Source organism: Phyllostomus hastatus, unplaced genomic scaffold (assembly GCF_019186645.2).
Source record: "Phyllostomus hastatus isolate PE091 unplaced genomic scaffold, TTU_PhHast_1.1 phas_scaffold_78, whole genome shotgun sequence".
NCBI lineage: Eukaryota > Metazoa > Chordata > Mammalia > Chiroptera > Phyllostomidae > Phyllostomus > Phyllostomus hastatus.
The window spans coordinates 114,813,477-115,057,269 of record NW_025334041.1 but is presented as its reverse complement, the minus strand read 5'-3'; the positions used below and the strand labels follow the sequence as shown (position 1 = coordinate 115,057,269).

Below are 243,793 nucleotides of genomic sequence, written 5' to 3'. Positions count from 1 at the left end.
ACCTTTCCCCTTGCCATGTGCACTCTGGTCACCAGTCACCCTGTCACCACGCACTTCTTTTAATTCCACCATCGTAGCCCACTCTTTCTTCCTCTGGGACTCCCCACAATGTCTTTTGGCCTGGAATACGCCCCCTGTTCTTCCCAACAACACTCCTGGGTCAAAGTGCTCCTTCAGATGTCAACTGTCACTTTTCCACGGAGACCTCGCTTGACCCAGTTAACTGGGTGGACCCTCTTTGTACGTATTCTTTAAAAAAATTTTTTTCACATTTTTAAATTGTTGTTCAAGTACAGTTGTCTCCACTTCCCTCCCACTACTCACCCCCACCCCAGGCACCCCCACTTCCCACCCTTGATCCCACCCTCCTTTGGCTTTGTCCACGTGTCCCTTATGAACATATACATATAAAGGACACGTGCATGTTTTCCCTTAGTACCCTGCACCTGCTCTCTCGTAACACTCAGCACACTGTATTGAAGTTACTTGTTAATATTGACCTCTCCCGTGATACGCATGGTTGTCAACCCCAGAAAGTTAAAAAGGGAAATACTGCTCCTGTTACCCTAACCACTGAATCAGAGTCACTGAAAATGGGTTGGGGTCTGACCGTTTTATTTTAGTAATTTTTACTGTGATATGAACTCAAACTTCAGAAAAGTTTGAAGAAAAATACGAATAATTTCCCTATACCGTTTACCTAGATTTACCTAGATTTACTGTTTACTTTTTGCACCATTTTCTTGTGTCTTTCTCGCTCTGATCCTCCACCTGTCCATGTACGTTTTTTTTTTTTCTGTATCCTATCGGATTAAGTATGGCTGTACCCCTATTTACTTCCGTGTGTGTTTCCTAAAAACAAGGACATTCTCCTGCACAAATACAACACGTGGCCAAAAATGAGGAAATGTAACACTGATATAATCCTAGTATCTAATCAAGGGTTCATATTCTAATTTAATCGGGTGTCCCTGTAACGTTCATATTCAAGTGTGGGTTTCCCAGGAAGCAGACTCTGGGATGGAGGGTAGGGATTTTTACAGGGAGCTGTCACAGGATCAGCATTGTGGGAGGGGAGATAAGGAAGGAGCCAGTAGGGGAGGCAGGGAGGAATGGGGCTGTGATTTAGTCTCAACAGAGACTGGGCCAGCCCTTTGGGGACCTTGAAGCTGTGATGGCCTTTTAGTGTTGTCTTGAGATAAAATGAGGAGTCTGGGACCTCATACTCCACAGTGAACAATCACTGGATCTGGGCCACCCTGGGCTCTGTGCAAGGCAGAGGGTCGCAGCCCCGGGTCATTTCTGAGGACTTCTCTCCAAGAGCGTGCTCAGTAACTGGAGGAGTAAGTCCCTCAGTCTCAGAGGGGTCAGAGAGGCAAATCACAGCTTCCACTCGGGTCCACATTTGTGCTATTCAGATCCACTGCTCCAGGTAAATTCTAGGAAGAATTCCTCTACAATCCTGTGGTACCTCTTTTCCCGAGGGAAAGGGATAAGAGAGTTGGCAGGATGAATTACAACCCCAGCTGTAAGCAATTAGGGCTACAGCTGATATTCATGATCTACTGCTGATACACTACTCAGCCACCATCTTTGCTGCGCAGATGGCTTACCTGTGGGCATGATCCTCATTCCCGAGTGTTCTGAGCTCCCGATCTCCATGCCCTTCTTAAGCATGACTGCTGCGTTTGTCCTTGTATCATTACGATGGGGAAGGGAATGCCAAGTGTTACCCCAGGGGATTGCCAGGAGGCAGGCCACCTCACTCTGAGGCCAGCGTCCTCACCGCAACCTGATGGGTGAGTGGCAGCTGCAGAACCCCCTATGAGCACTTGTTTTCTTGGACCACTCCTGCCGTTGTTACAGGTTGGGTGTCCCGGGAAGCTTACTCTGAAGTGGAGATCAGCACACAGGGATTGCATTAGAGAGGATTCTTTGGGAAAAAATGCCTGTAGAAGGGGAAGGGAGGAAGTAATATTTGGATAGAAGAAAATGGGTTATGATGCAATCTCGACAGACCCTCCATCTTATTACGGTCTCGGAAGGTTCTGCTGCTTAAAGGTTTGTGTTAAAACGAACCAGATCAGGGACACGGCGGTACAGTGCGCAAATCCAGCATCGGCATCTTCTCTGCTCCATGAGACCCTGGGTCAGCACCCCAGAGTGAACATCCCGGCAAGGTTGCCTGAAATCCTTCCTTTCATTTCTCTGCAGGAATACATTTTATGCTTTCGAGTTCAGGGGTTACACGTCAACAGTTTTCCCATTAAATATTTTTTTTTGTTTATGAAAGCATTTATCATTGGGATGTTCTTTAGTAAGATTTTTCTTTAAAATGCCTTGCAAATGAAAGCAGGAATGTTAACTATTAAGATCAGATCTAACAAATATTGCAAGCTGAGACTTATTACAAAATTTGTACAAATGAGTGGCCAATACTTAGTAATCTTTTCTAATATTTGTTTCTTTGTATCTTCAGCAATGTTTTCTATGTGACTTCCCCAAAAATTTGCTGATGAAGGAACACCTCTTAGTTTGTTAGTCTCTTGTTTTATAATTATTTCAACCATTTTTTTTACTATTACAGGAAGAACAGAGATTTGTGACTTTTGTCCTTAATTGTAAAGTGAAAAACTTCAAAAGGAGGTTCTCAGTAATTAGCAGTAAGTTTGGTGAGATTTGTTAAGAACTGGGTTTATTCCAGATAACTTTATCTCTGAAAAGCTGCTGGAATTTGTCTTCCTGTTCTGGATGCTTAGCTTTTACATGCCTTGCTAATCACCGGACTTTATTTATTACTACTTGATAGCTCAAGACATAATATGCTAGCCAAATAGCGTGAATTTTATTACTAATGGCAGCGGATGTAAATGCATGTTTCAAATGACTTTCTTGGTAATTTTAGATCTGGAGGGACTATTTCTTGCTGGTCTAATTATGTCATCACCTCATAATGTGGCTGATGGAGAGTTTACACTCAGAGCAGAAAACTTGACTCTGCCATTTCCTTCAGGTTAATTTGGCTGTCTTTCTTTCACTTGTTACTTTTGGGCAGAAATCTTCTAGCACCATTGTTCAGCATGAGTGCTTAGTCACGGTGAGCTATCATCTAAGACTCTTACTGGGCTCTCGTTACCAGAAATGCCCGAGGACTTGCTAGGAGCAACCAATCGGCTGAGGCAGGCCTCACTGTCATCATTGTCTCTGCACTTTTCTCTCCTTGGCCTACGGTAAACACCCCGAGGCTTGGGAATTGTAACTATAACCATTAGCAAGCTCCAGGTGATGTAAAATGAATAACAAGGTTAAAAAGTACAGACTCCTTGCTTCAGCTGCTGTGGTTCAGTGGACTGAGTGCCGGCAAGTGAAGCAGGTTCGGTTCCCAGTCAGGGCACATGGCTGGGTTTTGGCTGGCTCTCCAGTCAGGGGCATGTGAGAGGCAACTGGTTGATGTCTGTCTCCCTCTCTTTCTTTCTCCCTCCCTTCTCTCTAAAAGTAAAATAGCAAAATACTTTTTTAAAAGATTTTATTGGGACTTCCGGCAAGATGGAGGAATAGGTGGACGCACCCGTACCTCCTCGCACAACCAAGATTAGAAAAACAATAAAATACAGTCAGCATAACACCCAGAACCGACGGGATTCATTTGAATGGAAGTCGGACAGCCAAGAAGTTGAAGTAGACCCGTACATCCAGACTGGTAGGAGACAACCAGCCGAGCGGGCGCGGGGCTGGCGCAGGTCGGCGGCGCGCCGAGGTCGGGGAAAATTTGGCACGAAATCGGCACGACAGCCATCTGGGGCGCAAGAACGCAGCAGTGGACCCTGAGTACGCAAGCTGCGGCTGCCGGACCCAGTGGGGCAGCGATTGTGGACCAGGGCAGAGCTTGCAGCCCAGGAGCCCGGGGAAGGGTCTGGGCCCAGGAGAACGGATCTGCCGCCATTGATTCCCTTCCGTCCCCCGCTCCCGCCCCCTCTCCCGCCCCCACATATAACGTCACAATCTAGCGACTGGGGCGCCCAGCCCCGGTGAACACCTAAGGCTCCGCCCCCCACCGTAACAAGAGCGACCAGACCGGAAAGGGGAGAGACAGGGAAAGACGTAAGACATGTGTGCAACAGAGCAGATCAGTCCCCCAGGACTCATCCTTTTGAGCGACCAAGAAATAGCCAATCTGTCAGATGCACAGTTCAAAACGCTGATGATTAGAAAGCTCACGGAATTGGTTGATTTTGGGCGCAATTTAGATGAAAGGATGCAGGTTACCATAAAAGAGATGCAGGAAGATACGTGGAGGAGAGCCAATAGAGAAAGGAAGGAATCTGAGTCTCAAAACAATACAGTGGACCAGAAGGCAGATAGAATCAACCAAGCAGGAAAGCATGATGAAATAAGAATTCAAAAAATTGAGGAGACCCTTGGGAGCATCCAGGACACCTTTAAACGTTCCAACATTCGAATTATAGGGGTACCAGAAGGGGAGGAGCAACAAGTGGAAAAGTTATTTGAACAAATAATAAAGGAGAACTTCCCCAATCTGGCAAAGGAAACAGTCTTCCAAGAAATCCAAGAAGCTCAGAGAGCCCCAAAGAAGTTGGACCCAAGAAGAAACACATCAAGGCACATCATAATTACATTAGCCAAGGTAAAAACCAAGGAGAGAATCCTAGAAGCAGCAAAAGATAAAGGGACAGTAACCTACAAAGGAGTTCCCATCAGACTGTCAGCTGATTTCTCCAAAGAGACCTTACAGGCAAGAAGGGGCTGGAAAGAAATATTCCAAGTCATGAAAGACAAGGACCTACATCCCAGATTGCTCCATCCAGCAAAGCTCTCATTTAGAATGGAAGGGAAGATAAAGTGCTTTTCAGATAAGGTCAAGTTAAAGGAGTTCATCATCACCAAGCCCTTATTTTATGAAATGCTAAAGGGACTTATCTAAGAAAAGAAGATAAAGAAAAAGACATGTATAGTAAAAGGACAGCAAACTCACAATTATTAACAACCACACCTAAAGCAAAACCAAAAGAAACTAAGTAAACAACTAGAACAGGAACAGAACCACAGAAATGGAGGGCACATGGAGGGCTAGCAACAGGGGGGGGGGTGGGAGGAGGGGAAGGGGGGGGGGAAAAGGTATAGAGAATAAGTAGCATAGAATGTAGGTTGAAAATAGATAGGGGGAGGGCAAGAATAGTACGGGAAAGGTAGAAGCTAAAGAACTCATAAGAATGGCACATGGACATGAACTAAAGGGGAGGAACGTGGGTGGGAGAGGGGGTACAGGGTGGAGGGGAGGGAAGGGGAAATGGGACAAATGTAATAGCATAATCAATAAATTTAAAAAAAAATAAACATAAAAAAAGATTTTATTTATTTATTTTTAGAGAGAGAAGGGAGGGAGAAAGAGAGAGAGAGAGAAACATGAATGTGCAGTTGCTGGGGGCCATGGCCTGCAACCTAGGCATGTGCCCTGACTGGGAATTGAACCTGGGATGCTTTGGTTCGCAGCCCGTGCTCAATCCACTAAGCTACACCAGCCAGAGCTACAAAATAATTTTTTTTAAAGTATGGGCTTCTGCCAAGCTGTGTTTCCCCAATCTGAATTTTTGCAAGTGGCGATTCTGGACCTCCCTGCAGAATGTTGCCTTTGCTCCAGCTCATTCTACCCTCTTCTGCTGTGTGTCCCTCGACTTTAGCCTATCAAGAGCTTTGGAGCATCTGATTCTATCCAGTTTGCATCCCTTTGCATCTTTATCCAAGATGTTAGTATAAATATGAAGAAGGATTTCTCTTTAAGACAAAAACAAAACAATACAATAAAACTACTTCCTTTCACTCACATCTTTGCTCAGCCCCTTGTGGGACTGACAAGGCAGGAAGGTGTAGCCCGTAGTCTCCACAGGGTTTCCTGTCAGGGGCCTTTTGTGTTTCAGAATCAGGCAACAGGAGTGTAGGGCTCTTGGGGTCTTTGTTCTCAATCTCCTCCCTCTGATCAGGGCTGGTGCTCACAGTTCCCTCCCCATGTTCCTAGTCACCAGCACCGGGATTTCTCACTCTCTCTTGGTGCCCTGCTAAGGGAGACATTTGAAATTTTTTTAAAAGTCTTTCCCAGATTTATGGTACCTTTTACTGATTTTCTTTTTTCTTTTCTTTCCCCCATCGACACAAGACTTCATCTTATCCACTGAGATGCCACACAGATTACTCCAGCAGTTTGAAGCCAGAAAGAGAGAAGGGGAGATTCTAGGATGATGACACCGGGTTTCTAGTTTGGGTGGCTGCACTGAAGGAAACTAGTGCTTCACACCTACTTTCCGTGGGGAAACACGATGTCCAGCGTGGAAAAGACAGCGTGACCCTGAGGCTTTTTCAGCCCATGGGGAAGCTGCGGGAAATGGGGGGATGGATTTCCCAATGTCCACCATTGTGTGCTGCGGTGAGGGGCGGGGTGCCGCCCGGCAGTGGCAAGGACCACCTCGGAGCAGGTCTGCTGAGGTGGGGGTGTGCATGCGTGTGAGCATGCGCACGTGTGTGTGCATGCTTGTGCATGAGTATTTTACACACACACGCCACCAGGAAGGTGGCTGAGGACCAGGTCCAGCGCTGGTCCTTTGGCCGGGAAGGCGGTGCCTGGAGAAGCCTGCCCAGGTCCCAGGCTATCACAGTTCAGGGAGCCTGGGGCAGCCACAGGGCCCAAACCAGACAGGCAGGTGCCCCTTCCACCAGGAAGGGACCTCCACATGTCTGGGGGTCCCCCAGGCATGGAGGGGCAGAGGTCCTGAGCAGAGTAGCTTCTGGATCTGGATATGGAAAAGGCCCTTCCCCAGACACATACTCAGGTATGTCCAGTTTCTCAGCCTCAGGAGGTCGCCGGGGACAGTCATCCTTTCTCCCCAGAAGCGGAGGGGCACCTGTGGTGCAGCATCGTGTCAGCATGGAGCTGACACAGGGGCTTTTCCTCCTGAAATGAAATGCAGCGTGAGGAGCCCAGGGGCTGACTCCGTGACCGTCCTCAGCTGCAGCTGACACACAGGCGTGCGCCTGTGGCGGCCAGGCTCTGGGTCCCAGACGCAGCTGGTGGAAGCCCAGACGGGAGTGAGCCATTCCCGGCGCTTAGCCACCCCCAGAAAGGACAAACGGTCTGACACGGCATGTCCAGTGTGGGCTGCTCCCCTTGGAGCGCTGCCTCAGCCAGTCCGGGAGTGGGGGGGTTACCTCTAACATTACCACTGCTGACACTTCAGTGTGTTTCCTTACAAACTTTTTGCTATGCATTGGCATCGTAAATACAACAAATAAATACTGAGTTAAAAATCAAGTAGGCTTTCCCATTTTAGACCATATTGTAGTTTTCTTCCTTATTGTGATCACCTACACAAATATGGTCAGTCATGATATTGGCTGGCCCCAGCTGCCTGTGACATTGCCCAGCCTGTCACAATATTGGCCACCCCCCATCCACCTGTCGCAATATTTCTGGGCCTGTCGTGATATTGGCTGGTCGCAAGCTGCCTTTTTGTTGTAACATTACCTGCTCTGTTGCTGCCTGTTGTGATACTGTCCAGCCCTGTACCTGCTTGTTGAGATATCTCTACGTTTTACTTCTTGATTCATGAATATACAGGATCATGTGAAAATATATTATGTTATGGACAGGTTACATGAAGAGGGACTCTCAAAATTGAATTTCACGTGTGTCTTGTCAGATATCTGACTGCTTTACATTTTGGCCTTTGCACACAAATACATGCACACGCGCTCACCTTTCACCAATATGAGACCACACTGCTCGACCACTTTCAACTGAGCATGACCTCTGAGTTGTTTTCCCAATAGTGGTTTAAGGTTTACACTTGCAGCCCCTCTCACGTGACTGCCTTGTAGCCCACTGCATGTGCTTCCAAAATTTCTGGCTGAAGTTACATTTTCAACTAAGGAGCTGGTTTTTGTTTTGTTTTGTTTTGTTGTTTTTCCCATGAAAAGCTAAGTGGTTTGGTAATAATAATTATAAGATTGATTGAATACTCACCATGCTAAGCATTGTCCTCATGCTTTATTTCAATGAACTCATTTAATCTTGATAACTCTGTCATGTAGATTCTATTACTAATATCATAGTTATTCCCTTTAACATAGCAAAACCAAGACACAGAGGGGTTGACTAACTCACCCAAGAGCACACAGAGTGTAAAGAGAGCCAGGATATGAACTCAGGAAGTCTGCTTCTAAGGCCCGTGTTCTTCATCACTAAACCACTATTGCTATTGTGTTGTTTTCTACATTTTCTGTAACAACTGGTATTTTAAAACAGTGAAAAAAAAGGTAGTTGGTTAGACAAAAAGACTAGCTAGACCCTAAAGAAATTAGTCTAATGGACAGAATACCTTCTACAATCAGAAAGATCTAGGATTGTGTCTGCAATGTTAACATTTGCTGCTCACTGGATATCTGAGTGCTTTTTTATTTTCTAAGCTCATGGTAACAGCTAAAGCCATGTAACTTGCTCTGACCATTGGCTGTGAGTGGAAGTGCTTCGGGGAACTTCCCAACAGAAAAAAATCAATTCTTCAGTTTAGCGTGTGACTGTCCAGATCTCCATTCATCTGCCATGGTGATGGAGAAAGCCACCTGGTCCAGCTGCTGTAGCTATGTGATAGTACAGCCTCAGTCGGCCCAGGTCCATGAGTAATTGTATAAAACAGAGACTGTAGGAGACTGTTCTGCATGGTGCGGGCCCAGCTCCCACTTGCAGATGCACAGGACCCACGCCCAGGGATAGGTTCTGCTGTGGGGAATCAGGCCTGCAATGTACCTAGGACGCTATGAGTCTTGCTTTTTGCTAAAACTCCCTCACCCTGAATTGAGGACATTTACTGCAAAGCAACTTCCTAAAAACCATGCTAAACCTTCCAAGGATGAGTGTAACAGGTTCAACTACTTTTGCCTTTTCATTTGCAAATATCCCTCTGCTGTGATGTGATTAGCTGCATTGGCTCCTTTGTTTTCTGTAAAAGGTAACCACCTAAAGCGAGCCTGTGCATAGTAAATGAGGACCTTCTTGTAATGTGCCCAGCAAGACAATAAAAGCTCATTGGAGCAAGGGTTGAGACTTTTGCTCCCCTTGAGAGAAAAGCTGTGCTGTCCCTTTTCCTCCACCGGACTCTGTAGTCCATGCGAATGTCTCATTTCATCCATAATGACGTGGACACTGCGGGCCGGTGTCTGCATCAGAGATCCTTGTAAGTCCACTTGGATGTGAACCATGAGTAAGAAATAACTGTGGATGTCTTAAGCCACTGAGAGTTAAAGACTACTTTGTTTCTGACATTCTCTGGCTAATATTGTCTACAGGTTTTACCAGGTTTTCTTTGCATTTATGGAAAAGGTGTTTGACCTCTCCAAGCCTCATTTTCTTATTTTTAAAATACAAGCACTAACGCTTTCTTGGCAGAGTTGACAAGAGAAGTAAATGAGAGCTCTTGGTGTGCTTGGCTAGTGGGAGATGCTCAGTAAATGGTGACTGTTGTAATTACTCAGTATTATAATACATACGGTAACAAAAGCTCGAGTGACATCGTATATAAAGAACATGAAGGACTGTTTTAGTGGAGCTTATTATTGTATTCTTAAGCATGGCTCATAACTATAAAATAGCTAAAGAATATTTCCAATACGATGCAAAAACAGGGTTATAATTTGTACCCATTTTATAAATCTCCCTTTTTTTGAAATCTAGGATCCACACTCCTGCCTTTTGTTAATGGTAACCCAATATCCCATGGGAATCCTTCTCTTCCTTCATTCTCAACCAACATGCCTCGGGTGGGGATTCAGAATCAAATGCCAGGGTGGAACATGTGACTTAAGGCTAAATCAATGGCCATAGTTCCCTGGCTCCAGTGACTGGTTCTCACAGCCATTGAGATGCAGTGAGAATGCTGGGAATCCTGAAAAATTCTGTCATTCTTTTCTCATTTGAATCTGAGATACTGAAATATTTGGAGGTAAAAATATGGTAGCTATCTCGTGTGACAGGGAAAAGCCCGTGTGAGAACAGAACCGACATGGACGTGAAAGGTTCACGTGGAGGGATGGCTGTGACGGAGCTATTAGGGTCTCCTGACATTGTTCGAGCCCCAATCATGCTGCCCCTGAAACAGATGGGAGCATTAGTAGGATAAATTACAGCCCCAGTTGTAAGCAGTTAGGGCCACAACTGCTATTTATGAAAAAGAGATCAAATCCAGTCTTGAATATGGTGAGGCTGAGATTCCGGGGGCATCTACATGGAAGTGTTGAGAGTACCTGAGTGGACCAGGCTGCAGCTGAGCAGGCCACTGGGCTTAGTGCTCTGCATGTTCAGATAGCATATCCGAGGGCTCCTTGAGTAAGTGCTCCCAAACTTCGGTTTCAAGGCAACCCTGGTCTTTGGAGCAGACGTGGTGGGCCAGAAAGAGCAATGAGGCAAAAAAAAAAAAAAGGCATCTTTTCATGTCTATTGACTCTATGACCATAGATAACCGCTTCTCTTGGAACTCACCAACCCCAAATATAGACAACTTGTGTCCACTTTGCCCAGGATTCTTAATCCAGCACTACCCACTCTACTGAATTCTGTCTGCACCATAGCAGCAGACCACTCCCTATGGTAATCATCATACTGTTGTCTGTGTCCATGAGCTTTTCTTTTTCTTTGCTTAATTCCTTCACTCTTCTTACCCAGCCCCCAAACCCCTCCCCTCTGACAGCTGTCAGTCTGTTCTCTGTATCCATGAGCCCGTCTCCACTTCGTTAGTTTGTTCATTAGATTCCACATGTAAGTGAAATCATATGGTACTTGTCTTTCTCTGACTGGCTTATCTCATTTAGCATAATGCACTCCAGGTCCATCCATGCTGTCAGAAAAAGAAATATTTCCTTCTTTTTTATGGCTCAGCAGTCTTCCATTGCATAAAAGTACCACAACTTTTTTATCCACTCATCTACCGAGGGGCACTTGGGCTGCTTCCAAATCTCGGCTACTGTAAATAGCACTGCAATGAACATAGGGGTGCATATATTCTTTTGAATTGTTGTTTTGGGTTTTATTTGGATATATTCCCAGAAGTGGAATTGCTGGGTCATAATGCATTTCCATTTTTATTTTTTTGAGGTACTCCCATATTGCTTTCCACAGTGGTTGCACCAGTCTTCATTCCCGCCAATTGTGCATGAGAGTTTCCTTTTGTCTACCTTCTAGCCAGCATTTGTTGCTTGTTGATTTATTGATGACAGCCATTCTGACAGGTGTGAGGTGCTAGCTCATTGTGGTTTTAATTTGCATCTCTCTGATGATTAGTGATGATGAGCCATCCAGCTTGCACATTTCAGCATGGTGAGGATAGACTAGCAGCCTTCAAGCACAGATGAAACCAGCTTCAATTGCTGCAGAATCTCACCCATCTCCTTTCTTCAGAGAAATTTGGAGGTAATTACAAGAATCTCGTGGGCTTTTTTAAGCAGTTTCAATTATTCTCAGGCTCCGGGCTGCTTACTGGGTGTTGCATAACGAATCACCCTCAAATTTATCAGCTTGAAATAACAACAGGAATTTGTTGTTTCTCATGGTTTCAGTGGGTCAGAAAACAGGAAGCCACTTGGCAGAGCATTTGGGATTGAGATCTCTCACAGACTGTTGTCTGGTGTGGGGCGAGGCTGGGATCATCTTGAAAGCTTCTAGCATCTGGGCTGGGAAGATTCAAGTAGCTGGAGCAAGAACACCTGGGCTCCTGAGGCATCTCAGCCTCTTTCCTCTCCCTCCTCCTTCCCCTCCCCCTCCTCCTTCTCCTCCCCTTCCTCTTCCATGTATTTTTTCTACATGGTAGTCTCAGAGTATCTAGATTTGTTACATGGTAGGTAGCCAATGGTTCACAGAGCAATTGTCCCCCCAAAAGCCAGCAGACACTGTGTTTTTCTAATTTCACCCCGGATGTCAGACATCACCATGTCTGCCACATTCTGTTTCATCAAGGCAGTCAAAAAACCCACCCAGGTTCAAGGGGAGAAACCACAAACTCCACCCTTTGATGGGACCAGTGTCAAACAACTGGCAAACATTTTTAAAACCCACACCTAAGGGGCTGGAGAAACTTTGAACAATTGTTTTTCTCATATTCAGAATTACATTTCTTTAAGTGGCTGCCTATCAAGAATTCCACTGCAGACCCATATCCATTTTCTAATCACAGACTCCCAGCCCTCTACTTTGGCACCTGAATCTCCATAAAATTGTACCTCGAGTAGGTGGAGAACATTGCCTGCGTCTCGGAGGGCAATGACCGAAAAGCCACATCTCGAATGTGTCTCTGCGCCTGGTATCACTTGTGGCCCCTGCATTTCCCCAGCCGTTCTCTAAATGCCAATAAGTGGGATACAGGAAAAACTATGTGCCTACATGACACCATGCTTCCAGACAAATATCTCATGGAGCTTCCAAAATCTTTTCACATGCTCGCATAGGGATAAAAACAAAACACACGCGTGGCCTACTGGGGCGAATAGAAGGTTCTGCTCTGCTAGGAGACAGCTGACCTCAAACCCCACCCACCCTGCTGTCCAGAAGGCCGAGGGTGTCTCTCTTTTGGTAACCTGTGAGCCACCCTTGGTGCACTTGGCAGGAACTGGCAAATGACCACAGAGTGGGTATCTTCAAACAACAGAATGTATTCGCTCACGGAGTGGGAGGATAGAAATCTGAGACCACGGGGCTCACGGGGCCTGCCTCTCCAAAGGCTCCAGGGAGAACACTGCCTTACTTCTTCCTTCCTGCTGGCGGATCCGGGTGTTCCTTGGTATTCCGTGAGCTGCAGCTAGTGCATCACTCCAGTCTCTGCCTTTGTCTTCACAAGGCCTTCATCTTCGTGTGCCCTTCCTTCCTCTTATAAGGACACCAAATACTGGACTTAGGTGCAGCCTTAAATTCAGGATGACATCATCTTGAGATCCCCAACAAATGACATCTGCAAAGATCCTTCTTCCAATTAAGGTCATATTCTGAGGTTCTGGGTGAACATGAATTTGGGGGGTATGCTGGTCAACCTGCTCCCAATGTGGCTTTGCAGTGTTGAACAATTCTGTTTTATTGTTACTTAAGTATTCAAATATAAAACATAAATTCCCCTATGCTTTTCTAATCACATGTAAATTGATCAGTGATGTGACTATATTTAAAAGTAAGAGCATTAATTTAATATGACAGGTAATGTTTTCTAAGAGTAAACTCCTTCACTCCTGTGAGTTGTTCCATCTGCTCTTTGAAGTCTGGTCACAGTTACCATTTATTTCTTCAATCACCTCTCTCTCTTCTCACTATTAGGAATTTGGGCACATACAGCTCTCCACTGGTGTATCCACGGTGCACACTTGTGTTCTTTACTTCCTTATATGCCCTAGACTTCCTGAGTTAGAAATCCTCTGAGGCCAAGGCCAAAAATCTGCATGTGCAATGAACTGGGTGTCACTGTGACACCGGCTGCCACTGGACCACGATTTGAGAGATTGTGCCCTAGAATGTGCGGTGCTTTTAGAGCAAGGACCAAATGTTTAATTTTATTTTTTCTCCAATGGCTCAAGTTTAGAGTTTTATACTTAGTAGGGACTAACATGTGGTTAAAAAATACAGTAAAAAAGCATTTTGCCAGACTCTTCCAAATAAAATATAAGCTGTTCCATTAATTGTGCGATAGTATTTGGTATTTGAGCAAGCCATATACATAATAAGGAGCTATAATGTGATACTTGTTCCAAATACGTGGCATTAGTGTTTAGTGGTTTGAAATCCAGACTCTCAGGTGCTCTGATCTCAAAAAGCTCTGAAAAGTCATTTTCATCTTGAACTTTTTATCCCTCTTCACCCTCTCAATGAAAACGAAGCATTCCTCATTTCAACCTGACTTAAAACTTTTAATCTGGGTTCTTAATGAAGTATTACAGAACATTTATAATGGGTTCCATTGTAGAGCCTGTCCACACAAGAATAACTGTGAATGCTTGTTTAAACCTCTATTTACTTTAGAATTAAATTTTTTTTGCCCGAAGAAAGAGAAACGTTCATTTATCTAATGAGGAAAGCAATCCGTGGTTGCCTCATGTAGATTGAATTTATAATTACATTTTTAACAGTCACATTGATGGGTCACAAGGATGTGCACTGGCAGTGTTTTTACCGAGGCATTTGTCAGTTAACTTGTTTTTTATTTCTGGAGAAATTTGCACATCAGATGGTAGTTAGAGAGATGTCTGTGAAGGGTCTCTCTAACCCTGAGAATCTATGAATTTACACTGCCAGAGTAATTTCTGGATGCGCTGAATATTTTTTGGATATAATGTAATTTGTTCCCCAGAGAGAACAATGTTCAGCCCCAAATTTGCCTATACAAAGCAAATTTCATACCGGCTTGTCTCCATGTATTTTTAGAATGCCATCATTCTTAAGAAATATAAACATTCAAATGAAAAATCAAAAATTATAACACCCCAAAAGGTTTAGCTTCTCACTTTTGTAAGTGACTAATCTGTTTTACATATTTTTTTCCTCCTGGATTGTTCTATTAAGATGCCAGCAGTGACACCGAGGTCACCAAATACCCAGCGGGGCTAGAACCAGGGTCTGTGGCATTCCAAACATCCGGAGAGGCTTGGAAGGGCAGGTCTGACGGCAGAGGCGCTTGGAGCTGGAGGGGTCTCAGAGGCGGAGCAGGAGAGCGCTTTGGAGGACGTTTTGGTTACAGATTGCTCGAGCGCGTAATGGTAGAGAGCGGACTTGCCTCTCTCTCAAGGCGGTACACTTCCCGCTGCTTTGAAGGGGGGAAATGAAGAAGTTGTTTTGTCTGTTCTGCTTTTGGATAACACTGTCCCAACCGTCCTCTGGTAATCCACCGGGTTTTACATGTACGTGTTTCTTCTTTCTAGGTTGGTTACCCAGAGGATGCTCCTCCCACCCTTGATCCCCTGCCTCTTGGTATTCGTGCTCTTTGACCTCTCCCCCTAAGGACAGGCAGAAACTGTGACTCGCTTCTAACCAATAGAAAGTCGCAAAGGTGACTGGATACACATGGTTATGTGAATATAATTACCTTACATTCAACTGCAAACCATTTTGATAGGAGACTCTCCGACAGCCCACCTGGGCAGATGTGGCTTAGCTGGGTCCACTGCTTCAGAGTCTCACAGGCTGCAGTCAAGGTCTTGGCTGGGGCTTCTGTTTCACCTGAGGCTTGGCTAGGGAAGGAGCCGCTTCCAAGCTCCTGTGGTTGTCGGCAGCACCCAGTTCCTTGCGCGCTGTGGGACCGAGAGCCTGGTTTCTCACTGGCTGTTGGAAGGAGGCTGCCCTCTGTGCCTTGTCATACAGCACTTTCCAGAGGTAGCTCTTGTTTCTCTGAAGCCAGCAGGGGGAGAAAGAGTCTCTGGCTCATGTCTAATAAGACCAGAAGGCTCAATTGTTTTCACTTGCTGCATCCAACTGAGGTGAATTGCACCCCATTATTTATGTTAGAATTCTAAATCCTGTGATTATGTTCACCTTGACAATGTCGATGTAAACTCAGTTTAAACTTTTTTTCCCTCTTTTCTATGGTTCAGGAAATTATGTGAATTCAAACTAATCTATTGTTTTTTAAGCCAGTAACCTGTATGGACTATTAAATCAGCAACCAACCTACTACTTGGTTTTTCTTGGACCAGAGTATCTGCCGAAGCGGTCAAGTTTACTCTTTGATGGGTAGATCAATTTCACTGCCATGCTCTTACCCCTACTTCCCTCCTTCTGTCTAAACGCTGTGTAAGGATAAGGCGAAGTCGGCACCAGTACTCTCGAAGCCCACCCTCTGCCTTCAGAAGTGGGCCATGCCCTGTCCTTGCAACGACCTGTTCTCTCTCCTTCTGCAGATTTTCCTTCCAGTGATGGATTGGCTTCTTCCTGCCTCCAGCACTAATTAGCATCGCAACCCTCCTTCTGGGGGAGTCTAAAGGCTTTTTCCCAAAACACCGCTGGCAGAAACAGCAAAATGAGGCTTCCATGCTTCTAAATTAATGGACCAAATTTTTACCACAGCACCAAAGAAGATTTCCTTTAGGTATTATGACATCAGATTTGAGTCTCGACATCACTGCAAAGGCTCTAGGATTGATTATTAGAGAGTCTCAAAATCCTCTGTTTTTTCATTGCATGGAAACTAGTGCTGTTTTATTTTAGGTGCATGCAGGGCAAAGCCACGGAGCACCCACAGGGCCTGAGCCAAATCCACTGAGGGCAATGTGGCTTGGAGTCCCCCTAACCTTCCCCAAGGCTGGGCTGCTCCTGGGAGATACTGGGAATTGTTTTATTTGTGCCAGGATGATTATAATTTTGCAAGGTAATTCTAACGATATCGTTTACTAAGAATTGGGCTACATACATATGAACTACCAATGAACACAATTCAATTTTAATGAGGGAAAAGTTTCATTTCTATTTTACTGTCTTCTAGCCCCTTCAAAGATTGCTAACTCTTCTATCTTATTTTTATTACACAGAACTCCTTCCTAACTTTCAACCATCTTTTTAGGCTCCTCCTGAAATTCAGGAACCCATCCTTCACCTGCATCCTCCTGATAAGTCAATCCAGCGGTCTGGTTAATTTTCGTTTCTGTGATGCAATTCACGCCAAAGGGACACGTTTCCCACAATCTGGTGATCACCTTGCCCTTCTGCACTTTGTGAACAAAGATAGGCTATTATTAAAAACATCAAACGAGACATACAGCTTCAGATACATACAGTGCATTTAGCTCATTTGAGCATTATTATTCATTCTTTTTTTTTTTTTTTTTGCATTTTCTTTGAGAACTTTTGCTTGGGTTTCCTCTACATTGTACATGCACATTGAAATTCTCTGTAGATGACTGCAATTTTTAAAAATGTATTTTCCTTCAGTTACAGAACCAAAATAGTTGAAGGAAGTCACACATCACTTTTCCCTTAATGCCTTTGAGAGCATCTGTCATTAATGTTAGACTAAGAATAAAGAGCCTTTCTGTTCCTGGAGGAGTTCTGATGCTTCACTTCTACAAATGGGCTATACAGGGAGCTTGTGAAGTTGTTCTTTTTGAAGAGTAAAGTATTTCCCCACAAAAGAGAGAAGGAATGTCTCTAGAGAACAATGAAAGCCTGGTAAATGTCCTTGGAGTTTCTTAGAAGTGTTCACTCTTCTCACACGAGGGCACGGTTTGCTCCCAGGACACGCCACCCCACTGCTAGCCAACGTCACCTTCAGGACACGGCAGCTGTTAACATCCTCACTGCTGCGGGCTTCCTTCTTTTTTTTCCGCTATGACAAGGAGGTCATTCTCTTCTCTCTCTCTTTAACAAATCTTTTCCTCCCCGTCTGTACCTGGGATACAGATACTGTTGCTTTTCCCTCACCAGCTCCGGCTGAATTCATTGTTCAGCCTATTGTTTCTAATACACAGGCCTCTGCAAGAAGGCTAGATTAGATAAGAAATGGCTGGATCAGAAACCTATAATAATAATCAAATCACTAAGCAAGAAGAGGGAGTGTCTTCACCTAGAGACTTGGTTTAATTTCTTCAATATTTTCTTTGGTTCAGTCTTATTTCAGGCAGCTTGTGAGTTTCACGTATGCACAGGAGGCAGGTCGGCTTTGAAGGTATCTGTTCACATCACTACTGCCCCAGAGTGGGAGTGCCTTTGTCTCGCCTTTAAACCTCCTCAGAGTGCTCTTTCCACTGCTTTCGCCTTGCTTCGGGTTGCTTCTCTGAAGTCACTGGGAAATTAGTGTGTCTTCTTAACCTTATATGTAAGGATCTTTCTAGCCTTCTAAATAGGAGTCACACGCATAAAAAGCATTTAAAACTTTTCCTTTTTACGTTTTAAAAAAGCTTTTCCTTTATTTATTTTTAAAAAATCAGTTGTCTCAAATCCTTTTTAGAAGGTGGAATATAAACAAATAAACAAAACAATTCTACAGACCAGGGCTTCTCATCATGTAGTGAGCATCAGAATCATCTGGAGTTAAAACACAGTTCGCCAAGGCCCTGCCAGAGATTCCGGTGGAAGTGCTACTCACGCTGCTGCTTGGGGAACAGTGCTTAGGGCAGCCCCTCCTTCGAGGGAATCCTCTAGCTATTCCTGTATTGCTTCCCACAACGTTACCCCAGTGCAAAGAGCAGCTCGTTGACAGGCTTTAAGTCTAGGATGACCAGTAGACACATGATAAATAAATATTTAATAATCATATAAAATAACATTTGTAAGAATTCCCTCTTGAAAACTAACGTTTTAAAACACGGTATAAAAGCTAAAAGAGCACAAAGGGTGTGTATCACAAACCAAACTCTGCCCCCTTCACAGAACCAACCGTGTTGAAGGCCCTTGTTAGAGAGAGTATGTGCACTTAATGTTTTGGAAGAAGTGGAGAATTGCCCTCCCAATAGCTTATGTCAGTGTACACTTCCAACTCCTACTCTATGAACCCTTATTTCTCCACATTTCAACGGTATCAGACAATACCCAAAATGGCGGTCTGCCAATCTGCTATGTGAAAAATGACATCTATTTTTACTTTAGTTTGTGTTGTAGTTATGAGAAGTCAAACAACTTTAGCAAGGCTGTGAACAGTCTATTAGTTTGGTGTAGATGAATGACTGGTTTATAAATTCTAGCTCATAATTTCTTTTAAGCAAAATGTCTGCTTTTCTTGTTCACCTGATGAATTCTTCCTTTTATTGAACTTTGCCTCAAACAGTGCTTCACCTCCTTTTGAATGAACAGAAGCAACTACAGCACCGCCCATTGTCTGCCCTCTCCCCAATTTCCCCCAGGAAATTCAATTCATGTGGTGTTCCTTTAGAAAATTGAAGTCTTAGATATAGGTTTGTTTATAGTATTTTACATGGAAAATGATACATCTCCAAACCTAAGTTTTGCTTATGGTAAATGACAATGTATAGAGAAACTAAGACTCTAGGAAATGAAAGAAAATTTTGAGTATCTTGCACATACCAAAGCTAAATTTTCCTTAGCTTGTTTATTGCTATTCACTTGAAAGAAATACACACACACACATACAATTAAGACTGCTTTTTGAAATCAAATGCATTTCCTGCCTTCTTCTTTCCTCAGTACTCTTACGACTAGCCTATTTATAGCCCAGGAAAGGAAAAAGCTCCACTGGAGGCAGGAAAACCAAGTTCAGAAAGAATAGGAGGAAGTGTGCCTGCCATTTAGCCAAACAACCTTTAATTCATTGAGCTCAAAGCTGAGCAGCTTCACTGTTGTTGTCAAGCATAAACAGCTTGCAAATTTGATTTTTTTCCTCTTCCTATTTTTGAACTGGATTTGGGCAATGGAGGTAATGACAGCATTTTAGAAGAGAGAACAGGAATCTCTAGGTGTTTCGACACGTGGAAGAGAAACTTGTCAGGGGTTGGTGAAGTGGGAAGAAAGACGACTGAACAGAGAGATGAAGTTGAAATGATTCCACGCCTGGAAGGTAAGGTAAGTGTCCTCTTTAAGACTGTCCATTGTGTCTACATGCAGATCATGAAGCAGGATCTTAGCTGCAGACAGTGGATATGACTTGAGGACAGACCCTCCTGCCACTTGTCACTGAGCTTTGCTTACACCTCTGAAGCAATGTAGAAATCAGCCTCGGTTATGAAATCTACAGTTTTTAACAATAATGAATATTTTTAAAGGTAGCTGTTTCCTTAAGATAACTTTATCTCTGCTAAGTTTTCCTTTGTTGCATTATTACCAGGGTATTAAATAATATAAGCAATTTCATTGAAGATCATTTTTAAAAATAATTTCGGGGTATTTGCCAGCTTTTCTATCTTTCTTGAAGTGCTGCTTAATAATCCACGTACCATTTCTTTGATCAAGTACTGGCTTAGAACATTTACCGGGCTGTTGAGTGCAAATGAGCAATGTTTGAAAAAATTATTTTAACTAAAATTTTAATTTTGTGTGGAGATGAAATGTTTTTTCTCTTTTTCCTTTTTTTAATACAAAGCTTCTTCTGCACATTCATTTCCAGACAAAGGAGAAGCTTTTAGAAGCATAAAACACAGTATTGAACAGCCACAGAGATAAACTGTTCACAATAACTATTTACATTTAAGTTATTATCGCAAAACATTCACTCAGCATGTGTTTTCTGAGGGCCCTGAAAAGCGTCACTTTTTGGAAGTGAAAGGTCGAAATGGAATGGATGAAATCCAAGAAGAGTTGACAGTTGCCCACAAAGACTTGAAAAGCTCCTCGGGGCATCCCAGATTCCTTTCGCATTCCTTGACATCAAAGGAGTGCGTCCGTCTGTTTAAATGATGCACCAAATTTGCACCCACTGCTGACAGTATCCACATCTGGGTCCTGGAATAGCTTGATGAATGTCACCACAATGTTGAACAAAGGAGTATGGCTCTGGTGGTTTATTGAAAAGGAAGAACAGCAGGAAATACGTTGCTGTTATTTTGGCTTCTCCCGGTCTGAGATTGGTATGTTTAGAATCTGTCATAAGATAGCAAAGCCAGAAGCCAGAGAAGTGGAGCCAGGCAGACGCTAACTGGCCCAGGAGGCCAAGGCTCGGTCTGTCTTAGTGTGGATGTTAGTGGCTGTTTTCTTTTCCTGGGAGAACCTAAAGGTTATTTTTTCTGATTAGTTAATTATCATTTATTCCATGGAAACTGCAGCAAAATATAAATATTCTTGAATAGAAAGAACAATATTTTTTAGCTAAATTCAGGTTGCTAAAAATAGAGGGAAATAAAATTAATCTGGACAAATATGCTGGATCTCAGGAATCAAAGAAAGCAAAGTCTTAGCACCTATTTCCAGGACAGGCAGGCGCTGCCACCTCAGCTCTGCATCTTATTTCCGCGGCGCCCGATCTGAGGTAACCTAATTCACTGCCGCTCCCCATGGGTCCAGTGATAGAGACGCTGCCGGCAGCGAGCTTGTGAACGCTGAGCTCCTTCCCCTTACAGTTTCAAAACAACTTTCTCATTGGACACATTTGTATGTTTCCATTGTGAGAATAAAAATGTTTGAAATACTATTGAAGATGTAAATAACAGATAAAACTGTAAGTTACATATTTTATCCCAGGGATATATTTTTTCACTTTTAGAAATTCTTTCTGTTGTTTATTGGTTTCTAGATACTCACAGATGCTTCTCAGTGTATCCATGCAATGCCAGTTATGTAAAATAGGTTTCTTGGGAATTGCTTCATAGTTTCACAGGTTTCTTGATGAACTGTCAAACTCCTGAGACTATTTCATGTTATTAGAATTTGGTAATTTGTGGAGGGGGAAAGGATATGCCATTTTTTAAAACGTCTCTATCAATTAAATAGAAATTTATGTTTTGGTTTCCAGCATATCTGCTATAATCACTATGTGTATGTAGGTTACACAGCATAGCCACCCCTGGCCCTCACGTTTAAATATAAGTGAAATCACATTACTGAGGCTATGTGTGAGATGGTGAGAAATTTGGATTGTCAGCAAATGAACCCATCATTTGTAGGATGTGATGGAGTGGGGTGTAGGGAGAATCATGCCTAGGTCAGGCAGCCATACCTACCTGGCCTGAGGCTGTGTGGGGAGAGGGAATTGCATATTGATTTTCATGCCTATAACCCCCTAAATCCAGATTATTGGCCTCTGGAGGTTTTTCTCCCATGGTTTCAGCCCCTCACATCCTGTATGACAGGTCAGCAACAGCACCGTACCACCAAATGGTGGCTTATTAAATTCTCCTACTTATAATGCAATTACAGAGGACACAAGACATCCTATATAGGGAACCAAATGAATGAGGTAGAGAGTGAATACCAGATAAGAAAAGCCCGATCCAGGCAGGCTTCCTGGGGGTTGAGCTGGGCCTTGAAGGGCAGAAGGAGGTCTGATGGGAACAGGAGGAGGTAAGAGCATCCAAGACAAGAATGGAGCCGCATGCCTGGGCAGAGACAGGAATGTCCTTGGAGGAAAGGACATTGCCCTTGTGTTGCTGGAGGAAACACAGAATTCCCATTTAGATGTGAATTTCAGATCAACAACATATACTTTTTTTTTTAAGTAAAGGTATGTTCTGCTGCACAGGTGTGTGTGAGGCCCATTGCATAGGACCTACTTACACAAAACATTGTTTGTTCATCTGATTCACATTTCCCTGGGTGTCCTGTTTTTATTTCCTGAATCTGGCAACTATTCCAGGGAATTGTGCGTCAGCCAGGCTTGACAGGAGCAGAGGCGCTGAGCATATGGGGCAAGGGAGAAGCATCTGGAGGAGGCTGGGGCCAGACCGGGATGGGGATGGGACTGCAACGCCAGACTGAGCAGTTTACAATCTAATTTAATGACACTGGGGAGCCACTGAGGGGTCTTGGGAAGGGAAATGACATCAACAAGGTCTGCCCATTTGAGGCAGGACTGGAGGGCAAAGAGAGCTGGTCTCTGAGGCCTGGGCACTGGCTGGTGACAATAGAAAGAAACCAGATGGAAACACATTAGAGAGCAAATCGACTTGTTTTGTAAACTAATTGAATATGGTTATAGAAGGAGGGGAAGTATTGGAGAGGAGGATACGTTTCATGTCCATTCGAAAGAAACAGCCAATCAAAGAGACTGCAGCACATCAGGGAGTTAGTAAGGGAGATGAGGATTTTTGTTTCGGACATGTTAAATTTGAGGCAGGGATGGGATAATTAGGTGTACATGATAAGTAGATAGCTGGAAATGGGAAACAGCTCCGGAGGGAGGCGAGAAGCAGGAATGGCAGCAACGGGCCAACATGCATTGAGCCTTTACTGTATGCCAAGGTTTTTGTATCCACTCCATGACGTACGGCCACCGATGAGCAGTTCCCATTGCTCGCCACAGTTTACCGATGAGGTTAAGCAAATTGTCCATGGTTACCTAACTAGGGAGGGACAGATGGAAAATGGAACCCTGGCGCGTATGGGGCCAAAGCCCTTGTTCCTGCCAGTTCTCAAAGAGATGGTCGAGTACCTACTCTGGATTTGCTTTCTCCATCTGCAGATATCTAAGGGCACCAACTGCTCATGCTATAACCCAATTTTTAACAAGATTACTGGTCTTTAGTTCCCAGTGGTAGCAGTCTTCAGAAATCTGTATCTTTTGGTTAATCTCTCTGATGAAAAAGGAATAGTTTATACACAGAGACTTTTTTTATTTGTGTATTGCTGAGACTGTTTTTCCCTTCAGTGCCTCATTTGTAATTTCTCCTCGCTTATTTGGTGACACAAAGATTATGCCGAAGAGAAAACCAAGAAGGGTGTTAAACTCCTCTCTCTGTCCCTGGCTGCCCTCTAGTGGCAGTACAAGGTGACAATGCTCAGCCCAGGTCAGGGACAGCACAACCTGCCACTAGAAGCTCCTTAGGAAACTGAGAGTTCACAGAATCACTGCAAAATCATCTGTGGGCTCCTAGATGGTTGGAGGCTAACTGTGCTAGGGAATTCTGATAGGGGACTTCGTAGAATTACGTACACCCTTAACAGCTGCTTGACCTGAAATATGTTTTGAATAGACCGATTTTAGATTTATCTCAAACTCTATGGCCATGAACGGTATTTCACTTGCTGAGATCCAAGATGGTGGTGGAGTAGGTGGAAGGAAGGTGCACTCACCTCCTCCCAGGACCAAACTGAAATTACAACTGGAATATGGAGCAATCGACCTGACCAACCAACGGAAGACTAGGATTTACGGAAGAAGCCACACTGAGCAGAAAGGGCTGGCCCTGCTCCCACAGGAAGTGGCTGAGATTCCAGAGGGATATCTCAGCTGCACAGGTGCCCCCTGGGGAGCGTGGGGTCTCAACCGCAAGCCAGCCTCCCCAGCCCAGAGCACCAGAGCCAGGAAGAGGAGCCCACAGTAACATCTGGCTATGAAAATCAGCAGGGATTCTGACCAGCAGGGAAAGATGAGTCTGCTAGAGACTCAGGTGCCCTCTTTAAGGGCCAGCACACAAATTCTCCTTCGTAGCCACTCGCCCTGGGCTCCGGCAGGGGGAGGGCGAAGCGGACTTGGGTTTGCGGCTCTATCGGAGGTCTGCGCAGAACCTGGGACAGACCCCATTGTGTGGCTCTAGGAAGAGTCACACAATGTCCATTTCCCCTCATACTCCTGAATGGTGCAGAGCCCTCCCTTTACACGGCCAATTCATGGTCTGTTTGGGCCTGCTGTACTCTGCTGGCCGCATGACAATAAGTCCCTGACACCCTGCTCCACCACAAAATTTCCTCAGGGACCAGGCGGGGGGGCAGCTAGCCTTGGTGTGCCCTGGGACTTTTGCTGAATGGCCTTAGACCCAGCACTGGCACTGAGTTTGAATCTGTATCAGTCAGATGAATACTACTCTGCCATACCTCATGACTCACTGAGAACCTACCTCACGCAACTCGAGCACAGACAGGCAAATCTTGGGGTGCCTTGGGCCTTTTACTGACCTGCCTTGGGCTCAGTGCTGGTGGAAGCTGGCCTTGGTGTGTAGTTTGGCTCTTCCCACGCACACCCAGGCCCAGCAGAGAGAGCCATACACTGTGGATCGCTTTGTAGCTCCAAACAGGTTGCCCAGAGCCAGTCACAGGCAACATCTGACATTGACCTGAGAGGACCCAGACTAACACACCCAGTGACAGGATTCAGACCACATCAGAGCAGAACCCAATTAGCCACACAAGTGGCGTGTCCAAAGGGAGACTGCCCCTGCCAGGGCAAATTCTGGCAGGGGTCAGCACCTGCACAGCAGCTCATGCACTGTGGTTGGGCCGATCCCCACAGTCAGGCAGCCTAAGAGTTGACCCCACATACAGAAGGGCCAATAGCAATCAAGACTCAACTGTGACAGGAGGGCTCCCATAACCCATACAAAAGGACATTCCACGACGACCTTGCTTGGGTAGAGAGGAAGACTGTGCTCCATGGGACACCTACTGTATAAGACCACCCTACAACCACTGGGATGATGCAGATCCTGGCTGGCAGGATCTGTGTGTTGTGGCTGCAAGAGACGGATTCACACGGACTACAGAAGTCCTGTGGAGAAAAAGGGACGACATGGCTGCTCTCTAAGTGAGAGAGAGGGCCCGGACCCCTGTCTGGACAGGTTTTTATTGCTTTTCTGGCTATATTAGATTGAGGATGGCCCTCATTTACTAGGCACAGGTTCACTGTAGGTGATTACCTTTTACAGATAACAAAGGAAAGAATGTTGCTAATGACTTCAAAGAAAAGGATGTTTCAGATGCAAGGGGGAAGGTAGTTGAACTGGTTACACTCCATACTTGGGAGGTTTAGCACAAAGACTTTAGGGAGTTACTTTAAAGATATGCAGTAAACATTTGCTGCCTCAATTCAGGGTGAGGGAGTTTTAGCAAAAGCAAGCCTCATAGCAGCCCAGGTACAATGCAGGCCTGATTCCCCATGAGAAAACCTCTCTGTGGGTGTGGCTCCCGTGTGCCAACTCACTCCCCACTGGCCTTTCTGAGTGGGGGCTGAGCTACATTCCCACGCCACGCAGAACGGCTCCCTGTACTGGGAGACGTTGCAGATCTACCTAATATGCAGACACAGATAGAGAGGCAGCCACAATGGGGAGACAAAGGAACATGACCCAAATGAAAGAACAGGAGACACCCCCAGAAAAAGAACTAAATAAAATGGAGGAAAGCAATCTACCAGATACAGAGTTCAAATTAATGGTTATAAGAATGCTAAAGAAACTTAGGGGACGAATGGATAAACTCAGTGAGAATTTAAACAAAGATAGTAAGCATAAAAGAGGACATAGAAAGCATAAAGAGTTGGTCAGAAATGAATGCAGTCTCAGAAATGAAGAATACACCAGAGGGACTAAACAGGAGGCTGAATGGAGCAGAGAATCAAATCAGCAATTTGAAAGACAAGGTAGCAGAGAACACCCAATCAAAGCAGCAAAAAGAAAAAAAAGAATTAAAAAAAAAACAAGGATAGTCTGAGTGTAACAACATCCACATCACAGAGGTACTAGAAGGAGAAGAGAGCAAGGGCTTGAGAACCTACTTGAAGAAATAATGACTAAAAACTTCCCTAACCTGGTGAAGAAAAAAGATACACAATTCCAGGAAGTGCAGAGAGCCCCAAGCAAGATGAACCAAAGAGGCCCACACCAAGACACATCGTAATTAAAGTGGCAAAGGTTAAAGACAAAGAAAGAATCTTAAAGGAGAAATACAGTTAGCTACCTACAAGAGAGCTCACATAAGACTGTCAGCTGATTTCTCAAGAGGAATATTTAAGGCCAGAGGGGACTGGCATACAAAGTGATTAAGTTCAATCCCCAGAAGGGATTAAATACAAAGCAATGAAAAACAAGGACCTACAACCAAGACTACTCTACCCAGTAAGGCTGTCATTTAAAATTCAGGGAGAAATAAAGAGCTTCCCAGACAAGAAAGCTAAAGGAGTTTGTTACCACCAAACTAGCATTATGAGAAATAGTCAAGGGTCTACTTTAAGAAAAAGAAAGAAAAAGGAGAGAGAAGAGTAGTTATAAAGGATAAAATGACAATAAATAATACCTATCAATAATCAATTTACATGTAAATGGCTTAAATGCTCCACTCAAAAGACATAGGGTAGCTGAAGGGATAAGAAAACAAAACTCATATATATGCTGTCTGCAAGAGACCCACTTCAGAAAAAAAATACACAGACTGAAAGTAAAGCGATGAAAAAAGATATTTCATGTAAATGGAAATGAAAAAAAAAAGCTGGGGTAGCAATCCTAATATCAGACAAAACAGACTTTAAAACAAAGCCTATGTATAATAAGAGATGAATAAGAACACTATGCAATGATGAAGGGAGCAATCCAACAAGAGGACACAGCCCTTGTAACCATTCACGTACCCAGTGCAGGAGCACCTGTGCATATGTGTGAAGCAAGACTTGATGAATGTAAAAGGAGAGATTCACCACACGTAGTCACTGTAGGGGATTTTAACACCCCACTGACGTCAGTAGGTAGATCATCCAGACCAAAAATCAATAAGAAAACAACAGCCTTGAATGACATACTAGACCAGGTAGCTTTGATTCATATCTTTAGAGCATTTGATCCCAAAGTAGCAGAATTTACATTCTTTTCAAGTGCACATGGGACATTTTCTAAGAAATGTGTTTCACTAGTTTATCTTATTTGGAAGGCACATGTGTGAAGTTTGGTTATTAAACTGTTAATGATAATGGGGGAAAGAAGGGGAAAGGTCATCAAGGAACATGTATAAAGGACCCAAAGGGAGGTGGGATCAAGAGTGGGAGGCTGGGGTGGGTGAGGTGGGGAGAGTGGTGGGAGGGAAATGGAGACGACTGTACTCAAACAACAATTTAAAAATTTTTTTTCTCTTTTAAAAGATTTTATTTATTTATTTTTAGAGAGGGAAGGGAGGGAGAAAGAGAGAGAGAGGGAAACATCAATGTGTGGTTGCTGGGGGTCGTGGCCTGCAACCCAGGCATGTGCCCTGGCTGGGAATCGAACCTGGGACACTTTGGTTCGCAGCCCGCACTCAATCCACTGAGCTACACCAGCCAGGGTGCTTAAAAAATTTTTTAATGCACATGTGTGTCTTTATTGTCAAGAAAATGTCCTAGACCTTTTATTCTAAAGACTTAAAAATATACAGTATATGTTTTAGTAAAAAGTGAATATCATTTACGAATACATCCTAAGGAAATAGTCATAGATCGAGACAAAAATGTATGTAAAAGAATGTCTATTTGTAACAGCCAAATTTTTGACAAATATACAAAATAGGGAAATTGTTAAATAATATTTCATAATATGGAATTGTATATAGCCATTAAATTACATTAAAATAGTTATTGGCATTGGAAACTATTCATTATAAATGTGAAGTGAAAAAGAAAAGGGAAAATTTATATATATGACATGATCTCATTTTCTTAAAAATAATATGTGTACATATCAAAAAAGTTAAGAACTAAAAATGTATATACTGAAATATTAATAATAGGAATCTCTGGCTGGTGGGGCAATGACGATTTTATTTTCTACTTTGTCTCCAGGATAAGCATCTACTACTTTTATCACCAGGAACAAAAACCAGCTTGTTTTTAAAAAGTAGAAAGCAAAGCCCCAGCGCTGTCATTTCTTGCTGTCATGGCTGACAGTCATGTTTGTGCTAATTCAACCCCATTTACAGCCTCTCTGCCCGGTAAAGAGCTGTATCCTGTTTGTGACAGCATAATTCATTGTAATGGAAAAGATTATGATGCACTAGCCTTGTCTATGACTTCACTGCATTCATCAGCGACAGGAAACAAAGACACACACATACTCTTTTTTTTTTCGTAATTGTTTTAGTAATAATGGACAATTGGAGGAAATGAATGGCAGAAAACAATTATGCGTAGACAAGATGGTCAGCAAATCAGACTGGGAAATGCAACGGAGCTGGTTTCGTGCAGCAGTTTCAGAACACTACAAAGATATTATTGTTTTGTCCTCCACGTATTCCTGAAATCACTACTGTTTTCACCAACGGTGACCCAATTTTTTGCTGGCAGCAATGAGCCCCAATATGTTTTTAATTCAGGAATCTGGTAATCCCACATCAGGGGTTTGGTACTGAGTTTTTTAATGCATATTAGTATTCAGGGTTAATGTAAACCCTCTGTGCTCATGTTCAAGAATAATATTCCTATAATAATAACTAGCCACTTGTTGTGCACACATAGAGTCTTAAAAGTTTTATGCTCCATTAAACTTCTAAAAAATAAACTCATGTTTTTCTTTCCTGTGAAATAATTCCTAGTCTTCATTTTGGCAGCAATGGAGGGGGAACAAACAGCGAAAACGCAAAACAAGTGAACTCATGACTCACTCTCCAGTTTCCATGTGGTGAAACGAGCACAATCAATAACGGCCGAGATGAAAATGAGGGTTGTGCTATCCACTAGCAAAGAGCCAAGCAAGGCAGGTGTTCCACAGGCTAAGGTCACATTTCTCTCCTGCTTGTGTCCAAGACACTTCGCCTCTCTGTGGAGTACTATGAACATTCTTTGGATGGGAGAACTGAACATACAGGGGCTGCTTTAACCTTTATTCTAAGTCAGAGTCTCCTCTCATAAGCCTGATCTGGAGTAAAATTCTGTAGCAGCTCTGACTTCCCAGGCTAAGGACCCCTCCCTGGTCCTGCTCTCCACTGCCGAGGCCTCTAGGCCGGCGCCGTCCGAGGGAAGTGTGATGTAAGCCACAGATGTCAGCTGTGCGTGCCATCTTATGTGTTCAGGGGCCAGACTGAAAAATAAAATGAAGAGGTAAAACTAATTTTAAGAACGTAGTTTATTTAACCAATATATAGGAAACATTGTCATTTTGGCATGCAATTGATATGGAAGGTAATTAATGATATATTTTACCTTATTTCTTTTGTACCAAGTCTTTGAAACCCAGTGTGTATTTTATAGTTACTACATACCGCAGTTCAGACAAGGCTCATTTCACGTGCTCAATATGTTCAGAGGCCTAGTGGCTATTTTACTGGACGGTACCAATCTAAACAGAAGAGCTATAGCGCTACCAGTTACAAAGCTAGCATTTGAAGTTTGGACTGTGAGGTTCTGCTACCTGTTCAAGACTCAGAGTCTTCTCCAATAGGATTCTGTCAGCTGGCCACTCTTACATGTATCAACTAAAGCTGAATAACTGCCTGCAAAGAATGGGCAGTTTTTGAGTTCTGGCCTATTCGAACAATCCAACTATTTATTTAGGTTGTGCAACTATGGATTCCTCAGTTGAGAATAAGGGTAATAGAAGTTTAAAAAAAAACACACAAAACTCCTCATTTTGAAATCTGGACTATGTGATTGTAAGAAAACTTGATTTTATCATGATGTATTCAAGTGACTTTAGACATAGAAATTGATTACATTATACAGACTAAAATTAACTTCCAGGAAGCATTGTAGACATTGTGCTCTTACCCATACATACAATTTAGTCCAAAGAAAGAAACCTTTAGCAATTCTCACACACGCACTTCTGACATTGTGACTGCTTGCTGAGGTCTTTTCTGCATTCTGCATTGTTTTATTTGAAGGGTAGGAAGTATGCTTCAGTAATCGTGTGTAACTACCCTGCCCTGGGGATTCTCATGGCAGTCAGCTGGAATGATAAAGATAGCCCTGTGTGCTAAATGTGGAGCTACAAAAATAGAACTGGTGGAAGTGGATACAGCTAGGAGACATTGTAGGTCCTCACGGCCCCGCTGATGGCCGAGACCTGGAACAAGGACCCCTGAAGTGCTGGCAATGAGTCGCAGCCAGCTGGAACGACCGTATTTTGGGCTCATTTCTTATTCCAGCAGGTTTGGTTATAAAGCCAGATTTAAAGCAGTCAGAAAGTTATAAAATCAAAAAAAAAAGTTAAAGACATTTAAAATGTAAATAATGACCACCCATTGCGTGATTTACAAATTGGTAGTGCTCCAAAAACTTGTTTTTAAGAATGTTCTTGGCCCTCTGAATTCACTTTTCATTTGTCCCGTGGAAACGAAGCCATAAATAGTGACTAATATGTGCACCTAAAATAACATACACTTACAGTGAAGTTATTACAATGTATTTACAATGTACTCACAATGCATTCTGTTAAATTTGTATCCCTTATTAAACCATTATAACTTATTATAAACGTGCATTACTAAATTATTAAAATGCATTGACAGTGAAACATTAGTAACACGCTGTTTCTCATTAATATATTATACCACACATTAATACTATGTTACTAATTATGTTACATTAATAATATATTAATAATTAACCCAAACAGAAAAGGACATATTGAATCACCCTGCAACCTCCTTATGTCCAAAGCAACCAGCACTGAGCACTGGTATAGCGTCTGGAAAGTGCCTGGTGCTACACCAGGTGCTGGGAAGAGCATAAAAGCTAAATTGTATTATTTTGTCTGTTAATGTTGGTAGGAAAGCAAGTTTTCTAGAGAAGAATGAGGAAATAGGTTGAATTCTTTTCCAAGGAGACTGCTTTATCTACTTGACCCTTAGGTGGGGAGGAACTTTTCATTTCTCTGTCATTTTACTTCTAAGCTTTGGATCTGCCTTTTCCTTAAGGACGGTGTATCTCCAGTATTGTCTGTAGTGGGTAGCCATGGTTAGGAGTTTTTTTGAGTTTCCAAGTAGGGTAAGATTTCCCTAAGTAGAATTGGGACACTTAGCGAGAAGTAGAAGAAAGGGAAGTGGAGAGAGAGGTTGTAATGCAAGGAACTATGTTGGTACATGAGACAGAAGGTCGTGCACCTTCGCTCAGTTCTCGTGAGGGAAGGAGGAGGGCGGGGCTCTAGGGCACCCAGCTTTGGGTCATTAAACCGGCCCCTCTCCCCAGCCCCCAGCCTGGGAAAAAGGAGGGCAGGGGCTGTGGGTGCCACTAGTCTTTCCGTGTAAAGTGCGCTTTCCAAGCCAGTTTTTTAATAGCTTCACGAGTGCCACTAACTGTTGGATCCTGCATTTGTTTCCACTGCCTTTTCTAATCACTCGGGAATGAGGAGAGGGGGACAGAGTCAGGCATTAACTGGCCCTCAGTCAAGTTCACGAAATCTGGGTCGAGTAGGGCCACTGGTTACATTTACTCATCAGCAAGAGAATTCAGGGGCATACAGGCCGGTCAGGACAGGTATGTAGCCCGAGGCACGAGAGTCTGGCCAAGAGAACAATGCACTCCTGTGACTTACGTCTCCCGTGACTTCTTCTGGCGGGGACCTGGGCTGTCCCTCTGGGTGGCCGTGCCACCTGCTCTCAAAGAGGCACACCGGTGCAGCGCTTTCTGCACCTGAACCCACTGTCTTCCCTCCCAACTGCTTACCCCCTCCCTACTCTGGAGCCTCTCCCAATTTCTCTGGCTTGTAGGGCATTCGCTTTAAAACATCCACGTTTCTTCTTTGCCACGGAAAACTATAACCCCATCCACCTGAGCCTGTTGTCCCCTCTGATATTTTTAATCACATGGTGTTTAGTTTTATTTCTTTCATCTATCCAGCCATTGTTGTCTCTATAGTTAATGTTCCCAGGAGTTTCTTGTCTCATGGACTTAATGATAAATTCCTTGAGCCATGTTTTGTGCTTTTAAAAAAATCCTTCTGGAGCACATCAATGCTCATAGAAGTGTCACGCATGATGGCCAAAGAGTGGAAACAACTGAAATGTCCATCCACAGATGAATGTAAGAAGTGAGCATACTTTACATTCCTTCAATACATTCTGGGCTTCTAGAGTCCTTTTCAGATATATGATTTCATTTGCCATCCAGAAAAATTCACGAGACAGATATTGCTGTTTCCACTTTGTTGACTGTTAGGGGAGGGGGGACTCATAATGGTGATGTGATGCATTCAATATCCCTCAACTAGGTGAGGTCGGAGCTGGCACAAGAAATCCAGTCTTTTGATTCTTAATCAGATTTGATTTCTATTTCAGCATCCCAGGGATCAGGCTAGTATCACAGGTGCCTAGGTAACAGGGCTAGGAGAGGCATTGGAAGATGCTGTTTCCAGGCAAGGACCACATCCAGTCTCCTGGGGTCTAAGCACAGCCCCTTGCACACAGACCTCAGCACGTATAAAACCGGCCGAGGCTGGGAGAGGGCTGCCGCCAGGTGCGCAGCCTGGAGGAGCCACGTGGGCTCCTTTTGGAAAAGGCTGAAGAATTCACTTCTGGGAAGAAGTCTCCATCTGTTTTCCAGACAAGATTGATTAGAACCACCCATCTTGTGTTGCAGATTCTGTGGAAAAATGGGTGAATTGTCCCGTGTGGCCTGGGTAGGTTTCGTGCACATTTCTCGGAGGTTCCAGACCCCACCGTGCAGGGAAGGCCCCTTCACCGTCAGACCCCTTCTAGGGAAGAGGAGCTGGGAGGCCCCTGATGGGAGCCCACCCTGCTCCCCGCCAAGGGCCTCAGCGTTTTCTGCAGGCCAGCTGGGCCTCAGTTAGACAGCCTCGCATGCATCCCATTTACCATTTTGCTGAAGTCACAGCAGGGAAATTTCATTTCTCTTTGCCAGTTCCCTTCCACTTCCCTCCCCTTCTCCCTCCCCACCGCACCAGTCCCCTTTGTTATTTTTGGTAAAGAGGACTTTCCTTCCGTTAATTTCAAGGCTTCAGAAAAGCAGTAAAAAGAGGCAGAGTAGGGGAGAGGTATCTGCTCCTTTTATCTGTGTGCACACACATGTACACGCACATGCACACACACGCACACACACATAGGCACACATACCCCGCACACCAGTGCAGCTGAACTGATTAAAAATAGATCCATGTTCCTGTTTGCTATTTTGTTGACATAAGAAAGGCCCAAACCTGTGCAGAATTTTTATGAGTTTATTTGAGCCACAATGATGACAATTTTCAGGAAGCAAAATCCCAATGGACTGTGAAAACGCTCTGGAGAATGGCTTTCGCAGCTTATTTTATCTCTTAGCATCAAAGAAGGAGCTGTCAGGAGGGCTACATGAACTCCACTGGTGGTAGATTGAGGGGGTGGGAGAGAGCAAAGTGGAGAAATCACTGAGATTGGATGAAAAGCAAAATGGAGAGAAACTGAGTGCTTTTACACAGTTGGGGAGGGCTAGTCAACATCACGGCGCACAGAGAGGGAATGTGCGCAAGACAGCAATGAGGAGCTCCACGGCCTCGTGCTCTGACGCCAGGTGGTTTTACCCGGAGGGAGCTAGGAAACAAGAGGACTCTGACATTTCAAGGTGTGTCATCTTAGATGCAAAAGGACCATAGACGGGCTCACTGAAAGACAGACCTTTGTCAGGGAAGCCACCGGCCCAGGCCATGACTACCTGCCATGACTCCCTTCCAATGAGGAATTTTTATGTTCAGACCATCGTGAGTGGTTACCTTCGCTCTCAGAGTTTGTCCGGCCACCGCGCAGCCCTCCCCTGAGCTCGTCAGGTTTAGTGTATGGCCCTTTTTTTTGGCCACAGCTGAATGATCGTCTCTGCATTTTAATGGTGAGTTCAGACAATCCACATTAGTTGTGGGGATTGAGGTTAATATATCATTTTCATTTTGTATTATTATTCTTTTTCTCCCCTCCCCTGCCTTCTTTTGGATTTTTCAAGTTTTCTTTATTCCAGTTTCTTTCCTCTAGTGTTCTAGAAGGTTTGTAATATATTCTCTTTTAGTGGTTACACTTAAAATAGGAATTTTATTTAACAACATCTAATGTTAATCTCTTCATATTGACATCTTCTGCATAACATAAAGACCTTAGAAACCTTCAGTTCTGATTTTATTCTCCCATCCTTCATGCTATCACTGTTGAAAAACTTAGCTCTACTTTTTAAACACAATGTTGTGGCGGTACAATCGCCGTGTACTAAACGGCACACATTAAAGGTGCACACACATGTGCAGCCATGGAGTCATCGCTGCAGTCATGCTAACCAACAACCACTTTAAAAAAAGCAGATCCAGCTCGCACGGGGACATAACTGGTTGCACATTACCAAGGTCTGCTGGTTCTCTGCAAACTCATTTTACTTAAGAAGTCCTATAGCTTCTGGACAGAAGTAACGGACAATCATTCATCCAAGACCATTGGGCACTGTGCTAAGTGATTTCCATGAGCTATTTCTCGATGGCCCTTAATTTTTAATTATGAAAACAGTACAGTTTTATCATAAAGGAATGTACTCAATGAATAGGTGGAAAAGGAAGGACCTGGGACTCTGGTAACCCTCTTCTTTTCTTCCGGGTGGACGTGTATTTATAGACGGCCCTGAAATACGCGGCAGGTGTTTTCTGGGCATTTGAAAACATACATGATTATAATAAAGGTGGCGCTATAGGCTTAGTGGGGTTTGTTTGTTTGGTTTTTTTTTTTGGCTTAAAACAATACTTCTGCACAACGCTTTTGCAGCTTGCTTTCTTCACTTATGACATCAGCTGTCTTCCCACTTCCTCTTTTTCATGGCTCCATAGCGCTGAATGAAGGCATCCTATTATTTTGATCCATCTCCCCTTATTTTTAGGGTGTTTCCCTTTTCTGTTTTTATTATAAGGGCACACGTTGAATTTGTCTGATATCCTCGTGCACTTACTGAACCTTTTTGTGGGATAACACCCTGGAACGCAGGGCATTATTTCCAACCCACAGAGCCACCTTTGATTTGGGCATTGCCCTTCCCTTTTACAAGTGAGGATTCTGTACCTAAAGGGTTAAGTGAGTGGCTGCTTGGGGAATGCGAATCCTGATTTCCCAGTGTTCCCACATGCCAACAGGCTTACCACTCACCACACTGCCTCTCCTGCTAGTCTGAGAAATGGTTTTTACAAAAAGATTATTAATGTTGGAATTGTCAGGAGGATTGCTGGGGGTTTCCAGTTCATAGCAGTTCTCTGGAATTAGAATGCTGGGGCCATATTTCAGGCAATTTCTATTTTCACCTGGCCCCCCCGCTGAGGACATTAACGGGAAAGTTGAGGGGCTATTTTTAGCAGGTTACTTCTAAGCACCCTGGGAGGCTGCGAAACCGCCTCTCCCTGTCCAGGGGGGGGCTGGGGATTGCTTGCCCACTGCTTTGTTCCGAAGGAAAAGACACAGACCATCTGGGCCAGTAAGTTGGGTCCAACATCGGACTCGTGTTTATTTTATTTAACAAATGTGCGCTTGAATTGCATGAGTTGACTTTGGGTTGGTTGAATGCCACTTTCCATGCACTCAGGGGTGCACACGTTTCTTGCAGCCCTGTGATGAGTGGCTTTCTAAGACAAAGAATGCTTTGATAATGTGAACACATTTCCTTTGTGCTGAAACATAACTTATTTTTTCTTTTCTTAAGGCAGAGAACCCTGTGCTCAGTCATTTGTGTCTTAGAGTATGTTGGCTGGCTTAGCATTATTAGTTAATGGTAATGGGGAGTATATGTTGTTAAATACATAGGCAAATAGAGTCCAGCTTCTCACTCCAGAGTTTCAAACCAAACAGCACGTCCAAACGGGGTAATTTAGGAGAGGTGGTTTTAGGTGAACACCCCCAGCCAGAGGGCTACAGCTGTGGACATGGGGTCCTCCTCATCCCTGTTTGGATTGCGGGGGCCATTCCTGCTTCACTGAGGTGGACTGAGGAAGAGAGGGCTCTTCAGTTCCTAATCTACAGTCCAGGAAACAGATGGACGCAAGGGAGGCTGTGACCGGCCCTTTTTCGCACCAGCACCAGGACAAGCTTAGAGAGTGAGATAAAATACTTTCAGTGCAGTATTACCATTTTGTGCTTTATAACATCGATTCACATGTGCCTATACACTGAAAAATTAATCAGCAAGTGATTCTACAACTGGAAAGGCCTTTAGAGTTCACAGAATTTTGGGTGTGTGCCGATCCTAAGCATTAGCTGGGGGAAATGAGACCCACTTTCCACGTTGACAAGTTTTAATCAGTCTGGCTTCAGATGCTTTGATCTTGGAAAATATTAGTATTCTACATGAAAAGCAAGCAAGATTCAACACAATTAGGTTAATACACCTATTGGGATATTATTCTGAAATGACTTTTTAGCGTGTCTCATTATAACCTTGATCCTCTAAGTTGATGTTTATCAGTCTTGGGACGGCCTTGACCCTTGCATTGCTCTTAGTTTAGTTTTGGGAAAATAACTGAGCACGTGTAGTACCATGAATAACTTTGCACTCCTATTACCACCCCCTGTTCTGGAGTTCTAGTCTGCAGAAATAAAAGCCCTAGAAACTAAAGATATGTGTGCAAAGATGTTTACTGCAACACTCTTATGGGGGCAAACATTGGGAGCGCCTTAAGTCATCACACTGTGGAGGTGCACGCAACTATTAAACCAAATACTTTGCATCTGTATTATGGTCTTGGAGCCCATATATGTGACTGTGATACATTGTTAAAGGGGAAGTATCTAATAATACATTACTTTTTTAAATGGGAAAATAGAACCTCATACATACATGTATATATGAGATACATTTCTCATAGATGTGTGTTATCTCAGCAAGATGGGAATGAGCGGGAAAGAAGGGTTAACATTTCTCCCTGTATGTATATCTCTGTCTTGTTTGACTTGCTATCATGAGCATTATTGCTTTTTAAATGTAAATATCTCATCAAGTAAAACACACACACACACACACACACTCACACACACACGAGTCCTGCTTATTTTGTGACAGGAAATAAGGCTACACTTCAATGTGATAATGTAGTTATTCCGATCAGTAGAACATGTATATTTTAACCTAACTTATAGGTATTTGACTACCTATGAAGCCTCAACATTTAGGATGGTATTTTTCAGCTGTTTTAGCCCACTCTCCCTGTGCTGATTTCTCACTACCTGTGTTTAACTCCAGCAGCCAAGAAGCTTTGTTGAGCTCTGACCTCCTGTGGTTATATTAAAGGAATACAGCACCCACCTCTCGGTTCTGACTCCTCCCTTCCACTGGCCCTGCAGTTTGAGAGTTTTAGCACAGCCTAAATCAATCTACGGCCTTTTGCTAGTAAGAATGGCAATCACAAAGATGAGCTCTGAGAATAAACACTTCTTGTTTAATTAGAACATGAAACAAATTGGAAATTTCCCTACCATTTTTTTAAATGTGCTTCTAAAAATGTTTCTTCGTTTACCTCCTGCTGATCTGCAAATAAGAAAATCCTGTTGTGAGAATGTGAGATACTCCTTCCTCAGCCGGGTTCCCACTCTGCCTGCGGTTGCCTCTGTGTTCCCAGGAAGTCATGAAAAGGAATACCTTATCCAGTGGCCTTCTACACACGGGGGTGTGAGTAATCCCATGGCTGAGGCCACGAGGTTGAGCAAGTACAGTGTGAGTCAGTCATGGCCGTGTTTAATGAAGTATATATAAAGGATATGGAAATGAGATCAGAAGCTCAGGTCTCGCAGAGTTAAAACCTAAAGACAGTCATGTTTGGGTTAGAACTTGAGCAAGCAGTTTGGCTATAAGGATGAGAAAATGGGACTCGTAGTCAGCTTGCTGGGTTTGGATAATATGGTAAAATGAAGGCAGAATGATTAGGGAGAGCATATAGAATTATGCGCAATTTTGAACAGATGGGTTTGGTCTCAAACTAATATGGCTGTTTTCTAATTACAACCATGGTGTAAAAATTCATTCATTCATTCATTCTTTCTGAAAAGTGTATGCTGAGCATCATCTTCCAGCCAAGGCCAGTGGGCTGTGTGTGGACCCAGTGCCGCTGAGCAGACTCAGAAGGCCGGTGCTGAGTGAAGCAGCCGTGGGGGGTGGAGAGGAAGGGGGGGTCCATCATTCACGAACAGAATAAGAGGATTTAGAGTTTCTAAGTCTGCCTTTCCTATGAGTCCTACAAGACCTAGCCGCACCCCACCTCATGCATCCCCACTTTTCAAGGAAAAAAATTTTGAATATTTTCTTTTGCCTCATTTATCTCTGAATCAGCTTTGTATTTTCAGCTTTGATATAGTAATGGTGTCAAAGCTTGAATAGAAGGGAAAACTGCCCTTCTCTTATCTTCTAAACACTAACTAATTCTTAGAAAAATGCACAGAGAGAGCCTTGGGGATTTTTTTTTTCTAAGCAATTTTTTCAAGAACTAAAAGACTTCTGGAAACAGCAGTGGCATTTTAGAAGCTTTAGATTCAGATTATAGATTCAGATTATAGGGATCTCACCCCATTTATAGGGGTGAGATCCTCACAGATTAATAAAAATTGCTGTCAAGTCAAGGTGCTAAAATAAAACTATTAGGGGAGTAAGTTATTATGTAAGTAATTATGCTAAGTAAGGTGCTTCGCTCCATGAAACTAAATGTTCCTTTTCATGTTTTACTGAATGCGACTTCTGCTAGGAATCCTACTTAATCTAAGAAGCTGATTAGGTAGAGGGAAAAATGCTGCCATAAAGGTGAATTGAAATGAACTCGATTAAGTTAATGCCATTATACTAATATGTTTTGTGTTATGTAATGGTTTTTTAAAAAAAGTAAATGAATTTTACAAAGAGGAAGAAAGAAAAGAGAGAAGATAGAAGACAGGAAAAAGGAAATAAAAGCAGAAGTTTATTTTTAATGTGGACAGATCTGTCCAGACATCTGGGAGTCTCTCCAGAGATGCCGAAGCAAGGAGAAGGAGGCACCTTCTGCGGAGGCTGCTCTGGTAGGGGCTGTCTGCCTGGTCCGTTCTTTTTATTTTTATACAGCCTGCCTCCGGTTTACGAATGGCTTGCGTTCCAAAGGCTCCCATGTATAGCCGTTGTTTGGAACTCAGCATGTGTTTGACCCACAGAAGGTGTCATCCCCAGGAACAATGTTGCAAATGCCGCTCAGGTGATACCAGGCTATCACCCTCGGAAGTGTCGCCTGTTTGCCATGGGTAGTAACGGGAAACTGCTGTTGCCGTGCCAATAAGTAAAGCCCAAAGTGCAGTAGCATTGACTTGACCGTGGTGCTTGAGGGTAAGCAGATTCAATTAGAAAAGGATGAGCCAGAGTCTATGACAACATTTGCAGCTACTAAATCATTCTGGGGGTAAATGTGAGGAGTTTGGGGTCAGGCAAGCCAGGGCCCACATCCGTATTTCTCTCTTTCTTTCGAAGCTGCTTACTAGTCGTGGGCAGGCTCGTCCATCGCAGGAAGGTCACCTGGGGGTGACAACAGTGTTTCCTTGGGTCACTGTGAGGAGAACGAAATGAGTATCAGGCACAGGTGTTATTAGGTCATTGTATTTTGTTAATGACATATTAATGTAGTAGAATAGTAATAGGTACAATTATTAATATTCATATCTATCATAACACTGGTTGTCATGATAGATGATAATTATTATTCCTTATACATGGCTTCTGACCTGTTCCACTTTTCTCTCAGAGAGATTATAAACTCGGAGAGCAGAGATATTTGTCACCTACTTTGGTAAATCCCTAAATGCAGTGTACACCAAACCAGACACTATATTTTTTCAGGTATTGACAACGATATGCTTTGTTCAAAGGCTTGAGAAAGGAAAAACTCTTCTCTATTTCAGAACTTCCTTCTGTGTGCTACAGGCATGTGGTGCTTGTGGCAGGGTGCTTGTGGCAGGGTGCTTGTGGCAGGGTGCTTGTGGCAGGGTGCTTGGGCTCATGTGTGGTTCAAGGGGATGGACAGGGGGAGGAGGAGGAGAGAAAATTCTCCCTGATACTTAGATAGATGTTGAAAGAAGAAAGAGGAGAAAAAATTTAAAAAGTGTACGTATCTGAGAAAGAGATGACCAGGCAGAATTTGCTGAACGAGAGAAATAAAAGAGTAATGTTGTGTAAAAAGTCCTCTGAGAGAAAAAGCACTGTGATGTGGAAGTTAGTACCTCATATTGACCAGCAGGTGGCGTGTCACCAACTTGGAGCAGCTTGTTTGGAGTTAGGAACAAGGTGGATGGACAAACCAGTGGTAGGCAGGGGAAGTTCCTGCTATGTGACCACGTGTGCATGAGATGAGTAGATACGATTTGGGAATTTCTACTGAAGGGAATGCCTCAAATAGGCACCAAGGCCCATCAGGACGTCTCTGAGAAATTGAATTCAGAGTACTCAAGAAAGACTATGCTACCCCCGTCTTCCTGCGTCCTTTTAACCTGATATTTCCACCACTTCCAGCGACTTGCAATCACATATTGGGCCCAGGACCAGAACATTGAGACAGTGTGGAGGTAGCGTCTGGCTTTGTTAATGGATGGCCAGGCTTTTCTGCTGGGAGTCCTGTTTTTCTTGATCACATTTCTCCTCGACGTCTTCCCCTTTTTGTGTAGATGGTGAAAGTACTTAAGTGTGATTGTAGGGCTTTTCTTACCTAAAAAAAGATCTCAGTTAAAAATGAACAGCCAATACCCATTTATCAGAGAGACAGTAGAAAAAAGCTGATGAGCACACAAAGGGGAAAACACCAGTATGTGGCCCCAACTCCCAAAGATAACCACTATTAAACATTTTAAACATGAAATGTTTCAGACTTTTACACGTGTTGACAAATTTTCTTAGGAAAACCAGGTCATACTGAATGAACTGTTTTGTAACTTGTGTTTTTCACTTAATCTCTGTTGAGTATTTTTCCATGTTAATATAGTTCAAACATTTTATAATGATGGCGAAGTGCTACTTCTTATAAATATATTATAATCTATCCCATTACTTGTGGCACATAGATTGTGTCTAATTTTTAAACAGTGTGAACAATGCTGTGAGAAATATTCTTATACCTGTGAAAATCCATACTATACTCATGGGGTATATTTCTAGAACAAAAACTTATGAACCAAAAGGTATACATATTTTAAAAAGTTTTTGCTAACATATTACAAAATTTTCCTCCTTACATGTTGCACCAATTTATACTTTGCTAGCAGAGTATAAAGGTGCCATTTTCCAAACCTAGAAACATCAGAAATTATCAATTTTTTATTTTTGTCAGGTTTGGAGGTAATATATGGTATCCTATTGTGTAACATATATTATTTTTAGGATCTAAAGTCTTTTTCGTATGTATACTGGTCCATTATATTTCTTCTAATATCTTTTGCCCAGTTGTTAATTATAAATACTATTGATATGGTAAGACTATTAACCCTTTCCCATATAGGCTTCATTTTTTAATCTTATTTTGTCATTTCCGATTCAATTTCAGTTATGGTAGGGTTATTTTTGATATACTTTTTATATTTTATTTAAATATTAAAAATTCCTTTATGGTTTCTGCTTCAGTGTTCATCATTAAAATAAAATTCATGATAAAAATATTTAATCATGATTAAAATTTGGAAGATTATTTTAAAAATCACAATTGTTTCACGTTTGCATGTGGTTTTATTTTCACATTTAACTCCAGCCCACCAGTTGCTTTGCATACAGTGTGAGGTATAATTGCATCTTTATTTCTCAACCAGTTATTGAATAAGTCATTTTCCCCCACTGGGTTTAAATACTGTATTTAACAAGTAAACATTTTAATATAGTTCCTGTATCTATATTTCGGGGCTTTCTGTGCTGTTCCAACACGCTCTGCCTCTTTTGACATCGGTATCACACTTGCACTTTTTGAAGGTTTCAGCCTATTTCATACCTAGAATCCCCTCCTTGTTGTTTTCTAAAATTTTCTTGGCCATTTTCAGTTTTTTAAAATTCTTTCAAATAAACTTCAGGATTTCTTTTTTGGCCCGTTTAAAAAATCTCTTTGAGATTTCAACCAAAATTTGATTATATTTATAAATTAAATAGGGGAGAACTGATACTTTTACAATGTCGAGTTTCAATCCTGAAAAACTGTGTAACTCTCCATTTATTGAAATGTTTTCTCAGTAGAGTTTTATTCATTTTTTAAATATTTTATTCACTTTTTTGTTATTCCTAGAAATTTTGTTATTGTTGTTGCCATTATGAATGAGATTTTTTTCCATTATGTTTTTAAACAGTCTTTGGCTATTACATGGAGAATTGTATGAATTTTGTGTGTCTATTTTGTAATCTCATCTCACTGACATTTCTAATTATTCTGTATTTAAAGCATTAAAAAAAGTTGATTCTACTGAGTAAATGATTGCAACATGTACAAGCTGGATAATTTTGTCTCCCGCTTTCTCACAATTTTTCTTTAGTTTCTTTTCCTTGTCTGGTTGCAATGGCTCAGATGCCCAGAATGGCTCAGATGCCCAGAATGGTGCCAATAATGGTGGTAGTGACAATAAGCATCCTTTTCTTCCTTCTGATTTTGTGTTCAGTTTGCTATAAATAAATTTAGCATGCTAAGAAAATTCTCCTAACTCCATTTTATTAATTTTTTAAAATTAATACTGAATTCTATCAAAAGACTTTTTAAGAGTACCTATTGTGCTAATTCAAATTTTTTCAGTTGACTTATTTATGTCATTATGCTAATGCCTTCCTTAATATTGAGATGTTTTTACATCTCTAAGGTAAACTGTGTTTATATGTGAGGTTAGTCTGTGGCTTCCTTTATTATGCTGTATCAATTTGTTTTAAATCACAGATATTACATTAGCTTTTTGTTACTTTTGTCCACTTGAATGTTTTATATAGTTTGGAAATTATGTGTGGTGTAAAGATCAGAGAGAACTTGATTGTGCAAGTAATTTGGACTAAAAACATTTCTTGGAAACACTTTCTCAATAATTTTTATATTTTTCCATGATTATTGGCCTGTTGTTTTTCAACTTCTTGGGACCATTTGCCTCTAATTAACTCTTTTGGCTCTGCCCACAATATTTGATATATGATTTTCTCATTATTAAAAAACTTCTAAGCATCCTATAATTGCTTCTTTGATTTCTTCTCCATTCAATGAATTTTTTAAAAGGCGTGTTATGAAAATTTTCCTAGAGCTTGGCTCCTTTTTGACTTATCCTTTTGTAATATTTTATAGTCTTATTACAGTGTGGCCATAGAACGAAGCCATAATTTCTTTTGGGGGGAGGAATTACTTTAGATTTTTGGGCGGCCTAATGTCAAATCAGTTTTTGCAAACTTGTATGTTTTCCTAATGGAATAGGCAGAAGATCTTCCTCTTTAGTCATTCACTTTTTTTATTCAGCATTGGTTCAGCTACGTGTCTCCTCCACATCAGGCATTGTATGAGCCATGGTGAGATATAAAATAAGTAAGTCACAAACGTTCCCTGAGATTGTCAAAACTTAGAAGGAACGTGGACGTACGAAGACCTACTTCTAATACAGAGTAAGAAATGCAACAGCCGTGGAATGTATTCCAGCCCAGTCATAGACTGGGAATACCAAGGTGCCTAGGATACCACTGTGGCCTCCGAGACGCTTTCAGTACAAAAATGTAAAACAACAACAACAACAAACAAACAAGCAAAGATAAATTGAAGGCAGAGACAGGGCTTTTTTTTGGAGGCAAGGCAACCAATTAGGAAACCACTACGTCATTCGGTGATCAGTGAAGGCGTGCGAGAGACATCAGAGACCAGACGGAAGGGAGGGGCTGTGCGTGTTTAAGGGCAGGAAAGAGAAAAGTCCATGTAGGAAGCTGAAAGAGGTAGGAGCAAAAATTTCTTTTAAGATTTGATGTATTTTTAGAGAGAGGGGAAGGGAGAGAGATAGAGAAGGAGAGAAATATCAATGTGTGGTTGCCTCTTGTATATCCACAACAGAGACCTGACCCACAACTCAGGCATGTGCCCTGACTGGGAATTGAACCAGTGACTCTTTGATTTGTAGGCCAGCACCCAATCCACTGAGCCACACCAGCCAGGGCAGGAGTAAAATTTTAAGAAGCCACCAGAGAATATTTAAGGACTGCTTGGTGAGATGGGTCTAATGCAGCCAAGAGGACAAGGGGGAGAAAGGCCACAAAGTGTCCAAAAACCTGGGTCTTTGGAGACTTGGGGTTTTCGTGAAGTGGGAAGAAGAAGCCAGACCATCAGCAGGTTGAGGTTTAACTGGGATGAGAGACAATGGAGACAAAAAGTATTTCTCCAGAAGCTGAGTTATGAAGGGAATGAGTGGGTTTGGGCATTAATTATAGGAGCAAAGGAGCAAAAGTGATTGCTTTTAGGACATAACAATATGAGCGTGATTAGGTATTAAGGAGGGTATGTGGACAGGGAGAGAAGGCATTGTTGGAGGCGGGGTCCTGAGCGGGTGGGGGCACAGGGTGAGACACAAGCCCGGGGCTGAGGGCTACTGGCAGGAGGAGAGCCCCTCTTTCTGAGTCGAAGGAAAGGATTGGTACCTGCAGGCTGTCTGGGCAGAGAGGTGGGGTCGAATATTCTGCAAGGCTGGAAGAGGGTGTCTTTGTCTAGCCTTCTCCAGCGCTCTTGGGCCTGTTGGAAGGGTCCATGGTCTTGGTCAGTGTTGAGAGTTGGCTCCGTCTGTGAGATCAGGATCCATCCCTCCCTCTCAGCCAATAGCGTGAGAGACTCTATGTCCTGAGGCCGTTATTCCTGTGGGTCATCGAAGGATTTCAAGAAGTCTCTCCTTCACCATGTGGTATGAAATGGATTGTGAGCATGATTAACACAGTCAGCGGCAAATAAAATGATGCATGGATGCCATAAGTTCACAGAGTTTCTGTTACTGCAAGTGCAAAGTATATATAAATCAAGATAATATTTCAATTCTTCATAGGCCTCCTTTTCTGTTTCTGAATGATTGGTCACATCAGCACATGAGGAGAAATGTGATGGTAATGTACATTTCAACACATTATATTTTAATATCTGTAGCTTATTTCTGTTACTAACTTTGAACCCTTAAAAAGGGATATACTTTGAAGCTTGCAAAAAAATTTTTCCATTTGCACCATGGGCTCTCATGTGTTGATAACAAATTAGTCCCTTGAAAGAATGGCTTGATGGAGTTTTTAGGGTCTTTTTCTGTAATTTTGGAAAATTTTCTGGTTTGATAAACACTGTAAATAATTATAGGACAAAACCCAGATATGAAAAAATGCTCCCACAGGCTCCTTTGTTGAGTAAGATCTCACTTATTAAAAATCAAGGTTGACAGTTCGACAGGTTCGTCATGGTTCAAAAATCCCCTGGGGCATTTTAACCTTTTAAAACTGTTCAGATGTTCATGTTGCCAAGTGAACTGACTCTCCTATCTGCACGCTACCCTGTGCGGGCACTGATTTGGGAAAGTATCATGTTTACTACACCAAGAAGTCAGATACTGCACCAGGTCAGGTACTATCCAAGGTCAGGGAGTTGAAGGGTTTTCCTTGGAGAGGGGGAAAATCAGCTTGGGTGAGAAGTACGAATTCAACAAAGCACCAAGGGTGGTTCGTCACCTTGTGAGCAGCCGGGGTGGGTCCAACGTCCCAGCACACCACAGGGGGCAGCAGCACACCTGTAACGTGCTTTGTCAGTTCCACTCTCGTGCCTCCGGGGATAATCTCAGCAGCTCTGCTGTACCCCCAAAGGTTGGCACAATCCGACAGCTAATGATGCAGGAGTTTATTTTAAATGACCTGCAATCATTTCTATTAGCTCTTTAGTTAAACTGGCATTAACTTCTCACACATTTGCCCCTCTGCATCACTTGGCACAGCAGCGCTGGCTGTGTTGACATTAAATCTAAGCATTCATTTTTTTTATTGCTGTTCTATTACAGTTGTCCCAATTTTCACCCATTGCTTTCTTCTGCCCCCTACCCTGTTGTTCATGCCCATGGGTCATTTGTTTGTAAACCTGAACATTCTTAAACTGTTAGTTTGCCTTCTTCAGAATAGTCCACTCAGTCTTGTGGCTTGTCCAACATACCAGAGCCTGGGATGCTGAGAAAAAGAAACCTAGATGGAGTCACAGATTGATGTTTCTGAGGGCACCGGGAAGGGAGGCAGCTGCCACCTGCTGTGCCAGGCTGTGGTTCCCTCTGGCTGCTCCAGAGCCCTAGTGAGAACCTGCGTAGGATGAGAGAGCAGAGGGACCGCCGGGCTCCCCACCCCCAACCCCTACCCCGCCCCACACACACATCAGCTTTCCACTTGCCCTCCAGTGTGACTTATCAGCTGTTTGGGGGTGGGAGCTAGAAGAAAACACACTGTGGAATGCACCGCTCTGCATGCTCAATGAGAGGGCTGAGCCAGCTCAGGGGTTATGAGGAGGTTTGTGAATTAGAAGAATAACGATCTTCAGTTTCTGACCTCCTGGCACGGCGGCAGTATTTATCAGGAGACGCATGTGACTGGGTAAGACGCAGAGCCCCAGCTCGAAGGAAACAGCTGCTCGAGGCTCGCTGGCACTTGGCAGCTGGGCAGGCAGGGTGCACCGTGATGACAACACAGTAAGTAACGGGAGAGCTTTGCGTGCGTGTGTGTGTGTTCGCTGCAAACCGCCGACAATCTTTCATTTTGATTTTTGTTTCCCTCTGGCACTAAAGGAGGTATTTTGTTTGCGCCGGTGATTAATAGCCATTTCCATTTTTTTTAAAGGAACCTGTTATTTTCAACGTTGTTTTCTAATTTTAAGGATGAATGGGGCATCTTTCTTGACTCCTATCTAGAAAACAGCAAGTTGATTTCCTGGTGTCCAGGATTTCAATGGTCAGTGGTGTTCAGGTTCAAAGCCGAGATTTCAGGTCATGAATGAGAGAAGCTATCGAAGTGGGTTGAAATTTGATTTTAATCAGTTTTTGCCATTGAAATTTGAAAAAAAATTTTGAGAAATAATTTGTGAGTTTATTATATGGCTGACTTGACCATTCCTAGTCACTTTTGAAGAAGATCTCATTTAACTATGTATAACAAGCTGCAGTACAGAAAACTAATAAGACAATATGTAGATTTAGATTAGAAATCATATTTAGATTTCAGGCATGCTTTCTAGCTCATTGAAAGATACAGTTTATAGCTCTTTTCTTCGACAAGTTGATTCACCTTCCTTACTTTAACGCTAAGATGTTTTATTGCCTCTGGTAGTCCTTATTTTAGATAAGAGAAAGTTGGTGTTTTTGTGATGCTCGGAGTCTCGCTTCCTTGTTTTCACCCTGGATTGTGAAAGTGTTGCCTGAAGCTGATGATCAACTCGGAGGGCCCGGCACCCAGATAACTGAGAGGACCTGTTCTTTCTCCAATTCACTGGGCAATGCTTTTAGCGAGAGCTGCAAAGCAGGCCCCAACCTGGAGCAGAGCTGTTGTTTGGGGACGTCTGTCCTGTCGTGGCCATCACAGAGAGAATGCTTACGAAGAAAGGAAAAGGAAAAGGGTAGAGGGCAGAATCCCGACCCGGTGATATAAACCTCTGGCAGCGACAGGCCTCCGGAATCAGAGTGTTGTGGGGAGATAACCCAACAAGTTCCTTTTTCTGGATTGCCTCGATATTGAGGAGGGGGCCAGAGAGTGGTTGTTTTAAAATGAATTCTTACCACCCTGGCTGGTGTGGCTCCGTGGATTGAGCGCTGGCCTGCAAACCAAAGGGTTGCAGGTTCAATTTCCATCAGGACACATGCCTGGGTAGTGGGCCAGGTCCCCAGTAGGGGGTGTGCCAGAGGCAACCACACATTGATGTTTCTCTCCCTCTCTTTCTCCCTCCCTTTCCCTTTATCTAAAACTAAATAAATAAAATCTGAAAAAAAATTCTCACCATGTAGTCATTTGGCTTGTGACAAGCCCAGGGCACCCTGAAGTGCCTCCCCAGGGGACTGCTGGCCTGTCTGACATGCTCGGGTTGTAGTTTTCTTGCCGTTTCTGCCTCCTGCTGGGAGGAAGGCCTGCTTTCCCTCCACCGCCACCTCCCCTTGCCGTAGGGGAAGAACGGATTGAAAAACACCCAGGGTGTGCTGCTGCTGCCCCAGGTCACCCCAGGGCAGCCAAAGGTCTGGGAAGGCAGTGTTTTCAGATGCCCTGTCTGGAAAAATGGCTGTCTGGCGTTGGGGAGTTCCCTCCCGTTTCTCCCTTAAAATGTAGAAGAATTCACAAAACCAAGCGCATGCAATAAGAAGAAATATTTCCAACTTCTTTGTTCCTCTTCAAGCTGTTTGTGCGAGGTCACTGGGTCAGCCCGCGGCCGTGTGGCCCAGACACCTTCCTGCTTGGCTGCAGGGCATGGGCTGCGCGCTGGGTCCTCCCGTAGGGAGTGTGTTGCTGGTGCCCTTTCACCTTTCTGCGGGCTCACAGTGGAGAACTCTCTGGTGAAGTGGTGTCTCTGCAATAACAGAGCTACCCACAAATAAAATGGGGGTCTAAATGGCAGAATAGCCTTTGGATTATTCAGGTGCTGAATTTTTGAAAGCCTGCAGATTCCTTTGAAAACCCCCATGATCCACTGACTTTCAAAATATTAATAACAGACTAATGAAAATAATTCTTTTACATGGAGATAGTATGTGGACAACAATTTGTGTAGGTCTGGATAGGAATTATAGAATGTGCAATTTAATGCCTTCTTATAAAGATGAGGACATTGCAGCAGATTCATCCGGGCCACAGGGCCAGTCAGTGGCAGAGCCAGAAAAGCGAGCTCAAGGCTCTGGCAATTTTTACCATCATAATATTAACGCTACGAATTTTCACTTACATTCACTGTGCACGGACCATGCCAGATGCCACGCTAACCAAGTGCGCTTATTTTTGTATAAGCCTCCCGTATGCGTGTGCTATGTATTGCTCTTCCCATTTTCTCGTGGGAGAAACCGAAGCTCACCCGGCTATATTTGGCACAGGCATAGGTGGCCCCTCAGTTAGACTCCAAAACCTGTACACATTACAGACTAAAAGTGGAACGATATGCTAATGTCCCATATGTAAATGTAAAAGCTCTTGAAATGCAAATGAGACTATTTTGGCACTGTATAATGAGACACATGACATGCACCAGGGCCCTTTTGAACTCTCCACGGCAGGAAGGGTGAGGTTTCCCCTGGTGACAGTCTAAGCCCAAGCTGTACAGGGTCAGTGACTGGCGCTGTGTTTTGTCTCTAATGGCAGTTCAGTGACAGCCCTCGCATTGGGGACAACACTGACCCGCAGCTTTGTTATTACCCTGGAATGCACTGCTGTCACTGCCCCTTCTGGCCCTTTCCTCGGTGTTTCCTGTCACTCCTTTCCTTCGCAGGACAGCCACTCCACCCGTGCCCCACCCCAAACAGCCTGCTTAGTGATGATAAAGCTGTTATCAGACCTGGTTCTTGTAACTCAACCTGGAGGGTTGGTTGTCCACATGGGTGGTGGTTGTTTATGAACAGAAATCACACAGTCCTTCCCTCCGTTTGCTCCTTTTGTTTGTTCTGAGCTGGCAGGGAGGGTTGCAGCCCAGAGGACTGGCTGTGATGGGGGAGGGAGGAGAGAGGTGCTGGTCTCTGCTGCCTGGATGCGGCCTGCACCTGCCTTTGCCAGTTGCAACCTTCACCCCTCTACCTGCTGCATGCCTGAAGACCGCCCTCTGACTTGTGAACCATGAACCTGAGACTTTTCTGGGTCATCGGCCAGATGCAGAGCCCATAGGGAATCCTACTTAAACCCTTCAAAAAATTTAACTGGGTTCACCACATTGCTCCATATGGTTGGATGTTCAAATTAGGGCTGGTGTTGAGAAAGAGCCGGGAGTAATTAATAAATAACAGAAGGGACCTTTGGTTAATCAGGAGGAAAATTAAGTAAGTAGACCATTTATGGATGTCTTTGAGAAAGTTACCAATGTTTTTGCAAGGCTGTTATGACAAGATGACACATTTTGAAGATGAATCTATTGATAGCAAGAAAAAGGAATTTTTAACCCGCTTCTCACCTGACTGATGTTTCTAAAACTAAGAACTTAAGACTTATCAGTAATGCTGTCTGCTGAACCAAAACCACTGGAATTACCTCTAATTCTTGCTTGGTTGTGCTGATTTCTGTAACAATTGGCATAATCCAATAGGTATCATATGGAGACATATCAGGTGAACTTGAAATCACAGAAGAGTCCAAAGTCATACTTCAGAGCTAGTTCGAATCGAAGTTGTGTTTATTTTCCCGGGACATTTTGGAATAAGGAAACAAATGTCATGATGCGGGGCTCATTTTGTTCCTTTGTTTCGCCAGACTGCGTGTTCCCAAGAACCTGTTCCCAAAGGGTTAGCTCCCTTGGGTCCCTCTTTCCCTTCATATAAATGGCTCATTGACAGTTCTGAGTTGTTGAGCTGTTTGGGCACATTTCCATTGTTCTATGGATTTGAAAGTCTGGTTTTATTTGCTGCTTTAAATCATTGCAGCAGAATCTCTGGCGTCTGTGGTGTGTAGGTTTGCTGTGCTTTGGTCTTCTTTGAGCCCATCTATGGTTTTTCCTACATTTATATGGGAGTTTTGGGATATAAGGCATTTTTTTTGCACATTATTACAATTCTATGAAAGAAAGAGGCCATCACCACTATTGTCTACAGTGAGAAAACTGAGAATGGGAGAAAGGGAGTGAGTTGTCCATGGTCATGGAACCAGTAACCGGCAGAGCTCTGCTCAGTCCCCAGTCTTCTGACTCTGACTGATGGCTATGAACTTGTCCTTCGTGATCACAAGTGCTGTAATTTGTATTCTCTCTGATGGACAAAAGCTAACGGATGACTGTTTTCATGATATGCCATTGCCTGCATGCAGTCATGGTATTTCCAAGCTTATGGACCCTTGGCTTCAGAAACAAGGTTGGCTTAGTTAAAGTCACAATAGTGTTTGTTTAGGGTAATATTTTTAAAGGAACTTAATGGTCATTTTCTTCCCCTGCAGATCCAGTGTGATTAAGTGGGAGTCATACCAGCTATGGCATGATGTAATATTCAGCTTTAGAAAAAAAATCTGTTCACTTTTTAGATACAGAAGTGCTGCCAGATGCCCGGCACTCCTCTTACCCAGCAAAACAAACCAGCAGCATTCTAGGAGGTTCTGCCTGGTTACAGTACCATATGCCCCTGGGAAAGAGTGTACTCCGGCCACTGGGAAAAGTGTCCGCTGCAACTCTTTCCCTCTGTGGAGTCGTCTGGCCACAGCTGAGAGGGGTTTAACGCGCTAGAATAATTGAACGTCTTCAATACTAGTCAGCTTTTTGTTCTGGCAATCTGGGTCATTGTATACAAGCATTATCAGTACGTTGGCAAGGTCATTAAAATGACAGCGTGTGATGCCGATGATTTTACAGTGCAACTGCGCCTTATCCTGGCCAGGGCTCACAAGTGCGGGGATGGGGGAGGGTGGGGCGAAGCAAGGGAACAGCTTTGTGGCAGTAGTGGCTATTACAGGCCTTTCTGAAGTTGTGTTTCTGGAGTATGAATGAGAAAGGTAGCCTTCGTTAAATTTAAAACATCCCAAAAAACATTTAATTGATGAATCAACTCGAAGAACATTTTTCTTTAGCGACTACTGTAATAATCTATACTTTTCAAGAGGACAAAAGGGGAAAGAAATTTTTGAAAAAGGAAAGAAAATGAGATGGTAGGTTAAAGGCTTACATTCCCAGATAACAGTCTATAGAATTTGAAGTCTTATAAGCCATGACACCTCTACTGTAAGTGGAGAATTCAATGAAATATATGAGTGATTTAGGTAGCTGCAGATATCCCAACATCTTTTAAGTTTCTATGTGATCAGGTTTTTTTATTCTGAAGGCTTCTCTATTTCTCAACTGCTGCCTTAACCATATACTTAACTTAGTGTTGGTTTAGGTGGAACTATCTCCACCCCACAGAACATTCCAAGACTCCTGCATGGATCATTACAGTGTGAATTTGCGGTAGGACTATAAGTTACTCAGAGTTTCCTCTTTGAACACGTTCTAGGGACAGTCTTTGACAGAGAGCTGGTCATGGGGGGAAATAACATGAAAAAAAGTTAAGTGCATAGTGAATTCCCTAAGTTCATTTTAGTAACTACTTAGCTGCTGCTTAATTCAAAAGCTGCAGACAAGTCCTTGCATTTGAACATGGGGTTTAATTGTGTCCTTTGTCCCCTCTGAGGCATCTCGGCTGTGGTGGAGACCTCAGCAACCGACGGACTAGCTGAAAGGAAGGCAGTGGGCTGGAGAAGTCAGACACAGAGGCTGTGAGTCTGCCGCGGAATCAGACAGAATATTAGAAAGAAAGAAAGGAAAGAAGGAAGGAGGGAAGGAAGGGAAAAGGAAAGAGAAGAAGCTGTTGAGTCTCTCTATTTTTTTTTGAGAAAGTAATATTTTTCCTTTCACCCAACAATGAATAATGGGCTGAGCTGAGGGGTTGTTTTGGGGGTTTTGGGGGTGGGTTTTTTTTGAGTCTTTTATGGAAATTCACTTTGGGAAAATAGCATTAGGGATTTTGGAAAACTGACTGGGTTTTCCAAGCCTCCTTAGACCTGGAATCAAGGATCTAGAAAGAACAAATGTCCTTTTCCAGCCGCACTGTAACAGCTTGCTCTGGGACTGCCTGCCAAGGATGAATGTTCGCAGATCACAGGTGACTACAGATTTCTGGGGCTTGGAAACTACTTGAGAATTTAAAATGGTTTTAAAATACAAGAACTGAGTATAATTTCCATATTTGGTTCTGAGAAACTCATATCATGGGTTCAATTTGACTGACTTTGGAGTCTGCGCTACTTCAGTTCTGCTTTTTAAAAGTAGAAAGTATTTCATTTATGTATGGAATGCCTGCTCTTCAAAATCACATGAGTTGACAGGGCGTTTTAGAAATCATTATTTTTTTTTATGGCAAGGACAGTGCTCAGTCTACACGGTGACCCTCGAGATCTCTCGTCTCTTTCTCTTCACAGTCACTCTGATTCTATGATGAGTCTGTCTCCGTTTTCCTTCTGTGGTAGGCATTTACACTGAGTCTGCCATGGGGAGAGGAAAGAAACTGATGTTTATCTCCAGGTCTCCCAGAAGTAGTCATTATTGCTGACACTGTTGCAGGGGAGATAAGTAAATTTCTGAGATGCTTGAGCCACGAGCCAAGGAAAAGGGAAGCCAGGGTTCTGGTCCTAGTCTGCCTGGAAACAAAGTACATGTCTTTGCTCTTCCAATCACACTGACTCTCACTGTGTTTATGTAAAAACTGATGCTCACTATGCAAAGGGAAGCCACTGTGTGGAGTCGGCAGTCTGCTGTCCCTGTCAAGAAACTGACGTCACATTGTGCCCAACACATGGCCATTTCCATGAGAAGGACGCTGCAAGACAAAGACACATCCTAGGACTCTATGGAGTTATGACTGCACCTTGCAGTCTCCTTCCAGCCCCTGCCCAGAAAACACTCATCCTGTGCCCCTTGCTGAGGTGTTCTGTCAACTGTGATGCTCTGCACCTTGGGCAGGGTGTTCCTGCAGAGCACGGCCTTTGGCGACACTAAAAACATTCTTCTATTTCACATGATACCATGTTTAAAAAAGATCATGGCTGTAGAACCTGGCTGATTCACTAGCGGTGACAGTTTGCTTTAAGTTATGTTTGGTTTTTATGCGAAGTGACTTAATATTGGCACCAAGTGGGGCAGTCATCCTTACGTCATAAATTGTTTCTTGGCACCATGAGTCCAAATAGATAAAAGGGCCGAGCAGACCTTGAAGCAGGACCAGGGGAACATATCTCATGCTGTTTTAATTCGCTACGTCTTTGAAGAAACACTGCTTTCATCCTCTCTTTGGAAGCTGCGGGAACTTTGCTTGACTTGAGCCAGTGATGGTGGTATTCTTGTGTAAGAATTGAGGCTCCATCTCTTTCAACGATAAGGACGAGTGAGAAATGTATCGTGCACAGAATTCTGCAATCATTTGGAATACTAATATATTTGAGAAACTGTTTTGAGTTTTAATTCTCAGGTTTGGCAATTCTACCACACCAAACGTTGTTAAAACCTCAGTAGTACAATCTAGTTTATAGGTAACAAGGTGAAAGAAAAAGTACACAATATACTTTTATTTGATTCATCTCACAAGCATTTTTAAACGGATGATTTGCAGTGCATATTGCACAAACACGAATAATGGCACAGACTTTACCCTACAGGATATTACCGCTTAGTTATGCAGATCAATATTTTAACAATCATCTACAATATGTACACGTATTTGTTCCATGGGAGAGGTTTGTACAGAGTTCTGTGGAAGTCAATTGGTGAAGATAACTGTGTCAGGGAGAGTCAGGGAAGGCTCTCTAGGCTTGGTGACACTTGGACTGAGTACAAAAGGATTAGCAGTCATTACTCAAGAAACAGAAACTGCCTTTTGAAAGAATCCATTCTAGGAATAACCTGTAGCTTGGTAGATCTGAAGCATAGGGTATATGTTAGAGGAGAAACCAGAGAAAAGTCCCAAAAGACTCAGTGACTCCAGGGTTAAGGATAGCACTTGCCCTTCTGAAGCACGTAGATGTTTTTGAGAACCACTCCAAGTTTAAGAAAACACACCTTTTATTATAGAAAATTTCCAGTGTATACAGAAGTTGATAATATAAGGAAGCCCATGGATTCAATACCCAGCTCGAACAACTTTCAATGGCCAATCTTGTTTCCCTATGTCCCCACCCATGTTCTTTCTTTTCCATGAGAGTTTGGAAGCAAATCCAAGACATTTCATCATTCCATCTGTAGATATTTTATTATGTAGTTTCTAAATGATAGTTCTCTTTTTAAAAATTCTCATGATCACTAATACATTTAAAATAAGTAGCAATGGTCCTTAGCTCTGACGGAAACTTGTCCAGGAAAGGAGTGATATGAATACACTTGAATTCTGGACAGAAAACTCTGGAGACAATGAGGAGGACAGGCGGGAGAGGAAGCTACCGAAGACCAATGGAGGACTCCAGAGATGGAGCCAGAATCCAGTCGGCGGTGGTGGAGAGGGTGGAAGAATGTTCCGAATGTTTAAAAGTAAAGCTAATAGCTTTTCAAATCAATTGGATATGGGCACGAAGGAGAGGGGGGAGTTGAGGAAAATTTGTAGGTTTTATCTTGCACAATCGTCATGTGAATATGCCATTAATTGACATACTGTAGAGATTCCTTGAAAAGCAATTTAGCCTGGTTCTTCATTCACAGAGACTACTGGAAACAAATCCAAACACATTTTTCTCTCAGGATAAAGCACTGTACCCTCAGACAATACTTTGAGACTTGGAATATTTATAAAGTAGTTTTGATCTGTCCACCCAAAGAATATCCTTAACAAAAATTGGAAAACATTGAGAGAATAGCATCTAAAATGCCAAAAGAGACAGAGAAGCCACTTGGACAGACTGATAACTGAGACTTCTTCAGATTACATATAATCGATAGTTATAAAATCATGAAGGCTAATGAATATGATTTGTTCATCAAATCCCCAAGCAATGAAACTTTGAAAGAAGGAAACTTAAACTGACAGAAGAATTTTTTCATGATATATGAATTTTTTCATGATATATGATCAAAACATTGAAAGAATTGTAGAGTAAATGTATAATGAATATCCATATTTAATTTTTACCATTAACAATCGATTCTATTTGCTTTTTCACACATGTATCCATTTATCCATTTCTGTATCCATTGGTTCATCTTTCTTTTCCTTCAAAATAAGTTGCAGTCAATAGTACACTTCATTCCTAAATACTTCATCACATATGATGTCTGTCCAGAAAAAGTCCAGCCATTGCTAATATAATGAGAACAGTTTGCATCACAATGATATAATCTGGCAGCCAAGTAGAGTGGACTGGAATGCGCATGCATGAACAATGACGACTTCACTGGACTAGTCAGTGGGGGCAGTAATGCTGTCAAGTGAGCATGTGTGCTATGTGGTCATTGCATTCAAAATTACCAAGCAAGTAGAGCTATGACTCTGCATCAAATTTTGCATTAAGCTTGAACATTTCTCTGCAGAAATTATTTGGATGATTTAGAAGTCCACAGCTATGGGCAACTGGTGATTGGCACTTCATCACTACAACACACCTGCTCATGCATCATGTCTCATGCAGAAGTTTTTGATGAAACATCAAATCACCCAGGTGACTCAGCCCCTCTATAGCCCAGATTTGGCATCCTGCAACTTCTGGCTTTTCCAAAAACTAAAATCATCTTTGAAAGGGAAAAGATTTCAGACCATTGATGGAATTCAAAAAAATACTGCAGGGTAGGTGATGGCGATTGGGAGAGCTGTGTGAGGTCCCAAGGTGCCTACTTTGAAGGGGACTGAGGCATCATTATCCTGTGTAAAATGTTTCTTGTATCTGGTATCTTCTTCAATAAATGTCTCTACTTTTCATATTACATGGCTGAATACCTTCTGGACAGATGTACATGATTAACTGGAGATCAATGTTTGTGTATGCAGAACTTGTATTTTATGTAAGAGAATTTAAACTTATACATTTATTTTGCTAAAAGGAAAGGCTATGGTTCAAGAAGGAAAACAATTCACATCTGATTCTTACTGGGTTATTTATAATAATGAGAAGCTGTTTGAGACCCTCTTGATCCTCAAAGGTTGTTACCATATGGAGCAGCCAAAAAACAGCCTTTGTCACTGTGTCAAGTATTTCCCTGTCAAAGCCATGTGCCTCTCAGTAAACGGTCATTGGATTTCAAGAAATTGACACGTCAAAGTGTAAGCTCTTTGGTGGCAAGTGATAGAGCTGGTATGGGAATGAATCACTTCTAAGAGTTTTACATTGAGCATCACTCCTTGATGTAACCTCTCGGCAGAGTGAGAATGCACTGTAGTGGGTGGTTTGAAAATGTAAACTGTGATAGAGGCAGTGCAGTCCCTACAGTTTCATCCTGAGAATAAGAGGAGCCAATACTTGGGCAATAGGAAAGGAGGTAAAACGTTTTCACAAAAAAAAAAACTATTTATTCATATGTTGCAGAAAAAAAAAGAAAGGAAGAAAAGGGTCTGCGTTCATTAATATTCATCCTCTCGCTTCCTCCAAAAATTATAGCAGTTTATGATAAACAGCAAAAATAAAATAAAACTGAAGGAGATTGACACAGGAATAAAACAAAGGTCAAAATATGTCAGTTAGTAGAGTGTGGAATAAGTTTAGACTTAGAAAGCTTTGACATGCTTTAAAGGAAGTCATATTGCGCTCCAGTTAACCCTGGCAGTTGGCTCAAGCCTTGAAAATCGAGCTGAGAAGGAACATTTTACACAGGATAAATCATGTCTGGGAAGGAACATTTGTTCAAATGTTTGTTGTGGATGAAGATATCTTGTATTTATTTGAAAAATGGAAAAACTCAGTCAAATCACTAGGCACTCGCCTACACAAAAAGTAGACATTCTGATGCTAAAAAGAAATGGAGTGTCCAGTTCCAGTGGGATGTTAGGGCATTGGCCCATATCAGCAGTTCCCCACTGGAGGCCGTTTCACCCTCCGGAGGACATCTGACAATGTCTGGAGACGCTTTGGGCTGCACCCTCTGGGGGCTGGAGCAGAGTGCTGCTGGCATCTGATGGGGAGAGGCCAAGGATGCTGCTAAACATCCTACAGTGCATAGCATGGATGGACACCCACAACAAATAATTATTTGTCTGAAATATCAATAGTACTGAGGTCAAGAAACCCTGACCCGTATGAATCAATTACAAATCTCACTCTAATATGCTTTCAAAACACTTTAGATGATTTACACATGCCATTTCTTCTTGAAAGCACTGTCGAACAATAAGGAGTGATCATAAATACTGCTGCCTCAGCACCAGGTCAAAAACGAGATGTGAAATGACTGGTCCTTCAGAATGAGGGTCACAAAAAGCCAAGCTGAACACCACCAGTCGACAGCACTCTTTGGCGTCCACGAGCATCAGGTGCTGGCAGGCGGGAACACAGATAGTTAACTAGCAGAAGAGTATTCACAGGGATCGGGGTCACATTGTTTATCTGAGCTGGGAAAGGGATCACTAGGTCCCAAGTCAAGGAATGATTCATCCTGGGATGTCTCTCTCTGGGACTTGGAGAGCTCATTTCTCTTTTCCTTCTTTTTCTCTTCAAGAACTGAAGAAAGAGAACAGAAGGCATTGAAAGCAGGTGGATTAGATAAACTCCTCTGCCGTACTGATGATTGTATGTCTCTGATTCTTGGTATTCTCCTTCATCTTCCCCTTCCTACTGCAGTCACACACGCTCTTTCTTCATGTGCAACCATACTTGCCTTCTTTCTTTATTCTTGTTACACCTGGTCCCCATCCCTTCATTTTCAGTTATCCCCTCCTCCTCCTGAGTCTTTAACTTCTTCCTCTCTAGTAGATCGTCCCCATTAGTGTACAGGCATGCCCCGGCAACTCTCACCTTATAAAAATATCCCTTGGTCCCCACATCCTCCACCAATTTCTCTTTATTGCAATCCAACACAAACTCATTAAACTCGTATTCTACACACTCTCTCTGTTTCTTTACCTCCTATTTACTCTTCAACTTGCACCAGCCTGGCTCCTGCCCACAGCTCTGCTGAAGCTGCTCTTGTCAAGGTTACCTATGACCTCCTTGTAGCAAAAATTTTAAAAGCAGATAGTTTTCCATCCTCCTCTTCCTTGACCTCTTGGTGGCATTCGGCTCACTTGGTGGTGTCATCTCCCATGAGCTCCTTCTTCTCTTGGCCTCAGGGCACAGCATGCTTTAAGTTTTCCTTCTGTGTCTCTGACAACTACTCAAGGTGCTTTGCTGCTTCACAGCCTCTCTCGGATCTCTAGATGTTGGGGTTCCCAAGGCCCCTGCATCCTTTCTCTTTATATTTTCTTCCCAAGTGGCACAAACCATTCCTATGGTTGTTCACATGGAGATAACTCCAAGTTTTAAATTGCACCTCAAATTTTTCCTTGGAGCCCCATATTTGAACAAATCACTGCATCTTGAGACCTGCACACAGGATTTTCACAGGCACCACAAACCTCACGTGTCTTCGGCACAGTCCTAGATTTCTTCCAATATAACCATTCCACCATCCTGCCAGTCTCCTCCAGCTCAGTAAAGGGAATTATGATCTAGCCAGCTTCTCAAGCTTTTCATTCCCTCCCATCTTTCACTAAGTTAATCTCCAAGTTTTAGCTCTTTGGCTTAAATAACACCTCTTCAGAGAGATCTTTCCCATCACTAACCTAAAATAATCCCTCTCGCCATTCTCTGTCCTAGAATCCTGTGTGGGTTTTCATTCATAGGTTGTATAACAATTTGTAATTATGCATTGATTTGTCTATCTACTTACTGGATGTTGATTTTCTTCACTAAGCTGTGTACTCCTTCCCTGGACAGAAACAAAGTCTGTTCCATTCACCACTGGGTATCCAGGACCTGGCACAGTGTTTGGGAGGTAGAGGTGTGTGCTAGGTCAATATTTGTTGAGTCTGTAAGTGACTATTTAGCCTAAAAAGGGCCTACAAAACTGGGCCTAAAAAGGACGCCACCAAGGATACCCCTATCCATGCAAGGATCAGAATTGTGTCCTTTCACTATTAGAATTATAATTTTAAGCCCTGGCTGGCGTAGCTCAGTGGATTGAGTGTGGGCTGTGAACCAAAGTGTTGCAGGTTCGATTCTCAGTCAGGCCACATACCAGGGTTGTAGGCCACAGCCCCTAGCAACTGCACATTGATGTTTCTCTCTCTCTCTCTCTCTTTTTCCCTCCCTTCCCTCTCTAAAAATAAATAAATAAAATCTTTTAAAAAAAGAATTATAATTTTAATTAGTTTAAAAGACAACATTTAAGCATCACCTACAAAAACACCAGGAAAAAAGATACTGTTTAATAAGTGTTTGTTGATTGACTAACCAAGTGAAAGTACACTCCATTTCTTTGTATTTCAATTTGTTTATTGATAACATAGAAGTAATACTATTAATTCTTTTTTATAGAATTATTTTATAGGATGAAGTTAGATTATTTTACTCTAATCTCCTCCAAAGAAAAACATTCAATACCTTAAAAGCCCTATTCAAAATGATGCAGAGATAACACGTACTATCAATTTCCTTAGTCTGAGGAGTACACTGCACTAATGGTTTGTAAGCCAACAAAATGTCATTAGTCTTAATTGTTCCAAGCCCTATTTGAAGAACACCATATGAGTGTTTTTCTGTGAACTGGATACAATTGCCTGTGCAGCCTCAGAACCCCTTCTCTGCCTCCCTGCCCCGTGGGAAGAGCCATGAGAAGCAGAGAACAGGGACCCTGGCTGATGGCGTCTGGCCAAGATACTGATGAAGGGTAACAGAGGCGAAGCAAAAGGCAAAGGAAGCAACTTCAAGGGGAGGAGGAAAGAAAGCGTGGTACCCTTAGATCTTGACAGGTCACAGATGCCTCCAGAGAAGGAAAACCTTATGTTTTTAAATTGAATATTCAGTCTGAGGTTGCTCATGGACTCTTGGGAGGGGGTGAAAATTTTAGTATCTCCAATTTTTGTAACTTGAAAAAGCAGATGGTGGGAAACAGGGACTGATATTTTTCCCCTTTCCTTCTGCATTAGGCAAGCCCCTCTGTTTTGAAGTATGAACAATGGCACTAGGTGGTGGAACCTCTGGAAATACTGATTTCTGTTTGTCTTCACTGGATATCTTCTGGGGCAATCAATCAGTCTTTGTGCATCTGAGAAGCGGTTCACACACCCTTTGAGGCCCTGGACAGGTGATCCATCTGAACCCAGGCAGCCTCTTGAATCTCTCTCAAGCATCTAATAAGAGGCAGGCATCCTCCTGAACACAATAACCCCATTCTGCAGAGAAGTCTCTCCCCAATGTTAAGGTTAGAGCCACCCAAGGCCTAAATAAGCTGCTGGGAATGTGGAAAGTATTCGCTTCTTAAAAATCTACTTACCCTATCCTTATCCCTCTTTAAAAAGCTCTCGCTGTCTGATGTAGGTGGAATTTGAAGACAAAGCAATGGGAGCTATAATATGTAACCTGTTTGCTTCCAAACCTGGGAGACCAGGGCCAGAGTCTCCGGGCCTACTGGTGCTGTGGGCGTGGGTTTAGACTGGGAAATGGGAGTGTGTGCGGATCTTTTCTGGAAGCTTTAAAAATAAAGGACAAAGTGAGCGACCAAAGGTGGCCGACCACATACGTAGGGTTCCCTGTGACAGGAGTAAGTGAACACACAGGGTTTACAACTCAAATGTCAGAGCCAGAGAGTCAGCCGCTTGTGCCCCAGAGCCATTCGAGTTCCAAGGCTATGCCTGCGAGAGCTCACCTTCACCAACACATCTGTGCCCATCTCAAAGGTACCCAGGCTCTTCTGATGTCCAGCACCCCCCAACCAGGAATTTTAGCTTCTTACTGAAACCTCCACTATCATTTTAGGCCTCGGAATACAAAAATTATTTTGCCAAAGGGAGATGATTAGGTTGGAATTGTTTTTGCAAAGTCAAAGAGCCAAATTCTCTTGAAATCGGGTGAGCAAGAGTTCCATGACTGACAGCTGTGAGGTGGCTTCATGTCTCCATATTTAAATGGGGAAGAGCCACCTCGTGTCTGAAAACGCACACTTTCTAAAGCAGATGCATTAGTTCAAAATCAGCCTTCTGACACGTGTACTTTTCACATCTCAGGGACCCCAGTTTGAGCCTGGATTCCACGGAAGCACACGGTGATGGAATGTTTCTCTTTCTCCCATTAACTCGCTGTTTAAACTTGGGCAATTTATGTTCTGTTTTTGGATCTGAGGCTCTTCTGTGTAAAATGAGGAAAGCTGGTAAATAAAAGGTCCCCTTGAAAAGTGGAAATGTTCTCTCCTGTACCATGATCTCTTTCTCTATTATAACTGCAATTTCTCTGAATAGACAAAAAAATCACTGTCAGAAGACTTGAATGAATGAGCTGATGAAACCAGGTGTTTAGAAATCAGTCTTGCAGCTGCCTTGACCAGTAAGAAACCCTTCCCTGGTTTCTGGTTTCTCTTCTTAGCATAATAAACAACAACAAAGGAAGAATACCAGCTCAACTTGTCTAGTCACTAAATATCCAAGTAGCTCATTACCTAAGTGCTGGAAATTACACTGGAAATTTTCCTGAAAAGTCCACAGTGATGAGCTGTGGCCCAGTGGCTCCGTTGGCTGGAGCGTTGTCCTGTGCACCGAAGCGGCAGGTTCCATTCCCCGTCAGGGCATATACCTAGGTTGTGGGTTCAATCGCCAGTTGGGGTGCATATGGGAGACAGCTGATCAATATTTCTCTCTTACGTTGATTTCTTTCTCTTTTTCTCCTTCCCTGCTCTTTAAAATCAATAAAAGCATGTCATGTATCCTCTGGTGAGGATTTTTTTTAAAAAGTCCATAGTGATTGCTGTCTGTGGTTTACTCCATCTGATGGGGAGTAAGCCGTTACTAGTTGTAGTCGACAAATCCAAGGCCACAGAGAGAGGAAGTGGGAGAGAGTAGAGGGAAACTAGTTACTGTAGTGCATGGAAACTGAAAATGTATTTGCCCCTAAGCATGAGTAGGTGCATATTTTAATAGACTACCCGCATACACTCTATTTTCCCTTCATCTCTGCAGAATGTACAAGTTAAAGTGTCGTGAGTGTATTGGTACCACGTCCCATGCCCTTTGGGAATCATTAGTGAATGCCCCTTGGGAATTCACTAATAATATGATTAGTGAATCATATTGATTACAGGAACTTTTCTGTAAAAGAAAATCCCAAAAATCAGAGGAAATTGCAAAACTTAGAGATAAGCTAGACAGTTTCATCATATCATAAATGTAACTAACTAATAATGTACTTTGTACTTAGTGTAATCAAGCTTGACAAATGCTATAGAAATCCCCAAACTTACTTTCTTGCTTGGGCAAGAGGTGGCTTTTGTCTAGAAATTCAAACCCACTTTTTTAATGAAAATATGCCAGAAGGCATAGTAGCTGCCTTGTGAGTCTCCCTTGTCCAAATGCACAAGTCGTAACATTCTGAAGACTAGCACATTGGGTCCTCCTTAGCCAAGCTTTTGCTTGGCTTCTACGATGTCAGCAAGCAGCCCGATAAGCCTGAGGTTGGGGCGCATAGGTGCAAATGTCTGCAAGGCCGAGAAGGTGACCGTGATGACTGATGTGGCTTAGAGATGAGGAAAGTTCTCTTTCTGGGAAGAGTCGTATTTCACTTTCCTCTTAAATCTACTAAAAAAGAAAAAGAAAAGGCACATCGTGAGATAAAAAATGGCAGTGACACTTGGCTGCAGTTTGGGGAGACAATAGAGGGTAGGGGGGACTTTGGAGAATAGGGAGGTGGTTGCTACTAAACTTCAGCTGCCTCATTGGGAGGCAGCCCTAGAATTAGCAGATAGGACTTTTCCACAAGAATCTAGGGAACTCCATTTTTAATGTAAAAGACTAGATTTGTACTTTTTTGCAACTACACATTTTTTGAAACTTTTTGAGAGCCAATTCTATGTGAGGCTAACAAAAAAAAAATTATATCCACAGGCTAGTTCTCTGTCCAGGAGGTCACCGTTTTATAACCTGTGGATGCTGAGTGAGGAAGGACTTGTTAACTTGCACCATCTTCAATCTGGAGGAAAAAAACCCAAGACTTCTGGTTTATTATGTACATGTCTTTAAATAGGCTTTCTCATATAAAGAGAAAAATGTAAAAAGAAACGGGTATTTGAAAACAGTATTTATAATGTTTAAACCGCCATTTACTGCACTTTCATATGTAATTGCTGTGGCATCAGAGCCAGGGTTCTTGGGTTGTTATGGAAAGCATGATTTGGTGTTAGGACCCATGAGCATATCTATGTGAGATATTGCTGGCGTCCAGCATATGGCGTCTGCGCAGCCATCTTGCTGTGAACATGATCCTCAGCAGAACACTCATGGGAATGATTCAGACCGCTCCACATTATAACAAAGATACGGAGCTTTGGATGCATCTAGATGACATATGGTATTTTCTAGTTTTTATAAAATAGAAGTTTGGCACTTTGTAGATAGCACATTATCACAGTAAAGACTCCCATATTTGAAAGCAAAATTACATTTTGGAAAATAAACTACAGTACCTAAAAAACAAAAACATGCTTGCAAGACCTGGGCTCCTTTCATGCGGCTTTAGAGGCCTGAAGGTAAGACATTTGGGGTCTTGAGCCTTCCTTGACTTTTCAAGGCCAGTACTGCCTTCAGACGGTTCGGTGCTTTTCCCCAGCCCATGGTGTTTTTCCGGTGGCCTTTTGCCTTTGCCTCTCAAACCAAATATTTCTGCTCCATTACGTAGTAATAACCTAGTGAGAGGTTTAAACATTCTCATTTATACTTTTCTGTTTTAAAAATGCAGTGAATGACATGCATTGCATTTGGTAGCGAGGAAGTATCTTTTCATCTAAATGTGTGGTGAATACACTGAGGTTTTGTGTGATTAATAGTTAAAGAGTGCTAGGGTAATTAAATAAATAAATACACGCTGTGTTTCCTCGGACAGAAATTAGAAACATGTTGAAAAGAAGCCACTGAAGATGAGATATTGCGGTGAGATAAAGATTAGCAAGTGTTTAAAGCTGTGTGAACATGCAGATTTGTGAAATCCCCACCAATTACCACAGAAGCCTATGAGGTTCTTGTTCTAATTTTAGCACCCAGCTTGGTTTCACTTACTATTTCAACTTCTCAACATCCTTATTGTGACTAGTAGATCCATCAGCAAAAATTTTCTTGGAAATGTTTTTGTGTAATATCCACTCTCAAGAATTGTCTTATAGGGATATTAATCACCTGACATGCATTTATTTCCATTCTGCAGAAAAATAAATGCCATGGTCAAGGCTTAGATAGCATTCATGACTCACTGGTACATGTGAGATACCACTGACATTTCCATATGTATCTGCTGAGATCTCCTGCCTTCTTTTTGGGGTCATGTGCGTGTCTTTGTATCTTTTTAAGTACTTGTCTTATGATAAAAAATAGATTGTACCTGATCATTATGAATATAATTGAATAGGTTGAGTGGTATGTGTAGAGACTGCTAGTTTTATCCTCCCAAAATAATGAACACTACAGTGTATGATGCTGATTACGGAATCTTTAAGAAAACATGGGACCAAGACACAGTCAGTAGAAATGGGATTTAAGCTAGTTCTCATTTTTAGCTCAAATTTTCAGCTTATGCTGCCTGCCTTTTCCTCTTTTTTCTCTCTCATTCTCTCTCTCTCCCCCTCCCTCCCTTTCTCCCTTCCTCCGTCCCTCCCTCCCTCCTTCCCTCCCTCCCGCCTTTCTTTTCTTTTACATTATGGGTATATGTAGATAAAATATGCATGGCTTATGAGTTTGAGAGAGATGACATAAATGGGCACTTCTGGGTCACTTACCAGGAAAATAATAACGGTAGCTAACACTTTTTTGAGAATTTGCTATGTGCCAGTTAATAAGCAGTTTACCTGTGTTAACTCATTTAATTCTCATAACGAACCTACAACAGAGATTCTGTTATTATCCTATTATGTAGATAAAGATACGAAGACACGGATTAAATAACTTGCCGCACAGCGGAAAAATGTAAGAGTTGGACTGGATCCCAGTGGTGTGGCTCTGGAGTCCAGGCATTTAGCATCCAGCCGCACTCAGGGAAGGACTCCTGAAGTGAGTGAAGTGTGTAAAGTCTGCACAAACCCACAGGCAGGGCTGCACTGGATGAGGTCACATGGACCTTCACAGAAGCTTTTAGGCATGATGCTTAGAACACGGGAGTTTCTCTCTCCCACTCTCAGTGTGTGTTGCGTAAAAGAACGACACATACGCACTTTGACTCCAGTTTTAAGACTTCGCCCTTCTGTCAGCACCCCTGCTCCCCCACACCTGCCTACCTGCTTCTGCGTCCTTTTCTCCGGGTGCCGTGTTCTTCTTTTCTCTGCTCAGCGCACCCTCACCCATGCTTCAACCCACGGCTCCGATCTGTGAGCCAGAAGTTGTTTATACCGTTCTCATGACTCTTTCATAATGCCCTTTACCCTAATTTCTGCTCGTGCGTGTCCCCTCTGTAGGTCCGAGCCTTCCGAGATCACAGGCTGTGCCTGCTGTGTACTCGCCCCTCTGCCGTGGCGTTAAGCACAGTGTCTGGCACAGAAAAAAGTGTTTATGAAATAGAAGATAAAATGACTGGAAAAATCATTCAGTGTGTTTTTATTTTCTTTAATGTGAGCCTGTAATATTAAAAATCTGGAAGCCCATCTTGAAATGGGCATGTTAGTGCGCATTTATAAATGAAATAAATTCATTCAATAATTAAAAGGAAAACATTAGGACAAGAGAAGACTGGAGAAGAAAATTAGAGAAGAGGCGAATTTGAAGTTGGAAGACCATGTTGGAAGGATGAGATAGCAGGGACAGATAACCATTTAAATCAGACACATTTCCGCACTGGAGGCCAGCTCTCAAGAAACTGCGGGAAGGCAGAACCCCTTTGTAACACGAATCACGCAGAGCCTGAAGGAAGTCAGTTATGTTGACGGCCGAGGCCTGCCGGGAAGAACTGGGAGGGAGGTGGGGAATGCAGGAAGGTGTTTGGGAAATGAGAATGTTACTGCCAAGCAGACATACTGCAGGATGGGGGGAGAGAGATTTGTGCAAATGAACAATATGTTCAAAGCATGTCTTAGTTCAGACTATGAGGACAAAAATACCATAGACCAGGTGTCTTCAACAACAACAAACCACCTTCAGGACTTAATTATCTCCCAAAGGCTCCTTTTCCAAATACCATAACATCAGGGATTAAGATTTTTTTAAAAGATTTTATTTATTTATTTTTAGAAAGAGGGGAAAGGAAGGAGAAAGAGAGGGAGAGAAACATCGATGTGCCAGAGAAACATTGATCAGTTGCCTCTTGAACGACCCCAACGGGGCCCTGGCCAGCAACCCAGGCACATACCCAGACTGAGAATCGAACCAGTGACCTTTTAGTTTGCAGGACAATGCCCTACTGAGCTGTACCAGTCAGAGCAGAGATTAGGATTTTAACGTATGAATTTCGAGCGAGAGAATAATATTCGCTACGTCTTGTATGGGCACCGTGAAAAAGAAGTTCATTTTACAACGATATATAACACGTGGTAGAGTATAGCAGAGGTGCATGAAGGAGAGTTAGGGTGCAGGCGCACAGGCAGGGCGGCCGCTCATGAAAGGCTTTGTATGCCATCCGAGGACTTCAGATGTAAACAAGGGAACTGTGGGAGAATCTTGAGAAGGGGAGTCATGTACTCAGTCTGACAATTTGAAAAGGTTGATTTGGCACCAATAGAGAGTAGAGATGAACAGGAGGTGACAGTTCATCTAGAAGCCTTATACATAAGCATTGCAGTGGACCAGGGGGCAGGTAGTGACAGCTGTTCTGAGCCCGGGAGTGGCAGAAGGACGGAGAGGAGTCGGGGCAGGAGGAAGCAGAGGTACATGAGAAGCCATCGGGAGGTAGATGATCGGACTTGGATGTGGAGAGATGGTGAAAGGAGGTGCTGGGACATCTAGGGTGAGTCCCAAGTTTCTGGTATAGAATATTGGGAGGCAGGTTGGTCAAGGAATCAAGGAAGGAAGTATGGGAGATACAGCAGTTCAGGAAAGTAAAGAGGATGTATTTTTTAGTTAAAGAAAAAAGTTAAATTGAGATGTAATTCACATGCCATCTCCTTTTAAAGTATACAGTTCAGCGATTTTTAGTATATGCACAAGGTTATACATCTACCACCATCAAATTTCAGAATGTTGTATCACCCCAAAAGAAACCCTGAACTCTGCAGTCACGTCCTTTATCCCCTTCCCCTCAGCCCCTGGCAACCACTGATGTATTTCTGCTTCTGTAGGTCTACCTGTTCTGAACATTTCCTGTAAATGGAATCATACAATATATGATATGGCCTTTTGTGTCTGGCTTCTTTCATTCAGCATAATCGTTTCCAAGTTTATCTACATTGTAGCATGTGTCCATACTTGATTCATTTTCTGGTAGAATACTCTTCCACTGTAGAGATATACTTCATTTTGTTTATCCACTCATCAGTTCGTGGACATTTAAGTTGTCTCTACTTTTTAGCTATTACAAGTAATACTGTGATGAACACTTATGGACAAGTCTGTGTGTGAACATACGTTTTCAGTTTTCTTCTGTATGTACCTACGAGTGAATCTGCGGGATCATATGGTAACTGCGTTCTTGTTTTTGAGGAACTGCCAAACCGTTTTTCCAAAGTGGCTGTATCATTTTTACATTTCCATGAGCAACAAATGATGGTGCGATATGAAAATTCACCCAAAAGTTAAGCGAAGTTGCCCAAAGTCACACACCAGTGGTAGCAGAGCTAGGACACAGTCCCCATGCTGCCTCTCTCCAGACGCCACTCTGTCCTCTTCAGGACCCCACGCAGCTGGCCTGTTTGTGTGGGAGTCGCTGGGAGAAATGGCAGTTGAAACAGTTGTTGTGGATGCATTTCTTGTAGAGAGTTTGAGGGGAGAAGAGGCCGGCCGTCACGGAGACCTGAGAGCCTAGCAGGTGGGGAGGAGTCTGCACATGAGACTGAGAAGGTGTAACCGGAGGCATAGGAGGGAAGCCAGGGAAGAGACGTTGCCAGGAAACCCTTCCAAGGGGAAAATTTTAGCGAGAGTGTGGTCAAGGGCAACACAGGGATGCTGAGCATTAGCAGGACTTCCACCGGAGTCATTCTGGTTAAGTGTGGGGTGGGGACTGAAGGGAGAATTGGACAGAGTCTGATTTGGGTGGCCCGAAGAAGGAATGAATGAGCCAGCAACTTGAACTCTACCTGGCTGTGAGGGGTGGGGAGATAGGAGAGATGGTGGCCTGGAGAGAGCTGGTGGTTTTGTCTGTCTTTGTGTTTGGCCAGGAAAGATACCTCGTGTTTACTTAAAATTGCTAACAAATTAGTTCTAATTAGTTCATTCCTCCTTTCTTTTATAACACCGCCAACAAAAGCCATATCCCCAGTCCCTTGCCTTCTCTAATTCCTTAACAATGACTTTATGAACAGCTATCTTCCTCCCCCTCTGTCTTCCTTTCTTCCCCTTCGTCCCCCTAAACCCACTCATGAGTAGAAAATGTCCATTGGATTCGTGTTTCTAGGAGTTCCACAATTTCGGAAGGCTAACAGGTCTTAGAAGGAACACATACTATCAACATCTCCATTTCTGGAGAATTCCTAAAGATCTTTCCAGCATTTGTGACAGAGCCCCACAGATCTCCTTGTCCTCCATATGCATATCTGCTATTTATCCATTTATATTGTTCTAGTTGGAAAATAAACAGGGTGAGGCAAAAGTCGATTTATACTTGCAAGTATGCAAAACATGGAGTTTATTCTTGTATTATTACTTGTTAATTGTTGTATTATTTTCCATACAAATGACTGTAAACCTATTTTTGCCCCACCCGGTATTATTCTAAATTCTAAATTCTGAATAGCCACTTTACAAATATAGTCTGGAACATTTCATAATTTCAGGACTTCCTTTTTTCATTGTTTTTTATGCTCTTAAAACCTTTTACAAGTGAGGTTTTTTTTTTGTTCTGATGAGGAAGGCAGAGTCATATTATTTCTCTCCTGTTAAAAATGAGGAAAGCAAACCTTAGACCAGTTAAATGATGCCGCTGAAAGTTTCTGGTCACTTATGTTTTCTCTTTTGTTGGCATGTACTCTGGTTCCTTTTCAGGAGCCAGGTGAAATGAATGTCTTAGAGGGAAGGAAGAGACATATCACCACCTCCTGAGGTTGTTTTTCTTTTTGAGAGAGGAAAAAAGAAACATTTGCTGTGGGAGAAACATCTGAAATAAAGAATGACAAAGTCATTGAGTGAAGCCCTCTAATCACGGGCTTCTGGTTGTGTGAGTGTAATTGGGAGTACGGAAATAATTTTTTTTTTAAATTTTACTTATTTACTTTTAAAGAGGGTAGGGAGGGAGAGAGAGAGAGAAACATCAATGTGCGGTTGCTGGGGGTCATGGCCTGCAACCCAGGTATGTGCCCTGACTGGGAATCGAACCTGCGAAACTTTGGTTTGCAGCCCACACTCAATCCACTGAGCTATGCCAGCCAGGGCAGAAGTAATTTTTAAAACACTTTTTTGTCCCTATGGGTTCCAATAAAAAGCCTAGCTCCAAATCCCTGCTTCCGAAATAATTTCAAACAGAGGCTTCTCCATACCATAAAAGAGTGCTGTAAACTCACGGGTGCCTAAACAAGAGCAAAATATTTTCACTTTGATAGTAACATATAAGGGAATTTAATATTACAACTTCAAGTAGGCCCGTAACTATGTGTACAAAAATTAGCATGAAAATACTGTAAGAAATTTAGCTTTTTGAGCTTATCGTGATCAACAGTGAAATTGGACCGTGAAATGCATACTAATTATAATAATAAAGCAGTTTTGCATAGCCCCCCCTCCCGAGCCTTTCACAGTGCATTCGTTTACTTGTGCTTTTCTTTCTTCTCATCCAAAGACAGGTCAGAACTTCTGTGGTCTCACCTGACCCCAATCATTTCACTGTTGTCAGTTCTTGTTCTCAATACTATCTAATGTATATTTTTATTCTTTTTTTCACATGGTGATAAGGGTTTTTTTAAAGATTTTATTTATTTATTTTTAGAGAGGGAAGGGAGGGAGAAAGAGAGAGAGAGAGAGAAACATCAATGTGTGGTTGCTGGGGGCTGTGGCCTGCAACTCAGGCATGCGCCCTGACTGGGAATCGAACCTGCCACTCCTTGGTTCGCAGCCCGCACTCAATCCACTGAGCTACGCCAGCCAGGGCTGATAATAAGTTTTTTGATAGCAGACTGATGACATCTATTTTATGCTCAATTCTGGAGTCATGCTTAGATATTTCCAGCCGCTTCACTGGCTAATCTCACTGAGTTTGGCTGGTATTAGTTATGTGATATATAAAATGTAATATTCTCAGCTGTCTTCTCTTTCAGGAAGCCTTCATACATCTCTCTGGTTGGATTTAGTCCCATTTCTGTGCTCTCCTAACATCCTGGGTGTGCGTCCATGACGCTGGATCTCGCAGACTCACTGTTTTGTAATGTCCAGTTTAAAATCTGTCTCCCACATGGTGATGTGGGCCTGGCTCCTTACATGGCCAGCCCATAGCGCAGTGCTGAGCATTTCATCGAGATCCAGTCTTCACTGGCCTTTCACGCAGTAGAGGTCTTTCTCTGAGAGCAGGGAGATACTTTTGAAGGTAATCTTCCATGGTTAGCGCTTCTGGCTGCATTCCTATGTAACACTTAGAACTCACGTTTTTAAATCCTTCCCTGGTATTTTCAGCGACAGGCAGCTCCCACCCCCAGTGTGCAGTGATGGTAGGTTAGAGGGAGATTTGGTACTTGCTGTGTCTTCTGTTCACATCCTTAGAGGCTTCCTCTGTAGAGCCCACATTCCCCTGGAGCCTCTTTGTGTGGATTCTGTCCTCTGAGGCCGTCATCGGGCCCCAGTGGGAGGGTGCCAAAGGGCTTTGTTTACTTATGACAGTTACTGAAATGTCTTCTTGCCCGTGGCGGGCCCAGGAGGCGTGAGCATGTTCACGCTGGTGCAGAGTGCTGAACGGAAGTCGGTAGCCAGCTCAGAGCTCATCTCACGAGGCCTCCTTGCATTATTTGGGTAACAAGGAACATGGTTTAGCCACCTTTTATTTGTTGCTGGATTTCTGGGGTGGAGCCTGGACACTCAGAGTTCACTGGGTAAAGTGCTCAGCACAGTAACTGGCACAGGGGTGCTCGTAAGGATGACTCCTCCTCCTCCTCGTCCTCCTCTTTCTCTTTCATCATTATCGTCATCATCAACTTCTGAGCTGAACACGTCTTATTTTTGGGGTCTTATTTACAATGTGAACAGTGAAGTTGCCGTAGCGGGCCGTAACTTTTCCATGTGGTTGAATGTGTCCATTTGAAAACCACCTGATTACAAGTGTCTAATCGTACATACTTCAGTTCTCTTCCCTGTCAGGCTCCAGCCAGATGCTAGGAAAATACTTCCTTGGTAGGACTTTGCAGTTCCATGGTATTTATCACTAGAGCTCTTCAAGACTTTCCTTTTGCCCTGACTGGTCTGGCTCAGTGGGTTGGGCATTATCCTATAAACTGAAAGGTCACCGGTTAGATTCCCAGTTGGGGCACGTGCCTGGGTTGCAGGCAGGGTCACTGGTTGGGGGCATGTGGGAGGCAACTGATCAGTGTTTCTCTCCCTGTCTTTCTCCCTCCTTTCCCCTCTCTCCAAAAATAAAGAAATCAAATTTTTTTAAAAAAGATTTTCCTTTCTTGTTCAGCTCATGTCAGATAGCTGTAAATATGTTAGTTTGCTTGCTAATGTTAAATCCCAGTAGCCCAGAACAAAGTAAATAAAATGTAGCCTAACTCTGCTACTTAATTGTCAGCCAAAAAAAATGCATGGAGGTCTTGAGGGATGCGCTCTGGGCGGGCTACTGACTTCTGTTCGGTGTTTGGTACCAGCGAGTCCCTGAATTGCCAAGCTTGCTGTGATAATGGTGGTTATTCATTTTTAGACAATAGAGCCAGTGATAGAATGCTTAAGTGTCAAACAGAGGGAATAGTAAACATTTGTTCCAGACAATGCCTAGAAATCGATCTAATAGGCAAGGCTTAATAACAGCTAACATTTGTGGGGAGAGTGGAAAAAGTTTAAATTTTTGGAGTCAGATAGACCTGGCTTTGCAAATAAGTAACATGATATGAACAAGTAATTTAACTTCTGTGGGCTGTAATTTGCTCACTCATGAAATGCACAGAATAATACTAAGCTTTCTGGGTGTTATAAGGTTTAAATATAATAGAGGTCATTTTTCCAACATTATGTCTATCATATTACATGCCACCAGCAAACAGTATTTTTAGAGACTATTATTTCTTCATTTTCTAAAATTCAGGACAACACTGATTGTTAATGTCCCATTTATTTGGTAAAAGCTCTTTGCAGGAAAAAAAAACAAAAATAAAAACCCAGGAAAACCTCACTTAACAAACCCATCCAAGGCAAGAATGAAAAAAAAATTACATTTAGAGTTGAGAAATATGACATCATCCATGACTAGCCCATACTGTAACTGTAAACTAAACTTTGGGGGTATTGCTCCACTATCCATAAATGATAGCTTATTCTCTGGGTCATCATAATGGCCTATTTACAGCATTTTAACTTTGCTGTAACCATTAGGCTCACTTCCGAAGTCTCTACTCTTCCAGTTGGTTTGTGAGAGAAACGACTCTGACAGTGATGACAATGAGACTGTGACAGAGTGTGCCGAGAAAGGTAAGTAAAAGGAAATCAAGCAGAGAGAGTAATCCGAAGTCCTGAGAGGTGACCTTGAAAGAAATGAGAAGGGAAATTAAAATGGAAATAAGACCAAGGCAGAAACAATGTAGAAATACCAAATGTGGAGAATGGACTGAGAAAAAAAAACCATAATGTACCTTGTGATCGATGACCTTTTTCAAGACCACAGGAGAGGGTGAGTGGTGGGGTAGAGTTACGTAAGACCTGTCTGGGGAGGTGGAGAGCAGGGGGAGGTGGAGAGCAGGGGACGGTGGCTGAGGTTGTAGTTGCCAGCATACAATATCCCGGGTCACATCAGAGCGTGGGAGGCACATGACTTCTTCATTTTTTCACTTGTAGTCGTGTCTGTCTTCCTCTCCACCACTTCAGACAAAACTGCGTGAGGGGGGAGCAGGGACCCGGGCCCTTCTGAGGAAACAGCCTAGCAAACGTGAGCCATGCTTTAGCCCTGAACTTCATCCTTATGGAAACCAAGTGTCCGTTCTTATGGGAACTAGAACAAAAGAGCAGAAACTCAGGATTGCCTGCTCCATAGAGAAGAAACTTGCCCAATAAGTTATTTCAGAAAAGTTTCCTTAAATAATTTCAGAAACTTGACACACGCGAGTAATGTCACCCAAGAAACAAGGAACTCCTTGAAGCAAACTCTAGAAAAGAGAAACATTAGCCTTCTACTCTGGATGACAATAATCCCAATACTTCTGGTTTCCTTTTTTTTCCTTTACAACGTCTTTTGCATATTTTCTCCTATCGATAAACCTCACACCTGTCCCCATCCAACCTCCCAGTGAGGACCTTGTCTCCTTCTTCACAGAGTAAACAAAAGTCACTCAGACAGGAACTTCCTTGACCTCCTGCTATCCAAAGGACAAATGGAATATCCATACCCATTTTTTCTCTTTCCTGTAGTTACATCGAAGGGGGTGACCCTCTACTCTATGGGAAGTAACTCCCGCCACCTGTGCACAGGTCCATTACTCCCGTCTGTCCTCCCAGGGACCTTGTTACAAGATAAAATTCTCTTTCTCCTGTCCTTTGAATTCCCCTTTCCATTGATTCTTAGCACTTACACACTCAGATGTCAACTCAGAAGTCTGTAACAGGTATCCAGAAGCACACCCAACATTTCCCCTGGCATGTCTCAGACATCTCTAATTCAGCACGTCTAGGAGTGAACTCATCCCTTGCCTCCCATGAACTTCCTACTCCTTCCCCTTCCCCTCAATCTTGCACTCTGGGAGGAATGGCTCTGTAACACAACCAGGTGTCTAGTTAGAAATCTGGAAGTTATCCTTGATTCCTCCTTTCTGATCAACCTCCATAGCCAACAAATCGGAAAACCTTGTTGGCTCTCATTTGAAAATATATTCAATAACCAAGCATTCTTCCCCATCTCCATTCCAACACACTGGCTTAGATAACCTTCCCCTCTCACCTGAATGTCTATAATTGACTACTAACTGGTTTCCCCATCATTAGTATAGGTTTTGACTAATCTCTTTTCCATACTGCAGCTGGAGGCATCTCAAAAAAAAAATCCGAATATGGTCATGCCACTCTCTTCCCCTTTAAAACAATGGTTTCCCATTGCACTTCAGATAAAGTCCAGGCTCCTTAACGTAGGTTACAATACTGTTCTTGAGCTACTGTACTGACTTTTTAGTCTCATCTCTTGCCACATTCAATACTTTGGTCATTCTAAATGTCTTTGAACTTTTCTTAATTGTCATCTACCCACCCACTCTTTTGCCTAGCTTAAACTTCTTTGGCTTCTAGACTAAATTAGTGCTCTGCCTCTTCATAGGACATGCTACTGTAATTACTTGTTTAGTTCTTTGCTAAAGTATAAGGGCAAGAATCCTGTGTGTCTTGCTTATCAATTTAGCCTTCTCCCTGTTTACCCCCAACCTCCTCTGCCAACCATTCTAATGCCTTGCTTAGTAACTGGCGTCTAATGGGTTCACAGTAAGTTGTCCAATTAATTACCTTTCAGAGTTTTGTTATTGTTTCTCTTACTAAACTCAATAATCTTGATTTCTCCCCTGGAGTCTCAGAGAATATAATTTCAAAACTTTTAAAGTCTCATGTCTGTGATTAGAAAGAGAGATTAAGTTTGGATGTTGTCAGAAAAACAAATGCTATGATGCCTTAGTTATTATTCCTTAAGGATATAGGCATTTAGAGAAATCCCCTTGTCTCCATATGAAGGTCATATGAATGTCAACACATATATATGGTAATTTATGTATAAAGGCAATATCTGCCATTAGGGGGAAAGAGTTTTCAAGAGTTCTTGTTTGTTTGTTTGTTTGTTTTCTTGGAACAGATATAATGCTATAAGCAAGACAATCTTGGGAAGTTCTAATGTGGCCAACATCGTCTCAAAACCATTTGTTGAGTACTTCTTAGAGAAAACATTCCACCTTATAAATTCTGCAGCCCCAGAGCCAGGAGGAACCTTTGCTGTCATTTTGGCATGCTTCCTAGACACTGTCTGGGAATTTAGTCTATAGCATCTCTGACAGTCATTACTTACTTATGGACTTTCAGGAATGGCATTCCATCGCTGAAGAGGCCACCTGCCCCACTATTGGATGCTCTAGTGTCACAATATTTTTTCTTCTATTTCCTTTTCCCTTCTCTAAACTAACATCTTTCTTCCTGCCACTTCCACACATTAATCCTCCACTGCAATGTAAGTCCTCGACTTAAAAGCTTTAAATATTGGAAAGGAAGAGGTGGTGCAGGCAAAGGGAGATAACTTTCCTGAGCACAAAGTATCTTGCAGGCAACATAGTGGGTACATTGTATATGCTAACCCCTTAAACAACCTAGTACAGTAAGGAGCATTAATAACATTTTACTCAGAGGTAAGTAAGCCTCCCCCCATTTGATTATCTTAAGGTTGAAATGCAATTTTTTTAGAGCCCTAAACATTCTGAATCAAGAGCCTGGGGTGCTAATTTGTACCTTTTAATAGATAGTTGCATGGAATTGGCACCTTTTCACTATTTCTGAAATTGGGAGCACAGTCCTTATTGTCCTAGGTAACCTTAAAGAATTTTTTTTTGAAGATAGAGTCTTCACCAGTCATGTTAATGAAAGTCTTTTTGCTGCATGAACACATCATGGCCTTTGGAAATCACACCCAACAGAACTCTTTTGCCCTCTTGAAGTGAGAACATCTTTATTATTCAAGCCCCAGGGAAATTTTGGCTTATTGTGTCCTTTCCAGACTTGTGAGAAAAAGTCTATGCTGAGAAGGAGCAATAATTTTCATTGTAGCAAGAGAGTACCTATCAACACTGAAGTCAGTCCTAAACTATTGCGAGACTAAACAACTTGGACTAAAATAACATTGACATTCACGTTGAGACAGTCAGGAGTGATTTAGGGTCAGAGGTTGGAGGGTCACCATGAGAAACTGTCTGAGATTTACTAACATCCCGAAGTCAGTGTGCGGAAACTCTTAATCAGCAGTCCACTGATATAAGTCTATTTGGACTAAAATAATATTTTATGCTGTGCATATAAATTTTGGGTTTGCAACATGTGTAGGCTTTTAATAGACCGAATTTTTTAAAAAATTGCTTGACTTTCTAAATAATCAAGTCACCAAGTAACTATTTTGACTGTTTCCTCATTTAATTAATTTTATGGGTAAAGTTCAGACAAAAACCTCAAAAACCACCTATAATTCACGTTCTTTGGAAATGTTTTAACACAAGGTGGATTCTATTATTTAACTTTGGGGATTTTTTTTTCTGTTCTTTTATCAGGTTCCCCAAAGTACTTACTATTTAAGTTGGATAAGCCAGTACCACAGACTGTGTTCCCAATGCAATTTCCACTGATGACAAATGCCCTTAAAATTTTTACTGACCTGGAAGTCTGTGTGAAACCAATAGGTAGGTGTCTCTTTAAACTATAATAGATTATGTAAGAAACTCCACAACACAGATATGCCTAGAAAAACTAACAGAAACATGTCATGGTGTAAACAAGAGTTATCTTTTGGCGGTGAGAGAATGGATGACTTCTTATTTTCCTTTTGCTTCTTACTGTCTGCTTTAAATGATGAATGTATATTGCTTTTACAATAAAGACGCTTTACTTTCGAAAAAGCAGTTGCAGAGAATAGTATCCACGTATGTGAAATAGGATCTCAGGTAAAAGTGCCGGTGAGAGGATGCTAAGCGGGACACAAACGCAGCTACTGATTACAGAAACAGACGGTAATGGGATAGCCCCGCCCACCTGGCTCCCCCCGCCCCCCCCCCACCCCATGCTGGCTTCTTTGCAGACCACGAATATAACTCCAGACGCCGTGACGGGGTTTTGGTGCCAGGCTTCTTCTAATCCCTCGTGGAAGGTCAACACCTTCTTACACAGTTTGGCTGAATAATTTTGGATTTCACCTGAGAAACTAGTTTAGTTCATCTAGGCTACCTGTACTATGCTATGACAAGAGTTACCGAGATAAAAAGTGTGTGTATGTGCACAAAGGTAATCCAACCCGTCAATTGTCCTGTCTTGACTTTTCGTGGGACTGACAGGATTCGCACTAGAGAAATCGGAGAAGTGCTGCCCCAGAATGCCCTGGGAGAGGCACCGAGCTCTCGCTGTAAATACAGGCAGATCCTAGAAAGTCCGCGAAGCTGGAAGAGACTTCCATCCTAGTGATGTTTACTAAAAACTGACTTAAGTTAATAAACAAACTAAAACACAGCCTCTTAAAATTTATAGTCCACATTCAAACAAACATACACATATTCAAAAACAACCTTTTTACAATTTTTAAATTAATTTCTTTATCTATTCATCTATTCATTCACAGATTGAGCGAATGCCCTTTTGAGTATGTTCCATGTCAGAGGCAAAATCTTAAAGAGTTGGGGAATATACCAGAGAAACAACACGAAAATCCCGGAGTTCATGGAGCTCTTGTTTATACTGCTACAGAAATTTTAAAACAAACAAACAAGTAAAATATATAATATTTCAAATGCAGATGTGTGTGAAGAGGGAAAATGAACCCGGGAAGTGAGGTAGGGCATGCCACGCTGGAGGTGGGAGTGGAGAAAGAGGTGCTGTTTCAAATAGGGCGGTCGGGAAAGGCCTTGCCGGTAAGGTCACGTGGTTAAGAAGTGCAGGAGCGGGTTCCACACAACTTGAATATTCCGCTTTCGCAAACCCTTTGGGCGGCAGAAGTGGGAGCATATTGACCCAGTGTTTTTGTTATTTTCATTGCACATGTGAAATAGCCCTGCTTTCTATGCTCTGAGTGGGACCTTCAGCTCTAGAATGTGGTTCTCACACAGAAATGGCACACAGCAAACAAGTTTCCTCTGGGGTTATATGCCTGGTGAGCAGACTCAAACACCGCACTTCAGTGGTGCCATTGAGTTAATACAACCGTACACATGGACATTAGTTTCTTTTCTATTCACACACGTGTTCGCTGACTGAGGTTGGCCATGAGCCCCCTGAGGGCAAGAATGAGACAATGATTTGTTCATCCTAGGAGCCCCAGTGCCCAGCCCAGGGCCTTGTACACATCAAGTACTCAATGATGACCAACTGAATAAATAAATTTTGAGAGTAAAGTAGGCATTAACTTCAAAAAGTTTATGAGATGACTCCCAAATGGCCATAGTTACCTACTAAACTGTCCAAAGTGGGTAACTACCTTGCATCATGATGGACCTCTGGACTTTTCCAAGCCCTATATGGACCTGGCATCAAGGACTCACTCTGTAAAATACAGTGAGGGTATGTCCCCAACAGAGATATTTTCAGGATAAGCAACTCTGAGAGGCTGTTTCCAATCCCGTTTCCCCTATGACAGTGCTGTACAATGAGACAGCTGTCATTGCCACTTTTCTTCTATCTCTGTGACAGATAATCTGATTTATATCCTCTGTCTGAGATGGTGTGGAAGAGTGATATTTTCACATCAGATTGGGTGGGGGAATTATGAGATCTTATGATAACTATACTGGGGCAAATAATAAAAGGGAAAAAACTTGGTTTTATAATAGAGTCCTAATTCTAGGCCCTAATGATAATTGTATGATTTTGGACAAGTTGCTGAATCTCTGTGAATCCCATGACCCCATTTGTAAACTGGAATAACAATTACTACCGCACAGTAATAACATTCAAATTGGATAATATATGTAAAGTATTCAGTATGATGCCTAGGATGTAATGTGGATGCTTAATAGATTGTTAATATTTTCCTACTAATAATAACAGTGTTGATGAAATATTACTCAGCCATAAAAAAGAATGAAATGTTGCCATTTGTGACAACATGGATAGACCTAGAGGGTATTATGCAAAGTGAAATAAATCAGAAAGAGAAAGACAAATACCATATGATTTCACTCATATGTACGATCTAAAAAACAAAATAAATGAACCAACAAAACAGAACCAAACTCACAGATACAGAGAATATTTGTGTTGGTTGCCAGATGGGAGGCAGTTTGGGTGAGTGGATGAAAAAGGGAAAGGGATTAAGATGTAAAAATTGCCAGTTATAAAAACAATCATGGGGATGTAAAGTACAGCAAAAAGAATATAGTCAGTGCAATTAAAATAACTATGTGTGGTTCTAGATGGGCACTAGACTTACCAGGGTGATCACTTTCTAAGGTACATAAAGGTCTAATCACTGCGTTATGCACCTGAAACCAATGCGATATTATATGTCAACTGTAATAGAAATTTTTAATTAAAATGAAGAAAAATATAGCCCTGGCTGGTGTGGCTCAGTGGATTGAGTTCTGGCCTTCAAACCAAAGGGTCACCTGTTCCATTCCCAGTCAGGGCACATGCCTGAGTTGCAGGCCAGGTCCCCAGTGGGCAACCACACATTGATGTTTCTCTCCCTCTCTTTCTCCCTCCCTTTCCCTCTCTCCCTAAAATATATATAAATAAAATCTTTTAAGAAATTATTTTAAAAAGAAAAATATAATAGCATCCCTATTGGAGAACTTAGGCAAATAAGATTTTTTAATGATATTTTGAACATTTATATGATCACAGAAGAAAATGGTCATAAATATATTTGCCCTTTAAAATTTATCTTCCTCTATATGCCCATAATAATATTAATCCAAATATTGTTTATGATATCCTTAGATGTTTTATCACTTAAAAACATGAAGAAAATATTTCCAAAAATTTTCAGCCACAAAATGGGATGGTGTGTAACAGAGAACATCCCTGTGGGCTCAGAGCCCCTTACATGACAAGGGACAGCTCCACAAGCCATCACAGGGGTTGATGCAGTCTCTGTCACCTTGATACTTTTCTTGTAGGATGATATAGTCAATGAAAGCCATTATCATTCTTGGACAGGAATGTGATGCTTTAATGGGGTCTGTACTCTAGTCTGATAACTTTCTCTTCTTGTTTTTTTTTTTAGAGTCTTGAAGTATAACTAAGGACAGAGACCACCACTGGGAACAAGCATCACCAACTTGCATGGTTATGGAGATGGTCCGTCTGATGCTGACAATGTTCCTAGTTCTTTGACAACGGCTGAGCAACCATGGGGTCCAGTGGACTCGGGAAAGCAGCAACCTTAGACGAACTGCTGAGCACTTGCATTGAGATGTTCGGTATGATCCTTTTTTCCTCTCCATATGTCTTGTTATTATCACTCCCTTTTATTCAAAGCCAAGTGTTGCTGTAGAACAGAATTCAGTCTTCATATCTTGGTGTTATTTAAGACCTTTTTGATTGACCCAATCTGTCTCCCCAGTACCAGTGCTCTCTTCATTTCCTTCCCTTTACTGCCCACAACTAATACACTAGCTAGACTGTCCACTTAATGTTTCTGGAACATTCCCTGCATCTTTCTACCTGCATGCCTTTATCACACCCATTCACTGAACTTCTGCTTCAGGGTTCATCTCAGATGTCGTCTCCAATGTTCATAATGCCATTCCTAATCTCCCCCACCATGAATGTTCCCTCCACCCTTCCACAGTCCTTTGTAACTTTCTTATGGCACACGGTATATGCTGCTGTGATCATTTCTTGGTCTTTGGCTTAGACAAGTGTGGGTTGCACAATCTGCTGCATTCTATATTTGCATGTATGTCTTATATCTCCTACTAGGGTATAGACTTTACAGCTATCTGCTTCTGTTATTTATGTTTCCACCTCAGCATTTTGGATTATTTCTTGCACACACAGAGTTACACAGGAGTTGTGTGTTGAACTGGTTTTATAGGAAGGGTTAAACCAGAATAGGGTTGCCAGGTAGAATACAGGATGATCAGTCAAATTTGAGTTTCAGATAAACCACATTTTTAGTATAAGTGTGTCTTAAATAATGCATGGAATATACTTACACTAGAAAATTATTTGTTGTCTACCTTAATTCAAATTGAACTAAGGGTCCTGGATTTTTATTTGCTAAATTCTGGCAACCTTAATCCAGAGGAAGGGTGAAACCTACCCACTTAAGTTGCAAGAAAATACCAGCAGAAATAGGAGGAGAATGATAATAGAGTCTATGAGAAATTTTTAACACTAATGTCTCTCTACTGATATTAGAAAAAGAGAAAAGTACTGTTCCTTCCTCATCCCTCATTTTATTTTATATTTTAACAGATGACAATGGAGAGCTGAATAACAGCTGTTTGCCAAGAATAGTTCTACTGATGCACCGATGGTATTTATCTTCCACTGAACTGGCAGAAAAACTTCTCTGCATATATCTTTTCAACTACTGTGTGATTTTTACAGTCATAAATCAAGTTCTATGTTTATGCAGATAGAGTATCTAACCAAAGCCAGTAAATTGAGATGAATAAATAATCTTCCTTCAGTTATCCAACTGTTTTATAAATATATTTAGATATCTAGACAAACCATCTGGGTGATGGGCCAAATAGCTGACTATCCATCTGGATGTTTTCACTCTACTTAAAAGTAATCACTACATTAAAATGAATCAGGGGCCGCGGGCTGAGTGTCTCTAACCTGTCCTAAACATTTCTGCTGTTAGCACAATAAAAGAAGATTTAGCACCAATTCAGGGCCTAATTCATTCCTTTGAGAATGGCAAAATGGTGGGCCTGGAGGATGTGATTTAGACATTTAGAAATGCCAGCCAAAATAATATGATCTGGCTCAGGTACAAACACCACCTAAGTTTTTATATCTTCCCTTAACTGGCAAGACACAGAGAACATTCCAGCAGATTTATTATAATTTGTGGATTGATGTTAATTTTAGATTTCCTTCTGACATAAGAGAGAAAAGTTAAAAACCCCATTCTATATGGGCTTTTAGCAGTTCATCAACGTTGTACATAATGCGGTCCTAAAAGGTGGTTGAAAGCCAAATGACTGAAAATGGAAAATAGTATCACATTTGTTATGAGGCTTCATTGCCCAGCATCTAATGTTTACTATATAGTCGCTAACGTTGGCTCCTGCAGGCTCTGCCTGCTTCAAGCCCTGGGACCCCGAAGATGAGTGAGAAGCTGTACAGGGTAGGAGAGGTGGAGAGGGGCTGGGCCCATGGGGTGTCATTGGGGCCAAGTAGGGCTTCCCCCTGCTCACTTCAAGCTTCCCCTGCTTTCTACTGCTTCCCTCCACCCTCCCACAACCTCTGGACAGAAGGGGATGGCAGAGATGGCAAGGGGACAGTCACCCTGAACACAGGTCCCTGGAAGGGAGCCAGATCCTGTTTCCCAGTGGTCCCGGGGTCCCACGGGTCCCACTATTGAGGGTAGTGCACAGGGAAGGATGGATGGAACTGACTCAGTCTGGTCCCTCCTCAGGGTCCAAACACTGTCCAAAGAATGTGCCCCAAGCTGCATTCTCATCATTAGTATGTCCGCTGACAATATGAAACACAAATTAAAGTGGATATTTAGACAGGCAAGGTATAATATCTGAAAGTACAGATTGTATAATATTAAATTGCCTGTGAATTGAGGTTTCTTTAGATTCTCCTCCCTTTAGATCATTTGCTACTGCGGACCCAGGGTGCCTGGCCTATAGCAGGAGCTCAGTACCTATTTGTTGAAAAGAATAAAATAGATGAGAATAAATTGCAACACACCCTTTGTATTAATATACCAGCAAATGACTTTTTCAAATACTAAAGAAATTAGAGCACATATATAAGGCATTCATTCTAAATACAAAAAGATGTTTGGCTAAAATGGTGCCTCTTTGCACTACCAATTTTAAATTATCTCTAGCTGGTAGTGTATTTGTAATTACAGCTGACAGTCAATACTTGGTAAGTGCTCAGGAAGGTCAAAAATTTTATAAGTGGCTTCTCTTCCCGACCAAAACAGGACAGCCCAGGGCAGTCAATTATTCAGTGTGGACGTCACGAGAACCCACTCCTCTCCCCATTCACACGCCCACATAACCCAGTGTCCCCGCTATGGTCCTCTTATCGGAAATTCATCCGCACTGATCAAACAGCCTCAGGTAAAGGTGGAGGAAACCAAGTGCAAGGATTTTTCCTTTAACTAGTGTACGTATCGAAATGCCAGTGGAGAAAGCTGTGATGAATTTCGATTAAAGATCTCCTACTTCATGAGGTAAGTATACTTACACATTTAATTTTCTGGTACTTTCTGTTTCTGGAATGGTTGCCGCTTTCCTTTCCCCCAAGCAGCAGACCCGGTTTGACAGTAGAACGAGTTCAGATTCCATTTTATCAGTTTTGCTAACACGTGCTTTCCTCCGTTCCTGGGAGTAGCATTTCTCTTTCCTTGGGACTAGAGCTCTCAAGCAGTGGTCAGCGTGATTAGGGAATGAAACCAGCTGTTAGAGTAAATTCTTTTGTTCCACCTTCTCACCATACACATTCCCAGCTACATGCCATGAGTTGAAAGAAGGGTTTCCTTCCGGAGAGAGTGGGAAAGGGGCTCAGTGTGGGAGTGGACGTGGGTCCTTGACTGAAGGGAAAGAGTGAGACTCGATGTGATGGGTGGGGGATGGGAGATTGCTAACTGGGGGCAGGGTCCTGGCTTGTTTGTTAAATTTAATCTTTGAAGTGACACTATAGTTTACAGAGAGGTTCATCTTAAAATCAGGCCGTCAACACTATTTGATGCCTTTCAGGTACTGGATTCTCAAATTTCCTGCGGAGTTCAATTTGGACCTTGGGTTGATCCGTATGACTGAAGAATTCCGAGAAGTAGCTAGCCAACTAGGATACGAGAAACATGTCAGCCTCATCGACATTTCCAGCATGTAAGAGTGGCTCAAGCTTCAAACACCATGAGTCTGCTGTTTGGGGGAGGGAGTGGTGACGACCCCGCTAGACCTCCATCCATACTATGTCAGCATCAAGCGGTGCTTCTTGGAGAAAGTCTTGCTGCAGTGAGCACCATCACACATAAGTCCATCTCACCAGGCTTCAGTTTATTTGTAAAGTGAGGATAGTAGCTTTCTCACAGGGTTATCAGAGCATCCAGTAAGCACATAAGATAGCATGTGAAAGCCTTTGGCACATAACAGATGCTCAGGATATCAGTATTTACTAAAATCTAGTTCATGTTTCCTATGCCCTGTCACTCACTGTGGGCTGTGGATCGGCAGCACGGCATCACCTGGGGGCTCAGCAGAAATTCGGACTCTCGGGCCCCACCCTACGCCCGCTGAATTGGAAACTGCATTTTAATAAGATCTCCAGATGACTCATAAGCTCATTCAAGTTCAAGAAGCCCTGTCCCATGGGCATCTGAGGCCATCCTGAGGATGTATAAATGTTGATCATAGTTGTGCCATGAACTGGTTAGCTCAGTTTTTAGGAACATGGTGCTAATTAGGCTAGCATTTTATATCATCCAGTTAACTTTGCGCAGAGAAAACTATTTAATGACCCTGAGTATAAGTTTCCATCATGCAAATACATGCTCTTGTGTCCTAGGCATTCTTACTCTAGCCAATTTTTCTAGAATAGTTCTTCAGGAGTGATTAACAGTGAGTGATCCAGGAATCACTAGTGATGTAGCTAAAAGTACAGATTATTCAGGTTCATTCCCAGTAAATCAGAATCACTAGAAGTGAGGTCTAGGCCTCTGTATTTATAACAGAATTTTCAGATTATCCATTTCTTGCTGAAGTAGGAGAACCACCAGTTTCTAGTGGTTCCCATGTACCTTAAATCACTATCTATACATTGATAAACTCTCAAGTTTATATACCTATCCCTGACCTCTTCCTTATGACCCAAATCTTACTGGCCACAAGAATGACCAAGTAAGGGATTCTAAATGGACCAGTGCAAACCCACCCTGTCTGGAAAAACAACCTGAAGTTTATGTTCTATTGGCGATGGGTCAGTGGTTTTCTCTTCAAATATGCAGGACAGGGCGTATATTTAGCGCAAGCCCCTGGAGGCAGGCCAAGAGTTACAAAGTCAGTAGGTTAATAACTTGCATTGAGTGAAACGAGCTTTCGGCAAACTGACCAGACTCCCTGTTCGTTTATAGACCTTCCTATGATTGGATGAGAAGAGTCACACAGAGGAAAAAAGTATCCAAGAAGGGAAAAGCCTGTCTGCTGTTTGACCATCTGGAGCCCATTGAATTGGCTGAGCACCTCACTTTTCTGGAGCATAAATCTTTCAGAAGGATCTCAGTAAGAAATTTGACATTTATTCTTCCAAGGATAACAACCACCACGCCAACTTTCCCAAGAGCCGCGTTTTCATGCTCTAAAGTGTTGGCAGCCTCTGTCACTGTGCTCCATTGGAAAAGTGCCCTTAATTCACGGGACAATCCCTTTCAACCAAAAATAAATATTATCCTGTCTTTATAGTATGGCTCAGGAGCTACATTTCTGTTGCTATATTTTCAATGGCCCCTTTCATAGGATTAAAGCATGATTTTCTGAATACGCAGTGGAGATTTAACCATTCAAGGTTTATTTAGCTCCGTTGACCTCTCCCAAGTGAACATGTTTTGCTAGGTGCTTTGTTTGGGGGGGAAGAAACATTTATTTAGGCTGGGATGTGTATAAATGCCTACTTATGGGTGGAGGTTGAAAATAGGAATTGCAGGCTTTCAGGGGAATCTCAACATTAGCATGTTTGTTCCCAGGGATGGAGAATCTGAGTTAAATTTTCTTTCCTATTGTGTCTCGATAGCATTCCTTCTCCAATCCCTCTTCTTCCTTCTGACTGTGCTCCCTTACTCGCTACCTACTCACCACCCACTTGTGATGACCATCTTTCCACAATGGTCCACAAGCAGCCTTTGCCTTTCGCTCTCCAAGAGCTGGGGCTGTCACTGCTCCTTCTTTTCCAAGATGCCAGGGAATGGATTACATTATTCCTCGCAAAGAAGAACCTGAGGTTCTCAAAGACGGATTCTTTTCACTAAGTAATCCTACTTGGGGGGCCCTTACTGACTCCCCACAGCAGGCGATAAGATGGAAGCTCATTAAGTATTTGATGACATCTGTGCTGACTTCCTGAAGGTGTATCTGTTTACTAAAGAGCTGTCTCACTTCAATGACTATTTTTTAAAACAACTTGATAAATGTGGAATCATTATATTCATACTCATTTCCTTTTTAATGTATGCCATTGTATCTGAAACTTGCCTCACCATTGGAATCACCAGTCGTGGTTCTTCCTCTGGAGATACTGACTGACCCTTTAGGTCTGGGGTCTTCCCAGAAACCACCATTTCGCCAATGCCCTAGGTGGATATTGTCATCCAGCAACTTAGGGTTCAGTGGAATGTGTCTTGGAGTCTTACCCCTTCCTCGCCCCACCAACACTGCCTTGTGTAATAAGTGTGTCTGTGTTGAGGAGTAAAATGCAGCAAAAGAACATGCTAGAGGTACATTTAAACTTATAAGATGCCATTAAAATATGAAATGAAGAAATTGTTATGCTGCGATAAAACAATATCTCACCTCTTTCGTGCAACATTCTGATTTCTGATTTTGCAATTGCTTCATTATAATTCAGACTCTCTGAACCTTCTTTCACTAGTTCACCGATTACCAAAGCTATGTCATCCATGGCTGCCTGGAGAATAACCCAACCTTGGAGAGATCTATTGCTTTATTCAATGGAATCTCTAAGTGGGTCCAGTTGATGGTTCTTAGCAAACCAACCCCCCAGCAAAGGGCAGAAGTCATCACAAAGTTTATCAATGTCGCCAAGGTATGTATTAGACCGGAGTTCTTCAACTTTTTTTTAGATATTCACTCCCTCCACTGAAAAAGGTCATTGAGGAAATTTGTGGTTCATAATATAAAGGACAATTAAACTACTCATAAATGTCTAATGCACAAATACTTCTCTCATGCAAGAAGATTGCTTTTAGTTGGCATACCTAAAAGCACTTAATGTAGCTATTTTTTTGTGAAATGATTGATATGTTTTTCTAGTTGATTTTATTTGCATTTCACTTAAACTGATATTATTTTTCCTAGGTCCTCCTTGTTATTAAATTGCATATACATTTAGTACTTTCAGAAAGCTCAGAATAATTCAAAAATTGTTACAAAGTATTGATGTTAACATTTTTTTTTATTGTAGAAGCTCCTTCAGCTCAAAAATTTTAACACCCTGATGGCAGTGGTGGGGGGCCTCAGTCACAGTTCCATTTCGCGCCTCAAAGAGACCCATTCTCACCTTTCTTCAGAAGTTACAAAGGTACAGTGGATCTGATCGTAATCCCAAGTAAAAAGTTCCCTTGTAAACTGTTTCAGGGTAGGATGCGCTTCACAAGTGTCACTCAGAGGGGAAGCTGTCTTCTGAGATGATGGGAGCTTACACGTGGTGGGCAGAGTAGGAAGGGAGTAGACACGCCCCCGGAAAACGGGTTGGAGGTGGTAACAAGGGTCCTAGTAGGAACCCCTCCATCACCAGTGCAGAGTGTAGTTGTAAATGCTCAACAAGTGTGTCTTTGGTGCTTCCTGTGTGATAGGCACTGTGATATGCACAGGGTATAAGGCAAATGAGACAGAAGTCTCTCCTATCCTTCCTCCCTCCGATGGAGTCATGGAACGCCTGCTCTATTTACGGTACTGTGGTCAACTCCGCAGGAGGTGCAAGGGAAGGGGCCTCGTATAGATCTTCTGTAGATTTATCGCTGATTGGTCAAGAATAAAAGTATTTAAATATTTAAATGATCATTTCCCAAATCAAACTTTCTGTCATGTTTATTTCCAGGCCATTATAATAATATTTTTCCATACTGAACAAAAAGCAGCATTTCATCCTTATGAAAAGATTTTCTAGTAAGAGTATACTCTGCTGTATCAGTAAGGACAATTTCAGCTGTTTTTTAAGACTCTTGAAATTGCTTAAACAATAAGGAAATGGATCATCTTCCACATACCTGGAAGTCCAGAGGCAGGGCTGCTTCAGGCATGGTCTGATCAGAGCTCTGCCTCAGTTGCTCTGCCTTCCTCTGGGTATCGGTTTTTGTTTTGTTTCATCAGACTGGTTTCCCTCTTGATTGGGCTACCTGCAGAAAAGTATGCTTTCTTTTTCATGAAAGGTAGGGACAGAGAAAACTCTCCTCAACCCTCTCCCTATAGAATTAAAGACCTTTTTTTTTTTAAAGACAGACTGGACCATCTCAAGTAACATGCCCACTCCTGGATCAGTAACAGTTGCCAGAGGAATACAATGTACTGATTGGCTTAACTCTGTGTTTCTGAACCAATCACAAACCAGAGGGCTGGAATTATGATGATGGGAATCAGAACTCACTCTTGGACCTAGAGATGGAAACAGCTCCATCTCAGTTATATGGGCTGCTTCGGGAAAGAGTAGACTGATCAAAATTAGGGTCTATTTGGAAGGTCTGGTTGCTGTTAGACAACCAACAATAACTTGTCCATATAAACAGGAGGATGTAAACCACAGAAGCATTGCTGTCCGACCTCAAACACTGCACTCATTCCAAGTATGATGGGGCTCAGTATGGGTCTCATTTTCCTTTAGCTTTGTACTGAATTTCAAGTAAAGAGCAAGACACATTTTAAATTGTTGAGAATAATATGAATTCAACAGAGGCTCAAAGAGGCTTGGAACCACCCGTGTGTCTTAAAAAATTACTGATTTGAACTCCTCTTTCTGACAGAAAAGGAAACTGAGGCCCTAAAAAGTGAAGTGAGTTACTCAAGTTCACCCTTCTAGTTAGTGGCAGAGTTCAAAAGCACAGCTATCTCAACCCCTCCGTGTGACTTTTCCTACCCCATTGTGTCCCAGATTAACCTTCAAGAAATACCTCAAATGCAACTCTCTTGGAATAACTAGGATGTTTTAATACACTGCATACTTAAATATTATACAATATATGCTTGTATTTGTGTGCTGTAACAGTTTCATTAATTGCAGAATACTTAAATACACATGATATTTAAATCCCAACATCCCTATTAGTTAGGCAGAGGGGTGGGCTATTTGCGAGTTGTACCCGAATGGAACAGGCTGTCCAACTCGTAGCCAGGCCTACTACATGTTTCTTTCTTTTTCCTGTTTAAAATTTCCTTGCAACAACATTAGTGCAATTGATACTTCTCTCAGTAGCCGAGGAATTTCCTAGACACACACACGGCAGGCTTGGGGGGTGGGCAGATGGGAAGGCCATCTGAAAATTCTTCTTTTTCATCTGTTCCCAGAACTGGAATGAAATGACAGAGCTCGTCTCCTCCAATGGCAATTACTGCAATTACCGCAAGGCCTTTGCCGACTGCGATGGCTTCAAAATCCCCATCCTTGGCGTGCACTTGAAAGACTTGATAGCGGTCCATGTCATTTTCCCAGACTGGACGGAGGAGAACAAAGTGAACATTGTGAAAATGCACCAGCTCTCCGTCACCCTGAGTGAACTGGTCTCCCTGCAGAACGCCTCCCACCACTTAGAGCCCAACATGGACTTGATCAACCTGCTCACGGTGAGTCCCAAGGACTGGGGTTTGTGCTGATGACTCTTCTGCACCTTGCGTCCCAGGGGATGCAGGAGGATCTGTACCTGCAGTTCCCGGGGTGGGGGGGGGGGTAGGGAGGAGGTTGCATTCGGGGTCAGCAGGAGAGGAGAAATCTCAAAGGCTGCGGGGAGGGGACCCCATACCCAGAACCACGTGACTTAAGACTTTAATGTTAGAACAAACAAATCTCCCTTTGCTTTGAGGAGCCCAGTTTCCACCCCTGCAGCTCCAGTGTCTAGAGTTCTTAGATAGGCCCTCTAGAGCTGTCTTTAGTCCCTTACTCTCCTTCATCACACTCAAGTAATTAATCACCTCCTCTGTATGTCCTCAACTCATCTGCTTCTCTTCATCCTCACTGCACGGCTGTTGTGGAGGCCTGGAGTGATGCAAGGGCCTCCTTTGTGGTCTACCCCTCCCTGCCAGCCTCTCCACACCCCGAGATGCAGTGCCCAGCCTGGCACAGGAGGCCTTTCACGACTTCCTTTCTGACCCTCCGGCTGGCCTTGCTGGTCATCGCCCGGTCCCACACCACAGCTGCCTTTGAGGATCAGTGGCCTTCTTCTACTTTCCACCACAAACTGCTGCCTTCTGCTTCCTGGTCCTGCACTTTCTTGGAAAACCTCCTCCCTCCCCAGCCCTGTGACTAGCCCCAATTGAAAAGTTTCTATCTTTCTGGAGCATTCTCTGTCCCTCCCCTCCCCAAAGCACTAAGTGCATCTGTCGCATGTGTTGCCTTTGCACTCTGTGCTTTCTTACTGTAGGAAGAGTCACTGGGCAAGAGATTTTTTTCTGTTACCTGACTTACACATCACACGCCCCAGAACCTCTCACAAGACGTGGCCTATTTAGGAGCTCAACAGGTGAATTAAATGTTATATTTAGGAATGAAGGAGGTCAGACAAAAGTTTACTTACTATTCATATTTTGGGGCACTTGTGACACACACCTTTAGCTGGTATCCAGATCCCAGCACCTTTAGACACAACAGGTGTGTAGAAGAGAACTTGTCCCATTGGCTACCTCTTGGTCAGGGGGACGAAGCAGAACCAGATTGTCTCTCCCTCGCTTAACAAGTGGAGAAACAGCTTCCCTGTTTAGGTTTATAGCATCGGAAACTTGGCTGCAACACTGAATTGACTCTTTTCCTTTAATGACCATGGCAAATAAAAGCAGCACCTTTTCTGAAACTCTTGGAGCCCAACTCCCCCAGGACCGTCACCCTGGAATTGAATGTGGTTCCTAGACCTTCTCATTAACTGACTGTTCCTAGAGCACATAATTGTTTACCAAAGGAGAGAAACCCTAAGTGTACAAAACGATGCCATCTGCACCCTTAGTATAAAGCAGAAGTGGCCAACACACAGAAACACAAATCTCTTGGGGTTGAGTTTATGTGACAAACAATAAAAACACAGACATTCTCTATTGGGGGTGGGGGGGGACCTCACAATAATCCAGGCACCTGTATTCATTAATCATTTGCCATGTAAATCTGTTTCCATGAATAAGTGCCCAGACTGGCTGCTTGAAAGAGACTGTAAACCCGCAAACACAGGTGATGTCTGCAGAGCAGCCCAGTTTCACATGCCCACGACCAGGCCGTCTTCATGGTGTGGAGGAGGAGGGCACAGAGCAGAGGACAACACAAGACAATGCCTCACCCTGACAACAGATAGTGATGGGGCAGGGAAATTATGTCTGAGTTAAAAGTGCAGCAAGCAACATCACGACAGGTCTTTATAAAGAGAAATATTGAAGGGTGTGTGAGTGAAACTTTTGGAATGCAAATCGAAAATCCGAACTGTAGCAATAAAAGCTAAGAAAGAACTCTTTTTGCTGGGAAGAAAAGAAAAAAGGAAAAGGTGCCAGCTCTTTCTCTCTGTCTCATGTGGAAGGGAAATCTAGACGCCACCACACACCATAGTTAGTAATGACCGTATTACATAGCATCAGGTAGCGTCAAGCTCCTGCCTAGATGGAAGATCTAGCTTTGAGCCCCGCCTCCACAATTACGAATTTTGTCTCCTTTTTAACAAGCCTTGACTTTGGATTTTTCCAAAAGGATTTTGGGCTCGTGTGTGAGGTCTCTTCCAGCTCTAAACTTCTAGGACTCTAGGTGTGAGGAATGGTAGAATCTTGGGAATAGGGAACCAAGTGTCAATGTGCTTCTGTGATTGCAGCCCGGAGACCCATTAGGACAGCACGGTCCCTCACATGAACACAGGTCATCAGGCCAGTTTCTATTGAAAGCCAAGATGCTTCCTCTCTCTTCACAACCAAGGAGAAAGTTCAGTGCACTGGGATTTCCATTCATTCCTCCTGGCCACAGGCAGGTGAACCTCCCCAGAATGAGGATCGAGGATATTCCCGTGAAGTATCTGCTAGAGCCCAGTGGGCATTTCACGACACACCTACCTGTTGGGACTGAAACTGTAGGATTCACTGCAGTGACCCAAATGCATGTGAGGGTGTCTGTAAGGCCATCATTTAAAGGGCAATTCATTTTGTCCGTAGACTAGATTAAGTTTCTGCCTGAGGTGACCCGTTTGCATGGCCGACATATGATTGACAGCCCTGGAAGATAGAAAATGAAAAGACCTGAACTATTCAACAATTACCAAATGCCTACTCTGTGCACTAGGCTGCATAGTGTTGCATGAACTTACTGTAATGATTGATTACAGTTCTCACAGCACTCTTCATGTACATTTTCTTGGTAGACTCTCACAGGCACCCTGTGATGTAGCGCCCGGGCCAGGTGGAGAGTGTAACATCACCCCTGACCCTTCCTATTTTACAAATGAAGAAGCAGATTTATAAAGGACAAAAGGCTTGCAAATGGCAAAATTCTAAACTCCAGCTTGGGTTGGTCTCTCTCTCTCTCTCTTTCAGACATGTGTTCTGTAATGTGGCAATACTGTTGGCATTTATTTTATTTTGCACCTGTAGAAATTAAGTCATCTTTCTCTCCTTCTTCATGGGTATATGAAGGAGGACTTGGTTGCAGAGCACAAGCTGTGAGGGCAGGGGCTGTGTGTGCCGGTTTTGTCACCATCACTTTGGCCCCTGACTGGCCCTGCACACACGCAGGGAGGATGCAATGTCAATGACCCGTCGTGGTTCAGATCGTTCTCTTCGGGAAAGATCTGGAGAAGAAAATTTTTTTTTATTGTGATCCCAAGTCACATACCAGGAGCTTTGAAAGCTCCTTGTTTCATGCATACAAAATGATCTGATTCTTTTCATAATATTTTTAGATCTATCAGTTACTTTTACCACTTTGGGTATATGCAAATAACTGGAAAGCCCCTGTATTTTTTTACAGTCTCATAAGAAAAATAGAAGAATAACTGCAAAAATGGTGAGTGGAGATAGTGTGATGACTGAGTGTGTTTTATGTTCCAGCTCCCCACTCCAGGCCACGCAGGTCGTACTGTCCGCACAGAATCCACGGCCATCTTTGCCAGTAGGCTTGGATGTAAATGCGGCAACCTGGAACAGGGACTGAGAACATTTTTCAGAAACAACCAAACTGAAAGATGTTAGACATCAGCAAATATTCTTGAAATCCCATTGACGAGCTGCCTGTATTACAAAAAGCGGATAGGAAGTCGGACAGGTCATTTTGTACAGGGCTGTAAAGCCCAGAGGAGATTGCAAAGAGCAAGTGGGATCGCAGCTGGGAAAGCAGAGCATGGACGGGGGTGGGGAGGACCCAGAGGGCAGCCCCCTGTTCATTAATGAGCCCGGTGATGTTGGCTGCTGCACTGACTAGAAAGCAAACCCTGCTGTCCTCATCGTGTGACCCTCTAAACAAACCCCACTGGGCACACATTAGCTCATTCAATCCTCGCCACAGTCTGGGGAGGGAGCTTTTATTTGTAAGTCCAATTTTATACATCAGGAGACTCAAGCAAGTTGACAACTTGCCCAGGTTCCCAGCACCACTGATAATGGAGAGCGAACATTGAGAGGAGATAAAAACGTTTCCATCATAAGCTCAAATATCTGCCCATTTCACACAGGAGCATGCACGAGGGTGTCCTTTGACTTTTCCTGTGACCTCCCCTCCTTAGTGTGTGGCTTACTTGAACTTCTGGTTGGACGTCTGGTGCTGCTGTCAACTCCGGGAGATGCCAGCGCCAGTCCTGTTTACAGGCTGCGCCAGGAGGACAGGAACGTGCTCATCGAAGTCCAGATTAACTCTTCTAAAAAATAGTTTATTGTATTTATTTTTTTAAATTACAGTTTACATTCAATATTATGTTTTATTAGTTTCAGGTGTACAGCATAGTGTTTAAATAGTCGTATACTTTACAAAGTGTTCTCCCTGATATTTCCAGTACCCAGCAGGCACCATACATAGTCATTGCAATGTTATTGAGTATGTAACTCTCAACGACAAGGAATTCAGAAGGAAGGTGTTTTCCTTCCACGTATGGAGCATTTGCAGTGGAAGGCAGCACGCTGCGACAGAGATGCCGGAGGTGGAGGAGCTAGGTGCACTGCCCGCTTCCACCAGGCGTGGGGACTAGCAGGGCCTCCTTGTGTGGGACTGACCAACTGGTGAGCACCTGCCCCCAGCGGATGTGTTGTGCTGGTCTCACAAGGAATTATAAATTTCTTTGTGATTAGTGCCAGTGTTCAAAAATTGGGTAGTCATATAAAATTCCAGGGTTTTGACTTCTTTTAGTGAGAAGGTGACAATGGTCGCATGGACAACAGTTTGCCCAAGCTCCATCGTGGTAGGGCCCCCCATTCATTCGAGACCACACCGTTGCCTATTGCTTCCCTGTCCCAGAGACCCATGGTCAGATTCCACTCATGAACACAAATGTTCCTTGTTGTCTGCCTGACGAGGACTGCCCCCCAAGTCAATTACATTGGCAAAGACCTGGTTTTCAAATAAGACATTGTTAGGTCAATATCACTATCAAAATATCCCTTTTGGGATCACCCAAGTTGATTCATGGAATTTCCTGGGTTATTAAAGATTGTTGGCCCATCCTGTGCAATGTATCTAAACTGAATTATAGTACCAGATAACATTACAGGTGGGAATGAGGCTTGTGGGTCATCCACTATCATGTGTAATTGGTAAACTATTTAATGTCCTCTTGAAAAAAAATCTCTTTCAGGAATCCCACTTCACTCTTTTATATAATGGCTGGTTTCTTTAGGCATTAGTTTGTGACAGGGGATGGTTCCCTCTGCAAAAAGGCAAAGCCCCTAGAGGTAAGAGTGGCTGCTGTTCAGGCGAAGGTGGATACAGGGCACGTTCTTTGTGAGCAGGACTTTCGTGATCAGAAATAATGCTGGGGCAATTCTATAGTAAAGTCATTTTTTTCTTATGTTCAGAAAAAACCTTTAAGTTACAAAGTCTAGATAAAGCAATACATGACATGATGTATGAATTTTTAAAAAAGATTTTATTTATTTATAGACAGAGGGAAAGGGAGGGAGAAAGAGAGGGAGAGAAATATTGATTGGTTGCCTCTCTCAAACCCCCAGCTGGGGACCTGGCCTGCAACCTAGGCATGTGCCCTGACTGGGAATTGAACCAGCAACCTTTTTTGGTTCCTGGGATGGCACCCAACCCACTGAATCACACCAGTCATGGCTGATATATGAAATTCTTCATTTAAATGTTGTATTTAGTAGCTAGAACAGTGACTAGAATGGTCCCTGGCACATATTAAGTGATTAAGAAATATTTGTTGACTGAATGAATGATTAAAAATGACAGTTTATAATGTCAAATTATTTTTTAATTGAACTAGAACAAGATAAATCCTTGAAAGACATTTTTTGATTCTGAATTTCTTCTTGCTTCTTCCTCCTTTTTCTCCCCATCACTCCACATGCATAGACATGAAGCTGTTATCTTTAGACATAATATGTTGGAGGAAATTTTCTATGCCTCAATGCTCGAAGAAAGGACGGGCATTTGATTATCTTCAATGTTGATGAAATGGTGTGATTCGTCATGTATGTTAACATTGAAGGGCATGGGTGAGAATTTTCCAGGCTTATTGTAAGAGTCATGACTCTCCTGTTTCAGGTGAATGGGACCATGTGTTTTAGGTTTTCTAGGTGTTATTCATTGTTGTCCTTGCCTACCCTGATCTTTCCCTCCCTCTTTCTGCGTCCAAGTCTGCCCAGTAGGCCTCAATTAAGAAGTTGCTGTGTGAATCAGTCCTGACCATTTCCGTCTTCAGTGATCACCACGCATAATAATAATATTAGCTATAATAGGTGTATTAATAGCAATAACATCAATAATACTAAATTACATTTCTTAGATTCTACCATGTCCCCAGGTCCTATGTGAAGTACTTTACATGCATTATTCCATTTGATCCTGATAAAAATCCAGTTCAGTAGGGACTTTTATGATGGTGCCCATTTTACAGATGTGGAAGGCGATTGTCCGAAGAAAATAGTTGACTCAAGGTCACAGAGCTAACTGGTGGCAGGCTCAGCATTTGAACTTGGACCTCCCCAACTGCAATCCCCTCCCTCATGCTTCACTCTACCTTCCTGAATGATTTGTATAGCACTTAGGGTGGGGCACCTTATTTCACATTTAGCTTGGGTTACCTTTTGTTGATTTGAACATATCTTTTTGTGTTCAGGTCCTATTTATTCCAGAAAACTGTCAGGCCCTTGAGGGTAGGAATGACTTTATACGTTTTTATATCACCAGGACTTAGCACAATGCCCTAAAATAATAGAAACCTAGTAATTTCTCCAGTTCTTCAATCAAACCTCTAAGAAACAATTTATTACACTTACGGGTCTTAATCCATGCATCCGCTCCTGCTTTTTAATATCAAGGATGCCTTATCTCTAGCTCAGTGCTTAGTACTTAGAAGCCGCTGGACAAGTATTATTGGGGAATTGAGTCAGGGGTTCTTGTTGATGCTGGTGACCCCAGGAGACTTAACTTTTTATCTCTTTAATTTCATTTTCCACCCCTGCATGCCATCTTTGTACCATTCTGCATTCAGTCAGATTATTAGACATTGGCTAAAATATTCCATTTGGAAAATATGTCAGCAATTCAGGTAAGTAAATAAATATGAGCCAACATAATTATTGATCCATTCTAATTTGTCGTAGCTTTCCCTGGACCTCTATCACACAGAAGATGATATTTATAAGCTGTCACTGGTGCTGGAGCCTAGAAACTCTAAATCGGTAGGTATTGCTTTCTCTCCCAGGATCAGCCCCAAATCCTGCCGTTCATCATTTACAGTAATCGGCTGTTGCAGTGGTGCTTTATGATCTAAAGACTGAAGAATTTACAGATCTATATTATTCCCTTTTTAGCAACGAAACACCTCAGCCCTGGCAGTTAGAGCATTATTTCTTTACATAGACTAATAGGGAAGAACATCATTTGCAATTACTGTATTTTACTGTTGCTTTTCTGTGGGTTGTGTTGTCTCTGAAAACTCACCTACATATAGGACCAAAAGAAAAACATAACTCATCTTCACATTAGAGATCATCCAGGGGTGTCCAAACTTCTGGTGTCTCTGGGCCACACTGGAAGAAGAAGAGTTGTCTTGGGCCATGCATTAAATACATTGTGACATGTAATCACAAGAAAGAAATCTCAGAATGTTTTCAGTGAATGTACGATTTTGTGTTGGGCCACACTCACAGCCATCCCGGGCTGCCTGCGGCCCATGGGGCACAGGTTGGACACCCCTGGCCTTTCCAGCCTTTTAAAAAAATACCATTCAACATAAAATTAGATTTAATAAATTCTAAATACCCTGATTATAATTCACAAATTTCTCTACTAATGATTGACTCAGCTAGGAGTTTTAATATTACATGAGATAGTGTCTCACTTAATTGATGGCTGACTCTTCATTAAAGAAACATGATCTAATGAGACTGAGGAAAATGCATTACCGAATATGCATTACTCATCAGTTTTAGCAAGTGGACTATATCTTAGGTATATTTTGCAGTAATAAAAAAAGAGCCTGCATCAATTTGAAATTTGCAATGAGGATGAGGTGTGCATGTTAAAGGAAAAAGTGTCTATGTTTGCTTCTTATGCTCATATCCTGAGATCAGTTTTCTTCATAAAGGTCTCATGCTTCTCTCCACACCAGCTGAGCTCTGGGGCACATTGCCAGCTACTCTAGACCCTAAGTCTGTCCATCTGTTAACACCTACTGTGACTCTGCACCATGAGACAGCAAGAGGCAGAATGACTCTGAGTGCTGTTCTCTGGCACTGGGAGGGCAGGAACACGAGTCTGAGTCAGCTGACCTGGTAGCATCTGTTCTTAAAATAGTGAGTGTGGTGGTTCCATCAGCAAGTTCATCTCCTGCCAGTCCTCAGAGGCTGATCTCCTGGGAAGAACAGAGTGGTGTGGGAACATAGAGCAGAGACAAAGGGAGGAGTGGAGACCCAGGCTCTTCCAAGTTATCATGACTAAGAGAGAGCTGGAGAGAAAGGCAAAGCTATTGGAGGGAAAAGAAAAGGAATTTGTAAGCTCTGCCCTCGTTGGAGAGCTTTGATGAGGTGAAACTGGCCGTGGCATGGTTGGCTGTCTTGCACATGCGCACAGGGCATTTCCACATCCGACACCTTCCTTCACTTGTAACTAGGTACCTTCATTGCTATCTGTTAGTTGTTGCATGCCTGGCAGGGCATCATTATGTTATCTCATTAGCTCTGTTAAGGAAACTGAGTCTGGTGGACGTAGGTCTCCAGGAAGTGGGAGAACTGGGATTTGGCCTTGAGCCTGTCAGCAATGCCTGTGTGTTGTCTACTGCAGGGCATTGCCCCTCACTGACCCAACACCCTTGTGGGAGCAGGGTCAGCTCAACCGTTTTAGCACACTTGCCTGATCTGTACTCTTTAGATTTAGTTAAGCTTATTTTCAGGATAAGATTTTCCCAATTTGGGAAGATTGGCAGAAACACAGAAAAGTCATCTTACTTTTTCATAAAAAGACAAACTTTGAAAGCCCCTCCCAAGTGCTAAAACCTCATGAGTCTCTGAAACACATCCTGCAGTCCCTTTCTGTCTCTTGTCTTAGCGGATGCCATGTGATTTTGTGCTCAGTGTCTGATGCGTGTGCATCGCTGGAGAGCGAGCTGCAGTCAGGATTACATTCCTGTGGGCCGGTGGCTTCAGTGTGCTTACCTTTGGTGCTGGCCGACCTAACCCGAACAGTCAGTCTCACTAGGAACTTCTTCATACGTGTTCACAGTGGTCCCTTCGTGCCTCACTAGTTCTTTATGTTTTACTTTCTGTCTCAGATTTTTTCACATGACCTGTAGCTCAAACAAAATGCTCAATAGTCTCTTACAAAATAGTTTAAGTCCAAACAACCTCATAAATATTTATGTTCTAACCACTTAGTACCCAACTGAAAAAAAAAATAATACACATATGTTGAAATAAAAATATTCTCTATTTCATTATTAAATAACCACAGTTACTTACTAATGAATGTGTGTACTTATTAGGCACTGGACAATTTCTTTTTTTTTTTAAGATTTTATTATTTATTTTCAGAGAGACGGGAAGGGAAAGAAAAGAGAGAGAGAAACACTGATGTGTGAGAGAAACATGAATCGGTTGCCTCTTGTACTCCCCCAGCTGGGGACCTGGCTCACAACCCAGGCATGTGCCCTGACAGGGATCAAACTGGCAACCCTTCGGCTCACATTCTGGCATTTAGTCCACTGAAACACACCAGCCAGGGCAGCACTGGACAATTTCTTAAATATTTGAATTGGATCGGATACTGTCAACCTTATTTCTTGTTCCTCGTTAAATTTTTGCTTCAGAAATATATGATGTCATTAAAAGAAATGTAGCACTATCTAATGGGTGACCGGTGAGCTACTTCAAGCTGGTAGTTTATGTGGGCCTGACAAATATTGGGTGTCACTGTACTTCCCTTGGAAGTCTGAAGTATTTTTTGGTACCCCTCTAAGTTCTCTAAGGTACTCCGGGCAGGGTACCTTGCTGAACATTTTGGGAACCATAGGTTTATCCTTCATCAGATGTGGAGGATCCTGGGCCAGCAGTATCCATCCCTGCTGCGGATGCTCGTCGAAACACGAGAAAAACATACACAGGGACAACTGAGTCCTGTGGGGAAATAGGGATGAAACGGCCACTCTCTCTAGTGGAGAGCGCCTTGTCCACCCTCTCTAGTGGACAAAACCTGTTCTACCGCCAGAGCAGGTTTTTATTAAGAATACCGATACAGTTTGCAAATTACAAGTAGTTAGCTTTGAGAGGTGCTGGCAGATCTCCTGCTGGGATACTAAGCCAGAGATTTTGGGGTTTTATCATTTAAAAAGAGTACAGAACTTAAAAACTTAGTTTCGTTTCCTGCCTGTGCCTTCATATTCTAATTAAAGAGCATCCTCCAGCAAGCAGATCTCATAGGATCTTGCATATTCTATGTCTCAGGCCCGATTACCCCCGGGGTCCACCAACTCTGGTCTGGACTTCACCCCTGTTATTTCCGCAGGCCTGAGTTGGGCAGAGGAGACAAAGGCAGCCGGAAGACTTGGATTTCTCAAGGACTCAGGCTCTGACAAAGCCGAGGGGGCAGGGGTTGATGTCGATCACCCCTTCATTTCCACAGCCCGCTGAGTCTCTTCCCTTAGGGAATTCCCACGTGATCGCATCTGTCTTCGATTCATTCTCTTTCCTAGAGAATTGTTACCCATCATTGACTGCCGATCATGCACAGGGACCTAGGCATTAGAACAGGCAGCGTTCATGCCAGGGAAATAAGTTTTTGTTTCCTTAGTGTCTCCTGGTTCAGAGGCCTCTTACTCAGCCATAGTCACAGGCGGTTACAGATTCCTGAGACCAGGCAGGGTGGACCTCAACAATCAAATCAGCAAAATGGAAATTATTAAAAAAAAAACTTTTTTGGATATTTTATTGATTATGCTATTACTGGTGTCCAATTTCTCCTTTCCCTTTATCCCCCCTCCACCCTGCACCCCACCCACCCACCAGCATTCCCCCACCTTAGTTCATGTCCATCGGTTGTACATATAAGTTCTTTGGCTTCTCCATTTCCTACACTATTCTTAATGTCCCCGTCTATTTTATGCCTACCAATCATGCTTCTTATTTCCTGATAACCCGCCACGTGATCTCCATTTCTCTGATTCTGTTCCTAAGCAAATTTAGTTATTTGCTTAGTGTTTGTTTTTGTTTTTTTAGGTTCAGTTGTTGATAGTTGTAAGTTTGTTGTCATTTTACTATTCATAGTTTTTCATCTTCTTCTATTTCTTAGATAAGTCCCTTTAACATTTCATGTAATTAGTGCTTGGTAATGATGAACTCCTTTAACTTGACCTCATCTGGGAAGCATTTTATCTGCCCTTCCAACAAAATGGAAATCTTGATAGAAAGCGCCATAATGTGTGCAGGTGTTTGTGAAAGTGACCCTTCACAGGTGGCAGATAATTTTTGGTCCTTTTGGATGCCAGCAACACCCACCTCACAAAATTCTTAAGGCCTTAAATTAGTACAGTCACTCCTCAATTCCTCTTGCAAAAATGTTATTCCTAATTTAGTATCAAACAAAGAAAAAACACCTGTTGATAAAAGTTTGTGTGTGTACACCAGCCAAAATATTTACATGATGCGGGGCCCCAGGGAGCAGATGAAAGGTAAACAGCACTCTTGGCTGCTCTCCTGACCGGGTTGTGTTTCTCACTTGTGTTGTGTTATGCTTTATCACCAGCATCTTCATGTTAGTAAGTGAAAATGTCTTGCAAGAAGGTGGAAAAACCTGTGTAGAAAGCAATTTCACCGAACAGGGCTAGAGAGACCTAATAATTAGACAGTGAGAAGTGATTAAGTGTATCCAGAGAGATGCCAATATAAGGACATAAAGTTGGTGGAACACTGGTACCCATTTACTGCACACACCTACTAATTTATCACTAATGCCAAATATTAAAGAATGAGGTAACTGGTGTTCTATATATTTTGTATTAAACAAAAGTCTGTATGGATTGTTATGTAGGGGTTTAAGGATGTTTTAGTAATATTTGGGGAACTTGGATAGAATTTTTGTATGGGCTGGAAGAGCAATTATTATTTTTTCTTCTTTTTTATAATTTGTAGTTTTAATTTTTTTAAAGATTTTATTTATTTATCTTTAAAGGGGAAGGGAAGGAGAGAGGGAGAGAAACATCAATGTATGGCTGCCTCTCATGCGCCTCCTGCTGGGAACTGGCCTGCAACCCAGGCATGTGCCCTGACTGGGAATCAAACCTCGACCCTTTGGTTCGCCAGCCCACGCTCAATCCACTGAGCTATACCAGCCAGGGCTTATTTTTTTTCCATTTAAAATAACAGAATCTAGTTTGCTGCTAAAAAAGTACACTATTCCAACATGTATTTAGTTACAGATTAGATTCCATTGACAAAAGGTGCTTGTTTTCAAAACACTGGAGTGCTACCTATATGTGCATTTTTACTGAGATCATTAATATGCAAAATGACTATCTTGGTGTTCCTGGTCCTAATTGTTCAAGGTTGCAGATAAAGTTGAAAACTGTGTGTGCTTTCTGTCAGCAGCCTACCTCCCCCACAACGCCCACCAAGCCCGTGGTGCCCCTGGAGTGGGCTTCGGGAGTGATGCCAAAGCCAGACCCCACGGTCATCAACAAGCACATAAGGAAATTAGTTGAGGTAAGTGGTTGCAGGAGCATTAAGAGTGAGCACTATAAGGCCCCTTTCTCTTTCCAGAATATTCTTTGGTTGCCCAGGAATCAGATGGAGTCCATGAAAACAGCCCTTGGCAGGTAGCAATTTAGCAGACACTTAGCTCTACTGGGCATCAGCCTCTGGGGCAGAACATCCAAAAAAGGCCCCCTTTCTCTGTCTGTCCTCACTTGCCCAAATACTCTCAGTGACTTTTTTAAAAAAGATTTTTTTTTAATTTATTTTTAGAGAGAGGAGAAGGGAGGGAGAAAGGGAGGGAGAGAAACATCAGTGTGTGGTTACCTCTCAGGCGCCCCCTGCTGGGGACCTGGCTGGCAACCCAGGCATGTGCCCTGACTAGGAATGGAACCAGTGACCCTTTGGTTCTCCAGCCTGCACTCAATCCACTGGGCAGCACCAGCCAGGGCGCTACTTTTAATTCCTTTCTGTCTCCAGCGTTTGACACCCCTGTCATTTCCTCTGCACCTGGAGGGGCTGTTTGGGGAATCTACTCATTCAAAACCCACAGAGGTCACGATAACATACCTGGGAGTAGGAAAAAATCCTGTAAGTTGGGTAGCTGCTCTTGCTGTATGCATCTGGGGGTCTGTGAGCCAGCAGCACAATGCCATTTAGGTAAGAAACATCACTTAACGAAGGGCAAGGCTGTCAGAGTTTTCCCTGTAGAAAGGGGAGCGACAGCGTCAATGTGGGGAAAATGGAAGCATTTGCTGGTGACGAGACCAATTCTGTGTCCTTAACTTTCATGCCTGTTTCATCAGCCTCTTCCTCCTTAGTCTCCTCTTGTACAGTTGGAGTCTGTGTTTTCTGGAATATTTGAGACCGCTTCACCTTGAACTTTGAATTCCTTAGCAGCTGCTAGCTGTGCTCGCTGAGATAAATCCTCAATTTTGGCTCTTCCCCTGCCCCGCAGCCATGTAGGTATCAGAAGCTGGGCTCTTGTAGACCTCTGGTTTTGCGATGACAAAGAGGATATTCTTAGATCTCGCGAGAGTGACCTGAGTAACCCCTATAACGTGTGGAAGACCCAGTTTGGACATAGCGTTGCGTGCCTTCTTTTCACTTCGCCTGTTTCGCTTTGCTAGCTGGTTCTTCCTCGGCTCCAGCTGCCGCCGCCGGCTGGGCTTGTTCTGTGGCGGCCTGGGCGGAATCTTGTGCGTCGAGCTCCGGGACTGATCCGTCCCTGTCTCCCTCCGCTCCAGACCCCGGCTCAGCGTGGGGCCACCGCAGCACCTGTCCTCCCGCAAGGGCATTTCTGCGGCTTCCCCGGGCCGCCGAACCAAGGTGGCCGCAGCCTCGGCAGTTCTTAAGACAATTCTGGGCTGCTCTGAAGGCTCTCACTTCTGTTTCAGCTTTAGAATTGGTTTGTTCATTTGAAACATTCCCGCTGGGATTTTGATGGGAATTGCTTTAGAATGAACAAACTAAACTAACAAGCAAAATAGAGACAGACTCATGGATAGATAGTGGCTGACAGCTAAGGGGGTGGGAAGGTTAGAGGGTGGGGAGATGGAGCAAAAAGGAAAGAGGACCCTTGGACAACAGGGTGGTGACTGCGAGGGGGTGGGGGTAGGTGTAAGGGGATAAATGGTATGGGAAAAATACAGCTAAAAAAATCAGCCAGGCCAAGAAAAAAATAAAAGTGTGCTTCGTTTTGAGATAATTTCACATTTTATAGCTTCATTTTCTATTGGCATGGTGATATTAGCATTTGTGAACATACCAAGCCTAACTCCCAGGGGTCTCAGTTTAGACCTCCTTTTCTCCAGGAAACCTTTTTAAAGCTGCCTTCCCAGCAGAACTGTTTTTATCGTTAGCATTGCACTTAACCTTGTGATACCAGAGAGGCTCTTGATTTTGCTGTCTTCCACAGGGTTCTGAGTCCCTCAATAGAAAGAATAATACGCTAGTTGTCATTGCTGTCCGAGTAACAAGCTCAGAGTTTGACCTGTACGTGGCCATTCAATAAATATGTGTCTTTCCTTTGCAGTCTGTGTTTAGAAACTATGACCATGACCATGATGGGTACATCTCCCAGGAGGACTTTGAAAGTATAGCTGCCAATTTTCCCTTCTTGGATTCCTTCTGTGTGCTGGACAAAGACCAGTAAGTTTCAGTTTGTTATATTTTAATGCAACTGCCCTGAAGCAGAAAGTTATTCTCAGAGGAGGGCAAGGAAACTGTTGATTTACATCTTGACAGCTTCCATCCCAGTGCGTTGGCGAGTCTTACTTTTCACTGAATTTTTTTCTTGGTGACCGTGAACGTTACTGGCTGGATGGAATCACAGCACAGACCACATCGTCAGTGCTGAGTGCCAGTGCCCACTTGCAAATGAACCCAGCTCTCCATTTCCCACTCATTTCTACTGCTTAGCTAGTGCATCAAACCTGACACCTCCATCAAAACGAGGAGAGGAGAAGTGGTGTTGGAGCTAGTGTGGTGCAGTATTCAGCGTCAGTGAACCTGCAGGCAGTCTTCAAACTCACGAAGAAAGTAAGATTTTTCTTTTTGATTACTTACAGGCCTTCATGAGAGCAGGTTGTGGCTGCACAGAATCCGGGAGTATCTGTGCCTGTTTTTTTTCTTTGCCAGCTCAAATGCTGTCTTGATAAAGAAAAAAAGTATATTTCTCTTTTTCCTCAAATAATCCTTGAGAAATTAAACAAGTTTAGAGGCTAAAGCCCAGCCATTAAAAAATGATTAAACATAATTGCCAAGAAAGCCTGACATTCATAATTTGATTAATTTTTAACTGTATAAGATTAGTTTGCCATTTAAAAATCATTTATAATGAAATGCTGGATTTTCTAGGTGTAATGTCCAAATATATCACATTAAAATCCTCTCATATTTTTGTTGGTGTAAGAATTAAAAAAAAATTAAATCTGTGATTTATTCAACACACCAAGGACAGCCTTGGTAATATATTATAAATGTCTCAAAACCTTAATTCATCTTATATGTATAGAATATAGAGTACCTTTTAAATGAATTAAATTATTAGTAACATAAACCTCTTTCACAGAATATAATTTAAGTGACCTGCAAACTGCCCACTTTTCCCCTTCATTTGTTTCTATGAGGGGCATGTACACAGAATATGAACTTAAAATCACTTTCCAGTCTTTATTTCTTTTCTCTGTTGGTGTTTTAGATGGAACTGAGGTTGCCCAGCAGATATATATATATATATATATATATATATATATATATATATATATATAAAATATACATATATTTTTTAACAATGAAGGTTTGAAGTATCCATAGCTTACATGATTTCTTTGGTCGGATAGTCAGATGTGGTGGTTTTGAGAGGAGAGTGGACCATCCAGGAAGAGATTCTAGAAAGTCTCTGAAGGTGCGGCACCAAGATTCAGAAGAACAGTCACGGCTAGAGATGCGGAGCGGGAAGTCCTCAGTCCAGGGGCGTAAGCTGGAGTCCCAGACATGTTAGCCAACGTGGGGCCTGAGGAATGCAACTCTGGGGGCTCCTCTCCCTGACATGGAGAAGCTAAAAGGGAGAAGTGGATCCTGCAGGAGAGCCAGAGGAGAGGATCCCGAGAGAAGAGGAAGACCAGGGAAGCACAGGGGCCCGAGGAGGAGACAGTGCCGCAGAGGAGGCAGCCGGCCCTTGTGTCACATGCAGCGGGCCAGTCGACAGGCTCAAGGAATGAATGAGAAAAGGCTCCTGAGGATGTCTTTGGGACATCCTCAACAGAACGGTGGGGTTAGGGACCTGACTGTATGGAGTAAAGAGTAACGGAAGGAATGGAAACAATGTCTGATGAATGTTCTTTTTGAGAACTTTTGGTGTAGGAGAAGAAAGAGGGAAAAGACGAGTGTTGGCAATGGCAGCAGGACCGAGGAAGATATTTTTAGGAGGGAGGTCCTGAGTGTTTTTGTAGAGGAAGAGTGGGTGAAGAGAGGGAGCACAACCTGGGAGGCTGGAGCTTGGGGGATGGGAGCATGACCTCCTCTGACACAGGGTGACTCCAAGAGAGGATTACCGGTGGCAGCGGCCTGGATGACATCATACTGCATAAATCTGAGGATGGTGGGTCCAGTGATCAGTTTTCTGCGTTCCTCTAGCCATCTGATACTTGCAAACTCTATTGCAAGGCAAGAGCTAGGAAGAAGATAGATGTCCTTCTAGAAGCTCCTGTCTGGTAATAAAGGAGACTTACTGTGCACTGGACACACACACACACACACACACCTGCCTACTAAGAAAGCCTTTGCACTCCAAGCCCATGAAAGGTCCTCCTTTAGGATGTAACACAAGTGGACCTTCCGCACCTGCTTTTGGCCGCAGGTGTTTGGGAGGTAAATGATTCAAGAGTGGCAACCGCTTTGCAATATGGTATTCAACGATCCTTCCCTTCTTTGATTCTCTCCACAGGGATGGCCTAATTAGCAAAGACGAAATGATGGCTTACTTCCTGAGAGCCAAGTCCCAGCTACATTGTAAGATGGGACCAGGATTTGTCCATAATTTTCAGGAGATGACCTATCTCAAGCCAACCTTCTGCGAACACTGTGCAGGATTCGTAAGTCTGTCTTCTGTCGTTCTCTCCTGTCGGCAGTCATTCCTGCAGCATTCTGAGAAGGCAGGGAAACGAAGCACTGAGCAGAATGCATTGACTGCCTTAGATCAGAACTCACACAGGATGGCTCCCTGAAAATAACAATTAAATTACAAACAAAAGCAAGATCTGCAGGTTGCATTATGTTCTTTCTAGGAATGCAGGGCTAGTGCAGACAGGCAAGGTGGGTGAGCCTGTTAACTCGAGTGAGCAATTTCTCAAGGAAACGTTTCACCCAATGAGCCGTGGTATTCCTCACGTATACTCAGAAGCGGTACAATTAAGGAGAGTACTCATCCTAGACAGTTCCTCCCAATTCTTATTTCATATGATACCCATCACTAGAAATCCATCATGGCATGGCTCAGTAATTCATAAGTCAAAAAGGAAACAAATCTTTTTGGAGAGAAGATGGATATAATAATAAATAACATTTATTTGACACACCACAGGCTGTTAATCGGGATTAATTACACTAATGTCTATGGAAGTGTCATGGGCATTTTACTCTTCTCATTTGCCTGGGAAGGTCCAGAGGTCCAGAGAGGATAACCCAAGTTTCCCAGGATTGTGCAGCCAATAGTGACCGGAGCAAGGACTCAAAGGCAGGTGTCCTGACTCTGAATCCTCTGCTCTACCCACACCACTGCAACAAACAACGATTGCACACTTTATTTCCCCACATTTGATCATTCTTTGGAAACTAAGGTCAGCTTCGGTCCTGGTATTAAACAAAGACTATTGGGCCCTGGACATCTTCTAGTTGACACCCAAGTTACAATAAGGTGAAGAGCGTGGTACTCTAGGTGAGGGTGGCCCGGAAGCCGAGTGAATATAACTAACTACTCCTCTGCAAGATGCCAGAGCTCAGTTGTGTGAGCTTCATGCAGTGGTCATGTCCCACCGTTGAATCCTATTGCATTCACTGCTGATAGTATATGCTACTAGTAAGTCACTGTTCCCCATCCCATTCTTGAAGGGGGCCCCAAAGGCAGGAGTTTGTTTTTAAGCACACCCCTCTGGCAGTGGTTAAATGAGAGCCAGTGGTTACCCCCAAGGGGTCCCAGCAGCAGATGTGGGCAAGGGGCAAGGCAGGCCTCGCCAGCTCTCTTCACCCACCCCAGGGGAGGGGAGCTGCTTCTATCAGCTTCACCTCTGGGGCTGCATTACATGACCCCTTTGTCAGAAAGCAAATCTCTCCTTTTCCATGGTTCTGTCTTCTGAAGGGAATTTCTGCATGTATCTAGACCTGAAAATGCTGAAGTAGGATGAGGCCGCGTGTAGCCCTCTACTGCAGAGTGGGGCCAGTGAACCTGTTAGGCTGTGGTACAGCCAGCCGGAAGTCAGGCCGAGATACCTGTCTTTCAGTGTGCTGTGAGCCTGGAAGGCCGTTAGCAAGTCTCAGGAGCTCATCTCTGCTCTCAGGGCCTTCCACAGGTCTCTCCCTTTCACGGAGGTGCCTGCTCTACAGAAGCACAAGGTTGTGTTTGTGGGGAGCCTCCATGCTCTTCTGCCCAGCTCATCAGAGCAGATTTGCTGGCACTAGGTTCTTAATGCAGCTCTGACAAGGTAGAAAACGCTGGGCTTGGAGTCTGGAACCCTGGCTTTGAATCTCAGTGCTGCCCCATATATTAACTCTTTGTCCTTGATCAAGTTATCCACCATCTCTCTATATTTCTATCAATAAAGGGGGTTAACACTTACTTGTCATGTTGTTATGATGATTAAATGATATAAGACATATTGCATGTCACATAGCTCAGTGTGAATATTTCTGTTTTTTTAGTGTTCCTTGATACTTTTGGAGTTTAATGGAAATTAACTCAAAGTTTTAATGGCCTTTTAAAAAAATATGTATGTATTTAATCATTGATATACTCTGATTTGATCTTTACTCACAAACATTTTAAAAAGTCCATTGGTTTCAAAGGCATTTATAAATATAACTCTTTAGATATGTCACTGAAAGGCATTGTAGGGGAATGCAAGGAACCATTTTTCAGTTCCTGGACTACCTACTTTTGAAATAAATTCCATTTTAAAGATAAGGAAGACAGACACTACTTGAAATACATTTATTTTAAAATTAGAATTTCAGAGCTGAAAGAGTTTTGCTAATTCCCTTATTTGAAGGTCTGGAGAAGTTCAGTGACTTCCCTAAGGTCACATGGATCTTTAGCAGCAGGTCTGTGACTCATATCCAGGTCTCCTGACTCCCCAGCCCAGTGCTCCTTATACCACAATCTATCTCTCCAAATGTTACAGCTGCCCGGGGCGTCCCATCAAAGGACTGTAGGAAGTACTCCTGCACACATGTTTACACGAGGCCACCCTCTCCTGACCTTGGCTAGCAGCCTCTTCCTGCCCAGCGTTGTCTCCTAGTTATTAAGTAAGCCTTTGCAAGCAATGCCCTGGCTTCCCCTCCTGAGAAGACTCATGTTCGACCATATCTTTTTCAGCAGTTCCTGCCACTATGCTAATAATGTGCCATATCTGGGTATTAGGATGCTTCCTAAACCTTACCTTTGCTTGTCCTAGATCAGTGGCTTTTGCTCACACTCACAGCACTTGGGAGTATGACTTCCTGTCTTTATCTCAAGTGACACCTTCTTCTTGCCCTAGTTACTAGCTTTGAGACTTTGCCAAGTGACTCCACTGCTCTGTACCTCAGTCTCCCCACCTGAAAAAGCGATGAAATTGCTATTTCCTATCCCATGAGGATATTGTGAGGATTAAGTGAGTTAATACACACCGAGAGCTTAAAACTGTGCTTCTCCCATAGCAAAAGTTGAATAAACCTTAGCTATCAGTGTTATTATTCTTAGTACTATTACCAAGCACTCAACGAAGAAACAATTTATCACTACAAAGGTTCCCAGACATGGGACCTTCCAAATCATTTAATTTCCTGGATCATCACACTTACTTATTATTAAAAAAAGAAGAAGAAGAAGCAAACAAGATGATCTTGAAGGTCCTTGTGGCTCTGACATGATGTCACCGCCCTGACCACCCACTTCCCTTGGCTGCATCGTCCCCTCCCGCCCTCATCCTCTCATCCTAGGCACTTGAGGCCTTGCTTCCAGGCAATTGTCTTAATAATCTTTCTTGTCCCCAAGGTAATGTATTGCCCTGTCTCAGGAGGCATTTGCATCCTATTACTATATTTTGAAGAACCAAATAACTTTGAAGTCTCGAAGGAATCTCTCTTCTCTGGGGGAGTTTTATAAGAAGGAGGACAAGGAGCAGCCTTTACAATGCCCCTGAGTCGCTTTATGTTGGCAGCTACTTATTCTTTTCCTCCGGCCATAATGCCCACACTCAGGGTGTGCTCCCCTACAGGGCATTGTGAATGACACCTCCATCAGCCCCAGTAGGCCACTAGACCTGTGTCTGTCAAAATTATTTTATTAGGTAGACACCAGCCACCTAACCTAAGCATTAAAAGGGTAGGAGTGGAGCTTCTCCAGCTTGAGCTAAGTCCATTTGATTCACCCATACTCTGTGTTTAGGTGCCCCGGGTACCCACATGTAAGCGCTGTGAAAGGCATGAGAAAGGATGTGGGAAGGCCCCTTCTTCACCAAGTTTCCATTGTGTCACGAGGGCAAAGACACCACCACCAGGACGATGTGCCTGAACTGCCTGGGCAAATGCCCTCACATCTCTCCAGAGACATTTGTCACTTCCTACATCCTACTTCCTCCTTGGTTGCTGGGGTCTCAGCCTTTTCTGCATCCCCTGCAAGCCCTGGCACAGGCCACAACACTGAGCAAAGGTGGACAGTGAATACACAAATGAAGGCTAGATCCTTTCCTCTTCCATATTCTTTCCAAGGACTAGTGCTACTCAAAAAATAACCCAGAAAAATATAAATGCTTTAGTGGGAAGTACACTGCTTAGGTTGCTTAATTTCCTGTAGTGGGCACCAAGAGCAGTGTGTGATTAAAAATAAAACCAAAGAGACACTCTCCCCCATAAATTTTGCTGAGAGGGCATGATGCTAAACTACAATAAATGCACCCACGTCAGCTTCCCATCCCAGCTCCCATTTGGCTCCCAGATGGAAAAGGGAAGCAAAATTCCTGTTATCACCCCAGCTGGAATGGGCTGGGGAGGGCTCTTCTATCTGACAGGAAGGGTGTCAGGAGCAGCTACATCCTGTTTGTGCTCCCTGAGTCATCAGCTTCCCAGGGCTTCCTTCTTCCATGGCCTTGTTTTCTTTCCAGAGTTTTCTTCAGATTCCCTGACATCCCTTTGTCTTTTGTTACAGCTCTGGGGAATAATCAAGCAAGGATACAAATGCAAAGGTAAGTGAATGTTACTGTGTTAACATTTTTAAACACGACGTTGGGGACAAAAATGAAATTTGACGAAACTGCAAAACTCTTGGTATCATGAAGAAGCTGGGTCTTTTGGGCCACTGGCAACTGAAGAGTTAGTATGTTCAGGAAAGGACTCCCTGAGGTTTTGAGAGCCCGGACTGGATTTTCACAGCTTGTTAGACAAGGAAGCAAACCACCTCTATCAGCCTGCATACGTCTAGCTCCCCTCTCTAAGATGTTGTGCTAAGAATCATCAACACCCAGATGAGGTGGGAATTCTGAAGTGGGACAGGCCAAACTCAAATGCTGTATTACGAGAACTTTATCCTTCGGGGACACACACACACACTTCCTTCTGTAATACGTATGCATTGCTGTCGCTCTCACATGGCTATTCCTTTCTCTACCAAGTCACAGATGATGATGAGAAAAGAGGAGGAAACTTACAACACTTTTGTCCTTTTTTTAAAAAAGATTTTATTCATTTATTTCTAGAGAGGGAAGGGAGGGAGATAGAGAGAGAGAGAGAAACATCAATATGCAGTTGCTGGGGGTCATGGCCTGCAACCCAGACATGTACCCTGACTGGGAATCGAACCTGTGACATTTTGGTTCGCAGCCCGCGCTCAATCCACCGAGCTACGCCAGCCAGAGTACTTTTGTCCCTTTCAATGAATTCATTTATCTAGGTTCCCCATTTAATTAAAATGTATAAACAACTAAATAAATACATATGTGATGAATGCAATACACATGCTAATTACTAGGCATTTAGATCTGTGTTGCTATTTGTACATATGAGATTATTACACATTGTTGATAGTTGATCTAAGAAATTGCTGAATATACAGACTCTTTCTACTGGTGCTTTTAAGATCTGATAATGCTCGTGAAAAATATGATAAAACTACAGAAAATGCCTTCAGATTAACATTGGTCCCTTGTGATGCCCTTTGTTCCCCAGCCGCCTTTCAGTATTCGGCCCTCATTTTGCAGGAATAGAACACTTTCCTGAATCTCAATGAGAGCTACCTTTTAGTGCCCAAAACTAAATCCTTCCCATTAGTTCTTTGTATCAGTATCTTAGTCTAACTCGGATTTTTACTTTCAAGCAACAGACACTATAATATCTTATTGCCCATTAATTTTATCTTGGTTTCTTTCCCTTGTACCTTAAAAGACACACACACATACACACACAAGTTATGAAGATGTATAACAATTAAACTCTTGGATCATCTTTGTACATACGGTATTTTCTCTTCAAGGTGAAGAGAGTAAAAAACCTAAAATAGACTTGAACTAATATATTACAACTTGATCTTCCTATGATGTCATTACAAGACCATTTGAAACAACACCATCTGGGAGAAAATAGGTGTTGGAAACCATTAGATCCTCTGATGATAAGAGAGAAATATACTCTTTAAAATGATCATATCTGCTCAAGGAATCTAAGGGAAATGTGGGACTCTCATCAGACAAAACAATTATGTGGCTATCTTCCAAAGTGGCCAGAATTTTCTACGCCCAGTAGCAATTAACATTCTACTCTTTAAAGTAAAACATCCTAGTGGGAAACTTCATAGAATCGCTGTGTGCCATTTCAAAGCCACAGTGAAATCTGGAACATATCTATTGAGCATATGCCCACCTTACTTTCTGTTTCTATGCAAAGCAAGGGGGCAGAAGATATAATCACATGCCCTGGAAAAGGTGTTGTGAAATGGAGAATGCAGACCAAGACTGAATGGAGGGACACCTCGCTGTAAATGATCAGCCTCAGCAGTTGGTCCTGGGGGAAACCAGAAGCTGAGGCTTCTCATCCTCCTTCTGGCCCAGGGAGCCTGTTTGTGGGGAATCCATCTGGGCCTGGGAGAGAACCCGGGACCCACGTGACTTGCATTTAGTTTGGGGCAAGGACAGCTCTCCACTCAGCTGAGCCCATGCTTGTTGGCTCCCCAGCACGTCAACGAATTGTGTAGAGGAAGAAGCCGAAGAAATGTAAGAGAACTTTAGGAACTCCAGGAACACAAGAGAGTCCCACTGGCCCTTTTCCAGCCCCTAGACACACCCTGTGGGCCTGGGCCAGCCTCTGAGACTCAATACAGAATTTAGGATGGGGGAGGGGAGGGGGAAGGGGAGGGGTGGGCAAACCGCTCAAGGGCCACTCTGGAAATCTGGTCAGCACCAAAGGCTCTTGGTTCACACTAATCATTTGTGATACTCTGGGACTTTTCAGACTGTGGAGCCAATTGTCACAAGCAGTGTAAAGACCTCCTGGTTCTGGCCTGCAGGAGATTTGCCCGGGCTCCCTCCGTGGGCAGTGGCAATGGGTCGCTGCCCGGAAGTCCCTCATTGCCCCCAGGTAATGTCCTCTACTTTCTTCCTGACCATGATTTCGTCTGGGTTCTGGATCTCATCCTTGTCAGAGTCATCATGAACACCAAGGCATTCCTCAGGGTAGACGGCAGGGCTTTTCCCTCGAGTTGCCTTCACTCCTCTCTGCTTTCAGGTTGCACCAGCATGCAACTCACCTGCCGCCAGTTTCATTCTGTCTCTGGTCTGTTGCTCTGGGACCTTACCTGTGGGACTCCTGTTGTTTGCACCAACTTTTGATGTATTTTTTAAGATTTTATTTCTTTATTTTTAGAAAGAGGAGGAGGGCGAAAGAGAGGGAGAGAACATTGATGTGAGAGAGAAACATCGATTGGTTGTCTCTTGCAGGTGCCCCAACTGGGGACCAAACCTGCAACCCAGGCACGTGCCCTGACTGGGAATCAAATTGGCAACCTTTCACTTTGTGGGATGAAGCCCTATCGATTGTGCCACACTGGTCAGGGTTGATGGTGTGCTATAAAGCAGTCAGATGCCGAATAATCTCAATAATCTTTCCCTCTCCAGTGCAGGATGAGGTGTTCGAGTTCCCTGGTGTCACTGCTGGACACCAAGACCTGGACAGCAGAGCCATCACACTGGTTACGGGCTCTTCTCGCAAGATCTCCGTGAGGCTGCAGCGGGCCACCACCAGCCAGGCCACCCAGACCGAGCCTGTATGGTCAGAGGCTGGCTGGGGGGACTCAGGGTCCCACACCTTCCCCAAAATGAGATCCAAGTTCCATGACAAAGCAGCAAAGGACAAAGGCTTCGCCAAGTGGGAAAATGAAAAGCCCAGGGTACAAGCTGGCGTGGATGTTGTTGACCGGGGCACCGAGTTTGAATCTGACCAGGATGAAGCAGACATGGGTGAGACCCGACAGGATGGTGAGGTCAGTGCTGGGTCCGGCCACAAATGAAATCAGGACAGAAGCTGACAGGGGCTCAGATGAGTGTTACAGCGAGTCCTGGAGCCAGCCTGGTAGCTTTGAAAGTAGAATGGTTGGGAATCAAGACATACCACTTTTTTAGTTTTGCCACTGGCTAGTTATGTGACCCTGGGCAAAACCATTTCTTCTCTTTGCAGCTCAGTTTCATCCATCATAAAATTAAACTGGATAAGTTCTAAAATCTAGTGAAAGTGGCCTTGTCAGGGTGCTGAAATGATGTGTCGAGGACCCATTGCCTGTTGTGTGCATTCATTACACCAGTGTACTGTACTGATCTGCTTAGTTCTCCAAGTTAGAATCAGGAGGCAGTGGACTCACAGGACTGGTAGGAAAAGGAAAGTTGGAAACTCTTACCCCTATTCAAAAAGAGGCTCTGACAGCCTTGTGGAGAAGGGAGTGGCGAGAATCAGAGACACGGGGACCTCGAGGTTCTATAAGCCAGACTCTGCCTCCACGCAAAAATTCCACTCTATCATCCAAAGCAAATTGGGAAGCATATGGAATTTGTTAGAACAAGCTGAAAATATAAATTGATTCAAGATGGACGTAGATGCATTTATTAGTCAACAGTTCATAGTGTATGAAGAAAAAAGATTCAGGGAAATTGGTGTCATATTCCTAACCTTCAAAGCAATGTCATGGAGGGCAGCCATTGTCTCCCTACTGAATCAGTCTCATAAACCCAATATTGGGTTAGGCAGAGATCCTCCTGGATCCAGCCAGTGCTTTTTATTCTTACGGGTGGTCCTGCACATTCCACATGCTTCAGGAGACCTAAACACTCGGTCTCCACAGTTTCCCATGATGAGAAAAACTAATGATCTTTAACCAAAATTCCTCTCCTTCCTTCGTCATTGAAAACAATTAATAAGGAGGACGCACATCATCTTTGGTCAGATGAGGTTTATTGCAAGTTCCTGCTGAGCCATCTTTTTCCCTTTCTTACAAGACCAACTTTTAAAAACAACTTTATCAAGATATAATTTACATACTGTCAAGTGTACCCATTTAAAGTCTATAGTTCCGTGGTTTCTAATATATTTACAATGTTGCACAACCATCACTGTGACTGAAGTTTAGAACATTCTGTCATTCTAAAGAATCCCCCTGTGCCCACCGGCACTCACTTTTCATCTCCCCCACCTGCCCTAGCTCTAGGCAACCAACTCATCTACTTCTTGTACCTATAGATTTGCAATACCAACTTTATATTTAACGTTCTTCCTGCCAACCATCCAGGCAAGCATTTCAGTGCTACCCACTGCTTCTTTTAATTGTCTAACATAGTTCAAGCCGGGAATATAAAGATGAATAAGAAAGCTTTAGGATTTGATGACAGAAGAAGACATCCTAGGGCAATGGATCTTATTGTACGGTCTAAAAAGAGCTTCAGGGAGCTCATGACAGCCCATTATCTTTTGTGTGAAATTATATATGGACGTCTGCTCATCTGGAGGGAGAGTGTCTTAAGGGGTTCTGCACACCAAAAAGATCAAGGAATCACTGTGTTACATTTTTCATCTGATGCCTGAAATTGTGCTAGTCACCCCAAGTGCCACCTCAGCCTACAGAGGCCATTTCTGTGAGCAACGTGGCTGTCATTGAAATCTCGGAAAAAGAGCTTCTATGGGTAGAGTAACAGGATGCCCAGCCAGAGCTCTGATGGTGCCCACCTCATGGACCATCTTTGAATTCAGACAAGTACCTGTGTTTGTTGAACAAACAGTGGAACTAGCCATGAGCCCACTTCTGTTGACTAGCAATGTTGAAGTTACTTAAACCTTGCCCTGGCTTAGGAGAAATTCACAGGCTATCGGTGTGGGGAGGCTGCTGCCATGGGTAAGATTTCCTGATCTTTAATCCCTATAAAGAAATAAAAACAAAGACCTGTTTAACATTTTATTTAATTCTCTAAAAATTGGAACTTTATACTCAGGTGTTCCCTTACCCTTTCAATCTTCTGATCTCATAAGTCAAAGAGATGGTTTTCTGACCACTGGTACTTAATTTCATTTGCGGTAATTAAAGAAGACAGTATGTTCTTACGTAAAATGCATATGACATATAATCTTACCCTCATCCAAATCAGCAAATGAGGAGACACCCTTGTTTAGAGAAAAGGCAAGCAGGAAAAAATGTGACAAAATTACAACAAGAGTTAAAAATGTAGACAAAGGACTTTTCAAATTTAAGAGTTTTTCTGCCAGGCAAGATCAGTGAATGGCTTTAGGAGAAATGATCTACACATTTACTATTTAGGTTCAGATCATGTTTATGAGTCCTATACATAAAGATAAACAAAGAAGGCAGTTGGGTTTGTATATTTCCTTCAGTGGAGTTCCAGCATTTACATTCATTTTATTTTTTTTAAGATTTTATTTATTTTTATTTTTCGATAGAGGAGAAGGGAAGGAGAAAGAGAGGGAGAGAAGCATCAATGTGTGGTTGCCTCTCGCACACCCCTTACTGGGGACCTGGCCTGCAACCCAGGCATGTACCCTGACTGGGAATCGAACCAGTGACCTCTTGGTTTGTAGGCCAGTCCTCGATCCACTGAGGCACACCAGTCAGGGAAATATTCATTTTTAAAATATAAGGGCAGAAACATTTTCTGTGATGGTGGATATCCTTTCGCCAGTGATCACTGAGCCCATGGATGGCAAGAACAGGTCAAGATCATTCTCTTGGCAGTAAGAATGTGTATATTTTTTTTACAATGCTTCTCTGCTTTTATTATCTTCTGCTAACTTAAAATAATAACAAATTTAGAAGGGCTAGGAAGTGCTGGACTAAACAGAGTTAAATAGGTTTATCTATACAAGGTCTGTCTAGAAGGTATCCAGCCACATCATATGAAAAATAGAGGCATTTATTGAAGAAGATGCAAGATACAAGAAACATTGTACATAGGACAATGATGCCTCAGTCAGTCTCCTTCAAAGTAGGCACCTTGGGATCTCACACAGTTCTTCCAATTGCCATCAGCTGCTCCATTGTGTTTTCCTGAATTTCATCGACAGTCTAAAATCTTTTCCCTTTCAAAGGTGACTTCAGTTTTGGGAAAAGTAAGAAGTCACAGGGCACCAAATCTGGGCTGTAGGAGGCTCTGTCACCTGAGTAAACTGATGTTTTGCCAAAATTCTCTGCATGAGATGTGATGCATGAGTGAGCACATTGTTGCGATAAAGCAGCCAATCACCAGTTGCCCATAGCTTTGGCCTTCTGCATCATCCAAATAGTTGCCACGGAGGAATGTTCGAACTTAACATAAAATTTGATGCAGATTTGTTGCTCTACTTGCTCAGTCATTTTGAATGTGATGGCCACAGTACACATGCTCACTCAATGGTGTCTACTGCCCCAACTGACTAGTACAGTGAAGTCGTCATTGTTCATGCATGCACATTCCAGTCCACGCCCCCTGGCTGCCGGTTTACATTTGTCATGCAAACCCTTCTCGTTATATTAACAATGGCTGGACTTTTTCCAGACAGCCCTTATATATACCTATATATACTAGTATAGATATATATCTCTTTCCCCTATAAATTTTCTCAGTGTCCTTATACTAATTTATATTATGAATTTCTAAGAGGGGAACCTCAACAATGGGTATTGGAAGAACCAATGCTTTGTGGAACACCCTCTAAGGAGAAATACAGTAAGCATCCTCATTGGACTTTATATGGGAGTCTTTAAGATTTCATGTATCAGGTGCATATGATGTTTTAATGGCCTCTAAATCTTTTCTTTAAACATTTTATTTATTTTTAGAGAGAAGGGAAGGGAGGGAGAAAGAGAGGGAGAGAAACATTGATATGTGAGAGAAACATCCATCCGTTGCCTCTCACATGCCCCCAACTGGGGACCTGGCCTGCAACCCAGGTATATGCCCTGACTGGGAATTGAAACAGCAACCTCTTAGTTTGCAGGCTGGCACTCAGTCCACTGAGCCACACCAGCCAGGGCACACCTTCTAAATCTTGAGAGTACAGGTACTAATCATTTGAGATGTTCCCTCAAATAAACCACATGCTAGAAACATTCCTTTTTTGCCATTGTTAAATGAGATGCAACTGTACAACAGGTTCTGATTCATATTGCAGGATGGCTGACTTCAGCGGAGGACACCAAAGGCGTTTGGAGCAGCAAGATGAAAACTCAAAACAGTCCAACTCTCAGGAAGTTACCTGAAAAGATATCTGGACATTTACTGCCTTATGACACCGTGGGATCTCCCTGATTGGACTGTGGGACAGAAGCTCTACCCTATGAACTATTTATTTCCTTGTCCTCTGCCCCTGGTCAGGTGCCGTGAACTGTGTTATGTAGTAGGTGGGTTTCTCATGTATCTCTTTCTGGAGCCATTCATATACGGGTGAAATGAAAGCTTTTGTGCATGTACTTGACACTTATTCTCTAAACTCAGGCTTTGCTTTTTTTGTGAAAATATTATTTCAGTATTTTTATATACTGTTTTTTTTTTGGGGAAGTGTTTAATGAGGAGTTGATTTTGAGGATTTATTTGTGGGGTTTTTGGATGGGACCAGGACTTAACATTTTCTTGAGGGACAAGGACGCTCTTCAGATCCTGGAATGCAGTGATTCTTGTAATGAGGATCTGTTGCAAGAAGAAGCTGTTTACATTGTTTTTGTAACATGGTTGCTATTAGGATGTGTAATAAGCCACTCATTTATATATCACATTAGTCTTACCAATTTCACATCACTAAGAAGCTCTGACACAGCCATGAAAACTCTCCTAATATTTATAATGGCCATAAATTATAAATATTATAATTTGAAAATTAACTATCCTTGTCCTACCTGATATGGATTAGTCATTTTTCTTAGAACTTTTATTGAGACTGCTATTGGCGCTCTTCCTCCTGGGAGCGTGCCCACACCTTGCTTCCCTCTCAGGCGCGCAACTCCTAAACTCTAAGGTCCCCCCACAAGACTCGCAACCAAGGGAGCAGTGGGCAGCAGCAGCTGGTCTAGGGCTACCCCCTTGACCCTGTCTGCTAAGCCCCGTTTCCTCTGACTCTCCAGTGAGCCGAAGCAGCCCTGCCTAGGCTCAGTTCTTTCCTGTAACGTTCCTAGAGTGCCAAAGCAGCCCGGCGTGGGCTCTCTCCCGTTGCTTCTTCTGTCCTAAGCCCTTCATGGTTTCCCTGTCCCCAGCTTTAACAAATGTATTAAAAAAAAAAAATTCTGCAATTAAGAAATGTGAGTAACAATTAAAAAAATCAATTCAAGTTGTTGGAAATAAAATTTAGAAGAAAGAAAAACCACGTAGTGAAATGAAAAACAACCAGTAATTTTTAAAAACTCAAAATAGTTTTAAGAATTTTGTTGGTTAACAAAGAAAAATTTTGGTTGTGAAAGAAAACTCTTGTGTTCTTCCTAAGAAATTGCCACCCATAACTCAGAAGTCATAGAAAGCAAATAATCACAAACCACCTTTGATTAATATTTCATTAAAAAACTTAAAGGATCCATATTTTCAATATCTCCCTCTGACCCCAAAATAGCTACACATGGGCCTGTTTGTTGCATGATGAGAAGAAAGAGAACTTGGTTCAAGACATTCAGAAGTAGAGATGGGATTGTGCCTGTGGGTGAGGACAATGACCTTCTACTAAGTGACCGGTCAGAAAGTATACCCAAGGAGGTGCACTGGTGTGCATTTGGGAGTTTGAGTGTATATATTCCATCTAAGACTGAATTCACTTCTACTTGGGGCCGTCACCTCAGTAAAGAAATGCCCTCCTTTTCTCCTTTACCCAGTTGAGGACATTTCTGCTCAGCAAACGTTTGTTGAGCGTCTGCTCCAGGCAGGTCCTGTGCTGGATGCACAAGGACCAGCAGTGCTTGCTTGACCTCTGCCCTCAGAAGGTGAGAGCCTGAAGGCGTGTGAGCAAGATGGCTGCTTAAAATACAGTTTCCCATTTGCTAGGACTGACTTCATCGTGTGACTCGGAGATCGATTAGCAGAGAGACTGCAAATTCAAGGAAGCTGTTAGTGGAGGGAGCTGTGATTAAGCCAGGTCCTAAGAGCGCTCACCATGTGGAAGCACGTCAGAAGGCAACCAGCCACCCCCAAGTGCTGGTTCTATGCATATACATTGTCTATTCCTCTTCATAAATGCAATGAACATACATGTTAATAAAATTAAAAACAGAAACTGGCAACTTAAGTACAAACAACCTTTCTTGTGTGTGTGTGTGTGTGTGTTTTTAATTTAAGAAAATTCAGAAAGAAACTTCTTAAATGTTGGACTGTTCCTTTCAAAGCAATTATCACTTGCTGCTCAGTATGGGTTATTTTCGAGTTTTCACATATAAGAATTTTATATTGTCAGCCTTCTTGTGACAAAGATACTAAATTACCTTGAATAAAAAAACAAACAAAAAAGAAGATAAACATTATAATGTCCACATTTTGTGCACATTATACATGGGATTATTATGCCCATTATTATACCCATGTATAATATGCACATTCTTATTTTTTCCTCAAATATTTGGGCAAAAAGTGTGCATTATACATGGCAAAATACAGTACATCTGTGTATGTGTATGTAAATATGTATATTACAATACTATTATTTGAGGAAATTTGAGTCTATGAATAACTTTATAACTTTGATTATACCATTTAAAAATTTTTTTCACATATTTTTATTGTTTTTTTAAATTTTATTTAAATTGTTGTTGCAGTACAATTTTCTATCTTTTACTCCTATCCCAACCCACCCACCCAGCCCTCCCCTCCTTCCTCCCATTTCCACCCGCCCCTAGTTTTTATCCATGTGTCCTTTATGCTTGTTCCTGTAAACCCTTCCCCTTTTCCCCTGAAATTCCCCTGACATATTTTTATTGTTGTTCAAGTATAGTTGTCTCCATTTTCCCACAATACTCCCCTTCACCCCAGCCATCCCACTTCCCACCCTTGATCCTACTCCTCTTTGGCTTTGTCCGTGTGTCCTTTATACTTGATCCTGAAAACCTTTCCCCCTCTTTCCCCCCATTATCCCCTCCCACTTCCCCTCTGGTTACTGTCAGTTTGTTCTTAATTTCAATGTCTCTAGTTATATATTGCTTCCCTGTTTGTTTTGTTGATTAGGTTCCACTGATAGGTGAGATCATATGGTGTTTGTCTTTCACTGTCTGGCTTATTTCACTCAGCATAATGCTCTCCAGATCCATCAATCCATCCATGCTGTTGCAAAAAGCAGGAGCTCCTTCTTTATTTCTGCTATGTAGTATTCCATCATGTAAATGTACCATAGATTTTAGATCCATTCATTTACTGATGGGCACTTAGATTGCTTCCAGCATTTTGCTATTACAAATTGTGCTGCTACAAACATTGGGATGCCTAGGTTCTTTTGAATTGGTGTTTCAGGATTCTTAGGGTATAGTCCCAGGGCAGGGTATAGTCTTCTTGATGAATTCTTCCCTTGAGTAGTATGAAGTGTCCTTCTGGGTCTCTTTGTATGGTCCTTGTTTTGAAGTCTATTTTGTCTGATATGAGTATTGCTGTCCCAGCTTCTTTTTCCTGTCCATTACTTGGAATATTTTTTTCCAGTCCTTCACTTTCAGTCTGTGTAGGTCTTTTGTTCTGAGGTGGGTCTCTTGTAGGCAGCATATGTGTGGGTCATGTTTTCTTATCCATTCAGCTACTCTATGTCTTTTGATTGGGGCATTTAATCCATTTAAGTTTAAGGCTATTATTGATAAGTACTTATTCATTGCCATTTTTCTGTACCTGTGTTTCTCTCTCTCACTCTTTTTTTCCTCTTTTCTTAAAGCAGGCCCTTTAGCATCTCTTGCAGAGTTGGTTTGGTGGTGGTGTATTCTTTGAGGCTTCTTTTGTCCAGGAAGCTCCCTATTTGGCCTTCCATTTTAATTGAGAGCCTTGCTGAATAAAGTAGTCTTGGTTGCAGGCCTCTGGTTTTCATTACTTGGAATATTTCTTGCATTACCTTCTGGCTTGGAGCATTTCCATTGAAAAGTCAGCTGCTAGCCTTATTGGGCTCCCTTGTATGTTACGTCCTGTTTCTCCCTTGCTTCCTTCAAGATTCTCTCTTTGTCATGGAATTTTGCCATTTTAATTATGATGTGTCTTGAAGTGGGCCTCTTTGGGTTCCTCTTGATTGGGACTACCTGTGTTTCCTGGATTTGTGTGACTTTTTGTCTCATCAAATTAGGGAAGTTTTCCATCATTACTTTTTCAAACAGGTTTTCTATCCCTTGCTCTTCTTCTCCTTCTGGTATCCCTATTATACAGATATTATTCCATTTCATGTTGTCCAGCAGTTCCCTTAACATCTTTTTGTTCTTTCTGAGTCTCTTTTCCTTTTTTTGCTCTTTCTGGGTGCTTTTTTTCTACTTTGTCCTCCAGCTTGTTGATTCAAACCTCTGCTTCATCTAGCCTGTTTTTGATTCCTTCTACTGTGTTCTTCAGTTTAGAAATTATATTCTTCATTTCTTCTTGGCCCTTGTTGATACTTTCTATTTCCTTTTTCATGTTGATATAGTTTGCAGTAAGTTCCTCATAGTTTCCCTGTAGTTTTTGGTAATTCTCTGTGAGCTCATTGAGCTTCCTTATAACCATTGCTTCAAACTCAATATTTGATAGTTTACTTGCCTCTATTTCATTTAGCATTCTTTCTGAGGCTTCCTCCTTTCATTTGGGGTTTCTTGTCTTCCCATTGTTTGTGAGACTTTTCTTGTTAGCCTCTGCTTCTTCAATTGATCTGTTCTGACTGCCTGGGTTAATGGTGTGAACTTCTATGGTAGGAGACCTGTGATATTAGGTGGTGCAGTCCCCTTCATCTCCTGAACTTGATGCTCTTGGGATGCCATTTATATTGGCTCTCTGGATGTAATTGGGTTCTGATTGTTGTTGGGTAGGTCTTTGTAGGTCTTTGGTGGGTCCTTCCCTCCAGCTGGTTGGCCAAAGGTCACTCCACCCACCGCATCTTGTTTGCTGTTGTGCAGGTGCTGCGAGAAGAAAACCACAAAGCCCAGGGAACAAACCCACAGCGGCAAAAATATCCCCCCACCCCTGCAATCTCAGTATCAACAGCAAATGAACTAGTATTAATAAGGGTGTACAGAGATTAAGACTATTATAAGAAAGGAGAGAAATAAACTATAATATAAATTCTGGTGACTTAATATGCACAAACTTGCTGGACAAGAAATGAATGTTAAAAAGCTATGCAGGGAAGAAGATATCACCAATCATGGAGAAGACCACAGTGGATTTCGTCTTGGTAGCCTCTAGTATTTACCATTATTTTTGTTTTCTGGATCTGCCTCTGGTGATGTCAGATGTTGACCCCACCAACCTAGGCAGCCTGCTCTGAGACTGCCAGGGATCCACTGTCTATAGTTGTCTCCTTCAGTTGTTAATCTAGTCACTCTGCAATCCGCAGTCAATCTTAAACCCCATAGGTTAGGGCAGAATCCCTCCTGGGGCTGGAGCTGTTGCTTCCCCCCAGGCTGCTGCTGCTCAGAGGGGAGTGGTCTGCCTGAGTAGGATGGCTGCTGCTGTGTGGGTGTCAGCTCAGCACCAGGATCCTGGTGGCCACCTCTGTCAGTTCTCTCCCCAAAGCTTCTGTCCCCAGTCTCTCCTCAAGCATTTCTGGTCCACTCTGCACCCCCTTTGCCAGGGATACTGTCGATGGCTGTCTCTTTCAGTTGTTAATCTAGTCATTCCGCACTCAGCATTCAGGCTTAAGCACCAGAGAGCCAGGGCAGTCTCTCCTGGGGCGGGGCTGCCGCTGGGGAGGGGAGTGGTCAGCCTGACCAAGATGGCTGCCGCCATTTGGGGGAGGACTCAGCACCGGGATCCCAGCAGCTACTCTCTCAGCTGTCTCCCCAAAGTTCCATCCCCAGTCTCTCTTCAGGCGTCTCCAGCCCACTCCGTCCCCGCCTTTGCCGGAACCCCGGGTAAGTGGCAGCACATGAAAATCTGTGCATTTATCCATTAAGCGGCTTTCTGCATCTCCAGCCAACTGTCTCTGGCAGGGAGCAACCCTGCTGCTGTTCGCCATCACTTGTTTTCTGTGTACTTTTTGGGCTCTGATGTTCTAGGCCGGGGATCCCAGCTTAGGGTTTAGACCCGATTCTTCTCAAGGGGATCCAGCGGGCCACTTAATTATCCCTCTGGTGCTGCCACCTGTGGGCGCCCGGCCAGCCCTCTCGAGTATCCACTGTACTCCTTACCAGTCGGTTAGTACTGAAGCTGATGCTTCTGTCTGTCCAAGGTTGTAAGGCTTCTCTCTTGCTATTGTTCAGTTGTTTGTTCTGGGTAATTTCTCCACAATTGAGTTTTAATTCCAGATTGGCCCTGGGAGGAGGTTAGTGTGGCTGCCACTCACTCCTCTGCCATCTTGCCGATGTCTGATTATATCATTTACTCATGACAATGTTAACTGTGATATCCTATAATCAGTAAAATAAACAAAATAGGCAAACTCATGATGGAGCAGAGATACATTCCTCCAGAACTCCCTTTTGTGGTTTTGATCACTGTTACCTTTTAGGTGAAAAGCAAAAACAAAACTCTTGACAGTGACTATCATTAGGTACCAGGAGGGGATATGTTAGAGGATGCAATTGAGCCTTCACTGAAAGATGTACAAATTGGGTTGTTGCTGCTTTTTTAGATCTGTCTAAACCAGAGGGTGGCCCTAATTGGTATTTGAGCAATTTAAGTTGAGTGACTGTCTCCCAAATTAATAATGTTCCCAGATTTCTGTGGTAAGAGTCTCCAAAGGCACAGGAGTTTGCTATTAGTAATACAGGACTCCTGCAGAAGGGAGCTGTTATTGATGGTAGGAGTATAGTGTTCCTAAGGTAAACACATTGATTTTGCCAAAGTATATGAGACTCTAGAATGACTGAGGAGAAATTTCAAATGAGATCACAATATACCTTTGGCGTGCAATCCGCAGCCAGATTTAAATCCCACTTTTGTCTCTTAGAGTCATGAGATCCTGGCCAAGTCAATGTATACCAATTTGAGCCTCAATTTCATTATTTAAAAAAAAATATCTCACCACCTTCCTCAGCTTCTTCATAGAGTTGTTATAAAGACCAAGTCAAGTCAAACTATATTATGTAAAAGTACATTGTAAAGACCTTTTAAGTGAATATTATTTTGCAATTAAGCAGGATTCTTCTCCAAAACTGTCTTTAAGCTCTCAGACTCTGTGTGTTGTATGGCTGTGTACTTTGGAGGCTTTAAATACATTTAAATAAAATTTGTGTCAATAGGGCTTCTTTAAACAAAGAAGTATCAAAGAAAAATAGTCCAGTGTGTAGAGTTAGTTCTGGTCCGTTTGCTAACATCAGTTATTCTTGCTGTTAGAAAATAGCGGAGCAAGAGAAAGAAACCAAATGGGTAAAAAGTAAAATCAGTTTTAAAAAAATAGGGCAAAATATAAGTCTGGTTAAGAGTCTGTCACTTGAAAAAACTTAGTGTACTACAGGGAGACAATAAGAAAACAAAATTAACTTTTAACATAAAAGCATGTCATTTGTTTTACAACCATTCAAGGTGGTAATGACAGGAAACCCTGGAATTTAGGCTCATCAGGAAATAGCTTTCTCCAGCTGCATCCAAACCAGCTTGCTGAAGTCTATCAAGTACTTGGACCACAAACAAAAATATTTTCTTTTTAAAATGTTAATGGCCAGCATGCTGGAATTCACATTTAGTGACTTGCAGTTTATATATAATAGCATAAGGAAAGCTTTGCGAAGGCAGCTGGACTGAGCACTTCAAAAATAAAATGTCATAAAAACTGGAAAAAGGAGGGGAGGAATGGTTTTGGATCTGATAAAACATTAACCAAATGAAACACAACCATCAAATGCAATGTTGTAAGCCTTGAATGGATTTTGGATGGGAAAATAAACAAAGGTGACACTTTGGAGGAGGAATGGGGGAAATCTAAATATGGACTACGTATTAAATGATATATTGAATGTTAATTCGCTTCCATTGATAGTGATTTATTGGTTATTCAGGAGAGTGTATTTTTAGGAGATGCTTGCTAGTGCAGTTACGGATGAAGTATCAATATCTGTACTTTCAAATGGTTGTTAAAGAAAGTTTTTGCATAGAGAGATAAAGCATATGTGGCAACATGGACAGTTCTGAATACAGGTAAAGGGTACATGATATTTGTTGTAGTATTTTTAAAACTCTTCTTAAGGTTTGTAGTTAAAAAGGAAAGTTGGGGAAAGAGAAATCATTACTTTTTTTTCTGATTGGAAATCATTTAAAAAGCAAAATGAGAATAAAAACAAAACCAATTCCATCTGCAGAGAAACTAGGGGGGGTCTGAAGCCCCAGGCCGAACAGAGGGAAACTGACCCAGAGCACCACAGACTGCTCAGGGAGGCGGGCAGGCGGACATGGAGGGAAGTTGCTGCAGTAGAGAGGGGTTCGCTGGCTGCAATACAACTGACAAAAAACATGCGGTGGCCACAGTCACCCTTCTCACAGCAAAGGGGCACACTCTGAAGTGCCTGTCTTCAGTCCTCTGTTTACAACAGAAGGAATGAAGATCCCAGCTGGCGGTGGCCCTTTCTTCCTGGCCCTGGTGTGGTTCTGAGAAGCAGAAGAGTCAGAACACACAGACAGGGAACATTTGTAAGAAGTGATCTGTCTCTAGGATAGTAGAGTGCCAGAGTCTTTTTGATGGGGGGCGGGGGGGACCCTACAGTTGCGAATCCTGCCAAAATGTAAAGGTTAGTGCGTAAGATTAATTTCATCTGTCTTAGACACTACCCTGGCTCCTTTCCTAAATGAGCTTCCCACAGATTTTGGATAAAAGTTCAAAATTAGAGTTAAGACAAAACAAAAACCCAGGGCATATCAGAGAGAAAAAAAAAACGAACACTTAGACGAATGTCAGGCCTCTCACCAGAAAAGAAAAACCCAACCAACCAACCACCGTTACTGAACTTAACCCAAACTGTTTCTCCAAGAAATGAATTTGTCTACTTATTTAATCCACAGAAGCCATGAGAATAATAAGTACTTATTGTTTTAAGTAATACTGAACACTGTGCCATCCTAATACCCTGGCATCTTTCTTCTTCCTCACTTAATCTCATTACACTACAATTACCTGTTTCTGACTTGGCCACTGCCCGAGAAAACAATGCCAAAGGCACTCGTGTTTGCTGAACCGAGCTGCAGGGCCTTTTTCTTCTTCTTAAGAAAAGTAGAACGTAACTTAACAAACACTGGTCATTGAAATCCTTTTTTTTTTTTTCCAAGACTTTCCCTCCAATTTCTATGGAACATAGAGAAACATTCTCTACTTCCACCGATGGCTTCTTCATTTACATGTAGAGGACAATGGATGATTTACTGTGCAAGTTCTTGTGCCAATAGTTATGTTTATGAAATCTTTTAAGAAATCCTCACCCAGGGATGTTTTTATAGACTTTACAGAAAAAAAAACACTGATCAGTACCACCCCCCCGCCCCCCACACACACACCCTGACTGGGGATCGGACCTGCCACCTAGGTATGTGCCCTGACCAGGTACTGAACCCACCTTTTTGAGTACGGGATGATGATCCCATTAAGCAACCTGGACAGGGCACAACTTTCACCCACACAATTTTGCCAACTAAGTACAATAAAAGATTCTCCTATTTGAAAAAACCTAGAATTAGATTCAGACCTCTGGCCAAGATGGAGGCATAGGTAGATAGACTTTGCCTCCTCACACAACCAAAAGGACAACAAATTTAAAAACAACAACAAAAATAACCAGAACTGCCAGGAAATCGAACTGTATGGAAATCTGACAACCAAGGAGTTAAAGAACAACATTCATCCAGACTGTGCCACAATGAAAGCAGCAATGTGGGCTGCCCCGCCCTGGAAAATACCTAAGGCCCCACCCCTTATTATGTAACAGGCACGCCAAGACAAAATATGGCCCAAATAGAAGAACAGGTCAAGGCTCCAAAAACAGAACTAAGCAATGAAGAGATAGCCAACCTATTAGATGCAGAGTTCAAAACACTGGTAATCAGGATGCTCACAGAAATGGTTGGATATGGTTGCAAAACAGAGAAAGTGAAGGCTATGCAGTAAAATAAAGCAAAATATACAGGGAACCAACAGTGAAGGGAAGGAGACCGGGACTCAAGTCAATACTTTGGACCAGAAGGAAGAAATACATATTCAACCAGAACAGAATGAAGAAACAAGAATTAAGAAAATGAGGCTTAGGAACCTCTGGGACAACTTTAAACATTCCAACATCTAAACCATAGGGGTGACAGAAGGAGAAGAGGAAGACCAAGAAATCAAAAGCTTATTTGAAGAAATAATGAAAGAAAACTTCCCCAATCTGGCAAAGGAAACAGACTTCCAGGAAGCCCAGGAAGCCCATAGGGTTCCAAAGAAGTTGGACCCAAGGAGGAACACACCAAGGCACATCATAAGTACTTTTCCCAAGATTAAAGATCAGGAGAGAATCTTAAAAGCAGCAAGAGAAGAGGAGACAGTTATCTCCAGAGGAGTTCCCATAAAGTTGTCAGCTGATTTCTCAAAAGAAACTTTGCAGGCAAGAAGAGGCTGGAAAGAAGTATTCAAACTCATGAAAGGCCAAGGACCTACATCCAAAATGACTCTATCCAGTAAAGCTATCCTTTAAAATGGAAAGGAAGATAAAGTGCTTCCCAGATAAGGTCAAGTTAAAGGAGTTCACTTATTATATGAAATGTTAAAGGGATTTATCTAAGAAAAAGATTGAAAAAATATGAGCAGTAAAATGACCACACACTCAGAAGTATCAACAACTGAACTTAAAAACAAAAACAAAGCAAACTAGAACAGAACAGAATCACAGAAATGGAGATCACATGGAGGGTTGTCAGTGGGGAGAGGGAAAAGGCACAGGGAATAAGAAGCATAAATGGTAGGTACAAAATAGATAGGGGGAGGTTAAGAATAGTATGGGAAATGGTAAAGCCAAAGAGCTTATATGTATGACCCATGGACATGAACTAAGGCAGGGGAATGCTGGTGGGAGGGGTTGCAGGGCAGAGGGGAATAAAAGGGAGAAAAAAATTGGGACAACTGTAATAGAATAATCAATAAAACATATTAAAAGAAAAAACCCTAGAATTAAACAGCGAAGGGACACAAAACAGATTGTCCATCATAAGTTTTGTATGTGTGAGTGATCTGGATATTTTAGGCTGTTTTGAAGTTGTTTTAAGGACTGTGGTGAGTGAGTGAGTTCAAACATGCATACCTACTTCAATTAGTGATCTGAACCCTCAGAATACATTAATGCACACAAATGCAGAAGTGTAGTGCTGAACAATATAATGAACACTCCTAGTGATTTAGGATCACATTAGTGAAAAACAAGAGAGACAAGACAAAGCACGGAAAAAAGTTTTATTTAATGTTATTTTATGATGAATATCCTATTTATAAAGATAAACCTAAATAAAAGGCTTTCTCTGTTAAAAACACGAATAAAATACCATCCAAATTATTTAAGAGGGCAATGATTAGGTACACACATTTAAAATATATTTTCAAAAGATTAGGTAAAGTATCTAAAAAGGTAGGATGGGCACAACCTATAAAAACATCCAAGTATAATAATATAAGTGAATTGGGCAGTGGGAAAAGTTAAGTATATGTAGAAAGGGTTTCAAACGCTTTCCATTAGCAGGGATTTATTTAACTCTGCCTGCACAGCCGGGCACTAGAGCTCGGTTTTTAGATCCAGAGCAAGAAATAAAACGACAGCGGCACATCCTTAACAATTTCCAGCGCTGACATCCTGTTCCGGTTCCTGGTACAGGGTGGAAACAAAGCACTAACAAAAGGCAGTTTGTCTCAGTCTGTCTGCACAAGAAACAGCATCTCAGATAGAAAATTTCCTCCTAAAAACTTTGTTTCTCTTGTTTCTCCAAGGACTTTCCACATATCCTATTCCAGTAAAATTGCTATTTACTACAAGTTAAGGTTAAGAATGTAAGATCAACAGACATGCTCTATTTTAAAAATGTAACGACTACTATTTTACTGTGACAAAACTAGTGGTTTGAAATATACTATTTCCAGAGAATGGTACCTGTGTCACAGAGAAGCTAACAGATAACTCTTGTATGGTTTCATTATGTGAAAAATTTCTAGTTTAAAACAGAAAATGAAGATATGAAGTTTAGAGTCATGGAGAAATGTATAGTTTACTTTCTTATATGCTCATATTTGAACAGCAATCTATTAACCATAAAAATAAATAAAAGTTATTTGTCAAAAGAATGAAAGTCATTAGGAATACTGCAGAGTTGGAGGCTATGAAACAAATTAATGCAAATGCTAAATGTGATATTTTAAGATATGAAACCTTGAAGTTTTTATTTTAGTTAAGAAACTCCTATACATACTAAAATTTAACAGTATAAAAGACCAAAACTTAAAACTTTCAAGACAGAACTTAAAGTCTTTAATGATTTTTTTTTAAAGATCTTATTTACTTTTAGAGACAGGGAAATGGAGGGAGAGGGAGGTGAACATGGATGTGTGAGAGAAACACCGACCCATTGCCTCTTGCAGGCACCCAGTCCGGGACCTGGCCTGCAACCCAGGCCTGCGCCTCAGCTGGGAATCAAAGTGATGGCTTTGAGTTTGTAGACTGACGCCCAATCTGCTAATTCACACCAGTCAGGACAACACCTTTTGTGATTTGATAAAAGTATTTCAAATTGCCTTCGTGTTTGAACATTTTAGAATGGTAAATGCTAGGCAAAAAAATCTAACGAACATATGAAATCAACAAAATGATCAAGGGAGGCTTTCATAAATGGTTTCAGTTACCAAAACAATGTGCTCATCTTAACAGCAAATACTGGTGTTTTTAATGGTATGACAGGACGATTCCTTCCCCTAAAAATAAGCTCTATTTAGTAGGAAAATACTTTTTCTCTTTTACAAACATATATTTATATTTCAAAGCCATTCATTTTTAAGAAAAATGCCTCTTATTCTTTGGAAGAATGGAGAGCCTAAAAAACAAAATCCCTGAAAGACGGGCTGTCATTTACCTTTGCCTAATACATTGTGTAGCAACAGCTACACCCAGTGGCCACATGTGAGTAGTGAGGTTTTCTAGCTATAACATAGTAAAAGGTAAATTTGAAAACAGTTCTTTTTCAATTTATTTAAGGTTCTAGAGTAAAAGTGATCTTTCACTACAAACTATGTTTTAAGGGAACACTCAACCTTCGGGGTGGGGTGGGGACACAGGACTTAGCTGACAACCTTGAAGCATGTATCCAAAATAATTTCATTTGAAAAGTAGATAAAATAAAACTCAAACCAGAGAGAGCTTACAGATACTTTATTGCTCACCTTTCACACAAAGCACACCTGCAGCCATTTTCTTTCACAGCTTGACAATGTAAGTATACAAAAACCCAGCAAGAAGTATCATGTAGATTTCAGTAAAGAATGTAAAACATCAACTCAGCCAGGCTTTTGTTTTCTGCAGCAATAATAAAGGGCCTCCTGCACTAAGCAAAAATCTGTCCTCTTTCTCTGTAGTGCATTTCTTCCGTTACAAAAAGTCTCCTGCTCAAAGCAAACTCACTTGTATTTGCTGAGCCAGTGGTATTAACTCGTGCATTAAACAAATTTAAGTTTGCTGTTTTTTTCTAGCAGATTTCAAGTAAAAGTAAGGTTGAAGGAGGAACTCGTTTTGAATGAATGCAGGTCAGTTTGAATCGCTATACTTAACTAAATGCCTACATATATATACTAAATTCACAACTTAGTTTGCTTTTATTATCTTGATGGATGTTGGCCATGTTTAAGGTTTTCAGAGTTCAGCTTGTGGTATAATATTCCATCAAGAGGATAAGGCTACTGAATGTGCTATCTGCAGAAGAGCTCATTTAATAGGAACTGACCTAGAAGTTCTATCACGAAGCAAATGTGGCATAACCTCTCCAAAGAAAGAGCCAACCAGGGCAGAAACTGTGCTTGAAAAACAGACATTAGAATAGAGTAAGGAAAACACATATAAATGGGTCGTTATTATGAGGAAGACTGCCTAGTTGTAGAGCTAAAAAAATCTAGGAGAATCCTCATTTTCAAAATTGTATATTGAAAACATGAAAACTACTTATTCAAGTAATTTCTTCAAAAAAGTATGCATGTTCTGACTGTGCAATTAGTCTACTGGTCAATTAAAGGCAATTTTAATTACCTTTAAAAAATTCTTCATACAAAGGAGAGATGTATGTTTCTCAAATAAACAGCATTATGTAAATCCTTTTAAAAAAAACCAACAGAATTGAATGAAGACCTACAAATGCTTGTGCCAAGCAGGACTCTGCTTGCCACCTGTGGTCTCACATTCAAAATCCACACTGGACTCGGGGTTCTGAAACTAAGTTTCTATTACTTGAGCTCTAGCAAAATGTAAGGTTCTGTAGCCTCAACTAGTGTAATGTCTTCCCTGTCCAAATCCGGAGTGATTATACTGATAACCTCCCTGCTGGAAGTGCTGTTCAAATTGCCCCCCTTGGTGATAATTCTGGCCCCCCCTCCCTCCCCAGCCTCCTCCCTGGCCTCCGCGCCCACCTCGGCCTCCGCGCCCACCTCTCCCCCCTCGACCACTGCCTCGATCACCGCCTCGATCACCATGGTGCCCACCATCTTGGTACCTATTGTCCTGCTGGTATCCACCACCCTGGTAGCCACTTCCTGTGTAAGTAGATGTTTGGAAGCCACTGTAACCACTGCCTTGATAGCTACCACTGTGGCCACCGTGATAGCCACCTGGCTGGAAGCCCGAATCGCGATAACCACCATCTTGGTAGCCACCTCCTCCTCCACTCCCTCCATCTGTCCAGCCTCCTTGATGTTTATTTCCTCTTCCGCCCCCTCGGCCACCGTGGTCATAGCCACCACGTCCACCTCTCCCTCCTCCTGGTTCATGACCTCCTCGTCCTCCATATGAGGAATGTTCATAACCACCTCTCCCTCCTCCTCGGCCCCCTGCTTGCTGCTGGGGTCCATCTTGCCTTTTCTGCCACGGCGGCATCTCGGGGGGTGGAGGCTCAATTTCATTCGGTCTACCGCCTCTGTCAGGCACCCTGCCCATCAACACCTACGGGATAAGAAAGACATTTTAAGCTATTTTATTTTGTAAATAGAAAGAAATGTATTTGAAAGAAAACTAAAGGTACTCTGATCACCTTATTGATGGCGCAGGCAGTTTTTTCTCTTATAGAGCCACTGCTAGTCCTTAAAATCTTTGACAAGTCTTGTCTTGCAGCCAAGAGATGGGCAACAGAAACAGTACTTTTAGGAGATAAGACTGAACGTTTCGGCTGGTAAACTTTTGCTAATTTCTCTGTCTGACTCTGTTGAAAGAAAGTGTTCAAAGACACTGTCAATTTTCAAAATGACATAGGAACATGTATATTAAAGAAAACATTTCCAAAATGTCTGATAACATTTACTAGTCTCTAGATGGGAGGGAAAAAGTTGTATATTCACCATTGCTCCTACCTAGTCAAGAACTACATTACAGTACAGCAAGATATGACTATGTGTTCTGAAAGCAAAGGGGAGGGGGGACCTGGGGGGGGCGGGCACTCTGGACTGTGGGGCTACTAAAAAAGGTAAAAAAGTTACCCACTGGCCTCAGATCATTTGCTTTTTCATTTTCTTGTCTTTGCTTACTGAGATAAAAAAGATGAGCTGTGACTAATTACACTAATTATGTCGTTAATATGAAAACATGATACATTTCTTTTAAGTGATCCCCCTATTTAATACTTCCCTCTATTATATTTAAAAATAAGAACAAAAGGCCTACTATAACCATTTAGACGAAGTTAATGGTTTAGGTTGTTAGCTCTAAGGAGAAAGACAAATCACTGGGAAATTAGAAAACTTGGGCAAATCATTTAAATCTACTTCAAACACAAGACCACAAAAGACAGAGAAACAAAAAATATATAGGTCACACAAGAGAATATAAGTTCAAACAGATATAAAACAATTATTTCAGACAGAAATCAATAAATGCAGCAAATTAGAGTAACCTAAATTTTGGGAAACGGCAACAATCAGCTATCGACTAAATTCTGGAGGCAAGAGCTACGCCTACAACACACTGCAATCAGCACAAGAACAAAAACATTTGTTACATGCAGGTACTCAAACTGATGGCAAATGCTTAGTTACATTACATGATGAAACAGAATGGAAAAAGGCACGTTTACTATGATTTCAGATATCCATAAAGACAGACAGACAACATTAAAAATGAAAATAGCTACTGTGGTTAAGACAATGGGATGATCTGCGACTTTTTATTTTTAAAAATTTCTTTAATAATGAAAGGAATAAAAATATTGTCATCCCATAGTTCAGGGAATATTTCCTGAATATGTCTTATATTTCTTTTTCTTAGAGTCACTATTGTATCTAAATAAGTGCTTAATGTTTATTGATGGAAAACAAACACCTTTGAGAAAATGGTCTCATACATGTTTCAGATAAAACTGATTTAAAATGAAATTTCAAACAGATATTAAATGCATAAATTTCATACGTAAAACAAGAGTTCACTCTGTGCATATGAAAGCAATTTCTATAAATTAATTTAAAACAAAGTTTCAAAGTGAGATATCAATACATAAATTCTATTAAATGAAAAAACAGGTTTGTGCAAGTGTAATATATACAGTCCTTCCTTATCCTCAAAATATTTTTGTATCTCATACAATTATCGTGTTGTTATAGTTCAAAGGCATCTTAAACATCATCGAGATCAAGCACGGCACTTTAAAGACGGCAGAAACTCGAAGGGTCAGCAGCAGTGCGGAGCCCGGGGTGCCGCTGTCCAGTCCACTGAGGGCGGGCCCAGCACGCCGCCGTGCTCTCGTCTTTGTGTTTTCTAGCTGCAAGTCGTAGGTCATTGTTTTTGAATGATCTCTGCTAAGCTAAGGGTGAAATAATTGTTTTTATCCAAGACAATTTAAGAAAGGACTTGCATGTCCCAAACAGCAATCACAGAAGAGAATAATTTACTCCTGCTACTATTTATTGACTAGCTGTGAGATATTATGAAAAAGTTTCCCATTTGTCTAGGTCTCTCTCTTTTTTTTTTTTAGTTGCAAAATGAGGGGGGTTAAGACTGATCTCTAAGACCCTTTCCCAACACTAAAATATTGTAATCCAGTAAATATCTACCCCAACAATGTAGTGGTCAAATAGCGCTTTGCTGAGGTTTAAAGATTTGTGTGAAAGTAACATAGTAGCAAGATTATTGGAGAACTAGATAAAAACATTTTCTGAGCCAATTCACTAAAATACAGAGAAAAAATCTATTTTCAAAAAGGAACGCACTATTAAGGGAACATCTCATCCTAGCATCTGGATAACCTCCACATAAATTTGAGACTTTGTTCCATTTCAGGTCCTAAGAAGGTCACAGTAATACAATGTGCCCAACAGGTCCCACTTACTGATCATATAGCTCATATTTAATAAATATCCGTTGAATGACCAAGACCTTCACCTGTCTTATTTAGGCTGACGTAAGTCTTATCAGATTCTCTGGTTCTTTATAAATAGACCACAATATGTGGTCTTCCTAAGTCCAATCAAATTAAATTGTTAGTTTGCGGTATAGTAAAATAATTAAAAATTTTATTATTTTAGTAATTTTCAAATACACTCGCTGTCTCTCTCACAAATGGGTTGTTCCAGTAGGGTCTATAACATAACATACAGTTTTGTTGAACAACATTAAAAAATTGAAAGACAAATGTTTTCATTACTGCTGAACAGCTTAAAGAATTGCTACTTAGCAACTCACCATGTATTTTGCTTATAGTCTCCACTATATCTAAAGTGTGCTACAAATGCATCAGGATCCAGTCTATAAAGACTCTGCTCCTTTAAATTATTTAGTGCGTACCTTGGCGCGGTCAGACCAACCGAAAGACTGGACAGTGACATCCAAACGTTTTATTAGCAGCTTTCTCCGAACTTCGTATTCATTGGCTATGGCTTGGTTAATTGCTTCTATGTTTTCCTGAAACAAAATTTTTTTAAAAGTCAGACTTTAAATCTGCTTGACTTCTGTTCCAAAAGGGCAGACACTGTGTCTGTTTCTTTCATAAATGATTCCCAGCACTTAGCACAAAATAAATTGTTATTTAATAAATATAATTATAAAAGTTGTAACAACAAATTAAGGAAATAATATGCAAAATAGTTTCTCAAAACATAATACAAAATATGTGAAGTACAAAAGTCTCATTTTGCTTTTCCATAATTCACTGTGTGAAGCTCAGCCCAATGAAGCCTTTGGCTTGAAGACAACCCATTTGGCAATTAGAAACATGCATCATATCGAACTTCTGTTTATTTTAATCAGCTGTGTGAAATACTTGCAGATTATGGGATAGTGTTTCTAATCTTACACAAATAAAATTACGTTGCATGAATCTTAACATTCACAGAAATGATTCTAAAGATGTCTATCAAGTGCCAACTGTGTCAATATAAATGTAAGATAGAAAGATGGGGTTCCTTACAAATTTACTTCAGACGAGTGCTACTCACCCAGTGGGCTGGTCCCAATGACTTCTTCAATAAAGGCTTTCCCACATGATTAGGTGGAACTTTTGCTAATGTTTCCTTTAACTGACACAAAAACATAAATGAATGAATAAACAAATCTAAAAGTAACACATATCCTCCTCATCTTCCCAAGTCCCATCATATCTTGCCATCAAAAGAAGATTCCTGACAGAGGCAAAGGTGGAGGATGTTTGAAATGTACAAGACCCACACAATAAAGACACTCACTTGCCCACTCCTCACGTGCCTATGGAAGCATGATTCCTCCACTGCGCCTACAACAGTGCCTGACAACGGCAGGCACTCAATGGGTATTTGCTGAATGGATGAATGAACACACAGAAAAATAGGGACTATGGATATACCGCTGCTCCCCTGTAGAGTTCAGCCAGTTTATGCATTGTGGTGTCCATCTGCCCCACAATGTAAACGTGCCAATTCTTAGAGTCCACCAGATACACACAGAGAATAACTCTGCCATAACAAATACCATTCTCATCTATTTATTATTTTTATTAAAATTGCTTGTTCCTAGCAAATGGTTAAAAAACCTTCTTCATTGTGGATAATGTGTGGCATAAATTATTTTCACATAGTAATTATGTTAGCAGTCAAGAAATCTAGTTCGCCAATTCAAACTTTTAAGACTCGAAATGACTGGATTAAAAACCAAGAACATTAACATCATTTTCTGTCCAGTCAATGGGGAGAAGGGTGGTAACATTTAATGACAAAGACTTTAAAAATTAAGTGCACTAAATTTCAATGATAAAATAATTTTTAAAGGACTTAATTATTTTTACATTATATCTAGCTTATTTCAGTTTGTAAATCAAAGTGTAAAGTTTCCTTTTTGAAAAAGAAACATGTTACCATGTTAAAAAACACTAAAATACTAATTTCTCTTCAAGGCATCTAGGATTTAAAACCCAAAACTTATTTAGTAACAGTAACTTAATAATATGCACATTAGGTTCCCATTAAGAGAAATTAACTTGCTTCATTTCAAACAAATGTAGGACTATGCCTTTAATACACTACAATCTGGTACTAAAGGTCTTACTTTTTTTTCAATCCCGCTGAAGAATTGGAACATAGTTATATTGGCTGGAGGTTTGGACATTCCTAGAGCAATACATATGCCTTTCAACTCTTGAAAGACCTCACTACCGCCTCCTTCTTGAGCTTTTTTTGGAGGAGTATTCACACAGAGCATTCTGGCAGCTTCTAGTTCTGAGATGAGGTATGCTGAAGTAAACAAAATAAGATTTCAAAATGAGATACAGCTACAGTTAATAGTCATAAGTCTGGAGTCACAACTCTATAGACCTAGTGATATGTAAGTTTTAAAGCTGCAAGAATGGACAAAAACAAGAAAGGAAAACCATTTTTACCTCAAATGACATAACATATAAACTGGTTCTATAATTCAGGTATTTAACCAATATATATTTAAAGGCTGATTTAAAAATAAGTGATTCTTCTTTGAAACCAAAAGATCAAGGTCAATCACATCTAAAAATCTGGATTCTTATGCTCCATTTATAAGGAACCTACAGAACAGGGGTTGGCATCTGTTGACAAATTTGCAAAAGGTAGCAGGTGGCAAATTTTTGGTGACAGTTCAAAGGGTTGTCTGTCTGTCTATCTATCTATCTATCTATCTATCTATTTATCGTTCTTACCACTGACATGCACCAGTGATACAATAACTATCTGTTCCTCTTACCTTTCAATACTTAGGAAGTCTGTTTAGAACTGGCGTGAAACAACACTTTTCAGCAAAGTTTAACTTACAGGAGAAGGGGGAAGGCAATAAACTCCCAGAAGTTCCTTTCCTATGTCTCCAGTAGCCCAATGTCACTCTCTGGAGGTTCACCAACCCCCTCTTCCATCTGTATTCTTCTCAGTACTCCCTTCCCCTACTTCCTTCATTCTCGTCCCCTCCCGTGGGGGAATCAACAACAAAACTTCCAAATAATTTCTTGGCAGAATCCTTTTGTGTCGGTATCATCTCCTGTGTCTTGATTTCCTCGGGTATAATGAGGGATGCAATCTGCTTTGGGTAATTAAGGTGAAGATATAAATATTCAATCTTATTTCTTTCACCTTCCCAAGGACATTTACATTTTTATAAAAGGTGATTCGTAATCATTTGGACCTCAGGATTTTAGGTATGTGACAAAGGGAGAATCTTCTGATATTAGAAAGATAGTTTTGAAAAAAGCCATTTTCTGGGCTTTTAAGTTTACATTACAAAAGAATGATCAGCCTACATATCTCATTTCCTATATCCAAGGTGTAATGGTTAATAGCATGTATAGGGATCATAATTTTGGCAGATCATTTCTGAAAAGCTGCCAACACTGGTTCTAGAACAATAAATACAGCTAAGTTTCTGGAAAGGTCATTCTATATGGGTTTGATAAAATCTCAGCGTGTTCCATATTGCCAATGGTATGAGTTAAAAGATCAAACCAATAAAACCTCAGTGTCATGAAATAATAGCTGTTTTTATAAATCAGGTCTTATTGGAACACTGCCACGTTCACCTGTTTCCATGCAGTCTACGGCTGCTGACAAAGGACAGCAGTGGGGTCCGGAGTTGTGACAGAGATCCTGTGGCTCATGAAGCCGAAAATATTTGTATCTGGCTCTTTAAGAGTTTGCCAACCCTTGTTCTAGAAAATCACATATGATATGCTTTAATAAACTTTTTCTCTAATTTTAGGACAACTTAGCTCAGGTATTTACAGAAGTTACTTCACCAACACATTTACCATCAGAAAGCATTAACTATAGCTGAGGTATTCAGAGTACTAGGAAAGGCACAGACTGGCTATAAATACAGACACAGAAAAGATCGCCTCTACTGACAGCCTAGTGAGGAACAGAGAATAAAGGCATAAAAAGATGGACAGTTCTTCATCTACCGGAAACTTAGATGTCTGCCTTATTTTTACCTAAGGAAACGTTCCAACAATGAGAAAGGCCAATGAACAGCCAAAATAGTTCTTAACCCGGTAATAGAGCTTTTCAGCCATTCATTTGAAGACTTTTCTATTTTACTAATGATTCTACTGAGGCTGGTTTATCCCCCCCCCCCACCCCCCCCAAAACACGATGTATTAAAAGATTCAAATTGGTAAGGTAAGGGTGCTGGAAGAAGTAAGTAAAATTATAACATCAAGACTGACAATACTTGGAGGATGAAAAATATTCATACAGAGCGAGTAGAGGATGAGCACATGTACATAACATTAGCATGGAGGAGAGGAAACAAGCTAAGGGGAATATTTTAGGAAAGGAGGAACAGCAAAAGGTGAAGACCAAGAGGAGGGAAGTGAGCAGTGTGTATGAGTGAAGAACTCAGAGCGGAGTAACCTCTCCTTGACTTAGTCATTTAGTTGAGGAGCAAATATTAATAGTTGGATATTCTTGAACAGCTTTTGAGGTAAGAGCACATTAAAATAAAATAATCTATTAATATTGCCCAAGTCCAAAATAATCTTGTTCTGTGCTCCCTGCTTAAGAAAGAAAAAAAAAGTTAAAGGTATTTTATAAATATTTATATTCAAAGTGGTTTTTACAAGTATCAGCACTAAAATGGTGAAACTCTAGGCTCTTTGGAAGAATCAGCTATTCAGGGTTATTGCTAACCTTTCCACACAGCTGTTGTCTTCTTATGTAAGATAACACATTCTAAGTGCCAAATATCAGGTACTGGTAAAGGTAAACAGTGCTACAAGGAAGAACCACTGAGTACACTGTGGCTGAGCCAGCTGCAGAGATTACGCAATGTGAAGGTCACTGAACACGTGCACTAGAACCACATGCAGTGACGTCAGTGTCTAAGCAGCATCTAGTCTCCCGGGCACGCCCCCCAGGAACATTCGTCTCACCAAGAGGAAATCCACACAGTGGCTCTGGGATAATTAGTGCCAAAGTGTAATGGCCATGGACACATTTTTTTTTTTTTTTAATTAAGCCTTCACAGTTAAGAGTTGTAGTGTTTTCTAGAAATCATAGTAAGGTTGTAAAAACAAGTATTTTTAAAATCCTGAGTTATGTCTGTCATAATAAGAACTACACTATTCAGTTAACCAAAGCTTAATCAAATGGGTCTCAGAATGCGACAAAGAATCTGAGTTAAGACGAGTGGGTGAGTTTATCGGAGAGTTTATTCAAGGCAACGAAATTTGTAAGTCTACTTACTGTTTTTCAGGGTGAAAAGAGAAATAGCAGTTAGTATAGAAAAAACATAGAAGGAAAAAACTTTTTATAATAAATTATTTCCCACAATGATCAGTAAGTATAGGAACAAAGCAAATATTATTGCAGAAAATTTTATATTTACAAATATAACCAATACCCCTAGACAATTGGTTAGAAACCAGAAAGAAACATCAACAAGACAAAATATTTTAATTAAAACCAGTCTATTTGAAAGTGTGCTCCCAGTCTAGAACGCTGAGGTCCAACGACCGCACATCTGAACAAGCACTGCCTCTGGTCCCCTTGGTGAAGCACAACACCTGAGCGACGCCAGTGAGAGGATGAAGAGGAGCAACTACAAAACACTGCCACCAGTGCACAGGCCTACTAATAGCTTCTAAGCTGGAAACTTAATGAAGTTTTCTTTAAAATAAGTAGTATTCTGAATTAAATCCAGCTTGAAACAAAACTGTAACAACTAGTTCATTAGTCATGGAAAACATAAATGGAAAATAGCTGTATTCTAGTAGCCATGAACTTACTGAGCAAAAGGAGGCAGTTCTTCTGAACGAGAAGGCGCTTGGTCACATCCCCAGATGTCAGTGAAAGATATGGACAGTTCATCTCCCCTAGTAGCCCACTCACCTCAAGCTGGAATTCTTCAGCTTCATTAGGGCCTTTTAAGAATTAAAATAATCTTGTTAATAAAAATGTTGTTCCCCTTCACATATATATGTGTGTGTGTACACACATACACACAAATCGAAATATTTAATACGATTTTCCTAACACGAGTTTCTTTTTCTTCTAATTCATCCTTTCTCGTACTATTGACAATTTTCTTTCTTTAATACTTTCATTAGGTTATTCCTTTATTTGAGAATCTTTAATAGCTTTCTAATTTCTACCTCACCTAATGTTTCTGTCTTTAAAGATTCTTCCTAGCCTCTCTGCTTTGCCCTTCCCAGCATATTATTGTTTGTGGTAGTTATCTCTACTTCCACGAATATTCTCTCTTATCTGCGCCAGGGAAATATCCCCACTGCCCTAGGTCAGGCTAATTTCCACTTCTGCACCTTCATTTAAGTAATTCTCTGTAATGCATATGCCCTCTACCTCCCCCTCCTCCTCTATCAAATCCCACCTGTCCACCAAAGTCCAGTGGTCCAGCCCCTTGATGAAACTGTCCCCAAGTACTATCACACTAACTGATTTCCTCCCCATATGAACCAGTGTGAAGCACTTTATTACTAATATCCAGCTGTTTCACGTGTGCCAAAATTTCTAGTTTCCAATGCCTAGACTGAATCTGAAGGTAGTGAACATGACTTGTAGTTCCATATTCCCATACTGTGTAAAGAATAAAGTTCACTAGGTGAACCAAGGAAAAAGGATGGTCTTTCTTCTTTACTATTTTGATGGTTCACTATTCAATATCACAGAGAGGCAAAACGTAGCTAACAAACTCTTAGTTACTTGACCTGAGTCCTTCTTCTCAATAAAACGGGTAGACGGAACTGCCAATGTTTTGAAACTGTGTTCTGTGAGCTCCAGAGCTCCACAGAACTGCTTCAGAGGCAGCTGGGAGGACGAGGAGAGAGTTGTGCTCAAAGTGCTCCCTCTCAACTTCAGCTAGAACAGCTACACTTCTACACACTGTCGTGCGTGTTGGCTTCTATCAAATGTTTTCATATGACCAAGGGTTCCAGGTTATATATAAGCAGTTACCATCAAGCACAGGTGTTGGTTCAGAAGGTCTTACAGTCTCTGAAATGCTGGGTCAAGAGGCAATGTTAAGAGCACTGGCTCCCAAATGTGACTGCTGCGGTTGAATCCTGACTTTATCACTTACTGGTTGTGCGACCTCAGGCAAATGTATTTAACCTCATTGTGCTTCCTCGTGTAACGTGTGAGAGAAATGAAAACTGCCTCATAGGGTTGTCCTGAGGTTTAAAAGAGTTAACACATGTAAAGCACTTAGAACATAATAAGTGCTTAGTCAATGTAAGCCGCTGCTATCATTACTGCTGTACTATATTCTCCTTAAAAATTAGAATTGAATGCAACTAACACGTACATATTAAATACACTAAACATGCAAGAGTGAGCTCTTCACAATAGGGTTCTGTGAAAAAGAAAATGGGATTATGTATATGGTTCTCCATAAGGGTGGGTTAACAGGTGGGCATTTTCTTTGTCTCCTATTACAGGGTTACCCATGGAAGGAGGGAAACAGATGGTAGAGTGCCAGGCTCCACGCCTGTCTCTTTTGTAGAACCAACAAACTAGTGCTAAAACAGTAACAAAATCAGTAAACATAAAACAGCTCTCAAGGCCATAAATCTGATGATACTGGATCTGGTTGTGGTATATCTAGTGATATATTTTTATACAGAAAACTTAATAAAATGTTCTCCTTCCTACATAGTACAATGCATTTACTTTACATGCTATATATGCTTCTGGAATCTGGTAGTCCAAAAAGAAAAACATCCCAATTTCCAGTGCTAGCCACCAATTCAAGATACCACAAGTCACGTTTTACAAAGAATGGACCCTCATATATGAGGTCTGTCCAGAAAGAGTCCAGCCATTGTTAATATAATGAGAATGGTTTGCATGACATCAATGTGACCTTGCAGCCAAGGAGAGTGGACTGGAATGCACGTGTGTGAACGATGACAACTTCACTGTACTGGGGGTGTGAGATGCCTTTGAGTGAGCATGTGTACTGTGTGGCTGCTGCATTCAAAATGAGCAAGCAGAGAAACAAAACAAACCATCAAATTTTACATTAAGCTTAAACTATTTGGAATGATTCAGAAGGCTGCAGCTACGGGCAACTGGTGATTGACAGCTTCATCATGATATGCCCACTCCTGCAGCACATCTCATGCAGAGTTTTTGGTGAAACATCACATCACCCAGGTGACTTGCCCCCCTACAGCCCAGATTTGGTACCACATAACTTCTGGCTTTTCCCAAAACTAAAATCACTTTTGAAAGGAAAGAGATTTCAGACTGTCAACGAGATTCAGGAAAATACATCGGGGCAGCTGATGGTGACTGGGAAAACTGTGTGAGGTCCCAAGGTGCCTACTTTGCAGGGGACTAAGGTGTCATTGTCCTGTGTACAATATTTCTTTTATCTTCTTCAAAAAATGTCTCTTTTTCATATTACGTGGCTGGATACTTTCTAAACAGACCTTATTTGTCTCCATTTTTCTGATCTTAGTAATAGGGTTTTCTCAACTTCCACAAATTTTTAATAGTTGCATGACCATATTTTGGTTTTTCAACTTCTGAACCACCTTTTTCTAAAAATAGTGGAGGCAAAGTATTTGGTTGCTTTACAAATTTTTTTTTATATTTACAAAGAACTTGAAATTTTAGCTTTAGTACTGATAATGTTCAATTGACAATACCTGAATTTTATTTTTATATTTTGCACATAAAATCGAATGTTTACTTACTGTTAGTTGCTTGCACATTTTCCTCCAGTTTACAGAGCGCTCTTAACTCAGACACCAGCCAAGCACAGAGTTTGGTAAACTCGGGGGAACTGGCTCCAGCAGCAACTGCCTGAGATAGGGCGCCATCTTCTAACAATGTACCCTTGTAACTGGCGAGTTAAAAAAACCACACTTCAGAAGAATATAAAAATCACACCTAATATATTACAGACACTATATATTTTTGCATTACTTGTGTAATTAAGCAATAATTTAATAACAACAAATTACGATGACCAATTTCTAAACTTGCAAGTATTAATAAAAATTAGAACTATACTAAGGTCAAAATATAGGTGAATATTTAATAGAATCACATATAAAACAACTTCTACAAAAATTATGAAATCACTTAGTGTACAAAGATTTACTGTCTTACTTTAACTGAGTTGAGGATTAAAACCAGATTAGCTCTGGCTGGTATGGCTCAGTGACTGTGAACCAAAGGATTTCAGGTTGGATTCCCAGTCAGGGCACATGCCTGGGCTGCAGGCCAGGTCCCCAGTTGGGGGCACATGAGAGGCAACCACACATTGGTGTTTCTCTCTCTCCCTTCCCCTCCAAAAATAAATAAATGAATTAAATCTTAAAAAAAAACAGATTAATAAGTGGTAGTTAATTATACTATAGTTTACTATTTCAGAAGTAAAACTCAGGTTATCTTTTCTAGATATTTTTCCAGAAATCAACTATGTTAGGTTTTAATGACTTTCTTTAAAAGCAAAAAGTTTCCAGTTAATCATTTATTCCCTTTTTGTATATTTAATGACAGTTAAGACTAGCACTACCTGCTAGTACCAGGGAAATGTCAAGTTTAATTTAATAATTGCTGGCAAGTTGATGTTTGAGTGAACTGGTACAAATGTACCCTAGTCCTCTGTAAGTGATTCAAATGTAATTCTTAAAAAATTACTAAATGTTCAAATATTCATAAAAGGCAATAGTAATAAACTCCAATCTAGAATATAGCTGGAATGATTTTGTCATTCTCAAAGTGGCTTTAAAATATACACATTCTTCATATTGTTTTATCTTCTTTTAAATAAAATACTATAAAAACCCTGTTATTAAAATTAGTATATTAAATATGCTTAAGATAATTTGATGTTTAATGGTATAGAGATTTTACAGAAATGACAATACTTGGTCCTTTAAAATACAATTATATGTGTATACACTGAATGGAATGGAAAAATGTTACACAAAAAATGAGATTATATGTACTCTGGCATCTAGATTTAAAACCACATATTAAGACAGTGGAATAAAGAGGCTAGGCCTAGAAACTTCTTGTGTTACACATTCAGATTTTGCTCTTTTATTATTATATAAGTAGTTACTGAATTCCTACCATGTGCCAAATTAGAGATAAAAGTCATTTAATTCTAATATTTCTCAGCGAATCCTTCAAAACTGTACATCAATCAAGGCTAAATTTTAATGATTGAATACCACTAAACTAAATAGTTATAGTTAAAATTTATGCAAAGTTTTCAGAAAATCCCATGGTTTACATTAGAACCCATCTTAATCATTTGATTACAATTATTACCGTAACAATTATTTTTATGAAGAAAAATACAGTTAAAAGACAGTAAAAGAATAATAGAGGGAAGGAACCAGCATCCATCACCAATTCTTGGTGACCTCTATCCGTGCAGAATAACTACATTTAAATCAGGTCTACTTTGTCCTCTCATCCTTCGGCTCTTTCTACTCTAATCCTGTCACTTCTAAGCTTCAAGACTTCCTTTTGCAGCAAAGGGACCCTCCACATATCTCCTTACAGCATATTCTTACGATTTGAACTTCTCTTCCACTTCACTTTGTACCCATAAGTGCTCAGCCCAACACTGCCACAGAACGAGTGTTTCTCAAAAATGTTTACTGAATGAATGGCTTCATGTGTGAGCAAGCGATTTCGTCTTGAGATGTCTACCAAGAGTCCATTTTGCTGAACGACTTTTACTTATGCTCTATTTAAAAAAAAAAAAAAAAAAGAGTCCCCTAAAGTCTGGAATATTCATGAAAAGTCACAGCCAGTTAAAACAAAAAGAAAAGAGCAAGGGTAATTCACGTTGTCAAAGAAAGGTGATAAGCACTGCCACTTCATTTCCTAAAACATCTAGCAGGACATTGAGATAAGGTGGGTCGACTTTGGGAATCCTCAGTGACCTTTCTTGAAGAAAGGTTTCCTTCAAATGTTTCCATGTTATTCAAAAGCCTCGAGGAAGATTTTGAGAAAGGATGTTTCTGTATAAATACTGTTAGCTAAATCGGTAAAAAAAAATGTGACACTGCACTTACAGGCAAATATTTAACCATACCATTTGTTTCTGGAACCACATTTAGCCCAAGAGATTATAACTTTCCAAGTTTTAAAACAGTACATTGATCTGGGTATCCCGGTGAGATAAGAAACCTTCTTTCCAACGTGTATATAACATGAATCACGATTAGTTAACTGTCAGGACGGGAGACAAAACGCACAACAAACACGCATGGATTTGGTGGGTGAAGACGACCCTAAGGGTAAGAAAGAGCTAATAATGGCTCAAAGGAGTGTCAGAGTCAAAAGAAACTTCCAGTGCTTCCCATGGAGGTAGTGACAGGCTCGGTACACAAGATAGCTAGATAGCGGAACGAATGCAGCGCACAGACATGTGGCTTTGGGAAGCCGGGGTGCGTGCAGAGATGACTGGGCAAAGGCGTTTTTTTGAGAGAAGTGGGGTGGGGCAGGAGTAGGGGCTCAAGACAGAAGAAGAAAGTTCGGAGGACAAGTAGGAAACCAGTAAATCAACTTTGGCAACCTCTAGAGTGAGGGGGTAGGGCAGGAGGATGGGGAGCAAGGCGAGAAGCTCAGAGAGGGGGTTGGCGAGAACCAGTGCCCAGACAATGACACGCATGACTGACAAACACTGCGGGTAACTCGGCTTCAAGGAGCACAGGGCAGGCCTAGGGGCGTCCCATTTGGAGGGCCCCGACCGGGTAGGGCACACAGTGGACGTGGCATTAGGGTCCCGGAGCCTTAGGGAGGCGACAGCCAGAAGCCAGGGGGTGCGGCGTGGAGAGGCAGGTGTCTCCGACTGGGACTTGCGAGGTGTTCCCGGGGGACTGGCAGTGTGGGAACTGGGAGACCCGAGCCCTGGTACTCTTACCCTAGATCTTCCAAAGACTCCAAGATGTCAGTCTCCATGAGGTCGCACTCCATGCTAGTGGTATTCAAATTTCCGAGTCGTCTGGGTCCCCTCTTCACCGGCAACGCGTACACTAGCGCATGCGCTGCCTCCCCGGAACTTCCAAATCGACGTCTGGCGCCTCAGCTGCCGCGTTGCGCATGTCCCGAGCGTGCGTAAAGAACTTGTTCCCGCCTACCGCTCCACCCCAGCTGGTTGGGGGATTGCCGGGCGCTACAGTTTTGCACATGCGTATTACTGAGTAGTGAAGCCAGCCTCCAAAGAAGGGCAGAAGGACTGGCTGCGTGGCAGCTGGGTGTGGGACCCAGCAAGGGTGGGGGGCGTTCTAATCTTACTCAATTGGTTTTAGGCAACTGAGAATGTTGGGGCAAGGAAAGCGAGGGAGGAGTTGTAGGGGGGCGGGGTGGGGGGGGGCGTCTCTAGACTTAAGTGGGTGTTGCTAGTGAAACAGTGTCTGGATTTCAGGGAGTGGCGGGAGTGGTTGTTTGCACCGTGCCAGCGTGTTTTAGCCTTAGCTCTGGGTCGTGGAGAAAGGGAAAATTAGTAAGCTCCGGCGGGGTAGACGGGGCAAGTGCCGATAATTGCGTTTTGATTTCCTTGTGGCTGCAGTAGGTGTATTTCAAGATTAGGGAGGAGTCAATTTTCTTTCGCCGTGGGCGTGTTGAGAAAGTTGTAGCATTCCCTCTCTTGCAATCTCTGACTTTTTAAGCCCTTTTCCAGACCAAGAATCTTATTTTAAAGGGTAGGGCAGAGGGAGGCTTCACTCCATGAAAAAGAAACGAATATATTTAAATCCTAGCACTTGAGACAGTGAAAAACTCTTGCTGTAATGCAATTGCTTTTGACATTATTTGGCTGGGTGTAACATTCAGTTCACAATTGGTTACGATTTCTTGACAGTTACTGGTTGGGTATGTGCTTAGAAATTATTGAAAAGTGAAAAAATTGTTTTCAAAGTGATGACATATTTAGACAATTATATTTAACCGTAAATTGGTATAGTGTTGCATTATGTAGGCATTTAATTAAAGAGTTTTATCATTGGTACCAGTAGATTTTATTTTGTAGTTCTCAAACATATTTGTGTCTAATGGATTATTGCCCTCTGTACCTTATTTTAAGTTCCTTAATTTGCATCATCTGGGGTTGGGGGATGAAGTTAACATTTATTGTGCAGCTAATGTGTGCTTGACATGGTATTACTCCCTTGATGATTTTTTATGCAGTCATTGTAAAGCTGTGTACTACTCTCGTACAGATGAGGACACTAGAGCTCAGTGGCTTAATGATCTGTTAAAATGGTAACACCAGTAAGGACTTGATTTTGAGACATACCTGAATCCATATTCCTTCCTATTTGACTATTTAAATAAGAATTTATAAGCAGGATGTGAAAGGATAGGAAGATCAGCTGGTTGAATTTGTTCAAACTTGAATATGTGGTACAGGATTGCCTTATAATAAAAATGGAATAATCATTTGCTCTTATAGGATTGTTGAAGGTGCTAAATAAAAAGTAATGCTTAATGTAAAGTCAGTTTCCATATAGGTTGTAACACATAGGATTAGTCAGCGAACAAGAGATGACTCCTCTAAATTTATTATTCTAATGCAAATTGTTAGATTAAATGGAGGGTAACCAACACAAAGGGCTTTTAAAAATACCAGGTCAGTCCAGAAGCTATCCAGCCATGTAATATAAAAAATAGAGACATTTACTGAAGAAGATACAAGAACATCATACATAGGACAATGATACCTCCGTCCTCTTCAAAGTAGGCATCGTGGAACCTTTCACAGTTCTCCTAATCACCATCAGCTGTCTGGTCATATTTTCCTGAATCTCATTGATGGTCTGAAATCTCTTCCCTTTCAAAGGTGATTTTAGCTTTGGAAAAAGCCAGAAGTCACAGGGCACCAAATCTGAGCTGTACGGGGGCCAAGTCACCTGGGTAATTTGATGTTTTGCCAAAAAGCTCTTCATGAGATGTGATGCATGATTGGGTATGTTGTGTTGAAGCTGCCAATCACCAGTTGCCCATAGCTGCAGCCTTCGGAATCATCCAAATAGTTAATGCAAAATTTGATGCAGGTTTGTTGCTCTACTCACTATTAACAATGGCTGGATTTTTCCCAGACAGACCTCGCATATTATTTAAAATAATTCTATAATGGATTCTACTGCAATAAAAACAATACTTTTAAAAGTAAGTATTGTCATCATTTCTATGAGATCTGCTAAAAATCTTTTGTGTTTTATTTTGCAATTGTTTATATTGTAACCTGGATATTTAAAGACCTCATTCAAGGTGAAATTTAATAAAATAAAAAGAACCCTCATTTGGGAGTTAGTGAATCCTGTTTTTTTCCTGAGGTCATGATGAGAAAGAATTTTCTAACACTGTTGTCTAAAGTCCATCATGCATTTTTTAAAAAGATTTATTTATTTTTAGAGAGGGGAAGAGAGGGACAAAGAGAGGGAGACAAATGTGTTGTTGCTTCTTGTGCCACCCCTACTGGGGACCTGGCCTGCAACCCAGGCATGTGCCCTGACTGGGAATTGAACCCTCGACCCTTTGGTTTGCAGGCCCACACTCAGTCCCCTCAGCCATACCAGACAGGGCTCCATCAGGTATTTCTGAGAGATGGGTTTTCTGTGTAGAAGGTATTCAACTTGAAATCATCTCCCTCCATCTCCATTTATCCCCTCCTTTACCCTCTTTTACCTACTCTCACCCCTTTCTGTCTGGTAATCACCATACTGTTTCCTGTGTCTATGAGGTTTTATTGGGGGCGGAGACTTAATCCCTTCACCTTTTTCACCTTGACTCCCCAATGTCCCTTCCCCCTGACAGCTGTCAGTCTGTTCTCTGTTTCTGTTTCGTTTGGTAGTTTATTTTGTTCTAGGTTCTATGTATGAGTGAAATCATATGGTACCTGTCTTTTATAACCCACTTACTTTACTTAGCATAATGATTTCCAGGTCCATCCATGACTCACAAAGGGTAAGATTTCTTCCTTTTTTTTTTTATGGCTGAGTAGTATTCCATTGTGTAAATGTACCACAGCTTTTTTATCCACTCATCTACTGATGGACATTTGAGCTGCTTCTAGATCTTGGTTGTAAATAATGCTGCAATGAACATAGGAGTGGCTATATTCTTTTGAATTAGTATTTTGGATTTCTTTGGATAAGTTTCCAGAAGTGGAATCACTGGGTCATAAGGCAGTTCCATTTTTAATTTTCATATTTTGTTTATTTATTTTCAGAGAGCAAGGGAGGGAGAAACAGTGATATTCGAGAGAAACAATTGATTGCCTCTCACACACCCCCAAATGGGGACCTAGCCTGCAACCCGGGTGTGTGCCCTGACCAGGAATGGAACTGGTGACCTGTTGGTTCTCAGGCTGATGCTCAATCCAGTGAGCTACACCAACCAGGGCCATTTTTAATTTTTTGAGGTAACTGTGTATTTTCCACAGTGGCTACACCAATCTGCATTCCTTCCAACAGTGCACGAGGGTTCCCTTTTCTCCACATCTTTGCCAACAATTGTTGTTTGTTGGTTTATTGATGATAGCTATTCTGACAGGTGTGAGGTGATATCTCAGCGTGGCTTTAATTTGCATTTCTCTGATAATTAGTGGCATTGAGCATTTTTTCATATGTCTATTGGCCATGTATATGTCCTCTTTGGAGAAGTGTTTATTAGGGTATTTTGATAATGGCAATGAAGTAGGTCCAAAAGACTAAGTTTTGTCATTTGTCATAGAGTGGTTTCTAAGACTTGATTAAACAGGCACCGAAAATAAATATTTTTTTTCCTCGAATAAAAGAGCCTGAAAAATAGCAGCATTTTCTAGTTTTAATGAATTTTCATTTAGAATGGCTCTCCAACAAGGAGAAAATGAGAAAGACCATAGATTTGCTCATGTTGCTTATGAAATGATAATTGTATATGCTACTGAGTAAAGTCCTTTTCAGCTTGCATGGTGAAAACCCTTTCCCCCTCTAAATATCAACATGTAGAATTAATCTTGTAGGGTATAAAATACTCTTATATTACTAAATAATGCTTTTTTTGAAATCATGCCTCTGGCTATGTTAGTATATTTTCTAGGCAATTTTTAGAGACTGTTAGAAAGTTTGACAACAATATCTGGTCTATGTTTAAATTGAGGAAGATCATAGATATGGAAATGGAAAATAGATATAGATATAATGAGTCTTTCCAAAATAATAGCTCCAAACTTGATGTCTGTTGTTTTTCAGCACAGCTTGATCCTAGTTGCCATGTTCTGCCAACCTTTGAATCAGACATGTAATGAACCAGAGACACTGGTCTAGGTTGACGCAGTAAGAGTTTATTAGACTCTATCCGAGGGGTGATAAGCTAGAATCCATATCAGGCCAAGAGTTGTGTTTTATTTGGCCTAACTAATAATTTACAGAATTTTGGGACTTCTGGTCAAGATGGCAGTAGAGGCAGACATGGCTCATCTCTTCAAACAACCACGTCAAAATTACAACTAAAATACAGAACTCAGGAACATCAGAAATCGAGCTGCGTGGAAGTGTGACAACTATGGAATTAAAGAAACCACATCCATCTAGATTGGTAGGAGGGGCACAGACACTGAGCGGGCTGGTCCCACACCCACCTGGATAAACATTCAGGAGGAATGTCTTGGGAGTGAGGAGTCCCAGCCCCACACCAGGCCCCCCAACCCAGGATTCCAGGTCCAGGAAGATAAGTCCCCACAACTTCTTGCTATAGAAACTAGCGGGGATTGAGTTGGGGGAAGAAACTTCTGAAGCTACTACCAATTCCTCTTAAAGGATTCACACATGGCCTCACCCACTCAGAGACATTCTCTCACCTCCAGCACCAAGGTAGCAGCTTGAAAGGCACCCGTGGTATACAGGGAGAAATTGGAGTGTCTGCCATCAAGGTGAGCAGAGGCCATCGTCCTTTTGCTAACCCTCCCCCCACAGAGCTGGTAAACTGGTGCCACATCTGAGACTCCAACAACCTGGCTAATACTATCTGACCCACCTTGGAGATCCCCAAGAGGCTCTGCCCCACCCAATTTACAGAACCACTCAAGCTGCTTTTCCATAAAGAATGGCTGGCCTTGGCTCCTAAATCCTCTCAAGTAAGCAACAGCTGGCTTCAGAGAGCCCTAATGGTAGCCAGATTAGATTCACAGCTTGGCTTTGCTTGGGAATTTCCAAGCCTAGCCCAAGTAGCAGCCATCTCAGATAGCTTTATGGCTCAGGCAGGGTCCCCTAGGCAAAACACAAGGTTGGGGGGAGGGGTTGACCTAGGCCTGTACCACCTGGGAAACCCCAGGGGCAGCGCACACAGTGGACAGCTACAGAACAAGTCAGAGCACCACCACCCTGCCCCTGCACAGTTGATCCTCCACTGATGGTGGAGGTTGGTGGTCAGTGGTCACAGCCCATCCTTATAGCTGACTGGCCTGGGTAAATCCCTCTCATTGATCTGCCAACTGCAACCAAGTCTCAATTACTCAGCCCACAAAGGACCTTGAGTACCCAGCTTGGGTGTGTCTCACCCAAGGGGAGGCTGTGTCTCTGGATCATACAGGACACCTACAACATGAGGCCACACTACCAAGACATGGAGTCAAAGCAGCTCTACCTAATACATAGAAACAAACACAGAGAGGCTGTCAAGATGAGGAGACAAAGAACCATGGCCCAAATGAAAGAACAGATCAAAACTCCAGAAAAAAAAGCTAAATGAAATGGAGACTAGCAATCTATCAAATGCAGAGTTCAAAATATTGGATATATAAGGCTGCTCAAGGAACCTAGTGAGGACCTCAGCCCCATAAAAAAAACCCAGTCAGAAATGAAGGATAAAGTAATTGAAATAAAGAGCAATTTACAGGGAAGCAACAGTGGAGTGGATGAAGCCAAGAATCAAATCAATGATTTGGGAAATAAGGAAGCAAAAAACAACAACACAGAATAAGTAGAATAAAAAAATTTAGAAAAATGAGGATAGTATAAACAGCCTCTGGGACAACTTCAAGAGGTCCAACATTTGCATCATAGGGGTGCCAGAAGGAGAAGAGAAAGAGAAAGAAATTAGAAATCTGTCTGAAAAAATAGTGAAAAAAACTTCCCTAATTTGGTGAAGGAAATATACATGCAGGTCCAGGAAGCACAGAGAATCCCAATTATGATGAATGCAAAGAGGCCTATGCTAAGACACATCATAATTAAAAGCCAAAGGTTAAAGATAGTAAGAGACAAAAGCAGCAAGAGAAAAGACGTTACTTACCAGATAGTTGCCAGATGGAGGGGGGGAGGGAGAGAACGGGTAAAGAGGAGAGGGGATTAAGGACAAACAGGTAGTTACAGGATAGCCATGGGGATGTAAAGTACAGTATAGGAAATAAAGTAGCCAAAGAATGTATAAACATGACCCATGGACATGAACAATGATGGGGGGGTTGCCTGAGGGAGTAGGGGGTGCTGGGTGCAAAGGAGGAAAAATTCAGGAAAATTGTAATAGTATAATCAGTGAAATATAATTGAAAAAGAATTTTGCATCACCATTTAAAAGTTTAAGAGATATTATTGGGTTTTCTTAAAGAAATAAGCCAGATGACTTGGCAGCGTGAAACGCTTGTCATCCATCAAAGCAATGACTGCCTTGGTTTGAGAAGGCTGCCTCTCCTAGAGTGGGCACGCATCTCTCAGGCCTCTGTGGGGTCCGCGTCCTATCCCTTGTACCATACATAATGTGCTCGCACACCCAGCAATTTACCTGACCTCTTGTGAGATTCCCGTTTCTTTTATTCTTTTACTTCTCATTCATGTTAATCACTTCTCCTATCTCACCTCTCCTAGCCCTCTCCTCCTTTTTCCTGTGCCTGTGCTACTGTAGGGAAAGAACAGTTTTCCTCTGCACTCTCAGGTTGATGCATGGGCCCTGCAAATTAAACTGCCAGAGACAGATTAAGAGAAGAAAAGGCATACACATTTTTATTGATGTTATTATCATGATCTCTTATGGTTGTGGTGCTTCACAGAAATGAGGAGAAAACCCCCAAAAGATAGTTAGGCTTGAGAATTTATAAGCCATTTCAACAGACAGTGATAAGTTGTGGAAAAGTGACTAAATAAAGGGAAAGAGGTTTACCACCACTAAGGGTGGTAAATTGTGGGAAAATAATGGAAGATAAGGGTTATTTTTGTAAGGTTTTTCTGTGCAGACTTATTTCAAAGCCAACTATCTTTCTTCTTCGTGGCCGTAGAATCCCCAGAGTGGGGATTTATGGCATTCCTTATTTCTTAGAAGTTTCTGCTTTTAATCAGATAGGAAGCTCTAGAAGACTTATTTGTGCATCATCTGATTTTCAGTTGCCTTCAGCTCAAAATAATCTACATGCCAAAGTGGTATATTTTGGGGTGGATAGTCTGATCCTCTTCTCTGGTCACAATGAACTTCTATTCACTTAATACACTCTGCCCTTCTTATGCCTGTATACTTTTGTACAAGCTAGTTTGTGCCTGGAATCCCCTTTCTTCCATTCTCCATCTGGAACATTCCTATTGCCCAATCTTTAACACTCAGTTTGGAGGAAGGCCTTCTCCGACTGCCATGGGTATTCATTCTCTATCTCTCAGAGGTGCCTGTAGCACCCTGTCTCAGATAACACTCCTGTTCCTGATGAGTCCACAGATGCCCTCTGCTTTCTCTCTCCTGTGTGGTTTACGTTCTATCCCATACTCAAGGCTTGGTTCAGCTCACTGTCCCACAAAGAAGGTGTTCCCTGACTGTACTGTTAAAATTTATTTTCTGAAATTCAGGTTCCTGGGCCCTGCCTCTGATGAGTCTTATGCTAACTGTCCTGGGGTTCAGTTTAGGAATCTATTTTTTTTAAACCACTTCAGATAGTTTTATAATTAGTCCCCCATAATTTAACATTTATTAATGTATTTTTATGTTGCTTATTTAATACATTCTGATCTTTTTTATCCAGTTGCTATAAAACCATGCATTTTCTACACGTTACTTAGTACATTGATGCATATACAATAGCTGTAAAAAAATGTTGATTATTTGATTGATGAGAAAATCTTCCCTTTCTCCAGACCAGACTCTGCTTTCTTCTGAAAGAATAAAGCTGTGCTTTGCAGGAAATGAATAAGTACACAATAACAAGTTATGCTTTGAGCTCTTGGAGCATCCTGGAACTCAGTCAATGCCTATTTAAAACTAGGCTATTTTGGTAGGATGATAGTTCTCTGCTGACTTAGATTGTTTTTAGCAACTTTGTATTTTATCCTAGTGCAGTGATCCTTTACGGCGGGGAGTTAGAATCCTCAGGGAGACTTTTCAAGCTCTCTGCCCTCCAAGGGTCCCCATGAGAATCACAGTATTGTGTGACAAGAGATGCTGTGGATTGGGAGTGTGCTGTGAATGAAACAGGGCTTGAGCAGAGAAGGCTGTGAATCCCTCGTCTAGGGAGAGCTTGGCTCTATGACCGTTATGATCAGACTGATGTTGAATCTCTTCGGCAAATCTTAGTTTTCAATTCTCGGTAACATACTTCATTTCTTTATTATCACAATAGGATCATTGTTTACAAACAATAGAAAAAGAAAATGTATTTCAAGCAGAAACAATTGTATTCAAATCCTTCTGTTGGATTACTTTCTTTTGGAGAACTTGGGTAGTCCCATAAATTTGACTCTGAAGAGAACCTTGGGACATCACCCTGCACCAGCCCCTCGCAGCACCTCCGAGAGAGAATTAAGCCCTAATGCCCTAAGGCATCCATTGTGTGTAATAGTTAGCTTCTCTCCTGTGCTTCTAGAATGGCAGCTATCCATGTATCATTCTTGGGAGAAATGAGACAGAGTCACTGAAACCATTTTCTCAGGGCTCAAATCTCTCCTGGGACTGAGAAAGGTTAAATTATATAGAGCCCAGTGGTTTTCAAACTATTGTGTTCAGAATTACCTGGAGGCTCTTTGAAACACAGATATCCAGGCCCCACCCCTGGAGGGTCCCGTTCCCTCAGGACTAGGTTCAAGTGTGTATTTCTGATGAGTTTCCAGGTAATAGCTGAGGCTGCCTTGCAATGTGCTTTGTACTGTGTTTTTTTGTTTATTGGTTTTTAAACTCTAGATAATTTACTCAAAAAATGCTGGTTGGCAGCCACTACACTGACCTGGGTCACTAAGGCTGTGAGCAGCAGTCTGAAAAACAGTGCATGAGAAAGTTTTAGTACTGCTATTTTCCAGCTTGAGCAATTTGCCCTATGGCTTAACCACTCTCGTTTTACAGATAAGTACAGGAAGCTCCCCACACAAGAGCCTAGGTGATGGCCACCCACTAAGGACTCACACACATCTGGGGGGCTAATAGGGAAGGTGTTTGGGGCCCAATGAGCAAATACCCAAAGCTGAACGCTCGTCTTTAGCAGTGAAAAACCAACTTCTAGGCACCCAAACAGACTGAATAAAGAATTCACCATAAGCAGAGAGCATAACTGTGCCAGGTGGGCACAGGTAGCCAGGTTCTTGGTGATCACAGACAAAGAATTAAACTGAACACACGGAGTTTAAGGCAGAAAGAGAGCAGATTGATTAAGCAATAGTACACTGCGCAGGACATGGGAGCGGGCCAACTCCGAGCAGAGACTGACCTCAGGGGCTGGAGGGATTCCACCCTCATAGAGCGGATATTCCTGGCTAGTTTTGGCGGGCTTTTATTGTACGTGTACAATTACTTATATTACTTTAAAGCTACTGTGCATGTGGTCGTTCATGATTTTCCTTGTTTGGCCACTGGGGCAGGGGGTTGCACAATGTTAATTTATTATAATGCTATTATAATGAAGCAGGGCCCTGTAGCATCTTCTGTGAGGGTACATTTATGATTCACCATGACTCGGCACTTTCCCAGAAAGCAGGAACAACTAGCCTTAGAACAGGGTCTCTGTCCTGTATCAGTGTCCTTTATCTTAGCCTGGGGCACCTCTGGAGTTTCCTCCTTCCTGACCGTCTCCTGCCTCAACTCTGTACAGACTTTCGGAGGTACTGAGCAGGGCTTGCCCAGGTGAAATAGTTCCGAGCACATTCCAAGGCAATGACACTTAGTGACCTTCTGACTTGGCTCAAAGGAAAATTGAGCCTCAGTCCTAGAGTGGGAAAAGGGAGATAAGGTGAACTGTAAGGCTTCTTTTTTAACCATTGTAAGGATATGACAGATATTTACATCTCAAGAAGCGTTGTTTAATTGCTTAAAGACCTGAAGGGGTGGGGGAAAGGAGAGGCTTTCCTTATTTTCTTTGCCTGCTTTATAACTGTGACCTTGGAAATGGGAAAACTATCAGATGAAAACCTCAGTAGTATGAGAATAGCATCCGCACTGGAAGATCTCGGGAGCTATGCGGAGACAGAACAGGTGAGGGCTGTCTGAAGACTGAGGATGTTTTAGGGAGGTTCGCAGTCTGTGACTGTTCCCCAGGCTGACGTGGCTGGGGCAGTATGTTTACTCAGGAAAGAGGGTTCCGGGCTGGGGTGAGCTGTCCTGCCCCAGGCCATGAATACTGGTGAGCTGTCCTGCCTCAGGCCATGAATACTGGTGACGTGATACCTGAACCCATACCCTGTGATTATCAATTTAGGGCATAGGGATTGTCGTTGTGTGTATGCATGTTCGTATTTGTCACTTCAGCAGGATGGACCCTGGCAACCTGGTGTGTCCCCTAGCAGTCCTGCCTATGACTGTGACGGTGCCCTCCAGGCCTGAACCTGGGATACAGCCCCGCAGCCCTGAGGCCTAGCAGCATGCTTCCATGCAGTTCACCTCAGGGGCACCAGCCTCAGGACCTCTAGGCCTGCGTGAAAGGGGCCGCTCCAGCCCAGCACCTGGCTAGAGCTACCAGCCACCTGCACTGCGCTCCTGAGGCGGAGGTGGGAAGGCCGACGGAATCAGACCCCCTGTGGCCCTGTGCCGGCAAGATACACAGGTCCTCTGTGGGAGTCAGGTCTCCCAGGTGCCTCTCCTCAGAGGACTTCTTGGACATGCCCGGCTGGCAAGATTTAGGAGTTCCCGTTAGATGTGGCTTTAGGGATCAGGTCATTTTGTTTTGGGATGGGTGGACCCTGGCGTGGCGGGGTGCACCCCACCCTGCTGCCCTGCGCAGAAATCCCAGCTGGTGTCCAGGTCTAATCCTACACATCTGGGCCTGGGACACATCCCAGGATGTCTGGGAGCTGAGTCACATGGCCCACAAGGAGCATGCACTCTTGTGCACCTGCCCACAGGCACAAAGTTGCAAGGCCTGCTGGACAGGGCCTGCCCTTCCCCCCAGGCGGTTCTTCTGGGGCTGACCATCCCCTCAGGACGCCACAGTGAGGAAGTCTGAATCATGGTTACCATCACACCCCACATGGCCCCGCTGCTCTTGTGGGACTGGGGGCCTCACTGGTAATCACTGTCGTTTTTAATACAAAGAATTTAGCACATGGGAAAATACTTCTTTGATCAGGAGGTACAATTTATTTTAAAGTAGTCTATCAGTATAATAGTGGACTTTTTGGAAAGCAACACACTACATGACATACACATGAATTTTTCTTTCATATTAAAAATGCACACTAGAAGACTGCCAAGCGTGAGTTTAATTTTTTTTATACATTTAGAAGTCAAATATTCTTCTGGGTCACTTGTGCCACCGGCAGACTTGCACAGCATCGTGGCACCCCTGCCACTGCTTGGAGAGAATGAGAATATCGGGCCGACTGATTACCTGGGAGGGTCTTGGTGTGGTGGGTCGGAGGGTGGTGCCTTCTACTTGCTACAGGGAACCGTGGGAAAGGCCAGATTTGTGGAATCTGGAGATCACGAGGAGTTTTTTTTGACATGTGGAGACATTTTGAAACAGGCCGTTTGGCACAGCTTTTTGTAGCTCCCTGCTATTTGCCAGGTGGGCTGCCGCTCAATTCATGCCAGCCCCCCAGGACTAGCTGGCCTCGTGTAGGTGCCTTGAGACTGGGCTCCAGGTTCCTGGAAATCGCCTTGCTAAGGAACCCAGGCATCTGCTCTCTCCTCAGCAGGAATGTTCTTTGGTATATTCATTCACACTAAGAAAGACCCAAACAAGGGCTCAGCTCCTGCCTTCCTTCACCGTATGCCTGTTAACCTCTCCTCGCCTTGGCCCGTCCTTTCCTAGTTAAAGCCACCTCTTCTGTTTGCATTTTAATTTTTTCTTTTCTTTAACACTTTAGATGAGGAGCTATCTTAATTAGTTGAAACTGCCTAATTGCTTCGCTCTGTCAGTAAAAGAAAACCAAGGCATTGATTCATTAACGTGTTTGACAAATATTTACTGAGTACCTACTATGTGTCATCGTATTTAATGAAGATCCAAGGCCTGAGCTACTTGGTGCTCCTCTCCCTAGCTGTTTATTGGAGAAGAGCAATCATTATTTGCAAATTAGGGGACAGTGTTTGATGCTTGAGATAGATGAAGTCTGTGTGGAAAAAGTCCAGCCATAGTTGATATAATGAAAAGGATTTACGTGATATCAATGGAACCCGGCAGCCAAGGAGAGTGGACTGGAATGTGCATGTGTGAACAATGACATTCACTGTACTAGTCAGTGGAGGTGTGAGACGCCTTTGAGTGAGCTTGTGTACTGTGTGGCTGTTGAATTCAAAATGACTGAGCAAGTAGAGCCACGAATCTGCATCAAATTTTGTGTTAGCCCTGAACATTCCTCCGCAGAAACTATTCAGATGATTTGGAAGGCCACAGCTATGGGCGACTGGCGATTGGCAGCTTCATTATGACAACACACCTGCTTATACATCACGTCTTGTGCAGAGTTTTTTGGTGAAACATCAAATCACCAAACAGCCCAGATTTGGTGCCTTGTGACTTCTGGCTTTTCCCAAAACTAAAGTCACCTTTTAAAGAAGAGAGATTTCAGGCTGTCAATGAGATTCAGGAAAATATGGTGGGGCAGCTGATGGCGACTGGGAGAACTGTGTGAGGTCCCACGGTGCCTACTTTAAAGGGGACTGAGGCATCATTGTCCTATGTACAATGTTCTTGTATCTTCTTCAATAAATGTTTCTATTTTTCCTAATTACATGGCTGGATACTTTCTGGAAAGAACTCATATTTTTAAAAAATCTCATGTTTTTCAAAAAAGTCTATCCCAATAAATGTCTTGGCAGTTTATTTGTTTTATGACCATATTATCTTTGAGAAATCAAACTATAGTATACTGAAGTGACTAAAATTCTCAAAAAAAATTTAATTTCTTTGACTTTTTGCGTTTGATTTTATGGAGCTTCATTTCTTTAATTTCACTGTTACAAAAGAAAAAGAGATACCTCTGAGTTTGTTTAGTATTGAAAATGACAAAGAAACCTTAGAAACACTTTTTCTAAATGTCTAGGAGCTATGATAGATGTGTTAATGAAAGTTTTAAAATATTTTGTCAGCCCACAGCTATTGGTCATTGCCTGCCCTCTGCAACTGCCCTTCTACGGAAATTTTCTCTGCTGTTGCCAAACCAACAACAATGAAATGACCTGTGTTCTCCCATATAGTCTCATTCATACAGTGCAGCTGGCTAGAGGAGATGAGAATGTACAACTTAAGAATAATATCCTCTCCACACCTATAGCCTCACAAGAAAAGATGAGCTGGATCAAGCATTTTCCTCCTGTGTGAATTTGGAGTTGGGAGACCGGAGCACTGAGACTGAGCCAGTTGGCCATAGGGACGGTGGTGAAAAGAATGCGTGGAAGGAAGCTCTGACGTAACGTGACCAGGGTGTCTCAAGTTAGGAGAGAGAAGTGAGGAAACCACCCAGAAAACCTGCAGTCTAGGCATGCCTCATCTTTATGGATGAAGCAGCAGCTCAGAGAGCTTGAGTTCAGTTCTCCACACATGCGGAGCTAATAAAGCTAAATTGCATTCACAACTTGCTCTTCTTTTAGTATCTCCTTTCATATAAAAGCAAACAAACACACAAACAAAACTTGGGTAGTCTCAATGAAATAAAATTCTAGAAGTCTCCATCTCCCTTTGTTTATGATTTCTCTTTCTCTCAAAATGCTTCAAGGTGATGCACACATATTATGGGTTTTCTGACTTGTTTGTCACCCAAAACAATCTTAATATTTCCAAAGAAAGTAAAAAAAAGTTGTATTTACTTATTTCACTATTAATAAGACTCTATTTCTATCAGTAAACTGATATTTACAGCCTGCTTTTTGATTATAATTCTACTGAGTGCAAGTCTTTCTCTTTAACTAAGAGGACCAAAAAGAAGAGAAAGAAGGTCTCTCTGTTGAGGAGCTTCTGGGGAAGAGAAAACATCCTGTGCCATCCAAGCAATCGAATAATCTAATTTGATAAAGCATTGGAAACATTCATTAGACTCTGAGTCTTGCTTTTCCATGCAATAAAGAGATTTCTGTGAGTATTTACAATTGTTACTAACTTGTTTTTTTCTATAATATAAATCTGCCCCTGGAAGCAAAATTGAAACAAAGGGAAATTGTAACATTCCAAAGAACTCAGAAAATAGTGCCATGTCCTGTGAAAATAACCTTCAAAGAGAAACATGTACTTTGCCTATCTTGAACAGCCTGGTTAACACTTATCCATTTTTTCACTGATGCACTTCCTGGCATAGATCTTTGCAAAGGCTTCTGTTGGCGTCCTGGCCTCGGTTCCAAGCTTACACTGACATGCCCAGCTGCTTTCCCCACAACGTGACACTGTGCCTCAGTGGATGTAGAGGGGCTCCAGACTCAGCCCCACACCTTGCCTCTTAGTTGAGCCAGGACTAACAGCCCAGACTCCCTGTTCCCCCGTGGTGATTCCACTGTAGGGCTTTTAACATCCTTTCCTGCTGGTGACTATTGTCTAAGTCACTCTGATCGATCCAGGTCATGTGGGGATTCGAGTATCTTTCCTACCAGGGTCTTGGGCTCCTTAAGCAAAGTGCTCAACTTCCCCTCCTGAGTAGTGCATACACAGGAGTCTTAGGTAGGAGACCTTTATTGAGCCCCACAGGATTCGGTTACATTTTCCCTGAGGACATGGCTGCATGCTGGCCTTTTACCTGCAACATTAAAAGAGCTTCTACCATTCAAGTGATTACTCACTTATCAAGACAATCTGCCCCTAGATTGCCTCGCGCAGCTGCCATGATTTGAAATTTTTCCACATCTGAAACTCCAAACACTTATTCAAGGCCATGTGCTGCCCATAATAAGACCGTGGAAGGCTTGAGGGTGTGCAAAAGGAGATAGGAGTTTTAAAATCTGTGTGTGTTCATGTTGTTGAGTAGAAATCCCTGTGTTGTACTGACAAATGAATTGGACCTCTGTCTGAAAAATATAGGGGAGGAAAAAACTTTTCTTCTCTCTTCTCATGGTCAGTGTCTTGGGGCCTGCAATTTAAACTGCAAAAGACACAATAGCAAGAGAAAAAACAGTTTACTCCCTAGTGCAACATGAATATACATGGTAGTTCTCAGTGAGGAAAACCCCAAGGGGTGGTTAGAACCTGGGGCTTATGCACCATCTTAATAGGTGAAGGGGGAAGGGAGAAAGGCAGTGAGAAAACAAATGACTTCTTAAGAGGGGCAGGAGAAAGGACCCTTGTGGAGGACAAGTGACTTTTTTGGAAAGACAAATGGGCTCCTGAAAGAATAGATGGGACATACGATAGGTTTGAATGTTAGCACGTGGTGCCTACTTCTTGAGTCCCAGTCCCCGAAAAGATGAAAGAAGTTCCCGTGGAAGGGATCTATGACGACTGAATTCCTTTGGAAATTTCTGCAAGTAATTTACGTGGGAAGAGAGGGAGTTCAGGACCTCCACCTTCAGCTCAAAACAATTTTTATGTCACAGTGGCATATTTTGGGGTGGCATATCTTGATCTCCTTTCAAAAAGGACCAAATTATTTAAATATTATAAAAATATAACAAACTTTTAAACTATACAGAGGGTAGTTTCCTGTTCCGTTTGAAGTGTAATTGATTTTAAGAAAGTTTAATTAACCCCAATATCTCTTAATCTCCCTAGAAAGTTAATCATAATTGATTTTAACCCTACATATATGTTCATTCCAATGTACCTTGAACAAAAGAGCTTTGTGATCTTGATCTTGGAATTCCCTTCAGTGGGAAACCTCAGCCAAGTAGCAGGGATACATTATTACCTCAGTGGAACTTGACCGGTGTTTCTCATTGGTCAATTCCATGGTGCCTCACAGCACAGGAGGGGAGAGGGGGCTGGTGGCTTAGGTGGCACTTTGGTGTAGGGAATGAAAAGACAATGAACTTATATGATAAAAGCCGAGTTTCTTGCTTTTAATTTTTTATTCTTTGGGTTTTTTTTTATTCTTTGGTAATTTTTAGTTTGTAGTCACTAACACTAACAATATTCTTTTCTGCTTGATAAGTTTTTATCTACTTGATGGCTCACCAGATTGGTTTGTTCTGGTCTCTACTGAGGACTAGATGTACAATATTTATTTTAATGTGAAAGATACAATTTAGAGAAAGTATAATTTTCCAGTTAATTGTGTGCCTGTGGACCTAGAAAAGACAAAGATGAGTTGACTAAACTCTAATGAAGTGGAAAATATTTGTATTTTGTTTTAATACCTAGGCGGCCTAGAAACTGTGGGGACAGTTGGTTTTTGTTTTGTTTTGTTTTGTTTTGTTTTTGCTGGAGTTGGTGCTCAACAATGGCTTTGGAATAGTCTCTTTGTTCTGTGGCCAATGAAGTTTTCCTGATGGTGGCAGATGGCGATTTATTTTTAAATTGGCCTGAGCAGTTATACTTAAAAAAACAAAACAAAAATGAACTTGAATATGGTGATGATTTCTGAGAGACAAGCCTCCACAGAATGTTAATTCTGGCAGGTTAGATTTTTCATGCAATCCTAACTGAGATCATCGGGATGATGACTTTACATTGACTCCAGTAAAGATGTCCCACAGGGAAAGGATCTTCTTGGCGTGGTCGCCGATGATGTCAAGGTCTCCAGCTCCTTTTAGAGCTGATGTCCGTTATAAATTCCAACTTTTCTCTTGTGCCTTATCTTGGTAGATATGCTTTGAAGACCCTTCTCTCTTTGCTACCACGAGGCCTGTAAAGATTCTTGCATAACTGCGATTTTATATGTATGTGTCCTTGATGAGTCTCCTGAGCCGGTTTCAGCATCTGCTGCTCCCACAGTTTTGCAGGGCATGAAAGCGAGAGCTCCTCTCGACGCTCTGTGATCTATGACAGATGCCCCTTATTGACGGCATTTTAATCAGGTTCCCTCTTCTTTGCCTTCCCCTCTTCAGTGGAAGTGGGGTCTGCACTGTGGCATTGACAGGTAGAGGCTCTCCAGTGCTCTGTCCGTAAATTCATAAGAAATTAGCTTACAGTTATGAAAGAACACGGTATATCTTTCCCACTCAGATTTGCTTCTGTCAGAAGAGGATGATTTGCGTTTGCCTAGCGGGGACTGAATTCGTTCTCTTCTTTGTTAGAACACTGAGTGAGCCTTCGGCAGGCCTCCGTGTGTGTGTTCATTTTTAGATAAGACATTTCTCAGTAATGTGGCTTATGCCACATAAAAAAGTTTTAGGTAATACACTTCTGTAGATCCAAGCTGTGCTTTGAAACTATCATTAGTTTTATGAGAATTTAATTTCAGAAACGACATTTATAACTTCATATGAAATGACTTCTTATGGAGTTATGCTACAGCACTGAAGGAAGACATCAGAGAAGTGATTTGAGTATGTACGTTTTCCTGAATCTGTCACTGATCCAAGGGCCATTGTATGATTTCTGTGGAGTCTTATGTGATGAATGAATCTTAGAAACTGTCATAGAGTAGTTTTATAGACTTACTGTTCGTGTGCCCCCAGACTTGTGTGCTGAAATCGCAGTTCCCACTGTGATGGTCCTGGGAGGTGGAGCCTTTGGGAGGCCATTAGGTCAGGAGGGCGCAGCTCTCTCCTGAATGGGATTAGTGCTGTCAAAAAAGGGACCCCAAAGAGGTCTCTCTCCCCCTTTCTTCCACAAGAGGACTTAACTAAGGACAGCAGTTTGCAACCCCGCTGACCGATCTCCCTGGAACCTAACCATGCTGGCACCCTGATTCTGGACTTCTAGCTCCAAATCCATGAGAAGTACATTTCTGCTGTTTAAAAGGCACCCAGCTGGTGGTACTTTGTTGTAGCCGCCTGAACTAAGACATGTGGTGTTTCCCTACATTCCCCACAGACATAGTTCAGAGAACTGTCCATAGATTCAAAGATAACAGTCAAAAAATGTAGTTCAAGAGATTTATGAAGCAGGCTCAGAAAATAGAATATTTTCTTTATTGTAAGATTTCATATCCCTTTTAAAATGTTAATGTGGATTGGAGTCTCCAATGACAAATACATTATATTTTGCTACCCGAGGATATCTGACCACAAATTAATTTTTTCTGACATATCATTTTGTGAGGCTCATGTTCAGTTACACATATGGGCAAGTGCTGGTCTAGTGTGGTTTGTTCTGCTTCAGTGGAAGAAAGTGAACCCAGAAGAGGCAACTGACATTCCTGAGCTCACCCAGACGGTGAAGCGCTGACTCAGGGCTGGAACCGAGCTCCCCAAGTCTGTGCTCTTTCCACAGTTCCGCACCGGCTCTACCCAGTTATGCTTTCCACGTGGAGAACACTGTTAGAGTAGCTCCTCTATTCATTTTTTTATGACCTGCTACTTTCAATATGAAATTTTTAAAATACATTTTATGTATTAAAGCTGTTTTAGGTTCACAGCAAAACAGAGCGCATGGTACAAAGATTTTCCATATATGCCTGCATCCACCCCTGTGTAGCCTCTCCCATTATCAATATTCTCCCACCAGAGTGGGACATTTGTTAGAATAGACGGACCTACATTCACACAACGTTATCACCCAAAGTTTGCTCTTTACATTGGGATCTGCTCTTGGATGTATACATTCTGTGTGTTTTGATAAATGTTTAATGACATGCACACACTATTAGAGTATTATACAAAGTAGCTTCATGGCCCTAAAAATCTCCCGTGCTGCTCCTGTTCATCCTTCCCTTCCCACTAACCCTGGCAACCACTGGTCCTTACTATCTCCATAGTTTTGCCTTTTTACAGAATGTCATGTAGTTGGGGAGCAGTAGGGGAGGAAAAACTTAACTTTTTTCCTTTTATTATCCTGTGTTCTTGGGGGTGAGGCTGTCAATTAGGCTGACAAAAGAGAAATAGGAGGAAAACAAAGAGAAGTTTGTTAATATCATCACTGTGCCTTCATATGGGAACACTCAGAGAGGAGTAACTCAAAGGGGTGGGTACAACCTGGGCTTATATAGCATCTTAATGAAAGAACAATACATTTTTATTTAATTTAATTTTGTTTATTTTTATCCTCACCCAAGGACATTCTTATTGATTTTAGAGAGGGGCTCAGGGAGGGAGAGAGAAGGGGAGAGAAACATTGATGTGAGAAAGAAATATTGATCAATTTCCACTCGTGTCTGCCCCTACTCAGAGCGAACCCGCAAGCCAGCCATGTGCTCTGACCAGGAATCAAACCCATGACCCTCTGGTTCATAGGATGACACCCAGTGACACTCAGTGTGCCACTGGGTGGCACACAGCCAGGTCCAACAAGACACTTTTAGAGAAGTGACAAGAGAATGGAAAAGGGCTTAGAGTTTTTAGGGTGGCAAATTGTTCTGGGAAGGCAAATATCTGTGGAAATGAATATGAGATAGAGGCTAGCTTTAGTGAGGTTGGTTATATAGATTCCTCTAGTGCAGTCTGCAGTCTGTGGTGACTAACCTCTGTCCTTTCTGGTAGAAATTTATGTCCTTTTTTTATTCATGTATGCCCCATTTTTAGGCAAATAAGGGAAGGGCAGAGAGCTCTTCTTGTGTCTGCTTCTTTTTAACTCCCTTTGGCTCAAAATAATTCCTAGTCCAAAGTGGCTTAATAATATGCCATTTTAAGGCTTAATAATATTCCATCCTATGTGTATATCCCGTTTTGTTTACCCATCCATCTGTCAGTGGACACTTGGTTTGCTTCCATCTATTGGCTCTTGTGAATAATGCTACTGTGAACCCAAATGTACAAATATCTCCTCAAGGTTCTGCTTCTGGTTCTTTTGTGATACATACCCAAAGTGGAAGAGCTGGATCATATGGCTTTCACTTATTTTTAATTTTGAAATCCTATTAGTTGGATGTTGGAATTCTTAGATTGAATCTCTAATTTTCTTGTCTTTTTTTTTTTGTCTCCTCCTCTTTGACTTTCCTTTTTATGCTACTTTGGGGAAGTTTTCCTTTACCATGGTTTTCAACTCTTTTCTCCTTCTAATTTTCTCTTTTTCTATTTTTCTCCTTTCTTCCTTCCTTCTTTCCTTCCTTCTTTTTTTCTTCTTCTCCTCCCTCCCTCTCTTTCTTTCTTTCTTTCTTTCTTTCTTTCTTTCTTTCTTTCTTTCTTTTTCTTTCTTGGACTTCAGCTCTATCTCTTATATTGAACAAGCACTGATTTAGAGTTAAATCATGAAGCAATTTTATTTTTGTCTGCTAGTTTCCTTTTATTATTCTGTGGGGCTGTTTTTTTCCTTTGACCTTGAATGAAATTTAAGGCCGTTCCCATAACTTTTCTCATCATTTTCAAATAACCAAAGATGCTTTCCAGTTCCATGTCATAGTTAAATGTTTAACCTTGATTTAAAGATAAATCTTTCTTTCTGCAGTGTAGGCCATTGTGGATAGGAAATCTGAAGTCAGGGAAGGGTGTAGTCTGCTTCTTTTCTCCTTTATACTTGGTACTTTTATGCCTTCTCCCCCATCATTGTAGTCACATTTTCTGATCTCCATCCCTTACAAGGTGGGAAAACTGTGAAGGGATAGGAGAAAGAGGAATCAGAGGCCCAACTATGATGACAATAAGGTATGGTTTCTTGTAGAGGAAATGCTTTTCTATATGATTTTATAAGAAAACTTAGTCATTGGTGTTTAAAATTAAGTAGTTTATATTTTTACAACCTCATTATCAGATTTAAAATGTATTTTATACAATCGTAATACATCATTTCAATTATGCTGAAGCATCTTCATAGCCCCACCTGTCTCCAAGAGTGTTGACCTGGTTCACATCCTCCACCACAGCTTGTACTTCTTTTTCACTCACAACTGACGATATCATTTGCTGGCCTGTTTCCTCCCAGACAATAGGCTCCTCAAGGGACCTCATTGTCTCTCCAGTGCCTGGATCATAGTGTTGTAAATAAATTTCTGTTGAATTAAAGGCAGAATTCAAAGGGTAAAAGATCAAAGATTCAGCAAAAGAATTCCCCAAAGTGAGTGCTGATTCCAGGAGAAAGGCTGTTGTCTGTTTGGAAAGAAACGTCTCGCACTCCTGATTCTGACGTCTGGTCCCCTCCTTTCCTCCTGCCTCATTGAGCTGGTGTTAGACCACCGTGCCAAGATCATTCTCCTCCTAAGAAGGCAATTCTGATTACAATGGTCATATTCAGGTACCTAGAGGTTTCATGGAATTTGACCTTCATTAACCTAGGAAATTACCATATTCTGGAAAAAATTACTCTGAAAAAAAAAGATAATGAGATCGGCTTTTTGTAAATATTTGGTTCATCTTTCTGGGAGGCATATCTTTATGCTGTAAAAGTATAGAGTATGTTTTATGGGCTTTATCTTTCTTCATAGCTCTGTAACATCAGAGCTTTATTGGTGTGAGTCCTCTGTGTGAAATAAATGATAGATAAACAGATGATCATTGTATTTCGTGGCACAAAATGTGCTGGGCTTTATTGCACCTAATCCCCCATTGAAAGAGAAGTTTTAAAGTGCATAGTAGTTAATTTTCTTTGGCAGGATATGAGCTGAAAACATGTTTTCAATTGCTTTTGCTCTTTATTAAATTAGGAATTTTCAGTGATTATAAGATTTTACTTCTCTTCTGGGGAACCTGGAAATCATTTTTTATATCTGTCTTTCCTATTTTTCAGATGCAATTGCAATGTTACCTCGGTGACCTGGGATACAATTTTAATTAATTTTAGCATATTATGACCACAGTATCAATGACAATTTGGGTATAGAATACAAAGATTAGTCATCTTCACTATTGTCAAAACATTGATTCCTAATCACTCTGACCAGAATAGAGCTCTTCATCTTGGTATGATATTATCACGCTTGGTCTGCATTTAGTAAATGAAGTTCTTTTTACCAGGGAGGCCAATATGACATGCATTTGTAACTTTATTTTTACTGTTGACACTTTTATAGATGTTCCTATCTCCTCCCCTTTGCCCACCTCCACCCAGTCCTCACCCCCCTTCCATCTGGCCATCACCTACCTCACTGTCATCTGTATCTCTGGGATATGCATATATGCTCTTTGGCTAATCTCTCCACCTTTCTTTCACCCAGTCCTCCCCTCTTACAGCTGTCAGTCTGTTCCATGTATCCATGCCTCTGGATCTATTTTGTTCATCAGCTTATGATGTTCATTAGATAACACATAGAAGTGACATCATATGGCATTTATCTTTCTCTGACTGGCTCGGGAGGCCTATATTATAACGTGGCTGATCCCCACCCTCTTTATCTATCTATCCCTGTGGATGGGACTGCCTAAATTTGACTTGTATAGGACAGAAAATGAATTTTCTTTTTTACACCAAGTCTGACAAAGTGTTTGGCTTTTTGGGGCACAGAGCGTAGAGTATGATGAGGCCGTATCTGGACTCAACAGGAAACAGAGCTACAATTGGTCAGAGATGCCCCCCCCCCCCACGCCCCCAAACTCAGAAGCGGGATCCCGGTCACAACTCACAGTATTAAGGTACATAAGTGTGGAGGGAAGGGGGCTGGGGACTATGCCTTAATTCATGAATTTTAAGGCAGGTAATCCTGATCTTGAGGAGCACCCTGAGTCCAAAGGATACCCGTTAGGAATCCTTTGTTTCCAGCAAACCAGAAATCCTTCAGTTTCACGGATGTATCCCTTCATCTCCCTTCTGCATTTCTCTAAGCCGTCTCCATTTCACAGTGAAAAGCATGTAATCAGAGTGAAAGAACACACAACCGTGCCAGGAAACCTTACATCGAAAATGCTTTAGAGGAAAAGAGGCCCTCATACAACGGCATATCTTATGGTGAGAGCCTCCCCTCCATCCCAAACCACTCCATGACGCTGGTAGTTCAGCAAACACTGGCTACCAGTACTACCAAAAGGTCTGGCTCTTTTCTGCCTAAAGAGAGGAAGGTGGGGGGGGGGGCGGGGAGAGAGAGAGAGAAGAGATGCTTTGGAAGAACAGGAGCATTACTGTAAAGCTACTATATAAACTTGTGACTTGTGTTTTACTTTCTGCTTTAATTTTGATTTCTCAGGGAAGCACTGGTCATTTATTGAAACTGTCTGAAGGAGCAATTCAAAGCAGGTTTGACCTCTTCTGGTTTTGTGCACTTTTCCTTTAGACAGACAATCCTATTTCCTTGCTAGCCCATGACCCCATCTTTCATTATTTTATACTTCACTGAGGAGCCCTTAGTTTTACATTTTCTTCCTGGTCTTTATGCTCATGCTCATTCTGTCTCCTTTTCTCAGAATGCTCCCTCTTCCTGCCCGCTTTTCAAGTCATCCGTTCCTGAGTCCATGCAACCTGCCAAATCTCTGCTAGCACATTAAAATTTAGCTCAGGAGCTGCCTTGGCCGGGACTGCTTTCTCGTTTCACATTGTGGCAGATGTTGGTTGCTTCCACATGTCCTCCATCCTTTCCACTGAGTGCACTGAACCACAGTCTGATTTTTTTTAAGCATTATGGATGGCTGGGTCTCTGTTTTGGTCTCAGTGTTTGAATCTTGATTGATTTAAGCCAATTGTAATAATTTTGTTCCCCTTACCAGTGACTTTTTTAAGTAATGCAATCTGATTATGAACACATGAAGGAAAATGTCTTTTGGGAGCTACTGGGAACGTCTATCTCACTCTTTGTTTTAAAAGTGTATTTTATTGATTATGTATTACAGTTGTCCCAATTTTTTCTCCCCTTTATCCCTTTCCATCCAGTATGCCCATTTCCTCCAGCATTCCCCTTTATGTTCATGACCATGGGTCATACATGTAAGTTCTTTAGTTTTTCCATTTCCTAATATTATTCTTAACCTCTCCTTATTTATTTTGTACCTACAATCATGCTTCTTATTCCCTGTACTTTTCCCCCTGTTTTCCTCCCACACCCTCCCTACTGATAACCCTCCATGTGATCACCATTTCTGTGATTCTTTTCCTGTTGTAGTTGTTTGCTTCATTTGTTTTTGTTTTTGTTTTTAGGTACAATTGTTGATAGTTGTGAATTTGTTATCATTTTACTGCTCATCTTCTTTTTCTTAGATAAATCCCTTTAACATTTCATATAATAAGGGCTTGGTGATGATGAACTCCTTTAACTTGACCTTATCTGGGAAGCACTTTAGATGCCCTTGCATCCTAAATGATAGCTTTGCTGGAAATAATTATCTTGGATGTAGGTTCTTCCTTTTCATCACTGAATACTTCTTGCCAGTCCCTTCTGGCCTACAAAGTTTCTTTTGAGAAATCAGCTGACAGTCTTATGGGAACTCCTTCGTAGGTAACTCTCTGCTTTTCTCTTGCTGCTTTTATGATTCTCTCTTTATCTTTAATCTTGGCTAATTTAATTATGATGTGCCTTTGTGCGTTTCTTCTTGGATCCAACTTCTTTGGGACTCTCCGAGTGCCCTGGACTTGCGTGTCTAGTTTCTTCACCAGACTGGGGACATTTTCCTTCATTATTTGTTCAAATAAGTTTTCAATTTCTTGCTATCCCTCTTCTGCTTCTGACACCCCTATAATTCAGTTGTTGGAATGTTTAAAGTTGTCCCAGAGGTTCCTCAGCCTCTCACTTTTTTGAATTCTTGTTTCTTCATTCTGTTCTGGTTGGTGGTTTATTTCTTCCTTCTGTTCCAAATCACTGATTTGAGTCCTGGTTTCTTTTCCTTCACTGTTGGTTCCCTGTATATTTTTCTTTATTTCACTTTGCATAGCCTTCACTTCTTCCTCTGTTTTGCATCTGTACTCAATCATTTCTGTGAGCATCCTGATTACCAGTGTTTTGAACTCTGCATCTGACAGGTTGGCCATCTCCTTGCTGCTTAGTTCTTTTTCTAGACTTTTGATCCTTTCTTTCATTTAGGACATATTTCTTTGTCTTGGGGCACCTGTTATGCTGTACAGGGCAGAGCCTTAGGCATCTGCCAGGGCAGGGCAACCCACTCGGCTGCATTGTGGCACTGTCTGTTGGGGAAGGGTCCAAGAAGGAACAATGCCACTTGCTTAGCTCTCACCCTGCTTTCAGTCTCTTCTCCCTTTACCCACAAGCAAATCATGTCCTTTCTGGTGGTGATTCCTGGGTGGGTGGGACTGTATATGTTGTACGACCCCATGGGCCCCTCCGATGGACTTTCCTGGGAGACTGGCAGTTTCTCCTGCTGCCACAACACCCACAGGTTTTTATAGCCAGAGATTCTGAGGTGTTCTTTTCCTGTGCTGGAACCCTGGGTTGAGCATTCTGTCTTGCTCCCTAGTTGTTCCTCCCAGTTTAACCGCATGCGAATGTGGGACCGCCTGGTTCACCAGCCACTGTGTTGCCATGGTCCTCTCTGCCCCCGCTGCCTGTCTCTGCCTCTCCTACCTGTCTGGATGGATATTTCTTCTTTAAGTCCTTGGTTGTTGAACTTCCAGACAGTTTGATTTTCTGGCAGTTCTTGTTATCCTTCTTTTGGTTGTACAAGGAAGTGGGGCATATCTACTTATGCCTCTATCTTAGCTGGAACTCTGTTTTTATTTGTTTTGGGTATATAACTAGGACTAGAATTTCTGATCTATTAACTTTATGTTTAACATTTTTGGGAGCGGCCAATCTGTTTCCTAAAGTGGCTGTGCCATCTTACAATCCCTTCAGTAGTGTAAGGAGGATTCCGATTTCTCCACATCCTCATTAACACTTGTTATCATCTGTGGTTTTAAATTTTAGTGATGTTAGTGATGTGAAATGGTAGCCCATATGGATTTGACTTGCATTTCCCTGATGGCCAATGATGTTAAGTATCTTTTGTATCATGCTGTTTTAATAGCATATTTCTGTGCCGGTCTTCAGTGCCTACTTGCCTTGCCTACTGTGTGCAAGGTACATAAGCACAGGTACATTAATGGAACTAAACCAAGCTTATTTGTAAACTAGGGATAACATAGTTATCTCATAGAGCTTTTCTAAGGACAAGACAGTGGTTCATAGCTTGGACTTTAGAATACATGAACTAAGACTCTAACCCAGGGTCTGTCTCTTACTATATGTAACTTCATATGGTGTTATTTAATATTTCTTAGTTTTAGTGTCTTCATTATCAAAAGGAGGAAGAGGTTATCTCTCCTTCCATTCTGTTGTGAGGATTAAATGAGGAAATGGAAGAACATTTTTGAGCCCCATTCCTGCCACATAATTATAACCATGCAGTATGGGGTTGAGCCACATGTTGCCCTATATCCACATGACCCAAAAGATTTGTTATGAAAGAAACAGGTTTTTATTATCAAGGTTACAATCTTGGTGGGGGGGGGCAGTGGTGCCATTCTGAGAGCACTCCTGCTCTGAGCCCTCCTCTCCCAAGGTACATAAGCACAGGTACATTAATGGAACTGAATCAAGCTGATTTGTAAACTAGGGATAACATATTTATCTCATAGAGCTTTTACAAGAACTTCTCTTACTTCCCAAAAGATTACAAGCCAAGCCATGCCCAGAAGTGCCCCATTTCCTTCTCTGTCCTTTTTGGAGCTTAAGCCGGCCACACAAACAGATCTCCATCCTCTGGAATGTGCACTTGTGGGTTTCGGAGTTGTCATTTCTTGCAGCGGCTCTCTCTCTCAGGATCTGGGTGCATTGTGCTCAGCTTCCATGTAGTGGTCCAGGACCCATGTTCTGTGCTGCACTGCATCATAGTGTCCCAGAGGCTGGGCCCCAGCAAGGCACACATCTCTGCAAGGAACCCTGCCTCCAGGAATGGTCTTCCAAACATGTGGGGCCTAAGTCCCTGGCAGGCCCGGCATCTGTCTGGTCCCACAAGCACTCCTGTTCATGCAGGGAGCCAGGGCCAGAGACCCAGGGCATCTAGGCACACCTGTGACAAAAAGTCCCAAGTTCAGGCGCCATGAACCAAGAACTAAAAAAGAGAGAGCCAAGTGACCCAGAGCCTGCACCAAGCCCCAAAGCGAGAGCCAAGATAAAGCCCAGAGAGTGAGCTTCTCCCCCACAAGTTCTGCTCCCTTTAAAACACCCCAAAACTAAGAGCCCTGCCACCCTCTGCCAGGCCAGACCAGTGTCAGAATACGCTACTTAGAAGGACCGCCCTTCAACAGTCACCGAAGTCTGCAGCTCAGCATTCCAGGTCACAGTTTGGCTCCAAGCGTCTCTCACGTCTCTGTGCACCTGACTGAGTCCCTCTCGCAGAGTCAGTTTCTCTCCTCTGGAGCTTCTTTTTGTCTGGCCGTCAGCTCATCTGCGTGTGTTTGTGCACGTGGTCAGGCAGGTCCCTTGCAGAGCCACCAGCTCCTCTACTGTCTTCTGTATGGCAGAGGCGCAGAGGATGTTGCTAAACCACACACTCTCTGGGGACCCCTGGAGTCTCAGGGCCTCGGGCTCCCCACAGCTGACCAGGCTAGCCAGGGAAAGGGCAAAGAGCCTTGACTCCTCATGTTTCCTGGCCCACTGCCTTTTGAAGGCCTGGTTCAGAAATTCCTGCATAACTGGACATCTGGCTCTTCCTGCGCTGTGTCAGTGTCCACTACTTTTGTCAGCTCCCCAGTGTCTTTGACCCCTTTTCAGCTACCATGTTTGAAAGTGCAAATGTTTCCTGGCACAGATGCACAAGTGTCTGTTTGTCCAGGGTGGGGCATCTGACCCCGGCAGTGCACACCGGCTCTGTGTGAGCTCCTCCTGACACCCCCACCCAAGGTCACGTGTGTCTGAACTCGCGCCAGTACTGCAGGCATGTTCTCATAGTCACATTGCCCGTGTTTACAGGTTGCTTCAGGCAGCGTCTCCTTCGCAGCCCCTCCCCGCTGGGAAGGCAGGGGCTGCCTGGTTGCTATTTTAATCTGCTCCCCTGAGTGCTTTCTAACCAGCACTTCTACAGCTCCCTCCCTTCTGAGAGGAAGGGGTGCTGGCCCTCGATGGATCTGGGGTCCCCTGCTGGAATTGGGGTGCCTTGCTTTTCAGCGACTGCTGGTGCGACCTACCTGTTACATAATCACGGAAAGAGAGGCAGCTCTTCCTTCATAGATGACAGTTCCTGTAGCAGAGTGTGGAGCCCTCCCAGGACACCCTGGACTCTGGCCCCCCCCCCTCCATGAGGGCCGACTGCTCAGGGCTCACTGCTGCTTCCTTTCTCTAGAGCATTGCCCTGGCAGAGTGTTGCCTTGGGACTTGGCCCTCCATTCCCCCACTGTGCTGGCAGCAGACAGCCAGTGACTGGCTGCTCTGTTGCACAAAAGGCTGGCCCCTGGCCTCAAAGCAGACCGTTCTCGGGTGCAGTTTCTGTGCCAGAGCTCTCTCCTGTGAATCAGGGCAAAGCCAGCCTTTGCCCAAGACCACATCCTTGTTTGCTTTTTCCCTTTACTTTCCTGCTTGAGTCTTACTTACATGCTTTTTCTGAGTGTGTGCCTTCAACGAATTGCATGCACCGAAACCCAGTCTCAGACTCGGCCTCTTGGGACCCTGCCCAAGATCCTGCCCTACCTGGCACCCTGCATGTCCTCCTTAAGCACCGGCTTTCCCTTCAACCGCACCCCCTCTTCCCTTACTGCCCCCCATCACACCCTCCCACCTTCTACTGCCAAAAGAAGGGGAGAGGCATGTTAGGAGAGTGTGAAGGAGGTAGAAATAAGAAAAGAGAAAGCAGCAGGAACTGTGGGGAAGAAAACAAGGACAGGAGTTGAGGGTGTGCGAGAGAGAGGAGGAACGTAGCCGTACACAGAGGGGGCGTGAGTGAAATAAATGCAGCAGCCACAACAGAATGTATGGCTGTGCCATGACAGGGAAATATGCTTATTTACGGCCCTCTCAGAGTCTCCTGTCTAAGAAGGATGTGTCCTAAAATGGATCTTTGAAGAAGTTAGCTGATGCACGTGAAGATGAGAAACAGACCAGAGATAAATTACTCTGCATGAAATAGGAAGGCTGGGGTGGCAGGAGGCTGCAGGAAGTACCTGAGGCAGGGAGGGGAGGAGGAGGGAAAAGGATGGTGCCTGGTGGACTAAATGAGAGACCTTTCAAAGTGATTTTATTTTAACAACATTAAAAAAAAACAACAATCCACAGTTGTTTAGTGTAAACCCAGTTTTCAGCTTTCTTCAAGAAATCATTAATAAGTGTCCATAGCTTGCTAATGTGCTGAGGTGAGGGGTGGGCTGATCTATTTTTGGAACAGTGAGTCCTGATTTGGAAGCAGAAATTGGGGGACGAATAGGGACTGCCCTCTGGGAGCCAGGCTTTGGGGGTCACAGTGGTATACCTACCCGCTTCTAGAGGAAAATCCAGAGAAAAAGATAAACTGGGAGCTTGTATGTGTGTGTGTACATTTTTTTTAAACAGAAATTTTTCACTGCAGTAAAGCTGGGAAGAGAGGAGGATGGAGCCAGAGAGGCAAGGGGCGATGCAGTAAAAATCTCCCAAGCAAATCGTTGCATGTGTTTTAGGAACGAGGGCTCTGGTGTTGTTGTCCCATGACTTGACTGTTTCTGGGATTTTTAGTGATTTCAATGGCTTCCAAGTAATTGCAATTCCTTTGTTTTCACCATGATTTCTAAAATCCTGTTATACACCAGCACGCGGCCTGCGTCCTCGGAGTCCCTGGAGGAGCCTTGGAGCTCTGGGGAGAAAGGAGGAGGCTGGCGTGAGGACTGCGTCTGCTTCTTTGGAAAGCTCTCCTGCAGCCCCGTTTAGTTGTATGCTTCCGTCTTGTAGGGGGATACCTGGGACCCTCAGGGGGCCATGGGAAGGCCAGCATTGCTAGCTGTCCAGCCTCCCTAGTAGAGGACACAGGTAAGTAGCCACATGTGAATGGCCGTTGGGTGACCAAACTATTTCATCTGCCAGCAAATGGCACCAAAACCCAGGAAAGTGCATAAATGTGCGATAACTGACAACCTAGCGAAGAGCCTGCCCCCTAAGCACCCTGAGAAGAATAAGGAGAATTCTCACACTCACAAGTTTGAAGTCTCAGAATTTAGAGAGGCCAGGCACTATAAAGGGTGGGGGTGTGGGGTGTGGGGAAAAGCTGAAGACAGGGCATTGGTGGAAATACATATGCAGAGTAAACTGCTAAGTTTCCTCTCAGTGCCCCTGCACACACAGGAAACAGTTTGGTCTCTGGAGACATTCTGTGAGACAGTGTGTGGAGACCACGTGGAGCCGGTATTGTGCGTGGTGGTCCCCCTAAAAGGGTTGTCCCCAGAATACAGGAATCAGGTGGATATACCTCAGAAATGCAATGGGAGGATTCTTTCCTAGGGAAATTAAGAAACATCTTATTGTATTTTTCAGACTATAAGATGTACCTTTCCCCGCCAAATTTGGGAAGAATAATGGTTGTTAATGCTGCTGTTGAGTTCTGTTTACATTTACATTGGCAAAATATGTTATATATGTTGTTAAATATTTTACCACATTTTTTGCTTCAAAAATTTTCCTCCCTATTTTCCTCCTCTAAAACCTAGGTGCATCTTATGGTCTGAAAAATACCATAATAGACACTGCCGTCTGGCTTTTAATCCCGCTGGTCTCTCTACAGCTGGGCAAAGTCTGAGTCATTGCTCCACAGCTGAAGGAAGGCGAGTTGTCTTGTTCTCTCAGTGCGAAGCCCAGCTTTGTGAGCTGTGCACGGGGAGGGGCAGTGCGTGGTGGCATGGTCTTCTCGGTTCACTTGTCCTGACACAGTGGGTGAGGGGATGGGGACCCCAGTATTCTCAGCCTGCTGTGTTTGGGGTAGAGCCTTCACCCTATGAGTGGTGGGGAGGGGGGCGGGGCTGGGAAAAGGAAGGGAGCCCTCACACTCTCAGCTACACTCACCTAGAATCAGGCCTCTGATTTTATCCGGCCCCGCCCCTGGGATGCCATAGATACCATAGCCTCTGACTAGGGCCTGGAGGACCCGCAGCCCTACACTCTTGGCTCCACCCACCCAGAGCGTGACTTGCCTCCTGCTGAGCTGGGGTTGAAGGAGGGGCATGGCTGTAATGCCGAAGACTCTTCCTGTTCTTGCCAAGAATCAGTAGATTTTTAAAAATAAATGTTTCTTCTTGTGCTGTACGCCCTTAGAGCAATTTCAAGAGATTTTAAATGGTTGCATTTTTAATAATTTTCACCAGTTAAATGTTCGTTTTGCTGGGGGTGTGTCTGTCAAGCTCCTTATAGCACCGTTCTGGGGCTTGCCCTCCGTTTTGATTATCGGTGGGAACGTTGGGTGGACGTCCTCAGAGTGCCCACAGCTCACACACGTTGTGGAAGAGACACGCTAGAGGCAGTTTACCTTTATGGAGGAGACATAACGCTCTGAACCTGAGTGCTTTCCCCTCCTTTCAGACTTGGAAGTCATTGGGCAGATGGTATGGATGCTATAATTCAGCTACATACTATAAATGAATGTGGTGGGAACAGGATTTATTAATAGAGAATGCGTGCTCTCAGTCTTCTCTCTCACTATTTTACTAGCAAAAGTTAACTTTGTCTTTGCTCCCACAGATCCCCCCTCCCTTTAGTCTCTAAGGAAAGTTCTGTCTTTGTCAGCCTGATTCTAGGCTTTGAGAATTACTTCCAGTTGGGAAGACTGGCAGAGAAAGACAAAACCAGAAAGGCTAGAAGAACAGAGGGAAGAGGGAGAGGCTAAGGGCTGGCTGGGAGTGGAATGAAGGTGTGGAGGGGCATGCACATCTAGCGAGTTGGGTGGAGAGCGAGTCTGGGGGGAAGAAAGGACGGAATTGGGAAGAAGGGGAAATGAACAGGGATTTATAAAGTTTTGCTTTGAGTTTTGGAAGGATTTTCCATCATGGTCTAAGATGATGGAAGGAGAGTTTGTAATACTGTTTTAATTTCATTCAGCTGATAGCCCATACTCCTCTATGTACAGAGACTGGTATATGTAGAGCCTGTGTACTTGTTATATTTTAATAAATAAATACTTCATATACATCTCCCTTGCTTTGTTATTAGTTTCCTGCCAGTAGTGCTGATCATAAAGGATGCTGATCTTTGTATCAGACTTAGGAGAAATGGGAGAGAATCAAATTGTATCTTACGAAAAGCATCTGACTGGTCTGTGATTCTTCCTCTCAGTTAAAAGATCTAAAACTTGTAAAACATATGTATTTTTATTTGATTTACATATTCAATTCCATAGTTATGTAATATGTGTTTCATTAACAGCTGTTAAAGCTGAGATTTTGGAATACCACTTTAGCTAACAGAATGCTAACCCAAGTATATGAAATGGCATTCTGTCCATATTCTGTAAAAGAATAAATGCCATTTAAGGAGTAAATGGAGAGTTTTTCTTGCGCTATTTGACTGGTTGATGTGAGGTTGGTGGGAAAGGGGCAACAGCTCTGAAGGACTCTTCCCACTTTACAGCTTAGACAGCAGAGGACTGTATTGTTTCAACAAGATGCGAACGTGGGAGAGGAGCAGTTTAGGTAGGTAGGGAGATGATGTTTGGGGATATTGGGCTACCTATGCCTGTGGGACATCTAGGTGGGTATTTAGTGGACAAGTGAATAAATAGATTTGGGCTTTGGAGATGCTAGAGTGACCGATATTGATTTTGAAGTCAGTAACAATAATAGCGGTGTCAATCTAAGAAATGCTCAAACCTGTATGAATTTTTATGAGTTTATTTGAGTGAAGCCGATGACAATTACTGGGAAGCAGAATCTCAATGGGTTGAGAAAATGGTCCAGAGAGTGGCAGTTTTGTACCTTATGTTATACACTGCAATCAAAGGAGGAGGCGTAAGGAGAATTGCATGAAATTCACTGGTGATAGATTAGGGAGGTGGGAGAAAGCAAAGTAGGGAAATCTCTGGGATTGGATAAAGAGTAAAATAAAGAGAGAAATACTTCTTTTACATCGGTGTGTAAGGATAGTTAGCATTTACAGCACTAGAGACGGGAGGCGGGGAGAACAAGATCACAATGAGGAGATCCTTGGTCTTGAGCGCTCCAGTGGAGACTGCCCTGAGGGGCCTGGAGACGGAGGGTACTCCGACCTTACAAAGGTGTGTTATCTTTGATGCAAAAAAGGTAATAGTAAGGCTCAGTTAAGGTAAACAATGGCCTTCGTCAAGGAAGATACCGGCCTAGGACATGACTACCTGACATGACTCACTTTTACTTAAGAAGTTTTAATTTCAGACCATCCTAGGTGGTTATTTATGGTCTCTGAATTTATAAGGTCACCATGCAGGCCTCCCCTGAGCATGTAAGGCTTAGTATGTGGCCCCTTTTTCATCTGCAGTGGTAACACACAAAAGAATACCTGTGATGCTCAAAGGAGGGAGTGAATTTGTGGTAGAGGACGCTTAGGGGCAGAAGGTGGAAGGAGGGAAATGCAAGTGTGGAGACAGAAAAAGGACCAGGTATTACGGACTGAAAAGCACTATCGAGTAAAATATTTCACGAACCCTGAGAGGTTAAAATTCCTAAAGGGAAAGAAAACGGGCAATATATCTAATTCCAAAGCAAGTATCATGGCCATTCAGACCGTGATAATTGTATTGTGTGAAAGGATTTGGTGGCCTGCGAGGGTGCACTGGAGGGGAAGGAAGGTTGCTCCAGGCCAAGGAGTGAGTTGGAGGCAAGGAAGCCAACAGATGGAATGTAATCCGCTACTTCAAAAATTTAAAGGAAAGGAAAGCTAGAGCTCATCAACAGGAATGCAAGCTCCAAGCTGTTATCTTAAAAAGTAAAACAGCCAGTTATTATGCTGGTAACATGGGCTTATTCAGGAATAGCAGAGAATTGAATTTGGGGTCAAGCATACTATAGCAAAAACTGTCGGCAAGTCCAATGATCAAAGGAGAGGAAATTTATTGAGGAAAAGGAGGGAGTTGGGAGGACTTGTTTTGAAGGAAAAGTCCAAAAGCTCAGCATGGCGATGGTTTCTCACTGGCTGGGTTGCTGGGCAAGGAAGGAAATCTTCCTCCTGCAGAGGAAAGTAGTATCAATTTACAGGAGTGTCTCTGCCTCTGGAGGTGATAGCCCCATCAATGTAGCCCCATTGAACCCATTCTTCCTGATGGGGTCCAACTGACTTTGCGTGGTTGTGTGTGAGCCCCCCCCACTAGCCCCCCACTACTCCATTTTAAATGTGTCTTTCCCATGAAAAATGAGTCCCCCAAACTCAGTATATATGACCTCGTAAGTAAGGGCTTAAAGGACAAAAAAGCCAAGGGGTTGGGAAATCGAGGGTACAAGCAAGAGAGAAATTTGAAGTCTGTCCTGTTCCCTCTCTTCTCATTTCTCCAACTCAAACCCTTTCTTGGTTCTGCTACCCTTAACAGACACCAAGTGGCTAGTGGTCTTCTGGTTGTGGCCACCCTGTTGCTAATGCTTGTCCGTTTAGAAATATCTCCAAGGTGTATGTTGAGAGGACCGTGGATTTACCTTCCAAATGTGCCAATGGACCATTCTGTAGCCTGAGGGATGCTCAGCGGAATGGTTACTTCCTGGTATTTCCCCCTTTGCCCGACCCTCACCAGAGAATAATCATCTCTCTGTAGCCCCATTAAATCCACAGTCACTTCAGCCATTAGTTCCACTGATTCTCCACACTTGAGCACATGGTTTCCTCTTTAAATTATGTTCAGTTGGTCTTATCTTAAATGAGAGGCTGTCAACTCTGACTGCATCTTAAAGTTACAGTGTGGGGGGAGATTTAAAAAATACTGATATCCAGGTTATATCTGAGACCAATTAAATCAGAATCTCTGTTAGTGCCTGGGTACCAGTATTGTTTAAATATCCCTCCGTGATTCGAAGGTGTAGTTAAGAACTAGTTTCCTAAACATTTGTGTGGATGTACCTCCTAGTTATGTCTACAGCTATCCTCGACCAGGTAAAACTGGTTGTTGACCTTCATTTTGACTTTCAGGAATAGAAATATCATATCGTATTCTGAATTTGAGGGAGTGCTCTTCCCATATACCATGGAATTGCCCCTTCTGTGCTCCCAGTGCCAGCCAAATAGATTGACCTAAAAGGGGCCCAACTGCCTGTGTTCATTAAAGCCCAATCAAACACAAACAAGGATTTGCCACCAAAAAAGTAAGGGCTTATTAGTTGAGGAAATGGTGCCAAGCCTGGAATCATAGGTAAGCTAGTGTTCAAATCCCTAGCTACCAGATGGCTTCCAGGGCGTGAGTTATATAGGAGAAAAGTCATTAATCACAGTGGCTAGAGAAGTGGGGGTCATGGACTCTACTGATTGGTTGGGGCCAGGATAGGGAGTAGTTGATTGCTGCACCGGGTCCTGATGTCAGCCAGGGCACTTTTCTGCCTGGTCTTGTGAATGTGTGGTCTATAGGGTCATTATGCTTTCATGGGCCCAGGGCTTAAACACAACTGAAGTCAAGGCGTTATTTTTAGCTTGGTGGAAACTCTTTCTGTGGTCAACAGACCTGAGGCTTTGCTTTGTTTGATGCTGATGAGAATCTGATATCCTAAGAACTTAATTATTAAGGGAGTAGATGAACAGAAAGGAGAAAGGGTCAGGTGAAAGCAAAGGAGTTTTTGCAAGGTCACACTGGCTACACCCAGGTGTGTCAGGCAGGATCCACCTTAGTGGGGAGGATGAGTTTTTCTGTGTTATCAGGAATAGAAGCTAGGGATGCAATGTAGAAAATGATAACCAAAATTAACCTTGCATTGTAGCATATGTGAAAGGTGTTAAAGAATAGATCCTGAGTTCTTACCACAAGGGAAAAAACATTTTTTCTTTTTCTTTTTCTTTTGTATCTATATGAAATGATGGATGTTAAATAAACTTATTGTTGTAATCATTTCATGGTATATGAAAGTCAAATAATTATACTATATGACAAAGTCTGGAGAAAGTCCAGCCATTGTTAATATAATGAGAATGGTTTGCATGACGTCAATGTAACCAGGCAGCCAAGGAGAATGGACTGGAATGCGCATGTATGATCAATGACGACTTCACTGTTCTAGTCAGCCGGGGCAATAGACTCTGCTGAGTGGGCATGTGTACTGTGTGGCCATTGCATTCAAAATGACTGAGCGAGCAGAGCAACGAGTCTGCATCAAATTTTGCTTTGAGCTTGAACATTAATCCACGGAAACTATCCGGATGAAGCAGAAGGTTGCAGCTATGGGCAACTGGTGACTGGCAGCTTCGTCGTGACAATGTACCCACTCATGCATCAGTTATTGTGCAGACTGTTTTGGTAAAACATCAAGTCACCCAGGTGACTCAGCCCCCCTACAGCCAGGATTTGGTGCCCTGTGACTTCTGGCTTTTCCCAAAACTAAAATCACCTTCGAAAGGGAAGAGATGCCAGACTGCCAGTGAGATTCAGGAACATACAACAGGGCAGCTGATGGTGAATGAGAGAACTGTGTGCGGTCCCAAGGTGCCTACTTGGAAGCTGACTGAGGGATCATTGTCCTACGTACAATGTTTTTTTTTTCATTTAATCTTCATTGTATTTTTTTCCCCATTACTATTTAGTCCCCTTATACCCTCCTCCCCCTACAATGTTTCTTGTACCCAGTATCTTCTTTAATATATGTCTCTATTTTTCATATTACGTGGCTGGAAACCTTCTGGAAAGACCTCATACACATTAAACTTACGCACTGTTGTATGTCAATTATATCTCAATAAAACTGGAGAAGAGAGAACAGTGGAAACATTCTATGAATGCAGTTGTTACATTCACCTCAAGTTGATACATTGCTTAGAAGAAACTGAGCCTCTGGGACAAGGTGTTCTTGCCAGAGTAGGTATTTGGACCCTTGAATTCCTGCTGTCTTCTGGGCATCCTTGCATGATTCCACCTCTGTTCTAGGTCAATGCTCTCCAAACTTTGTGAAATCACTTCCCCCCCAGAGCCATCTTTTCAAGTGAAATCTCATGCAGAGTTGGATAAAAGTGAAGCTGCTCTAGTTTAGGCAGGGATGTGGGAGGTTTTCACTCCCGACTGTGGGTGCCTCCTGAACTGCCCTGAGGCACTTCGGTAAATTCTAGGGTTTCTAGGAACACAGATTAAAAATCACCACTTGAGGATGATAGCAGTAATAGCAAGGACCAAAGAGCAAAAGATAACACTAGACAATGTCATGAGCTGTTTGGCCCAACAGCATGACTGGGCCACATTCACTGAGTCATTGAGAAAGGGTTTCAATCGAAAATGGAACCAGAAGCTATGAAAGGGGGAATCTCACATACGCCCCTTCAGAAGAATGGAACTTGAAGACTGAGACTCAGATCTCAAGTTCCCATAAAGGCCTGATTTGCAGAAGACCAAGTTTATCTTGTGACCCATGAACATCTGCCAGAACCCCTTCTCATTCTCAAGCCAATGTACTTTCTGGTGAGACCCTGGACTTCCCCCGGGCTACCCCAAATCCTGAATAGACTTTGCTGCAACTTGCTATAACACATGTTTCCAGAATTGCAATTCCTCTGCAGCTCCTATTAAACTCAATTTCTGGTAGTTCAAGCTTGCCTCAGTTTACCTCTTTATTTCAGTGGGCATAATCAAGGCCATAGCAGCTAACACCTTCAGTGAGCATGCTCAATGTAGGAGAAACATCAAAGAAAGGAGACACATACAAGAAAAGTAGAGGCGAGTAACCAGGAGAGTGAGAAGATTGAAGATCACAGTGTGGGAGAAATAGTTGAAAGAACTGGCAATGATTAGCCTGGAGAGAAAAAGTGTGATATGTTAAAATATTTTTAGGACTGTCACAGATAAGCAGGAATGCATTAGTTCTGTGTGGCTGCAGGAAGTAGAACATGCACCATTGGGTGGTAGGGAGCTCTGGGGAAAAAGCTTCTGTAGTATGATAATGAGCTGCCTCAGGGGTTAGCAAGGTCCAGTCCCTGGAGATGTTGAGTCACTGCTTAGATGAGAGTGACTTGTTTATTTCCTCCATTCTTCCTTTCTTCTTCACCCATTCCATTTGAAGATTCATTTTAATTTAAGTAAAATTGTGACTTTTATCAAATGAAATTAAAATTTGAGTACCTACTATATGCCACATGAGTGGTTCTTAACTACGGTGTCGATACAGAGATGTATCACAATTAGCTGTGATGTCACAAGAAATTAATTTCTATTTATAAATTATTAAAGTCTGCAAATGCTTTGCTTTTAAATGAAAGCCAAATTAGGATGGATTCAGTGTTGTACCTATACTATAGTCACTTGCGTTGTTCTGTATTCTGTGAGCCATATTTAAGTGGGAGAAAGAGATGTGGGTTATTAGTTAAAATGTCTAAAGTTAATTATAACACATGTCATATCAAATTTAAATTCACCTAGAGTTAAGTGGCTGATACTGATCTACCATGAAAAAGTGTGGCATCACGTAGGTTACATTGTTGATGTAAGAATGTCCAAACCTAAAGAGAATTTTTATGAGTTTATTTGAGCCAAATTGACAATTGCCGGCAAGCAAAATCTCAATGGATTGAGATAATTAATGCTCCTGAAAATGGCATTTTACAACTTGTTTCATGCATCGGAATCAAAGGGGAAGGCATACAGGATTATGTGAAATCCACTGGTGATAGATTTGGGAGGCGGGAGAAAGCAAGGTGGTGGTGGGGGGGGCAGGGAACCTCTGGGACTGGATAAAAAGTAAAATGAAAGACATACTTCTTTTACACAGGTGGGTACAGGATAGTTAACAGTCATCAGTTAAGATGATTATAATAACAATGAGGGGATTTGTGGTCTCCACTCTGGTGAGGTGGCTGTGTTTTGAGGGGCTTGGTGGGGGTAGGAACTTACTTTGTTATTGCAAAAGCCTGTTATCAGGTATGTTATTCTTGATGCAAAAAGACAACAGCCTCAGTCAAGGTGAAGACTGACCTTTGTTAGGAAAAAATACTGACCTAGGACATGACTACCTCTGTGAACTCCTTTTAGCTAGAGAGTTTTAATTTCAGACCATCTTATGCGGTTACCGTATTTTGCTGTGTGTAGTGTACACATTTTTGCTCAAATTTTTGAGGGAAAAAGAAGGACACACATTATACATGGGTATAATCATTACATACCATGGGTATAATAATGGGCATAATAATCCCATGTATAATGTATAATCCCACAAAACGTGGGTGCACATTATACACGGCAAAATACGGTACTTTTGGTCTCTGTGAGGCTGCCACACTGAACTCATCAGGTTTAGTGTGTGGCCTTTTTTTGTCCACGATCTCTTCACCTTTTTCAGTCAGTCCCCCAACCTCCTTCCCCTCTGTCAACAACCAGTGTGGTCTCTTTATCTCTGAGTCTGTTTCTATTTAGATTGTTTGTTTATATTTTTCTTCAGGTTCCACATTCAGGTTAAATCATGTGCTATTTGTCTTTTCCTGACTGACTTCATTCACTTAGGTCCATCCTTGCTGTTGCAAATGGTAAGATTTCATTCTTTTTTATGGCTGAGTAATATTCCCTTGCATGTATGTACCACAGCTTTTTTATCCCCCATCTACTGCTGGGCACTTCGGCTGCTTCCACAGCTTGGCTACTGTAAATAATGCTGCAATGAACAGAAGGGTGCATATATCCTTTTGAATTAGTGTTTTGGGTTTCTTTGGATATATACCTGGAAGTGGCATTGCTGGGTCATGAGGCAGTTCCATTTTTAATTATCTTCACCCAAGGACACTGCTCTTCTCCCCCCACTGCTTTTAGAAGGAGAGGAAGGGAGAGAGAGAGATAAACATTGATGTGAGAGAGAAACACCCACTGATTGCTTTCTCTTACGAGCGACCGGACCGGGGATTAGACATAGAACCTGAGTATGTGCCCTGACGGGGAGTTGAATCTGTGACCTCTCAGTCTGCGGGATGACATTCCCACCAACTGAGTCACCTGGCCAGGGCCCGTTTTTGCTTTTTTGCGGTAACTCCCGACTGTTTTGCACACCGGCTGCACCAGTCTGCACTCCCGCCAGAAGACAACACTGCCATTTTGTGAACTCTGCCCCCTTGGGCCGGTCCGTCGCTTCACTCTGAGCATGAGCTTCTTCAGGCATGAAAAGGGGAGATGTACTTCCTTATAGGGTTGTCCATGGGGCAAGAGATGTACTTAAACAACTTCATTTTTAAGTACATTTTTAAAAAGAAACAACAGTGCATGCCGAGGGAATGATAGCTGTTGCTATTATGAACAGTACCAGGGTGGAGCTAGAGATACATTCATCCTATTCAGTCGCACTCAGTTTTCCACCAGTAAGATCAGAACGTACTCATAGTTCTGTGGAAAAAATAATTGCACAGAAGATGGCTATTTTTGAACTTGTTCGTGAAGAAACGTTGTCTTTTGAAGTACATAGGGTTTTATTTGGTTTGACCATTTGTTTATTGTCTTGTGAGGTTTTACTATTTCAAAACAAAACCTATGTTGGTACATTAGATCTAACCACCAAGAAATTATCAGTGAAATATAGGACTGCAGAAAACATTCTTTTACTTTTCCTAAGATACTGTTTTTCATTCTTGGCTGTTTGCTAAATAGTGACTGGTTCTACTGGGCCTTTTTGGTGAGACTGGAAAATAACTAAAGGGCTTTGGAAAGATTGGACTGTTTTTGCATGAACTAATTTTATGCATTTTTATGAAGTGTACCTCTGGCACGAGTGGGCCTCACTAGACCATGATTACCGGGTGGGGAGTGCGTTAACGCCCACCTCCCCGGGGCTCTGAACTGCACCTAACCCTTTCACTCCAGCCACAGGGCCAGGGTGAGGCGAGAGTGCCCTCTTCCCAATTAACATTACAACGGCTGTAAATGATAACCATATGCTTAGCTAGCACTTATGGAGACTAAATTAATATATTAAAAGAGGAAGAAGTATTTTTGGAACTATGAGAATTACTTGAGAGCCACAGGCTGATCTGAAGATTGCAAAGCTATCGTATTGCTGAACAATTTCAGAGCCTATTTTGAGGAAACGCTACTGGTACCTGGTAATTCCCTACTTGTTTGCCTATCTGTCTGTCTATCTATCTATCTATCTCTCATCTCTCTCTCTCTCTCTTTCTCTCATCTATCTCTCATTATTTAACTATGTTTGTGTCACCTCCTTGCCTGTCAGTGTTAACTCATTAATTGAACCCATATGTCAGGGTATTTTTGGACCCTGAAGTGTTGCTTGGAAAGAGATTTATGAGGAATCTCAGCCTATCTTGTCAATGTGATATTAGGAATAAAATCTAAATATTCTTGCCTATGGACTCATGTTAAAACTCACTCATGAAAAGGAATTCAGAGGATATTTTGTTCCAGTGTCGTCTCTGTGAAAAATCATACTCTGGGGATAAAATAATAAAAAGCTTTAGGAGAAAGTGTTCCCGGGGAACATCCCCGCCGCGTGCATTCCTGGAATGGTTGGGAAAATGACTTTGCACCCCATCAGGAAGGTAAATGTTGTGGATATTAAAAAAAAAAAGTGAGGGCCCGTGACAAAGAACTGTGTATGGTCCATTGTGTGAATGGCTTGTTAATAATAGATGATGTTTATAACCCTGCTGCCAAGTCAAAGGCTCCGGTAACGACAATAGTGAAGATCGCCTGGGGACACGGTCATCACTCAGGAAGGGATTGCTTTGTTCTGTGATTTAATAATTCATTTGGTAGGAAATCAGCCATATTATACTACTCTAGAGATTCTGCCATATATATATGTGTGTGTGTGTGTGTGTGTGTGTATGATATATATATATTATATATAGTGTGTATATATGTATATATATACATATATATGTATATGTGTATATATGTGTGTATACACACACACACACACACACACACACACACACACACACATATATATATATATATATATATATAAACTGACTTTATAGGACAGATGCAGATGGTGAAAAATCAGTGGCAATTAGAAACTTTTTCAATACAGTGAGATCCAGCAATTAGGATTTCTATACGACTATATTCCTCCAACCTGCATCTGTAGGTACACATACAACATTTCATAATTAATTTGAAGAGAAGGTTAAATTATATCAATTTTATGACCCATAGTAAGCCTCTGAACTTGGGTCAAAATTCAAACTGCTGTTATAGTTTACTTAGAGAACTAACATCAGAAGTCAGGGGGTCAAAAGTTGCACATAGAAGAAAAGGCGTAGTATCAAATGTTTGGAAAAGTCAAAACAAATGAATTAAATATTCAGGGAGCTAGGGAAAAAACGTCTTGTGAAAAGTAGGATAATATAGGAGGTTTGTTCGGAAGGTATCCAACCTTGTGATATGAAAAATGGACACATTTACTGAAGAAGATACCAGATGCAGGAAACATTGTACATAAACACTTTAGTCCCCCTCAAAATAGTCACCTTGGGACCTCACCCAGTTCTCCCAGTCGTCATCAGCTGCCCTGTTGTAATTTCCTGAATCTCACTGACAGTCTAACAGCTTTTTCCTTTTGAAGGTGATTTTAGTTTTGGGAAAAGCCAGAAATCACAAGGCGCCAAATCTTGGTTGTAGTGGGGCTGAGTCACCTGGGTGATTTGGTGTTTCGCCAAAAGGAATTGTGACCCATGAGTGAGTGTGTTGTTGTGGTGAAGCTGCCAATCACCAGTTGCCCATAACTGTGGCCTTCTGAATCATCCGAATAGTTTCCATGGAGGAATGTTCAAGCTTAATGCAAAATTTGGTGCAGATTTGTTATTCTACTTGCTCAGTCATTTTCAATGCTATGGCCACACAGTACACATGCTCACTCAACAGCGTCTATGCCCCCACTGACTAGTGCAGTGAAGTCGTCATTGTTCATGCATGTGCATTATAGTCCACACTCTTTGGCTGCCAGGTTACATTGATGCTGCACAAACTATTCTCATTATATTAAGAGTGGCTGGATTTTTTCTGGACAGGCCTCGTATTAGTAAAGAAATTAATAACTGTATTGCTTGAAACAGTTCCCACTTGATTCATCTACAAACACTTATCCTTTGCCTACTCTCATTATTCATAGTCATATCTCATTTTGTTTCCTGGATACTCAGTTCCCTCCTAAACACTTTTTCTGTCACCTTAAAATGATGCTTTCTAAGTAGTCTGTGAAAGTGTACAAGCACACGGTGATGCTATTTTTACCCTTGTTTTCTCTCCTTTCCAATGTCTTTTGGAAGAATACATACAAATCGTCTTACATTGTTTCTATGGCTGCACAGTACCCCAGCATGGCAAGGCAAGTTTATTCTCATCACTCTTCTTTTTCATACCATTTCATTTTCAGTGTGAATTAGAATCTGCTTGTTTAATTAAAAAATTCTTTTGTTTTTTAACATGGGTATATGTCAAATTTTGATTAATTTATAAAGATTTGACACCTTTTTGATAGATAGCCAAGCACATACCTTCCACTTGTTCAAGTCTTTTCAGCCTCAGTGAGCATTTTATAGTTGTTTTGTGTAGATTTACATGTTTCTTAAATTTGTTCTTGCCAATCTATGTGCTATTATTATTTAAGTGAAGAATTCCTTTTTTTATGACTTTTAATTGATTGTTTGACCAGGTGAAGGTTATTGATAATGAGCTGTACATTTGTTTTGTACCTAGCCACTTTACAGAGCGACTTCATTATTTGTATGGTTTTCCTGTTCTTTTTGTTTCTCTAGATACACACTTAAATAATTTATAATTAATGATTATTTTATTTCTTTCCAATTTTTATATCTTGTATTCCCCTCTTTTGTTTAATTGAATCGGCTTCTATCTACTAGGCAATGATCACTGTGGAAATTCTTGTCTTTTATTGACTTCAATAGGATTGCCTCTATTTCTGTTATGTTGGCTTTGAGATTGAAATAGAACTATACACATATTGATTTACATATACATATGTAATATGAAATATTTATTTTACACATTTATACTTATATAAAATATGTTAATACATATATAATATATATTATATTCAGGAAATATCCATCTATTGCTATTTTAGTACCTAGGGTGGTTACATGTAACTTTCCTGATTAGATATGGTTTATTGTAACATACTGGGCATTCCTGGAAAAAAACCCCAGTTAATTTTCATTGTAGCTACATATAAAGATATATAAGCTTATTTGTAAAATATTCTCCACAGAGTAATTTTAGCAACCATACATAACCCACCCCCCTTTGGTCTACCCATCACCCCCTGCCCATTCCCTCTCCTATTAAATCACAGTTTGTGGGATGTTTTACACACTGCCCCACATTGCTATTTATTTCACTAAGCCAATCATTACAAATCATCTTTCCTGACCAATGACTGGTTTAGGAATGGCTACATGGAGCGTTAGGCTGCCAAAGATGCGCACTGCCCAAGAAGGCCTTCTTCCTGGGCCGTCTCAGGTGTAGTCATGAAAACAGAGGACAAGGAACGCAGTCTCAGGGGTGAGGCCAGAAGCCCTGGAAAGGCACAGGACCGGAGAGATCCTGTGAGGGAGCAGACCCACCCACGGAAGGCCTCTCTCTGTTGCTATGGAAAAGACTGCTTGCGTTTCTGTCCGTCAAGACATGTAAATCAGGCACTATCAAGTACTGATGACTGCATTCTCTTTCCATTCTTCTTCCTCCTTGAATTAACAGAAAATTTTTTCCATTTTCTTCTTCATTACTGGATACCGGGCAATAAAGGCAGTAAGGGACTGCATTGCCTGTAGAGAGTTTAAAGACAGTAAAAAACTGACCAGAAGTCCAAAGGCAGCCTGCTTGTCCTCAGCACTATGTGCCAGGCACGCTGAGCAATGTCAGCAGTAAAAATAGCCCTCTCCACCGGAGGGCAGGGGGCGGCGGGCGACGGGGACGGGACGGACAGGACAGACACGGGACAGCTTCCACTGCCTTTCTCCTTCACGCTTGGCGTTTGATGCTATCACTGAATTACTGAATTAACTTACCCTGGAGCCATTGTGCCTCGGGACTTTTCATTTCGTGAAGCATTATTGTTAATTTTGAGCCAAGTTCCCTGTTACTCTTCTAGGAGGCCTTTTTTGATTCTGTCCTGGAAAGGTGGTCGGTGCTATCACCCTGTGCTATTGCTGCACGCTGTATACACTTCTTTGGTTGCACTTGTTTATAGTTTTTGTTTATTTCACTTCCCAATGATATTTTGTGCTCCTTAGAGTCAGGGGATTTAACTTGTTCACTTTTGTCTCCCTGGGACAAATTCGTGTTACATTGGTTGCTCAGTAACTGATCATTCCATGACTATATCTGTAGTTTATTTGGCCATTGTTCTAGTGTCCTGAAATTACCCAGTTAAGATGTTGCTCTTTTGGAATACCCTAGGCAGTAGTTTGGATAAAAGGAACTTCATAAGACTGTAAATGACATCCTTGTTTTGTATTCCTCAGACTAGCTGTCCCAGGTCTTATAAAAATAAAATTTCAAACTGTGTTTTCAAAATTTAGTTCTTTCAAGTATTTTTCTGGGAGATACCAGCTCAGATACTTTCGTTGAGGATGTACAATGTCTCCTAAGTATACATGCAACAAAATCTCTTTTGAAAAGAAACTTAGACTTTACCTGAATCAGAACATAAAATTTACTAGTTCCCTGTATTTCAGGTGAGCATCCACTAGATGGCACTATTGCATAAGTGATCCGACTTGGAACAGCACACTGAAATTTTCTTCTCCATTAAACAATTGCTCACTGAAATATTTCGGTTTGCAACCCAAACTAAACCAGTTTGATTAATAATGCAACTTGGTCTAGAGCAAGGAAGTAAATTGTCATTATTAAGATTTATGGTAAGTTCCTTGCAAAATAAATGAGGAAGGCAATCAATTAGCAGTCTTCTAGTAGTTTGTAAAGCACAGAAAATTGTGAGCCACAACACGCTGTATTTGAAAACGGAGCTTCTTTCAGAAAAAAACATTTCGGTGCTTGTGAGAAGGGAGTTACATTTGGTAGGCGTTTAAAATTTCCTGCTTTGTAGATGGTAATTTATTGACTATTTGGTGTTTACAAAGTTTTGCCAGGAAATCAACCACTAATCTGGGGAAGTCTAAACATTACACACTATTCAATTAGAAGCAGATTTGATTCAGTGGAGCAGCCTCATGGAAGCCTCCTTTTAATGTTTTCCATGGAGTTCATACTCTGGACTTACCTTGCAGTGGAGGCCATTTGAAAACAAGCCATTTTGATACCTCAGTATCCTTGGAAGTAATCCAAGATGAACCTCCTTCCCACAAACTTCATAGTATCTGTATAATGGAGTCTCCAATTCACCAGAGTAATGAATTGCATATGGAGAACTCAAAGGCTGGAATTAAAGGGTATTTCTGTATTTATACTAAAAGCAGCAATTATATATGTCAGCACTAAAGTTACTACAATCATTTAACACTGGGAAATGTTCTCCAAGTGATGTATAGCCCAGTGAGGAAGCTAATATTGCATTTTTTAAAAAAGGAATGAAATCCATTGAATTCAGGAGATTTTCACCCTGATCCATGGGCTCCTTGTGTGTTCGAGGATAGAAAATACGGCCCAGGAACTTTCAGTGGAAAAATCACATCTATCTGAAATTCAGCGCTTTCATTACAAATGCAGACAACAACACATGAATGATCTACATCAGGGGTGTTGAACTCATGTTCACCAGGGGCCACATCAGCCTCGCAGGTGCCTTCAAAGGGCAGAATGTAATGTTAGGACTGTATAAATGTAACTACTCCTTAACTAGGGGCAAGGAGCTCCGAGCTGCTGCCAGGTAGAAACAAGGTGCTGGGTGGGATAAAACAAGGTGGAGGGCCGGGTTTGGCCCACGGGCCTTGTGTTTGCCACCTGTGATCTACAGGGTGGATGACCTTAAATAAAATCAATGATTATTCTTCCATTTAGCTATAGGAACTTAGAAAATGACTATTTCAGGTAAAAGAATATCCAGGATTTCCCAATTTATTATCAGTACCTGGGCTTTCGATATCAACAGAAATCACAGATATTTTAATATCACATCACAGTAGTTTCAGCGTCTTGAAATATCTTTCTTGGTTATCACTACTTTAAAGTTACTGTGGTTATTAGACTCTTTTCTGGTTCTTCTGATTAAATTGTCATTAAAGGCACTCTATAATAGTTTAGAAGTATTTTGGTTATCATATTTTAGTATTGTTAGTTTCCTTTATAATCTAATACATTTTACTTTATGCATTTAGGAATATTATTCTGATAAAGCATGCATAAGTTTTACACCAGACCACCAAAGAGGTTTGTAACACAATGATGTTCAGAAACTCTGCTGTAAGTTGTGCTTTGAGACAGAACATTCTAGCAAAGCTGCACATTGCTTCTTACATATATTAAAAAAAACTCATTGTAATATCCCTTGAACTTTACTATTTAAGGGCATTGAATGATCTAGGCTCTAGAAATAATTTCAGGACTGTATAAATGTAACTACTCCTTAACTGTTAAGGAGTTGAAATTACATTCGGCCCTTTGAAGACAACCATGAGGCTGATGTGGCCCCCGGTGAACATGAGTTTGACACCCCTGAGACGGTGGATGACCTTAAAAAAAATCGATGATTATCCTTCCTTTTAGCTATAGGAGCTTAGAAGAGGACTATTTCAGGTAAAAGAATATTTAGAACTTCCAAATTTATCAGATTACAAAGCTTCTAAACAGTGGAGCTGTAGACTCGACTTTCTGCAGCAAATGGGAAGGAGACTTGAACTAAATAGACAGGGACCTTGTTTCTTAGCGTTCACCTCCCCCAAAGCAATTCAGACGCTGAAGAACTAGTCTGATGTTCATTTCTTGATGGACTCACAGGTCCAGGAAACTTCAGGAAATGAAGAAATATTAAATACATTTCTACCAGGAATAGAATCAAAAGGTAAAATATAATACAATAGCCTAAAAATATGAAAGGAAACAATAAAGCCAAGCTATAATCAAACTATTTGAGTTTGGTAGACTCACCCATAAATATTGTGTCTGCAGACACACGGCTTTATATATATTGTGCGTAGTTACGACACATAGTAACTATTAGCTATGACAAATACCGTAAAGGTGTTTTAGCACATTCTGCCCACATCTCATGTCCACTTAACAATGAATCCAGGCAAAGGTTTATGTCACTAATAAGTCCAGTGTGCTCTTCTGGTTCTTCCTATTTCTTGCTAAAAACGCCAGTTTAGATTAAACAATGTATTTAAAGTGAAATTGAAGACCTCAGGGTAATTGAGAGAGGAAAGAATGTAGATTAATGATTTGTCTACTTGGTAGAAAACACTAAGAACCTTTTTTCTTGATCTTGGAAAGGCTTTTACATCTCATTTATTCATTAAGCGTGAGTGATCGCCTCTGTGTTTAATGTGAGGCAGACCGTGCTAAGTGGTCCTCATCCCGCGCAGTTCGAAGTTCGAAGTTGAAGTTCATGGTGGGAAAGGGAGAGCTTCTGGGGGCAGGGTCAGTGCCCTTCCGGGGAGGCTGTGTCACTGAGGAATCAGGCCTGAGTGCACCGGCGCGAGCTGGAGCCTGCCGATCTAAGGTGGGTTTATCTGCAGTGGAGGATCCAGCAGGGCTGCTGCTGGGGCCCTGCACTCTCCCCATGGCTCCCTGATGGCTCCCTCGCTGGGCAGGCCCGGCTCTGCTCCCTGAAGCGCTTCCCCCACTTCTCTGAGAAGCTTGCCTCCTCAGTGTCTGCGGGGCACCACTGTTGCTGTAGGAGCACACCTCCCAGTTAGTGCTGACGTCCTATTTACACCTCGCTGTCTCCCCAGTCCTTAGCTCTTGATCAGCTGGGTATTTTTTGTTTTGTTTTCACCTCTTAGCCTATATTGCCACATTGGTTCTTCTGTCCCTGGTCATTTCGGACCTTGCAGTGACATATAAGGTGTGGCTGCAGACCAGTGGCATGGATTCGCCTCTGTGGCTTCGAGAATTCAGTCTTACCATGTCAGCTCAGAGTCACACCACCATGTTCTCAGGTCAGGAATTGCCCTTCCCCTTCATTCAGTGTGAAGTGCAGTGCTAGCCAGCTCCATTGTTCTGCCTTCGCCATTTTAATCCCTTAAAGCCTCAGTGGCTCCCTACTCCCCGCTCATTTTCAATGCTTTGGTTGCAGTCAGCCTTTCGTCAGTATTGTTTCCCCCATGTCCTAAGACATACTTTCCTGTTCTTTCTGCGTCCCCAGGAAATCTTCCGCCTGTAAGCCACTGTTCAAACTTTCTCTAATTATGTCCCTTACATAATGCTCCAGGAACATGACCTCAGATTCCAGATTTCAATCCACACCTTTTCTAAAATGTTCCTCAATTATTTAGGAGAAAATGCAGGCTAATTAGCATCAACCAGTTGGTGTATTTCCCTTCAGTGTTAACACTTCTGTTACAACAAATGGGGGCTCATAATTGCAAACATTTGAAGAAGGAATTAAGCCACCCATATGTGTCTGAGTGGTGGCTTCTTTATGTGCGACTGGTTCTATCCGATGAAATATTTTATTGAAAACTACGAAGGTGGTTTCTGAAGCTAGAGTTACACATTGCGAAACTGAGTTACAGCCTACATCCCCTGAGTTGGCCAACAATGAATTATTCTTTTCATATAATCACTAGCAGCTTCTCTACATCCAGTTGGACAAATCGTTCAACAAGAAGATATGGAGTTTTGGAAATTTTCTGGAACCATTATATGTTTTTGGTTAAAACATATATTCAAGGCGGGTGTCGGCTCAGACTGCTAGAACAAAATATCATAGACTAGGTGGCTCAAAAACACAGACATTTATTCCTCACAGTTCCACAGGCTGGCAAGTCCAAGATCAAGGAGCTAGCAGATTGGCTCCTGGTAATCGCAGACAATCGTCTTCTCGCTCTGTGCTCACAGGGCCCTTCTCCCCATCTTCTTGTTAGGACACAAGTGCCATCGTGAGAGCGGGACCTAATTTAAACCGCATCACCTCCCAAAGGCCTCCTCTCCATCACCGTGGAGGTTAGGGCTGCAGCATCTGTATTTCAGGAGAACACACGCATTCGTTATGATCACACAACCTGAAGGACCCGGGGCAAGAGGAAAATGTGGGGCCCTTGTTTAAAACAAGACTAAAGTGCCACTGAAGGTACTAAATTATGAGGTGGGCAAAAGTGGGCTTACCATTGTCTGGAGAACAGTGAAATAATTAATAAATAATAACACAAGAATAAACTGTGTTTCACGTACTCACAGCTGTAAACCGACTTTTGCCAACCCCTTTATAAAACCGTCCCTGTTCTTCTGCAGTTTCTCTGGACCTGTCACAGTGCCTTTTTCTTGCTACTTAATGCCACAGTCCCTTGGGCATGGGGATACGTGTTGGATGAGGGTAGACGCTCACAGGTGCTTGGGACTTGGACACGGCTCCACCGGCTGCCTGGCGCCCTGTTCTGTCAGCGCTAGAGCTCCGAGGGAAATCGTTCCCCACGCCCCATGGAGTTGCTTTCTTAACCAACAGTGGACAGGTGATCCCCAGGTGACTGCCACTGCCACAGCAGAATGTGATCAGTACCTGGGTCAGGGGCAGGTGAGAAGCTTGCCCTGGCCAAGTCCTCTGCTAAATAAGCGTGCTCTGGTGCTACCAGCCTAGAGGGGGCTTGGGTGGGGGTAGGAGGTTGAGTGGGGCCTGCAGCAGCGCAGGGTCAGGACCCGGCAGCCGACAACCCATCCCAGGGGGGCAGCGGTAAGCAGGGCTGCCCCCCAGCCAAGGCTCCAGACCCTGGCGCATGCTGCATCATCTCATTGGACAAATTCAAAGATAAAATTATTAAAAATTTTAAGACAAAGGCTGAAGTGCATGAAACTCCAAGCACCCCTGTGTGGCTGTACTGGTCACACACTCATAGTGCCAGCCTTTCCTGCCATACTTGAGACTTGGCTGTTACGCTGTATAGCATTTCAGACCAAGCTAGTAAATCTTCGAAGAGTAGGGAAGATAGCACAACCCTATGTCACGTCCCATGAATGGCAGGTCACATAGTCATCGTCTCCGAACAGCACAGAATGCACTGCGCTAGCCTATGAGGAAGGGTGACTCACTGGACATTTATACAGGAAATCCACCAGCCGGATTTAATCCAAAATTAAGTACTACCTCAATGAGTATTTACTTGGCAGCATAATTTATACTTTAAACAGACATGTCAATTTTACACACATTTGTCCTCAAATCTGAGGATCTCTTTACAAAGGTGCCTCTCAGATGATTTTTCCTGTAGTAAATTGATCAAGGAAGGAGCAGCATTCACAGATGAGGTCCGCAGGGAGGAGCTCTGGACTCGTTTAAACATCAGGATTTGAAGTTTCTAACTCAAGAGTGTATCCATGGAGAGTAGGATTGTCTCCAAGTATAATTAGTTCCAAGGCAGAATTTTATCAGCTGAGTCTTCAGGGAGTTGTAACATGTAAACACATTAAAATGCTGTGGTGGGAGGGGGCACAATTCCGCATAAGTCAAATTAGACAGATGCAAATAAAACCAAAAGCTTCCTGCCCTCTGGGATTATTTGTTCCTTGGTTGAAGATATATGTCTCTCACGTGGTAGGTTTTCATCCATGGTAAGAGATAGAAAGGAAAGGGCAAGGACATTTTTGCAGTTTACAAACAGCTCTGACAAACAGAGATACAAACAATACAGTTTGCAGAATCTAGTATTTTTCCCAGGGCATAATGTTGAGGGGAAAAAAGAGCTGTTGTGTTATGTTTCTATATATTAAGTTCTCATATCAGGAAAGCCTGGATTAAAGTGTATTGTGGGCTGTCTTGTACAAACTAAACAAATTGATAAATAAACAACATACTGTAAACAGATGAGACAAAGCAATAGAGATGAAGACTTATTAAGATGCGTTGAATTGTTTTATTGCTTCTCTTTTTGATCTGTATAAAACCACTGAGCTTCTTGAGCCAGCTGGGGAAATTAAGGATGGCTGTCATATTGAGTCCTGAGTATGCTGGGACTGTGGCAGGTGGAACTTGAAGGGTGTAATCATTCTTTTGATCTTTCTGCTTGGTTTCCAGCTTGGCTTTGGGATAAGGGCCACATACTTTGTTAAAATTGGCAAGCTCTTCCTGGTGTGGCTAAATATTTAAGACTTGGTTGGCTCTACACAGCTGGAGGGTTTGGGAGATTTTTTCTTTCCCTCTTGTTGTAAAGCGAGTATAAGTGAATTGGGAAGGAGTTGTATTGACTGACTTTGGTACTTTCCAAAGAGGGGCTGGATTACACACATAGGGTGACAAAACCAGAGGTCTTTTCTGGCAAAACAGCACCACCCGCCCTCTCATCTGGCTTTGCTTTGGTTTTATTTTTTACCATCTTGCCTTGTGGTGTGTATTTATTTGCTTGTAATCTGTCCTCCTCACCCTTAAAGTATAATCATCATCCTGGGGGCAGGGACTTTGCTCTGTTTTTACGTTTGTCCTCAAAGTGCAGAACTGTGTGTGACACAGAGTAAGTAGGTGCTTAGTAGTTATTTTTGATCCTCACCCAAGGATATTTTTGATGAATTTGGTGCGGGGGGAGAGGGGGAGAAAGAGAGAGATCTTAATCAGTTGCCTCCTGTGTATTCCCTGAATGGCAATTGAACCTGCAACCTAGGTATGAGCCCTGAATGGGAATCAAACCCTCAAACTTTTGTTGCATGAGATGACACTCCTATCAACTAAGTCACCCAGCCAGGGCAGTGCTTAATAATTATTTGTGAAATGAATAAATCAATGAGTATGTAATGTCATGTCATTATTTGTCATCTTTTTTTAAATATTTGAGATCAAACATGATGTTGTAGCACAACGCTTATTCCTACACTGATACCAGAAAGTAGAAAAATTCTCAACATTCACTAGGCTGATAGTTCGGTTTCTCCCATAGAAGGAACCTCCTCCGCCTATTAGAAGTATGGGTCTGCAGATCGGCAGCATGGACATCACCTTGGGGCCCCAGCCCAGAGCTGTTGAATCGGGATTTGCATTTGCATGAGATGCCTTGGTAATCTGTATGCGTATTAAAATTTGGATGGGTAACTCTAAATAATGGGAACTTTTAGCCAGGCATGTGATTAGATCAGACAGTCTGGCTTCCATTTCCTCCTTTGAGCAAAGCAGAAGAATGAAAGGAGACTGCAGATGGGATAAAACGGAGCACTTAGGAGCACCGTTCACTCTCCCTGCCTTTCTACCCTCCTAAATTCCTTGACCTAAACTCCTCTCGCTGCAAATATTTCTTGTTCATACTTTTCATTTCTTTTCCATCTTAATTTTTTTTCTGTCTGTCCTGTATTGTCAATAGTTTCACCAAGTATGTCAGTAAGCAAACAGAATGTTTTGTATTTCACCTGTGAAGGAATTTTATTTAAATAATGGCTAATCTTAAAGACTTTACCTCTCTATGTGTAAATATTTTCTTCCTCATTTTCTTAGGTAGCAGGACAAAAAGTCCATATATAAGTGAGACTCCATTCTCCTAACCAGCATTTTACAAAGGACCCTTCTTTGTCTCTGGACCACTGCTTACAGCAAAGCCCTCCTTGGGTCTGGGATCTCTTGTCCTTTAGTGCTCTCTCAAGTATATGTTGAGAGTATTTGGTGAGCATTCTGCTAAGAAACTAGGTGCTGTGTATTTTAGTAAACATTACCTGAAATATAGCCTCAGGAATGGTTATCTGCTAATGAATGTCATTGAAGTCAGACAGAAGGTCACTTTAAGAGAGGGGGAAGAGAAAGATACTGTTTTTGAATCAAAAGTGTCCTGGATCAACGGGGTATTGAATGTTAGTAAACAGAATAAATACTCTCCTTCCTCCACTACCACCTTCTTTACTTCATTTTAGTTTCGTTGATGAGAAAAGCTCTCCCTTATATTTTGTGGAGTGTCTAACCAGTATTGCACCTTTTGTAGTGTTCAACGTGTATTTATGATGTGAAATTTGAAAAAAGAAGGAATCAGTTGCAAATGGAAAGAACTGTGAGTAAGCAAAAGACCTAATAAGACAAATAAGCCATACCTTTAGTAAACAGAGCATGAATTGAAAGGGTAGTTTATGGTATTTCGTGTGGACATTTTAAAGCTGCATAAATCATTCTAATAAACAATCATTAGAAATATTTTACATTGTTTAGCTAATATATTTTTATTTGTAATATGGATAGGTAGTTAGGTTTAACTATAGGACTGGGATCTGTTTACTCTTGGAAGCAATGTTCATGCATTCATCTAAATAAAAATTCATAATGCCAGGATAGCATTATTTTGTTTCATTCATATTTCCTAGTGATGATCAGTACCATCTTGCCTCTGCTGAATAACAAAAACTGGATTCTTTGTTCTGTCTTGAAGGAGGATAAAGAATGAAGGAACTCAGCCTGCCTTTGTTTGTTCATATCCCGTGTCGTATCAGTCTTGGTGAATAATGAAAAGTCAGGACAGGCTCCCGTTTCTAGCTCCTGGTGGTGCTGACACACTTAGAAACACAGTGTTTCCCACTTTACAACTTTAGGAGAATTCTATGTGTAATGCAGCCTCACAAGAATAAGGTAACACAAATATGTGATAAATTAAACAATGTTGACATGGATGTGATGAGATATAGATAGGCAACACCAAACTGCTAGGCTTACTGCTCTAGTTTATTTTTAATTGATGCAAAATGTAAAGTACCCAGTTTGCATGTCATTGGATTCTATCCGACTATAATTTCCCCCTTCAGTTTCATCGGGTCCTTAGGTGTGTTCTAACTTAACCAGAAACATGCTTACTACTTATGTTATGTATATTATGCATAAAGTTTGAATCCAATTACACTTTTGGACTGATGAGAGAAAATCAGTGATGTAACCAAAACGGTCTTTGGGGTAAATTTTTCATAAAATGCAAATCTTAAAGCTACAGCAGAGAAAAGTTTTGAATTTAGCTTTTCCCTCTTCTATATTTACCTCTTCACTGTTGAGAAATGAGAAAGATAAAAAATAAGTGTGTTTAAATTGCTTTTCCTCTGTCTGCTCCAGTAAACTAAAAAAATCAAAGTATCAGGGATCATAAAGGAATGACAGGACTTAGTACCTCCTAAGCCAAAGAGAATAGGAGAGGGCCTGGTAATGTAACTTAAGGTCATGAAGGAGACAGATGCTTTTTAAATATAATATGACATAGGAGAGCACTTCTGCAATAGTGGATGGAGTAAGAACCCTCAAAAACCCACTCTTCTATAAAAGCAATGAGAACATTGACCAAAATTGTCAAAATCAACATTTCCAGAGATCTAGAAATTTAATTAAAGGCTTGTTTAATTAAGTTTAATTAAAGGACTATTTCTTCAAGAAAAATATTTAAACCTTGGTAAGAACAGTGAGCTTTGTAGAGCTTAAATTTGATTAATTCTACCCCCTCTCACTAGCTTTGACATAATGGTACCCAAGAAAATCAGTAGCCTTGTAGCCAGGAAGGGGCAGAATGGGTTTGAAGATTCCTAAAAAGCCCTGGTTCTTGGACAGTTGTCATTATTTGGCTTGTCTGTCAGTTCCCTGGAAGCCTCATTGTCAGGGCTTGTCTTTATTTGACTTGACTGACTCATTGTTAACAGGTTTTTCCCCTGAGGCATTTGTTGAAAATAATCTGTGGCAATTATTTAGCATTGCAGCTGCCTGAGGTGACAATAATATTTGGGCCATGCAAAAAGCTGGCCAAAAGGAGAAGCTGGGTAGTGAGATGTTCATGGAGGCTTTGAAGAGCTCTGATGTATTCCTGGGGATCCAGAGGGCCATGCCCAGGTGCAAAGCTGTGTCCATGTCTAGGAATAACCTGAGAAGGCTCTTGTCTCTCATTTCTGGCTGCGATACAGTTCTGTTCAAGAAGAAAGTGAAGACTGAGGTAATGTAGTGAATTACCCGCCAGGCAATGAAAGAATAACCCACACAAAGCCCCTTAGCAAGTCCTGGGTGATTGCTTGGTTCTAGATGTTAAAGAAAATCTCTATCCAATTATAGCTGATTCAAAGCTAATTGAGCAGAGACATTGGTAGCCACATGTAATGAATAATATAAATTTTATATAATTCATCCACAAAAGCCATTAAATGAACAGCAACAATAACAAAACTTAGGTGGAAGATCTGATTTCCAGAGTTGCCATATTATTTAAAATATTTACTATTTGACTATAAGTTCAAAGTTCAAGGTATGTAAAGAAAAGGTCAGTATGACTCACACACAGGAGATAAAAAAGAAGTCAATAAAAACTGACCCTGGAGAAGCCCAGATATTACTAGAATATCCTAAATTATTAGGCAGATTTTAAATCAGTTGCTATAAGTATGTTCAAACCACTAAAGGAAAGCATGTTGACAGAAATGAAGTAAAGTATGGGAGCAATGTCACATCAAATAGAGAATATAAATAAAGGGATAAAAATTATTAGAATCAGATAGAATATCTGAGTTGAAAAGTATGACTGAAAATGAAAATATTCACTTGAGGATCTCAATAGCAGCAGATTTGAGCTGGAAGAAGAAAGAATCAGAGAATTTGAAAATGGGACAATAAATATTTTCTAGCCTGACAAACAGAAAGAAAAAAAGAATGGAGAGAGCCTCAGATACACCATGGGAGTATCAGAAGGTAAGGAAAGAGGAAAAGGATCTGAAAGAATATTTGAGGAAATCATGTTCAAAAACTTCCCAAATTGAATGAAAATTATTAATCTATATATTCAAGAAGCTCAACAAGATCCAAGTAGAGCCAAGTCAAAGAAATCACATCTTAATCAAACTATTGAAAGCAAAAGACAAAGACAGATTATTGAAGTAGTGAGAGAAACAACTCATCACATCCAGATAGGGTCAATATGAATAACAGCTGATTTCTGAGAAGAAACCATGGAGGCCAGAAGATAGTTGTATGACATATTCAAAGTGGTGAAAAGAAGACTGTCAGCTAAGAATACTGTATTTGACAAAACTATTCTAAAAATGAGGAGGAAATTAAGACATTGCCAGTATAAACAAAAGTGAGAAGCTTTGTTGCTGGCAGACCTGCCCCATAAAAAATATTACAAGGCATATATATTACAAGGCAAAATATTCCTTCAGCTGAAAGGAAAAGACCCTCAAAAGTAACTAAAATTGACATGAAGAAACAAGGAGCACTGGTAAAGGAAATAAAGATTAGAATATAATCTTTATTCTAACTTTTAGCTAGATTGACAAAAAGGAAAGAAAAGAAAAAAAACAAGAAGTGAAAGAGAAGTCACTATTGACTTTAAGAAAATGCAAAGGATTATAAGGGAATACATAAATGACTACATCTTAACAAATTAGTTAATGTAGATAAAATGGTCAGATTCATAAAAAGACACAAATTGCTAAACTGACCCAAGAAGAAATAGAACAGACCTAAATAGACCTATAACAAGTAAAGAAACTAGATATTTAATTTTAACTTTCCACAAAGAAAAGTTTAGGGCCAGGTGGCATCATTGGTGAGTTCTACCAAATATTTAAAAAAGAATAAATATCATTCCTTCACAAATTCTCTCAAAATACAGGGAACACTTTCTGTGGCAGGCTAAAAAAGGCCACCTTCCCCAGCCAATATTCATGTTCTAAACACTGGAACCTGTAAATATTACCTTGAAAGGCAAAGCCTTTACGGATTTGTTTAAGAATTTTGACATCAAAGGAGAGATTATTTCGTATTAGTTGGGCTTTCCTAGATGCAATCACAGGTATCTTCATAAAAGAGATGCAGAAGAAGATTTTAAACACGTACAAGAAGAGAAGGATGCGTGACCACGGAGCCAGAGGTTGGAATGATACAACCACAAGTCAGAGAACGCTGGCAGCTGCTGGATGCTGGAAGGGGCAGGTGATGGGTTCTCCTCTGGGGTCTCCTGCCAACACCTTAATTTTGTCCCAGTAAAACTGATTTTCACTTTTGGCCTCTGCAAGTGTAGGAGAATAAATTTTTTTTATTTTAAGCTACTCATATTGTGGTGATATTTTATGGCAGCCATAGAAAACTGTATATTTCCCAACTCCTTCTATGAGGCTGATATTAGTCTGATGCCACAACTGTACAAAGACACAAGAAAAAAAATTTTGGGAACCGCCCTGACTGGTATCAGAAGCTGAAACCCCCGCCTAGCTAAGGCTAAGGGAACACCCTTGGAACTGTAAGCCAGCAAGGAGACAAAAGCTTATCTTCCTGGCAGGAATGCTGCTTCTGCTGCTTTATTCATGACTGAACCCCAAAAAGCTTGGTCGGTTAGCCAAAGATGGGTAAGATTCCCCACGGGGGGAAGATCTAAGACAGGCACGATCACTTTGGGAGGCCCCCCCAAAAGAAGGACTTGGGGGGCTGCAGCAAAAGGGGGTGATGGACCCTCGCTCCTCAGCTTTGACATAGCCTGAGTTCTCAGCATCTGGGAAAAAAACCCTCCTTGTCTCCCAGTTGCCTTAGTTCCCTTGCTCCACCTAAGCCTGAAACAATGACGGGGTGGTGCAGCTCGGTACTGAGAAGTGCGGATTCCCCAGGGTGATCAGGCCTAAGAAAGAACATGTAAATTACTGTGAAACCTTCTTTGTTTAGAATGCTCTCAGTTGAATGAGAAGGGTCTTAGGAGGAAGTTATTTTGTTCCTCAGTCTTACAGCTTTTTGACCCCCAACTCAATAGACCGGCAGAGTTCTTTGTTTTCTATGGTTCCTTACTTCCCCCTAATGAGTACTGTACTTTACCTGAATTATTATGCAAAATGAGCCCAATAAAAGCAGGTATGGACTGTAAATCGGCGCGCTCCCCACTAGGGGGGGTGGCCATTTCATCCCTACTTCCCCACAGAAACTAGTTTGTCTCTGTGCATGTGTGTTTTTTCTCACGTGTTTATTGTCGAGCCATCCACAGCGTTCCGTGGTCACTGCTGGCCGGTGACCCATGCACAACAAAAAAATACACAATGAACTAAAGGCTATTATCTCATATGAATACAGATACAAAATCCTCAACAATATACTAGCAAACTGAACCCAGCACTATAAGGTATGAAGCAATATTTAACTCCAAATGGATCAAGGTTTAGCCTAAATTTAAGAGCTAAAACTATAAAATTTTTTAAAAAATTATGTGAATAAATCCTTGTGTCCCTGCATTAAGTGATGGTTTCTTACATGACACCACAATCACAAGTGACAAAAGAAAAAATAGACAAATTGAGCTTCATCAACATTAAAAACTTTTATCCTTTAAAGGACACCATCTGGAAACTGAAATAATAACCCACAGAATGGTAAAAAACATTTGCAAGTCATATATCTGATGTAGGGACTAGTATCCAGAATATAAAGTTATTTCCTACAACTTAAAATAAAATGCAAGTAACCCCAATAAAGATGGGTAAAGGATTTTAATAGATATTTCATTAAAGAATACATACAAATGTCCAATACGAACATGAGAAAGATGCTCAATATCATTAGTCATTAGTGAAATGTAAATCAAAACCATAGAAAGATACCACTTCTCATGTAGGATGTGTACATTAATAGCAAGGAATAATAATAAGTGTTGGCAAAGGCTTGGAGAGATTGTAATTCCATCCATTGCTAATGGTATTGTAAAATGGTGCAGCTATTTTGGAAAACACTTTCACATTTCCTCAAAATGTTAAATTTAGAGTTAACATATGATCCGGCAATCTACTCCTAGGTATACACCTAAGAGAATTGAAAACATATGCCCTGTACACTAAACTTGTACACAAAAACCTGTACACTAATGTTCATAACAGTATTATGCATAATAGCTGAAAAGTGGAAACAAGTCAAATATCTATAAGCTGATGAACAGATAAATAAAATGGAATATTTTTCCATAATAATAAAGAATGAAACATTGATATGCGCATGCTACATCATAGATGAACCTTGAAAATATGCTCAGTGAAAGAAGCCAATTACTAAAGGTACACACTGTATGATTGATTACACTTCTACGAAATGCCCCCCGTAGGCAATTCCATTGGGACTGAAAGTAGAGAGTGTAGCCAGGGGCTGGGGATACGGTGGAACGGGAAGAGGCTAACGACGGTGCACAGTTCGCTTTTACAGTGGTGGAAATGCTCTGCAGATAGATAACGGTGATGGTTGCACAGCTCTGTAGAATATGTTATCAACTTCTGAATTATATATAGTTTAAAAGGATGAATTTTATATTATGTGAATTTTGTTTCAATGCACTGTTATTAAAAATATATAACATGATCCAAATGTTATACTATGAGAATGATAACTAACTTGGGTATAGAGCTACTGGGTTGTATGGATGAACCTTAGATGCAAATGAACCAAAACCTGTGCTTATTTAAAGGTGATCAAAGAATACTACACAGAGGAGGAAAGACGTCACTCCGGCGTCTCTCGTTCTCTCACTTGTCGTCCTTCTACTCAGTAGCACAGACTCGTGCGCATCGGCCTAATGTTGTACATTATTTATAAAGTGAATCTTCAACCTGTTGCCACTCACCCCCCGACCCTATTCTCTCCCTATTATTCTTCACTATTTTTATACACATAATCTCGAGACTCATGAGAGGAAACTTCTCTTTTTTAATTCCGAATGATTGTAACTTACAAATATTTCAGCAGTTTAAATACGTCGACGCATTTTATAGTTATTTGAATTGAGAAACATAAGATATTTAAAAAAAAGAGGGCAAGTTAGAAAATTTCCTTTTCTAACTTCTCATATCAATCAGGGTTCAATAAGGAAATTCAACAGTATCCTAGATATGGTCAGTATTTTTAAAGAGAGACTCTGCTTTCCAGGGAATTTGATGCTTACAAAATTTGTACGAAAGGCCAGAAGAAGAGAAAGCAGAGGTGGGGGGGGGGGTGGTCTTTCCAGAAATCCAAAATTGTAGGAAGCCGCTGCCCACGTTGCAACTAAAGCCTGGCAGTGGACCGTAACGCCCAAGGAGGCCGCTGTGGCTGTCGCTGCTGCAGAAGTTTGAAGTGCTCTGTGAGGAAGAGTAGACTCTGGCCCTTCCTGCCTTTCAAATCTCACGTATCTGTTTCTTTCTGCTGAACTCTCAGTTGGAATCTCCATTCCAATCTTCACTTGGAATCAAGAGATTTCTGGGAAATGTAGTCCCCAAGCTCCTAGCCCCTGCAGTGCAAGGAGAATATGGAAGAGTATTGGAATATTACTGAATAATAACTAGTATAACATCCTTTCAGAAATTAAAGCACTGATCAAAATGAACTTTATGGTTTTCAACCATGTACATAACACTAGGAATCCTGTGCTATTCTCTTAACTCCAGCCTTATCCTTCTGGCAAATTTAGCTTTGGGTGAAGAATGCTTTAGGATTAGGTGTTGAGCTTTGTTCTTTAAAATACTACAAAATATACTATTACGTTTCAGCCTATTTTTATATTTTAATTTTCTTATATCTCTGGCTGCTTAATATTAACTGAAACCCAAACATATTTGTATTAGTGTCTCATTTCTGCTGTAACACATTGCCATGAATTTAGTAACTTCAACTAATGAAAGTTATTCTCTTACCATTTTGGCAGCCAGAAGTCTGAAATTAAGCAAAGGTCAAATGTTTTAGAGGCTCGTTTCTTTGGAAGGCTGTCAGGACAGATGCATTTTCTTGTCGTTTCAAGCTTCTGGAGGCTGTACCTGCATTTCTTGACTTGGCCCCATCCTCAAATCATTCCAGTCTCGATTTCATCATTGCATCTCCTGTTCTGTCATCAAGTCTCTCTCTGCCTTACTCCTTAGAAGGACACTTGTGATTACATTTAGGGCCCACCTGGAAAGTCAGGATACACTATATCTAGAGTCTTAACTTAGTCACAATTATGTTAAGTTCCTTCTGTGGCACAAGGAAACATTCCCAGCCTCCAGGGATCAGGACCCCGATGCCTTGGGTGTCATTATTCAGCCTTTCACAATTTTTTAAAAAGTATGTTTTTATTTTCAAATACACTTACCCCTATTCTTGTTTTGTTCCACTGTTTTTGAGGAGGACCAGAATACCTGCCCGCAGAATGTCACTTTGGCATGTGGATTGTTTTGAGCTGAAGACAATCAAGACCCAGCAGATTCAAGAAAACATCTTCCCCCTTAACTACTTTAAAGAACTTTGATGGAGTTGGGGAGGGAGGTCTGGCCCAGAAGAGAACCATTATCAGAAATGACTTTTATTTTTCAATTTTTTAGAAAATAATTTTTAGCCCTGGCTCGTGTAGTTCAGTGGATTGAGTGCAGGCTGTGAACCAAAGAGTCACTGGTTGGATTCCAATCAGGGCACATGCCTGGGTTGTGGGCCGGGGCCCCAGTAGGGGCCACATGAGAAGCAACCACACAATGATGTTTCTTTCCCTCTCTTTCTCACTCTCTTCCCTTCTCTCTAAAAACAAACAGATATAGTGTTTAAAAACATAAAAAAATTAAATTTATTTTTAGAGCAAGGGGAAGTAAGGGAGAAAGAGAGGGGGAGATAAACATCCATGTGAAAAAGAGACTTCTAGCCCTGGCTGGCGTAGCTCAGTGGATTGAGCGCGGGCTGGGAACCAAAGTGTCCCAGGTTCGATTCCCAGCCAGGGTACATTCCTGGGTTGCAGGCCAGAACCCCCAGCAACCGCACATTGATGTTTCTCTCTCTCTCTCTCTCTCTCTCTCTCTCTCTCTCTCTCTCTCTCTCTCTCTCTCTCATCTCCCTCCCTTCCCTCTCTAAAAATAAATAAATAAAATCTTAAAAAAAAAAAAGAGAGACTTCTATCTTGTCACCTCCTACTCCCCCCCCAACTGAGGACCTGGTCTGAACCCACGCATGTGCCCTGACTGGGAATTGAACCAGCTATCTTTTGGCTCTCAGGATGTGCCAACCCACTGAGCCATACCAGTCAGGACAGATATGACTTTTATTTGAATGACCTACCTGTATGGCAGGACAAACATCTCATTACCAAACACTGGTTCTTCTCAGAGTCCTGGGAATTATCCTCCTTCCCGTTGATGCCCTGGACACACATTCCATTCCTTCGCTCAGGAGAGCACGCAGAGCGGGGCAAAAGTAGGCTCACAGTTGTAAGTGCGCTAAACACAGTTTGTTCTTATGTTATTATTTATTAATTAGGGTATTCTTTTCCATACAAATAACAATAAACCTACTTTTGCCCCATCCAGTAAAAGCTTCAGTTGACCAACTTGTCCTTGGCTCTCATATTTTTATGGGGCTTTATATGTACATAATTTTGTTTTTCTCACTGTTAATCTGTTTTGTGTTAATTGAGTTATTAGACCAGGCAAAAACCTATTGTAAAAGAGTGGAAGGAAAGTTTTCCCTCCCCAACACTTTCCTGTCCATAGAGTAAGCCACCAGGCTTGTCCCATCACTATAACGTTGGATCTGAAATTTACAGAAAGGGCACCCTGGCATCTATGGCCCTTTCTGGAATGACCTTTGTTTATATGGTACTAATGCTTCAGCTTCCCAGACACACAGCGCTCTGGACCTATGGCTACATTAAAGAGAATCCTTAATTTGTTCAAGTGTCATATTCTAATTTTTCTCCAAAAGGAGTATTATCTCTTTCCTCTGAAATGCTTTGCTTGTTCTGCTTCTGGTTGATTCTTGGCTCACAAATTCCATTTAGACACTGGCACAGCTGTCTCTGTGTTTGCAGGCGCGGTCCACAGCTGTGCTGCGGTCGGAGCCTGGGAAGAGGACCCGGACCAGGGCTGAGCCTTCTACCCCTCACATCCGAAAATGTGCTCCCTTTGCTTCACGTGCTTGGGTCTTGCTTAATCTCATTGTTCCCTATTTTTCCCCCAAAGAGGGACTCCTAGTGCATTCTCCTCTGTCAGTGTCTAGTTCTTATGGATCTTTTACTGGGGACAAGGATTCCTTTCTTAGGAATCCTTTGTGTCAATCACAAAGACAAGAGAATAGATGGATCTTCATGAATCTGTCAACTGACCATTGATTTTATTCAGATTAAACTAGAAGCCTCTTTATTACAGCAGGATTTTGTATCAGAAGAAAGACGGTATAGATAAAGGAAAAATACACAGTATTTGGGGGGTGAATAGTGGCAAATGGCCAGATATCCCTCAATTTTAGGGAAGTGTATGTTCTATTTCATTTGAGTATGGAGAGAATAGATATGCTGGAAATCCATGTTAAATTATGCAGTCTTTATATAGACCAAAAAAGACCCTGAAAAATTAACTGAAATTCACAACCAATTCCCTGCCCATAATTCTTGCTCTCTCACTATTTTACTGTTGGGAATGCACTAATGTTACCTACTAAACTCAGGGAGAATTGCTAATTTTCTAGAGTAGTGAAGTCATTAAATAGTTGTTTTTATCAAAGGGATTTATTTTTGCTCCTCTCTGGAATAGAGTAAACAAAGATCTAATTTGTGTCAATGAAACACTTTCCAAAGCTGAGTAAATGATGATGTCCATAAACACTTGAAATGTAGATCTGCTTCCAATTCGTTGGAAATAATTGAGGTGACAAAAATGTTATGTCAATAATTTCTTCCTGCACTAGAGCTTTGGCTTGAGTAAGAAACATACTAGCATGCTCTTTTGGCCTCTATGGTCCTGCATCCCTATTTCTCCCCATTTGCCCCTTGTATGAGCCCAGTGCCATTCAGGCAGTGTGGAGATGGGCAGTGGTTAGAACAGGACAGGACTTTGGTTACACAGTTGGGCACTCACCAGCACCTAACATCAGGCTACGTTATAAAAAGCACCATTCCATCAAGCATATGATCCCAAGCCAGAGGCACAGAGAGGACACTGAGGTGTGGACCTTCTTGTTAAAGCAGCTTTTTAAGGCCCAAGAAGGAAAGGCTTTCATGTGGACTTGCACGGAGGATGTCCTTTGTTCTATGAAATAATCAGGTATGTAGGAATGATGCTTTATTTACACAGGAAGTTTCTAACAATGGATTCCGATTTTGCTATTAGGGCTCCTCTTTCTCATTTATTCTAAGAGAATTTGAAATTCAAAGAGAAAAGGGAACTGGAAAAAACCGGATGTCATGACTATGCCACTGATGTGAAGATTAACCTTCAGAACAGGGCATCTACTATGGGACAACTCTATGTCCGAAAGTCTGTTTACAAAAGAAGGCATTAATCAAGACATATGAACCCATTTACAATGTCTTTGCCCTGTTGCTAACTCCAGAGTGAGCCAGTGAGTGAGATGGCTGAGGCCTGACAGCTAATTTAAACCCAAGGTCCTCACTGTCCCGAGATTTATCAGAGAGTCAAGCAGCCCGTATTTTTTATGACTTGTGCCTTCTCCTTTTTCAGAGGTAGTAAATGAAAAAGACTGAAAAAGAAGGTGCCATCGACTGCAGCTGTGTAAAATCACATAAACACCTGTGCCCTGGGCTTTCCTGATAACACCCCCTTCTTAGCTAATTACTGTCAGCATTAAATTACAGAGTCAGGGGGCCCCACTCAGTTCCAAGTCATTCATTTCAGGTCACGGTTTGGCAGAAAACCTGTAGTGAAAGACCAAACCTTGATCCACTAAGCCTTTTATTTGCGACTGAACAAAAGTCTTGACAAATAGCATAATTTGTATCAAGCAGAGGACTAATACCAAAGGCTTATTAATAGCTTTTTTTTAATAAAAATTTGCTCTAGCCTCTAGTCCACTTGACAGGACTTTCATTTTGCATATCAAAAGATACAAAGGTGGTAGCTTATTTTCTTCCCAGTTTGAGCATTGTACTTTTAGTGTTATCAACCTTACAACTGGGTTACATAGTTTTTAAAAAATAATCTCAACACTTTAGACCTATCAGATCTGAGTGGTTGTCTTTTAATACTGTGCTGGAGGGGTGAACTTTTTTGGTGGCATTGCTGTTTAGAGTATGCTGATTGGAGAAATGTACTATCTTAACCCTTTTAAATTTCATTATTTTACAGTTCAGCATGCAGGTGGTCAGGTTAAAATGTGTTTTAAAGAAATGCAGAAATGTTTTAATCTGCTTAGGTATTCCTAGGATATAAAAGTAAATAAAGCTACTAACTTTTTGGAGGGTATAATTTTCTTTTTTATGATCTAGCTATCATTCTTCAAAGAGCTTATTTAGGAAAAATAAATGTACTAAAGCCTAGTATATAGGGTTGGCAATTTGATATAGTTTCTTAAATAAACTAATTTTGTGATCATATAGAAATAAGATTGAAATGAGAACTTCAAAATCAGCATATCTTAAAGTCAGGTAGGGTAGAATGATGATATGAATCCATACAATCAATGGATTCTGACCTGTTGTTGTTGGGTTTTAGGACACAAAGAAAATGTCTCTGGTGAAAACATTTGTTGTTGCTTTGAACGAAGAGTTCTTGTGGCCTCGATGATGTCAGAGCCCGGACTAGACACTTTCTCACATAGGACCTATTTATTTAATCCTCACGATTAGGAGTTAGGAATAATCGCCATGTTACAAATCAGGAAAGTCAGGCTAGGAAAAGTGCAATCTGTCTTGCTCAAGGTCACGGGCTGCTAAGAGGCAGAGCTGGGATTGAAGCACCAGTGTTCTATGTTGAAAGACACTGACATGTGTACTATCTGCCTGCATGCCACCTCTTTCGTGGAATTGTCACCAGGGAAGATTGTATTTCTGGTGGGCTCGTCATCGCCATTATCAGTGGTCGGTGTTTCAATGCAGTAGGCCCGTCATCCCAGCAAAGTTTCTGGAAGGATAGGCTGGCCTTGTTAACTGTCAAATCAAGAAAACTCTACTTTTTTTTCTCTTTAATTCATGGACTTCTTTGGGGGCAGTGTTCACACCTGTGAAGAAACAAAACAAACAAAAAGACATGTAGAGTGTTGCTCTAATGTGCTCAGTGTCTTTTCTCAGCTGGCCGGAAGAATGAACAATCGCTCCCGATCATGTCTTCACAGAGTGAGAACTGTTAGGTGAGAGAGTTTAAGTGATGTGGGCGAGTGTAGAAATGTGGTGTGGTCTGCGGGGGTCCTTAAGATTTTAGATGCATGAAACTTTCAGGGACTGGGGCACGGTAGTTACATTCGTTACACAAACAACATCATACATAAGATACTGCAGCTTTATTTTTCCCCCTACCCTTTCAGAGACCAGTGACATATAACTTTTCATTTAAGATGGATTCTGTAATTGCAAAATGGTTGTGAACCGGCATCTATTTTACAGATATGTTTTGTGACTATGCCTCCCTTCCAAGACGAAATCAGAATGAGTGTCTACAAAGTACTTGGCGCTGTGCTGGGTGCTGGGGGGAGGGGAAGACACTAAACAGGATAGAGGTTCTGGATAAATTTCTATAGGAGATGGTAGTGCAGTTGGGCAGCCGAAATGGGTGGGCATTTACCGCAATGAAAAAGTACACAATGTGGAACAGAGGTACAGGCAGGTATTAGGAACTCTGGGTATGGAGGCTGAGGAAGGTGTTCAAAGAAGGTGCCTTTAAAGAATAAAACATGATTTGCTAAGCAGATGAAATTGCAAGTTCAAAAATACACATGTGGATGTGAAGCGGCACAGTCAAAATGCCACAGTCCAGGCTGAGAGAAGGTCAGGTGGGTGGAAAGGCTATCGTCAGAAGGTAGATTTCAGCTCATGAAGAGACTTGTGGACCGTGAAGCTCCGACACCGCCTTGAAGGCCACTGAGAGCTGTTGGAGGGTGTTAGCAGGGGTCACCATGGTCAGATCTGTGGCTGGGAAGCATCGGACAGATTTTAGGGAGGCAAAGCCAGGTGCATGGAGACCAGTTAGGACCTTCGTTATCGTTATGCCCAAATAGGTAGATTATAAAAGCTGAGGCCTTCTTAAATGACTCCTAAATTTGTGGCAGTGCTGTTTTTATGTTTTAATACATATAATAGGTTCCTAATATGATCAACTTAGAGCTCAGCTGAATTCTCCAGGGACAGATCAGCTGAGGGTGACCTGCACACAGAGTGCACATTGGAAATGCCCTCAGCGTCAATATTCCTGGCAGAGTGAAGGAAGAGGGACTGGTAGAGGCTGGAGTGGAGCTGGAGGGCTTGGGAGCTGAACTGCCTTTAGAAGCAAGGGGCCTAGGTCTTCATACCTCTGTGGCCCGTCATTGGTTGTAGACTGTCCCCAGCGAGGAGGAGAGACTCTGGGGCTGTGGGCAGTTTCTGGAGCGGGAGTCAGCTAAGAGCCATCAGCTGCGACAGTGCGGTAGCTGAGGGTCCAGTACTTCAATCTCCGAGCACTCCGGTGAATGCTCAGATGAAGCAAGGCCTCCCCTGTCCCTAAAAGTGTTAAAATTCTCCTGAGAACATTCTTGTAATTACAGTCATGGAACAGTTCTCTCAGGCCTTTGCATTTACTTTTTCTTCTGCCTGGAATAGCCTTTCCCCTTTTTTGTGGCTGGCTTTTTCTTGTTATTTGGTTTTCACTTCTAACATGTTCAAAGAAAAGGCTCTTCAGAGCCCTGAGCCCCAACCGTCACTGACTAGGGCGTCACCCTGTGCTGTTTTCTTCATAGCAGAACAAGATACGTGCACGTGGCACAATCTGTCTCCCCACCCCCAGAACGTGAGCTCCAAGGATATTTTCCATCTTCTTCACTGCTGTGTCCCCTGCACTCAGAACACTGCTGGTCACACAGTCGATGCCCAGTCAATATTGGACAGATGAATTAATAAAAACTAAACTTACGAGAATGGATAGCAGGAGAGTTAGAATTTTTTAAATGAGAAATCCTGAGGAATTCTTATCTTTTGCTTTTGACACTGGTAAAGCTCGAGTCCAGGCGAAGGGTTTGTGCCTCATCCCTCTCCTGCCGTTTTCAGTCACCCACAGAGAACTGCTGGGGAATATCTCTTGATCATGTAAGACGGATAGGCCTCTGGTAAGAGCTTAGCAATTCGATCTCACATTGAGTATCCTTCTTTCTTTCTTTCTTTTTTTTTTTTTTTGCTTCTGGAAAGCTTGAGGGCTTTTATTATTCTAAAAGGAAACTATCTTAGAGGAACATAAATGATCTATTAAAGGGATTTTAGAATTTTAGCATAAAAATCATGAGTAGAATTTGTGCAGAATCGACAAGCTACTCTTCTATAATCACCTAAACCATTTTCTTTCGAATAGAAACAAACTGAAAAATGTAGTAATTTTCAAGGGTAAAGGCAGAAAGGCAGTTAGCACAGCTGGAAGATTCAAATTATTCTGGAAACAACGTTGCTGTACTTGGCTCTAATTTGAATTTCAGCTCTTAGAGATGGATTTAGAGTCCAGCATCATGACCACTGCTGACTTCACAAGGGCCTGTGAGTGGCAAGAGCATGGGAGGCGGAGCCTTTCTTTTCCCTTCTTTCCCCTACCTCTGCCTGCTTCATCCCTGTCACCGCGCTTTGTGTGGGTGTCCAGTCCAGGAAGCACTCACTATGTCTGTTCCAGGAGAGTGGATGGAATCCTTGGAAGTCATTTATTCAAATCCTTGTCACTAGTTGGAAATAAATGGACATCATTCCATATAAATTCACTTTTATTCATATTTAAATATTTAGATTCTTTTTAAAAAGGTTTTATTTATTTACTTTTAGAGAGAGGGGGAGGGAGGGAGAAAGAGATGGGAGGCAACCGGCCCTGACTGGGGACCCTCCCCACAACCCTGGCATGTCCCCTGACTGGGAATTGAACGGGTGACCCTTTGGTTCTCAGGCTGGGGCTCAATCCACTGAGCCACACCAGCCAGGGCCAGATTCTTTACTAGAATATTGAGTTCTCTCATTCAATTAAGAGAGTACAGAGAACAGATAGCAAGGCATTTGGGCAGTTATTAAAGGCCCTGAGAATACTTAGGGTAGGTCTGCAGGATCTTCAAGCAACTACAGAGAAAGGAAGAAACTGCAGGGTAGAAGTGGGGGCAATGTATATCCCAATTTGGCTTTACTAAGGGAAATCCCATGATTTGAGAAGCTCAGGGTAGAAATGGAGTGTCTTGGGATACGATGTTTAGTCACCTGGGTGTTTTTGGAGAGCAGGACCAATAAAATGGCATTAGTTTGGTCAAGGTAGCGTAAAGTATACAAAACAAAATGGAGCTACTTATGTCAACAAGGATGACTGCCAGTCAGCCATAGCAGTTTGGTTCAAGAGGGAAACTACCTAAGTCACATTAGACATATCTGGCAAGGAGACACACCTAAGATATGTGCACATGTGGTCAGAGCAGTTGTGTCTGCAGAGTGGGACCACCCATAGACAGGCTCCTGGGGAACTCGCACACTTGCAAGCAAGGGTGCCAAACAGAATAACCATGCACCACCCATAGGTTCCTGGGAAGATTCCCCACTTGGCATTAGGGGTGCCAAAGCATTTGTCAAAAAGACTCAGAAAGGTGGAGTACACTACTTTCAAGGTATAACTGAGGCAGGCACCAGACCACTGCAGAGACAGCCGAGCTCCACATCCCAGAGTGCTGCTCCATGCCCTGCTGATCTCCCTTGGCATCAGCCACCAGAGGCCCTGCCCTGCTGGCCTGAGGACTTCTTTTGCCCTGATGCTCACTTGGCTCCGGAGGTCCTTCCTTCCAAGATGCTGACAGCTCCCTTGCCCACTGTGCTGTATCCCAGGCCTGCAGACTGAGACTCTGGGGCTCGGGGTGATTATCCCCCATTGATTGCTGTGTGTGTTATATTACTCTTAGAGTGTTAGAGTGTGAGTAGGATATTAATGTATGCTGATGTTCTACACTGAGTAAACCTGCATGCAATAAAAGCTGAGTGAATAGCATGGTTATTGTGTGTGACTCTTGCCTGTTCCTCGATGCTGTGCTGCTCAGCAGGCAGCAGGCCAAGCAATTGCCCGGCTGACTTATAGGACAGACATATCATGAACATACGCCTGTGACAGTGTTCCAATAGAGTATAGATGGATAACTCTGGCAAGAGAGATCCAATAAACGGAAGCAAGATGATCTTTACTGGTCCTTGCAGCCTTCAAGTTCTGTAAGCACAAAGGTGGCTCTCTATGATGTTGGGTCACTAGGTAGTTGTTGCCATAAATGCCATGTTATTTTTAAAATTATGTTTGTCATTCACTTTAAGTGCAATCTTTCCTTTGGATGTCCCCATCCTCTCAGCTGCTTAAATCTGAAAATCTGAGTCATTGATTTCTCAGCTTCTCTCTTCCTTTCCCACACTCATCTCTTCCTCATCCTCAGCCTGTTCATTTCTTTTTAAATTAAAATACTCTTTTCTTTAGTCTTTATTTTTATTAGAGTTGTACATGCACACAGGTTAAGTCAAATGGTTCTGTCAGACTTGTGAAATCTGATGTGGCCCATACCCTTCATTCCCTCTTTTCTGTGGGCGATGATTTAAGCTCTGCTGGCCATTGCATTTGGTACATGTCACCATATTTTTAAATAGAAGGTTCATATTTCTGGTATTAATTTTTCAGATTTAGGAATGATGCATGGATTTCCCACTAAGAAGACAAGATTTTGTTCTTTTTCACCACTTTCCTCACGTTCCTTTTCCTCCCCTCCCTGATTATAACTTGGGTTAAAGAATTATTCAGTCTTATGCTAATTTGACTACTTAAGGTGAGGTACATAGTATGTACATTACTTCCCAACTTTTTATTTTCATGAGTTACTAATTATGCTTTTTGTTTGTGTGTGTGTTTTCTATGAATATACTCATCATTAATTCAACTCAAAATTCTTTAACATTTTTCCAAGTCTTCTCAGTTCTTTATTTGAATGCATCAGGTGATTGATGAGTTTCATCTTCTCGAAGAAGTGCTCTCCTGGATTGTGTTGGCTTGTGCTGACCTGCTCCATTCTGGATGGATGGCCTCCACAGCTGCTGCACAGCTGACATCCTGAGCCTTCCCTTGCCCTGGTGAACCTTTTTCCTCCTGAATACGTAGTTATCAAGTTCCTGCATGCAATAACCAGAAAATGCATTATTTTCTGGTTTTCAAGGTTCTTGTTAGGAAATTAAGAGCCATTCTGATTCCTCAAACTTAGTATATGGACTGTGTTTTTCTCCCTCCCACCCCTTTGGGAACTTATAAGATTTTCTTTTTTTTTCTCAATGTTTTGAAATTTTACAATGATATCTATCATTATCTGTTGTCCTGACCCCTTGGATTTGGCCTTTAAAGTCTAGAAAACCAAGTTATTTAGTCTTGGGTTATTTTCTTGAATTAATTATTTAAAAATTTCTTCTGCTTCGTTTTCTCTTTTCTCTTTCTAGAAACTCTACTGTTTGGGTGGTGGGTGTCCTGAGCTAGCTCTCCAATGTTCCTGTCTTCCTACTCACATTTGTTTTTGTTTTTGTTTTTTTAAAAAATGTATTTGTCTTTTTTGCTCTCTTCTCTGGAAGATTTTCCCACCTTTATTTTTCAAACTATCTACTGACTTTTTCATCTCTCCTATCCAATATTTAATGAGTTTTATTTTGGCTTTTCATTTTGGTTTTAATAGCATTCTTATTTTGTTTCATGGATATGATACTATGATGTATTTCTCTGAGTTTATTAACATTAGTTTTTTTCCTCTTGCTCCCTGAGGAGTCCATTTTCTCCAAGGTGCTTTAAAAATTAATTAGCTAATTAATTAATCAAACTTTGGTTTCTATCATTCATGATAGATGCCTTTCTCACGCATCTAATGATCCTTATATGTAAGGGGAAGAACTTTGACTTGTTCACAAAATCCAAGTGGCTGGTTGGTAACTGTCATCGGCAGCAGACATTATAGGGAGACCCCAATAGCCTGATTTAGGGAATCGGAATGTGACTGTGTTGGCCTTTTTTTTTTTCCATGGTGGCTTAGGAAAGACTTTTATTTCAATCTTTACATCTAACATTTTTTTCCAAGTTGTATGAAGACCAAATGAGATTGCAAACATAAAAATATTTGGAAGAGGAAAAGGTCTCTCAAAAGGAGTTTATTTTATCATCATCAGTATTATTATTCTATGCTTTCTTTGGCCCTCATGTTAAGTTCCACACATTTCTTTATTTGTAGAAAAAGAGAGCTAGGTCAGACATATTAGCAAACGATCTAATCGGGGCCACTATGATGCGGTGGATTCGTTTTCGCTGCACGTACCGCGCCGTGGGATGTCTGCTGGACCACTTCCAGAGAGCCCACATGTGTTTGCGGACACTTTTCCTTTATTTATTATATTGCTCAGTATTTGTCCTCACTGAACCTTAATGAGTCATTAAGTATAAGAAATTATTTAATAAATGTCAAGGTTAATTAGTTTTTGAAAACATACATGAATCATTAAGAAGATCTCTGTGAAGTTCCATAAAACAAATATGATAGGACATTTTGGAAGTTAACAAAAGACCTTTCTGCTTTACAGATGGTAAATACTCTAAGGCCCCTAAAACAGTGAAATCTATCACCTCGCCAGTGTGAATGATTCAGAACTATCTGTTAGTGCTTTCCTAGACAATTAAAAAGAGTCTTTTATTTACTCATCTTTTGCAATAAATTAACTATTTAGAAAATATCAGTAATGAGGGACAGTTATTCCCATGCTGATTTCATTTATTGCTTCATGTTACAACTCTCCCAGCAAGCAGAAAAATGTTATATCCAATCCATTTGAGTGATATGTCTACCCTGAAGTTCAATTTCACCTCTGAAGTGAATACGCATTGTATCTAATGAAGCACTCAGAGCAGTTTTGCAGAGTGAAAAAGCAAATAATTTGGAATCAAAACTTTTTTTTAAAGATTTTATTTATTTATTTTTAGAGAGGGAAGGGAGGGAGAAAGAGAGAGAGAGAGAGACATCAATGTGCGGTTGCTGGGGGTCATGGCCTGCAACCCAGGCATGTGCCCTGACTGGGAATCAAACCTGCGACACTTTGGTTCGCAGCCCGCACTCAATCTGCTGAGCTATGCCAGCCAGGGTCAAGTAACATTTTAGAAAAAGGTTTTATTTTACGTTTTTATTCTTCATCATACTCATAGTTGAAAACTGAGCTCACATGTCACATGCCATGTCCCAATTCCTTTCTTCCCTTCTGCCTGGCAGAACCAGACTCTGCTCTGGGCTCAAGCAGCCCCTTCCTCTTCCCTCTAAAGTAGAACTTACGACGTGATATTGTAAATTTTTGGTTTCCCGGAGGGAAATATTTTTCTATTACTCATCTTTGAACCCCATATGGCCATCAGAGTTCTTGGCCCACTGCAGGAGCTCAGTATGTTTGTTGAATGAATAATGCAAATCCCCCCAAAGCACATGAATTCATTTCATGCTGAAAAATTTCGTGTTCAAATGTGTATTACCTAGTTTCTGTAACAAATTCCAAAATTTCAGAGGCTTACCAAAATAGAACTTGATTTTTTATTCATGTAACAGCAATGTGCCTGTTCCTGGTAAGCGGGTGGGTGGCTTTCAAGGACGCATGCCCTTTTTTCTCATAGCTCTGCCTTTCTCTCGGGCTGCAGAGTCCTGAATTTGTGTTGCCGTCCATCTTTGTGCTAGAGATTCCCGGACATACTCGTGTCATACAATGTATGCTGCCTTAGGCAAATCACTTGTCTCTCATTAATTTACCCAACCAGTACTTACTTGAGAGTTACTATATGCAAGACAATGTTCTAGGACATTTAGAATGGAACAGTGAACAAAACAAAGATCCTTGCCCTTGTGGAACCTATTGTACATATTTTTGCCGATAGACAATAAATAGTAAGTTCAATAAATGAAATCATACAGTAGGTTAGAAAGTGGTGAGTGCTAGGGAAAAGTAAAAGGTAGAGCAAGGTAAAGGAGATCAGGAGTGTCCAGAACGCTGACTGCATGCTGACCTGACAAGAATGTGAAGGAGGGCTGTTTTGCAGTCAGGTGACGTGGACTATTGTGAAACCTCTGTCAGCCACAACCAGCATCCAAATATGCACTTATCACATACACCCATTCAAGGAGCTCACCATCTAGCCTTCGTCACTGGGCATTTTCTAGCTCCCTATTTGCTGGACCAGGCGAACACGTGGAGGTAGGCTCCAGACCTCCAAGCTGGCTTCCTGCCCAGTCATTGTTTCTTATACTCTACTACTCACTCCCCCTGGCTTAGGGCATGAAAACAATTTTTAATTCTTTGTTTGACTTTCAGAAATTATTAAGCTTCTGTTGGGCTAGGTGTTGAGCTTGGGGTTTGGGTTTGCTCATGCAACCAGACCCTACAGCCTGCCAGCAGAGTGGCTTCTTGGTCTGCCATGTTTTTACTTGTGGGAAGCCACCCCGCCCTCTGATGGGCCCTCTCTGCCTTGTGCTCATCCCCCTGGGGGTGCTTTGAGAGGCCATCAACTTTCTCTCAACTTACAGCTTTCAATTCTCTCTCTCTTTACTCACTGCTCCAGGCAAGCCTACTGGCCTATCCCCACACAAACCTATTCGCCTGTCTCCGTCTTATCCCATTTCTTTCATTGGAAATGTTTTCATTGAAAATTTTGAAAAATGTTCATTCTTTCAAGGCTTAGTTCAAAAGTCACTTGTTTTGAGACTCTGTGACCACCTCCAGCCCACTCTTATTACTCCATCATTTATTTGTCTCTCTCCAGTCCTCCATGTAAAGAGCTACATTGCCTTACACATGCCTTGGTGTTGCTTTGTAGCTATTGTTGCTACTACTCGAATCCTCCTTTAAACACCCATTTCGTCACGCTCACCTCCTGCCTGTGTCCTGCTGCTCTCCGTCTGAAACACACCGTCCCCCTGGAGGCTTTTGCCACTTCTATCCCTCAAGCAGCCTGAACTCCCAATGATTCTAAATTTGTTCCCTCCTCTGTATCAATTTGGTGATGGGAAGATGGGAAGAACCTATCTTCAATTTGTATCAATTTGGTAGATGGGTAGATGGGCAGCTGCCCCCGAAGCTGTAGGTTCTTCCCATCTTTTAAGGCCCGTCTATGTCTATCATGCACTTTGAGAACTTCTTCAATTTACAAACTTGTTATTTGAACTCAGGAACCAAAGAGGAACTTGTTTTCCCTTTGTCACTGTTTTTGTCTTGGAACTCTTGCTTAAAAATGAAAAAAGAAAGAAAGAAAGCACTTAATTATATACTACTGTACATTTGTTTACTAGTGCTATAGCTATTGTTGTGTTACTTCCCAATGAGTTTATAAGCTTCTTAAATTGTAGTATTTCTGCATTCACCACAAAAGCCACCACTCCCCTAACTGATCCCAGCAGTCTGTCCCTCTGTTTGTGTATGAGGGACAATATTGGAATCATTTTGAAAAGACTCATTAGGGAAGTTGAAAATGGAAAAGTTGGTGTTCACGCTGCCTGTCACTGCAAGAACCAATAAGTAGAGTCAAGGATTGAATCTTTATGGGTGCTTGATTCAGATGCCAGTGGTCTGAGAAGATGGCAGGTTATGTACCCTAAAGATCCATCTTAACATCTCATCTCAAGTTGATGTTTTTATAGGGAGAAGGAAAGGATAGCTAAAGGGTTTGGAGAAAAGGTTAATTGGGTAAGAGTTACAGTCTGGTGATGATTTTTGTAGTATTTCTTTATCTGCTGATCAACAAATCTTTATCTTTGACCCCAACGTTCCCTCCCCAGAACATGACTCAGATACCACCTCCATTGCTTGCAGACCCCCTGGGGCACAAAGGTTGAATTGCTTGTTGACCTCCTGGAGTCACTGGGTCACACATTCGAGTTCCTGGCCTGACATCTCTCCACATGCATTAATCACTTAAGCCTATCAATGGAAAATGAAATGTGCAACTCTTGGGTTCCCCTGTGAAAGGGATTTATGTTGTGCAATTGAGATCTACTGTCTTCTTCTTTGGTTGGGGGCATTAGGGTGGATCCTAGGGGTATCAGTCAGAAACTTAATCTGTTTGTTCATTTATTCATTCAGCAAATATGTATGATAGACCAGGGCTCAGATCAAGATAAAGTGGTGATAAGACTATTCATTGCTCCTGAGAAGCTTCCATTCAAGTGCTGGGGGAGATAGGAAGCAAACACATGAGTACACTGATAAATAAAGTACACTAAGGGACTGTTGAATGCTAGGGAAAAGCTATAATAGGATCATGGGCTACAGAGAGACTGAGGGGCAAGAGGTGCTCCTTTAGCTGGGGTTGGAGAAGACCCTCATAGGGAAATGACATTTGATTTGAAATATTTAAGAAAGAGAAGGCAGCCATATTAAGGTTTGGGGGAAAAGTGTTCCAAAGAATCAAGTAAAAAGTTTCCAATATCAGAATGCTTGGCAAGTTGGAGGGAGAGAAGGAAAAGGCACTAGAGAGCAGGGACTGAGGGGAAAATGAAAAGAAATGAGAGAAGGCAGGGGACAGAATGTACAGGGCCTGGGTATTTATTCAATGTTGGGAAAGCAACAGGGAGATTTTAAGCTGAGTCAGATATGTCCTGATTTTGCTTCAGAAAGCTCACTCTGACTGCTGTGGGGAGGCACTGTGGAGGGGCAGCTCTGGGGCCACAGCAAGGGTTGGACCAGGGAAATCCATTTAAATTCTCTTGCAGAGGTCCTGGGAAGTGATAGTGGTGGCTTGTTTAATAGGGTTGGGATAGTAGAGAGGCTGAGAAGTGGATGGATTCAGAATACTTTCTAGTTGCATGATCTCCGTTGAGTTACTTAACCTCTCTGATGCTCACTGGGGACTCACAGTAGTACCTCCCTACCACACTGGCCTGCCATGAAGATTTGGATGAATATTTGTAAAGTGCTTGGAATGTACCTGTCTTGAATTAAGCACTACATGAGTATTTATTAAATAAAAAATATAATACATATCTTGGAAGTGTGGGTAATAGAAGGTTCCGATGGACTGGATGTGTAGTGTGAGGGAAGGAGAAGAAATTAAGGTGACACACGGAATTTTTTTTTTTGACTTGGGCAACTGCATAAATAATGATGTTATTAATGGTGTGCGAGAGGCTTGTTGGTTGAAAAGGGGGTGTACTTACAGGAGGGTGGAGATCACGAGTTCTATTTCGGCCACACACAGTGCTGAGCAGCTGTCATGTCGGCAGTGCTCTGGCACAATCAGCACCTCATGGGAGAGGACTGAGCCTGAGGTAGAAATCGGAGGGTCATCAGTGCGTGGTTGGTATTTGCAACCATGAAAATGCCTGAGATCCCTTCGGGAGTAAGGTTATATTGAAAGGAGGCTCTAGAGGCCTGAGGACTGATTCCAAGGGATACGCTGACATTCAGAGATTTGTAGAGGAGGCAGAAGCCCCACAAGATTTAGCAGGAATGTGTAGTATTGCAGAAGGAAAACCAGGGGAAGGTAGGAGTATAGGCACCTGGTGCGGAAAGGGTTTCAAGGAGAGCGTGGACGACCACATCAAATGAAGCTGAGAGAGTGAGTAAGGCAAAGGTTGGGAACTGTCAATGGGCTTTGGAGAAAAGGAGGTAATTTCTGACTTTGGTAAGAGCCCTTTCTGTGGGACGGTAGGGAGGAAGGCCTGGCTGGAGTGGGTGGAGTGGGGATGGCAAGGACACGGCACTTCTCCGAGGAGTTCTGCTGTGAAAGGGAGCAGAGGAGTGGGGTGGTAGCTGGATGTGTATATATGGACAAGGGAGGTGGTTTCATTTTCCCTTTTCTTTCTTTTTTCTTCTCTTTTTAATTTGAAAGCGTGGGTGCGATATTAGGACATGTGTGCTGCCAGATGGAATGAACTAGGAGAGAAGGTGTATCGTTGAGGCAGGAGAGACAGGCTTATTCTTGAACTGAAGCCTTCACACAGCAGAAGAAATGGATGCGTAGCTCAAGCGGAGGGTCTCCCTTGAGAGAAGTGAAGTGGAGGGCACTGCAGAGGCTGGAGAGCTGAGGCTCTGGATGAAGCACACCCTCCCCCTCCAATCTGTCTTACTGCACAGTCTCTAGGTTCATATATGCTGTCGATTTAGGGGCTTATCTGCATAAAGACAGTGAGAAGTTCTAACACACAGTGGCCACCTGGCTGCCTCATCCTCTCTTTTTCCTCTCAGTTTTCCACTTATTCAGGTCCCCATGTTTGACTAGATTGTGCTTTGCTATTTGCTGCTATAGAGCATGCACTTTGCTCATTGTAACATCTACAAAATTATATTTTTATTTCTGGGTAAGTTTTCTAGATCTTTCACTGAACTGAAAACCCTATGAGGGCAGCAAACATTTACATTCCTTTCCATTGTATCCCCGGCACCCGGCACAGCCTGGCGTCTAACAAGAGCTCCATGTAGACATGACTGGCACGCAGCGGGAACCTCACGCATACTTTTGTCCAAAGAATGAATTAATGAGATTGTGTCCAGAGGAAGTGTTCAAGTTTAAATTAAGTTCCTTGCAGATGTCTCTAGCAAGATCCCAGGAAATCCTTTTCTAATTCAATGAGAGGTAGAGATTTATGTGGAGAGGAGTCTTTAATGATGTCCACCTAGACACCCATCTTTCTTCTTGCATTGTCACAGGACAATCTGGATTAGATTATGGCTGAAAGATAATTGTGTTATGTGCAAGTGAATTCAGTGACAAAAATATTTGTTAATACAGTTTCTTACACATGTGTAACAGATACTAAATTTCTTCAGAATATTCAGGAAATACTTTTATCATTTTAGAGAGAGACTTTATTGGAACTGGTGTTAGTCCTTCCATGTCCAAGTTGGTCAGTTCAGTGTTAATTATTTCTACAGCCTCCAAGGTAGTTTTGCACTATCATGCTGTGCTCTTCTGCTGTGCTAAAAAGAGGTCCTACAACCTCCAGCTTCTTGGGTGGGGCAAATCCCTGTTTCAAGGCCATGGTTGCCCTATGGTTGTTATTCCTCATGATCACATGATACTGTGGCTCAGGGTCCGGCCCCCTTGTGGACCCAGCATTGCCATTTTATGTCTTCATATTCCCCAGGTTGCCTATGTCCTGCCCTGTACCCTTCATGGGCCTGACACCTCCAGGGTCCTGCCCCTGAGCAGCTGCAGAATCTGGAAGTCCTGTTCTTATTCCCAGTTCTGTGTTACCCACCCAGTGGGTCAATGCCTCCTCCAACCCTCTCAGTCTCTCCAACACAGAAAAGGTTCATCCTGCCCTTTCAACTATAGGGTCTGAGGAAGCACAGGATGGCCCAGAGTGCCCAGCCTCAGACCCCCCCCCCGGCAAATGAACCTGTCTTCCCTTCCTGGAAGTGAGAAACACCTACAAAACACCTACTTCAGCAATGCAGAGGCTTGCTTCCTTCCTTTCAGATGAATCTATAGCAACAGAAAACAAAGCACAAATGAATTTCCCAGCTGGTCACCCTGCGCTATCTCATGTCCTCAATAAATCACATAGTAAACACTCCATCTATGTTTGCCGAGTGCACCAGATTCTAACATTATGGAAGAAATAAGGAAGGTTTCCATTAATATATAAATGACATTTTTGATGAGCACTTTGTATGAATGGTTGGGTTTAAAGAGCTTCAAAATTTGTGACCCCAGTAAATTCAATTTAAAAGAAGTAGCATTATACATTATCTTTAACCCTGCTGTCTTTAACATTCTTGATTTGTTTGAAACATTGTTTCCTTAAAACTGCCCTATTCCTGTATATAGCTGACAAGAGGTACTAAGCTGATGTAAGATCCAGCTGTTGGCACTGTATCTTCTCTCCCTTGCGAGTGGAAATATTTATTTTAATGGCCTGAAGCATATACTTACAGTCTCATAGTTTGGGGGTTTGTAAGCATTGTGCTTGCAGGGGAGGAGCGATCAAGTTCTTTTGTTTCTTTTTGCCCCTCCCTGGCATTCACAGGCGAAAGCCCGTGCCTCTCTGGTTACAGCATTGCCTGGTTGGTCCGGCCTGTAGGGCAGGCTGTGATTTTCGTTGATTTCTGGGATGAGAATGAGTGAACGGAAACACATTCCCTCTCCCAAGATACAAGGCCATTGAGGTTTCTGGGAAATGAGCACAATTAGCAACAGCTCATTAACTGCAGTGGCTTTTAATGCATCCCACGGAAGATGTGTCCCGGTGCAGTGAGAGGCATACCCATGAGCCTGCGTCTGCGCAGTCACCTTTGCATTCGGCCTCTCTGAAGAAGTTCACACTCTTTTTTTTTTTAATATTTTATTTATTTATTTTTTAGAGAAGGAAGGGAGGGAGAGAGAGAGAGAGAGAGAAACATCAATGTGCGGTTGCTGGGGGTTATGGCCTGCAACCCAGGAATGTACCCTGGCTGGGAATCGAACCTGGGACACTTTGGTTCCCAGCCCGCGCTCAATCCACTGAGCTACGCCAGCCAGGGCTAAAGTTCACACTCTTGATAATGGAAGCAAGGCGACTAGAACACCTTTAATGAGCAATTAGAATGGACACACTGACTCAGTGTATACTGTGTTAACTGTTGGTGTATGTATTTGTAGTCAAGTTTAATTTTGATTTTTTTTTCAGCTATAGCACTTTTTCGAAGATAATTTCATGAATATTCTTGAGAATAAGCCAGAGTCCTGGTTTAATTCAGATTCAAGGGAAATAGGGGGGATGTTTCCCAGCCCTCCCCTTGACCAGCTAAATGGCCCCAGGTGAGCTACTTTATAGGCAACGAGGGGCTGGGTGAAATCAGTGCGTCGCCCTGGCTGAAGAAGCCTCCAGGGAACTTTTAAAAGTAGCAATTCTCGGGCACTGCCTTGGATCAATTAAATCAGATATTGTGGTGTGGGATCTGGCATTCTATTACTAACATTATTTAACAGCTTCTCCAGGTGGTTTTACTGTAAAATCTGAATTGAGAACTGTTGGACGAGGCCATCTATAAATTTTACCTCAACTTTTTCTCCGAATTAGTTTGGGTTCCCAGGGAAGGGACTTTCTACTAGACGCCAGTCTTCTTTTTCAAATGGCTGGTGGCATGTTCCTTGTCCAGTTTGAAATTTAAATAATAATTCGGTATTTGGAAGCAGCAGATGTCATGATTTTACACTTTTGAGATCTCTAACAATATATCGCTGGAGAGGGAGGCAGTTTTGGTCTATAGCTGGGGCTGCCAGTTGAGAGACAGTTCTGCACACCAGTCGGCTATTTAACTAGCGTGTCTGTGTGCCGCGGGCCTGGCTGACTCCTCGAGGGTCCATGCCTCAGCGTGGATCTCGGTCCGAGGATAATGAAACAACTGATTGTCATCCTTTAACGTGACATGTTGGATACCGTCCAGCAGAAATCCAAATATGAAGCTGTCAGGTGGCACTAATGCGCACTGGGATAGGAAATGTTGATCTAATCCAACTCATTATACAGCCAGAGTTTTGAGCTGTAACATGAAGCTAATAATAACACCTTTTCACTGGCGTGTAGTGACACTTGGTTGAAATAATTCACACAAAGAGCTAAGCTTAGTGCTTGGCACATGACAATCACTTGGAAATGTTACTTATTGTTACTACTTTTGTTATTATTGTTGTTATTTTTATTATTGTTCTCTGACCAAGGATGGCTCCAGGTAGATTCTCAGTCATAAACTTGTCTTCTTGCCTGTCATTCCTTGGGATCCGTACTTGCTGATCAAGGGGCTGCAGGCTGTGGAGAAGTTGGGGACCTAGAAGCCTGTCTCTCAGGCCTTCTGCCTCTCGGGTGAATCCCCGTTGTCCTGGCCCTCTCAGAGACCCCTTCTCAAAGGTCTTCATGTACTCACTCATTCATACATTCATTCATTTACTTATTCCCTCATTCCAAGGAACACTTAGGAGTTAAATATTCTGAACCTTTTTTTCCTGAGGCAGAAATCATTTGTACCTAAGCCTAAAAACACAGCTGCTTCATTCTCTGCTGCATTGAGTGTGGGAGCATGTTCTCAAAAGAAACAGGAAAAGACCTCCCACAGAGAAGACTGCTTGTTGCTTCCAAGGCCCCGCAAGCCAACCCTCTCATGCCCCGAATCCCATGTGCAGGGGCCATTTCCCTCTGGGGAGGCTAGGAGAGGCTGCAGGGTCTGGACTGCAGACCCCAGCCTTCTGTCCAGCACAGAAGGTAACGGGACTTCTCTCCACCTTATATTTGTATTAGACTGCCACCTGTGTCTGTCACATTAACGGACAGGTGGCATGAGCTTGGAAGTGTGACCAGGGGTTTGATATCCTCAGGAAAAAAATGTCATTTCCACAGAAGCAAAGGGACGAAGAAAGTTTTCAAACTCTGGTTTGTGCCTTTGTATTGGTGGGTCTCTCCCTCATTAAGGTCTCCAGGTCAGACTTCTAATATGTTCATTCATGTGCTGAGTGCTGCAGGAAGTGACAGGCCGTTGGTAGTATCACCCACATAAAGCAAGGTGTTGAAAAGATTCTTCGTGTCCTTTACACATGGAGTCTAGTGATGGAAGAGGACATGTGAGAGCCCTGTTGTTTCGATATGTCCTTGTCTATCATCCTTCTTTCTAAAGGCCTGTAAATGGGTTGACGTAAGTGACAACAATTACTGGCTGGTGTAGCTCAGTGGATTGAGCACGGGCCTGTGAACCAAAGGGTTGCTGGTTCAATTCCCAGTCTAGGGCACATAACTGACAATAATTATGTGTTCAATTTGGTCAATCTGTTCACTTTTTATGTCCCGCCACTTTCCTGTTTTGATGATTTCAAGAACTGATTCCACATATGTCGCCTTCATTAACTCGGATACTGTGTTTCTGCGGATCTCTGAGGCACACTGGCTGCTTTCGCGTTTGGTTTTGGAACACCAGGACCTCAGTTTCCCTCTCTCCCCTGGGGTACCTACAGGGAGCTGCAGGTTAGGAAGGAGGCCTGTGTGTTGGCACACTCACTGCATTGAAGGGTTGGGTTGTGGAAAATCTTGCTTTGCCTTAAAAATACCTTTCCTGGTTTTTTAAAAAAGATTTTATTTATTTATTTTTAGAGAGAGAAGGGAGGGAGATAGATAGAGAGAGAGAAACATCAATGTGCGGTTGCTGGCCGTCATGGCCTGCAACCCAGGCATGTACCCTGACTGGGAATCGAACCTGCGACACTTTGGTTCGCGGCCCGAGCTCAATCCACTGAGCTACGCCAGCCAGGTCTTTACTAGTTTTTATAATAGAATATATGCTTGTTGCAAAAGTTTTTGAAACTAGAAGAAATTACAATAAGAAAACTAAAATTACTTTGAATCTGACTATGTGTGTGTCAATATACATATCACTGTCCTTAACCCCTCTTCCCTGAATCTATGGAACAAAATTATATTCTGTTTACTCAGCTTTGGACCTGAAATTTTTATCATGTCATTACATTTTTTAGTATTTTTTTTCAGTTTTTATTGAGATATAATTGACATACAACACTATATAAGTTCAAGGGACACAGCATAAAGACTTGACTTATATATATTGTAAAATGATCACCACAGTGCATTCAGTTATCATCTATTACCTCACCCACTTACAAAAAAAGAAAAAGTCAAAAAGAGTTTTTCCCTTGTGGTGAGAACTTTTAGGATTTATTCTCTTAGCAACTTTTAAATACACCACATGGCCGTGTTCACTGTAATCACCATGTCGTATCTTTTGAAAGAACTATATTCAGTGGTTGCACAATACTCTGTTCTTTGGCTATTTAACTTAACTATTCCCTTGTGGTTGGCCGTTTAGGTTGTTCCAGATCTTTCACAATCACCAATAATGGCATGAGTAGAAACTACGTCCAGGTTTGATTTATAAGCGATACTGATACCACACCCAGTAGTTAGTTCTAAGCTGGGTCAGGGCTAAGTTTGGCAGTTGTGTTAGTAGAAGGTTGGAAGTTTATGTCTTGCTATTCACTTTTATCTGATCATTAACATGTAGCTTGGTTTGGAGCTTGTTAACAAGTTTACACAACAATCAAATTTTAGAGCCCTTTCTCATCCCCCAGAGGAGACCCTATACCCGCTAGCAGTCACTCTCCATTTTCCTGGGTCACCAGCCCCTGGCAATCACGAATTTGCTTTCCTTCTCTACGGAGTCACGTATCCCAGACATTTCCTGTAAGTACAATCATCCAATATGCAGCATATTGACGATGTGCCTGTCTGGCTTCTTCCCCTTAATGTTTTCAAGGTTCATCCACTTTGTAGCATGTATTGGTGCTCCATTTCCTTTTACGGCTAAAGAAGTTTGCATTGTATGCCTGCAGCACATTTTGCTTATCTGTTCATAATTAGTGAACATTTGGGTTATTTCCATTTTTGGCTGTTATGGATAATGCTGATATGAGGATAGACAGAGGTTTGATATGGTCAGCAATTTGTTCATTGTCATTCAGTAGATGAAAGATCTTAAATGCAAAGACTTAAGTTGATAAAAATCAAAGATGATTCAGAGTCCAAATTGATAACAACTCTTTTATGTTACTTCTTGGCCTTATCACAATCTCTGACTTCATGAAGTCTCTCACCTTGCCATGAAACTTCTTGGGTCCAGATGAACTTGCTGGGTTCTTACTGATGAGACCCAGGGTGGTTATAACCATGGAAGTGGCCCTCTCTTTGCAGAATTCTGCCCTAACCACATGCTTTACTGGCTGGATGGGCAACATGTTACAGATTTCCATATTTTAGCGTAAAGCAAGAAGATAAGGGGAGATCTCTTTAGCTTTCCCTGTTTACTGGTTCAATAATAAACCCTCTATTGTTCAGTGCCTAGATTAAAAAAAAGCAAGTTATCTAAAATAATATTTTGTGGCTTCTTCTGGAGCTTTGCAGAGTTTAATACCTCCTATCAGCCTTCCTCTCTTGTGTTGCCAGGGAACAGACAATAAAATCAAGAAAATAAGCACCAAAACCCCCTCCCCCCAAAAAAAAAATCATAAAGCAAGAGGGGAATGATTTGAGGGCCACTATTGTTTTACGACTCTTGTCAATTTCTCTCCTTTCGCATTATCCAACTGTGCAAAGGCCCGCAGCTCCTACAAGTAAGAGACATCTTGGAGAATAGCAAAGAACTGAGGAAAGCATCTAATTTCACTCCTTGGAAGGGACTCCCTGCAGTTCCACCCAATGTAAACAAGAGTCTCAAAATGCAGAGGGGAAACACTATCCTTTCTTTTCTTCTTGCAGCTCTAGTTAACCAGCATTTAACCATTCAGCTAGGAAACACACATGCTTCAGCCCAGTAACAGCTTCTTTTACACGATGCTTTGTTAGGGAGAGCATAAAAAGGGGGGCATGTTTGAAACATTGAAAACAAAGCACACTGTGCCAGCTGGCTGGAAGGAAGGCAGACTTCCTGTGGGCAGGATTTCAAGCTGGGGCAATAAGCAAAGGTAAAATTTTGAGCTCATATTTCTATTAAAAACAGGGATTATGACTTTGAACCTGCTGTTCAATGTTCTCCCTTTCTCTTTTTTTTGCAATTGAAAAATCCCCAGTCTGTTAGAAATGAAATTTACAACAAACTTTTCTGACTTCCTGCAGCAGAGCCACACAGCTCAACCGTCCATTGAGGCTCCCGTGCAATGACTCTGCTCCCAGGGCCCACGGGGGCTCTGGGATTGCTGCCTCACAGCAATGGGTTGCAGGAACTCTTTGCTCTAACTCCCCAAGGGGTTATGTGACTGGGGCAAACCACTTAACTTCCCAGTGTCTGAATGCTAACCTGTGAAATGAGCAAAAGAGACTTCTCCACAGGGGTTTAAGGAAACTAATTAAGGTTTATAAAGATCCTCTTGGATGAAAGACAGTATAATTGTTACCATAGATAATATGACTACAAATTTCCAGGGCACCCCCCCCACCCCACAGAACCCAACATACTTCCTGCTTATGAATCTATTTCACCTTCACAGCGCCCCCATGAGGCAGAAAGGGGAGGGTCTCAACGCTCTGCATTCCACAAGGGGAAACCGAGGACTGTGTTGCCTGACTCCCAGGGGGATGCATTTTTCACAAATTCACATTGTATTTTAGGTAAAATAATGGAGAAAACTTGATTTTATGATTCAGATTTGTCTCTCAAGAGAGCTGTGTGAATATTTTCACTGCTCAGTCATTTATGGAAGAATGCACTGAGGTACTTGCTCCATGATATCTTAACATCGTAGATAATAAAGAGAAAACAAACACTGAAAGAAAAAAATAAAGAGGGAAAAGAATAACTCCACAGTACAGTTTGGTAATAACTGGTACTTTTCTGTCCCACGCAGTCACCAACACACACACACACACACACACACTTTGGGGAGGAACAAAGGCTGTGTATTTACAGGTAATGAGAATACATTACTCTCCACATGGCAGTTTAACTTATCTTGATGAAGCTTTACCAGTATATTGAAATATTTCTATAAATTACTCAGCTGGCTTTTATAACACTGCCCTGTCCTATGTTAAATGTCTAGAAAGTAATATTCTGCTTCTAATTGGACTTGATACAACAAGTTAGAATCCATTGCTCACTTTGAGGAAATATAATGACTCTTCTGGGCAATTTGGGTGCCACTTAGTCCATTGGATGAGGTGATTTTCTAAATGGTATCCTAGAATTAATGCACATTGGAAAGATAGTCATTTACTCCTTTCAGCCTTTACAATGGAATTCAATGGCAAAATCTAATTAAAACACCAGTCATGTGATTTTTTTATGCTTGATCAGTCCCAGTAGTGGAAGACGGCCTGAGTCAGGCTTCCTCCCTGGGGCTGCGAGATCCTGATGGGTCTGGTCCGTGCCATTGACCATGTTTGAATTAAAGATTCCATTAATTCTACTTCTTTTCTGAATAAGCCATGGGATCCTAGAGTGAATGGAGTTCTGTACTTTGGGGGAGACTTATTTGAGTCCCATTACCTTTTCTTCTTGCTTGCTCCGTGAAATCTGGTAATCAGAACATCCTCACCTGAAATATGTCACACGTGGAGAGACTGGTTGGGAAGGCAGGCTGCCATTCCGGGAGCCAGGGGTCACTGGGGGCTGATGTCGACACAGGAAGCGGTGGGGTTAAGGACTAGACTACGGTCTAGCTTATTATATGTCCCATGGGTCTTTCAAAAGAGTATGTATTCTGTTGTTAGGTGGAGTGTTCACCTAATATTGATTAAATTCTGTTGATTGATGTTGTGTTTGAGTTCTCGTGTTTTTCTTAAAATTAAGTTTGATGTCTTTCTGGTTCTTCCTATGATATATGATTTTCAGTTGAAATTCACTAACTATTTTGGGTAATATATTGTAAAACTCTGGATCTTGTGTAAACCTCCTAGTTTAGCTGGCTTCTGATATGGCTCTGGCAGGGGAAGAGGGAGATGCCGTCTGGTTACTGCCAGGTAGGGGTAGCCTCCCAGCTTCTTCACCCACCCTCCATTGACACCTGAGATAGAGGACTCCTCATTACTGCTTGGTGGGGGTGGTGGTTTCAGAACCATGCTATGTCTCCATTGTTATCTCTCTGACTGGGAGGAGGAGGAGTGAACTGTTTGGCATTTCTCTCCAAATGGCCTCCATTGACACCATGGGGCTTGGTTGATGTGGACTTCTTACCACTGAGCAGTGGTAAAAGTCCTGACTGTGCACTAGGTCCAGTCTGCCACTACCTGGCTGGGGAGAAGAGCGACACCTTATTCCTGCCACCTGGGGGTGGAGGTCCAGGCTCCACTGACACCTTGAGTGAAGAGCTCATTTCCACCTGGTGGGAATGAAAGTCCTGCTTTCCTACCTGGTCTTGACAAAACAATTGGTATTCCCAACAAATGGTATTGTTTGCTCTGCTTACAAAGTAGCACACATTTTAAGTGCACTGTTCCAAACGCATTTTCTCCATAAACTCTCTAATATTTGGTGCAAACTTTTACAGAAAAGTAAGTTTATCAGGAACATATAATCACTTTATAGCAGCTAGTCTACTACCTCCAAATGTGAGAAAAGACAGTTGAGTGGCTTTATCTTTCCCATCCCATGCCCGGAAGTATAAAAATGAAAAGAGCAGAGTAAATGGAAGAAATGGAAGGAAGAATAAGATAGTGAAGCAATTAAATATAGAACAGTAGACATGTAGGACAGACAAAGACAACCCAATGCAAAGATGACTGATAACCGTGCAACACATAGTCTGACAAGTGGAACTGCAAGTTGAGGCTGATATAACAGAAGAAAAGTTCCATGGAATAGAGAACTGAATGGGTAAATTGGAAAGGCTACTATATCCTACAAAAATAATAAGAAGCAATCAACATATAGACCTAGTTTGATTATGTTGAACTTCAAGGATAAAGAATGAATTCTTATGGCAAGATAGACAAAGAATATCACAGATAAAGAGAAAAATAACACGCTGCCTTCAAGGTTTTTTGGTATAGCACTAAGTGTGGCAATAAAGGAAGGTGGTCTGATATTATAGCACTGAGATAGTTGTTTTGTAAGTAGAAAACATTCATCATCAATACTGTATTGAATACTTCAGGCAATGAAGCACTCCCAAGCCTTTTCTAGCAAACAACAACTGGATGAGATTGAAGATATAGAAAAAACCCAAAAAACAAAATCACCTGTGATAGTCAGAATAACCACCCCACCCCACCCCACCCCTGCCAGGCCCAGATGTCCACATCTTAATCTTCACAACCTGTGAATATGCTACTTATACGCCAAAAGGGACTTTGTAGATGCAATTAAGTTAAGGATCTTGAGAGGGGGAGACTATTTTGTACTGACCCGGTGGTCTCAATGTAATCACAAGGGCCCTTATAAGTAAAAGGGGGACGGGGGAGGATCAGAATCAGAGATACTTAAAGATGTTATTCTATTGGCTTTGAGGACGGAGGAAGGGACCGTGAGCCAAAGAATACATGCAGCCTTTAGACGCTGGACACGGCAAGGAAACAGATTCTCTGCTAGAGCTTTTAGGAAGTACACATCCTGGCCAATGCCTTGATGTTAGTTAGCCAAGTAAAATTCGTTTTGCACGTACAGTGTACAGAATTGTAAGATAGTAACCCGGTGCAGTTTTAAGTTCTAAGCGTGTGCATACACCACCAAGACAAGCTTCTGAATAAAATCAAAGAGAGAAAGATATCTTCCAAAATTCATGGTAAAAGGGACAGACAGTGATGGAACTAAGACAAACGAACTCCAGGAGTTACAGTTTCAGGATAGGCAATAAATGTATATAGTCTGATGATGGATCAATTAGATGAATTCTATTGATAGACTGCAGATAAGGTGCTATAAAAATAAACCTGAAAACGAATTGACTTCGGTGAAATAGAACCCTGTTTCCTTCTCACACAACAGTGTGGGCAGACAAGTCTGGGCCTGGTTTGGTGGCTGAGGGAACTGGAGACCGAGCCTTCTACTGCTTTGTTGCTCCGCCGTCATTCATCTGTGGCTCTCACCTCCTGTTCCCACGTGACCTTCAGCTGCCACCACCGTCCTGTGTTGCAGCCTGCGGCCAGGTGGAGAAGGGCCCTAGGCAGGGACACACTCCTTCTCTGTGAATGCGTAGCCCTAAAATTGTATACGTCACTTCTTCAACATTTTCTTGCCCAGAATTTGGTCACATGGTCACACCTACCTGCAAAGGAGGCAGGTCAACGTAGTCTTTAGCAAGGGGGTCTTTTTTTTTTTTTTTTAAAGCAGGGTGTCTTAAGCTCAGCTAAAACTTTTACTATGATTGAAAAAGGAGAAAACAGAGATTATGGAAGAAGAAGCAGTGTTTGCAACTCTTGATGATTTAAAAATGATGGTAAATCTGAGTCATGGAACGAGGAGGGAGAAAGTGAGCCGCTTCTGTCCTTACATTTTATAGCAGGAGGTCAGTCCACTGGAAGCATCTAAAATGGAAACATGCACATAATTGAAATTCAGTGTACAGCTTTTCATAATCATCTTTTGACCCAAGAGTGACTTTTTAGGAAATAGTTCTTATAGTGGAGGAATGTCTCATATTCAGCAATTACTTCAACTTCACTTCACTTTCATTTTTTTTGGCTAAATAAAATCAAAAACAATTTTTTAAAGTTAAAATAAATGCATATTATGATTCCATTTTCATGAAAATCAATCTGTCTTTCTGGATGTGTGGATAGATAGAGTTAGAATAATAAATAATGTTAATAAGGGACATAGGATTTTAGGCATTTTTTTCTTTCTTTGTTAGACTTGTCTGCATCAGTTGAACTTTTATAATGAGCACACATTTGTAACAAAATGATAAAATCATTGTTCTGAAAGTACAGTTGTTACTAATGTGAGGAAGAAGGGATTTTTTAAAGTTTTATGACAAGTATCACAGAGTGTCTTTAATTAGTGTAATATACAAACTTGAATTTCTAAAAATCTCAATGCTTCTTAACACATTAATTATGTTTGTTATTTTACGTATCTCCTTTCTGCTTTCTTGTCTTGATTAGCAGTAAACCCCGCCAACCCAAAAGTGAAGTGTAGATGTTGTTATTTTAGAAGTTCCTGCGTAGGCAAGGAACAGAGGAGGTGGTGACAGCTGGGAAGAGAACGGGACGCAGACTGAGTTCTATAGATTGTGGAAATAGACAAACCCATAGATTCAGCCTGGGATTGGAGAAAAGCGGGAAAAAGGTAGGGAGAGAAACATCCCTGTGTGAGAGAAACATCGATCGGTTGCCTTTGCATGCCTCCAACCAGGGACCCAGCCAGCAACCCGGGCATGGGCCTTGACTGGGAGTCAGACTGGTGAACTTCGGGTTTGCAGGTCAACACCCAACCCACTGAGCCACACCAGTCAACGCCAGCCTGAGACTAATAAGAGAAGCTATCGGACATGTCAAACCTGTCACCCTCTCAGAGCCATGCACTTGCCCCAGAGCTGATGCTTCCCTGAAAATGGTGTTTCCTACCATGTAACTTTATCTTTCTGGCTATTGCATCATCGCTTATTGGCCCAGGATGGGAACTTAATCAAGGGCAAGCAGTAGTTCGGTTGGCTGCTGATAACCTACATTAATTTGGCTTGAAGATGTGGTGTGTGCAACCTCTGAGTTATGTTCATGTCACTGATTGGCTTCCCACGTAGCAGACTCTGAGAGGGAGGTCGGTGTGTAGAAGGTAATCAGGAGTGCTCCTGAGACCCTCATCTGGGGGTGGGGAGCGGAGGGAAGGGGAAGGCAGTAGAAAGGGCAGAAGAAGCAGCTGAATGGTGCTGTGGTCTCAACTCAGGGCTCACCAGACACTCTCAGGGGTGCCCAACCTTTTGGCGTCTCTGGGCTACATATTAAAAGCATGGTGACACATAATCACACAAAAATCTGATAATGTTTTAAGTAAGTTTACGGTTTTGTGTTTGGCCACATTCATAGCCATCCTGGGCTGCATGTGGCCTGCGGGCCACCGGTTGGACACCCCTGATAAGGAGTACTGGAGCTGGAGTGACCCTCCAGAGATGTCCCATATTGGGATGCGAGGACTAGGCTTTAACTGTCTCTCTCTGTCACCCTTGGCTGCCCTAGACGGGGACAGTGCCTTGGGCGAGGCCATTCTCTTTAGTGAGGCAGTCTCTATCAGAGACTGGCCTGGTGGGGGCTGTCTGGCAGCAGCACGCCCAGTGGTGACGGAGGAAATCCCTGTCTTTTGAAGGGACCTGGGTAGCACATCACAGTATTTGTCCACTACAGTGCTTTCCATTTTTTTCCCACTGGCAGTCAGAAATCTATTTTGGAAGTTAAAGTAGGTAACAGAATATGTATGGTCATTGTCCATAGAAAGAGAGTGAATGTCGTTGTGCCGAAGGGTGCGTGAAGCATGTGGCATTCGAGTCCTGGCACGGAAGCTGTGCATGCACCAGGAAGCTGCTGTGCGTGCACCAGGAAGCTAGTCACAGCAGGCCAGAATGCAGTCGGTGCCCACCAGCACCCTCCCTGTGTGAACTGCAGTGCAGATGCCTGAGCTCTTGTGGCCGAGCCCTCGGACACCTCCAGGTCCAGTGTGACTCTTAATTTACTCTACATAAAAATTCCCTGTTAGTTCTACTGGTATTCTTCCTTTAGGTAGCAGCTCAAAGATCTGAAATTCTTTGGTCCCCTACCCATACACAATTCCATGTAGCTTGATCCACATAAACGCAAGGAACCCAAAGGGGACAAGATATGTGGTTATCCGGTTTTGGAGCCATTTGTCTACAACATGGCACAAAAGTAGGTTTCCAGTTGTGAGTATACAAAACATCGAGCTTATTCCTGTATTATTATTTGTTAATAATTGTATTATTTTCCACACAAACAACTGCAAACCTACTTTTGCCCCACCCTGTATATTGGCATTGCTATGATAACATGGCCCCAGGTGATGGCGTGTTAGGAAGAAAGGTGTATGCCTACATTTAATGGCTGTTACGACATTGATCTAGTGCCACTTCTGTGTTCTTGCCCCATGTCATTCATTCTTACATTTCATTGTATGCTGAAACAAAATATTCCTACACTGGATATTTAGCTAATAAGTGCCCCGAGACTATTTAGTTAAATAAGTGAGATGGAGCATTATTTGCTATTGACCTTCATAGTAATATTAATAATATAAACATTTATTATGTATCTGTTGCATGTCAGTGACCATGCAAAAGGCTTGATATTCATTATTAACACTCAAATGTCATATGATAGGTAAGTGTTTTTATCCCTTTTTGCAGATAAGGGAGCTGATGCTTAGGAAAAAAGTATGTTGCCAAAGGTCACAGGCTGGTGGAGCCAGGCCTTAACCCAGGCATGTCGGCTCGAGACAGTGCACTGTACTGTGTGCCGATCTGTTCCACAGACCTGCAGGGTGATGACCCCAACATCACAGTGTCCAGCTTCTGCCGGATTCACAGGTGGTGGTTGGGTGGGCACTGCTCTCCCCATCCGGGGGTGGCTCCGTCTGAAGTTCTACCCCATGAATTTCCTCTTCAGACGCCCCTCTCAGCTGTCGTCTTTGAAGGGGCAAAAATATTATAGGACACCAAGCTCTTGAACTAATTCTGCCGAGACGTTCTTGGATTATTGAAAGAGTTTAATCCTATGAGAGCGGATATTGGATGCCCGGAAGGGGCAGTGTTTGAATCAGTGCTA

General features: G+C 42.1%; 2 protein-coding genes across 13 annotated transcripts; one reads left to right on the top strand and one right to left on the bottom strand.

Moving 5' to 3' along the window:
• The first annotated feature begins 19,283 nt into the window (after positions 1 to 19,283).
• On the top strand, positions 19,284 to 122,032 carry RASGRP3 (RAS guanyl releasing protein 3). Of its 12 annotated transcripts, XM_045827827.1 has the most exons (19): positions 46,632 to 46,903; positions 73,682 to 73,777; positions 77,581 to 77,709; positions 81,237 to 81,432; positions 82,433 to 82,535; positions 84,324 to 84,386; positions 84,913 to 85,044; positions 86,289 to 86,436; positions 87,800 to 87,973; positions 88,352 to 88,468; positions 90,448 to 90,723; positions 97,879 to 97,956; positions 103,351 to 103,467; positions 105,491 to 105,606; positions 107,906 to 108,053; positions 112,361 to 112,397; positions 114,655 to 114,780; positions 115,317 to 115,658; positions 119,845 to 122,032. In XM_045827827.1, exons 4-19 carry the CDS (start codon positions 81,363 to 81,365, stop codon positions 119,979 to 119,981), a joined length of 2,184 nt encoding a protein of 727 aa, XP_045683783.1. In that variant the 5' UTR covers positions 46,632 to 46,903; positions 73,682 to 73,777; positions 77,581 to 77,709; positions 81,237 to 81,362; the 3' UTR covers positions 119,982 to 122,032. The 12 variants fall into 12 exon arrangements, with proteins under 12 accessions (XP_045683784.1, XP_045683782.1, XP_045683788.1 ...); XM_045827828.1 differs by lacking the exons at positions 46,632 to 46,903; positions 73,682 to 73,777 and adding an exon at positions 19,284 to 19,532; XM_045827826.1 differs by lacking the exons at positions 46,632 to 46,903; positions 73,682 to 73,777 and adding an exon at positions 19,284 to 19,537.
• An 11,104-nt stretch (positions 122,033 to 133,136) lies between these two features.
• On the bottom strand, positions 133,137 to 149,453 carry FAM98A (family with sequence similarity 98 member A). Its single transcript, XM_045828570.1, has 8 exons — positions 149,306 to 149,453; positions 146,109 to 146,257; positions 143,178 to 143,312; positions 139,484 to 139,668; positions 138,403 to 138,483; positions 137,753 to 137,869; positions 135,015 to 135,182; positions 133,137 to 134,926 (listed from the first exon to the last, which is right to left on the bottom strand). The coding sequence occupies exons 1-8, from the start codon at positions 149,356 to 149,358 to the stop codon at positions 134,252 to 134,254; spliced, it is 1,563 nt and encodes a 520-aa protein (XP_045684526.1). The 5' UTR covers positions 149,359 to 149,453; the 3' UTR covers positions 133,137 to 134,251.
• Positions 149,454 to 243,793: the final 94,340 nt, after the last annotated feature.

Excerpts from the sequence above, each read along its gene's own strand:
- RASGRP3 (XM_045827832.1), top strand. The coding sequence starts at position 81,363 with ATGGGGTCCAGTGGACTCGGGAAAGCAGCAACCTTAGACGAACTGCTG. Across the intron at positions 84,387-84,912 it reads AAGATCTCCTACTTCATGAG|GTACTGGATTCTCAAATTTC; the intron begins GTAAGTATACTT and ends GATGCCTTTCAG. Across the intron at positions 87,974-88,351 it reads AGTTTATCAATGTCGCCAAG|AAGCTCCTTCAGCTCAAAAA; the intron begins GTATGTATTAGA and ends TTTTTATTGTAG.
- FAM98A (XM_045828570.1), bottom strand. The coding sequence starts at position 149,358 with ATGGAGTGCGACCTCATGGAGACTGACATCTTGGAGTCTTTGGAAGAT. Across the intron at positions 146,258-149,305 it reads GAGTCTTTGGAAGATCTAGG|TTACAAGGGTACATTGTTAG; the intron begins GTAAGAGTACCA and ends TTAACTCGCCAG. Across the intron at positions 138,484-139,483 it reads TCAGCGGGATTGAAAAAAAA|TTAAAGGAAACATTAGCAAA; the intron begins GTAAGACCTTTA and ends TTTTTGTGTCAG.